General features: G+C 39.3%; 9 protein-coding genes, 1 long non-coding RNA gene and 1 pseudogene across 20 annotated transcripts in view; 6 read left to right on the forward strand and 5 right to left on the reverse strand.

The window, feature by feature from the left end:
- IFT172 (intraflagellar transport 172) overlaps positions 1-21,605 on the reverse strand; it is a 42,263-nt gene extending 20,658 nt beyond the window's left edge. Inside the window, exons 1-24 of the mRNA XM_001371181.4 lie at positions 21,438-21,605; positions 17,104-17,247; positions 16,769-16,881; positions 16,263-16,302; positions 15,922-15,987; positions 15,540-15,619; positions 14,894-14,981; positions 14,072-14,286; positions 13,432-13,555; positions 12,984-13,079; positions 8,768-8,929; positions 8,310-8,363; positions 7,942-8,045; positions 7,459-7,544; positions 5,293-5,405; positions 4,178-4,345; positions 3,311-3,447; positions 2,990-3,097; positions 2,642-2,726; positions 2,285-2,377; positions 1,894-1,971; positions 1,277-1,525; positions 512-590; positions 1-70 (exon numbers count right to left, since the gene is read on the reverse strand). The exon at positions 1-70 is cut by the window's left edge and continues 51 nt beyond it. Coding sequence (XP_001371218.1) covers positions 1-70; positions 512-590; positions 1,277-1,525; positions 1,894-1,971; positions 2,285-2,377; positions 2,642-2,726; positions 2,990-3,097; positions 3,311-3,447; positions 4,178-4,345; positions 5,293-5,405; positions 7,459-7,544; positions 7,942-8,045; positions 8,310-8,363; positions 8,768-8,929; positions 12,984-13,079; positions 13,432-13,555; positions 14,072-14,286; positions 14,894-14,981; positions 15,540-15,619; positions 15,922-15,987; positions 16,263-16,302; positions 16,769-16,881; positions 17,104-17,247; positions 21,438-21,476 — 2,591 coding nt within the window. The 5' untranslated portion in view covers positions 21,477-21,605. The remainder of the gene's footprint in view (positions 71-511; positions 591-1,276; positions 1,526-1,893; positions 1,972-2,284; positions 2,378-2,641; positions 2,727-2,989; positions 3,098-3,310; positions 3,448-4,177; positions 4,346-5,292; positions 5,406-7,458; positions 7,545-7,941; positions 8,046-8,309; positions 8,364-8,767; positions 8,930-12,983; positions 13,080-13,431; positions 13,556-14,071; positions 14,287-14,893; positions 14,982-15,539; positions 15,620-15,921; positions 15,988-16,262; positions 16,303-16,768; positions 16,882-17,103; positions 17,248-21,437) is intronic.
- Positions 21,606-25,297: 3,692 nt separating this feature from the next.
- On the reverse strand, positions 25,298-29,274 carry FNDC4 (fibronectin type III domain containing 4). Of its 2 annotated transcripts, none has more exons than XM_056813200.1 (7): positions 28,392-29,274; positions 28,036-28,187; positions 27,838-27,953; positions 27,378-27,582; positions 26,811-26,900; positions 26,138-26,259; positions 25,298-25,908 (listed from the first exon to the last, which is right to left on the reverse strand). In XM_056813200.1, exons 2-7 carry the CDS (start codon positions 28,157-28,159, stop codon positions 25,873-25,875), a joined length of 693 nt encoding a protein of 230 aa, XP_056669178.1. In that variant the 5' UTR covers positions 28,160-28,187; positions 28,392-29,274; the 3' UTR covers positions 25,298-25,872. The 2 variants fall into 2 exon arrangements, with proteins under 2 accessions (XP_056669178.1, XP_056669179.1); XM_056813201.1 differs by having other exon boundaries at positions 26,161-26,259; positions 28,392-29,026.
- A 14,654-nt stretch (positions 29,275-43,928) lies between these two features.
- GCKR (glucokinase regulator) lies at positions 43,929-69,535 on the forward strand. Of its 3 annotated transcripts, XM_056813202.1 has the most exons (19): positions 43,929-44,301; positions 44,846-45,001; positions 45,636-45,704; positions 46,981-47,049; positions 47,418-47,491; positions 47,594-47,660; positions 47,875-47,928; positions 49,023-49,117; positions 51,870-51,975; positions 54,369-54,487; positions 55,359-55,457; positions 55,796-55,893; positions 56,261-56,337; positions 56,852-56,948; positions 57,146-57,243; positions 57,341-57,424; positions 63,205-63,354; positions 66,923-67,057; positions 68,205-69,535. In XM_056813202.1, the coding sequence occupies exons 1-19, from the start codon at positions 44,242-44,244 to the stop codon at positions 68,373-68,375; spliced, it is 1,878 nt and encodes a 625-aa protein (XP_056669180.1). In that variant the 5' UTR covers positions 43,929-44,241; the 3' UTR covers positions 68,376-69,535. The 3 variants fall into 3 exon arrangements, with proteins under 3 accessions (XP_056669180.1, XP_056669182.1, XP_056669181.1); XM_056813203.1 differs by lacking the exons at positions 47,418-47,491; positions 47,594-47,660 and having other exon boundaries at positions 43,941-44,301; XM_056813204.1 differs by lacking the exons at positions 54,369-54,487; positions 55,359-55,457; positions 55,796-55,893; positions 56,261-56,337 and having other exon boundaries at positions 43,934-44,301.
- A 20,872-nt stretch (positions 69,536-90,407) lies between these two features.
- LOC130457272 (heterogeneous nuclear ribonucleoprotein A3-like) lies at positions 90,408-103,323 on the forward strand (annotated as a pseudogene).
- A 9,762-nt stretch (positions 103,324-113,085) lies between these two features.
- On the forward strand, positions 113,086-123,086 carry LOC103099373 (chromosome 1 C2orf16 homolog). 4 transcript variants are annotated; one of them, XM_056813205.1, is made up of 6 exons: positions 113,553-113,749; positions 113,995-114,040; positions 115,399-115,459; positions 115,865-115,960; positions 116,901-119,394; positions 119,605-123,086. In XM_056813205.1, exons 1-6 carry the CDS (start codon positions 113,609-113,611, stop codon positions 122,656-122,658), a joined length of 5,892 nt encoding a protein of 1,963 aa, XP_056669183.1. In that variant the 5' UTR covers positions 113,553-113,608; the 3' UTR covers positions 122,659-123,086. The 4 variants fall into 4 exon arrangements, with proteins under 4 accessions (XP_056669185.1, XP_007476077.2, XP_056669183.1 ...); XM_056813207.1 differs by lacking the exon at positions 113,553-113,749 and adding an exon at positions 113,086-113,199 and having other exon boundaries at positions 116,901-123,086; XM_007476015.3 differs by having other exon boundaries at positions 113,552-113,749; positions 116,901-123,086.
- Positions 123,087-123,384: 298 nt separating this feature from the next.
- On the forward strand, positions 123,385-153,044 carry ZNF512 (zinc finger protein 512). 3 transcript variants are annotated; one of them, XM_007476019.2, is made up of 14 exons: positions 123,385-123,531; positions 124,366-124,424; positions 137,244-137,425; positions 138,149-138,244; positions 138,521-138,604; positions 139,845-139,969; positions 140,378-140,464; positions 140,908-141,006; positions 141,643-141,810; positions 142,310-142,504; positions 143,960-144,061; positions 146,592-146,654; positions 147,834-147,932; positions 150,924-153,044. In XM_007476019.2, the coding sequence occupies exons 1-14, from the start codon at positions 123,502-123,504 to the stop codon at positions 151,239-151,241; spliced, it is 1,707 nt and encodes a 568-aa protein (XP_007476081.1). In that variant the 5' UTR covers positions 123,385-123,501; the 3' UTR covers positions 151,242-153,044. The 3 variants fall into 3 exon arrangements, with proteins under 3 accessions (XP_007476081.1, XP_056669186.1, XP_056669187.1); XM_056813208.1 differs by lacking the exon at positions 123,385-123,531 and adding an exon at positions 123,872-124,008; XM_056813209.1 differs by lacking the exons at positions 123,385-123,531; positions 124,366-124,424 and adding an exon at positions 125,453-125,709.
- A 2,971-nt stretch (positions 153,045-156,015) lies between these two features.
- Positions 156,016-160,501, reverse strand: LOC103100089 (uncharacterized). Its single transcript, XM_007476017.3, has 2 exons — positions 159,309-160,501; positions 156,016-158,356 (listed from the first exon to the last, which is right to left on the reverse strand). Exons 1-2 carry the CDS (start codon positions 160,499-160,501, stop codon positions 157,375-157,377), a joined length of 2,175 nt encoding a protein of 724 aa, XP_007476079.2. The 3' UTR covers positions 156,016-157,374.
- Positions 160,502-160,545: 44 nt separating this feature from the next.
- GPN1 (GPN-loop GTPase 1) lies at positions 160,546-189,255 on the forward strand. 2 transcript variants are annotated; one of them, XM_001380490.4, is made up of 14 exons: positions 160,546-160,680; positions 160,820-160,913; positions 165,279-165,318; positions 165,818-165,884; positions 168,091-168,128; positions 169,840-169,918; positions 170,847-170,941; positions 175,799-175,844; positions 178,390-178,536; positions 182,579-182,661; positions 183,375-183,414; positions 184,802-184,892; positions 187,140-187,250; positions 188,546-189,255. In XM_001380490.4, the coding sequence occupies exons 1-14, from the start codon at positions 160,546-160,548 to the stop codon at positions 188,629-188,631; spliced, it is 1,152 nt and encodes a 383-aa protein (XP_001380527.1). In that variant the 3' UTR covers positions 188,632-189,255. The 2 variants fall into 2 exon arrangements, with proteins under 2 accessions (XP_001380527.1, XP_007476078.1); XM_007476016.2 differs by lacking the exons at positions 160,546-160,680; positions 165,279-165,318; positions 165,818-165,884.
- LOC103099693 (uncharacterized) lies at positions 167,938-183,861 on the reverse strand. 2 transcript variants are annotated; one of them, XR_008915474.1, is made up of 4 exons: positions 182,944-183,861; positions 176,322-176,435; positions 170,835-171,166; positions 167,938-169,936 (listed from the first exon to the last, which is right to left on the reverse strand). It is a non-coding gene; the product is annotated as an uncharacterized LOC103099693 (long non-coding RNA). The 2 variants fall into 2 exon arrangements; XR_008915473.1 differs by lacking the exon at positions 182,944-183,861 and having other exon boundaries at positions 176,322-178,392.
- Positions 189,256-193,617: 4,362 nt separating the features above from the next.
- On the reverse strand, positions 193,618-208,399 carry SUPT7L (SPT7 like, STAGA complex subunit gamma). Its single transcript, XM_001371205.5, has 5 exons — positions 208,234-208,399; positions 204,100-204,739; positions 202,341-202,665; positions 201,329-201,566; positions 193,618-197,371 (listed from the first exon to the last, which is right to left on the reverse strand). Exons 2-5 carry the CDS (start codon positions 204,510-204,512, stop codon positions 197,109-197,111), a joined length of 1,239 nt encoding a protein of 412 aa, XP_001371242.2. The 5' UTR covers positions 204,513-204,739; positions 208,234-208,399; the 3' UTR covers positions 193,618-197,108.
- Positions 208,400-208,691: 292 nt separating this feature from the next.
- Positions 208,692-242,727, forward strand: SLC4A1AP (solute carrier family 4 member 1 adaptor protein). Its single transcript, XM_001380497.5, has 14 exons — positions 208,692-209,372; positions 209,573-209,768; positions 211,513-211,635; positions 212,570-212,630; positions 215,319-215,458; positions 215,977-216,137; positions 219,173-219,242; positions 222,393-222,579; positions 226,040-226,151; positions 231,638-231,860; positions 233,970-234,059; positions 234,924-234,985; positions 241,972-242,041; positions 242,322-242,727. The coding sequence occupies exons 1-14, from the start codon at positions 208,692-208,694 to the stop codon at positions 242,369-242,371; spliced, it is 2,226 nt and encodes a 741-aa protein (XP_001380534.3). The 3' UTR covers positions 242,372-242,727.
- The last annotated feature ends 1,066 nt before the right edge of the window (positions 242,728-243,793 follow it).

The raw sequence follows: 243,793 nt of genomic DNA on the forward strand, positions 1-243,793 counted from the left end.
AAATGGTCCCCCCATCCCTCTTCGAGTCGTACAACTTCAGCTGGGAATGCCATACGGGCCAATTCCACCGCTGCCAGAGACAAAGCAAAGAACCCAGCTCAGACTTTCAGGATGTGGAGCACAGAACAGGAAAAAGAAATTAGAAACAAAGGCAGCTAGGTGTCTAAATGGATTGAAATCCAGGTCTGGAGACAGGGAAGTCCTGGGTTCAAATTTGGTCTCATACTTCCTAGCTGTGTGATCCTGGACAAGTCACTTAAACTCCAACTACTTAGTCCTTACCACTCTTCTGCCTTGGAACTGATACTTAGCATCAATTCTAAGATAGAAGTAAGGTTTAAAAAAAGAAGAAAGAAAATGAAGGACAGGAGGATGGTGAGGTATGGAAGAATGGGGAAAACTAGGCAGAATCAAACCAAAGAAGAGAAAATGGGGGCCAGTGAAGGGAAGGAGTATACCTAAGTCTCTGCAGAAGGTACATAAGCAGTTACATGGTTGAAGTCACTGTTACCTTTCATGAAAGCGTTGCCCTTACAGTAGCACTCAAGGGCCCTCTGGGGATTCCGGATCTTCTCAAACAGATCTCCTGCCTAGTAACATATACCATGTTAATACAGGGATCCAGCCCATGTACTAGGAGAGACAGCATGGGGAATGAAGGATTCTGGGACTAGGATGTCACTGATCTCATTCTAACTATCGCATTACCTAGGTGTGTGACTAAGTCATTCAGTTTAATTTCCATCTCTTTGGCCTGTCTCTCACAGGGTAATGAAGAATAAATGAGAAAATATTGATCAAATTGAGGGAGCTGGTGGTGTGGTGGATAGTGTTGGGACTGGAGTCAGGAAGACCTGAGTTCAAAACTGCCTCAGACCCTTACTAGCTGTGTAATTTTGACCTTTTCTTAAAAGTAAAATGAGGATAATAATAGCACCTATCTCCTAGGGTTGTTGTGAGGATCAAATAAAGTAATATTTTTAAGCTGCTTAGTATAATATCTGGCACATAGTAGGCACTATCTAAGTGCTAATTATTATTGTTATTACAACTATAAGGAAAATCTTAAGATATAACGCCAAAGCTATTGTTGCTAAAGAATTACCTCTCCCATCACAAACATCAGAATAAAGAGTAAAAGAATCAGGCCAAGGAAGAATTAGGGTATCAAAGAGCTCCTCTTTGGTGAGTACAGGGGTACTGGGCCCCAGGAATGTAGTGTTGATTACAGGATAAGGTGTTGTTAGGGAAACAGACACTAGGAAGTTTGTCTTACTCTCTCAAACAACTCTCCCTTGATAAGGGCTGAGGTGATGTGTTCCACTAGTTCAGTGTTGGCCAGTAGTTCTTCTCGAGCCAAAATCAACCGAGCAGCCTTGGCAGGGAGTCCAGCTTTAAGGTAGAGGCTGATCGCAGCCAGTCCATCTCCCTGGTTTTCCTGTAATTCACCTGCCCTTTCTTCCTGCTGTGTATCCATTAGCCACTGGTAATAACCCCTGCGTAGCTTCTCCAGGGCAGGGTGACCCTAGGTAGAGAGGAGAAAGATGATGAGATTTCTAATATTCTACCAGTCTGAATAGGGTCCCCCCCAACTTTTTAAAGCCCTTACCTTGTCTTGGAATCGATAATAAGGATTGGATCAAAGGCAAAAGAGTGGCAAGGACTAGGTAAGTGGAATTAAGTGACTTGTCCAGGGACATACAACTAGGAAATATGTGAGGCAAGATTTGAACTCAGGACCTCCCAACACCATGACTGACGCTATATCTACTGAGCCACCTAGTTATCCCCCTGTCTCTACTTTCTGGTCTTGTCTACAAAAGGAAAAAAAGTTTCTGAAGCGAGATGAAAAGGGAAATTTACTTCTGAAGAGCTATAGAGAACAATCTATACCTTGGCCTCAGCCACAGCAATACATTCATCCCAACGGTGTAGCTCTTGGTACATGGCCATAGCCTCCTCAACAGCATTCTGAGAGATAAGAGAGGAAATAGGAAAATGAAGAAGGCATGAGGATTACTGACCAATCGCCTGGCTCTCTTCTGCTGGATGGCCCTGAGAGCTCATCACAATTATAGGGAATTCACTTTGGCCTTCTATCATACACTTTTCAAGCCAGCATCATCTATGCAATGTTCTCCCCAAATTCACTCTCCAACCTTTGAGTAAAAGCAGTTTATAGTTATTGTTTTTACTTCTCTACCACTTTTTCCTCACCCTATATGAATTTTTCTCCTGCCTCTCTAGATTACTTATCCATGTCCATGCAAACACATTCTATTACTTGTTCCAGGAAGATCATTTCTGCCAATTTGTAGTTCTTCTCCAGCATGGCCAGACGTGCTCGGACCTGGTAAAAGTCAGTTCCTTCCCCACCCTGCCAAAGAAGGAGACACTTTCAATGTGTGCAGTGAGGAAGCATGGAAAAGGATAGGCATATAACTGGACAGAAAGAAGGGCTACAACAGGGTTAAAGCTAAGGAATCAGGGTACTGAAAACTGAAAATTTTGGTCAAGAGAACTGAGGAACTAGGAGCTGGTAGAAATGTACAGTGGTGACCAGAAAGCTATAAATCACAAAGTTAAGAAACTGAGGAATTCCAGTTTGAAAGACTAAAAGCATTGAAAAGCTTGTACTTACATATTCTCTGGACACCTGGTCTGCAATTTCATTGGTCTCATGTAGAAACCGAGCTTTTGCTACATGGCCCAAAGCAGAGAAGCACCTGGAACAGCAAAGTGGTGAGGTCTATGTCTGGATGGGATTGATAAGGATTGTAGTTAGTGAACAACTAAAAAGTGCAAAAATGTAGTAGAAAGAATGTTCCTATAGTTTCAAGAAATGTATAATTTTAGTTTGAGAGGGTCCTAGGAAGGGTTGCACTAAGAAAAGACTCAGGAAGTCAAGATTGGAATATGGTTGTACCTACTTTTCCTGCCTCTCCAGGCCTCAAAACTTTCAGTACCTCAACCCAATCATCTGACTTACCTTTCTGCAATGTGTAGCTGTCTCGCTTCTAGTGCCAGTTTGCTTAACGTTTTCCACATCGCCTCTGTTTCTGGGGTCATTTCCAGAGTCTCCAGGAATGCAGCTGCTCTAGGAAGTGACATGAGGAATAACCACAGAATTAGAAAACACAAAACACTGGATTACTAGAGCAGGTGTATATATGAGGAAGGAAAATGGCTCTTAATGGCCCTCCTTCTCCCTGAGCCAGTCTTCCTCATCAGGTGAAGCATTACCCAAACCAGGTTCTTTTCTGTTCTAGTTTTAACCCTGCCTCCCTGTGCCCCTGCCCCATCCCCTTACCGGGTGTAGTTGCCATCATCAATGGCAGTCCCAAATTCGATAAGCCCTTCATCCAATGTATAGGCAACAGTCGTCACACCTTCAGTCACCATCACCTCTGTCTTTCCTCCACCCCGTTCCAAACTCACGACATCACCCTGTGGATTCCCCCACAGCCAGAGTCTGAATTAATATCTCTTCTTTGGATTAATATTCTGTTAAGAGACTAAGCCTACCCTCACCCACTCCCATTTATTTTCCATCTTGAGGGTCCTATCTGGAGGCACATAATTTCAATATTTATTATATATTATTAAACCTTTAGTCATCCAAAAGGCAAAAACTGCACTGATGTCAACAGAGATAGTACCAATTAGCCCTATTAAGTTTCAAGGCACCCCTAAACATGTTGGGGCCTCCAAAATTATTCTGAATATATAGGTCAGGATATTCTCTATTCTGCACACCTAAAACTAATCTGGAATTCTTGAAAATGTCTAATTAGGGAGGTGGACAGTGCTGAGGGAAAAGCTATCTGAAATACACTGGACCAAACTAGGATTCCCCCCAACAAATCAGAATATATAAGGAGGCAGATCTAGTTAGAATTCACCTAGTTGAGGTTCTTCTAAACTATAAGTAGACACACCAAATTGGTATTACCTCAGTATGAAGAACATTCAGTGGTGGTCTTGAAGGGTGGCACAGACAGCTATTTGCATCATATTGTAGGACCTTTTGTGTTTCCCTAAAGGCTCTGTATCTCAGCTGAAAATCTTGAAAATTCTAACTACTGTGCACCAAAATCTGAGATGACATCAATTCCTTAGAGCACCTCAAGGTCTGAATTAATACAATACTGTTGGCCCTTCTCAGGCCCCATCATACCCTAATAGAGGACATGGTAACCCTCTCAGGTGCCTCGATGTTGTACCACACACATAAGCTGTTCCGGTTTTGAGCTACCAGCACATCGCTTCCTGGTACCCATTGCACATAAGAACAGAAATTGAGGATCATCGTCTTGGAGCTGCTTTCAATGTCATACAAGTGCAACTGAGGAAAAGATAGGTAGAGGAAAGAAAATCAGTAGGAGATGCAGTGAGGGTGTCCTCCCAGCAGGAACAAATAGCTGGTAAATAACTGAAGACTTTTTGGTGAATGTGTGATTTTTTGAGGTAAGGTTGCATCTAGTCAGGTACACCATACCTCAAGGCCCTAAAGCTGTACCCCTGGTATACAGTCCATGCTGAAACATTCTGATTCTGGGAAACCAATGAGTCAGAAAGGCATGCAATGTACATGCCCTTTAGCAGAGCACAGGCCTCTAGTGACCACTGACCCACTATATGGGAGCCTAGACTGATACTTCCAGATCAGCTCCAGAATCATATTAGGTTCTGGGCCCTAGACCATGTCAAAAGGTTTGGTATTTACAATTTGTCTTTCACTTAAAGAAAAACATTTCTTTGCCCTCTTTATAGAACTTTGATATGATGTTGTATTGCACTGAAACTTATCAGAAATCACCTTTAAGGTGTGAGTTCATAAATTAATGAGAAAACAAAAGAGAAATCACCTTAATAGTTGGAGCATGGGTAGGTAAAATTAGTTGGGCAAAGAGATTAGGATTTACAAGGGGTGGAAGTTCCCAAATGATAGAAATCCTAAGTGAGTTGGTATGCACTGATGACTAACCCCCTTTCCCACATCTTCTTGCAGCTATAATACAGTGTGCTACAGTGATGGAAATAGAGGGATGGATACTGATCATTCAGGCAACCTGTGCTAGTCCTTCCTAAGCCATCCACAGATGTATATGTTAGTGTATAGAGGAAGCAAGATGTAGACATTACCAGATAGCAGCACCAGCAATACAATGCCCTAATCTGCACTGCTAGACATGTCATTCAAGTACTACTAGCACTACCTATACCATGCCCCCTATAAACTGTGCCTCTGGCTATTGCCAAAATGATCAGTCCTACAGCCCAGCATCTTACTCGAAGTTTTCGGTCCCTGAAGAGCAACTTATGTCCAGTTTCATTGAGCTCCAACCAGTCCACACGGCTATCATGGCTGATGGTACCAATGTTGTAGCCACCTACCAAGTCCACTGCAGAATGGAGAAGAAGGGTCATTCCATGGGTCCAACCACTGAGTATCAATGTAGTCTGGAAAAAGGCTTATTCTGAGCCCTGAGTATATTACATAGTGATGTGAAACTGTTTTGTTAGGATACTTAAAATGTTGGCTCTGTTCTGGAATTTCAAGGGTTGAATTCAGGTCTTTAGGAGGTCTAAAGAGTTCATGCTAGTCCAAAGACTATAATTCTATATGGGATTCTTGGGGCTGCATGGGAAGGGAAAATTCTTTGTATAATTTGGCCTCACTTGGTTCTCTTAGTCAGAACAGAGCTAAACCAGGAGGATCTCAAAAGAGATCAACCAGCATTGAACCTGCCCAGATAAGACTGGAAATTCTGGTGTGACCATAACATCAAAGATGCTGGAAGACCTCATTGGGACAAACCAAAAAGAAACCTCAGAAACATAATCTCAGTTTAATATTCACCCTAAGAATATACAGTTTATAAATGAAATGCACCTCATGTTTATGTTCATATAAATATTTGCTTGGTTGATAAGAGTAATTATATCCTTATTATATGAAGATTGAGGGAAGAGCACAGATAGATGTAGGGAAGGAGAAAGATGAACAACAGTAGGACTAGAAAAACCATGTGGGACCATTTATAAGTTGTGTAATCACTGGCAAGAGATCACTGGCCTTCTCTATGACCCTCAGTCTCTTCATCTAGATGAATATGGTAAGACTTCCACTGTCTGTCTCTCTCATTGGGTTGTGAAGAAAGCACTTTATAAACTTTAAAGTAAAACGAGATATTTTCACTTTAGGGTACCTAACACAAAGTCAGGCTTCATGTCCCATCCAGGCACAAACAGAGATGTGCTGTTTTATGAGAAGCAATAGAGGCAATAGCATAGCTTTGACTCTGAATATTTCCAGAAGAATGGGACTATCAGGAACCTGCCAGACCTAAAGTAGAGAAAATAGAACATCTCATCTCTAACCCTTTCCCTGAACTTCCATTTGTAAGGATTCTGTGGTCCTTTTTCCTCAGAATGAATCTAGAACTGGGTTCTTTAGTCCCCAGACCTTCAAACCCCCACCCTGGGACTCTATCTTCATTAAAACTTCCCAGAGTTTCAATATGTGAAATTAGAGGACTGGACTAAATAATGCCCATCAAGCTCTAGAGATCACTTAAAACTAAATTGGTCTCACAGTGAAACAGTCTGTCTTGAGAGGAGGTAGATTCCCCTTTCCATGGGGACCTCAAGAAAAAACTTGTCAGGTATGTTATAAATGGGAGTAGAGGTTAGAGTAGATGCCCCTTCCAATGCTAAAAATCAGTGATTCTATGAAACCATAGCTAAATTGGTAGCATGGAGCATGAGTGTGGTCAATCAGGGTTTAGGTCACAGCATCTAAGCCTGGCAAATTAGATGGCAAAGCCTTTTCAGGGTGATTATGATTCCCTCTCTAGAGTGCCAATCACACGCCTAGTCTCCTTATTTACCACTAATTCCAACACAAACAACTTGTCTGCCTTTTGTTATATAAATATTTAGGCTTATGATCAATGAATGACTGTAACAGAGACAAAAAGACTAAAAATGAATGCAGTAACTTTCTTTGTATATTTTACTTTGGGAAGGGTTGGGGTGTTCCAGACTTGTGATTTCTTTAGTATGGAGAAATTACTAGTGAGGAAGCTCTCTTTAGAAAGGTAGATGGCCACATTTCAGCAAGTTCTATTCCAAGCAAAATTGCTTGAGATCACTAAGAGATTAAGTCAATATAGGTAAGAGGTTGGTCTTGAAGCCAGGTCTTCCTGACTCTGAGGCTGACTCTTTGTCCATTATACCACAATGCCTTATGCTTTAGATAAAGATGTGGATAAGTAAATATATACTATGACAATAATAATTCACATTGGCATTGGGCTTTACGTTTTGGAGGACAAGCAATACAAAGTCTTAATATCCTCATTTTTTACAGATAAGGATATTGGGGCTCTGAGCTGTTAAGTACAAAGTGGCTGCACAGTAGGTCTGTTTGAACTATGGAAGGAAGGCTCTTACCAATGGCAATGGTCTTAATGTCTATGAGATAAGCCAGCTTCTTGTTCTCTTCCATTCCCCGCTGACGTCTCTCATTAATACGCACACTTCAAGAAAAGTAATGAGATATAAACAAGGTTTAGGGGTTTGGCATCTTGATACTGATTTTTCTTTTTGTCCAGATCTGTGATTTCAGTGGAGTAGGAAGCTTCAGATGAAGAACTCCCTTTATAATGAAGTTTTGGACTTTCTCAGCAATATATAGTCGAAAAGAGTTGCCTGGAGTACTGAGAGATTAAATAACTTGCCCAGAATCCCAATGTTAGAAGAAGAGCTTGAATTTTGCTCACTACCAGGTTAGCTCTTTAACCAAACCCCAAACATACACTCTGTTTTTGAAGCAGGTTATATCTGAGTGCTAATTTCACTTGAAGGGATCAGAGTGAAAATCATCCCTGATAGGGTCTCTGGGGCTCAGGAGTTCCAAGAACTTTAGAGTCTTACCTGATGAGGTGGGGATTCATGAACTCAGTGCGTACAGAGCCAAGGATGTCATTATTCCCATACTCCACCAGAGTCAGTTCCCCAGCATTAAAGATCATGCATACCTAGAGAAGAGTGACACTAATGTATTAAAGATTTCATTTCAGAGAGAAAAAAGTAGCAGAGTGTGGCAACCTAGAACATGATTCTCACACTGACAAGCTTGATATTTTTACTTTGCTTCACTTCTCTACTTAATCATCTCTCTTCCCCACCATTATCTTCTCTATTCGCTGCCTGGTCTCTAGATTGGGAAGTGAGATATAGGGAAGATTGGGATAGTCAAGGGATTGCTGAGCCAGGTGGTCCAGAAATTCAGCTCCACTCACATTCTCGTTTTCAAAGAAATACTTCTCATTGCCTCCAGATCCCTGCCATGCCACCTGCAGTAGAGGAAGAGAAGATTAATTAAGATATAAATCCAAGAGGCTAGGAGGTGAGGGAAGAATGATAGGAGAAAACCAGAAGGAGGCTAATAGCAGTTACTACCCAAAGAAGCTCTGGTGGCAGATCTTGTTCTTATTCTCTTGGTTTCCCTCTCTCCCATGCTGCCATGTTAAGAATTCAAATCCATTGTCATACTTTTGAGAGATTTCTCTGCCCCAGCCACCTAGCCTTCTAGGTACAAGCACCAGACCTTTAACACTGAAATGTTAAATTAAATTAATATCCAGTCATCTAGAATCAAAATGTCTAGGAGCCTAAAGGCATCTCCCACCTCCCATTCCTCAGGCAAAAAGACTCCTATCATCTATCCCATATAGCCCCCCAAATCCTTGGTCCCTACCTCACTGAGTCGATTGGTATTCAGGTCCCCTAGAAGCAGTGTGTCTGAGGTATGGGCTACCAGATATCTCTCCTTGCCCAAAATCTTCACCTCCTCTACTTCATACCCATAGTGAGACTTGAGGACCACACGAGTGCCTGATGAAAGATTCTTCACAATCACCTGGGGAGAAGGCAGTGCACAGAGAACCACTACATAGCATGGTGAGAGCTAAAGAGGCCTTAGAGATTACAGATTTTACAGATGAAGAAACTAAGGCCCACAGAGGGAAGTGACTATATTTAAGATCATACAGATAATAAGTAATAGAGCTGGGATTTCAACCTAATTTTTTTTTTTATCAATATTAAGTCAGTACTCTTCCCATTATAGCACATTGCCTCTCAAACATTTCATCTTAGAAAGAGGTCAGTATCTTTTCACTTATTCTGGGGTTTCCAAAAGCACAGGCCAGAGCTGGTATTGATTTAATGGGATATTGGGAATAAAGCAGATAGAGAATGTAAAAGGAGCAAAGTGCTGATACCTCAACATAATAACTTGTATAAATATCAACTGCCTTTCTGCTTAACTTTCTACAGTCTGGTTTCTAATCACCATTCAACCAAAACCATTCTTTCCAAACTTATTAACAGGCACTTAATTGCCAAATCTAATGGTCTTTTCCTGATCCTCATTCTTCTTAAACTCTATGCACCTTTTGACACTGTTGATCATTTTCTTCTTCTTGATATTCTCTTCCCTAGGTTTTTTGGGACATCACTCCCTCCTGGTTCTCTTTTTATCTATGTGACAATTCTTTCTCTCTCTCCTTTGCTGGATCATCACCCAGGTCATACCCACTAACTGTGAATGTCCCAAAGGGCCACTTTCTCTTCAATTTCTATATTATTTCACTTAGTGGTCTTATCAGCTTCCACGGATTTAATAATCATTTCTATGCTTATGATTCTCAAATCTACTTATTTAATCCTAATCTTTCTCTCATATCTCCAACTACTTATTAGAAATCTTGAACTGGATTTCCCATAGACAAACTCAACATGTCCAAAATGGAACTCATTATTTTTCTCTTCCAAATTTCTCTATTACTGTTGAGGGCACCACCATCCTCCCAGTTACCCAGGCTCCCAACCTAGGTGTCATCTTCAATTCCCCACTCTCTCTCATTCCTCATTTCCAATCTTGCCAAGACCTGTCAGTTTTACCTTTGTAACCTCTCTCACATATGTCCCCTTCTCTTCCCTGACAATGCTACCACTTTGATGCAGGCTCTCAACACTTCATGCCTAGATTGCTGCAATAGCTTGCCTTCCCCAAGTCTCCCCCCACTCCAATTCATTGACCATTCAGCTGTCAAAGTGATTTCTCTAAAGTTTAGGTCTGACCACGTCACTCTCACTACTCATTATATTCCAGTAGTTTCCAATAACCTCCAGGATCAAATAAAAAAAAATTGTTTGGCATTCAAAGGCCTTCATACACCTGCCCCCTCCTCCCCTTTCTAGCCTTCTTACACCCCCTTCACATGTTTTTCAATTCAATAACACTGACTTCCATGCTGTTCCTTTAATAAGACACTCCACTTTTTAACTCTGGGCTTTTTCATTGGCTGTCTCCCATCCCTAGACTACTCAAACTTCTGGCTTCCTTCAAGTTCCAGATAAAATCACACCTTCTACAGGAAGCCTTTCTGATCCTTCTTAATTTTAGTGTCTTCCCTCTTGATCATCTCCAATTTTTATAGTAAGAAAGAACTAGATAATAGAGGCAATGTAGCACAGTAGATAGAAAGCCAGTCACATAATCAGGGAGATTTCAGATACGTGCTTACTGTGAAATGTTGGACAAATAACCTGACTTCTGGGTACCCTGGGCAACTCTCTAAAGCTTGTCAGTGGTATCAGTTGTCCCAGGCACAGAAATGCATGGGTGAGAGGAGGTTTGTCACACAATGGAGAGGCCTACACCAATTAAATTACAGGATAGAAAAAAAAAGAAATGGAAACAAAATGCCTACTAACTGGGGAATGACTAAACAAAATGTGGTATAAGAGTGTAAATGAAGATTATGAAGAGTTTTGAGAAATATGGGAAGACTTCTATGACCTGATGCAGAATTAGATAAGTAGATCCAAGAAAACAGTATACATAATGTCTATAACAATGCAAACAAAATAAACAAAAAAGAAACCTGAACTCTGTATAATAATAATGACCAATCACCTCCAGGATCAAATGCAGCATGATCATGCAGAAGAGTTAAGTAAATTTACCCCTCTCCTTCTTTGCATAGGTGAGGGACTTTGCAAATGGAATGCTGTACACACTGTCAGACAAAATTGATGCATGGGCTGGTTTGCTGAACTTTTTTCTTTTAATCTTTTGTTATAAAGGATAGCTCACTGGATAGAGAAGGGAGAAGGTATATATTTGGAAATGAAGCTGATGGCCCAGAGACTGCTAAGGGTGGCATGCAGCATGGAATCTGTAGCTCTCCTTGGGCTCAGGGCTTGCCTGCTTGTTTGCCTATCTGTTGGTCCCTGGGTGGATGGGAGTAAGGGTTCTGCATAGTCTTGGATTCTAGCACTCTTCCAGCCTTTCTGACTGCTATTAGAGAGAGTGCCTGGCAGGTGGGCCCCTCCCAGGGAATCAGGGTCTGTCTGCCTGCTTTTGTGTCCCCTGGGAGTAAGAGCCTTAAATTTCTGCCTGGTCCTGGGCCCTGGCCCCATCTAGTCCTGGTCCTGCTGAGGAAACTGCTGAATCTAGCTCTAGTACTTGCCCTTGGGCTCTGGACATGTCCCAGGGGCTCAAGAAATAAGATAACATTCTCACTCTGGGCTGGACATTGACCTTACATTGAAATCAGCCTCTAGTGCTGGTCATCTGGCCTTCAGGAACTTGGGCATCTGAGGGAAGCAAAGCCTAGTATAGGAAGGTTTTCCTTAGGCTGGATTGAAAGTAGGGAAGGGAAAGAGTCTGGGGAAAAAGGGAGCAAGACCTGGAATTTCTGTCTGGTTATAGACCCTGGCCCTGTAATACCTTGAGGCTGCTACGGGATTCAAAGTCTGGACCCTGGGCTATCCTCTCATTGGGTTCAGGGCCATCTATGTCTATCTGCCAGTACAGACACTTGGCTCTTGGCTCTCTGTACTTCTGGTCTTTGACCTACTTTGTCCTACCTAGTCACTTTGGTCAAAGCCAAATGTCCTGGAGTCATAATATGGGAGAGAATGTGTCCCTTCCCAATCTCCCATCCCCTATTTCCCTCTGTAGCTTGGGTCTCTCCACTCAGATGGAAGGGGAATCAAAATCTCATGAATCTGGGTGCATGTTTTATCTCAAGATTGTCATGAAGTAAAAACAATATAGGTAATATTTACAAAGTATTTTACAAACCTGAAAGGACTACATAAATGCTAGCTATTTATATTAGTAAAAACAAGATATCAATTTAAAAAAGACTTAAAAGGCAGTATGGTATAATTGACAGAGAAATGGCCTTGGAGTCAGTAAATCCCAAGTTCAAATCCAACCTTCAATACATAGTGGATGTGTGACCCTTTTCAGTACCTGAATCTCTCAGTGCCTCAGGCAATTTTAAGTTGCAGAACAGGTGTTTAACTGCATTGGTAGAGGGAATCTCCTTACCAGAATTTCCCTATACTAATGAAATCACAGGTCAGTAAAAAAAAAAATTTAAATGAGTACCCTCTATTGCAGTATGGTATAGAGGAAGCAGGGCTAGATTTAGCACGAGGGAGTCTAAGTCTGATGTGCAGCTTTAGAACTAAGTGGGTATGTGGCTGTGAGAATTTTATCTTAAGGTCTGTGTCCTCATCTGAAACAAGGGAAAAATAATACTTGTACTATTTCTCTTACAGAGTTGTGAGAAAAATGCTTGTAAACCTTAAAGTAGCATGTAAACCTGAGCTTCTTCCCTGTGTTGGTTTATACTCAAGACAATTTCAGACTAAAAAGGGCTGAGAATCAGTCTCTAGGGTCTGGTTTCAAAGCTCTTGGGTCTTCCAGTCTCTTCTCTAAAATGAAGGACTTCTAAAGAGCTACCCTGATGTGACCTGCTCTTCATTGAAGCTTGGCTGTGATGAAAATAGTTATCCTTTGATATAATAGTGATATACACTGGGGGAAAGGAAATAGTACAAAGCTGGGAACTTATGGCAAGGCCTGAATGGCTAGAATGTGTCCTACTTACCTGGCTAGGTCCTACATACGTCAACTCAAACTTGTTCTTGTAAATACTTCTTCGGAGGCAGCAATCAAATTGTTCTACCCCACCACACAATGTACCCTGTAAGAAAAGATGGCAGCATTTGGGAGCCATTAGAAAGTAGTGAGGCAGTATTATGAACCAGGGAGAAACATCTGGGGCCACAGAGAATGTCTGGAGGAAAGATAATGTGAGCATTACAAAGGCAAAGGATGGCAGAAGAAGGGAATCACAAACTGTTGGGACATTTGTATTCTCCCAGTAAACTCCAAGATTGAATTCCTCCTCACTACTTCTAGTCCCTGGATTTGTAGAATAGGATCAAAATAAGGTAGAGTTACTAATAGGATCAGGTAAATATCCCTAGGGAAAGGGAGGATTTCCTAGGAAAAGGAAAAGTTCTTGTCAAGAAGGGGATTCTAGGCAAACATACTGCACAAAGTCGGGAACCATCCCGCTTCCAGGCTAGGGCAGTGACTGTGTATAGGTTGGCAATCTCTTTCGGTTTTGCCTCCTCCCAGATGCTTCGTCGAGGGCTCCAATTCAGCACTCGAAGTCTAGGGATTTAAGGACATAAAGCAAATGATATGTAGAAAGAACAGGGGTTTGAGTAGAGGAGTATGGAAGGAGATAAAAATGGGGTACCAATGGGAAAAATATTTCCCCTTCATTAGTGAGGAAAAAAGATCAATAAGAGAGCATGAGGAGAGAAGTCTAGTGGGAAAGGAGAACACAAACTTCAAAGTGACTTGGGAAGAAGACAGAAGGGTGATGATGGAAAGGTGAACTGTAGAAAGGAAGGTTAGGGTAAGAAGAAAGGTAGTGAGGTCAGCTCTTAAAGATAGAGAAATAGGTAAAAGCTGGAGAAAAGGAAGATGGAAGAAGTAATTTAGGAAAGAGGTACATAAGGGGTACATACAAAGGAATGAAAGAAGACTGAAATGTAAAAAAGACAAAAATAGGGAGTCTGAGACCAAGGAGATTAAAGAAGCAATAATAAGAAGAGATTAAAAGGAAGTACAGAGAAAGATAGGACAAGACGAAGGGATGACTGTTCAACCATGCTGTCCTACCTGTCATAACTTCCTAGTACAACAGCTTGACCTCCAGGACTGGCTGCAGCTGTGGTGAACTCGCGTTCCTGAGGATCACGGCTATAATCAAAAGTTTGTAATACATGGCCTTCTTTTCCATAAGCCACAATCCTTCGGTCACAGCCAGCAGCCACAATGCTATTAGATGCCCAAGCCAAGGCATAGGGTGGACATGGATGACTGACCAGTTTTCCCTAGAACAGGAATAGAGGAAGCAGTCACATTGACTTTTATTTCAATATCCTTAAAAATCCCTTCTTTTTATCATCTCTTTCATATTTATTCTGACCATGTTCTCCCTAGAGAAATTATTCCCTTAACATAAGAGAAATCCTACTTACACAAACCAAATATCCTTTACAAAGACAACACATACATACACATATACAAATTGATCAATATCCAGGAGACAACTGCCCACAATACACACAATAACTAATAAGATGGAGGACTACTCTTATGAATTGATATTTTAAAAATTAGTTTGTAAGTCTTGTGGGTCTACACACACTGATCAACATGTAATGACCAGACCCACAGTCATACAATCTACTTTCCCCAGAGTTTTCATTCCATTTTTAGTCTCATGTACTTTCAATCCCTTAATTTCTATTATCCTTATACCTACTGCTCTCAGGAATTCTTAGCCTCAGGTTCTCCATATCTCTCTCTTCTAAGAGTCTAGTCCCCTGGACTTCTCAAAACCAAACATCTAAGTCTCCTGATTTTCTTCTTTCTGTGAAGCTCCAAGCTACTCTTCACCTTCACCCTTGATTTCAAAGGATCCTTTACCACACATACCTGTGATTCTCCAGAGCCCTCATCATCAAAGAAGTATCGGACAATGGTGCCATCAGCATGACCAGAAAGAATTCCTTTCCCAGATCCACTGGAAAGACAAGAGAAAAAGTAGATTTTGGAAAAATAAAGTAATAATAAAGTGCTTTAAAAGTTTATAAAAGGCTCCATCTGTATCCAATAATCTCATTAGAATTTAACAACAATCTCACACAGTAAATGTTACATAATTTTTATTCCTATTTACAAAGGAGAAAAAAGTCTCTGTGTGTGTGTGAGAGAGAGAGAGAAAGAGAGAGAAGAGAGAGAGAGAGAGAGAGAGAGAGAGAGAGAGAGAGAGAGAGAGAGAGAGAGAGAGAGAGAGAGAGAGAGAGAGAGAGAGAACAGTTCATAAGTGTCAGGACTGGGATTCAAACCCAAGTCTTACTTGTCTCTAAGTCCAGTATTTTATCCCCATCACAGTAAGAAACTCAATCCCAGTAATCAAATGATCTTTTTGCCCTCAAGCCCTATTCCAACTTGTGGCTCCCTTCATTCCTCTAACTCAGTCCCTCTAAAATCATGCATTTACCCACTTCCAATATCTTTATGCTCCCTTCCCCCCACTCTCACCCTCTTGGCAACCTCTAGCAATATCTCCCTTTCTTACTTTGATGTTAGTGACACCACATAAGAATCTGTCCCATAGATGGTAGATGATTTATTGGTTTTAGTATTTGCCAAACGGACCTGAAAGAGTAAGAAGCCAGATGAACTTTTTCCTTACTTGACCCTGAAGAAAGTCAGCAAAGGGACTAGACTGCACGTGTTCAAGACTTAGAAAATTTAGTCTAAAATAGCCTATTCCTTAACTGTAAAATTAAGCTCAGGTTTAGAACTAGATATAAAAACTTTTTTGGATTCCACTGTCATTTGGTATGACTATGGTTAATCACCTTACCTTTATAAAATAAACACTAATACTATATATAGATATGATCCTAAAGGAGAAGAGGCCCTGTTGAATAGTCTCCTGTGTTTCCCTCTTTTACCTTCCCTTCAGCCAGTCCAAAAACAATGATGTATTCTGCTGGCCACTGTAAACAAGTAACTGCACTCTATAAGGAAAAAAAGAAAAAAAGGTTTTGTGGAATTAGCACTGCTTATAACTATCAGAACCAGTCAATACAGTAGCACTACTCTGGTCTTTTGTATGGAAGGACACAACTGAGCTCAAAAAGAAAAAGCCTATAAATACGAGTAGTGCGAAAACTACCTCCTTGGCAATGGAGTCAGCACCAGACGTCAGACTAAGGAACTCTTGGGTAGTTAGACCTCCTGATAAAAATGCATCTGTCCCAATAACTTATACCGAGGGGGCATAATACTTTACCGTCTGGATGAATTTGTTGCAGATCACTTTCTTGTCACCCCTACCCCGAAAAAAGGAAAAAAAAGGCATCAAAAGCAGAATCAACTTGCTAAAATTAAAATAAAAAATAAATTAAAATGATAAAAAGAAGCTTTGAGTAAAGAGCAGCAAGGGAAAATACCACCAAACTATCTCCTTAGATCCATTTGTATTTAGATCCTATCTATATAGGTTCCATGGAGTATTAAGGAAGCCTACGTGGGATTCTGAGTGGCCATGGTTTTGTAAATGATAAAGATTCAATGACACTATCCATATCTCAATTGCTAAGTAGGGATAGAGTGCTACTGCTTTATGTAAAATGGACTCTCCTCAGAATGGACTGGGAAAGCACAATGACAAAAGCACCAGAACCATAAGGAATGCCTTTGTCTTTTGGGCAGATTTTATTATCTCCTCTTTAGACCCATCATTTCCCTTCTACTCATATTTTCCCAGTCATCCACTTTCACTGTCACTAGACTTACCAATCTTCTCCAATCTTGTATACATAGATGATGTTGTCAGTCTGTCCTATGGCAATCTTAGTGGAATCAGGAGAGAAAGCCATGCCCTTCACCACATAGCTCTTCCTGCCATACTAAGAGTGAGACAAAGGAATTTAAGTGTATTAGGAGAAAGAATGAAAAAAAAAGGATTTTATGATTGTATTGAAGTTAAGGGGAATGTGGAGGGGAAAGGGAAAGTGGATGGAATAAGAGTGATAAGCCATTTCATGTAACAAGACTAGGGTCAGAGTTGGAAACTTTCCTTTGTCCTCAGGACACAGGGTAGAGGCTAAGGTAGAATAATCTCTCTTCACCTTCATGTCAGCTGGTTTGGTGGAGAATTTATCTCTTCGTTCCCCATGCTCATCATACAACAATACCACACGGTCTACCGTACAGACAGCAAATTTGGCATTGTTCTGAGACCAAGCCATGCAGGTCACTTTTGCAGCCCCATCCTGTTGAGGGAAAAGGCAAATTTTAAAAAGTAAATTTTAGCTTCCACTGAGAAATAATATTCAAGCTTATATAAACTAAAGCATAAGAAAATATGAAACAGGAACATATAAGATGAACTAAATAATTTTGTATTTATTTTCAGTATATCTTGTATTTATTTATTTATGAGCACATACCCTCTAAGGACTACATAAGTTATTTGAAGGTAGGGAGCATCCCACTTTTGAATTTGTAGTCTCAGCAATAAGTACAGTATCTAGCTTACAGTAGGTGTTTACTAAATGCTTGTGGACTCTTTGATATCTTTTTATAGGGTCTTCTCATTTTTATACTACAGTCTGTGTTCAGATTATTTTATGTCAACATATTGGTGCCTCCCCCTTTTTTAAACTAGACCTATTGATGTAAGTTAAATCTTTGACACTGTCCTTTACCTTCTCTTGGATACTCCAGTCTTTCCGGTTTTTTTTGTTGTTGTTTGTTTGTTTGTTTTGTTTTGTTTTTTTTGGTGACACTGCTCTCTTCTGACTCTTCTTCTACCTGCCTGGCTGCTCTGTCTTAGGCTTCTTTGTTGGCTCTTCCTCAATTTCTTCCTCAATATCCCACAAGTATTTCCTGTAAGGCTTTGTCTGGTCCCTCATTTCTACCTCTTCTATACTGACTCTATATTAACTCGTTAGGAAATCTTATTAGCTCCTATAGACTCAATTATTCAGGTGGATGACTTACCTTTTGGACACAGCAATATACCACACACACATTTCAAATTCATCATGTCGAAAACAGAACTCTAATCATTCTTCCAAAACCCTTTCTTCTCAGCTTTCCTATTACTGTCAAGGACATTCATCCTCCCACTCATCCAGGTTAATAAATTTGGTGTCATATTCAGCTCTGGCATATTCAATCTGCTGTCAAGTCTTTTGTTTCTAAAAAATATCTTTACAATATCTCCATACTTTGAAAATCTTGTTAGTCAAAATATCTCCATAGAATTCCTTCTTCCACTCACAGCTGCCACCTGTGTCCAGGCTTTCATAACCTCTTCCCTGGACCATTGCAATTGCCTTTCCACTGATTGCCCAGCCTCATGCCTCTTCCCTACTTCAATCTATCCTCCCCTTAGCTGGCAAATGGATTTTCAGTGATGATCTGACTATGCCACCCCTCCTAGTCTGCAGTGGCTCTCTATTGCCTCAGGATCAAATATAAAATTATCTTTTTGCTATTTTTTATTCCTCACACACAACACTGCCTCCCAACTCTCTTTGTCTTTTCACTGGTTGTCTCTCATACCTGGAACAAACAATCTCCCTTTTTCATCTCTTGTCTCCTGACTTCCCTGGCTTCACTCAAGGTTCATCCCATCCTAAATCCTATATTCTGCAAAGGGCCTTGCCTAGTACAAACCCCCTTTACCCTGCCAAATGCATTGATTACATTCTATTTATATTGATTATATCTTGTAGGTACAGAGTTATGTACACGCTACTTCCCCCATGAGAATGTCAGGTCCTTGAGGACAAGAATTATGTTTTTATATTTCTTTATATTCTTAGCATAGTACCTGATACATAAGTATTCAATAAATGCTTTTAAACTAACAGAACAATTGAAGAGTCTACAAACTATAGCCAGTGAGGTTGATTTTGACTCCTGGTAAAATTCTCCAATGAAACAGTAAGCATCTAGAAAGGGATGCAGTAAATATAAAGAACCAGAAATAAGGCTTCATCACAAAAAGGGCTCATGGAGTATAAAGAATTGGGCCTGGAGTTGGGAGGTCCTGGGTTCAAATTTTCCCTCAGACACTTCCTAGCAATATGACCCTAGGTAAGTCATAGCCCCAACTGCCTACCCCTTACCACTTTTCTGTCTTGGACCTGATGCTTAGTATCAATTCTAAGGCAGAAGGTGAAGGTTAAAAAAAAATAATGAGCTGCATAAAGAGAGAGCTAATCTCAAGGAATGAGAAGGTAATAGTCCCTAAATCCTCATTTGGAATGTTGTGTCCAATTCTAGGCCTCATAGTTTAAAAAGGGCATTGATAAGAGTGGAGGAGGACAACTGGGACTTAAAGGACCTTAAGTCTATGACATATGAGAATTGATTGAAGACACTAGACAAGTTTTGCTTTGAGAATGGGTACATGATAGCTATCTTCAAATATTTAAAAATCCATCCTGTAAAAGAGGTATTGAGGTATTAGACTATTATAATAGATCCTAGAGGGCAGATACAGGAGTAGTAGGTAGAAGTGGTAAAAAAACCAATTTAGGTTTGATATGAGCAAAACCTTCCTAACTACGTGAGCCATCTCGAAGTAAATTGAGTTGCCTCTAAGGGGCATCTTGGAGCTCTTCATATAGAGGCTAGATAACCACAGGTCAAGTACATTCCAGTGGAGATTCCTTTGGCATGAGTTGGACTACAGGTTGGTTGAGTTCCCTTCCAACTCTCAAATTTGTGATGCTAAGAATTGTTGTTGTTCAGTCATATCTGACTGTGACCCCATTTGGGGTTTTCTTGGCAGATACTAAAGTGGTTTGCCATTTCCTTCTCCAGCTCATTTTACAGATGAGGAAATTGAGGCAAACAGGGTCAAGTAACTTGCCCAGGGTCACATGGCTAATGTCTGAGGCTGGATTTGAACTTAGGTCTGCCTGATTCCAGGTCTAGCACTATATCCATTTAGCTATCTCCTTGCCTCTATCATAGTGGAAGGAATACCTCAAGACCAGGGATATATTAAAATATCTGCCTTACCCACCCACCACTAGCCCTATGCAGTTCTGCCACTAAGGATTCCCTTAACTGAGGTCAGAATCATCCTTTGTAATTCGAATTCCTTAAGCTGGGCTACACCATTGGTTACTTTCCTATATTCTTTACCCTATAGTCATACTTTCAAAAAAAATCTTACTGAGACTATCCAGAGCAACAAGCTATAACCAGTCTCACAGTCACAATATTAAGAATGCCACCATCAGCCCCCCAGTTCTTGCTTTTGTTGGGCTTAATAAAGGGGCTCTAAGGCACTGCCCTGGACTCAGCTATAATAGAATCACAGAAATAGTTCAAAGGGACCTAATAACCACCTACTCAAAGAGGGTACATACTTTTTTGTGTTTGTTTTAATAATCTTTAATTTCTGTCTTGGTTCATTTCTAAGATACAAGAGTAGCAGGGGCTAGGCAACTGGGGTTAAGTGACTTGCCCAGGGTCACACAACTATGAAGAGTTTGAGGCCAAATTTGAACCCAGGTCCTCCTGACTCAAGATCTGGCCCTCTATCTACTGTGCTACCTAGCCGCCCTACCAGGTAGTCTATAATTTTAGATGGTCCTAATTAGTTTGCAAGGCTAATATCAAGCCTTGATTTTCCACTTAGCAAGTTCCACCCACCATTCCAAGATCCATCTCTTTCATGTACTTGAAGGTAGCTACATGTCACCCCCAGATCTACCTATGCTGTTTCTCCTTGGATAAAAAATCCTTTGTATTCTCAACCAGTTTCTAAGATCTACTGGGCAGAATAATAGGGCTGGAATCAGGAAAACCTAGGTTCAAATCCATATAAATGCTAGTTGTCATTATAATTGTTATCATTGTTATGTCACCTTTCTCAGTCTCAGTTTCTTCATTTGTAAATTGAGGATAACAATTACACCTATTTCACAGGATGGTTGTTTTGAGTATCAAACAAGTTAACATTATGATGTAAAGCACTTTGCAACCTTAAAACTTTAACTATTATTTCTATCATCACAGGATCACAAATTTGGAACTGAAATTAAATTAAACAATCAGATCGATGGTGTAGTGAAAAGAACCCCGGGTCTGGAGTCGGTGGACCAGAATCCAAATTCTGTTTCCATCAGTCACTAATCCGTGTGACCTTGGGCAGGTCACTTCTGTCAAACCTCGCAGTTGGACTAGATGATCTACTCTTTATCTCCAGCTCTCGTTGCCAGGATTGTTATGGTGTGTTCCTGGCAGGAACCAGAGTCGGTGCTGCTCTGGCGCCTTCGCCCACCCGCGACCGGCGGGGAGGGAAGGAGGGAGAGAGGCCCCGTAGGGATCCCCAGACACTCGTCCTTCAAGGTTTCCGCGCCGTCCCCACTGGCAACCGAGCCTAGAGTAACATCAGAGGGGGCGGCGGGAGGCGGAGGGACCCCTGGCGGCTCACCTGAGGGCTCAGCAGGGTCCTCAAGTGCTTCAACTGCATGGCGACCGACCACTACACACTCCCGCACCTTCAGCGACAACTCCGGCTGTTACCCGGGCAACCAGTCCTCACAGCAAGCTCAGCATCTAACACGGCTGCGCGATGCTTACGTCAGTCCAGCGCGCGGAAATAGCGAAGGCGCAAGCGCACTAGGGGCTTAGAGGGGCGGGGGGAGAGAGGGGAGGGGAATAATAAAAAGGGCTTGGGGAAAAAGGAGGAGGGGAGGAAGCGAGATAGAAGAGGGGAAGGAGGAGAAAGGGATGAGGGAAGGGGAGGAGAAGAATAAGAAGGGCTTGGAGAGGGAGGAGGGGAACAAGGAGGAGAGAAGAGGGGTTAGAAGGAGGAGGAGGGGAGAGAAGGAATAAGGGGGAGGAGAGAAACTGGCTCTGGGAAGCTTTTGGGTAAAGAGTATGTTCTCATCCACTGGAACAAACCCAGATTCCCAGTTTAGAGCAATTCCTGAGCCTGAGCCCAGACCAAAGATATCTGCATTCACACCCCCAATTGCACGTCTGAGCCATTGCTCAGAGGCCTCTTTAATAGGGTCAGGGCCAGTTGGAGGTCACAGGTTGTGGTGAAAGGGGGAAGAAGGCAATGACCCTCAGAGTACAGAGTAAAAATTTTCAGGGACCAGGTTACAGTAAAAAGAGCACTGGGTTTTAATTTAGAAGACTTGCGTTCAAATCCCAACTCTGCCACTAGTTACTTGTGTGACCTTGTTCAGGTCCCTAAATATGGAAGGGACCTCAGAGGTCATCTCTTCCAACTGCCTTCACTTTACAGTTGAGGTAACTTGCTCAAGTCACAGTAGTGGTAAGTGCCAGAGTCAGGATTCAGACTTGGGTCTTGTGCTGACTATAAGTTTATCATTGTTCTTTCCATTCCATCTTTCTCTGCCCAGCTCTGCTACTTGCTATCTTAGGCAAGTGGGAGACTCAGATTTAAAGTTAGAAGAACAGGGTCAGAGGTGATCTAGAAAAAGTCCTCATTTAAAACTGGGGAAACTAAGCTCTGAGAGTTTATATCTGGCTCAAAAGTCATATAGGTACTTAAGTGGCAGAGCTGGGATTTGAACCTGGGCCCTCCAGTCAAAATCCAGCTGGTTACCTCTCTAGACTTCAGTTTTCCTAGTTTGTAATTGTAGAGGCTTGACCTAGGTGATTCCTAAGACCATAGAACTTAAAGAAGGAGCCTTGTCTCAGACTGAGTAGGGGAGATAGACACTTGCCTCATGATCATGGAATAAAGGCTGGAAAGGCCCTTAGATATTGATTCATCTTTTAGAAATAAGGTAGCTGAGACTCTGGAAGATAAAATGACTTGCTATACAGGGAGCAAAATCAAACTTTTTTAAAGCAGTGTTTCTCACCCCTCTTCCTTTTTTATATTTCATCTAGTTGCTAATTTAATACTTAGCTTATCTCATTTTACCTCTTTATATTCAGAAGATTGTAATACCTGTTCTCTATTTCTTTTTCTAGTTCTTTTAAAAATCTGCTTAGTTTTAGCATGTTAGGGCCCCATAGAAGGGAGATGTGCAAAAAGCACTGGATCCAATCACAGGACCTTGATTTATCATTTATCTCTGAAGCTTGCTACCTGTGTGACCATCATGGGTAAGTCACTTAACCTTGGGTCTCAATTCCCTTATTGTAAAATGAAGGGATTGGACTACATGGCTGCTGCTGCTGCTGCTTCTCCTTCTCCTCCTCCTTCTTCTCCTTTACCTTCCATCTTGGAACCAAAGATATTGGTTCCAAGGCAGAAGAGTGGTAAGGGCTAGGCAATGGGGGCTGAGTGACTTGCTCAGGGTCACACAGCTAGGAAGTGTCTGAGGCCAGATCTGAACCTAGGACCTCCCCTCTCTAGGCCCTGCTCTCAATCTACTGAGCCACCCAGCTGCCCCCCCCCCCCACTACATGCTTTCTGAGGTCACTTCCAACCCTGAATCTATTAGCTATGCCCTTTCCACAATATACACCTTACTGTCTGTGTTCTGGAATTCTTATTTCTTATCCAGAGTCACCGACTGAAATTGGGGGAGGTGTTCACAAAAGTCACATCTGTGAATCAGAAGGCTCTGAGTATTCTAAAGGAAGAAAATGAGGCCAGGAGAGTCAGAAATTCTCTGAGTAGAGGCTTTCAGCTTCTGAGTTAGTTTGCTAGTAGAACAGCCATCCAGAATTTCTCTCATCTTCACAGAAAGAAACAAGGAGGGTATAGGACACAGTCATAATTTCACAGGAAACTGGGTAGGGTCATATTGTTTTACTGAGGAAAAATAATGTCTCACTTCAGTTCTTCTTCCAGGACCTTATTTAGGACGCAGTCTGAACACAGCTCTGTTTGAGCTTTTTGTTATTAATGAGTCTTGAACATTTGACCACTAACTCTTGTACAGACCTCATGCAGAAATTGTCGTTGCCTGAGTCCTGGTAGAGACAAGCAGGCAAGTGTTTAGATGGGGATAAACAGATTCTGGGATAGGCCCAGTTTCACTAGAGAGATGAGCAGAGTCTTGACAATAGGAAAGACTAAACAACATTGCCTTACTCAGATCTGTTCTTGTATGACAAAAGTGGTTAGTACTGATTTAAAATATGGGCATGGAAGATATAAAAGATATTGATAGTTTGAATCCGTATTTTCTGTCCTGCTTATATTCCTCCGGTAGACTAAAGGCAACTTTGAGGGCAGGGGCAGTTCCAATTTTGTCACATAGTAGGGATGAAATTTTTAAAAATAATGTTAAATTGATGTGTTATAACTACTCTGTTTTGATCATAATCAACAAAACTTGGGCTTTTCCCAAATTCCATTTGTGCATCACCTATTGAATCTTTCCAACTGAATGTCCCACTGGCATCTCAGCTCAACATATTGTAAACAGATCTCATTCTTCTACCTCTCTTCCTAATAACATTTCTGTGGAAGGCAAATCTTTCTAATCACCCAGATTCTCAACCCCAACCATCCTCTACTTTTCATATATCCAATTAATAGGCAAGTTTTGTTGATTTGACTTTTATAATATCTTTTGCATCAATGCCATTCTCTCCCACAGTCCTAGCATTCATTCAGGCTCTCATCCATCTCCCTTTGGAACTATTGCAACAGCAATCCTAAGGGGTCCCCTTCAAACTGAAATTCCCAAAACAGGTCTGACTATACCCCTCCCACACTCAAGCAGGAAAAATCTGATCGCTTCTTATTGCCTCTAGGATAAAATAAAAACTCCTATGTTCACAATTTGGCTTCTGTCTACCTTTTGAGGTCCTCTCATGCACTCTTTGTTTCCAGCAAAAATGACCTGCTTGCTATTCCCTATACAGGGCATTCTATTACTGAGTCCCTGTGCCTGGAACATACTCTTTCCTAATCTTTGCTTATTAGAATCACTAGCTTCCTTCTAGGCTCAGTTTAAAGTCCTTTCATTACCTTTACATGAAACCTATCCTGACCCTCCCCACCTCCCCAACTTTGCTAGTGCCCTACCTCAACCCCCACAAATCATATTTTTATCCTGTATATACTTCTGTGGGCACATTGTTTCTTCTCATATTTTTGGCATTGACTCTGTATCTCTAGCATCTAACCGACTACCAAGCCCAAAGAGCTCAATAAATGCTTGAATTGAAAACAACTGGAGCTAGGGACTCCCTACACCCATTCCTCCTATATTCTCCCCACCCTTTTCCAACTGTGGATAAAGAAATAGAACATTTGATTTAGGAAACCTGGGGCAGGCTTGTGTTAGGATATCGTATAGAAGAAGCAGAGAAAGAAGGTGGGGAAATTCCAAAGTCACATAGGAAAATTACTTTGTTCCAAAGAACCTTTTATTGTAAAAATGCCCAAGGGTGTGTGATCACCAGCAGCTCTTGGAGGCTGCCTGATGAGGCAATGAAGCTCCTCAGGCTTCATGGAAGACATTAGATTAGTGCAGCGTGGTGTCTGGTCCCTGGGCTCCAACAGTCCCTCCCCCCTGCCCAAAGCTCACAGAAAGACCCTCATTTGAGTCCTGGGGACAGAGGCTGGGGTTGGAGGCAGCTAAAGATGTTGACTGTCCTGATGCAGGTGAAGTAGGTCATTTGCTTTCTTGGGCTTCATGGGATAAGGTTAGACAAATTGCTCCTCTCAAGACCTGAAACATTAGGGACTTCTCTCACTTTTCACTCATTCTCCAAGTCTAAGGAAACTTTCCCTACCAGGAACTCATGACCCTGCTTACAGTGAGAAAGGGGGATAGGAGGCAGGTTTGAGTGTGCAGGAATGCTAATTATCCCCTCTGGTTCAGCTGTAAGGAAGGGGGTAGGATCCTTCTCTCTTAGGTAGAAGACCATCTGAGTCTTTATCACCATTCTTGGTCCATCTCTCTCTTTTGGTTCCATTTCTTTCAGACATCAATGGTGTTAATGGATGGTGACTTTTTCTGTAATGGAAAATTATGCTTTGAGGCTTTGAGCTCATTTAAGAATCTTAAAGGGTATAGTTCCTTTTCTCTATTTTCCTACTCCATGTACCTACTTCCCTCCCACTCTTCCAAGCCATTCTATTCTCTCTCTGTTGTTTCTGGCTTCCCCTTTCCCCATCCAGGTCTTGCTGGCTACTTGAGGAGGACTCTGTTTCCACCCTTCTTCAGTTCCAAACTCCCACATCACCTGTCTGGCCCCCATTGGCCGACCTTGAGGGCTCTGCTCTGGCCCCTTTCCCTTCTCCTTGGGATTGTTGGAGTCGTTATCCTTGATGATGTCATACTGACGGCAGAATAGTCCGATCACAGCTAAAATGACATCAAGATATTTTGCTTTTATCCATAATACCAAGTTTTGATCCTTTCATCCATCCTCAAAGAGCAAACACATACATACACACATATATACTCACTCAAGCTATTTCTATAAAATCTCAGGTCTGATCTTTTCATTTTTGCCTCCCTCTTACAAAGTCGTATTCCTTTGATATTTTTCAATAGACTTTCAGCAACTTCCCCTCTCTGGCTTCAGGTTATTTCCGGATTTCTTTCCACCCTCCCCAAATGCACCAACCCCCACTCCTTTTTCCTTGCTTGTGACCTTGGATAAGTGACTTCAACTCTCTTCATCTGTAAAATGGTGTCAATATTATTCTTGCTACCTACCCCATGGGTTTGTTTTGAGGGAAATGCTTTGAAAATCTCAAAGTGCTCTAGAAGTTGGAGTAATTACTATATCCCCGTCTCTCAGTGCTACTCACCTCCTTCCATCTTACTGCCCCTTATCTCCTTATTCCCCAGCCCACTCTAAGTAATCCCCACTCGATCTTGACCCTTTTCTTTCCAAACCTCATGCTCACCTGCCCACATGATCAACACCACCACGATGATGACCACTTCCCCTGTCTGCAGAGTTCGTTCGCCATCCAGACCCTTAACAGTGATGTCACCTGAGGAGGACACACAAGGCCTAAAGAATCACCAAGGAAGCAGCTAGGAAGCTTTATTTAAAAAGGCACTTAAGGAAGGAACTACTGGAAATTAGAGAGAGAGATTCATAGTCATTGAGCTCAAATTGTAGGTCATTCTCTCCCCAAGGATGGCTGATTTGTGAAATTGGGAATCAAAGCATCAGAGTTGAAGTGGGACTAAAAGATAGGCTGATGCTCAGAGTGAAAGCCTTGTAGACTAGAGGTCAGCCTTGTAAAAAGCACTCTTCCAAATTACCAGCCCTTCCTTTTTTTCCTCCCTACCAGCCTGCCTTCTCTCAGACATATTGATAGCATAACTAATTCAATAACCCTTCTTTCTATTTGTCTAGGATAGTTACTTGCCTTAGGTCAGTGAGTGGCTGTTTCCAAGGCTAGGTAGGTAAGGGTCAGAGGAACTTAAGTACAGAGGGTTATAGAGTCAGGTCACGCTCTTACCTGGACTTGAACTGTTTGAGGGCAGTCTGTCGGAGCCCTTGAGAGTTCGAAAGTGGACCCGAGGCCCAGGGGGGCTTTCCCCCCGAAGACCAATGCTCCTAACCTGTATGGTGTAATCACTGTCTTCAGCCAAGCCCCAAAGGGCACAGGCTCGAGTAGTGGTGTTCACCTCTCGGATCACCCGCTGTCCAGGTCCATTCTGTCTCTGGTGGCAGAAAAGAGTGGTAGAACATAGGATCCTGAACACAGGACATCCTGGCCCCAGTTAAAATATTCCCCTCTGGGGGCAGTCATATACCGCCTCCTCTGGGGGAATGAGAAGTAAATAAGGGGAAGTGTAGGAGTGCTCCTTAAAGGAGGTCTGGTATGAGAGATATCCACTCCAGCATTTCCCCAACTTGAGGAGAGCCTGAGGGGGATGCAGGGAATCTGAAGGAGGGGCCAGAGGGCTGATTCATACTTGCTGGGAGATGGCGTAGCCAATGACAATGTTGCCCTCTGGAACATCCCAGGACACGGTGGCAGAATTGGCTTTGAGCTGAGTGATAGTCACATTCACAGGGGAAGGAGGTCGGTCTGTACAAGGAAAAGACAAGTGAATATGACTAAACCTACAAAGTAGGTGCTAGTTGACCTCTCCCATCCTCACTCAACTTACCTGCTCGGACAAACCCCAGGTCACAGCTGACCAGCAGTAGGACTGTAGGGCTCAGATATGGGGTCAGTGGAATCAGTGAAGCCATTGCCCCCACAGAGTCCATTCTGGAACACTGGGTCATCATCTGTTCAATCTAGCCAGTTTAGGGGCTCCTGCAGGTGTCAGGAGACGGGGGCATTAAAGACTGCCGGCATCTGCAGCCAATGCTCCCGACAGGACCCGATCACCTTCCTACCGGCTCCCCGAGGCAATCCCCACCCCAACCTCGGAGTGTCCCCAGGTGAGTTCCGCCCACGCCCACACAGCAGCTCCACCAGCGAAACCTCTGGACACGCCTCTGCCCTGCCCACACCCACCTGCTGGGCCCCAGTGTCTCCGACGGTCAGGCCGCTTTGAGCCTAAGGGGCCGCTCTGTGCCGAGGGAGCGGCCCATCTCTCAGCTCCACGACGCCTTCCCTACCCCATGCCAGCCCAGGCCCGGCAAGGAAGGCGGTGCAGGGCCCGGTCTGTGGAGCTAAGGGAGTGATGCAGAACCCTTGTCTCAGTAAGCTGGGCTTTGGTCCGGCTGGCTCTCAGAGGACTCTGCTCTCTCCCTTGTTCGTTAGCGTCTTCCCTTCCCTGCGCGTCCTGATGCTGGCTCTGCTCCCCGGTGCGGAGCGGAATGCCGAGATGCCACGCTCCAGCGCTCTCTGCAGCAGGATGTGACCCTCCAGACTGAGTCCGCGGACTGGGTTCTGCAGCGCACAGGCTCTGCCGCTGCAGCTGGGACGTGTAGACCAGCCCCGCCTCCGCTCCCGCCCAGGGCTCTCGCCTTCCTTCACTCTCTCTTACGCCCCGCCCTCCACTCTCCCTCTCCGGTTGGCTTTCCTTCTCCTTCCCCTTTCTTTCCTACATATATAGAACAAGAACTAATTACCCAGGAGTCCAGTAAGGGATGGGTAGTGTCTGGAGAGGAAAAGTACTAAGGTCTTCCTCACCCTAGCATCATCACCCCCTACAGTGGAGTTATCGAACCTCAAGGACAAGTTACCCCATCCTTGGAAGTAGATTAGGGGTAGCAAAGTGGGAGCTCTGGGCCCTAGAGAGACCCAGATCTTATGCAGAAGCAGGCAGGATTGAAGGCCCACTTCCATCAACCTTAGCCCATGACCCAAACTGTAAAGGAGACCCCGATGATAGCTTTGAGTCTCTAACCCAACCAACCCTCCCAAAACCCATTCTGCTAACTCCAAGTCTTGATTCCCATGATTCACGTGGGAGAAGAAAAATGGGATGGTTTACTTATTGGTCTGAGACTTAAGGAAGACACAACAGAATTCTACAAGAATTAAATTCAACAAATATTTTAAGCTACTATATTCAGGGTAATGTGCTAGGTACTGTAGATTTCAAGACACAAAAGCACCAACATCAGAACTTGCCCTCAAAGCGCCTACATTTTAATGGAGGAATACAACATGCAAGAACATATATGTGGTGTGCCCTTATATATGTACATAATTATTTCCAACTGCATACAAAGTAATACAAAATAATTTCAAGAGGAAGGAGTGCTTTAAAAAGGCAGAGCCAAGATGATGGAATAAAGTAAAGGCAGGAATTCACCTGAGGTCATGTTAGAATAATGCATAGAAATTAGTTCTGGAGTGCAGAACCAACAAAAGAACAGGGTGAAATAATTTTCCACCCCAAGACAAGTAAGAAGATTGGCAGGAAAGGTTTGTCTCACAGGTGTGAGAGTGGAGGGCAGTCTAGTACAGGCTGTGCCCCAGTAAGTTAGCAGCAGGCTTTGGGGGAGGGGGAGTAACTGAAATGGCTGCAGCAGCTTTTAAAGCTCCAGATACACAGATGGTAAAGGAGTCACACCACAGATCAGGAGATTATTGGGGACCCTTTGCTAGTCTTGGGAGCAGGTCTCTGTTGTATCACTCATACTCAATTCCCGAGGAAGTCCCAGAGTGAGGAGGAGCATTAGCAAGAGCTGGGACACTGGTCACGTTTCCAGGATGGGAAGCACAAGCCAGAAGAGCAATGACCATACCTCTCCTTAGATCATACTACCTTAGAAGAACTGAAAAATTACAGACCCCCAGAAGTGCCTTTGAAAACAGCAGCATGAAAAACCTGAAGCTCTACTGGGGGAGCAGAACCCAATTTTTAATAAAATTAAAAGTCCCATCAAATTCCCAAAACATTATTTTATAGAATTAGGAAAAATAATAAAATTCATTTGGAAGAACAAAAGGGCAAGAATATTAAGGAAATTTATGAAAGAAAAATGTGAAGGAAGGTACCCTAGTTGTGAAAGATCTCAAACTATATTTTAAAGCAGTAATCATCAAAACAATCTAGTACTAAGAAAAGAGTGGTGTATTATTGGAATAGATTGGGTACACAATACCCCATAGTAAATGAATATAGTAATCTAAGGTTTGACCTAGCTATTGGTAAGAACTTAATATCTGATAAATACTGCTGAGAAAACTAGAAAATTATGTGGCAGAAACTAGACATAGACCAAAATTCACATCACATACCAAGATAAAAGTCATTATGCTTCAGCTGAAGTGAAAAAACAAAACAAAACAGGGATAGCAATCATGATCTCAGACAAAGAAAAAGCAAAAACAGATCTAATTAAAAAAAAGATAAGCAAGGAAATGACATTTAATTAAAAGTTACCATAGACAATGAAATACTATCAGTACTAGATATATATGCCCTAAATGTTATAGCATCCACATTCTTAAAGGAAAAGTTCAAGGAATTACAGGAGAAAATTGATGGTAAAATTAAGTGGGAGACCTCAACTTTCCCACCTCAGAACTAGATAAATCTAACCAAATAGTAAATAAGAAAGAAGTTAAGGAGATGAATAGAATTTTAGAAAAGTTATATATGATAGACCATTGGAGAAAATTGCATGAGAATGAAAAGAATATATCTTTTTCTCAGTGATACATGGCACACACAAAAACAACATGTATTAGGGAATAAAAACCTCACAACCAAATGCAGAAATACAGAAATATTAAATTCATCTTTTTTTCAGATGAGAAGGCAATAATAGTTACATTCAATAAAGGGCCATGGAAAGATATATTAAAAATTAATTGGAAACTAAATAATCTAACTAAAGAATAAGTGGATCAAAGGACAAATCATAGAAACAATAATTTCATTTAAGAGAATGACAACAATGAGACAGCATGCCAAACTTTATGGGATGCAGCCAAAGCAGTACTTAGGGGAAATTTTGTATCTCTAAATGCTTACATTAATAAAATAAAGAAAGAGCAGATTAACAAATTGGGTATGCAGCTAAAAAAAAAAACTTGAAAAAGAACAAATTAAAAATACCTTTTTAAATGTCAAATTAGATATCTTGAAGATCAAAGGGGTAATTAATAAAATTGAAAGCAAGAACTAGAAAATAAATCTAAGAACTAGTTTTACAAAAAGAAAAAAACAGTAAAATAATGGTTAATATGGATTTTTAAAAAAACAAATTATTAGTATCAAAATAAAAAGGGTTAATTTACCAAAACTGAAGAGGAAACTAAAGAAATGATTAGGAGCTATTTTGGCACATTATATGCCAACAAGTCTAACACTCTAAGTGAAATGGATGAATATTTACAAAAATATGAATTGCCAAGATTAACAAAAGAGGAATTAGAATACTTAAATAATCTTATCTGAGAAAAATAAACTGAATAAGCCATTGATGAGCTCCCTAAAAAACCCATCAGAACCAGATGGATTCACAAGTGAATTCTACTAAACATTTAAAGAACAATTAATTCCAATATTATATAAACTACATGAAAAAGTAGGTTAACAAGGAATTTAACCACATTCCATTTATGACACAAATATGATACCTATATCAGGATGGGAAAAAACAAAGAAAAATATAGACCAATTTCTCTAATGAATATTGATGCAAAAATTTTAAATAAAATATTAGCAAAGAGGTTATAATAATATATTACAAAGATCATATACTATGACCAGTTGGAATTTATTTCAGGAATATAGGAATGGTTCAATATTAGAAAAACTATCAGCATAATTGACCATATCAATAACAAAAACACCAAAAATCACATAATAATCTCAATACATGTAGAAAAAGTCTTGGACAAAAGCAACACTCATTCCTATTAAAAAAAAAACAACTCTAGAAAGCATAAGAATAAATGGAGCTTTCCTTTAAATGATAAGTAGTATCTACCTAAAACCGTTTACAAGCATTATCTGTAATGGGGATGAGCTAGAAGTTTTTCCAATAAAATCAGAGATAAAGCAAGGATGCTTTATCTCACCATTATTATATATTGTACTAGAAATATTAGCTATGGCAATAAGAGAAGAAAAAGAAATGGAAGGAATTAGAATAGGCAATGAAGAAACAAAACTATCACTCTCTGAGATGATCTGATTGAATACTTGAAAAATTCTGGAACATCAACTAAAAAACTAGTTGAAATAATTAACAACTTTAGCAATGTTTCAGCCTATAAAATAAATGCCCAGAAACCATCAATATTTCTAAATATTACAAACAAAATCTAGCAGCAAGAGTGAAAAAAGTGAAATTCTATGTAAAATAATCATAGATAATATAAAATATTTGGGAGTCTACCTGCCACTAAAACCCCAGAAACTGTATGAACACAATTGCAGAATACTTTTCATGCAAATAAAGTCTGATCTAAATAGTTGGAAAAGTATTAATTGCTTATGGACAGACAAGCCAATATAACAAAAACAATAATTCTACCCAATTTAAATATCCACTGCCATACCAATCAAAGTACTAAAAATTATTTTATAGAGCTGGAAAAAATAAAGTTCATTTTGGAAGAACAAAAAGTCAAGGGAATCAAGAAAAAAAAAGGTAAAGAAAGGTGATTTAGCCATAGCAGAGTTTAAACTGTATTACAAAGAAGTAATCATCAAAACAATCTGGTCCTAGGCACAACTAGGTGGCTCAGTAGATTGAGAGTTGGTCCTAAGGACAGGAGGTCTTGATCTCAAATCTGGCCTCAGACACTTCCTAGCTGTGTGACCCTGGACAAGTCACTTAACCCCTATTGCCTAGCCCTTACTACTCTTCTGGCTTGGATCAATAAAATAGATTAGATACACAGTAGTAAATGAACATAGTAATCTATTATTTTATTTTTAAAAATCCCACCTTTTGGGACAAGAACTTACTATTTAACAAAAACTGCTGGGAAAACTGGAAAGAAGTTTGGCAGAAACTATTTGTCAATTAACATCTCATTTTAATTGAGAAATGACTGAAGAAGCTGTGGTATATGATTGTAATGGAATACTATTGTGCGATAAGAAATGATGAGCAGGATGCTTTTCAAAAAACCTGGAAAAACTTATATGAATTGCTGCAAAGTGAAATGAGCAGAACCAGGAGAACATTATACATAGTAATAACAATCTTGTTAGATGATCAACTGTGAATGGCCTAGTTATTCTAAGCAATACAACCATCCAAGACAATACCCAAAGACTCATGGTGGAAAATGTCATCTGCCTCCACAGAAAGAATTGAAGTCAGAATGCAAATCAAAGCATACTTTTTTTTTTTTTAAACCCTTACCTTCCGTCTTGGAGTCAATACTGTGTATTGGCTCCAAGGCAGAAGAGTGGTAAGGGCTAGGCAATGGGAGTTAAGTGACTTGCCCAGGGTCACACAGCTGGGAAGTGTCTGAGGTCAGATTTTAATCCGTAACCTTTCATCTCTAGGCCTGGCTCTCAATCTACTGAGCCACCTAGTTGCCCCTTTCTTTTTGTATTTCTTAAGCATTATTTATTCTGGTGCAAATTTCAGGGTTTTACTATAATAGGTTTGTGGGAGATGGGCAGTTTGCCTTCCTTCAGATACCTATTTTGACTAGAAGTCTAAATATTAAATATTATTTAGTAAAGAAACTGGAGAAATCTCTTTTTCTAGTAATAGACACAATTTATTAACAAATTAAATCATTAATAAAACAAAGGCATATGTAACTCTTGAAAATATTTTGACTGGGCAAAAGATCATAGCTAGCATTGCTTCTAACCCTCCATATAACAGATGACTTCACTTCCAGAAAGGCAATTTCACCACTCTAAATACAATAGTAAATAGAGTTTAAAAAAATAAACAAACCCTTACCTTCCATCTTAGAATCAATACTGTGTTTTGGCTCCAAGGCAGAAGAGTGGTAAGAGTTAGGCAATGGGGGTTAAGTGACTTGCCCAGGGTCACACAGCTGGGAAGTGTCTGAGGTCAGAATTGAATTCCAAACCTCCTATCTCTAGGCCTGGCTATTTATCCAGTGAGCCACCTAGTTGCTCCTCATGGTAGTCTTTTAATACTTTTATTTATAATTTTTCCCCTCAAGATGAGTTAAATTTATTCTCTTAGGGGATAAGCCAAGCAAATCCTTTTTCTTTGTCCTCTCTTTAGTCATCACAGGAAATAGTCTCTCCAGAATATACTGTATTTGCCAGCTCCTCACTGACTCTTTATAAAATTCTCCTAGACCAAAAATAAAACCTCCAACTCCCCCTCACTCCATAGGAAGAAGTACATCACATCAAGACATTTTTCAACTGTCAGGCAAACTATTGTCCCCATAACATTTCATTTGGCTCTTAATAATATAGTAACCGTATGCATAGTTCCTGTGGGAAAGTCAAATGAAACAAGCATTACCTTCACATCATTTACCTTTCATAATGTACCTGACCTTATTCCCTAATCTAGAGAACCATTATTTATAACAATGAATAAAAAATAAGGGGAAAAATCCAGTTTAGCAAAGCCAACCAACATATTGAAAATTTCTGACATTATATGTGGTGTTCCATACCCACAGACTGCTACCTCCACAAAGCATAAACAGTAGAGTAGAACTGCATTTTTACTTCCCTTATTTGGGGTCAAACTTAAAAATAAATGATAATTTCTCAATATTCAGTTTTGATTATTTTATTGTTAAACCTTTTGTTTACATTGTTGTAGTCATTATGTAGCTTGTTTTCCTGGTTTTGCTTACTTTACTTTGAATTAGTTCATAAAAATCTTCCAATGCTGCCCAATATTCCTATTTTTAATTGTTCTTCATGGCAAGATAAGTTTTCATTACCTGCATGTGACAATTTATTTCCAGTTCTTTGCTATTAGAATGAGGTTTAGAAAATTTTTTTTACTCTTTACCTTCTGTGTTAGAATTGCTAAGTGTCAGTTCCAAGGCAGAAGAGAAGTAATGGCTAGGCAATTAGGGTTAAGTGACTTGCCCAGGGTCACACAACTAGAAAATATTTTAGGCCAAATTTGAACCCAGGACCTCCTATCTCCAGGCCTGGCTCTCTATCCACTGAGCCAGCTAGCTGCTCCCCAGATGTTTTACTGTTTGATTCCCTTCCTTGTTATTTATGGTTTTAATAGAATCTGATTTTCTAATGCTTTGCAGATATCTTTCTGAGGTAGGGTTGCCTTCTAGTATGATGAATGTCTAGGCAGAAGAGAGAAGTCTCAACCTTTACTAGTTACAGAAAAAGGAGCTTGATTGGGAAAGATCACGACACTCTCCCTAAGAATTCACCAAAGTCTTGCTGAGACTCTTCCAGATCATATGCCAGCCCTCTAGTTGGTATGTTTAATAACCAAACAACAATCTCAAACACTTCAAAGAGATTTCATCGGATCCCAGCTTACGCTTATCTGTTTCTGTGTTGTGATGTGATCAAATATGATGAAAAAGTAGAAAGTTAAAAAGATATTCTTTCCACATGGTGCTGAAAGTCCCAGAATTTTACTTAGCATTATACAGGGAGATGGCACCACTTTGCTCATCGTTGAGGAAAAAGATGATTCTATAGATGGCTCTTTGTAGGACATGACCAGACTAAAGTGAGTGGCTGCTCTCCATCATCATATATGAAATGACAAGAAGATAATGAAGCAGAAGCATTAAATAGGTTTGAAGGGGATGAGCAGTGATGGAGATAGTTTTTCAGTGCAAAATGTTTCCATCCATGATACACACTACCCTGTGCTTTCCCTATGTCTTCTACCCAGCTGATAAAAGCTTGCCAGACTTTCCAAGCCTGTGGAGGAGAATCCCTGAGACATCTCACAGGTTGACAGGTGATGTTAAGCCAGACACAGGAGAGAATATGCCACATGCCCTCTGGGGGTCTTTGCAATTAAGGAAACTTCCTCAAAACTGTGCTTGCTGCTTTTTCTCTTTTTTGAGTTCCAAGTTCACCTTATGCTGTGTAGACCCTCAAAACACCCCCCCCCCTGAAAAATACCTGTCTCCTCAACACCCATTTTCTGGGGGTTTGGGCCTGGAATACTCTGAAACACCCAGGGGAGAAAGATTCTGAGAAAAGATGGAGAGTTCCCAAGAACGGGAGGAGGAAATCCCCCTAGACCCTCAATAAATCTAGGAACCTCGATCGCTGCAATTGCTATTCCCATGTTCTGGCCACACTCTCTGTAACATCCTCAAATAAACACTTCCATGCCTTCAGTTGAACAGAGTCTGAGCTTTCAGTTTTTTGGGTAAGAATCTGCCTTAGCTTTCCTACTACAAATTTGCTCTTCCACATGTCTACCCCAAGCCAGGAATCCTTTAGGAATATCATCACAGGGGGTGGCTAGTTAGCACAATGGATAGAGTACCAGGCTCTGAGTCTGGAGGACCTGGGTTCAAATTTGACCTTGGATACTTCCTTGCTGTGTGACCCTGGACAAGGCATTTAATCCCTCACCGTTCTTCTATCTTAGAATTTATGCTGACAGAAGGTAAGCACTAAGGAGAAAAATAAAAAAGAAGAAGCATTAGCATAGCATGTTTATCAGGAAAAAAAGTAAACATCCTGTCCCCAGATTATCTGGAATGTTTATTTAGAGGAGCTGCTACATAGAAGAATAGATTTTTTTTCAAAAAGTTTGATAGTTAGGGGGCAGCTAGGTAGGATAGTGGATAGACTATCAGGCTCAGAATCAGGAGGACCTGTGTTCAAATTTAGCCTTGGATACTTTCTAACTGTGTGACCCTAAGGAAGTCACTTAACCCCCATTGCTTAGCCCTTATTGCTCTTCTGCTTTGGAACCAATACACAATATTGATTCCAAGATGGAATGTAAAGTATCAGAAAAAATTTTTTGGACATTTAAACTATTAATCTGAAACCATATCTTCTAAGTTAGATACAAATGAAAGAGCAAAGCTTTGTTTTCTTATGGGAGAAAATTCTTTCTATACTTTGAAACTGAGCAACAATGACAAATGATTGGTTGTCGAGGGCACTGTGCCAGAGTTCCATCATTGAGGAAGGATATATATATATATATATATATATATAGAGAGAGAGAGAGAGAGAGAGAGAGAGAGGTAGATGGATATTTAGATCTAGAGATCTACAGATAGATGAAGAGATAAAAAAGCCAGGGCCAGATGGGGAGGCATAAGGTCCATGAACTCTGTTTATTATGACAAAGAGAAAGCCTTTTATAGAGTAGAATGCTAAGCATCATACCATTCTGGGCAGGGGAGGGGAGTTACTTTCCCACAGGATAATGCTTATGAAAATTATTTCACACAAGAATGTTATCAGAGTTTCTGTTACAGCCGTAAGCAAGTTGAGAAAGAGAGACAACTAATCTATTCTATGTACTTAGGGAAAGACAGGTTTCAGTCATGATATTACAACGACTTCTTTGCTCTTCAGAGTGAGGGGAGACTCTGGGTTTAAGGATAACCTTTACGCGAGAGCAGCTGTGCTTTTGTGTAAGAGATTGAGACCTTGCCAGCAATCTCAGGCAAGCATGGATGCTTTCCTCAGTGGGCCTAATTTGTCCTTTATATATCCACACAATTGGTCAGTATCAACAATTGATTAAATAAAAGGAAAAAGTAGTACCCACCATTCTTCCCTTTAGTAAATCCTAGGTTCAATATCATGGTCATGTTGCTTAATATCTGCTGTCATTATACAGGAATGAAACATTATAAAAGTTTTCCAATTTTTAATGAATTTGTCTCTTAAATTAAGGAAATTATAATTGCCAATTTACAAGACTTGAGACAAAGCTTAAGGAAATTAACATAATATATTTTAATATCCACATAATCCATAATTAATAATTTAAACACTTTCTTCCTCTTCTATTCGGCAAATTAATAGACTGCTTCACTGTTTCTCTTTGGGGGATAGCAGTGTTCCATTTAAAAAAATGACATTTTATAGAAATGTATACGGAACAACGAATTGTTTTCATGTTCTAATTCACTATATCCAAATGCAAAAATTATTATTTTGTTTCAAAGTTAAGTAGGTATTGTTCCAAATAAATAATAGGACTATAATATTTAATGGATTTGTATCATGCATAGACCATAAATTACTTATATTGTTTTAGATTATTTAGGAACCACTTCAGATTGTAAAGTTAAATTTTTATTTATTTATTTTTTAATTAAAGACTGTAAACTTCAAATGCAGAACCACGAAAAGCACTCTATCTCCCATCCACTAAGAATCATATTTCAATCTTAGGAGAAATCATTCACATCACACATGATTTCTACTTAGAACTTTGCTTCCTAAGAAATGACTTATAAACTATTGAATTTTGATTTGTATTTTAAATTAACAAATAAAACTTCAAAATTTAAAAAGATGAAAAAAATCTTTGGAAAACTGATACTTCTAATGGTCCTAAACTTCTCCTTGAAACAAAGGGTCATTAAAAAACCACACACTCACACACCCAATAGTCTTCCAATGATATAATATGGCTGTGTCATAGAATGCCACAATCTTTGAATGTTTAAAGTTGAGGGTTACCCCCAAAACACTGAGAGAAGATGGTGACATTGAGCAGGCTCCAACATGAGAGAAATTGTATAAAAAATGTCATTAGGAAAAAAACAACAAAAATGTCAACGAGATGTATGACTAGAAACAAAGGTGGGCCAGTCATATGTAGAAAGCAAGAGATCATTAATGGAAGAAATGGTTTGCCCATCAGTATTCACATTAGGCCAAGAGACCCAGAGGAAGGTACTCAGTACATCACAGATGAACTCTTTTTTTTTTTAAACGCTTAACTTCTGTCTTAGAATCAATACTATGTATTGGTTCCAAGACAATAAAGTAGTAAGGGCTAGGGGTCATGTATCTAGGAAATGGCTTGAGCTCAGATTTCAACCCAGGACCTCTCTTGGCTTGACTCTCAATCCACTGAACCACTCAGCTGCCCCCATAGATGAACCACTCATGGAAGACTTATGGGAGGACATGAACAAGAAACATTTAGGGGTATGGATGGAGGGGGTATAGATGTATTGTGGTCTTATCACTGAAGGACTGCCATCAAAATTTACTATTTCACCGAAGAGAATGTAAGCTCCTTGAGGTTAAGAACCATTTTTGTTGTTGTTGTATGTCTTCTGTAGCTCTAGTGCCTAGCACCATGTTTTGCTTTTAGTTGGCCTTTAATTGGTGCTTGTTGAATTGAATCATATTAACCACTTCTCTAATTTTTCCAGGTCTTTATACAGCATAAAATCCTGACCCCCAGGTGCCAGGACAAAGATCATCCCTCTCTCTTGAAGAATCTTTTCCAACAAAGTATATCTACTTAATAATTTTTTTTTATCTTTATATGTTCCATTCTTCTCCCAGCTTTCAAAATGATGTGCCCACATCAACTAATATCATCTGCAATGGGGATAAACTAAATCCATTCCCATTAAGATCAGGAGTGAAACAAGGATGCCCATTATCACCTCTATTATTTGACATTGTATTAGAAACTCTAGCAGTAGCAATTAGAGAAGAAAAAGAAATTGAAGGCATTAAAATAGGCAAGGAGTAGACCAAATTATCGCTGTTTGCAGAGGACATGATGGTCTACTTAAAGAATCGTAGAGATTCAACCAAAAAGCTAATCGAAATAATCAACAATTTTAGCAAAGTTGCAGGATACAAAATAAACCCACATAAGCCATCAGCATTTCTATATAATTCCAACAAAGCTCAGCAGCAAGAAATAGAAAGAGAAATCCCATTCAAAATTACCTTAGACAAAATAAAATACTTAGGAATCTATCTCCCGAGACAAACACAGGATCTATATGAACACAACTACAAAACACTTTCCACACAACTAAAACTAGACTTGAACAATTGGAAGAACATTAACTGCTCATGGGTAGGACGAGCCAATATAATAAAAATGACCATCCTATCCAAACTCATCTATCTAATTAGTGCCATACCCATGGAACTTCCAAAAAAATTTTTTTACTGATTTAGAAAAAAACATAACAAAGTTCATTTGGAAGAACAAAAGATCAAGGATATCCAGGGAAATAATGAAAAAAAAAATACAAAGGAAGGGGGCCTTGCAGTCCCAGATCTCAGATTATATTATAAAGCAGCGGTTATCAAAACAATTTGGTACTGGCTAAGAGACAGAAAGGAGGATCAGTGGAATAGACTGGGGGCAAGCGACCTCAGCAAGACAGTATATGAAAAACCCAAAGATCCCAGCTTTGGGGACAAAAATCCACTATTTCATAAAAACTGCTGGGAAAATGGAGGACAGTGTGGGAAAGATTAGGTTTAGATCAACACCTCACACCCTACACCAAGATAAATTCAAAATGGGTGAATGACTTGAACATAAAGAAGGAAACTATAAGAAAATTAGGCGAACACAGAATAGCATACATGTCAGACCTTTGGGAAGGGAAAGACTTCAAAACCAAGCAAAAATTAGAAAGAGTTACAAAATGCAAAATAAATAATCTGGAATACATAAAATTAAAAAGTTTTTGTACAAACAAAACCAATGTAACCAAAATCAGAAGGGTAGCAACAAATTGGGAAACAATCTTCATAAAAACCTCTGACAAAGGTTTAATTACTCAAATTTACAAAGAACTAAATCAATTGTACAAAAAAATCAAGCCACTCTCCAATTGATAAATGGGCAAGGGACATGAACAGGCAGTTCTCAGCCAAAGAAATCAAAACTATTAATAAGTACATGAAAAAGTGCTCTACATCCTTATAATCAGAGAGATGCAAATCAAAACAACTCTGAGGTATCACCTCACACCTAGCAGATTGGCTCACATGACAGCTATGGAAAGTAATGAATGCTGGAGGGAATGTGGCAAAGTGGGGACACTAATTCATTGCTGGTGGAGTTGTGAATTGATCCAGCCATTCTGGAGGGCAATTTGGAACTATGCCCAAAGGGTGATCCAGCTATAGCACTGCTGGGATTGTACCCCAAAGAGATAATAAGGAAAAAGACTTGTACAAGAATATTCATAGCTGCACTCTTTGTGGTGGCCAAAAATTGGAAAACGAGGGGATGCCCATCAATTGGGGAATGGCTGAACAAACTGTGGTATATGTTGGTGATGGAATACTATTGTGCTAAAAGGAATAATAAAGTAGAGGAATTCCATGAAGACTGGAACAACCTCCAGGAAGTGATGCAGAACCAGGAAAACATTGTACACAGAGACTGATACATTGTGGTACAATCGAAGGTGATGGACTTCTCCATTAGTGGCAATGCAATGTCCCTGAACAATCTGCAGGGATCTAAAAAATACTATCCACAAGCAGAGGATAAACTGTGGGAGTAAAAACACGGATGAAAAGCAACTGCTTGACTACAGGGGTTGAGGGGATATGACTGAGGAGAGACTCTAAATGAACACTATAATGCAAATACCAACAACAGGGAAATGGGTTCGAGTCAAAAACACATGTAAAACCCAGTGAAATCGTGTGTCAGCTATGGGAGAGGGAAAGGTGGTGGGAGAGGGGGCGGGGAGGAAAAGAAAATGATCTTTGTTTCCAGTGAATAATGTTTGGAAATGACCAAATAAAATAATTTTTCAAATTTTAAAAAAATGATGTACCCACAGATACATAGAGTGCTAATATATATATCCTTTCTCTCTTTAACAATCCTACCACAATGGTTGTCTCCAAGAAATCTTTTCTAATTAGCATTATTTTCTCTGAGCTTATGTACTGCATTCCATTTGCACTTTAGAATTTTGCTCTGATCCATTATGGCCCCACCCTAGAGTTTCAGCAAAAATTTCTACAGTAAAGCTTGGATATGTGGGTTCCTGTCCTTTCTAGAAGAGATATTTTTAAGTACTTATCAGGTATAATAGAACTATTTATTTTATGCACCACAAAAGAAATGACTAAAACACAAAAGACTCAGAATCAGGTCACATCATACTTAACATATAAAACAAGAACCCTTAATGCTAATTATACTCTTCAGGGAAGTAAGGACAATTTTGTGGAGGTTTGACCAATATATGATATTCACTTCACATCTGATCCTAGTCCTTTCAGCTGCAAGATTCTCATGGTGGTGATTTCCTCTTCTCTAGGAAGTGTTATCTCTAGGAATCACCTTTTGGCTGTGTAGCCAGGTTATTTCTCTCTACTCTTGCTGGCAGTCCTAGGATAGACTCTATGAGTCTCAAACAAAAGAAGGAAATATGTAATTGCTTTGTTTTTTTTTAAACCTTTACCTTCCATCTTGGAGTCAATACTGTGTATTGGCTCCAAGGCAGTGGTAAGGGCTAGGCAATGGGAGTCAAGTGACTTGTCCAGGGTCACACAGCTGGGAAGTGTCTGAGGCCACATTTGACCCCAGGACCTCCCATCTCTAGACCTGACTCTCAATCCACTGAGCCACCCAGTTGCCCCCCAAAAATCTAGTTTTTCTACAGTCCTCATACCCTACTCAGAGGATAGCTGTTTTTGGATCAGTTGGCAATCATCTTTGTCATAACCCTCCCTGCCCCTAGCCATGGGGATCAAGGGGCCAACCAGGATCATAGGTTCTTTATATGATTGGGGATGTAGACCCAAAATGATCACCGTAGTGCAATTATCAATAATATGGAAATAGGTCTTGATCAATGACACATGTAAATCCCAGTGAAACTGCATTTTGGATATGGGGGAGGGGAGGGAAAGAACATGAATCTTGTTACCATGGAAAAATATTCTAAATTAATTAATTAAATAAAATATTTCCATTAAAAAAAAATCAAAGGGCCAGAGTGTGTCTCACTGGAAAGGGCCAGAAGCACTGCCTAGATCCAAGGGAAATGCCTCAGCGCCACCCTTGCTAGATACTTACTTAAACATTACTCTGTACATTTCCTTAAATTATTGGTATTATTTTTAATGCCCTTACTTTATGTCCTAGAATCACCACTAAGTATTGGTTCCAAGGCAAAAGAGATGTAAGGACTAGGCAATTGGGGTTAAGTGACTTGCCCAGGGTTACACAGCTAGGAAGTGTCTGGGACCAGATTTGACCCCAGGCCCTCCTATCTCCAGGCCACCTATTTGTCCATTTCCTTAAATGATTTAGGATGGATGTTTGTGATTACTAACCCGACTATATCTAGGGCAGAGACTTGAAATTCTATATTTTAGTACAGTATATTTAGTTTATATTTTCCTCTGGCTATTGTGGTACTTTGTCGCATTGGACTTCTCTCTTTAACTTTTACTTCTCTGGGGAAGAGCATGTTATGGTGGGGAGCTGGGTTGAAAAGGATCATGTAATCTGAACATGTGATAGAGCTATGACCCATGGGTTCATTCAACCCCTGATTTTGAACACCCCAGAGGACCCTGATCTCTGATCTCTGATCCCCAAGAGAATCCTATTTTCAGATGTCTCCCACTCCAGGACTGACTTTTCCCAGGGTTTCTCCCTCCCCTGGAGTCTATGACCCCACCCCCACTACTGGAAAGAACATGGTGCTCATTGAGCCATTACAGCTAGACAGTGACCCTGCTATGTGTCAAGTGGCAAGCAAACCGATTGAGGGCTAGGGAGAAGGGGAGGGATGGAGGGGGAATATTAGGAGAGGGTCCAAGGGGTCTCTTTTCTATGGTGTTTCTCAGGTTGAAAAGAATGCTAGGGTTTGGGTGAGAGAAAAGTTGCAGAGGACCGTACATAACAAAAGCCAGAGGAAGCTGGTTAATCATCAGTGCAACTCTGATAAGGCCCTGCCAGTTGGACATGGGGTCAACCTAGTCAGAGACGAAAGGTTTTGTGAAGCTGGAGGATCAGTCAAGGCTGTGTGGCTGGAGCTTGAGACCATGCCTGGGACAAAACGGTTTCAACATGTCATTGAGACTCCTGAGCCAGGCAAATGGGAGGTAAAAGCCCTTCTTTGTCTTTGCACCTTTCCCAGAAACCCTCCCTTGGGTTGGCTTCTCTTACTCTTCATCCTTTGGCCTATTCCCATGATTTTTACCCCCTTATCCTTTCTAGTTCTTCCTCACTCCTTTCTCTCCCTGTGGAACAAGGATACCAAAAAGGAATCTAGAACTTGAGTCTATGTATGTCCACCTTCTGCATATCTTTGTGCCTGTCGACACTCTCCAGCTAAATGGGCATTAGATGGGACCATGGGCATGTTCTCCAATTCCTGAAAACCGAGCTTAATGCCACCTTCTCTGAGGCCTTACCTGATTCTTTCAGGCATTGGTTGGTAATATGTTACAGCTTCTCCCCTGAAATCACTTCATTTGCATATATACTGCATTTATTTTTCATAAATATATGGTATCCTACCAAGTAGAATGTAAGTTGCTCAAAGCAAAGGATTGTCTCACTTTTGCATTTGTCCCCTGAGCTTCTAGGCCAAGGTATGGCCCATAGTGATAAATGTTTATTGTGGATTGATTGTGTCTCCTCAAGCTGTCTGAATATGAAGCATCCTTGCCGATCACAGAAAAGTCAAATCCTCTGACCAAGGATTTAGATAAGGCGAACGCTGAACAAATTGTCCAGCTTCTGGGGCAATGTGATGCTGAGATCTTCCAGGAGGAGGGATCAGCCATGCCTGCCTACCAGGTATCTCCCTAATATCTTCACCCTATCTACCCTGGATCTACCCACTCTAAACTCTAATCCCTTCTGGAGATCTCATTCCCCCCCATTCTTTTTTTTTTTAAGTTTTAATTAATTAATTAAGAATATTTTTCCATGGTTACAAGATTTATGTTCTTTCCCTCCCCTCCACCTAACTCCCTCCCATAGCCAATGAGCAATTCTATTGAATTTTATATGGTCATTGATCAAGACCTATTTCCATATTATTGATATTTACACTAGGGTGATCGTTTAGAGTCTACATCCCCAATCATATCCCTAATCAAACCATGTGATCAAGCAGTTCTTTTTCTTCTGTGTTTCTACTCCCACAGTTCTTTCTCTGGATATGGATAGAGTTCTTTCTCATGAGTCCCTCAGAATTGTCCTGGATCATTGCATTGCTTCTAGTAATGAAGTCCATTATATTACATTGTGCCACAGTGTATCAGTCTCTGTTTATAATGTTTTCCTGGTTCATTCCCCCCATTTTTGACGATGGCTTCTGCCTTTGGATCCCAGTCCCCGATCCTCAAAATCCCCAGGGATCTCAACATCAGGGAACTTTGGCCCTGACCCTCCTCTCTGGATCTGACCTCTCTTTGATTCCTCACAGCGGCTCTACAGTGAATCGATTTTAACAACTATGGTCCATGTGGCTGAAAAAGTTCAGGAAGTACTGAAGGTACTAATGCTTGACTCAATAATCCAATATTTCCAGGTCCCCTGCTCTTTTGTTGTTCTGTCCCTTTCTCTTCTTTCCTCTCTTATCCTTTCTAGTCCAGCTTAATATCATATTTTTCCTTCTTCCCCATATTTGTCATTATGTTCACCTAGCTCCACTTCATGAAGCCTGGTTTCTGCTCTCAGGACTTTCCAGTCCCAGTTGTTGGCCCTTCAGTTCACTCTCTTTTTGAAACTGTTTGGTGTGGGCTAATGCTGTCATGGCTATAAGGAGAATGTAACCAGAAGAATCTATGGTCTTCCCTTACTAGGCCCGTCTCCTCAACATAACTCTAGTATGTTTAAGGCTTAAATTGTACCAGTTCTAGTTAGAACTGGCTTCTGAAATTCCAACAAACTTACTCATGCTGCAGTTATCATTCCACCTTCCTCATCCTGAGCAAGATCTCTTGTTTGATTTTTAGACCCTCACTTTTCTTTTTGCTACTGGTTTGTGAGCCTTGACTCCATCACCTTAGTACTGACATGAGAGTTGACAGCAGATCTTTTACCTGAAAAGATTATGCTGGGGCAGCAAGGTGGCTCACTGGATAGAGAGCTAGACCTGGAGACAGAAAGTCCTGGATTCAAATTTGGCCCAAGACATTTTCTAGCTGTGTGACCCAAGGTATCCCCTGGGTTACTTGAGTACCATGGCACCAAATTCCACTTTCATGACAGAGAGTCAGGTTGTGCCCTAGAAAGAGTTCTGGTTGTGGAATCTGACTGGAAACTTGGCTAGTTCAAATCATGTCTGTCAATAATCACCTCTTTGCCCTTGGGCAACACCATTAACCCTTCTGGGCCTTCTACCTCTTCTACAAAATGAGGAGTTGGATTAATTGTTCCAAAGACCTCCTAGTGTGGAAACTTTTTCCATCAAGGCATATTAACAACTCATTTGTAACTGATAATATTAGAGACTTTTTTGAATAGAGGGGTGGATTTTATTATTAAGTAGCTTAATCATAATGTGACAGTATGTGTCAGAGGGATGACTTGAACTCAAGTCTTCCTGATGCCAAGGCTAGTCCTTTGTCCTCTATATCCCACTGTTTCTCTTTTGTATTTCTCATATATGTGTGTGTGTGTGTGTGTGTGTGTGTGTGTGTGTGTTTATGTATATATTTATATGAAAGAGAGAGAGATGGTTCTTGTATTTACCAATAAAAGAAAGGATATTTATTTTCTCTCTTAAAACAGATCTAGGTAACAGTTATGGGTATGTTACTTCTTAGGATCCTGAAGGGGGTCTCGTCGTTCTGAGTGGAGGGGGAACCTCAGGCCGGATGGCGTTTCTTATGTCAGTGAGTGCTCTGATTCCAATGATTCTTATGTCATTACCCAGAACCTAGAAGCCCACCTTATCTGAACTCCTAAGTAAAACCTTCATCCTATTTGTGGTTCCTTCTCAGCTTTTTCCTTCTATCTCTAATTCCAAAGTATTCAATTTCCTTTGACCATATCCTAGCTATCTCCTAGCACTCAAGCCACCTTGTTTCTCCAATTCAGCATCATGAAAAAAAAAGCATTTGTGTCCACCTCCTTGTGGACCTAGGTTAAGTCTTGTACAAAGAGGATTCCCCAGTCTCTGATCTAAAAAAGTTAAAATTTAAGACAATTTTATTTTCTTCACTATTATAACTTTTTTACATCCGTTCACCCTAACAAATAGGTTTCCTTTAATCAATTAATGAAAGGCTTGGGACAGAAACCTCTCTACACCTACCTCATTGCAGGGGGCGACAGGTAAGGAGACTTTTGGCCTCTGTAAGGTCCTCATCCTTCTCTCCTTACATAATAAGCCCTTCATGTCCTAGGAGGACCACTAACCATGATTTGTCCTCTCAGGTCTGTGGTGGCCTCTAGGGAGGGAACTGAGGACAGCGCCTTGCATGGGATTGAAGAACTGAAGAAGGTCAGAGCTATCCAGTGACAGCCAACCTCAGATCCCTTAGATGGACAAAAGCTCTTGACTGCATCCAGTTGAACCCTCTCCACCTCCCCCAGTTTGTGTTCCTTCTCCCATGGGGGGCTGTGCCCTAGGAACCTCCAAAATGTGGGTGTTCTCATCCAAGGTAAGAATCTCTTCCTAGCGCCCCTGGACCCATGACCCTCTCTGTCTCTCGTAGGTTGCTGCAGGAAAGAAACGAGTGATTGTCATTGGCATTTCTGTTGGACTCTCTGTGAGTATGAATAGAGGAATAGAATAGAAAGATATTATAAGGAGCATGAGGGTGGGGAGAGAATGAGGAAAAGGATAGATTTGAGGGCTGGAAGAAGAGAATAGATCTTTACACGTCAGAAGCAGTATGGTACAGTGACTAGAATACTTAAGTAGGAGACAAGAAAGCCCTGGATTCATAGTCAACTTTTGGATCTGAGCCTTAGGTAATTCTCTAAGATGATAAATTTACAGAGTATTTTACATCTGGTATTATTTTTTAAAAACCCAACTAGTATCAATTCTAAGACAGGAGAGATAGGAGCTAGGCAATTGGGGGTAAGTGACTTACCCAGCATCATGCCACTAGAAACTGTCTCAAGCCAGATTGAACCCAGGACCTTCTAACCCCAGGCCCGGTCTTCTATCCACTAAGCTACCTAGATGCCCTTAACTGCATTTTACAAGTGAGGAAACTGAGGTTGAAAGAAGTGAAGTAAGCTAGCTGAGGTAAGATTTGAACTCGGGTATTCCTAATTCTACAGCCTATCTACTATGTCACCTAGTCGTTTAATGGTGTGCAAGTGGTGGAGAAAGTTCCCACACCAGTAAAAGGTCCTGGACTGATGCATTTGGCCCTCAGGCCCACTCATTCTGCCCCACTTCTATGAATGTGAAACACAGCACACATATCATTGCAACAATTGCATAATTCTGTAGGGATGGGTTTGGTGCCTACTTTGGCGGGCCCTAGACACTCTAGGGGATTATAGACATATGAAGTATAAAATGAAATCTGCCAGGGGGCAGCTGGGTAGCTCAGTGGATTGAGAGCCAGACCTAGAGATGGGAGGTCCTAGGTTCAAATCTGACCTCAGACACTTCCCAGCTGTGTGACCCTGGGCAAGTCACTTGACCCCCATTGCCTAGCCCTTACCACTCTTCTGCCTTGGAGCCAATACACAGTATTGACTCCAAGACGGAAGGTAAGGGTTTAAAAAAAAATGAAGTCTGCCTTCAGGGAACTTATGGCCTACTTAAATATTTCCATTTAATTTTTTAAAACTTTCTTTCTCTTCTTTATTCATTCTCCCTCATTTCCTTGCTTCATTTCAGGCTCCTTTTGTGGCTGGTCAGATGGATTTCTGTATGAGTAACCCAGACATCTTCTTGCCTGTTTTGGTAGGATTCAACCCAATAAACATGGCTAGGTGAGTCTTCTGATAGAACTTTCAGGAATCTTCCACCCGGAAAGATGAAAACTGACTGCGGGGGCACTTGCTGGAATGAGCTGAAGGTGGATGGGCTTATTGGGTCCTTCTGATAAGTTACAAGGCCTTGGTGGAACTCCCCATGTTTTATAACATTCTGAGACTGGATGACTAGTCATCAGATATGCTTTAGAGGAAATCCCTGAATGAGGCAGCCTTAGCAGATTGGACAAGATTAGCTCCATTGTCCGTTCCAACTCTAGTCTAATCCTATTCACATCCAGATGTGGACGAGTGATTGATACTCTTAAGCTTCCCTGGAGGGGGGGGCACATTTTAAAAGAAGGCACTTATTAAAACAAATTAATCTTAAGTAAATCTTAAATTGAATTTAGACAATGTGAGTGAGGGAGATGAAACCAGGGGCCTTGCACCCTTGAAGTTTGAAGTTTGGTCCTTTAGGCATGTCAACAAACATTTTTTTTTTAATGTCAGGTATGTGCCTGGTCCTGGGGTTACAAAGAAAAGTAAAAGATAGAACCAGCTCTCAAGAAGCTCCCCGCCCAATGGGAAGACAAGATACATGGAGAAACCTGCTATTTACTTGAAACATTAGGAATACTCCACAGAGAGAAGGAATTAGCATTAAGGTGCATTAGGAAACGTTTCCTATAGAAGGTGGGATTTAGCTGGCATTTGAAGGAAACCAGGGAAGCCAAGAGGTGGAGATGAGGAGGGGGCACATTCTAGATATGGGGGGCAGCCAGTAAAATGCCCAAAGTTAGGAGACAGAGCTTCTTAGATGAGGAACAGTAAAGAGGCTGGTGTTATGGGATCTCAGGGTATATGGGGATGGAGTGGAAGGTGTAAGCAGACTGAAAAGGTGGAGATGTGGGAACAGTTTATAAAGGTCTTTGAATGCCAGAGGATTTTATATTTGATCCTAGAGGTGATAGGGAGCCGGTAGTGTTTTCTGAGTAGGGGAGTGACATAGCCAGACCTGTGCTTTAGGAAGTATTTAGGCAGCTGAGTAGAGGATGCATTCGAGAGGGGAGAGGTTTGGAGCATGGAAAGCAAACCAGAAGGCTTTTGCAATAATGTAGGCACGAGGTGATGAATGTGACTGCACCAAGGTGGTGTCATTGTCAGAGGAGGGAAAGGGACATATTTGAGATATGCTACAAAGGTAAAATCAACAGGCCTTGGCAACAAATTAGGGAGCTCTTCAGGAAGTACTACTTAACATAGCAGGTAGTAAATCTATGAATGCTGAAAATATGATTCCAAGAAAGGTTGAGAGAAATAAATGGATAATAGAACCAATAAGTTATTAAATAGAAGTTGAAGACTCTGGGGGACTCTGAGTCATTAAAATATATATATATTTTTAACCCCTACCTTCTGTCTTTGAATTGAATTGATGCTACATATTGGTTCCTAGGTAGAAGAGTGGTAAGGGTTAGGTGATTTGGGTTAAGTAACTTGCCCACACTGGGTCACAATGCTGGGAAGTGTCTGAGGTCAAATTTGAATCCAGGACTTCCTGTCTTCAAGCTGGCTCTCTATGCATTGAGTCACCTAGCTGCCCCACTGTGGTACCTCTAATATTCTTTTTTTTTTTAATCCTTACCTTCTGTCTTAGAATCAATACTGTGTATTGGTTCTAAGGCAGAAAAGCAGTAAGGGTTTGGCAATGGGGGTTAAGTGACACAGCTAAGAAGTATCTGAGGTTGCATTTGAACCCAGGACCTCTTGTCTTGAGACTGAGCTCTCTATCCACTGAGCCATCCAGCTGCCCTCTCTAATATTCTTGAGGTCCCGATCCTGCTCAGGCCATCCAAAGGATATGGCTGGTGCAGTTCACAATATTGGCAGTTAATACAGGGAGCAGGGTGATCTTTAAGACTGGAAGTTCAAAGATATTATTAAATTAGTAGTGATAATAGGAGCAGCAGTTAAAATAACTCACATTAGAAATCATTTCATGGACATGATCTCATCTGAACCTCAGTTTGGCTATGAGGTAAATGATGCAAGTATTAACATCTCCACTTTATAGATAAAAACACAAAGACTTGGATAAGTTAAACTACCTTAATCCATTCCAATTAAATAAATGTTTTTAGGTGCCTACTAAATCCAAGGTGCTCTATTAGGAGTTGGATGTACAAAATTCCCTTGAGATCATTCAGCAAGCTTATGGGGGCTGCCTTTCTACTCCATGATTGTCCTAACCCTCAGTAGTTGAACATTGAAAATGTTCCCTGCCTCAGTATAGTGCCCCTTTGGGAGCCCTCTTCCCATTTTATTCTTCAAAGTTGGGTTCCCTGGGGAAAAACTGCACTGTGGGCTCCTCAGCTTCCACTAGTTGGTTTACCTTCAATAGTCAACCAGTGGTTACAAATAGCTCAAAGCACAGGCATGATGCAGAATGAATAATAGTAACAAAATGTTCCCTCCAAAAGCCTGGAAGCTCACTCTCCCACAAATACACACAGTGTTAGTAGCAGGAGTGAACACATACATACATAGAATACATACGAGGCCAAGGCAACTCAATGCCTGCTGCTCTTCAGGAACTCCTGTGCCTTTCCCATTTTGACGATGGAGCCATGCAGTTCTCCAATGGACTAAGTGCTAGAGAGGGAATATAGTTTTGCCACCAATTCAGGCGTGTCAGAGTATAAACCTGATCTCCCATCCCAATAATTCACTTCTCTCCCTCAAACCTCTATGTCTTTCTGGGCCCCAGAAATGATCCCATTGAAGACTGGAATTCTACATTCCGTGAAATTGCTGAAAAGATGCAGAAGCTGCAAGAGAAACAAAAAGCATTTGTGCTCAACCCTGCAATTGGGGTAAACTTTTCCCATCTTCCTTCTCTGTCTGTGCCTCACTCCACTTCATCTCAGTTATCTTTATTTTTTAAACCCTTACTTCCTATTTTAGTAACAACTCCAAGACAGAAGGACAAGGGCTAGGCAAATGATAGTTAAGTGAGTTGTCCAGGGGCATACAGCTAGGAAGAGTCTAAGGCCAGATGAATCTTAGCTATCTTACCTTCTTGGGATTGCTATCTGACTTCCTAAACTTTCTGCTTATACATAAACCTGTTTACTCTTCAAGCTGTTCTGAAATGTCAGCAACTGGAGGATGCCTCCTTACATTATGTAAAAGATGAGCATCAACCAGATTCCAGAAAATGAAGGTCTATTTTACAGTCACTCCTATTTTAACCTTCTAGATGCTTTATCTTCACTTCTGATTACTTTTCAATTAGATTGTTATTGTTAAGTCATGTCCAACTCCTCATGACCCCATTTGGTGTTTTCTTGGCAAAGATACTGGACTGGTTTGCCATTTTCTCTTCCAAGTCATTTTTCAGATGAGGAAAATGAGGCAAAAGGGTTACATGACTTACCCAGGGTCAGTGTCACACACACACCAAGTGTCTTGGTCAGGCTGTGAACTCAGGTCTTCCTGATTCCAGATCCAGTATTCTATTCACCATACCTCACTGTCCTTTCAGTATCTAATACTTTAATTCCAGGTTTCACTTCTCCTACTCTTTAAATTCTTCTCTTAATGATTGGTAGTAGTATAACACTGACTTCCCTCACCTCCACTGCCTTATGATCAGATATGCTACCTTTCACTCCTTCAACTATCAATTTCCACCAATGAAAAAAGTATTATGAAAATGTCAAGCCAGGGAAGTCATTAGGGAGTCATCTAGTGAAAGGTATTTTTAAAAAGCCTTTATCTTCTATCTTAGAATCAATACTGAATATTATTTCCAAGGCAGAAGAGAGGTAAAGGGTAGGCAATGGGGGTTAAATAACACACAGTTAGGAGGTATCTGAGGACAGCTTTGAAACAAGTTCCTCTCATCTCCAGACCTGGCTCTCTGTACACAGAGCTATCTAGCTGTCCCAAAAGCTAATTTTTAATAAATCTTTGTGATCCAGGGGCAGTTAGGTGGCTCAGTGGATAGAGAGCCATGCCTGGAGATGGGAGGACTTGGGTTCAAATGTGATCTCAGACACGGTCTAGCTGTGTCACTCTGGGCAAGTAACTTAACCCTGATTGCCTAGCCCTTGCTACTCTTCTGTCTTAGAATTGATATTAAGACAGTAGGTAAGGGTTTTAAATAATAAAAAAACAAATAAGTAAAGGCTTATTTTAAAATAATTTTATATATTTAATTTAATTTCATATATTTATATTATATATTATATATTGTTTTTATATATTTATATATTTAATTTAATAATTTTAATAAAATAAATAAATAAAAACTAAACAATTGGTTAATATAATATAATCACTAAGCCAGACTTAGTGGATAGGGAGATGGGAGAGTCAGGAAGACCTGGATTCAGGTTACTGATCCATAGTAGCAGTGAGACCTGGGCAATTCTGCTCCACCTTTCAGTGCCCAGGCAACAATCCAAAGCTTCAGCTACCAAGCAAGACTAGACCTGTACTGACAGAGGGAACTGCCTCATCTGAAGCTCTCTATGCCAATGAAATCACAAGTTCAGCCCCCCAAAATAAATCTGTTTTATGTTTGTATCTCCACAAAACTATTTTGGTGTCATAGTTTTTAAGAAAAAATGCACACTTTCTGCTCTTTCTACTCCCCTCCTCCAAATTGGAAAAAGTCCTTTGCAAGCCTCCTGGACTCTGCCACCAATTTTTCTTCTCTGAAACCTCTTGGATCTTCTCTAATTTGTTCCTTGGCCACCATCCATCTCTTTACTTTTGTCTCAATCTAGATTTTTCCCTACATATAATTTTGTCCTATTTGCTATGTTTTCTAAATCTATGGAACAATTATTGCTGTGATACTACCTACCTTAAAACATGTAAAAGAATAGTTTTCAGATGGGAAAAAAAGAAGAGAAAACCAAATGTGGGGGAGAAGAGGGATCTTTGAAGAGTACATTAATGTGAAAACCATACACCTCCATCATACCCTCTACCTCCAGGGTCCAGGAAAACCATTTCCAATGAAAAGAACTGGAAATGCTCTGTTCCCTTCCTCTACTCCCTTTCTACCCCTACCCCCATGCTTTCTGGTTCTTTCCTCTGACCTCTATGTGGCAGAGATGGTTTCCAGAGTTCTTCACCTCATACCTTCTCCATCTATCTCCTCCCCTAAAAAAGCACCTTGAATATCACCTGGCCACTGTTATTTCTGATTATCTTTTGCCCTTTCTTAATCTTTTTCTTATCCTGTTCACCTTAGCCTGAAGGACTCAGTGGTTCCTCCAGAATGAAGGGTGGAAGTGCCACCAAGGTCCTTCTAGAGACTCTGCTGCTGGCAGCACACAAGACTGTGGACAGGGGCATTGCAGCCTCTCAGAGGTAGGCAGCCAGGGGTAAGGGAAGAGGGGATCAAAAAGAGGGGACCAGGAATATAACTCTGCATTCCAGAGGAGCGATGGACAGTGGAGAAAAGAGGAAGAGAGAGGAGTTCCATCATCCCAGGATTAGGGTGGTTAGAGTTAGGAGAGTTGAGCAAGAAAGATGGGCGGGCAGGTGAACATTCAGTTTAATTTATTTAGTGTCTACTATTTGCCAAGTACTATATCAGGCATTAAAGATACAAAGACAAAACAGACCCTGCCCTGATGAAGCTTACATTCTATTAAACTGAATAATGCTTTATCTGCATAACTACAGAATTTGATTTGGTTCCAAAGGCCCCAGGATTCCTAGAGATCTTAAACCAAACCACTGGACCTATATAAAGACAGATATGAACCCATGGACTATCTAGAACCAATTTGATTTCTGGGGAAAACTTTTGATGTAGGATGATTCAAGACCAAGGTCAGACCGTTCAGAGGAGTTTTGTATTATATCTCCCTAGTTCTAAGGGTATCTTAGAGGTGCTAAGGGGAAGATCAGGACCATTTCAATATCAAATAATATCTTCCTGGAAGGTTTCTGCCATCTTCCCCATAACCCTCCCTTTATGTCCCTGTCATGCCCTTTTTATTCCCATCTGATCTATCAAGCCCTCTTTTGCCCTTCATAATGTCAACCTGATCATTCTATTCCATTAAGGTCTAGCTACCTATATCTACTTGAGCATAACACTTCCCTTGGAAGAAAGATCTAATTTTCAAAGAGGGATATATTCAAGAGAGCTGTGTGACAGGATTAAAGCACTGCTTGGGGACTTTCTGGGTGTTCTGGAGCTGGAAAGGAGGTGTTTTTCACTTATTCCTAGCTGTCTACTGGAGATCTTGAGAACATTTGAACGAGCACACAAAGTCACCTACAGCCAAGGCACCAAGATTGCAGCACTGATGAAGCAGGCAAGCACCAGGTGATGAGGGGACAGGTTTGTAGTGGTATGAACTAGGTCTAGAGAAGTGACAATAAAGATTTAAAAAGAGCACTTGTGGATCTATAGTAGGGTACTAACAGAAGGTAGATTCTATAAAAATCCTTCCTTGTTCTCTTCTTGAATGACCTTAATCTGTCCATGTTGGGAAACTTTGGTCATTTCTCTCTTCTGTCTTGGCTAGGCTTCTCTCTGTGTGTGTCTGAATCTATCTCTGTCTCTGTCTTTCTCTGTCTCCATCTCTCTCTCTCACTGATTTTTTTCTCTAGTACTCAAATCCCCTAAACTTTGAATTGACTACTGATCTCTGACTATTCCAGTCTGGAGAAGAAAGGCCGAGTATATCTAGTTGGTTGGCAGACTCTTGGTATTATTGCCATTATGGATGGAGTGGAGTGCATACACAGCTTTGGTGCAGGTGAGGACCCAGTCTAGCCTGCCTCTCTGACATACCTTGCTAACTCCATCTGCCTCCTCATTCCAATACTGCCCTATCCCCAACACAGTGGGGCTTTAGACCCAATATCTCTCTTATCCCAATCTAACCTGAAGCCCCTATCTTAATCTGATGCAATTCCCTCACTGTATCAATCCACTTGAATCCAAGTTTCAAAATACCTGTAGGTATCTTTCCCTGTCATCTCACATTCTTCCCAGCGTGGACCCCTCCTTAGCTCAAAGACCTCAGATCTTGGTAAAGTCTGTTCCCTTCCCCATGCCCATATGCTTTGATGATCTTATAACTAGCTAACTTTTAAAACCTGTTCATCATCTAAACTTACTAGATTTCCAAGATGTTCGTGGATTCCTAATTGGGGATCATAGTGACATGTTTAATCGGAAGGAAGAACTTATAGACCAGGTTGGAAGCTGATGGGAAGGATGAAACATGGGGAGATAGCAATGGGCTAGATGAGAGACATGGCCACTAGGAGAATTCGGGGGTGGGGGGTGGGAGGAGGGGTCATAGGGATACAAATGCAACCAAAAGAGAGATAGTCCATGCCCTCAAGGAGTTTACATTCTAATGGCAGCCAACAACACACACAAAATGAAGAGCTAAGGTGTTGGGATAATGAAGACAGCCATGTGAGATCAGAGTTCTGAAATCTGGAAAGTCAGAAGGAGAGCTGGGAGAGGAATGAAGGTCAGATGGCCTGGGCCTTTTCAAAAAATGGAGACCTGAGGAGGATCTCCCTATGGAAGAAGAGGGAGGTATATTCTAGGATGAGAAGGCCACAGAGACAATTGGAATTAGTTAGAAACAGGGGGGGTGTTGACTCAGTGGATGAAGAAGGGAAATAGAAGCAAGGAATCTTAAAGATTTTGGGGAGAGGATGATTGAATTTCTTCTTTTTTTTCCCTTCATGTCCCAGGGTCCACAGTTCTCCTTTTCCCAAGAAGATTTCCTCTCTTCTATCTTGCCATCCCTCACTGAAATTGATACTGTGCTCTTCATCTTTACCCTGGATGGTGAGAGGGGATATGGATAAGGTGGTTGGTTATAGGGAGGAAACAGTGGGAAGAATGATGTTAGTACCCTCCATGCAGTATAGCTTTTTGATGATTAGAGCTTTGGTCTTTGGAGGTAGTCCCCAAGTTCATCCACCAAGCAATCTTTCTATTCTCCTCAAAAAGAATTTCTGTTTTGATCCCTCTTCCTCCCTCAGACAACCTCACAGAAGTAGAAACATTGGTGGAACAAGTGAAGAAGAAGACTCCTAATATCCAAGCCCTGGCACATAGCACAGTGGGGCAGTATTTACCAGTGAGAAGCAACAATGGTGGGGAAGGGGATGGATGATGGGAGGTGCATGGCTGAGCTCCATACATCATATTTCTCTCACTTCCATTTCTATCCTCAGTCCCCACTGAAGAAACTCTTTCCATCCATTATCAGCATCACCTGGCCCCTGCTTTTCTTTGAATATGAAGGGAACTTCATCCAGGTAAAAGCTCATCTTCATATGTTGCTCAGAGAGCATTTTCCTCACAACAACCCTGTGAAGCAGATATAATATGTAATTATTCCCACTTTGTTGTTAAGGAAACTAAGACTTAGAGACTCTAAATGACTTGTTGATGGTCTCACTTTTAGTGAAAGGTATGGTAGAAAGAGCATTGGCCTTCAAGTCAGTAGACTTGGGTTCACATCCCACTTGTATGACCTTGGGCAAGACACAGGCTGTCTAAGCCTCACTTTCCTCAGTTATAAAATAAAGGGGTTGGAGTAAGTGGCCTCTGGGCTCCCTTCCAGTTTACCTTGATGATCCTAAGTGTCATAGCTTGGGTTCAAGTGCAGGTCTCTGGACATTCTTTCTATTACACCATTCTATGGTGTCCACAGTGAAAGAAATGTAAAGAAAGAAGCTACCCAAGGAGGAATGCTTAAAGCTAAAAATTTTAAAAAAACCCATGTTATATTTCTTAAGTACTACAGTCATTCCCGCTTTACCTTTATCTCCCCATATTTACTCTTCTGATATAACAACAAAAAAATTAAGTAAAACCGTTAGCTCAGTTTTAGGTAGTTTTTTAAGGTTTGCAAAGTGCTTTAAATATACATATCATATCATTTGCTCTTCAAAATAACCCTATGAGAAAGGACTTATTTTTTGTTGTTCAGTCATTTTTCAGTCACGTCCAATTCTTCACAACCCCATTTAAGGTTTTCTTGTCAGAAATACTAGAATACTTTGCTACTTCCTTTTCCAGTTCATTTTCTAGATGAGGAGCCTGAGAAAATAGGCTTAAGTGATTTGTCCACAGTCACAGCTAATAAATGCCTGAAACTCAATTTGAACTAAGAAAGTTGAATCTTCCTGACCTCAAACTCAGCTCTGTGTCCAGTGTGCCATCTAGCTGCGAGGTGTTATTATTATTTCCATCTTATGGATGAAGGAACTGAAGTTTGGAGAGCTTCAGCGACTTATTCAGGGTCATGTAGCTAGCTAATCAGTACATATGACAGAATTAAACACAAGACTTCATGGCTCCCAGTCTTGGTGCTTCATCCACATTAGTTCATGTCATATTTGACCTTCAATAGCTACCTTGTGTGACAGTAAATTCCATATCTGTATAAAGTTGGTAATTTAACATTACCCTGTCCTACTTCCATAAACCTGACAATAGAGCAGGCTGGATAAATTCTTTTTCACCAGATCCCTAGGCAGAGTAAGTTTCAAAGGCAATAGACCATTGTGACACAGGTGAGGGCTACGCAATGAAAATGCCTGCTATAGCATTAACATCAAATTTATGTATTTATTGAACAACAACTCACTATAGAATCCTTTACTAAAGTCACTCTTCAAAGCCTCATCATGGTATGGAGATCACACTGGGTTCTTGAAGATCCCACCAGTGGAACACAGACTTTGGTATGTCCTACCATTGGATCATAGAGCTAGAACTAGAAGGAATATTAGAAGTCACCTACTCACATTCCCTCATTTTTACACCTGGAAAATGTAGTCACAGAGAAGGTAGATGACTTGTAGATGGATACAAAGATGGTAAGTTGAAGATCTGGCATTTGAACTCAGATTTTGAAATTCTAAGTTTGGAACTCTTTTTATGATTGTATACTGTTTCCCATACCTATCTACTCACTTACCTACTAACTCACTAGGCTGGATGGGTTTGGAGTACGGCCCAAGTGATAATGGATTGTTTATCTTTTTCTCCCACATTTTTTGTTTAAGTGTATTTTTTAAATTTTTTTTTTAAATTTTAAGCATTATTTTATTTGGTCATTTCCAAACATTATTCACTGGAAACAAAGATCATTTTCTTTTCCTCCCCGCTGCCCCTCCCACCACCTTTTCCTCTCCCATAGCCGATGCACGATTCCACTGGTTATCAAGTGTATTTCTTATAAACAATATGTTGTTGGATTCTGTTTCTAATCTGTTCTACTACACTCTTCCATTTTATGTGTGAGTCCATCTCATTAACATTCACAGTTATGATTGTGAATTGTGCATTTTCCTCCATTCTATTTTCTTATACTTTTTCTTCTCTTTAATCTGTCTCCCTCTTATTCTACTGTTCCTTTTCCTTAACCCATTTTCCTCCTGTTTTCCTGTTGAGTGAAATGTATTTCTATATCCTTCTCTGTGTACATAGGTATCATTTATTTCTCTGACGAGTTCAGATGAGAGTAAGGTTCAAGTGTCACCCTTTCCTGTCGGTGGTATAGATTCTACTTGTGCTCCCCATTTATGAGATAATTTTCTCCATTCTTCTCTCTTTGCCCCATCCCCAGTGTCCCATGAATCCCCCTCTCCTCCCTTTCCATCCTTTTTTTTTTAAAAGATCATTGAAATGTAATCATCATTCCTAGGCCCTCTGTCTAATTAGGCTCCCTGAATGACTCTTGATGATAAGAGTTCTGAGAGGATACCACATAGCAACTCACCAAACAAGAATGTAAAATTTTAACCCTGTTGAGTCATTCCCCCTTATCTTTTTGTTTCCCTTGACTTTTTTTGTGTGTATCAGTTTTAGTCTTTTCATCATTGTAAGTTCTCTATTTTAAAAAAAAATCTATTTTCCCCTCATAGGACAGTACTAATTTTTGCTGAGTAAGTTGAATTTGGTTCTTAGTCATTATAGTAGCAGCTGCTAAATCTTGTGTGAACCTGACTGACTCATTAGTCCTTAAATTCTTTCTTTCTGGCTATTTGTAATATTTTTTCGTTGGATCTTTCAATTTCTGCTTTTCTGTGTGGTTCTAAGAGATCCAGGCAGTTTTCTTCTTTTTCAAACCCTTACCTTCTATTATAGAATTGATACTCAGTATGAGTTCCAAGGCAGAAGAACAGTAAGTGCTAGGCAGTTGAGGTTGAGTGGCTTGCCCAGGGTCACACAGCTAGGAAGTGTCTGAGGTCTAGGTCCAATGCCTCCCAGCTCCAGTTGGTTTTCTAGCCACTGAACCACCTTAGCTGCTCCACATGTATTTTTTTTAATAAAAATGTTTTCCAATGAAAATCTACCTTCTCCTCCTCTCACCTCTCTACTGTCTCATTTAAAAAGCAAGAAAAAGAAAATCTGTTACCACCATGTATAGAGGAAAATATGCATTATCCACACCTATATAAATATGTATATATAGAAGTTTCTATAGGTGCGTGTGTGTGCGCACGCATGCCTGCACTCTAAATCTATTTCTTCTTTAGCAGGAGGTAGATAGCCTATGTGAAAATGAATCATCTGGAATTGTGATTAATTATTGTGTTAATCAGAGTTCCTGAGACTTTTGAAGTTGATTGGCTTTTCAGATTGCTATTATATGTCCTTTTCCTCTTTTTAAAAACCTTTTTGAAGTATAGATCTTGTATTGGTATCATTGGGTCCAAAGATATACACAGTTTAATAGTTTTTTGGATAGAGTTCCAAATTATTTTCTGGAATGGATGGATCAATTCACAGAGTGCATTCCTCTACTTGTTTCCCCACAGCACCTACCACATTTGTCAGTTCTTTTTTGTCACCCTTGCAAATCTGATCATTCTATGTAATTTGGAGATTATGAGTATTTCACATGGTGATATTTATTAAAAACATTCTTGAATTTTTATGGATCAATGACAAATTTAGACAGTTTTGGTCAGTGAATATGTTCATAATAATGATGCAATTGTGTAAAGTTGTTAGAGGCATCTAAGTGGCACAGTGGATAGAATGCCATGTCTGGAGTCAGGAGGACTGGAGTTCAAATGTTTCCTCGGATACATCTTAGCTGTGTGACCTTGGACAAGCCACTTAATCTCGTTTGCCTTCCCATGTCCTGTCTTACCCAGAAAACAAGGTTTCAAAAAATAGACATTTGTTGATTTCTCAAGGCTATTTTGGAATGATAGTCATTGTATCTTCTGTAGCAACTCCTAGGCTCAAATCATTGCTTCCTCCTCTTCTTGTCCTCATTATCAATGAATGCAAAGGACAGACTTTCTTCCTTGTACCAATGTAATGTTTCTAACTCATGTGACTAGTGAAGATTAGCATTTTGGACACAATATTTGTAATATTTGTTTTCTTTAAAAAATGTTAAAAGAGAAAGAACACCGGACTACAAGTCAATAGACCCAAATTCTAGTTCACTGTGTTCCTTTGATAAATTATGTAACATCCCTCTCTTATCCCATTTATATAAAGGAGATAATAATAGTTGTCCTTCTTACTTCATGGAAGGCTGCTAATAGCTTCTCCACCCCCCAAATCACCTTGTATCCACTGTATTTTATGTGGCCTAGTGGATCAGAATTCTGGACTCAGATCCAGGAACACCTGGCCTCAGAGTCATTCTGATACAGTGGCTGTGTGACTAGACAAGCCACTTCACTTCAGTGTTGTCTATACAACATATGCATATGTTATCTTTCATGTCTAAAGAAGGGCTGTTTTAATTTTTGTTTTTGTATCCCTAATGTTAGCCCGAATGTTTGGCAAATTGTTTTAAAATGCTTCAAACATACTTTAAAAAAAACAATCCCTTACTTTGTGTCCTAGTAACATCTTTAAGACAGAAGGGCAAAGACTAGGCAAAGGGGTTGTGTGAATTGGCCAGGGTCACACAGTTAGGAAGTATCTGAGGTTAGATTTGAACCCAAGTCCTCTCAACTATGGGTCTGGCTCCTTAGCCACTGAGCCACCTAAGTGCCCCGCTCAGTAGGTGCTTTTGTAAGTGCTTATGTTTATCATTGATCAAATATATTCAAGTGCTTTGAAAATTTTGTGCTACAGAATAATACTCCAAGATATAATGATGCCCTGGAGTATTGCTATACCAACATCCTCTGTCATGAGGAATTTGAACAAAGACAAGAATTTATTATCAGAAGGACCATACAGTCTTGTGTGTGATATGAAAACTGATGTCAATATACCAAAGCTTCAGTGGATTTATCCTATGTCCATATAAAATCCTGTTACAACAAAATCTAAATGACTATCTGAGTTATTTGGTTATTCTGCATTTTTGTGGCTCGGTGGCTCATACTTGGATCTTTAGTTGTATAGAGTACTTGGGGGTTAAAGGGGGAATATAATACCGTAGAAAGCATGTTGGGTTTGGAGCCAGTAACTCTGGGCTCAAATCTGGGCTCTGCCAGTCACATTTGTGACCTTAGTTCTCTATTGGTAAAATTGGGGGGTGGGTGATAAAATGACTTCTAAGTTCCCTTTAAATGCATCAGCCATGGTCTGGATCCCAGTTTTAATGGGATTTGATCTGCGATATTATTTCTTTCCATTTGTTTGGTATCACCAATCTCTTTGTATTTGCAAGTGTTCAGTGGCACGATTATATTATAATCTTTAGCATTGGTATTGTGTTATTTTCATCTTTGTAACTTCTTTGCTTCATCAGTGTGGTGAATTGAAATGAACTAAATTATTATTATTATTATTATATATTAATAAATATATATAAATAAATATAATAAATAAATTATATATATTATATATAAATAAATATAAATATATATATAGATATATATAAATTATTGGTTTTCCCTACATCCCTACAGATGCTGAGCAAGAGGTCAAGCTAGAAAGGTTAAGAAGAGGGAGCAGAAATTTAGTTTTAATATGGGTTTCTTGATCAGCTCAATTCTTCTGCTAAAGGCCTTGAGGAAGGCTTCTGTTTACTTTCTTTTGATTGGAGGGTTTGGTTCAACGGCTCCTGCTAATATGTTCTCTCCTTTATGGCTCTTCTGTTCAGAAATTCCAGCGTGAGTTGAGCACCAAGTGGGTGCTGAACACAGTGAGCACTGGGGCCCATGTTCTTCGTGGGAAGATCCTGTATAACCATATGTTGGACCTACGATTACGCAACTCCAAGCTCTTCTGGCGGGGCTTGGCCATGCTGCAGGTGAGGGCAAGGCTGGATGTACTATGAGAGTGGATATTAGAAGGCACTTTTTTTAAACCCTTACCTTCCATTTTGGAGTCAATACTATGTATTGACTCCAAAGCAGAAGAGCGGTAAGAGCTAGGCAATGGGGTTAAATGACTTGCCCAGGGTCATACAGCTGGGAAGTGTCTGTAGCCAGATTTGAACCTAGGACCTCCCATCTCTAGGCCTGGCTCTCAATCCACTGAGCCACCCAGCTGCCCCAGAAGGTATTCTTTATGAGCGTATAAGGTGCTGAGGCATAAGGCTGCCTTCCTACAGCTTAGCTTGTTTCTGCCCTTTACCTGCCCCTCTTTACCTTATTGGGAAGATATTAACATGCATGTGTGTATACATGTATTAGAAAGTTAAAGGTATTAATCATTCAAAAAATGTTGGATGATGGAATTTTTTTTGTTGTTGTTCAAAAGGGGAAAACAAGAAGACATGGGGTAGAATTTCCAAAGAGTTGAATTTGGATTTGATGTCAAGAAAAACTTCTTAAGGGGGCAGCTGGGTAGCTCAGTGGATTGAGAGCCATGCCTATAAACGGGAGGTCCTAGGTTCAAATCTGGCTTCAGATACTTCTCAGTTGTATGACCCTGGGCAAGTCACTTAACCCCATTGCCTAGTCTTTACTGCACTTCTGCCTTGGAACCAAAACAGTATTGATTCCAAGACAGAAGGTAAGGGTTTAAAAACAAACAAACAAACAAAAAACTTCTTAGCAATTAGAAAGAACTACCCCATGTGGAATTAATTGTCTTGGAAGGTGGTGGATGATTCTCTAAATGAAGAATTGATGAATAAGTTAAGTCAACAATCTTTCATTTTTAATCATTTTTTAAAAATTAAATTTCCAGTTCTAAATTCCCTCCTCTCTATCCCTTTCCCAACCATTGAAAAGGTGAGAAACACAATATCCATTATACATGTAAAATCATACAAAACATATTTCCACATTAGTTGTGTTGGGGCAGAGTATGTGAGGAAGGCAAGAAAAATGAAGCAAGTGAAAAAAAAATGCTTCAGTCTACACTCAGACTTCACCAGCTCTCTCTGGAGGCAAATAGCAGCAACAATCATTTATTTAAAATCTAATGTCTTGGGGGCAGCTGGGTAGCTCAGTGGATTGAGAGTCAGACCTAGAGATGGGAGGTCCTGGGTTCAAATCTGGCCTCAGACACATCCCAGCTGTGTGACCCTGGGCAAGTCACTTAACCCCCATTGCCTAGCCCTTACCACTCTTCTGCCTTAAAAATCTAATGTGCCTACTATTATGCTAAGTCCTAAACAATAATAAGTGTCACTTATGTAGCTCTTTAAAATTTGCAAAGCATTTTACAAATGTTATCTCATTTTATTCTCACCACAACCCTGGGAGGTAGGCTATTATTATCCCTATTTTGCAGATGAGAAAACTAAGGCAGATAGAGGTTAAGTACTTGCCCAGGGTCACATGGTGTCCAAAGTTGTATTTTAATTCAGGACCTTCTGACTTCAACTCCAAAACTCTACCTACTCGTCCACCTAGCTGCCCTTTGGGGTATGTTTTGAAGAGAAGAATCTTTTTCAGTTGTAGGTTGGCCTATATGGCCAATGAAGTGCCTTCCGGCTCTTTGACTACTCGCCTAATTCCTGACTTAGTTCTGTACCCTATAGGGTGTACAATGGAAGTAGAGGATATATTTCTGTGTCTTCAGAGACTGGACTGTCTAAATGGAGAGACAGATTTAAAATACATGAATCAATGAGCAAATAATTGTTTATTGGTATAGTATTATCTAAGTTAATAGTGGTTCAGAGAGAAAGGGATCAGCTTGGGCTGGACTAGAGGCTCTGTAAGAGGTAAGACAAATTGGTGTTAGAAGAGTAAGTATGATTTTAATTTGGAAGAGAAGACGACCTTCCTGAATCAGGGTCACTGAGCAAAGGCCGGGAAGAGGGAATGACAACCAGAATGGGGGTGTATATTAGAGGGCAGTGAGGAACATGATTATTTGGCACACTCATAGGAAATTAAAAGTATACATCAACAAAGAGGCAAAATTAGCCCTTATGTGCACATTGGCAGAATGATATACTTAGAAAACCCCAGAGGGTAGGAGGGAATAAAGTTTGTTAAGTTTTAACTGGTGGGGACATATGATAGAACGTTTTGGAAATGAGTGAAGTTTGGACTTGATTTGGCCAGAAATAGGGAGCCACAGTATTTCTTGAGTAAGAGAATAATGATGATAACAATAGACATAGGTAAGAAAGAAGAAAAGGAGGAAAAAGGACAGGAAAAATAAAAGGTAAGGAGAAGAGACCGAGAGAAAGGCAAAAAAAAAAGTGGTGCATATAATTGTGAATAGTAGAAATCCATTAGAATTTGCCTCAGGTCCCACTCACTGGCACTTGGGCCATAACATCACTTAACCCTGTCCTAGACCGTGACCAAAACTTTTTTACTTTATCTTTGAGAGATTTTAGAATTTGTGTTAAGTAGGAAACATTTCTGAATGGGGTAAGTGCTCCCCCTTGTTTAACAAGCACCCAAATGGTGATGTTCAATGTAGATATACAGCATTATTATTATTAAAACCCTTATCTTCTGCCTTGGAATCATTACTATTTATTGGCTCTAAGGCAGAAGTGCAGTAAAGACTAGGCAATGGGGTTAAGTGACTTGCCCAGGGTCACACAATTAGGAAGTTTCTGAGGCTAGATCTGATCCTAGGACTTCCTGTCTCTAGGTCTGCCTTTTAATCCACTGAGCCATCCAGCTGCCCTCATATCCAGTATTGATTATATTCTATAAGTTTATATTATATTATATAAGTTCTTAGATGATGCAAGATTCAGAAACTTAATGATGGGAAAGTACCAACAAGAGGCATGTAGACTGGTTACCGCTAAATTTTTTTTTAAACCCTTACCTTCCATCTTGGAGTCAATACTGTGTATCAATACTGTGTATTGACTCCAAGGCAGAAGAGTGGTAAGGGCTAGGCAATGGGGGTCAAGTGACTTGCCCAGGGTCACACAGCTGGGAAGTGTCTGAGGCCAGATTTGAACCTAGGACCTCCCATCTCTAGGACTGGCTCTCAATCCACTGAGCTACCCAGCTGCCCCCCAGTAATTTTTTTAATAAGCAAATAAGTCTGTTGGAGAATGAGAAGTAACTGAGCAGACAGACATCCTTTACAAACACCTTATAAATAAATTGTTAATATTTATGTGGAATCATAGGACGACCAAGTACTTTTTACATATTACTTCATTCGATCTCAGGGGTAAAGCATGGCACTTGGTTATTTTTGTAATATGAAAACCCATATGTGAATGTTTTTTACTGGTTTGAATCCACTATTTTAAGCCACTCTTTAATTCTACCTTTGCCTGCATGGGATGAACAGAATAAATTCTCTAAGAGAGGGACTTTATTAAGAGAGAATTCTGGAACCTCAGCCTAATTCTCCAGTCACTTTTATCTTCCCAACTTCCCTTCTTGGCTCCTCTGATCTCCCTTCCCAACTCTAATATTTCTTCGTTTCTTCTCCAGAGGTTTTCAGGTCAGCCCAAGGCTCAATGCATTAAGAGCCTTCTCAAGGCCATCCATTTCCCTCAAGAAGTGTCAGAGGAGATCCAGGCAGCTCCTATTTCCTACCACATTCAGGTTGCACATGAGAAGGAACAGGTATCATATTTTTCTACTTTTCCCTAGTACCCTTCTGCCCCTAATTTGTTTTCCCCCTATTATAATAGGGAACAACTAGTCAATTTGGTGAGGCCCCCAGTGAACTTGTTATGGTCCTGCCTTTTGTTAGATAGATGCCTCCCTTAGAAGTACACATGGTCCTTGCCTCTTACTGAGAGAACATAGGAAACTCTTCTGATCAGTTCTCCAAAAATGGGGCTGCCTTCAAGGTGTCTGGTGATCATAATGTGTGTGAATAGATTTGGCTTTTTCTGAAATCTGTAAGACAGAGTTGTGAAGTGGCTCCCCCCTTTTTCTTTTCTTTCTGTGTGCTTTTCCGTAGACTTCCAGACCAAAGAACAGCAAGGGAGAAGGGGAAGAAAGGAATTTTTATTTTCCTTTTCTCCTGCTCCCCCCCTCCCCCCCCCCCCGAATGGAAAATGTCATAGGAGAAACACACAGCAAATGGCCCTGTTTGCCCAGGCAAGCTTGTTAAGAGTGCCTAGCTGCCTTCTGCCTTTCTGTTTATTTTTTTGGAGGACAGATCAGAAACTATAGTTCCTGAGAATGGACTTTTCATTCAAGGGACCAGTTTTGTTTGCTGGAGAGAAAAAAGACAGAGCACTTCTCACCCTGCCCCACTCCACCTCCCTTTACTATGCTCTGGCTTGGCTGTCCAAGGGAGTGAGACTGCAAAAGGAAGAGAAGGGGGAGAATTATTTTATTTGCTTTATTATAAGCTTGCTCTTACAAGGAAAGGCAAGAGGTCACCCATCCCATCCCCACCCTGAGTTGTTTAGTCTTCTTGGAGGCAGCTCCATTGACTAGGGAACTAATCAGAAGAGTTCTCAGCAAGGAGTTACTCACATATTTGCACCTTCATTGAAGAGTACTCTTTTCATAAAGGCTCATACCCTGTAACCTTATCAGGTTGTTTGGGGTTCACACCAAATAGATCAATTGATCTTCTAATCAAACTCCTGTTAAATCACTTTTTATTATTTCTCATGTCTGGTTGCTCCTAACAGCATTGTTTTGCTTTCCAAGCCACTGTTACCAATCCTATCATGATACTCTGGTTTCTGATCCTTCTGTGAACCCTTAAACCTAATCTTCTCAGGCCTCAGACTGTTTCTCTTTTCCATAGGTGATCCCCACTGCACTACTGACTCTCCTATTTCGATGTTCCATCCCTGAAGCGAAGACCCACCTTACTGCTTCCCCCTCTGTTTGTGAGACCATTAAGAACATACTTCTTCGCCTGGGTCGGAAGCGCAGTGCGGACTCCATCGATACTCTCAAGATGACCATTGAATAGCTCAGCAGATGGAAAGGAACTCAGTTTATGGAGTGGGGGAACATCAAACAAATAGGAGAGAAAAAGAACAAAATACTTTAAAATTTGGGACCCCCCTGGGGAGGTGGGGAAGATACTCCCAAGAGGTATGTCCCATTCCAGATTTTGGAGAAATGTCTATTCTGTTGCTTCCATTGATTCCTCTTCTGAAAAAAAATGTGGCAATTGGACTAAACAATCTCTAATATTTACCTTCCAGCTCTCCAATTCTGTGATGCTATGAAAGGGAAATTCCTGAACACATAATATGTATCTCTGATCTTTTCAGTCTATTCTTGTTTCAAAAATGAAACTTTGGCTTTTTGTTTCATAAACTTTTTTTCTGAGTATCCAGATAGGGAGAATTGGATGCAGGGAGGAGGGGTAGAAAGGATTGGTCTTAGAAATTATGGCACTTAGGGCCTTATCAAGGTAGATTGACCTTCTTTAAGTAAGTAAGGAAATTCCTGTTTATGCTACCTACAGGCTTAACTTTTTGTTTCCTAGATATTGTGAAATTTAGATTTACTCCACCCTGCTTAGTCTTTAGAATTTTAGCAACCAGGAATGTATACACCCTCACTTAAGGATTAAGTGTGGGGGAGGAAGGTCTATAACCTGAGTGTGCTAGCAAGTGACAAATCAGAAACAACTAACTGACCCCCTGGGCTGTCCAAAGCAAAGTTTAAGCCACCATTGGGGTTTCATTTAACCACTTACCCAGTTTCATTTAACTACTTAATGCCAATTAGCCTTTATAAACTCCATCTACTTTAAAAGATATAGCAACAACCAAATCAAAATATTTTCCCCTACACCTTGGGGAACTAACTGCTCTCCTCTGGCATCACCTTGGTCCCTGCCAGGAATAGGGGAGTAGGCTTACTCTTAACCTAGTTTCTACTGGTACCACCAAATGATCCACAGCACTTGTCCTGAAGAAGTCTCCTTGCTCCTTGGGGCTTCATGCTGCAGTGGCTACAAATAAGACTCAGAAATGCTGGGATGCTCACATGCCTTCTGATTCATAGTTTCAGAACACAAAAAGCCTGAGGCTCCACTTACATGTAAATTTTTTGTATGAAAATGACCCTATGCAAATATTTGTCAGGTTCATAATAATAAAAATTAAAACAAAAGCCCTTCTGAGCGTGATAGTGAAACATGTGATGATTTTCCTCTATGATGGTCCTAAACCTTTTAAACAAAATCTTCCACTTCTCCTCTCTTGCCTGTGGCACTTCTTTTCACTAAGGCCAACCTCACTTCTTGTAACCTTGGTCTCCTATATTTCTTCATTTCCCATCTCTCTCAGTTGTACTGGAGGCTTTATTTTAATGCAAAAACGCAACACAATGGCTGGAGACCAAAAGAAAAAACTTTTTCTGACACAAATATGGTATTGATACCTAAACCAGAAAGATGTAAAACTGAGAAAGAAAACTATAAACCAATCAATGAATATTGATAGAAAATTTTTAAGTAAAATGCTAGCAAGAAGATTACATTATATCACAAGAATTATTCACTAGAATATTCTATTCAATAGAAATAATTAACTTTAACAAAGTCAGAGGATACAAAACAAACACATTAATATTTCAATTTACTATCAACAAAATCCAACAGCATGAGATAGAAAAGTAAATTACATTAAAAATAATTGAAGACAATATAAAATGCCTGGGTGGGGCGACTAGAGGGAATGGGGAGATGGGACTGCGGGACTGGGTGGGACTGGGGGGGTGGGTCGGAAGGACGGTCGGAAATAAAAAACCTAATTAAAATTATTTCATGTATGTTTTTAAACCATAGCATCCTTCTGAATCAAAGAAAATATTTTTTCCTAAAACGTGGTATTTTTTAAATGCTTTATATACTTAATAGAAGGTAGGACTAGGGGGTGGGTGCTCGGACTGAGGGTGGAAGGGTCGGATTGGGGGCGGGGCGGAAGGACGGTCGGAAATTTAAAAACTTTATTAAAATTATTTCATGTATATTTTTTAAACCACAGCATCCTTCTGGCTATTCTTATCAAGTAAAAAAAATTTTCCCCTAAAACATGGTATTTTAAAAATGCTTTATATACTTAATAAACGGTCCAACTGGAGGGTGGGACGGAAGGGTGTAGAAGGGTCGGGCTAGGGTTGGGAAGGTAGGGCGAAGGCACGGTAGGACTGTGGGACCGTGGGACGGAGGGTCAGAGGGAAGGTAGGATGGAGGGACGGCAGAAGGGAGGCAGGGCAGGACAGGGCAGGACAGGACTAGACAGAGATAGGATTGAAGGAGGGTGGGTGGGAGGGAGGGACTTGGCGGGGGGGGGGGGGGGGACCACGGAACTTGGGGGTACTGAAGGCACATCCAGGGCGGTAATGCTTAGGCTGAAAAACACATGGCTTGGCACCGGCCATCCCTCTTCGCCTGTCTTCATTCCAGTTCCTTTCTTCCAACATCTTGGGCACTGCCCTGTTAACTTCTGCCACTACCAACCCGATTTTCTTTCCTGGACCTCAGGTGTGTACACACACACACACACACACACACACACACACACACACACACACACACACACACCTCTTTCTCTCTCTCTCTCTCTCTCACTCTCTCTCTCGCTCTCTATTTATATATATATATGGATCCAGGCCATAATAGGTTTTTCAAATTCAAGCGTGCTTGCCTAAACCCTAAACCCTAAATTAAAAGCAAAGCTTTTAAAAATTCCAATTGTAGTAAACTATCTCTCCCTTGCTGCCCTGGCTACTTGAAACCTGACTTCTTAGACTTTCATTTTTTTAGCTCACTTCACAAACAGATACACACAAACAAAAAACAAACAAACAAGTTGTACAAAATTGTGAGCTAATTTGTTAAAAGGGGCTCTCCTACTTCTCAAGACTTTTCTTGAAAACTAAATTTCAGAGAGATTTCCAAATGGCCCTACTCACTCCACTTAGGGGATTCAGGATATCCTGGCCACTTCTAGCTTCTGGATGGCTTCCCCACTTCTCAAGAACTTATTTATTCTTTTTTTTTTTAACCCTTACTTTCTGTCTTGGAGTCAATTGACTCCAAGGCAGAAGAGTGGTAAGGGCTAGGCAATGGGGGTCAAGTGACTTGCCCAGGGTCACACAGCTGGGAAGTGTCTGAGGCCAGATATGAACCTAGGACTTCCGGACTCCAGGCCTGACTCTCAATCCACTGAACCACCCAGCTGCCCCCAAGAACCTATTTATTCTTAAAAAACAAAACAAAACAAAAACAAAAACTAAGTCTAACATAGAAACTTCAACTTAGAACTCCAATTTAATGCTCATCAACACACACAGCTATTTACTCAAGTAAATTCCATCCAACTCTCTCATTCTAGTTTAATCAACTCCAGTATTATCAATGAATCAACTCTAGAGTTCTCAATGCTTATAAAATGATGCATTTAACACACATACAGGTAACTTTAAGACATAAAGACCTTACAAAACAATTTAATATGCACACACAGAAGTCACACATTTAACATATGTATGTTAACACACAAGACATAATTCTTATCCACAGAATATATCATCAGGAATAGGGATGAACTTCCTCTACCTTTTACTCATCAGAAAAGAAATCATAGTGTAAGAAAAGTGAGTCCAGTTTTGGAGTGAAACTATTATAAGCAAAAGGAGGATTCAGTAATAGCATTGTGGTCAGCCATAAGTGTTATGATGAAAATGATCTTGAAAGACTGATTTTTTGGTAAGAATAGAAATTTATTGGTTATATAAGGTTTATATATCATAATCAATAAAGTAATATTGGCCTCCTTGTTGTTTCTAATGACCAACAACTTGAGCTGGGTCAGGCAAACTGATAAATAGATTTTTAGGAACTCTTTATTCAGCCCCTCCCTTGACCATGCCAAAATATCTTTAATTGGTGATACCTAATTAAGAAGTGGTTCATCAGATTCTTCCACAGGAAGAATTTTTCCTTTCTCCTTCATTTATTAACCAACTTTTGTTAAAAAGGAAGACATACTTTGGAATTCCCAAGAACAAAGAAAATGCAAAAATCTGCTATGTCCTATCTCTGACCTAGAGCCTAGAAGCAGGAATACACAGTAGTTCTCTCTGATATATAGGAATTAATATGATATTTGAAAAACAAATTCTCCCAGCATGATTTGATCTGCAACCAGATGCCAACAGTTCCTTCTTTGGCTGTAGATAGCAGTTTTCATCATGAGTCTCTTGTGGTTATCTTGGAAATTTGCTTTGCTGATAGTGGTTTAGTCCTTCACAGTTGATGATTGTATATTTCTGTTACTGTATGCATTGTTCTGATTCTACTCACTTCTCTTTCCGTCAGTGAACATAAACCTTTCCAGGTTTTTCTGAACTCATCCTGTTTGTCATTTCTTATGGTGCAATATTATTCTATTACAACCATATACCACAACTTCCCGTCCATCCCCCAAGTGACAGACAATCCTCGACTTTCTAATTCTTTGACTTCCACAAAAAGATCTGATAAAAATATTTGAGTACAGAGAGGTCTTCCTCCCTTATATCTGATCTCTTTGGGACATAGATCCCATAGTGATATGGCTGAGTCAAAAGACATGCATAATTTTGTGACCCTTTGAACCTGTTTCCATATTGCTCTCCAGAATGGCTGTATCCGTTCACAGTTCCACTAACTGTATAGTAGTGTCTCAATTTTCCCACATCTCCTCCAACATTGATCATTTTCCTTTTTGGTCTTGCTAGTCAGTCTCTTTACCTAGAATAGAGAAGAACAAATGGGGAGGCCAATAATTAAGACCTGTTTCTTGGGGCCACATAATTTCAATAGGGAGAAAACCCCGAGACCTCTCCTCTTAAAGCACTGTCTCTTACTGGACACTTTCCGAAAAGGAATCAAAACAGAGTTAAGAATAGATAAAGGGACTATATAAGTCTGCCCAAACTTTTTAAATACCTCCACAGCTCACCCTAGAACTTCTTTACCACATGGTTAATGGACCAGAACCAGGTACAGCATGTCAGCACAGGTTCCCATGTCTCTACATGTCATCTCAACTCTAATAGAAGCAATCTCCTTATCTTCTCCACACGGAGAGGTGCTATCTATCTGAGATGCTCTTGGCATGCTCCATCCCCCATTACACTAGTAGAACATGCCCAAAGGGGCTGCAGCTAGTTGAATAAATTGCACATTAGACCTGTTCACTCATGTCTGGGAAGGTTTGTCCATATCCTGAGAGCTAAAGTTTGATATATAGCCTGCACTCAAATTGTGCCATGAAAAGGGTACAGATATCATTATCAGAATTTATGAATTTATGAATTATGAAGAACATGGAAACAAATCCAGCCTTTGGAAATGCTGAAATCTCTGGCATATTTTGAGGAAAGTATTCTTATAATCATTATCATATTCCTAATTAGTCTGTAACTCACATGACCAAATAAGAGAACTCAAGTTATTCCTGCAAGGCCTAGGAAAACAAAGGAGAAAAGAATAAGCATTTATATAGCATCTCTTCTATACCAAGGAATTTTTACAAGTACTCTGCTATGATCTTCACAACAACTCTGGGAAGTAGGTGCTATTATTATCCCCACAGTAGAAGAAACTGAGGTAGTTAAGAGACTTGTCTAGGGTCACACAGTTAGCAAGTGTTTGAGACTAGGTTTGAATTTGTCTTTCTGACTGAGTCTAATGCTCTATCCACTGTTGCCACCTAGGCTCCAACTAGTCTAAATGTGGTTGGTTTTGCTTATATCAGGAATTGGGAACCAAATGAAGACCTTCCTTTCTCAGAGGACATACCAAGGCTGTTGTAACACATCTTCTTTTGCTCTAGAGCAGCAAATCCTATTCACTAGCAGTTAAATGGCTACTAGGCCCAAAGTCTGGAAGACCTAAATTTCATCCTCAGACACCTTTCTAGCTATGTGACTCTGAGCAAGTCATTTAACCTCAGTTTTCTCAACTGTAAAATCAGTATACTAATAGTACCAATCTCCCAGGGTTGTTGTAAGACTTAAATGAGATATTTGTTCATCACATAGTAATATTTGTAGTAGCAACTACAAATGGTAGCACATTACAAGTGCTTAATAAATACTTGTTTCCTTCCTTCCTCCCTCCCTCCCTTCTTCCCTCCCTCTTTCCCTCCCTTCCCTCCTTCCTTCCCTCCTTCCTTCCCTCCTTCCTTCCTTCCTTCCTTCCTTCCTTCCTTCCTTCCTTCCTTCCTTCCTTCCTTCCTTCCTTCCTTCCTTCCTTCCTTCCTTCCTTCCTTCCCTCCCTCCCTCCCTCCCTCCCTCCCTCCCTCCTTCCTTCCTTCCTTCCTTCCTTCCTTCCTTCCTTCCTTCCTTCCTTCCTTCCTTCCTTCCTTCCTTCCTTCCTTCCTTCCTTCCTTCCTTCCTTCCTTCCTTCCTTCCTTCCTTCCTTCCTTCCCTTGTTCCCTCCCTCCTTTTTTCCATTAGGATGCTTGGCTTATCATTGAACTGAAACTTCCCTTCCCTGGTGCCAGTGCCGGGCATACTATTTATAGGCCAGTGTCTTTCAGATGAGACAGATAGTTTGGGACATATTCAATTTAAGATATCTGTAGAACATTCAGTTCAAGATGACCAATAGGCAGCTGGAGATGTAAGAATGGAGGTCAAAAGAGAGATTAAGACTGGATAGTGGGTCTGAGAATCATAAACACAGATATGATAATTGTATCTATGGGAACTGAGATCACTGAGGGAGAGGGGAACAGGGTTCAAGACAGAGCTCTGGGAGAAACCAATAATCATTCAGGATTCTAGAGGACTGATAATGAAGAATGTTACCCACTTCTTGCAGAGAGGTGATGGACTAAATATGTGGAATGAGACACATTTTTGGACATGGACAGTATTAATTTGTGTCACCAGTTTTTTTTTTCATTTTTCTAAGATGGAGGAGAAAAATGAATGCTTGACAATTAGACAAAATAAAATTTAGCAAATAAAAAAGAATCACAGATAAGACTAATAAAATAAAAAATTAAAAGGTGAAGTAGAAACACACTCAGAAAAAATTGTTAAAAGGAATTATCAGAACCTGTTAAATACAGATATATGCCAACAAAGCTGAGCACTCAGAAGACATTATTTTTAAAAATACTTAAATTAACAGAACACCAAAGAGAGACATTAAACAAACCATCTTCAGAAAAGGCATTTGAAAAAATTATAATTAAATTACAAAAGGAAAAATTATTTCCTGATCCATATGATTTTATAAGAGAATTGTATCAAACTTAAAAAAACATTAATATATATGCTACTCAAATTACTCTGAAAAGATCAAATTGTTTGCCATTTTTTAGAGGGGGAGGGAAGGGAGAAAGGGATGGAGGCAATTTGGATTTTATAATTTCATAAAATATATGCTGAAAATTGTTATATAATTGGGAAAATAAAATATTTTAAAATAAAATATAAAAAAACTATATGCAACATTAAAAAATATCCTGAAAAGTTGTGAAATTAAACATTACATCACCTTCATTTTATGAGACAAATATTGACTTGCTACCTAAACTAGAGAAGAAAAAGAACTATAGGACAATATTGCTGATGAATATCAATTCTATATATATAAATAAAATGTTGGCAAAAAGATTACAGTAATGTATCCAAAAAGTTAATCACTGTAATCAAATTGGAATTATACCAAGATGCAAGGCTGGTTCAGCATTAGGAAAAACAATTAAAATAATTAATCATATGAAAAACCCAAACACCCAAAACCACATAGTTGTCTCAGATGTAGAAAAAGCAATTGACAAAGTATAATACTTATTTATACTTTTTAAAAAACCTGTAAAAAGTATAGCTTTAGAGGGATTTAAAAAATATAAAATTTCTATTTAAAATCAAAAGCTAGCATACACACAGTAAATAAACACTAGTAGTTTTATCATTAATAAAGAAGTTAAAAAGGAGGCTCCTTTTTCTCCCTGTTATTTGCCATGATTCTAGTAATGCTAGCAATAGTAATAAAACAAAAGAAAAAATTAAATTATATTCTGCAATAAATTCCAAATGGATTTGACTATTAAGATCATACCATAAAAAGAAAATTATTATTCAGATCATAAACTTTTCACAGCTATGTGTAGGACACACATATATATACATACACACACATATGTTTTTAACCTTTACCTTCTGTTTTAGAATCAACACTAAATATTGGCTCCAAAGCAGAAGAGCAGTAAGGGCTAGGCAATGGGGGTTAAGTGACTCACCCAGCCTCACATAGCTAGGAAGTGTCTGAAGCAAAATTTGAACCCAAGACCTCAGTCTCAAGGTCTGACTCTCTATCCACCTAGCCACTTTACCCCTAGGGCATATATTATTTTTCTAAAGTATTTATTTTTAAGTATTTTCTCAAGGATACATGATTTATGTTGTCTCCTTCCCTTCTTCACTTCACTCTTGGAGCTGACAAGCAGTTCCACTAGGTTATTCATGTATTATCACTCAAAATCTGTTTCCATAGTATTCATTTTTGAAATAGAACGATCTTTTAAAAGCAAAACTCCAAGTTCTATATCCATATAAAGTGATAAATTATATGTTTTTCTTCTGCATTTCTACTCCTACAGTTCTTTTTCTAACTGTGGACAGCATTTTCCCTCATAAGCCCCTCAGTTTTGTCCTGGATCGTTACATTGCTACTAGTAGCAAAATCTATCATATTTGATTATCCCATAATGTTTCAGTTACTGTATATAATGTTCTCCTGGTTCTGCTCATTTCACTCTGAATCAGTTCATAGAGGTCTTCCCATTTATTTTTTATTTTTTCAATTTTATTTAATTAGATGATTTAGAATAATTTTCTATGGTTACAAGACTTATGTTCCTTCCCTCCCTTTCCCCCCACCTAGGTCTTCCCATTTTTATAGAAATCAAGTAGTTTATTATTCCTTATAGCACAATGTTATTCCATCACCATTATATACCACAATTTGTTCAGTCATTCCCCAGTTTAAGGACAAGATCTCATTTTCCAATTCTTTGCCATCACAAAGAGCATGGCTATAAATATTTTTGTACAAACTTTTTTTTTTATCTCTTTGAGGTACAAGCCTAGTAGTGATATTGCTGTATCAAAGGACATGCATTCTTTTAAATCCCTTTTGGGCATAATTCTAAATTGCCTTCCAGAATGATTGGATCAATTCACAACTCCACCAGCAATGTATTAGTATCTCAATTTTACCAAATTCCCTTCAACATTTATTATTTTCTTTTACTGTCTAATTGGCCAATCTGCTAGGTGTGAGGTGGTACCTCAGAATTGTTTTGATTTGCATTTCTTTAATATCAGAAGGGATTTAGAACACTTTTTCATATGATTATTGATAATTATGATTTCTTCATCTGAAAACTGTAGGGCATATATTCTTAACCAAAGGATAAAGACACTTACAAAAGATAAAAATAGATGGTTTGGGGTATAATAAATTGAAAAGCTTTTGCATAAACAAAATTAATGCATTTAGAATAAAAAGGAAAGCAGTTGAATGGGGAAGAATTTGTCAAATTTCTCAGATAAGGCTTTGGGATACAACTTAGGGAGACAATTATTTGGCTTTTAAAGTCCTTCACAGTTTGGTTTCTTCCTATATTTCCAGTTTTCTTATACTTTATTCCCCTGTCCGTGAACCTGTCAGTCAAGGGAAATTGATTTTCTTATCCCTTGTGGCAATCTTCCTACTCAGTGCCTTGTTGAGGACTTTCCCCCATATCTGCAATGTTTTCCTCCTCACCTCTGAGGACATGCTTCCTTCCTCTGCTTCCTGACTTCATTGGCTTCCTCTAGGGCCTAACTCAAATCTCATTTCCTACAAAAAGCCTTTCCTCCTCCTTTCTCTGCTAGTGCCTTCCGCTGCGATTATGTCCTATTTACTCTGTATGTATGTTTTATCTGAGTAGTTGTTGCATTTTCTCCCCATCACAATGTTTACACTTTGAGGGCAAGTAATGTGTTTTTGCCCTCTGTATCTTCACAATGACTAGTCCTCATTTAATTAATGCTTGTTGACTGGCTAAGAAGTAAAGTGGGCAGTTGTGAATTTTCTTTTTTCTCTTTTTTTTGGCAACAGTATCTTTATTGAAAACCTTTCTTATGCTATCACTAAGGAAACCTCCTTATGTTAACCATTGAATAAATTACTAAATGTCTGGTTTTATTCTAGTATTGAACTGAGCTCAGTCAGTTCATATTGTATTTTTTTCTGTTTAAACAATCAAAGTTGTGTGTTCGGAGGCCCCTTATTTGGTAGCACTATTTTAAATACATTAATTTATCTAGATCAAAAGATCTTTCCCTAGGAAAATGTTTCCTTGGGTCATCTGCAGTATACCCCCCCCCCCAAAAAAAGCAAGGTTTGTAATCATAGTGTATACACCTACGTAGGTGTCTGTTTTCCCTGGGGGTTAGAAAACTTTTGATCTCTTAGCTCTATCTTAAAAATTTTAAACTCTCACCTCTTGTCTTAGAATCAATACCAAGTATTGGTTTCAAGGCAGAAGAGCAGTAAGGGCTAGGCAATTGGGGTTAAGTGATACTGCTAGGAAGTGTCTGAGACCAGATTTGAACTTAGTCCCTCCCATCTCCAGGGCTGGCTCTATCCATTTTGCCACCTAGCTGCCTCAGCTCTATCTCAATTTACATATAGGATACAGAGAGGAAAGAAAGTCAAGGTAGCTGCAATAATTCACACAGCCACAATAGTTTGGGTAATACACATTGATAAAAAGAATTCAATTCACGCTACAGTGAAAAACACTCTGAAACTATTCCTTTGAAAATTTAATTCACATAGTGTTGGGAAAAAAAAAAGAAATTATCACTAATTTCCAGCTTCTCCAGTAAGATTGAATCTCAACTTGCTGGGGAATATACATTTGTTGACACTGTTAGTTTGGCAGATTGGGCAACAAAAAGGTTATCTTTGTATAAATTGGAGTAAGAATCTGGTGGGTAAAGAACGTTTCTTCACTGAGATCCCTATACAGATTTCAGAAGGTCTCACATCCTGAGTGGAATGCTGGGATCCAGAGGAGAGCAAACTCTTATTGCCAAACTCAGCAGGGAATTAATCATTCAGGAATATAGCATCCAAATTATTGAAGAAACAAACTTACATTATGTTTGGAATCAAATCTATTGAAGCTACTTTTATTTATGTATTTATAGGTTTCAAACTCAGAGTATTTTGGATAAGTATCTCCTAACTGGTGGGCAGGAAGATGATTCAATTCTGCATGCCCACATAAGGGGCAGAAATGGTGAGAGTTTTTTAAGGAGAGACATAATTGACTCCTTCAAGCAGGATACACTTGTAGTTTCAGATTCAATTTGGGGGAGAAATCTTTGGGGAAAGAGAAAAGTCTTTGGGAAGTGGCAGTAATGAATTAGCATATATCCCTGATTTTCAGCTAGCCTTCCCAGAGACTATGGTAAATTTCGTTTTTTTTTTTAAAATATATTTTATTTGATCATTTCCAAGCATTATTCGTTAAAGACATAGATCATTTTCTTTTCCTCCCCCCCACCCCCCCTAGCCAACACATAAGTCCACTGGGCATTAGTTAATTTCGTTTTGAATGAGATCAAGATCTATCTTTATTGAATAAGACCTCAATCCACTCTTTTGTATAGAGCTCCTCCTTCCTTCCTTCCTTCCTTCCTTCCTTCCTTCCTTCCTTCCTTCCTTCCTTCCTTCCTTCCTTCCTTCCTTCCTTCCTTCCTTCCTTCCTTCCTTTCTTCCTGTTTTCTCTTAGAAACAATTCTAAGTATTGGTTCTAAGGAAGAAGGGAGTTACCAGGCTAGGAGTTGGGATTAAGTGATTTGTCCAGCCACACAGCTAATAAGTATTTGTCTGAGGCTTGAATTGAATCCTGGACCTCCCATCTTTAGGCCTGGTTCTCTGTCTACCCAGCCACCCAGATGCCATTATAGAACTCTTTCACTCATGTATTTTTCTGGTATATTTGACTCTATAGGGTATTTCCAGTTTCTGTGTACTATCTGCTTAGATAACTAAGTTTACTCAGTATTCTCTATTTGTAATTTTTTTTAGTTCTTGGTGGGTTTAAGTTTGGGAATATCCTACCATTTAAGGGATAGTGGCCAAGAAGGTAGGTAGGTGGCTCAGTGGATTGAAAGCCAGGCCTACAGATGGGAAGTTCTAGGTCCAAATTTGGCCTCAGAAACTTCCTAACTGTGTGACCCTGGGCAAGTCACTTAATTCCCATTACTTACTGTTCTTTGGCCTTGAAACAGATATACAGTATTGATTTTAAGATAGAAACAAGGGTTTAAAAAAAAGACTGGCTAGAGAAATAGTTTACATCTCTAAAAATCATGCCCCTAGACCAGCATTATTTAGGGATTCAAAAAGTCATAATTCTAGTCTTGTATTCCTTCTTGAAAGAGAACAGAGCAACCAATATCTTTGCTCCTATTTTCTTTTAAGAAGGAATCAAAGTCTTCTTTGGAGAAAAATGGGCCAGATTCCAGAGATATTTCTTCATGTCTCTCAGCAAACCATATATATTCATCCCATATGGACAGAAACAAAACACTCACCTTACATATAAGCAGTCTTCAAAGAGATTCTCAAGCTTGGCATTCTTAAGAACTCTAAGATGCTGTAAAGATAAAACAGTTTTTATAAATCAAATTAATCCATGGGGTTACTTTTTGTCAAACACTTGCATGAGGAAATGTTACAGACAGAATATAATTAGTTACATTAATTATATTTGAGGGACCTTCTGGATAGTTAGAGAATAAGATATGGCACATCATCTCAAGTTGGATCCCTGGTTGCACAATTTTAATTGCTGTAACTTTAGAACAAACAGTGTTTGATTCTTGGATGAATAAGCTGCTCTCCTCCCACCTTCATCACATGTACAAACTTTAGCTGGTAATGTTTAAAGCCTGCTCAAATTCACGTCTATGGATTTTTCAAACCACAGAATATCCACGGTAGAGATTGATAGAGAAATGTTCTTTGTTTTAGTATAGCTCTTTCTATTTCAGTCTTTCTGGCCTTGTAAACATCTGTTACTTCTTTAATAAAGACAAGTTAGATAGCGGTTCAAAAGATTATTAGAGAGCATTTAGTTATCCTTTTCAAAGACAATCCTAATTTGTTGTACAAAAAGAATGGGAGAGAAACACCTATAGGGACCTAATGTAGACTGTGTTCTGTCAACAGAGCACAATCTGCTAAGTTTAGAACTGGGAACTGCTGCCTGAATTTGCACTGTTTTGCTGGGTCTAGTTTCTCTGAACACTGGGCAGAGTTTTGTTTCAGAACTGTCATTCATGAAATATGCATAAGGGTCCAGGTATTTTCCTCTTTATGTGGGCACTAGTGGAAAAGTAAGTGGGTGGGCAGGAATAACTATATCTCTATATAAAACACCAGGTGGTGTTCTGAGCTTGAGCTCAGTTTCCATGTGCCCTTTGGTTCTTCTAACACGTGTCTAGATATGGACTACCTGCGTGGACTCCTGAGTCTCTTGGCCTTCCAGATCAATTATTGTCTCTCAGTCTCTGTAGTAGCAGGAACAGCTTGGCCTGGATTTTCCTGTAGATCCCAGCCTCCCACAGTCTTGGCCCAGGTTCTAGCTTATGTCATTTATGAAAATACAAAGATCATCATAACATTTCATAATTTTATTTAAAAAATGGCTCAGTCCCCATCCTATTAAAATGCTTACATCCTACTTAATTTCACGTGACCTAAAGGGTTACATATTTCCATTTTAATTTAAAGTACATTTACTGAATGGAATTGAAATGACATTAAACTCCATAGCCACTCCAGAAAAGGTCTAGAATCTCTATTCCTCAGCAGTGGCAATTACTCTCGGTAAGGTATGAGTTGTCAACCTCATTTTGACCAAGGTTAGAGACGCAGAGACCATTTGTAGAAGAAGGCTATGTGGCACACTCCCAAGATCAAAGTCAGAAAGAGCAAAAAGGGAACAATCTTCTTTTGTCAGGGATGGCTATTCCTTCCTTCTTCACTACCACCTCAATTCATAGCAACAGCTACTTCCTGACTGATCAGCAGTTGAAATCTGGAGTATGAAGATTCCACTGCTAGTCACAGAAGTTTCCACTGAAGTGTCTGATATCAGCCCTCATGCTGCTGCCAAGCTCAGGATCCTGATGAAATCTGCTGCAAGCTCATTTTCCTTGACGCATGCTTTAGTGTTCTTGGTATGACTCCCAGACTGAGGCAGCTGCAGCCTTATGGAAGTTTGAACACTGCCAGCTCTGACCTGAGGATTCCAGAAGTAAAATAGAGAGGTCACTAATTTAATCGGTAGGACAACACCCCCCACTTTGTACCACATAGCAAACATAAGCTCATGCTGCAACAAACTGGCATCAAATAAGTAGTTCTTTGCTCTTAAGAGGCATTTAAATGGTGCAATAGAGTGGAGTTGTGAATTGATCCAACCATTCTGGAAGGCAATTTGGAATTATGCCCAAAGGGCTTTAAAAGAATTCATGTCCTTTCAATTGATAAATGGGCAAGGGACATGAGTAGGCAATTTTCAGATAAAGAAATCAAAACTATTAATAAGTACATGAAAAAGTGTTCTAAATCTCTTATAATCAGAGAGATGTAAATCAAAACAACTCTGAGGTACCACCTCACACCTAGCAGATTGGCTAACATGACAGCAAAGGAAAGAAATACATGTTGGAGGGGATGTAGCAAAATTGGGACATTAATGCATTGCTGGTGGAGTTGTGAATTGATTCAACCATTCTGGATGGAACTATGCCCAGAGGGTGCTAAAAGACTGTCTGCCCTTTGATCCAGCCATAGCACTGCTGTGTTTCTACCCCCAAAGAGATAATAAGGAAAAAGACTTGTACAAGAATATTCATAGCTGCGCTCATTGTGGTGCAAAAAATTAGAAAATGAGGGAATGCCCTTCTATTGGGGAATGGCTGAACACATTGTGGTATCTGTTGGTGATGGAATACTATTGTGCTCAAAGGAATAATAAAGTGGAGGAATTCCATGGAGACTGGAACAACCTCCAGGAAGTGATACAGAGTGAAAGGAGCAGAACCAAGAGAACATTGTACACAGAGACTGAGACACTGTGGTACAACATAACGTAATGGACTTCTCAACCAGCAGCAATGCAATAATCCAGGACAATTCTGAAGGACTTATGAAAAAGAACATTATCCATATTCAGAGGAAGAACTGTGGGAGTAGAAACACAGAAGAAAAACAACTGCTTGATCACATGGGTCGATGGGGATATGATTGGGGATGTAGACTCTGAATGATCACCCTGGTATAAATATCAATAATAGGGAAATAGGTCTTGATCAATGACACATGTAAAACCCAATGGAATTGTGCATCAGCTTTAATAGGGGGTTGGGGGAGAAGAGGGAAAGAACATGAATCTTGTAACCATTGAAAAATATTCTAAATTAACTAATTAAATAAAAATTTTAAAAAAGAATACATGCCCTTTGATCCAGCCATACCACTGTTGGGTTTGTACCCCAAAGAGATAAAAAAATGTTTGTTCAAAAATATTTATAGCTGTCCTTTTTGTGGTGGGCAAAAAATTGAAAAATGAAGGGGTGTCCATCGATTGGGGAATGGCTGAACAAATTGTGGTATATGATGGTGATGGAATACTGTTGTGCTATAAGGAATGATGAACTGCTTAATTTCTTTATGACCTGGAAAGACTTTCATGAACTGATTCAGAGTGAAATGAGCAGATCCAGGAGAACAGAAATTTAAACACTGTGGAATAATAAAATGTGATAGACTTTGTTACTAGTAGTAATGCAATGATCCAGGACAATCCTAAGGGACTTATGAGAAATAATGCTATCCACATTCAGAGAAAGAACTGTAGGAATAGAAATGCTGAAGAAAACACATGATTTATCACTTGATTATATGGGTATATGATTTGGGATTGTGGTTTTAAAAAGATTGCTCTATTACAAATATGAAAAATATGGAAATAGGTTTTGAGTAATAAGACAGGTATAAACCAGTGGAATTGCTTGTCAATTCTGGGTGGGGGGGTGAGGGAGAGAACATGAATCATGTAACCATGGAAAAATATTCTAAATAAATAATAATAATGTGGAAAAAATAGATGGTACAAATAGATAGAATGCTGGACTTCAGTAAAATTAGACTTTAAATCCTGCCTTGGAGGTTCACTAGGGGGTAAACCTGTCATTTAACTTACCCTTCAAGTCATTTATCCTTGGCTTCAGTTTCCTCATCTGTAAGATGGGGATAAAAGTAACACCAGTTTCACAGAGTTATAAGGATCAAATGAGATAACATAATGAAAGTGTTTTACAAACCTTGAAGTGCTATAGAAATTCTATTTATTTTGATTAAATATACTTCTATACTCTATTATACAGCCTCCTTGGCAATTCCATCTTAAAGAAAGTACCCATAATATAGAAGCATGACGATTTTGAATAGCTTACAAATCTTTAACCTCTCTCATTCTTTCCTCCTAACTCATGCTTTCTGATTTAGTTCTTTCCATAGTCATTTATTCTATCCTTTGCAATGAAGCCATTGAGAATGAAGGTATATACTAATTTAAGTTAGAGAGTCTTATCCAATTCATTATAAAATTTCTCTATTTCTTCATCCTCTGATGTCCATGTTGGAGCTTAAAGTGCATTTGGTGGTCTTTTTGCAAATATTTATCATAAACTTTGCAATAAGAGATAACCAAATTTCTCACAAAACTGTTTCTTATTACTTTGGGGGCATATGCTAAAACCCACTTCACCAAGTCCCTCTGTAAAATACAGAAGTTGGATTAGATGGCCTTTGAAATCCCTTATAGTTCTAAATTCATAATCTTATGTGTGGCATCCCATCTTGAAAGTATCATCCTGAAAGTATTATTGATATTGATATTGTAACCCAAATGTTCATATACCAGACTCATGGTCATGTTACTTCTTGATTATTGTATTTCCAGATTTGCAGTCCAAAGGTCAAAAGAATTCCTGGGCAGGATGTTAGCAGCCACAGGGTACTAGCTACCTCCTTGTTAGACCACATTCTATACCAAGTCACATGCTTGGTTAACCTCCTCCTCTATGATTACATGGTTATCAATTGAGCCAATGTTAAATTCTATGCCATGTCACATGTTCATTAACTACCTCCCACTCCACATTCCTGGATTCTTCAATAAAAGTTTGGGAACATGTGCAGCACCCTCTCTCTCAATACCATCAGAGGAGCAAGCATGATGGAGCCCTTGTTTTTTAACTTCTTGTCTCCGAGTCTTTATTTCTTTGTCTCTCTCTCTCTCTCTCTCTCTCTCTCTCTCTCTCTCTCTCTCTCTCTCTCTCTCTGTGTTTCTCTCTCTGTCTCTCTCTATGTCTCTCTCTCTCTGTCTCTCTCTCTATGTCTCTCTCTCTCTGTCTCTGTCTCTGTCTCTGTCTCCCCCCCCCCTTCACCCATTTTCCCTCAGTTTCCATTCTCCTTCTCAGATGTCCACCCATGAAAATATTAATTTGTAGCTGCAGGTAGCTACACTATATAATGGGGGATTTCCCTATACTCTAAGCCAGGGGTCCCAAAACTACAGCCCACAGGTCACATGCGGCCCCCTGAGGCCATTTATCTGGCCACCACAGCACTTCTGAAAGGGGCACCTCTTTCATTGGTGGTCAGTGAGAGGAGCTCCACACTCTGTGCTCCTGGAGTATTGTCTATGGTGGCATTGCTCACATACAGTACTGCTTCCAGTGACATAATCCTTTGCATGGCACCTTGTTCTGAGAGTAAGAAGGAGGCTCCAGGCAAAGGATTATGTGGCTGCACAATGGAAGATGTCAGCATGGTGAGTGGCAATCTGGGGGAGGGGATTCTGCACTGTGTATACTGCTGCCCAGTATAGTGGTGGTGGTGGTGATGGACCTGTGCAAGGTGTGACAGGCCCATCACAGGCAGCACTGCAGCCTCTGCTATCCCAGACAGCGCTATACAGATTTGTTCATAGTTTTTTGTTTTTTTTTAATAGTCTGGCCCTCCATTGGTCTAAGGGACAGTGAACTGGCCCCTTGTGTAAAAAGTTTGGGGACCCCTGCTCTAAGCAGACATCCATCCTATCATCCTTTCTTTGTCTCTCCAAGGAGTATCTATGAGCCACTCTTTCATTTTGCTGGAACTTTTCTTTCTCTTGGTTTAGTTTATATATTGAGCATGTCAGTGTTTATATGATCCAATTTTTACATGAGCCAAATGTAATGTGAATTAATAAAGCATGTATTAAATGTTTATTACTTTCAAAGCACCATACCATAAACCCTGGAAATATAGATGGAACAACAAGGCACTCTCTGATCTCAAGGAACTCACATCCTAATTTTGTTGTATAGTCATTTCAATCTTGTCTGACTCTTAGTGAACCGACTTAGGGTTTTATGGGCAAAGATACTGGAGTGGTTTACCATTTTCTTCTCTAAATCATTTTATAGAAGAGGAAATGGGCAAATAGTGTTAAGTGACTTATCCAAGGTCACTTAGCTAGTATGTGTCTGAGGCCAGATTTGAACTCAGGAATATGAGTCTTTCTGACTCCAAGCTTGGCACTCTATCCACTGTACCACCTAACTGTCCCATTCATGTTCTTATAGGGGGAAGCAATATATATATATATATACATATATATATATATATATATGTTTCAATTGCAAGTCAGATGGTAAGGTAAGACCCAGGGGTCTTTAGGGTGCAATGCAAAGTAGATGGTAGTGCATATTCTTTAATGTCATTTCCATTTATAAAGCCATATCTGTTTTTGATGTTGAGTCATCTGACAGCATCAAGGTCTTTGGTAGATCTTTTCTGGATTTTTAGGAACTGTGGCTAATGAATAGGCAGGGAGTGAAGTACCTATAGAAATGGTTGCCAGATCTTACCTCCATAATTATGACTCCCCTATACAAGAACTTAAAGGACTGGGCTGAAGCATGGCTGATGGTCTGGGAAGAGCTGCTATTCCTGTGGTTCTTGGGCTTACCTAGACAGTAATAGCAGTTAGTAAGTAGTTGGTATTGATAGTGATATAGATGGAGACCCCTTTTCTAGCAGGTTTGTTCCCCTCCATGGTGGTTATGAGGGACAGACAGAAACAGAGCTTATGGGTTGTGTGATATACAGTACTATTCCTAGGGTTCTTGGGAAAAGAGTCCTGAGCTATCTCAACATTATGCCCATTTGATGACCAGTGGACAGAAATTTCACAAGTAGAGTACCAAGGGCCAAGTTAAAATTATAGATAGACAGAAAACTGTGATTCATAGCATATGAATCAGCCTTTTCTTTCACAAATACTGTCAAAGACACTGCAGAAGCAGTAGAAGACCACGGAGAACTAAGGACCATTTTGCATTGATCTGTTTCATGGGTTGTGGTAGCCAAAGAATCCACTACCAAGTGGTCTGCTTGATACTGATGAATTGTAAACCTCAAAATTTCTTAGACATATAAATGTTGGAAATTTCACCATTGGGAAATTTCATACTTGAAAAATTTCCTATTGATAGTGGGTCTTGGCTATTGGAATGTGAACCCCATTGGCATGGGAGTTTCCCCCTCCTCCCTTCTTAAGATTACTTTAGGACAGAAACCTTTTGCTGAACAATGGAAAGGACTTTGACCTATGCTTAAGCATAGAACAGGAATTTCTTTGAGTCATGATTGATTTTGGAATTGATACAATGGAGATACTTGGAATCAATCTCCACCCTACTCAGTCCTAACAGGATTGAGGAAGGGCTGCAGCATAGATCAAAATTTAATTATTCCAATCTCTACCCTACTCAGGTTAACAGGATTTAGGAAGGGCTGTAGCAAAGGATCAAAGATTTAATTATTTGAAAATATGACCTTCAACATGTGGGGTTTTCCTTAATGGACTTCCCTGACCAGCAGGGTCCCACAAGGGAAGGGGCTCACCTTTGTGATGGGACCCGAGGAGAGGTAGGAACCGAGAACCAGGGTGGAAATGAAAGACACCGACAAATCAGTGGTTGGATAGGGCAGGCAACCCCTATGATTTTCCTTAAGGCGGAAAATGAGGATAATGGAATACAAGGTGGTTGAGGAGATTAAGATAGAGAATGCAGGCCGAGATGGTCACAGCCTCGGGGAAGGAAAGGACTTGGAGTTCTCCTCCAAGTCTCTCCAAGAGAGAGAGAAACGGTAATCCTATCTAGGTAAAGAATCTTCCTAAAAAGAGAAAATTCCAGGGGTTGCCTTGCTTTTATTGATGAGAAGGCAGAGGGATGCCTCTAATCATGTAACAATTACATCACATATCTTAGACAATCATGATTGGGTGGTACAGTGGAGGGAACACCTTTTGGGCGTGTAGGACATAACCGCACTTTCCCGGGCAAGTCTCCGAACATGTTAATGGACTTGTGTTGGGCAATAGGTCTCGTGATCAGGTCAAGGTTACCTTCACAAACCTTATTGGTAAAGCCTCATGCTTGGAGACACAGTAATAATACAGTCATCTATATTTCATAGATGTGAATATGCTTGGGATGCTACACAACAGACATGTACAAAGCCAGAGACCTCTGGGCAGTCCTGGGTTAAGCTAGAGCCTCCATTGGCACAGGGAAATTGATGGACAGGTGATTGGTAGATGTGAGAACTGAGGGGAGGGAACTTGGATGGTTTCCTTAAGGATAGGGGGGTCTGAAGACAAGGTGGGGGTTTTTTTTAGGAGTTTGTCGGAGTGGTTGCAGGGTGCTCTGAGAAGCTTGCTCTGAAGGAAGCTGAAGGTGGGGGCCTCTGAGACTGTTTCTCCATTTTGGTCACGTGAGTAATAGGGACTGATCTCCTTTCTTTGCCCCAGCTATCTAAGGGCTTGGGCCTTTTGGCCCAGGCTAAACTGAAGGGGTATTTAAGCCCTATTCCCTTCTCTCCCCTTTCTCTCTACCTCTATCTCTCTATCTCTAATTCCTTTCTTCCTCCTGTTTGTAATTAAAACTCCATAAAAGGTTGACGGCTGACTTGAGTTTTCATTTAGGAATTACATAGCTGAATTCCTTGGCCACCTTAAATTAATATATATCAGTCTTTTAAAAGTGATTTCCTTGTCACAGAACCTCTCTATGTCTAACTGGTCCTTGGAAAACAAAATTGGTCTTTTTCAGGGACTATAATAGGAGCATTCTGGAGTCAATTTTTAGGAGCCAGCTCCTGAGAGCTGATTGTTAAATTTTCAATGTATTTCACATCAGAAATAAGCAAATACAGCAAATCAGTGCTTGATTTATTATTCAGTTAATTGTCTAGACTTAACAAAGTGATGGAGAAAATAATGCAAATTAAACTTGTCATGAATAGTTTCCCAAGAAACTTGGTTGTTAAATATTTACCAATGTAGTTTTGGAGTATACTCCAAGCTTTTCTAGCCTGGTAGAACTTGCCTATACTTTCATTCTTCAGGAACCCAGAGTCTTCTCCATGTCACCATGAGTGAGGTATTAGAGTAGAACTTTTTGTGAATTATTATTATTTGAAGGATAATCTCGGCCCTGATATGACTTGGACTCTGTGGTAGGACAAAAGAGACTTTGTTTTAAAAGATATACAAGATAAGCTAGGTGACTTTAATCTGGGTTTATCACTATTTTATAATGGCTCAGTATAGCTGAATATTCTGTGAACATAATTCTATTAGATACCCACTATTATAATGATGAATTATAACCATAGATTTAATAGTAAGTAAAAATCCCAGTTGTTGATTGTATAATTATGTATGAGAATCAGTAATAAATAAATAAATAATTATACTGTGAGTAAAATAACAAAGAAAATCCACTGAAATTCCCTAGTAAGATATCTTTGCCAAGGGAAGTTGCATGCCTTCAGCAACCTGGAATGTGTCCAGGTGCTCAAAGACTGGAAATTTATGACATCTCAGTTGGCTTTGAAGCTATAGAGTACCCCTGGCTTTTTACCATATATGCAACTGATGATGAGATGACGTAATTGGCCCCAAGACAAGAAAAACTGTACTTTCTTGAAGAAGGAAAGCTTTTAGAAGATGAAAACTATGGTTTCCACCCACCTTCAAGTCCTTGGAAGAATCATTCAGCTGACTCCACCTTTTCTGGGGAAGTTTGAGTAAGACTATAAAAGCTTGGGTGATTCAAATCAGCACCTTTGGCTGAGGGGTGGTGGTGGAGTTAGACTCTAATATTTTGTAATTTACAGTTTTTACGATAAAATGTCAGTTCAAGCTCAGAAATTGCTGCCCCAGTATTTAGTTCCAACAATTGATGACCTACATGGACCTGAAGTTCAAACTCCTAGCACTTGTGCCCCTCCAAATGAATCTCCTAGGGTTCAAATCTGGCCTCAGACACTTCCCAGCTGTGTGACCCTGAGTAAGTCACTTAACCCCCATTGCCTAGCCCTTACCACTGTTCTGCCTTGGAACCAATACACAGTATTGATTCCAAGACAGAAGATAAGGGGTTTAAAAACAAAACAAAACAAACAAAAAATGAATCTCCTAGGGATAATCGGGGGCCTGGAGCAACTTTGTTCTGGAACTCCAACCCAGTCAAGTTCTCCTCGTTGCTGTTTCTGAGCTAACATTAAAAACTCTAAAGTATCATCTTTTAGTTAGGATTTCAAGGGTCATTTGTGAACATTTCAAGGATTGTTTGTGTCCATTTCAAAAAGTCAATTTGTGACTATTTCAAGAGTCAATCTGTAACCATTTCAAGGTCAGTCTATGACCAGTCTATGTGAATAGGGATATTTCTTTTTATTCCATAAGCTTGTGACAAAAGTTCCTAGATTTATTTATTGAATGTGTGTCTGTGTGTGTGTTATAGAGGGCTAATAATTTGTGCAGGCATAGGCAAATTTATAAATCCCTTCTTGACTAGTCTGTAGGTGTATGTTTAGGGTTAGAATTGTTCAAATTGCTCTGCCTTCATGTCTGTGAATGTCTGTCTCTTCAGTGATTTGATTTAAAGACTTTTCTGAAAATATTGTTTTTAAGTAAGCTAGCTAATTAGTTAAAAATTGGATGTAGTCAAACAATAGAATCTCTAGAGACTACACTTAAGAATTATAATAGAGATATACCAGGCTTTATCGATAGCAGTATTCCAGCATTTTCACTTGCGTGTCCTTCACTTTCTTTACCCTATCATCATGTTGGCCATATTGAAATGGGACTGAGATAAAAGACAGATATTAAAATAATTGTAAAATAAGCATATGATAATTTGTCCATTGGCCATTTCTAAATTATTCCTATTTCAAAATAATCAGTATATATGTTAAAGGTTGATAATTATAAACTGGTTGGTATATTTGGATTACTTTTGGAAGTAACAAATCTTAATTCTGAATTGTGCTCTTAATGTCTAGAATTTGAAGCTTAGAAAATTTTCAAGTTCTGGATATGGAAATCATAATTCAGAATTGGGAAGTTGCCTAAAGATATGTTTTTTTTTTTATCAGACTTCACAGGGGTAAAGATATTACTATGATCTTGAAGACTCTGTTAAAAGTACTCTTATTTAAAAACCCTTTATCCCATGTAAAATTAAGATGCTGGAATATGCTAACGGGCAAAAATCTGGCTTTATTGTGATAGAGAAATCATAGAAGGTCTGCAGATTACTCAGCTGAATCTGAGTTTCTGAATTGCAAAACACACACAATTTTATAGTTTCAGATCTGTCCCCAACCATCTCACCCTGCCCCCTGCAAAAGGTCTTCAAGAGACCATTTTGGGCCCTCCTGGTATTCATGACTTTTATTTTTTTTAATTAATTTATTTAGTCAATTTAGAACATTATTCCTTGGTTACAAGAATCACATTATTTCCCTTCCCCCCCCCCCACCCTTCCTGCAGCCATCACACAATTTCATTGGGTATTACATGTGTCTTTGATCAGAACCCATTTCCATGTTGTTGGTGTTTGCATTAGGATGTTCATTTAGAGTGTACATCCCCAATCATATCCCCTCGACCCATGTAATCAAGCAGTTGTTTTTCTTCTGTGTTTCTGCTCTCACAGTTTTTCCTCTAAATGTGGATGTTTTTTCTCATGGATTCCTCCAAGTTGTTCATGATCACTGCATTGCCACTAATGGAGAAGTCCATTACATTCGATTATACCACAGTGTATCAGTCTTTGTGTACAATGTTCTTCTGGTTCTGCTCCTTTCGTTCTGCATCAATTCCTGGAGGTCATTCCAGTTCACATGGAATTCCTCCACTTTATTGTTCCTTTGAGCACAATAGTATTCCACCACCAACATAAACCACAATTTGTTCAGCCATTCCCCAATTCAGCAATTCCCCAATCCTCATTTTCCAATTTTTTGCCACCGCAAAGAGTGCAGCTACTTCATGACCTTTAGATGACCTTCTGGTTTCTACAACTTCTTATATAAATTGGTTTGGTATAAAATACATTATAAAATGGATTCACACACAGGAACAGGATGAATATAGTAACTTATGATTACTATAACACACACACACTTAAAATTACTATAATACACGCACTATAAATTACAACTCAGATGTTATCCTTGGTCTATATTCTTAATCTAGTTACATACAAAGACTCTTGTCTACAACTTTATTCTTACACAGTTATAAATATCAAACTAAAGACACTCAAATTAATATAAATGAGGAGCTGCTTAATTAAAATTCCTTCTTATACTCGATAAATGAACAAAATTATAAGGGAAAGTATATTTTGATCCTACCACAGGAAAGGGTTGAATTGAAATGTTATAATGGTGACATAATTTTTCATGTGGTTTGAATGGGAGAATCTGATGGATAAAAACTCAAGTCTCTATGTCTGAAAGTTTAAACAAGTTTAGATAAGATGGTAAATAGGAAAAATTAATTGAAATATAAAATTTATAACTACAACATTTAAAGGGTTTTAAACTGTTAAACATCATGAACGGTTTCCATAATGATAAATTTGTTGACATTAGAGATAGGCTACACAAATGCAAAGAGATTTGATATTAATTAATGAAGATGATCAGATTACCTTTGCTTTCTATTTCACTATATCTGTATACCAAGTTCTGTTTACAAGTTGAGAGGATAAACAGGGGACTTACAACCATGAAAGGGACACTTTAGGCTAAAATCCACCGCAAATGAACTTTTATTATGTTTTTAGCTCTCTTCTACTTGCAGTTGAGATGAAGGGGGAATTATATGTCTCACCTTATGAAATATTGTTTGGTCATCCTTCTTTCTGTGCTAAGCCATTTTCTTAGTGTATACCTCACTACTGAGAGGAAACCTCCCTTTTTCTTTTTTCTTTTTTAAACCCTTACTGTGCATTGGTTCCAAGGCAGAAAATTGGTGAGGTCCAGGCAATGGAGATAAAGTAACTCACACAGGGTTACAAAGCTAAGAAGTGTCTGAATCCAGATTTGAACCCAGGACCTTCCATCTCTGGACCTCGCTCTCAATTTACTTAGCCACCTAGCTGTCCCATCCTATTTCTTCTTATATCAGATCCATGTAGAGACAACTAAAAGAGCTAAACAAAACAGGCATTAATGCACAGTTTGGATCTCTTGATTTTTTTTTTTCTGACTGGATTTTCAAACTCTATGAAGTCTACACAAAACAGTTTCATTGAACTGGAGGTACACAGCCATATTGGAAAAGATTAGTTCCAATACTGTGAACAATTCCTACCTTATTTAAGTCTGAAGGAAAAAACTCTTGGATCCATTGTTCTTATGTCAAAACTGTAATACCATTTTCTTGCCTTCTTTACTGCTGCACAAAGCAGGGCTTGTGCCCTCATTAATCAGTCCTGCTTTTCCTAAGAAACTTGGAATGATTCATTATCCCCTATCATGATAATTTACAAATCTGTAGACAATAAGTTCCATGAGTATGAATATCCAAATGATGTCCCCATTTTATTAGACCCAAGTTATGACCTAACCTCTAATTATCCTCCCAGCTATTCAGGATTTTTCAGGCTATTCCTATCTAGGCTATTCCTATTTTAAGTCTTATTTTTTTAGTATTTGATAACAGTATATCAGAATTACCAAGAACCTTCAAAGCCATTCTCATTTACAGACTGTGGCCTCATTGATCTTACTAGCAAATCTTTGCTAAAATCCTGGGGCCCTGACGAATGTCCTTCAACAACCTCTAGCAGAGGACTTAGGCGAACAGCCACCATTATTGACATTACCTTTATCCTCAGAAACTCTTGTTCCATCTTCATCTGCTACAGTTTTTAAAGTGGCCATCACCTCTACATTTGTCATGTTGTACCATGTTGCTTTGATACAGTTAACATTTGTGTAAACTGTTTCTCAATTTCCTTTGAAGTCTTTATGTCTCAATAGGGGAATGCCTGCCCCCTCTGGAATTGCTCCTCCTAGAAAACCACTCTTTATGCATTTAGATTGTATCGGTTCATTCTTTGACCTGGGTCTCTGGAGGTGGGTCAAATTAAGCAACTCTAACCAGTTAATATTCACAGTTTTATGCCTCTGTATAACTGTATATTCTCTGTATGTAATCAGATTAGATGCCCAGTATTATAATGATAAATTGTTACCATAGATTTAGAAGTAAGTAAAAGTCCTATTGTTGATGTAACAATTTGAGTATGAGAATCAGTAATCATATAACAAAGAAAATCCTCTGAAAATGCCTTGGCAATGCCAAGGGAAGTTGTGTGTTGTCTTCAGCATCCTGTGTCCAGATAGTCCTAAGATTAGAAATTTGTGATATCTTAGTTTGAAGCTATAGAATGACCTTGGCTTTTTACCATATATGGAATAAAGATGATATAATTGGTCCCAAGATAAAAACAAAACAAAACAAAAAAACCAACTTTTCTTTCTTTTTTAAACTCTTACCTCCCAATCAATACTGTGTATTGGTTCCAAGGCAGAAGAGTGGTAAGGGCTAGGCAATTGGGGCTCAGGTCTTTCTGACTTTATCTCCAACATCACCTAGCTGTCTAGAGTAGGTAGCTAAGGAATTTGTCACACATGTGTGGTTGGATGGTTAGGAAACTTTTCTTGCTATAGTAAACACCTGCCCCCCTTGCTTTTATCCAGATTCCTTTCAAAATATTGAAGAATGGCCAAACAAATTGTGTTATATAAATGTAATGGGATTCTGTTAGGTTGTTAGAAACAATGAATATTAAGAATTCAATAATATATGGGAAGATTTTTGGAGTGATACAGTATGAAGTAAAGAGAACCAAGAAAACAATGTACACAACTGAAATGGAAAGAACAATAAAAAATGAAGCCAAACACTGTGTAATTAAAATGATTATTAAGCTTAGCCTGGAAAAGAATCTAACAAATACACCTTATCCCCTGATTGCAGAAGTGAGAATTTATTATGGGCAGAATATTGCATATGTTGTCAAACTCATTTGATACAGTAGTTGTTTTTTGATTAATTGGGTTTTTTCCCTTTCTTTGAAAAATTCTTTGTTATAAGGGGGTGACTTGATATGCAGGCAGCAGTGAAGGGATCTGTTCAGAAATGTATGATATGGGACTGCTAAGTGGTTCCGTGAAAAGAGAGCCAGGTCTGGAGACTGGGTTTCCTGGGTTAAAATCTAGCCTCAGACACCTTCTAGCTATGTGACCCTGGACAAGGTTCTTAAACTCAATTGCTAAAGAAATGCTAGAGAAAATTTTACCTATTTGGTTTTACTCATTTCTTTTGTTGTTATTGTGGTTCAGTTGTTTTCAGTTGTACTGGACTCTTCATTATCCCATTTGGGGTTTTCTTGGCAAAGATACTGGAGTAGTTTGCCATTTCATTCCCTAACTCATTTTACAGATGAAGAAACTGAGGCAAATTGGGTTAAATGACTTGCCTAGAGTCACACAGCTAGTAAATATCTGAGGCCACATTTGAACTCAGGAAGAGAAGAGTCTTTCTGACTCTAGTTCTGGTACTCTATCCACTGTGCCTTTTAGATAGCCCCAATTACAAAAGTATCTGAGATTGACCTGTGGAGGAAGTTCCCCCTTTTACTTTTCAAAAAAGATTTGAATACTGGTCACAAAGATGAGACCCAATGAGGCTTCCTGAGGGGAATAGTTAAGGAGAGAATTAAATAGTAATTATTGCTCTGCAATGTTAAGCCCAAATTGTATTTTGATGGCTTTCCTTGCTAAAGATTTTTCTATTATCTTAAATTGTCTTGGGGTTAGGAGAACATGCCTGGAAAATTGAGGGAAACTATGTCAATTTGGACATATTTCTAAACCAGAAATGCTTTGAAAATCCAATAGTATTAATCTTATGCCTAAAGTGCAGAATGGAGCATCAATATTTTTTCTTCAATATGGTTCAATGGGATGAACATTGATTAAATTCTGGCTCAATCACTAGTGTGGTTTGAGTAAGACACTTAGTTTCCCTGGCCCCAATTTTCTCTTGTTTAAAATGAAGGTTCTAGACTAGATTAAATAGAATAAGTTTTGTTATGCAGCACTTTATATATGATGCTTTATATTGATAATAACATGAATTTAACACATTACCACATAGTGATGCTTAATGTTTGCTGATTTGCTGATTGATGGATCTCTATATTTTCCAAGTATACCATTGTATACTTTGCAAAGAAGAATACTTCTTTTTCTTCTTAATATGTACACCCTCAGTTTATTTCTATTGCCTATTGCTAAAGTGCCGGGAGTTATCAAAGATCACGCTGTTTGACATGGTCCACATGGAAACCGGGGACTGCAAAGCAGCCTCCAGGAAGGATGGAAACACCTATTGAAATCCCTCAAAGTGACTTTCTTTATTAACACTCCCTTATTATTGGAATTGCTATGATTATTATTCTTACATAGCCCCCCAAAAATACATGAGAGCAACATGCTTGCAGGGCTAATACAGATGTCCCACTCTGTCCCCCCAGGATATTGCCAGGAGAGCCCACTTACAAAATTAAACCTAAGGATTCTTATAAACCCACTTAGATAGGACCCTCTTTTTTAGGCATAAAAACTTCTAGCAAATCTGTGCTCTGAATTCCCTAACCTATATCTGGGTCATGTTGATTCTACCCACTGATCCTGCCCTTAGCAACAGTGTTTTGTTGACTATCTCCCTAGGCTTCCTGTCTGTTATTAGGTTCCATGGAAACATGTATGTTGGGAATGAAACTGTGTGCCAAGTTGATGTGTGATCATGAGGGTATAAAATAAAGCCAGGCCTCAGCCAAGGCAGAGCAGTTTATCCTGTGAAACCTGTGCTGTGGGTTGAATGCGAAAGCTGCGTCCCATCCATCATTTCGCCGACACCATCCCACCTCCAAGACCCCATCCCCTGTGGGAGGCTGGCCCACCCCACAGCACTAAAGCAAGTGTTTCTAGTACTATGTAAAATAATAGTGTGAAGAGGCAGTATCTATATCACATCCTTATATTTATTGGAAAAGTTTCCATTGTTTCTTTATTACAAATAACATTACCTAAGTTTTAGGTCTTTTTTTTAGGTCTTTTTGATTAAAGATGGACCTGTTCTCACCTAACTTTTCTAGGGTTTTTAACATAAATGTGGACTGTATTTTGCTAAAGATTTCCCCTGAATTTATTGATGTAATCCTGATGTTTTCTATTGTTTTTATTATTTATATGATTATAAATAATGCTTCCTCCAATGCTGAACTGTTTTTACATTACAGTTATAAATTAAACTTGGTCATAAGTAATGTTTTTTTGGACATGTTGTAGTAATTTTTGTTAAAATTACATTGAAAAGCTTTTTATTACCAGTTTGGTTTCCTGTTTGAGGTAACAGCCTTCTTTATTATGAAGAACAATTTTTTTTAGCATCAATATTTCATAGAATTCAATTGTAGACTATGCCCAAAGGGTGATAAAAGACTGTCTGCCCTTTGATCCAGCCATAGCACATAGTTTGTACCCCCAAAGAGATAATAAGGAAAAAGACTTGTACAAGAATATTCATAGCTGCGCTCTTTGTGGTGGCCAAAAATTGGAAAATGAGGGGATGCCTTTCAATTGGAGAATGGCTGAACAAATTGTGGTATATGTTGGTGATGGAATACTATTGTGCTAAAAGGAATAATAAAGTGGAGGAATTCCATGGAGACTGGAACAACCTCCAGGAAGTGATGCAGAGTGAGAGGAGCAGAACCAGGAAAACATTGTACACAGAGACTGATACACTGTGGTACAATCGAATGTAACCGACTTCTCCATTAGTGGCAATGCAATGTCCCTGAACAATCTGCAGGGATCTAGGAGAAAAGCACTATCCACAAGCAGAGGACAAACTGTGGGAGTAAAAACACCGAGGAAAAGCAACTGCTTGACTACAGGGGTTGAGGGGACATGTTTGAGGAGAGACTCTAAATGAACACTCTAACGCAAAGACCAACAACATGGAAATGGGTTTGAATCAAGAACACATGTGATACCCAGTGGAATCACGCATCGGCTATGGGAGAGGTGGGGGGGGGGGGAGGAAAAGAAAACGATATTTGTCTCTAATGAATAATGTTTGGAAATGATCAAATAAAATATTGTTTAAAAAAAAAAACAATTCAATTGTAGGTCCAACTGACCCTCATCTACATTAGCTTGCTGGATTCCTCTTTATGAGATTAGATTAAGATATATAATTTTCCTTTTTTCTTTTTTTAGTTTATAGTATATTAGATAATTATTCATTTCTTTTAAATTCTATTTTAATTGGCACATAATTGTGTATAATAGTTTGTAATAATTACCTTTATTCTTTCACTACTTGCTGTGAATTTATCTTTTTTATATTTTTTTTCTTTGGCAATTTTATTTTTTTAAATCAAGTTAGCTTTATTGATTACCATTCTTTTTATTGAGTTATGGCTTGTAAAATATTTGCTACCATTTCTGGCTTTTATCATTTATATGTGATTTGTTTATAGCCTAGAATATGATTTTGAGAAGGTTTTTAGGATCCTTATCTATAGAAATAATTTGATTAAAATGTATTAAAAACTTATGGATTCATAAGTCCTTCAAAACTTATTTTCCAATATGAGAGCAATTGTTGAATTTATCCAGCTCAGAAAAAGAAATATTCAAGTCTCCTATGATTACAGTGTTATTATCAATGACTTATTTTCAAATTCTTTAAAAAATTTAGATAGCTAGGCAGTTCAGTGGATGAGAGGCAGGCTTAAAGATGGGAGATCTTGGGTTTGAATCTTGACTCAGACACTTCCCACCTGTGTGACCCTGGGCAAGTCACTTAACCCCCATTACCTAGCCCTTACCACTCTTCTGCCTTGGAGCCAATACATAGTATTGATTCTAAGATGGAAGGTAAGAGTTATTAAAAAAAATTAAAAGTTCAATGTTCTACCATTTAATGCATATATTTAATAATGACATTGTTTCCTTGTTTATGGCACCTTTAAATATAATGTAGTTTTCCTGTTCATCATTTTTTAAATTGAAATTTTATATTTAATTAATTGCTTTAGAATATTTTTCCATGGTTACATGGATCATGTTCTTTCCCTACCCTCCTCCCACACCCTTTCCCCCACCCCCCCATCACACCCTGCACCACCCCCAGCCAATGAGCAATTCCACTGGGTTTTATGTATGTCATTGATCCAGACCTATTTCTGTATTATTAACATTTGCAGTAGGGTGATCGTTTAGAGTCTAGATCCCCAATCATATCCCCATTGAACCATGTGATCAAGCAGTTGTTTTTCTTCTGTGTTTCTACTCCTACAATTCTTTCTCTGGATGTGAATAGCGTTCTTTCTCATAAATCCCTCAGCATTGTCCTGGATCATTGCATTGCTGCTAATAGAGAAGTCCATAACATTCGATTGTTCCACAGTGTATCAGTCTCTGTATATAAGGTTCTCCTGGTTCTGCTCCTTTCACTCTGCATCAATTCCTGGAGGTCGTTCCAGTTCACATAGAATTCCTCTAGTTCATTATTCCTTTGGTCACAATAGTATTCCATCACCAACAGATACCATTCCCCAGTTGAAGGGCATCCCCTCATTTTCCAATTTTTTGCTACCACAAAGAGCCCAGCTATGAATATTTTTGTAAAAGTTTTTTTCCTTATGATCTCTTTGGGGTATAAACCCAGCAGTGGTATGGCTGGATCAAAGGGCAGACAATCTTTTAAATCCCTTTGGGCATAGTTCCGAATTGCCTTCCAGAATGGTTAGATCAATTCACAACCCCACCAGCAATGCATTAATGTCCCAATTTTGCCACATCCCCTTCAACATTTATTACTTTCCTTTGCTGTCATGTTAGCCAATGTGCTAGGTGTGAGGTGGAACCTCAGAGTTGTTTTGATTTGCATTTCTCTAATTATAAGAGATTGAGAACAGTTTTTCATGTGCTTATTGATAATTTTGATTTCTTTATCTAAAAATTGCCTATTAATGTCCCTTGCCCATTTATCAATTGGGGAATGGCTTTCTTTTTTGTATAATTGATTTGGCTCCTTATAAATTTGAGTAATTAGACCTTTGTCAGAGGTTTTTCTTATGATTTCCCCCCCAATTTGTTAATTCCCTTCTAATTTTGTTTGTATAAAACCTTTTTAATTTAATGTAATCAAAATTATTTATTTTACATTTTGTGATATTTTCTAACTCTTGCTTAATCTTAAAAATCTTTCCTTTCCCATAGATCAGACAGGTAAACTATTCTATGTTCACCTAATTTACTTATAGTTTCCTTCTTTATGTTCAAGTAATTCACCCATTCTAAATTTATCTTAGTGTAGGGTGTGAGATGTTGATCTAAACCTAATCTCTCCTATATACTGTTTTCCAATTTTCCCAGCAGTTTTTGTCAAATAGTGGATTTTTGTCCCCAAAGCTGGGCTCTTTGGATTTATCATACACTGTCTTGCTCAGGTTATTAATCTCAAGTCTATTCCACTGATCTTCCCTTCTCCCTCTTAACCAGTACCAAATTGTTTTGATGCCCACTGCTTTATAGTACAGTTTAAGATATGGTACTGCGAGGCCCACCTCTTTCACATTTTTTCATTATTTCCCTTGATATTCTTGATCTTTTGTTCTTCCAAATGAACTTAGTTATTGTTTTTTCTAATTCAGTAAATCAATTTCTTGGTAGTTCAATGGGTATGGCACTGAATAAGTAAATTAATTTGGACAGGATTGTCGTTTTTATTATGTTATCTCATCCTACCCATGAGCAATTAATGTTTTTCCAATTGTTTATATCTAGTTTTAATTGTGTGGAAAGTGTTTTGTAGTTGTGTTCATACAATTCCTGTGTTTGTCTTGTCAGATAGATTCCTAAGTATTTTATATTGTCTGTGGTGATTTTAAATGGAATTTCTTTTTCTAACTCTTGCTGCTGAGATGTGTTGGAAATATATAGAAATGATGATGATTTATGTGGGTTTATTTTGTATCCTGCAACTTTGCAGTTGTTGATTGGTCCCCAGTCTGACTCCAGCCTCTGTTGCCGCTGCAGGGTGGGGTGTCATGATCCAAAGGTACCAGAGCAGTTGTGAAAACTGTTTATTGGTGGCTTGAGCTTTGGAACTTTGGATGATAGTTTAAGAGAACACTTGGAAAAATAGGGCACTCTCACAGATGAGTTATCCCCAAACAAAATATTCCAGAGGCTTTGGCTTTGTGACTTATTCTTGTGTAGAAGAGGTACATGCAGCTATGTGTAGTCGGCCACATAAGGTTGATGGATGTCTATTAGAACCAAAGAAAGACGTTTCTAGAGAGGATTCTGTAAAACCTGGTGCACATCTAACCATGAAGAAAATTTTTGTTAGTGGTATTAAAGAAGATACAAAATATAATTTAGGAGACTGCTTTGAAAAGAATGGCAAGATCAAAGCTACAGAAATTATGGAAGATCGACAGAGGATTTGCATTTGTAACTTTTGTTGATCATGATGCAGTTGACAAAATTGTTCAGAAATATCATACTATTAATGGACATAACTGTGAGGTGGTGGTGGTGGTGGTGGTGGCAGCAGCAGAGGTAGTTATGGAGGTGGAGATGGTGGATATAATGAATTTGGTGGCGATGGTGGCAACTATGGTCCATAGAAGGAGTTATGGTAGTGGTGGTGAACCTAGATATGGAAACCAAGGTGGTAGATATGGTGGTGGTGGTGGAGGATATGATTGTTACAATGAAGGAGGAAATTTTGGTGGTGGTAACTATGATGGCAATGGGAAGTATAATGATTTTGGAAATTATAATGAGCAGCAGCAATTAAATTATGGAACCATGAAAGGAGGCAGTTTTGGTGGAAGGATCTCAGGCAGTCCTTATGGTGGTGGTTATGGATCTGGTGTTGGAAGTGGTGGCTATGGTAGCAGAAGGTTCTAAAAACTCATCAGAAAAGGGCTACAGTTCTTAGCAGGAGAGAGAGCAAGGAGTTTTCAGGAAAACTTAAGGTTACTTTGAGACAGTCATCCCAAATGTATCAGAGGAACTGTAAAAATCTTCCACAGAAGGAACGATGATCCATAGTCAGAAAAGTTACTGCAGCTTAAATAGGAAACCCTTCTTGTTCAGGAATTTCATAGCCACAGTTTGCAAAAAGTGCAGCTATTGATGAATGCAATGTAGTGTCAATTAGATGTACATTCCTGAGGTCTTTTATCTGTTGTAGCTTTGTCTTTTTTTCTTTTCATTACATCAGGTATATTGCCCTGTAAATTGTGGTAGTGGTACCAGGAATAAAAAAATTGAGGAATTTTTACCTTTTCAATATTTGTGTATTTAAGTTTTTCTACATTTTAGTACAGAAACTTTAATAAAATGTGATTTTGAAGGTGTTTCCTTGTTAGTAGACTAGTAGAGAAGATCATTGTTAATTACTATTTAGTATGAATTTTGCTAAAGTTAACTGTAAAGAAACACCTGCTAACTTTCAGTCTAAGGAGAATCTATTCTCTCCAAACCAAAACATAATACCCATTGACATGAATGGGAGTTGGCAAGTGGAAAGAATAGATCATTTGTATGTTTGCAATGTGTGTTTTAAATAACTCCTGGGATTGGGTATTTAAATTAGTATATTTGTGAATTGATAGCATTAAACATTAGCTTTCAAATGAAAATTTCCTTTTGGGAAATTTTGGGTTGTGCATATATAGTTTTATTGTAATTCTCTATGATTTAATGTGTTAGCTCTGCCAAGTTCTAGCTGTGTTTATTAAAAAGAAAAAAATCCAAAATAAAATAAAATAAAGTTGTTGATTATTTCCACTAGCTTTTCAGTTGATTCTCTAGGATTATTTAAGTAGACCATCATACTAATCTGCAAAGAATGATAGCTTGGTCTCCTCATTGCCTATTTTAAAACCTTCAATTTCTTTTTCTTCTCTAATTGCTACTGCTAGTGTTTCTAGTACAATGTTAAATAATAGAGGTGATAATGGGCATCCTTTCATGGGCATCAGGAGTTTCACTCCTGATCTTATTGGGAATGCTTCTAATTTATCCCCATTGTAGATGATGCTTGCTGATGATTTTATTTATATATATATATATATATATATATATATATATATATATATATACTTTATTATTTTTAGGAAAGGCCTTTCTATTCCTATACTTTCTAGTGTTTTCAATAGGAATGAGTGTTGTATTTTGTCAAATGCTTTTTCTGCATCTATTGAGATAATCATGTGATTTTTGTTGGTTTGCTTGTTGATATGGTCAATTATGTGAATGGTTTTCCTAAAGTTGAACCATCCTTTCATTCCTTGTATAAATCCCACCTGATCATAATGAAAAACTCTCATGATCACTTGCTGGAGTCTTTTTCCTAAAATTCTATTTAAGAATTTTACATTTGTGTTCATTAGGGAGATTGGTATATAGTTTTCTTTCTCTGTTTTCGATCTGCCTGGCTTTGGAATCAGTACCATATTTGTGTCATAAAAGGAATTTGGTAGAACTCCTTTTTTCTTATTATGTCAAATAGTTTATACAATATTGGAATTGGTTGTTCTTTGAATGTTTGATAGAATTCATTTGTGAATCCATCTGGTCCTGGGCTTTTCTCTTAGGGAGTTCTCTGATGGCTTCTTCAATTTCTTTTTCTGATATGGGATTATTTAAGTACTCTATTTCTTCTTCTGTGAATCTAGGCAATTTATATTTTTGTAAATATTCATCCATATCACCTAGATTGCCATATTTATTGCCATATTATTGGGCAAAAGAGTTTTTAATGATTGCCTTAATTTCCTCTTCATTAGAAGTGAGGTCTCTCTTTTCATCTTTGATACTATTGATTTGATTTTCTTCTTTTCTTTTTTTAATTAGATTGAAGAGTACTTTGTCTATTTTATTTGTTTTTTTCAATGTACCAGCTTCTAATCTTATTTATTAATTCAATAGTTTTTTTTTTTACTTTTGATTTTATTAATTTCTCCTTTAATTTTTAGGATCTCTAATTTAGTTTTCATCTGAGGATTTTTAATTTGTTCACTTTCTAGTTTTTTAATTTGCATGCCCAATTCATTGACCTCTGCCCTTCCTAATTTGTTAACATATACACTCAAGGTTATAAATTTACCCCTGAGTACTGCTTTGGCTGAATCCCATATATTTTGATAGGATGTCTCATCATTGTCATTTTCTTCAATGAAGTTATTGTTTATATGATTTGTTCTTTAATTAACCAATTTTGGAGAATTGTATTATTTAATTTCCAATTAATTTTTGGTTTGGCTTTCCATGTGCCCTTACTAATTATTATTTTTATTGCATTATGATCTGAACAGTTTGCATTTATTATTTCTGCTCTTTTGTACTTGTTTGTCATATTTTTATGCCCCAATACATGGTTGATCTTTGTGAATGTACCGTGTGCTGCTGAAAAGAAGGTATATTCCTTTTTGTCCCTATGTATTTTTCTCCACATGTCTATTAACTCCAATTTTTCCAAGATTTCATTCACATCTCTTACCTCTTTCTTATTTATTTTTTGGTTTGATTTATCTAGATCAGATAGAGGAAGGATCAGGTCTCCCACTATTATAGTTTTACTATCTATTTCCTCCTTGGGTTCCACTAGTTTCTCCTTTAAAAATTTGGATACTATACCATTTGGTGTATACATGTTGAGTACTGATATTTCCTCATTGTCTATACTGCCTTTTATCAGGATATAATTACCTTCCCTATCTCTTTTAAGTAGATCTATTTTTACTTTGGCTTTGTCAGATATCATGATTGTAACTCCTGCCTTCTTTTTCTCAGTTGATGCCCAATAGATTTTGCTCCAGCCTTTTATCTTTACCCTGTGTGTGTCTACCTGCCTCATGTGTGTTTCTTATAGACAACATATTGTAGGATTTTGGTTTCTAATCCACTCTGCTATTTGCTTCTGTTTTATGAGTGAATTCATCCTATTCACATTCAGAGTCATGATTATCACCTGTGTATTCCCGAATATTTTTATTTCCTCTCCTAGTTCTGCCCTTTCTTCTTTCACTATTTCCTTCTACACCAGCATTTTATTTTTAATTAGTCCCCTAATCCCCACCCTTCTTTTACTTCCCTTTCTCCTCCCTCCCTTCTTATTCCCTTCTTATTTTTCTTTAGTGCCTTTTTAAACCTCTCTCTCTCTCTCTCTCTCTCTCTCTCTCTCTCTCTCTCTCACCCTCCCTTGTATTGGTTACCTCCCCACCAGTCCATTTGTTACCCTTCTACTTCTCTATAGGGCATGAACCAATTCTCTGCCCCAATGGATTTGATTATTCTTCCCTCTTTGAGTCAATTTTAATGCACATAAGAATTAAGTATTTCCTATCACCAACCTCTTTACCCTTTCAGTGTATTGATCTTCTTTCCTACTCCCACCATTTTGCTTACCCATTTTGTCTCTTATATATATGTAATATATATTTAACATACATACATACATATATTTATATATATATATATATATATATATATATATATATATATATATATATGTCTTGACATTTGATCCTATACAGTTTGTCACTGTTCCAAGTATTCTTCTTCTAGCTACCCTGATGATAATAACACTTTTTAAGAGTTACCAATATCATCTTTTCTTATAGGAATACAAATCATTTGAACTTATTGGGTCCCTTAAAAAAAGTTTGGGCTTTTTCCCCTTTCTTAATTACCTTTTTGTAATTCTCTTCAGTTCTGTGTTTAGGCATCAAATTTTCTGTTTAACTCCAGTCTTTTCATTATGAATGCTTGGAAGTCTTCTATTTTATTAAATGATCATACTTTCCCCTAAAAGAATATAGTCAGTTTTGCTGGGTAGTTGATTCTTGGTTGTAGACCCATTTCCCTTGCTTTCCAGAGTATCATATTCCATGCCTTCTGGTCCTTCACTATAGATGCAGCCATATCCTGTGTTATCCTATCTGTGGTTCCATGATATCTGAATGACTTCTTCTTAGCTGCTTGTAATATTTTTTTCCTTGGTCTGGTAGTTCTTGAATTTGGCTATAACATTCCTGGACCTTGACAGTTGGTAATTAAATGCAGGAAGTGGTCTGTGGATTCTTTAAATCTTCACTTTTCCCTCTTTTTCATGAATGTTGGGGCAGTTTTCTTGGATAGTTCCCTGTAGGATGATGTCCATGCTTTTTCTTTTGCATGATCTTCTGATAGTGCAATAATTCTTAAATTGTCTCTCCTGGAACTGTTTTCAAGGTCTGTGGTTTTGTCAATGACGTGTTTCATATTTTCCTCAATGTTTTCATTCTTTTGATTTTGTTTTATAGACTCTTGCTGACTTGTGAAGTAATTTGCTTCTAGTTGTAGGATTCTAATTATTTTTGGTCATTATAATAAGAGATTATTTGAATGATAAATGATAACTAAAGATAAGCTCTGCCAATCTCCTCACTTCCTCCCTTTTTCCTCCCTTTACCCTCCCTGGTTTTCTTCCCTCATTGTCCCTCCTCCTTTCTTCCCTGCCCTTTCAGTTGATTCTTCTGTTGATCTCACTCAAACAACTCAGGGTGAGTTTTATCAAATAAATCGCTCTTTTTTTCTTCTATAAGATAAGTAAGGGATTTGTTGGGGAGAAAGGTAAAGATAAGAAAATGGAGGGAAAGAGCATTTGGGCTTTCCCTAATACTAGCATAGTTCCTAGGTAGGATGATGGTGAAATATAGTTCAGATTGGGAAAATGGGTTAACAGGTCTGGAAATTCAGTCACTGTAACAACACAGCAGAAAACTAAGAGAGAGCTGGATTTTGTCCTTCTTTCTTTCTGTCCCCAAGCCAAGAGACCCCTTCTCCTTTCTGTCTCAAAGGCAAAGAGACTCCTTCTTTTCTGTGTAAAAGGCAAAGAGACCAAGATTTCCAGTTTGACTCCTTCTTCCTAACTGTCTTTTCCAGTCCTCATTCCAAATAGAATGTTCTCCTTGATTGACAGTTCTGGAGTCTTTGCTTTTCCAGCCTTTTTGCAGGCTTTCCAAATTCTCTCCTCCACAATCCCCCATTTGTCTTTGGAAAGGATGCAACCTGCATCCAGTATTGACATTACTTACCTTTTAAATATATTTTGTTACATTTCTAACTATCTAATTCTTAACCCTATATTATGTTAACATTCCTTTACCCTCCCAAAATAATAAATCCTAATCTATTTTAGTTATTCTGTCTACCTAATTCTATGCTAAATTTGGGTATAGGAAAATGGATTAGGTAGGGATTTTACATGAATATAGTTTTTAAACATAATAAGAAACCATGAAACAATTTTTAAACAATTTTAACAGTATTTTGAATATGCAACTGTCTTAACTCCTTATGTCTATAAATTCAACTAAGTAAAATTTTTCTATCACTGACAATTGTTAACACAAATCACAATATAATCTAACTTCTATACTTAAGTTTATGTCTGTCCCTACATTCCCTAAGACTTTTAACAAATATTCTAAGCTGTTCCTATTGTTAGTCATTAGAACATTAATAAATTATTCTAATGTAGTTTGTTAGTACATTAGTATTTACATATTACATAGGTTATATCTATACAGATTTACATACATACAAATATAATACATTGTTTGATTTCTGTGCAAACTCATGCAAACAAGAAATTTCTTTGTCTGTTTGAATTTTCCACAAAATTTATATATCAATATGAATTTTTTGTGCAATTATGCATATGTTAGATACTTACCCAGTCCATGAGATTACCTTCCACATTGTATTTATGTGTAGTATATGTACGTATTTATGTGATGTTGACATGTATGTCACAATTTTACATAACCTCATGATCACAAGTCCAAAATTTCAAGTCCTTCCATGTCTTTTGATGTTGATTGTAGTAAACTATGTGTCTTGGTTTTTTCATCTGTGCTGCATGCCATGTTTTGTCTGTCATCAACTCTTGATTGAAGTCCTTAACATTCAGGACCATACCAGAACAATCAGGAACATGCATGCGTGTAAGGTTTTACATGTGCATGTATGTAAGATTGAAATTTTTCATTGTGCATGGAAGTAAGGTATAAATTCTTCATGAGTGCTTGGCAGTATTCATGAGTTGTTCTTCATGTGTGGAAGTAAGCTTTTCATATGATCATCTTCATGAGTGGGTGTATGCAGTATGTTGTAGTATAAATTATTGGATATATGTTATGATTATCATCCTTTTCCTTCTGGTCTGATTTTCTTTGTAGACCATCTTTCACCTTCTTTGCCTAATTTTCAAGCTGGTCTATTCTGGTTTTCAAGACACTATTTTCCTGTTTTAGTTTCCAGCTGACTTATTTTGCTTTTTAAGTTCTTTTCCCAATTGTCTTCAGCCTCTCTTAATTGTTTTTTTGAATTGTGTTTTGAGTTCTTCTGAAGTCTGTGTCCATTTCACTGGAATTTCTGTGTTTTTGCTTGGTGTTCCCTGGTATTCCTCTGTTCCAATTGCTCTTTGTTCATTACCTGGATAGAAGCTATCTATTGTAATTTCTTTTTTCTTTTTCTGTTTACTCATATTTTTCCCTCCCCCACCCCTGTAATTGCCTATAATCTTGCTTCTGTAGTTATGTTCTGGATCTCTGGGTTTAGGCTATTCTGTCCTGAAAGGGCTTCTTCTCTGCTCTGCTGATTGGTCAGGTTGAGCCCTGATATCAGATCTTCCCCAACTGGCAGCAGATGCTGAAGTGTTCAGTGGAGTGTTATGTTCAGTTCTGGGCACCATGGTTTAATAAGGGCATTGTTAAAAAACAGTGACAAGAAGGTAGTCACCCGAATGGTGGAGGACACTGAGTTCCCAACATATGAAGGAACAAGGGATGCTTATCCTAGAGAAAAAGGTTTGTTAGGTGAAGGAGGGAAGAAAGAATAATAGGTGGAAATTGTGAAGTGACCAATTTAGGTTTGAATTGAAACAAACCAAAAACAAACTTCTTAACATGTGACGATATCCACCAGTAGAATGTCTAAGATCCAGAAAGAATAAGTACAAAAGAAGAAACCCAAATTTAGATTCAAGCTTGCTCAGGCAAGACATGTACTTTTGGATATAGACCTGAATTCAAATTCTTCCTAAGATACTTACTAACTATGTAATCCTGAACAAGTCACTTAATCTCCAATACCTCAGTTTCCTCATCTATAAAATAGGGATCATTATAGGAACAAATGATGTATTTGTTTGTAAAACTCTTTGTAAAAAGTGTTCTGTAAATGCTATTATCATCATCATACTATCACATGTTTATGGCTGCATGGAGGTCAGGGTATGGCATAATAGCAAATTGCCCTTCCCCTCTTCCTTCTTAGGAAGTAGCTAGAAACAGTTCCGATTGTTCATAGACAGAAAGAAAGAGAGATTGAAAGGAATAGTCCCCTTTCTTTTGTATATCCACTGACATCAAATCTGGTTATAATGAATAAGGAGCCTCTTCCTATTGATTCACTGAAATCAGAAATGGTAACCTGAGCATGTCCAACAGGAAGGTCCCTATAGGCCAGTGATGATGAACCTTTCAGAGACAGTGCACTGGACCCCAGCGTGCCACACCCCCTTCCCATTACCCCACACAGGGAAAGGAGGAAGCACTCCCATTGGGCTGCTGGGTGGGTGAAGTGAGGAATGTAGGGAGGGAGAGGGGAGTGGCCTGAGAACTCTGCTCCTCTCCAGCTCTGCTACCTGTGAGCTGCTCATTTTACCCCCTGTGTGCTCTGATTGGGCTGCTGGGCAGAAGGGCAAGGACGTGAAAGAAATGTCTTTAGGTGCAGTGGAGAAGGGGAGGGGAACAGTTCCATACAAGTTCTTCTGCCTTTCTAGTAACTAACTCTGCAGGGGTGGGGGAGGGTGGTTCAGTGCTCATAGAGAGTGCTCTATGTGCCATCTTTGGTACCTGTGCCATAGGTTTGCCATCACTGCTATAGGCCATTTGAACCTGGTTACAAAGGATTTCCTATTGTAATTACCTATGTTGCAGTCATCATAGCAGATCTATGCTGGACCAGCATTTGTTCCAGAACCTAGAGTGGTGACTGTTTATTGAAAAAGGGAAGGAGAGTGGAGAGTTTCTGTTGGTTACATATTTTCTTTTCTTTCTTATCAGAAGGCTTGCAACTTTATCTCTCCCCTTTGCAGGGGATTCAGTAAGCACCTGAGGAAGCAGAAAACCAGAAAGAGAATATCAAGGGTAGCAAGATTTTTGCATAGAGGTGTGCAGTGATTGGTCCTGCACCCTTCACATTGCTTCTCTGTGTCAGTTTTGCCCTCCAGAGACTCCTGGAAGTCCCACTCTAGTCTATGCAGTAGAGAGAGAAGAGAGAAACAAATAGTACATAGCTTGGAAGGTTCATTTCATATTGCCAGTTTTGATTACAAACAATACTGTGTACTATGTTCAGGCAGTGATTGAGGCTTGTAGTGATCAGGACTTGTGACAAGATAAGCATTGCAGAAGCTGCCTAAAAGCAGGAGATGGGGGCCAGATGGATAATCTGAGAGACTGTGACCTATAATGAAGCATAGAGAAGTATGAACCAGCATCAGAGAAATTGACCTATTTAAACATACAAATCCATAGATGGAGCCAAAGACACACACTCATATATGTTCTCAATTCTCTCTCACTCACTTTCATCCTTTTCCCCTTCTCTTTTTCTCTCTAACACAGATAAATGGTTATAAATGGGATACTTTTTTAAAAGAAGAAACTTTGGGACTGTCTCCTAGGGAAAAAAACAAAAAAAAAGTAGACAAAGAAGTAGGAGGAGGTTAAACAAAGTACCTACTGAAAATGGAGTCCTTGACAGTTTCTCTTGTCTAAGTTCAACAAACCAGATAATCACAGAAATGTATATTGCTTATCTCATCTCAATATAGAGGAGTAGATTGAGTTAGGAAATTTTCCAGAATGAAGGAGTATGGTCAGTGAATTTACTATAATTCTCCAGTAATTTGGAGCCATTGCAATCATATTTCTATTACCCTGGTATCAATGTTGGATCTGGGACAGTGAGAGTTTTAAGCTCCTGACAAGATGGCTTGAAGTAGCAGTTTGGTGGGATGACTAAAAGGTGACTAAAAAAGAGAGAGAGTAATGAAACTCAGAATAGGAGAATGAAAAGAGGAACTGAGGACATTTATATTGGATGGCTTCAACTTTAGTGAAATAGTTTTAAATATAGGAGATACTCCTGACATTTATATGGAGTATTTTTAAATGGAATGTAAGTTCCTTGAGGACATGGTCTGGTTTTATTTTGTTTTGTTCTTGTACTCCTAGAACCCTGCTAATGTCTTTCACAAAGAAGGTGCTTAATGAATGTTTGATGAGTCAGAAATTTGGTACTCCCTATACCCATTGTTTCCATTGTACAGCTAAGGAAACTGTACCTCAGAGAGGTAAATGATTGGCTCTTGATCAAGTCATTGGCTGATAAAAGCTCCTACTTTCACTCTCCAAACAGCAATAGATCCCAATGGTGGTGATTCCATGAGGAAGCATTTAAAATAAGCCTTCTCCTGAGTCCAAATCCAGACAGTTTCAACCATAATGCATTCAGTAGCAAGAGGAGTAAGAGATTCAGAACAATTATTACGAGACAAACGAGATAAACGAGAGTTTTGAAGTTATGTACCATTTAGGGGGACAAAATCAGCAATGTCCACATCTCATAGATAATATCTCAGGAAATATTGTTTGTCTGGGTCTTCTGGTAGGGAACATTCCCAAAATTGACTTAAAGGCTACAGAGACATTCTACAATTCTTCTTTATTAAAAAAATTAAATGTGTGCTTTAAAAAAAAGTTTTGATAAGATCTCTTGTTTTTGCCTCACAGTCATTTCCAAATATACCCCTCCCATTTCCCCCAGTGAACCTTCTCATGTAGCAAAGAAAAATTGAGATCAAAATTGACACAATGACTTGGGCCAGTGATGGCAAACCTTTTAGGAGGTGGGTGATATGAGAAATGTCCTCAGGCATGCATGGAGAGGGGAAGGGGAGAAATTCAGCTCCATGTCCCTCTGGCTAATAATGAACTCTGGCAAATTCTGTGCTGAAGTGATGGTACACGTGTCCACAAAGAGGGTTCTGAGTGCCCCTGCTGGCACATGTGCCACAGGTTTGCCACCACGGACTTAGGTTGATGCTGTATGTATCATTCCATACCCATATTTCACCACCTATTTAATGAAAGGAGTCTGATTCCCCTATTTCTTCTTCAGAATGAGATTATTCATTAGAATTATACATTGTTCAGAAGCTTTGCTCTTTTGAAATGTTGTCTCTTGTCCTGTTATTTCTCAAACCTACTCAGAAGAAGACTGTTCTTTAGACTAAAGAAGTTTGTATTTTCTCTTGAATTTTGATAAGCAATTGAAAGCCTCCTGGTTACCATAGGGAGAGGAAACAGATGAGACCTTGGGAGTGACCAAATAAAGGAAAGGCAAGAACCAAGTTTTTGTCTTACCTCAACTTGGAATACTCATTGTGATGTCATGTGAGATTACTACATTGCAAGCTGTGGCTCTTTGACTGAAAGGAGGCATGGGGTGGGGTGATGGAGCCAATCCTGGGGCCTGGTCCCCCACTGCCACCATCTTTCAGTCTCCTTCTATTACTTGGTCTCCTTGTCATTGGGGTCTGGTCACTGCTACCTGGGGCTCGAAGGCAAGAGCTATTGTCAGCCAAGTTCAGCGAGGTACATGGAGTTACAATCCTTGCCCCTATCCTGGGAAAGGGCAGAAATATGGGGAGGGTATCTTTGGTAGAAGACTTGTTCTACCTCTCTGAGTCTCTGGGATTCTTTCTTTGTTTGCCTCCCTCCCAAACTTTCTCACCTTAAGGTAAGATATGGTAGGGCTAAGATCTCCCCTTCTCTTTAGAGTACCTTACTAAATGACTGGTTTTTGTTTTTTTTATGTGTGTGTATGTGTATTCTTTCAGACTTTAAAACAGCTAAGATTACCAGGGACCCAACATGTCACAAAAGGTACCAAAATCCTTATTGTTTCATCAAGAAGAGCTGTATAGTAAATAAAAGCTAAATTTTTTTAGGGACCTGAGTGGCAGGGAATGGGTGAGAAGCTGGCAGGGGGGCTAGTAGAGATTCAGTAACTGTGGAAGCAGGTAAAGAGGGGAAGGAAGTGATGATTTCACATTTTTTGTTATTTTTCTTCCTAAAATGAACAAATATATCCCTTCATCTGAGGGAGTGCACATAGCTTTTGTGTTCCTCCCATTTCTTCTCATCTCCTTTCCTCTTAAAGTCCAAAGTGATTGAGTGGGAGAAAAAGAAAGCCATTACGTGGTGGATTCTCATTCTGAAGGCTCCTCTCCTCATTGTATTATTAAGAGAAATTACACTGGAAACCAGGTTCAAATCAATAAGCATTTATGACTGCTTACTTCTTCTTTGTCATGTCCTCTTCTAGGTACATTGGTGGCATACAGTATGTATACAGTTATGATGTAAAATCAAACAAAGTAATTTAGGGATTAGGCATGGCACTAACAATTGGATGAGTTGGAAAAGGCCTCTTAGAGGAGGTAGCACTTAAACTGAACCATGGAGGGAGCCAGGTAAAAGAGAGCATTCCTCCCATGGAGATAAGCCTATATCCTAGCTCAGCACAGGGGCAGGAAGACATAACGCTGGGTACTTGCAGTAGGCCAGTTTGACTGTGATGTGGAGCAGAAGTATCAAACACAGGTCCCATTGGCTGCATACAGGCAATTTCTGAAGGCAGCCCAACCCAGATTAAAATGTAATTAGTAAATATTTAACAAAACAAAAAAGATATTATGTTTAAAAAAACTGAGTTGATAATACAGCCTGAAGGGATTCTTATCTGTAGTTTAGTAAGCCCATTTTTGAGTTCCACACTACCAAAGTAGAATACTTGAGACAATGAGAAATCAATTTGGAAAGTTCGGCTGGAGCCAAATTGTCAATGACTTTAAATGCTTTTATTCTAGAAGGAATAAGAAGCACTGAAACTACATGAATGGGAGAGTAACTGTCAGCCTGGATTCTATTCTTAGCTCTTCTACTAAGTAGCAATGTAAATCACTTACCTTTGAGTGTTAGTGTCATTAATAGTAAAGTTAGGATAATATATGAAATAGTTTTATCTCACAAGGTTGTTGTGAGGGTCAAAAGAAATTTGTTACTAAAGCTTAACACTTTGCTTTGCAAACCTTAAAGCTCTATGTAAATGTCAGACATTATTATAATGTCCAGAATGAAGGTGTTAGATTACATCAGCTTTAAACAAGCCCAAAGTTTAAAAAATACAAAATCCTAAAGGCATCATCCTCTTAATTAACATTGTCCCCCATTATTCCTAGTTCCACTTCCACATTGGGAGGACAATGTCCATACAGGATGTACAGGAGCTGATCTGGCCTGGTGAGTAAGGCTTCCTAGCCTCCCCATGTCCACAGTCCTTTTCCAAGCCTACCCTACGATGTTCTTTATTATTTTTTATTTTTAAAACCCTTATCTTAGAATCCTAGAATTAGTCTTAGAAAGAACTAGTCTTAGAATCGGTACAGGTAAAGGTTCTAAGGTAGAAGAATGGTAAGGTCTAGGCAATTGGGGTTAAGTGACTTGCCCAGGGTCACACAGCTAGGAAGTGTCTGAACCCATATTTGAACCTAGGACCTTCTGTCTCCAGATCTGTTTCTTTATCCACTGAGCCACCTAGTTGTCCCCCTACTATGTGCATTAAGAGCTCTTCACAAGTTATATTTGATACTAGCTATCACCATTTTTATCCCTTCAGTTTTACTGACTGGCACTCATTTCATTCAGTTTTTCAGGGCTTCCTGTGGGCTGGGCCCAGAATTATACTCTCTGGTCAATGGATAAAAGCTTCCAGCATATTTTCCAGCACCTGGACATTGCAAGGTCAGGGGTTACCACCCTAGGGAAAAGTACCTCTAGGGTTGGGGGCAGGGATGGGCTCCTGGAATCAGATCTTTGGTGGGTACTTTCATCAAAGGGAGCATGGGAACTATCATGGTGTTAACTTGGAAACAACACAGAACTACTGAAGTAGTCAGAAAAACCACTCTTTAATCAGGAAAAGGAATAGGCTCACTATTTGGGCCACCACACAGTATCTAGCGCTAAATACCACACAAGGCCTGCACCCTGGGGACTCTGGGAACCATATCCCTTTGGGAGAAGGCACCCCACTAAATGCCAGCATCAATACCAATTCCACCTTGAGAGAACACCGTGCTAAGTGGGGAGAGCCAACTGCTCTAGACTGACAACTCCCCAAAGAGGAACAGAACTTGGGGGTCCTTATCCCCTCTGGAGAACTAGGTACTGAAAGCCTGCACAGACAAACCCCAAACAGGTTGCAAACCTCTTTGCAGCCAGCAGCTAAAGAAGTAGGGAATGGTCAGCTGTAACAAATCCAAGGCAAAGGTCAAACTCTGGAGTAGGACTCCAGAGAAGGGACTTCATCATACTTAACATTTACTAGGTCCACAAATTCCCAAACATGCTAGGGTTCCTAAACGGTCTTAAAGTCCATAGTTCAAACCAAAACAGGTGTGCCTGGCACTGGGGATTCTCAAAGGGCAGGGGTAAACTGAGGCATCCAAATTTCATGTCGACAGTGGTCATCATCTCCCTGATTAGATGATAAAAGCTATCTCTCATTTCTTGAGAGAGGATCTAGCCCCATAGATGACTGAAATGTAGGAAGGGAATTCTTCCTTTCCCTCTCTATAATTAGAGAGAAGGGGCTCTGTGCAATGTCCATCTTTACCCCACTTCCTTTTCCATTCCACAACAGATAACTATATTTCTCTCTCTCTTCCTCTCTTTCTCTCAGATCCAGCCTCATGAATTTATCCTTCTCTTCACAAATGTCCTCAATTCCGTCCTCCAGCTCCTCTACTAACGGGTCTCAGGACTCACCAGCCCTGACATGCTGTGAGGGCTACAGCCCTGAGTTTGACAGAATTCAGAAAACTTCTTCACTTCATGCCAATCTCGGTGCAACTCAATCCCTCGCCTATATTTTTAGCAATAGTCTACAACACCGGAGCCAAAGTGTGCCTCTCCCCTCTAAAAAATACTTTGGACAAGCACAGGTCTTCTCTCTGCCTCCTTTTCTGTTTCCTCAAGCTAAAAATGATACCACAGGGAAGAATATCTTTCTGGACAAATGTACCTATAGAAACCACATTCATAAATGGAAGTTCAGTGACACCAAAGTGGAGAGGGAAGAGGACAGCTGGGTCCCCATAGAGACCAAGAATTCATTGGAGCTCCACATAAAGAGAAAGCTTACCCAGCGTCTGGTAGTTTCTCCATCTTTCAGAACCATAAAGCTCTCTCTTAGACCTGATTCTTTGGTCACGCAAGAGAAAAAGACAACAAACAAGGGGGATGGAAACAATGCTCATAAAATTTCAAATCTTCCATTGTGTTCATATCTTAATGAGAGACCCCAACTCTCAGGCTGGGCTCCAATTCAACTAACACCTTCAGCCCGGTTAGCGCTTGAGGGGCACATGGCCTGGAAGGTATGTACACTGAGGGATCAGACAGTACTACCCACAGCCGTGAAGCAGTCATGGGCAATACTAAACTCTATCACTGAGGAGCAGATTGAAAGCCATAAACCAGAAAGTCCTAGACCCCAGGGACTTGTGTCTTTCCATCAGAACACTGTAAAGAGTGCCAACAAAAAGGCTCCAAATGTCTCATGCTCTCTACTTTCCATGGACTTGGAAACTGATTTGGGAACAAACCAGACAAGACCAAGAGCTCCAATATCACCTAACGCAGACAGAGAGCACCAGCCAGGACTCCTGCATGTTACACAGGATGCCTCATGCTCAGGAGTGGATGTCATCCCAGGGAACGCCATCTTCCTACAGGAGAACACAAAAATGAAATTAGAACTCTGTATAGGGAAGAGGGCCACTCATCTTCTAAATAATGATAAAAAGCAACAAATAGAAGCCCTAAATGAGGATGAAGAATTGAGCACTGGACAACTTCAAACTGCCATAGACAACGATAGTACAAACTTGCTAGAAACTGTGGAATCTGTGTCATTGGATCCAGGATTCCAGGTTCAAGTCAAAGATTCTAAAAGATTGAATTCAGAGTCACACAGTCAAGTCAAAGATTCTTTGGGGCTGAACTCAGGGCCACAAGTTCAAGATAGAGATTCCATGGAGCTGATTTCAAGACCACAGAATCAAGTGCCACAGGTTCAAGGTATAGATGAGGGAGAGCTAATTCCAGTGCCACAGAAGAAAGATGTAGATTCTTTGGAGCGCAAAGGTTCAAGTTCAAAAGTTCAAGGTACCGATACTATAGCAACAATTCCAGTGCCAGAGAAACATGACACAGATAATGTGGAGCTGACCCCAGGATCACCAGTTCAAGATGTGGACTTCATGGGGCCAATCTCAGGGCCAAAGATTAAAAATGTGGATTCTGGAGGGCTGACCCTAGGGTTACAGGTTAAACTCACAGATTCCAAGGGTCTGAGCCCAGGGTCACAGATTAACCTCACAGATTCCAAGGGTCTGGGCCCAGGGTCACAGATTAACCTCACAGATTCCAAGGGTCTGGGCCCAGGGTCACAGATTAACCTCACAGATTCCAAGGGTCTGGGCCCAGGGTCACAGATTAACCTCACAGATTCCAAGGGTCTGGGCCCAGGGTCACAGATTAACCTCACAGATTCCAAGGGTCTGGGCCCAGGGTCACAGATTAACCTCACAGATTCCAAGGGTCTGGGCCCAGGGTCACAGATTAACCTCACAGATTCCAAGGGTCTGGGCCCAGGGTCACAGATTAACCTCACAGATTCCAAGGGTCTGGGCCCAGGGTCACAGATTAACCTCACAGATTCCAAGGGTCTGGGCCCAGGGTCACAGATTAACCTCACAGACTCCAACGGTCTAAACCCATGGTCAGAGATTATACTCACAGATTCCAAGGGTCTGAGTCCAGGGTCACAGATTAACCTCACAGATTCCAAGGGTCTAAACCCATGGTCAGAGATTATACTCACAGATTCCAAGGGTCTGAGTCCAGGGTCACAGATTAACCCTACAGATTCCAAGGGTCTAAACCCATGGTCAGAGATTAAACTCACAGATTCCAAGGGGCTGAGCCCAGGGTCACAGATTAACCTCACAGATTCCAAGGGTCTGGGCCCAGGGTCACAGATTAACCTCACAGATTCCAAGGGTCTGGGCCCAGGGTCACAGATTAACCTCACAGATTCCAAGGGTCTGGGCCCAGGGTCACAGATTAACCTCACAGATTCCAAGGGTCTGGGCCCAGGGTCACAGATTAACCTCACAGATTCCAAAGATCTAAACCCATGGTCAGAGATTAACCTCACAGATTCCAAGGGGCTGAGCCCAGGGTCACAGGTTAACTTCACAGATTCCAAGGGTCTGGGCCCAGGGTCACAGATTAACTTCATAGATTCCAAGGGTCTAAACCCATGGTCAGAGATTATACTCACAGATTCCAAGGGGCTGAGCCCATGGTCACAGATTAACCTCACAGATTCCAAGGGTCTGGGCCCAGGGTCACAGATTAACTTCATAGATTCCAAGGGTCTAAACCCATGGTCAGAGATTAAACTCACAGATTCCAAGGGGCTGAGTTCATGGTCACAGATTAACCTCAAAGATTCTAAGGGGCTGAGTCCATGGTCACAGATTAACCTCTCAGATTCCAAGGGTCTAAACCCAGGGTCACAGGTTAAACTCACAGATTCCAGGGGGCTGACCCCGGGGTCACAGATTAAATTTACAAACTCCAAGGGTCTGAGCCCAGGGCCACAGATTAAACTCACAGATTCCAAGGGTCTGACCCTAGGGTCACAGATTAACCTCTCAGATTCCAAGGGTCTGAGCCCAGGATCACAGGTTAACCTCACAGATTCCAAGGGTCTCAGCCTAGGGTCCCAGATTAAACTCACAGACTTCAAGGGTCTGAGCCCATGGTCAGAGATTAGCCTCACAGATTCCAGAGGGCTGACCCTGGGGTCACAGATTAAACACTCAGATTCCAAGGGTCTGACCCTGGGGTCCCAGATTAACTGCACAGATTCCAAGGGTCTGAGCCCAGGGTTACAGATTAACCTCTCAGATTCCAAGGGTCTGAGCCCAGGATCACAGGTTAAACTCACAGATTCCAAAGGTCTGAGACTAGGGTCCCAGATTAAACTCACAGACTTCAAGGGTCTGAGCCCATGGTCAGAGATTAGCCTCACAGATTCCAAGGGGGTGAGCCCAGGGTCACAGATTAAACTCACAGATTCCAAGGGGCTGACCCTGGGGTCACAGGATAACCTCACAGATTCCAAGGGGTTGACCCTAAAGCCACATGTTCAAGTCAAAGATTTTGTGGAGCTGACCCCATGGCCACGTATTCAAGATGTGAACTCTGTGGAGTTGACTCCAACGTCAGGAATTCAAGTCATAGATTCCAAGCAATTGGCTCTAGAGTTGCAGTCACCAATTGAGGACTCTTCCCATTTTAGCAAAGATTCTACACCTCAGCACATCTCAAATTCTAGATCATCAAGTAAACTAAAACATTTAGACTTGACTGAGAACATAGTGCTTCAAAAGCCCTTGTTTTTTGGACCATCTAGCAAATTCTACAATACAGAACAACCTTCAACTTTTCTCAGACCTCTATTTGTGCAGCGCCCACATTCCTTATCCCACTTGAGGCTGACTTCTCAACATCTATTCCAGTCTCCTCTACTACCTTGTAGATCAAAGAATAATTTCTGCCCAGGGTTAAGGACCAGGAAAGATCTAAAGTGCCCTGTTTCAGGGACTCAAGTGAAAGCCTTGGAACGGCAAATTTCAAAGGGAAGAGTGGAAAGGAGATCATCCTCTACTTCCATATTAAAGAAGAACCTGTTGGCTAAGATACAGAAAGCATATCACATCAAGAAGGCTCATGTCCAAAAACCGCCTCAAGTTCCCTGTCTATATGCCCCTAACTGGCATTTTGTTTCGCCAAGGCAAATGGTTTTCCAAAGCCAGCAAGAGAAGCTTATGGGTACCCCTCCTAAGACTTCACATTCTATTAACATTCAGAGATGCCAGCTCAGTAGGAATAACTTTGCTTCCAATGAACAGCTCAAGTATTGCAGGTCTAATACAACTCCCCACTATCCCAACTTTATTACAAAAGAAGCCCAAGGTAGCAGTAAACCTATGAAGGAAAGGGAACAGGTCCCCTCAGAGTTAAGTGAGCTACCTCAGAATAATACTGAAAAGGATCCTGCTTCAGTGGAACAGAATGAAAAACCATGTATCAGCTCACAGATAACTTCTGAATCTCAGCATAGGCCTCTACCAGTAACCTCTTCCCATGAACAGACCCAGCTACTACAGGACCTGCAGCTGAAAATAACAGAACAGCTTCTAAAGAGTCAATTGTCTCCCCATTTCATTCCATCCCAAACTAAAGGAATGGTCCTAAAGTACCCCGTGTGTTTGCAATGTGGCAGATGTTCAGGTCCCAGTTGCCCCCACAAATTCCATGGCTCCCTTAGTTCCTGGCTTCTTGTCTATCCACAGCTCCGCCTTGTTCGTAACTCTGAGGGACATGGGGAGTTTCGAGTTCACCTTGGCTTTAAGTTGAGAACCCGAAACCAAACTCCAAAGCATCAAAGAGAAGTAGGACCTTTGGTGTCAACAAGACATGAATCATCACAGTCTGACCCATCAGAGAAGAGGAAGGTTAAGGTCTCTACTTGTAATGTCACTGAGAAAAACTTTACTCTAAGCCCCTGTCATAGAAAAGACTTAGGACCTGAGACTTTCCACACTCCTGAGCCTTCCCAAGCCTCTGAACCCATTCAAGTTCATATCAAACGAAATTTGCCTGGCAGGAGAGTAGAAGTTGCAAAAGCAGGAAGAGAGCCCGGGCAGTATGATTTTACAAAAGTCCACTCTTTACTGGATACTGATAATGAAGGTAGCCGGGCTAGAGTTAAAGCTGAACTTGACTTAGAAAAAGTGAAGATTCCAAAGGAGATAAGAATCACAACTCAGAAAATTGAAGAAGGACTGAGACAAAGTACACCCAATGACATAAAGCCACATCCAAAGAGGAAGACTATGGAGTCCCAGAAAGTAGCTCCATCAAGTAATCATTCTGAGAAATCCACAGGACTTGTAAAATGGCTTTGTCTCAATGTAAAGAAAGCACTAGGTGTGGCTTACCCACCAGGGCCTTCTTTCCAACAGATACATGCTTCTAGAACAAAGCCACCCAAACAGCAAGGCTGCCCAAGCAAGCAACCATCTCATGTACATCCTGGTTCTGAAAATGAGGGGATGCACATAGTCAAGTCTCTGGGTACAACTGGTCTAGCCACAAAAATGGAGAGGAAGAGGCCAGAGAGCAATGGCAAGAAGACAGAAACATTAAGACTTGGACCACCCCTAAATAACCCAGTTTCAAAGGATGTCAAGACTTCCCATTCTAGATCATTTCTCCGATCCATGCCCCAAGTTCCAAAGAGTAACAGAATTTCTGAGTCTAGACCATCTCATAGGCTCACATCCCCAGTTGCACAATAACAAGATTTTCCCTTTTCTATCATCCTGCCACTACACATCTCCAAGGTCAAAGGGAATGCTATGGTGGATCTATAAAGAAGTCCAACAAAACTAAACTAGCAAGGGACATAAAGTCATTCTAGTAGGATCAGTGTCAAGACAGAAGATTCAACAGCAAGATTGTTAGGGTGATAGAACAGGTAAGCTGCCTTGGAAAAACACCTAGTTTTAGAGGGAAGTTCAGTTCTGTGCATTGGGCAAAGAAGATCCAGGAGAGCTGCCAAGAAAATCCTCTTCAAGTACTCAATCATTTTGCTCTTCTCCATGCCAATCTTTTAGCTTTCCCTTCACCACCACTCACCCCATTTGCATGATCCCTAAGCCTGTGTCCAAGAAAAGAAAATTATCTGGGGGTCTAACTTCTTTCGAATAAATGAAGTAAATATAAAGTGTGTTAATCTGAGTATCTAGCAAGCACCAGAAGGGTAACTACAAGAGCAGCCACCAGTCTCAGTCTTGAGCTCCGGGGTGGACTTGGGTTCAAATTCTAACTAAAATGTTTTCTAGAACCTCTTTAATCCTCAGTTTCTCTATCTATATAAAAAAAAAAAGGGTGGGGGTTAGGGAAGGTGGTTTGCCTACATGGTCTTTAAAGTCTATTCCTTCTACACTTTTAACATCTATAATCAATGGAACATATTTAGGGACGCTATACAAAAAGGAGAAAAGTGGACGTCATCACATGACATTGGTTTCCGGTGCGCGGGCGGGGAAGGGAGCGGATGTGACGTTATTCTCTTTTCCTCCCCAGCCTCTTGGGGTCGCTCTGTGATGACGTAGCTGAAGTAAAGGCTGGAGGGGGCGATGCCTTCCGGACGTTCTGCGGTAGCTGCTGTGAGTAGACGGGTTTGGGGGGGGGTGCCCTTTTCTGGAGTCTTGAACCCCCAATCCTTCACTGCGAACCTGGGGCCGTCTCCACTGACATTCCTGGCGCCGTTCGGCTGTTTCTCAGGCCGCCTGGGCCGGGGAGTGGGGGTGGTAGAGAGGAGATTGGGCGCCTGGGCCGCCCCAGGGTCTCGGGCCCCAGGCCGGAGGCTCTCCGTGGGCAGCGCCGTAGCCGCCTCCGCGCTCCCCACCCTTTGCTTCCTCTTCCTTATTTCCTTCCCCTCCGTCCTACATCAGCCCTCAGCCCCGCTTTCGAGCCCCGAGGGCGGGCTTCCTTCCCGCCCCCGCATTCTGGTTCCGAGGTGGGGGTGGGAACGGTGCATCTGGCGCAGTTAGTTAGGCCTCAAGCCGACGCCGGGTCGAGGCCGACGAAGACATCCTGCCCTCATTCCGGAGCCTGGAGGGACGCGTTCCCAGCCCTGGGTGGTAAGGTGAAGATTTTCCTAGGAGAACGCAACCTCCATTGTGAGCAGAGGGTTTCTTCCTCGTGGGGGCAGATTCGATCCCGAGGTCTCTGGTGGCGGTTACATAGGACTTTATTGGTGTAGGGACCTCCTGGTGACAAAATCTCCCTCAAGTAATGCCACTGGATCACTGTTCCGAAACTTAGAGTTGCGTGGGGACACTGAGAAGTTAAGTGATTTCCTTTTCCAGGATCACCGAGCCTGTCTATGTCAAAGGAGGGACATAAACTTAGGGTTTATGATTGTGAGGTTTGTCCTATCCACTTCACAGTGCTGCCTTCTCCATATAATAGTAACTTCCATGTTTGTGATTTGCTAGGCCTCTGGACCCACACACTTCAGGCAGCCGAAGAACAAGAGGAGTGTGGAAGCCAAGAAGTAAGTGAGGTTTCCTGGAATTGGTGTAATTGTTTGATAAAGCAGGTTATCAAGCTTGGGGCTTGAAAACAAATTAGCCTGCAGAAAAGAATGAATTACAATAAAAGTTGGAACTATGACCCACTTCATATTTGTACTGTATTTCTTAAGGTTTTTGATGTTCATTGCCACCAGACATGTTGTCCTAAGGCACTGGTAAGAATGTTATGAACTCATAATTTTTTCTGTTTTGGAAATATTTCTCTTTAAAACTGGTTATTAAATTTATGCTTTTGAGGGTTCCCAGCTTTAAAGACTTCCTTCAAAAGAGAGCCTTTGGCTTTTCGATATTTCTGTTTTTAATGACATGGACAGTCATATCCAGTAATTTGTTTCATGAGATCTTGATATTTGAATTGAGAGAGATTGTAGATGAGTCGTTAAAACATTTATCATAGGAAAGACCAGAAAGAAGTTGAAGAGATAGATGTTTTCTGTTTGAGATCAGAGGCTTAGTGAAAAGTAGTCAAGATTATGATGATAAACTCATTAATTAGCTGTTTCATTGAAGGTAGTTATTTTGCTTTTGTTCTAGTAGGGTTTTTATATAATTTGGGGAAAGAAGTTTGGGATTAATTATTTGAATTTTGCATGGTTGCTTTAAGTGTATAGGCAGAGAAGAAATTTGCCTTGAGAATTGCTGGAGGTAAACTTATTATCAAATGCAAAAGACAGAAAAGTTTTTCCTTTCTTCTTTGGTCTTTTCTTTTGGTATGTTCTATCCAAAAGATGTTTTTACCAAAGATTTCTTGGTGCTATTTGGCTTTGGATCTTCCTGATAACTTAGAAGGGCCATGTTTATGTTAAAACTTTTTTTTTTACATTATTTTACATTTTTTACATATTTTACATTATTATTACATTAATTACAACACCAACCCTCAAGATTGAATTAACCTTTGGACTTTTTGTTTCACTGTTGAGAGGAAGGTATGAGAAAACTCAGACGACACTAATTAGAAAGAGGTATGGACTAATCTGCCCAAGAAAAAGGCATGAAGGAGTTTGAAATTTGAAAGGTGAAAAGAAAATCCTTACCAGTTATTTTCTTTCTAGCAGTTTTCTTAAAGTCATTTTGAACTTTGTCTATCATTTCAGGCATAACATCAACCTCTCTTTAGAAATGTATAGTTTCTAATTGTACAGAAGTTGGAAAGGATTTCCGAAATCATGGAGTCTAACCTATACCAAACAAAATTCCAGTCTATGACCTACTAAATTTGCCCAGCCCTTGCTTGAAAGACAGGTATTTATTAAATACTTGATATGTGCAGGGTACTGAGAAGACTTGAGTAGCCATTTTCCCCCAATGAGATTATTTTCTCCTGGGGGAAACTACATTTAAATATAAGCTGGAAACTGGCCAAATGAGAGCAACCAAGATGGGAATGAGCTTCAAGATCTTGCTATATGTTAATTAGTTGAAGGAATGAGGGTTGTTTAGCTTAGAACAGCCTGGGCAAGATTGAGAGTACATAATAGCTGACTTCAAGTATGTCAGTGGCTGTTTTTTGGAAGGAGAATTACTTGTTCTACCTGGCCCCAGAAAGCAGAAGGAAGTCTCATCTAGAGGTGACATCTGAGTTGGACTTTAAAGGATACCAGAGATTACAAGAGGTGGACAGTAAAGGGAGCATTCCAAGTATGAAGAGGAGCTTGTGCAAAGATGGGATGTCAGATGGAAACGGCAAGTAAGCCAGTTTGATTGGAGCGTAGAATGGGTGAGAGGGAGTAACTCAAAACTAGTCTAGAAAGATAGACTTGAGCTAGATACTAAAGGCCAAAGAATTCATATTTTATTCTAGAGAGAGAGAACAGAGATCCACTGAAGCTTCTTTAGTAGGGAAATGTCATGGTCAGACCTAGCTTCAGGAGTATCAATTTGGCAGTTATGTGAAGGATAGATTAGAGTGGAATAGGATGCAGGAAGACCAATTAGGCTTTTTTAATAGTTCAGGTGAGGCAATAACAAAAACCTGAACTAGAAGGTAACCTATTATAAAGAAAGGAACAGTGTGAGAAATGTGGAGTTAGAATTGACAAGAGTTGATAACTGATTAGATATGAGATTAAGGTTGAAAGGAAGAGTAGAAAATAACCAACAAGGTTCAGAACTGGATTGATGGTAATGTTTGCCATAGAAATAAGGAATTAAGAAGAGGGATTTGAATGGAAAGAGGAGTTCTGTTTAGGACATGTTGAATTTGAAATATCAGTGGGATATGTTGACAGATACGTCCTGTAGGCAGTTAGAGATTCAGGCCTGGAAATCAGGAGGGAGATGATGGCTAGATAGTTAGATTTGGGAATCATCTGCATAAAGACAGAAGCCTCAAAGGAAAGTTTATGAGGTTACCCAGAGACACTAATAATCAGAGAAAAATTAGTTTTCAGGTACTTATTCCATAAGAATTATTTGTCATTGGCACCTTCATTTTTCTCATTTTACTAGATTTTAAAAATTTGGTTTGATTTTTTTACTCTTTTCTAACCCTTATCTCTCCTATCCAATTATGAAGTCCATTTTGAGTCTATATCACTTACTTGTTCTTTTAACAAATATATGTATAGCCCTTTTTGTGGGCAAAGGAGCTCTTCTGAGCTCTGTAGGAAATACAGAATTATAATAACAGATCGGCAAAAAATAATTAAAAGCAGCAAAACACATTCCTAGTGGTGTGGTGGAAAACAGGTCTGTGTGATCATTGCTAATGAAAATACAAAATTGTAGAATCTTTTTTGGAAAGCAATGTGACAACATATAGTAAAAGTTAGATAAATAACAGATTCCATTGTTTAATGTTTTCAAAAATAAACAAAAAAGGTTCCATTCAAGTATTTTCACAGTAGTTTTGCATATAATTACAAAAAACTGGAAGCAATTGAAATGCCCAATAATACATGACTGGTTAATTATGGTAAATTAATAGAATAGAATTTTTTTTTAAAGATTTTATTTTTCCCCAGTTATATGTAAAAACACTTTTTTTATATTTTGAGTTTCAAATTCTTTTCCCTTCCCCCTCCTTGAGATAGTAAGCAGTCTGATATAAATTTTACATGTGCAGTCATGTAAAATATTTTTCTGTATTAATCATTTTGTAGAAGAGAACTCCAACCCCTCCCAAATGAAATAAAGTGAAATAGTCTGTTTAGACTCCCATCAATTCTTTCTCTGGAGTTAGATAGCATCTTTCCTTAAAAGTCCTTAAGGATTATTTTGGATCACTGAATTGCTGAGAATAAGTCATTCACAATTGTTCATACAATATTGCTGTTACTGTGTACAATGTTTTTCTAGTTCTGCTCACTTCACTTTGCATCAGTTCATGTAAGTCTAGGTTTTTCTAAAAGCATTCTGCTTATCATTTGTTATAGCACAATAGCATTTCATTACAGTTACATACCACAACTTATTCAGCCATTCCCCAATTGATGGACATACCCTAAAATTGAATCTTTAATGCAATTAAGATATTATGAAGAATAAGAAGAAATCTGGGATTCTACAAAATAATGCTAAGTGGAGAAAGCAGAACTAGAAAAATGGAATACATGTCAGGAAAAGCAAAAAAAAAAATTAAATGGCCAAGACCGAATAGACAAAAAATAGTAATGAATGAAACACCTCCTTTTAAATATTATTACTTTATCAGGAAGAAATTCAATATCCTATCCATAGAAATAATATATTGGCTGGGGTAAGTATAGTATCTTAACCCTTCCATCTTTCAGGTTAGCTAGCCTTAAAAGGTACCAAGACATTCCTCAAGACATGGTAGATTCAGAGGGGTGGCTGGGTAGCTCAGTGGATTGAGAGCCAGGCCTAGAGGCCGAGGTCCTGGGTTCAAATTTGACCTAAGACACTTCCCAGCTGTGTGACCCTGGGCAAGTCACTTGACCCCCATTGCCTAGCCCTTACCACTCTTATGCCTTGGAGCCAATACACAGTATTGATTCTAAGACAGACAGTAAGGCTTTAAAAAAAAAAAGACATGGTAGATTCAGGAGACTTAATATCACTTCTTTATTGCCTGGGTACAAAGCAGCTACAAGGAGCCCAGGGATTTTCAGATTTTTGACTTGTGAATTACAGTAGGAATTTTGTTCAGCTGAATCAATTCAAGGGGTTTTCAATGTCTATCTTAGCTGAACACCTTGTTATAACTAAATAAAACTTTTTTTCCTCAACTATTTAAAATAAATATATAGTGAAACTGGGTTATTAGAAAAATGGTGGTGCCATTCTTTCTGTATGTCTGAAAGTGTCCAGTTCCCTTTGTGTAGGTACACATTAGAATTGTCTTAGGCCTATTTTTTTTTTTTTACACATTCTCTTTTCAAAATTTTCCCCTCTTTAAACTGTGTTACCATAGAGTGATGATTAACAGTAATAGGGAAATTAAGGGGTTTAGTAGGTTTAGAAGAAAAGGAGTTCTGTTTTGGACTTGTTGAATTTGAGATGCCCATGGAACATCCAAGTGGAAATGGCTAACAGGCAATTGGAGATTGGGGCCTATAGTTTAGGAGAGAGATACAGTTTAGATTTGTAAATTTTGGCGCCAACTGCCCAGGATTGATAGTTGAACTCCAAGGAGCTGATGAGATTCCTGAGATAGGGTATAAAATGGAGATTCCTAGCCTGGGATCCACAGACATACAAAGTATCTGTGGATTGATTTCAAAAGGAGGGGCAGGGTTGTCTGTGAACTTGGAAGGGAGGAAAAATTACATCTTTTTGTCAATATAATTGACTTCTTTTGTGATTCTATGTATTTTTCTTTGTATATTTTAAAACATTCTGAGAAGGGATAAATAGACTTCACCATACTGCTAAAGGGGTTCTATAAAAGTTAAGAATTTCTGATGTAGAAAGAGAAAGGGAGAAGATACAGGACAGAGTCTAGGTATACTCATTCATAGGTATAGTCTTCTCCTTTCATTTCTTCCTTTTTCTGTCTCTTAATCTTTTTTTTTTTAACCCTTACCTTCTGTCTTTGAATCAATACTATGTATTGGTTCCAAGGCAGAAGAGTGGTAAGGGCTAGGCAATGGGGATTAAGTGACTTGCCCAGGGTCACACAGCTAGGAAATGTCTGAGGCCAGATTTGAACCTAGGACCCCCTGTCTCTAGGCCTGGCTCTCAATCCACTGAGCTACCTAACTACCCCTTCCCCCCCCCTTTTTTTTCTGTCTCTTAATCTTATATAGATTGAAAATAGTTTCTTACTCTTTGCTTTTCATATTTTTTTTAAAGCAGTTCTGCTTTCAAACCTGTTTCTTACTTGGAAGACAATAGATGAGATTGATCTCCCCAGTTTTTAGAGATTCAGATTCTTCATTATTGAGCCTAGGAATCTATTGACATAAACAGAGGGGAGGCCACTGCTCATAAAGTTTATATTATATAAGTGGAAGAGAACTGGGAATAGGTGATTGGGCTCAACTTTTTTTTCTTCCAGAAAATATAGACTTTTTTTGCTGTAGAGGTTTAAAAACATGCAGAATAAAGCTTTGTGGAGAGCAGAGCTTCATGAAGAGAGTGGAGTTTTGAGGAAAAAATATCGGGCATCATTGCCTGGGAGAAGAAAGCAATTTCAGTAACAACTGATATTTAGTGTTTTGAGGTTTTTTATTTTTTTATTGAATTTATACTGTTTTTATTATTTACTTTATTGTTTTTTATTACTTAAAAATGATCACTATCTTTTAGTCACCTTCATTTTCAAATATATCCCCTTCTGAGGGCCATTCCTTACAAGCAGTTCATCAAACTAACCGACCTGGCAGCCAAATCCAACAGTATACGCAGTGTTTCATTTCCAGCGTTTCCTATTTCTGTAAAGAAAGGCCAGTGAATTCTCATATTTCTTCTTTGGGTCATATTTTTCTTGAAAACTTCCCTACCTCCCCTCTCACAAATTAAGGGGCATTGTTTCAGCAAGCCACCCTCAAAGATAGGGATGGTCATTATAATTAGTGTTTAACAGATTTTGTTGTGTATATATTCCTGGTTCAGCTTATTTTGTTTTGCATCTATTCATATAAGTTCTCATGCTTCTTTTTTGTGTTTTTGGTATTCATGGTTTCTTATGATACAGTAATATTCCATTTCATTCCTTTGCCACAATTTGTTTAGCTATTCCCCAATGTATGTGGATTTTATTTGCAGCTTTGCCACCACAAAAATTGCTGCAGTAAATATCTTGGTGCATATATAAGATTTATCTTCCTTTGCCCCCTGGTCTTTTACCTCCTTGAAGTATATATGCCCAGCAGCGGGATCTATGGGTCAGGGTCTATGGGCATTTAAAAAACTTTCTTAGCATAATAGCAAATTAGTTATTGCAAAGAGTTTTACATTATTTCATCTTATTTATAGCACAACATCTCAATGAGGTGAGGTCTATAGCTACTTTCCTCATTTTAAAGATAAAGAAATTGAGATTGAGAGAGCTTAATTATTTTTACAGGCTCAAATAGCTAATGAGTGCCTGAGGTGGGATTGAATGAAGCCTGGGCATTCTTACTCCTAGACCAACATTATTCATTAACCTATCTAGTGGCCTTGGATGTCATAACAGAAGAAGGCGAAAGTGAATAATGAGTTGGAAGAAAGTTCGTGGTATTATTTAGAAAGAACAGGGAATTTAGAGAAAGATACTTTGAATAGGAGTTATGAATTTGTCTTAAGATATGGAAGGAAAGATTGATAGAGGGCATCTGAATAAGTAAGTGAAAGTCACTGTGGTTGATGGAGTAGAAAACCTGTTGAAAATGACCTTAGGCAATCATGGTTTCCATCCTGTTCCCATGAAATAATCAAGTTTCTGGTAATTTCTTGGCCCACAATTTCCTCATGTAAGATGGGACCATAACAATTATACTACCTCACAGGCTAGGTAGAAGTATAAATATTGTTTGTTGTTTAGTTGTTTTTTAGTAATGTCTAACTCTTGGTGACTGTTTAGGTTTTTTTGGCAAATATACTAGAATTTTTTTTAACACTTTTTCTCTTTCTTTAAAACAGTTCTTTAATAATTCTGAACTTAACAAACATATCAATATACAAAGAACAGAAAAAAGTTTATATTTGAAAAAACTTAAATTATGTGGTTGTTTTTAACCATGTAGTCAATTAATATAATAGTATTAAAACAGCTCTACTTGTCTAAGCCCCTGTCTGAACATTGCTCTACTCTTTTGTGGTTATTCTAACATTTCATTGTCATAACTTCATCTACTTCCCCTCTCAAAGATACTGGAATGTTTGCCATTTCCTTCTCTAGCTCATTTTACAGATGGAGGAAACTGAGGCAAACAGTTATGTGGCTTGCCAAGGGTCATACAGATAGTAAGTGTGTGAAGTCAGATTTGAACTCAGGAAGATGATAGGCTTAGTTCTCTATCCACTTTGACACCTAGCAGCCCTAAATGTTATTGTTATTATTAAGTGCAAAATCATAGGACTTTAAAGTTGAAAGGGGCCTGATTGAACTTTTAGTCTAGCACCTTCTTTACACCCTCTTTACTTCTATTAGATGTGTTGTACCTACTAGGTGTGGGGACAAGGAGATATCAACATAAATTAGATTTGTTGCCCATGCCATAAGAATTTATAATAATTTAAAATTTTATTATATATAAGAATTTATTTCTTTTCTTTTTTTATTTAGAATATTTTTCCATGGTTACAAGATTTGTGATCCGTTTTCCCCCTAACCCCTTTCCTCCTGGCTCCTGAAGCCAGCAAGCAGTTCCACTGGGTTATACATCTATCGTTTTTCAAAACCTATTTCCATGTTATTCATATCTACAGTAGATCAAAACCCCAATCATATCCCCATCATACTGTATGATCGATCACATATTTTTCTAATGCATTTCCATTTCCACAGTTTATATAAGAATTTATACTATAATTGGAGGGGTAATTGTGTGTGAATACACATATGTATTAAATATATGTATATATTTTAAACCTTTCTCTTCCCTTTTAAAATCAACAACAGTGTATTGGTTCCAAGGCAGCCCCATAAAGAAAGTTGTGTGAGGGAAGTTAAAGTGATTTGCCCTGTGTAGGAAGTCTGAGGCCAAATTTGAACCCAGGGTTTCCCGTCTCCAGGCCTGGCTCTTTAACTACTGAGCCACCTCGCTGCCTCCAATTGTGTATATTTCTTGAGAGAAATATGAAGTATCATAACTTCACTTCTAGTTAGAGAGATTCATGGAAGACTTCACAAGGTCAGTGGCATTTGAGTTGGTCTTTGGATACATAGGAGGTTGGGTAGTTGTAATAAGGGAAAAAGAAATCAGTTGTGTGATCCAGAACAATTCTGAGGGACTTATGACAGAGAATGCTCTCTACCTCCAGACAAAGAACTGTTGGGAGTAGAAATGCAGATGAAAGTATGATTTTTCACTCTTTTATTTGGGTATATATTTTGGAGTTTTGGTTTTATAAGATTTTTTACTTGCAAAAATGAAATTAATATGGAAATTTTAAGAAGTGACCATAGCAACAAAAAAGAGAGTCGAGAAATGCTCAAAATGTCAAAACACCAAATGTCATAGGAATAAAATTGCTTCTTTTTTAACAGACAGGAAACTGATAGTTGTTGATGTGGAAGACATTTCAGATTTCACTCTCTTTGAATGAAATAGACCATAAACTTGTTAGAACAAATATCAGAATGAATAGCAGTTTAGAAGAAAGAGTCAGAGAGAAAATATGGCTTGCAATTGAGGCACCTTGTACCTGACAAGCTATTTGGTGCCAAAAATGGGAAATGAATAAAAGTAAAGAAATTGACACATACCTTTACTCTTTCCTAAGGAAGCTTAACTGTTACAAATCACTCATCACAAGGAGACCAAAAGAACTTACCATTCACTATCTCAGCCATGAAGTATTCTGTCCCCTTGCCAAGTGGAGAAATATGAAAGCCAAGGACAATGCCAATTAAAACATGAGCTCTTTTGAAAATCTTATGGAGGAGAATGATTGATAGAAGATTGTGAGTAGCATCATCTCATAAAATAGTAAGAAGCATTGAAGATAAAAAGAAGTTTACAGAAAACTTGGAGAGAGAGCCAGCATTCTAAGGCCATTTAAAGATGGCCCCAGGAGGAAGTTGAAAGATGAAAAAGGAAAAAGATCAAAATTTCTGTAACAAACTCCTTTTGCCATCAGTGATGGAGCTACTTCATTTAAATTCCAATATCACAGTTCCTGATATCATTCAGGAGGAAATAAAAATGAGACTAAAGCAAAGAGGATGGGGAAGAGCAACTGGCTTAAACCATATTTGTGCAGATCTGTGTTGGAGGCAACAAAATTCTGAAGGCATTGCTGAATGGATTCTCAAGATCTATGAAAGAGGGGAGGAGTATCATAAATGTTTGGAAAAAATCAAGGACTTTTAATGTTGCCTTAAAAAAAGGTGACAAAATATAAGTAACTATTGGCATTATTTATACTTTCATCTCTATATCTTTGTGAGAATAATCTTAAATTCATCAAGGGTACCTTTTTTTTTTTTAAACCCTTACCTTCCGTCTTGGAGTCAATACTGTGTATTGGCTCCAAGGCAGAAGAGTGGTAAGGGCTAGGCAATGGGGGTCAAGTGACTTGCCCAGGGTCGCACAGCAGGAAGTGGCTGAGGCCGGATTTGAACCTAGGACCTCCCGTCTCTAGGCCTGGCTCTCAACCTACTGAGCTACCCAGCTGCCCCCCAAGGGTACCTTTGATGAAGTCACAAGAAGGAAACAGGATGACTTTTACAGATTAAAGCAAACCACATATTCAGTCTGAAGATTTGACTGAAAGATGCAAGAATCCAACTGTTTGTTATTTGGTGACTATTAAAAAGCATTTGATTTTTTTAAAATAGCAAATTGCCTTTTAATAACCTCTTCTCTGAAAAGGGATCTCACGTAGATATGTTAAGATTCCTTAAAAATAATAACAATTGAGATAATTTTCTTTGACCCTTTCATGATTAATGTCAAATATGGCATAAAATGAGACATTTGCCATTGTGTAGGTGCCCAGGTTGCAGTCCACATTGAAGAGGAGGGTTTCCCTAGATATGTCCTTTAAGTGTTTCTGTAGGTAGCATTGAGGACATTACTGATTTGTATCAAACTTGGGAACATTGAAGAACCCTCTAAATTAGAATTAGGTTCATAAGTACTCAGAAGAGTTCTGCCTAACTGTTCACACAGGAAAACCCAAGTGGATGAAGTATGCTTGTTATTCAAACTATGATATTGGATGGACCACCCAGAAAAGTTATATCTTGGCTAGACAGTGGACTTGAATCATGAGTTGGGTCCAGAGTTTAACCAGAAGGAGAGTAGTTTGGGCTGACTGTGGAAAACAGCAATGTAGTGATTCTAATGACACTAAACTCCTGGAAACAAAAGATCATATATTTTAACTTTACTATTCTTTTGGTGGTGCCATATATCTGTGAGTAATGAAACACAATGCTCCCCGAGGAACTAAATTTGTAGATCACTCAAAGAATGATGGAGAAATACATGATATATGTTAGTCAACTAGCATTCATTAAGCATCTACTCTGCTAAGTATTGAAGAGAGGGTAAGATGGTAATAATCTCAGAAGGAAGGCACTAATACTAAGGATTGAGAAGGGCTCCTTGAAGAAGGTGAGACTTTAGCTGATACTTGAAGGAAGCTATGTGGTAGAGATGTTGTAGGAGAGAGTACCTGGAATAGCCAGAAAATGGCCAAAGTTGGAACAACGGGGAGGCCAGTGTCACTGCATCCCTGAATATTGGGAAGTGTGGCAGAGGTCTATGAGGTGCTGAAAATAGGAAGAGGCCAGATCATGGACAGTTTTAAAAGCCAAACAAGGAATATTATATTTGATCCTAGAGGCAATAAGGAACCATTGGAGTGGATCAAATGGGTCTTGGGAGAAGTGAAATGGTTAAATTTATGCTTTAGGAAGATAGGATTGACAGCTGAATGGAAGATATATTGGACTGAGGGCAGAATGTCTAGTAGCCTATTGCAGTAGTATAGGTATTGGGTGATAAGAGCCTACACCAGAGTGGTGGCAATGTCAGAGGAGAGAAGGGGAGATGTTATAAAGGTAAAGTGACAGAATCTGGCAACTGATTGACTATGATGACAGTGAGGTACCTATGTTGTGAATTTGGGTGACTAGCAAGTTGTTGGTACCCATTGCAGTATCAGGGAAGTTAGGAAGGGGATTTTGAAGGAGACATGAGTTCCTTTAGGACTGAGTTTAAGATGTCTCTTAGATATTCATATTGAGCTGTCCAATATGCCATTGGAGATGTGAGACTGAAAGTCAAGGGAGAGGATGGGTCTGGGCAAATAGATCTTAGAATCATCTTCATAGAGATCAATTCATGGGAGCTGATGAGATCTCCAAGTGAAATAGTATAGAGATCTGCTCTGGGGAATAGCTGTTAGGAGATGAATTTCCAGCAAAAGAAACTAAGAATGGTCAGATAGGGGAACCAGGAGAGTGTCAGAGAAGTATCATGAAGACCTAGAGCGAAGAGATTGACAGTGTGAAAAGCTGTATAGAGGTCAAGAAGGATGAGGACTGAGAAAAGGGCTGTAGATTTAGTGATTTAAGAAATCATTGACAACTTTGTAGAGAATGATTTTATTTAAATGATGAGGTCAGATGCCAGACTGCAGAGTTAAGCAGGGACTTAAGAGAAGAGAAAAAAAGTAGAGATGTTAATTATAGATGGTTTATAGATTACACACTCAAGGGAGTGTAACCACAAAAAGAAATAAAAAATAATAGCAGGAATAGATGGGTCTGTTCTTGGAGAGTGGAGAAGACAGCATGTGTATAAACAATAGGAAAACAGTAGATTGGGAGAAATTGAAGATTTGTGAGAGAGTAAGTGATAGAGAAGATATCCGTTAGAAAAGATGGAATGGAATGGGATCATTCATGCATATAAAGGGTTGGGGATGTGAGTAGGTTGTATGATGCTTATCAATGAAAAATTATTCAGGAGAAACAATATAAAAAATGTAATCAGAGATCTATGACCAGAAAAGGAGGTGGGTTGGTAATATAGGGAGAGGAAGGAATTGAGGGACACCCTGTGTTTTTGGATTTGAAGTGTCCGGAGATGAAAAGCTCAACACTGTTTAAACTCCTTGAGGAAGATTTATGGGAGGACATGGACGAGTCTGTGCAAGATAGAAGAAATTAGATGAATGATATTCAGCACAGTAGGAGGGAGGTACCAATAATGAGATCACACGTGCTTCTGAGTCTGATAATGGAATTTGGCAATAAGATGGAGCAACTTAAAACTCAGGATCTAGGGAGAATTGGGATAACCTGGGAGCCATAAATTGTCTTCTTTCTGCTCTGTCACTTTTGTCTACTCCTTAGTTTTCTCCTGACTTCTTTTGGATTCTGGATCCAGAGCTCCTTATATGGCATTTAAAGTAGCTTCCTGTTCTACCAAATTTCAGTGCCCTTCTAATTCTAGTGCTTAGTTTGAACTTTGTAAGTGTAATAATAATTATAATCATTGATGCCAATTGCTTGCCATTTCCCTTGATTATCTTGCATCCTTACTGTGATTGTATATCATTAAATCTGTCTTACATTTTGTTTTAAGGTTTATTTGATTGACATTGAAACATATTCTTTGATGCTCTGATTTTATAGCCGCTTGCTTTAGGAATATGCAAATAGAAACATTACTCTTTGGTGTGTACCTTTCTCTGTATTGTGTTACTACCAGAATCCATTGTGCCACAGAGGATAGCAACTTCCAGGACACTTCAACTGGCCATGACTCCCAAAGCGAAGCATTCTCTTCCTCTTCCCGAAAGTTGGTGAGTGGTGGTCGTACGTCTATCCGAAAACCGACATATTGGTTGGAAATGAGAGGGATCAAAGCAGCTTCTCAACCCCAAGGTGAAGGTATGAACCCTGTATTCCTTACAGGAATGTTTCTTCCTCCTGGGATAGGGAGTTGACTTTCTAGTTAATAAATACAAATTCCTTTTTAAAAAAATGCTAACCTATATTTCTTAGGCATAACCACATTTTAGGGCTTTGTGCCCTCCTGCATTACTAACATTTTGTTCTTCCTGTCTATAAAACTTTTATTTTAGCTATCTCAGTACTAAACATAAAGTTTCTGGTAACAGCTTATAAACTTAGGGGATCATGGTAATGATAACTCTACTCAGCAATTTCTGATTGTTGGAGCCAAAGATAGCAGCTTAGTAGCAGCAAAAGCTGAAACCACTCTTGACAATCCTTCTAAACCAGCAATTTCTGATCCTCCCTGCTGATTCAGTGATTAGATTTAATTGCTGACCTCTCTGTTCCCTGACTTATGGTTTAACAAGTTATTCTTTAGGTTGGTTTATAGGTATGTCTATGTATGTCCATGTAGAGTTCTTCAACCTTTGTTCCTCTGTTATATGTGAATGAAGAGTAAGGTGAGAACTCAGTGGTCTTTGTGCAGAAGTTATGCTCATACGTTTACCTAGAAATGTACATAAATATCTTTGTGAGGTTTCTGACTTTTAATGACCTTTCCCCTGGATTTTGTGTTAAGTACATTAAAACATAATGGATGTCCTGACAGTAGGCTTAGATAGCCTCAAGCTGAGTTGCTTTCTGTTCTGTGCTTAGTTACAGGTGGAGTGACTGGCAAAGGGAAGAGGAAGACTAGTGGGGAAGAAGATGAAGACTATGAAGAGTTTCCTCAGAAGAAGCAAAAGCTTTCTGGTAAAGGAAATGACATGTGCCTTCCTTCATGGGGTGGCTGGGTTTGAGTCCTTCAGAGGTAAAAAGTAGGCCTTAGTACTGGTTTTCAAATCCTTGTCTGGCCTACTAGCTCTGAGAATCTGTTCCTTTCTAAGAAACTGGAAAAGACCTTTGGACTGCCTTTCTATATTTCTGGATTTTTCTATGGTTTGAAAGGAAGTCAGAATTTTTTTGGGGATAAAAGTTTTTGGGGCCAGAAAAACTGATATTTTTGGTTTCAAATGTCTCTTGCAATAGGAAAGAAACAGCGGCCTAGAGCTCCACATAGCCCTAGAACCCAGAGCCGTTATATCCGGAAAGATCCACCAAGTTATCCAGCAGGTATGTTTATTGTTGGAAGATTTCATTAGTTGAATGAATTATTGAATGAATGAATATTTATTAAGCACTTAATATGAGTGAAGCATTGTACTGAGTCCTGGCCATATAGATAGAATGAGCACATGATCCTTAGATGATAACCATACTGAGGATGGTAATGCAGTGTATTCTTTTAATTCATCTTCATAGAAAAAAAACATTATTTGCTTTTTACTTTTAACTAATTAATGGTGCCAAGGAATTTGTTTGTTAGAATTTCCTTTTCCAAGTCTTTGCTGTAGCTGCAAAGAAGGCAAGGGTTTTAGTACCTGCAGAAGCAATTGCCAAGGTCAGTCTTCAAAGAGATTGCATCTCCGGATGGTGGCTATGGGGGCTAGGCTGGAAGCAGGACTGATGGTCCAGGGAGCACTGCTATATGTTACATATGTCTTCATCTCATCCTTCCAGGTATATTTGTAGTGAAACTAAGAGTATTGGAAGTTACTTCTGTTAGTTGAATTGACATTCCACTGAAGTCCTCCTATTCTTGATCTTGGTGTGGAGGTTACCCAGCATTCTCAGAGGCTGTGGCAGGGAAGCACAAGCTTTGTTAGAGTCTACCAAATGGAACAGCTTTGAGTATGAGTCTAATTATGGACACTTCTCTAAGAACTAGCCTAGCTGAATTTGGAAAATGTTACTACCAAAAGACTGAGCACCAGATAATGTTTTTTGCTCTAGCATCTTCTGAAGGTACAGATGAATCAAGAGAGGCAGTACTCACAATTGAAAAAAAGCCAAATTTTTGAAGTGTTGAAGTTACTCTGACTATACCTAGAGTCCTTGATAGGTTTGATGTTTCTTTTGGAGGCAAATCTTTTCACCGTAGCATTTTTTTTTCAAACCCTTCCCTACCATCTTAGAATTAATGCTGTATATTGGTTCCAAGGCAGAAGAGATGTAAGGGCTAGGCAATGGGGATAAGGTGTACTTGTCCAGGTTCACATAGCTAGGAAGTGTCTGAGGCCAGAATTGAACCCAGAACATCTTGTCTCTAGGAGCCACCTAGTTGCTCCCTTCCTTATTATAACTCATCATGCCCTAATGCTGGGTCCCCTCCCTAAGAATGAGATACAAAAACATTTTATTGTTCTCACAGAATAAGGCAATTGTTGGAGAATGTCTTTCTCTAGTTATGTGACTGTGCTCTTTTGGGGAAGCATCCATTCATCCATCTGTGAAGTGCTTCTTTCCTTTACAGGCAGTTTGGAGGAACAGTGGTATCTGGAGATCTTGGATAAAGGAAGAGTCTCTTGTCCAACTTGTCGGGCAGTGGTGAGAAAGACAGTAGAGGGTCTGAAGAAGCACATGGGAAACTGCAGACAGGTGAGAATGGGACTGTGAAACATTTGCACTCATGTCCCCAAATCTCTGGCTCTAAATACTGTTAGGCAATTCAGATTAATTCAGCAAGCATTTATTAAGCAACTACTGCGGATTGAGCCAAGTGGGAAACATTGGAGATACAAAAACAAAATAGTCTCTGCCCTCAAGGAGCTTCTGTTTCACAGTAAATACATGCTAATGAGCTGCTTTTCCTTATCCTCCTGGATGCATATGTGAGTAGTTTGGGTTATGTGTACCTGGTATGTCTTGGGTTGGGGGGGTGACATATATGCAGATTTGAGCAGATTTGAGCAGATTTTGTGGCTTATGTGTCCTTTTTGTTCTCTGTTGATTATTCTTGCTAGCTTTTGTTTACTTATGGCACTGAGGGATTCTTTAACCCTTCAGGAGATGTACACCTGTCACCACTGTGGGAAGCAACTTCGGTCTTTGGCAGGGATGAAGTATCATGTCATGGCAGACCATAATAATTTGGTAAGCAAGCTTCTTGTTTCACTGGGCCAGGGAAAGTGCCTAGGGCCTAGACACTTATCATCGTGATTGGTAAAAAGCTCCCAGAGAAAGTGTTTGAGACTGAGGGTTGGATAGCAGCATGAGCTGATAGTGAGAGAACTAAAATCTGAGGCAGATTAATAGATATGCCCATGATGACTGGTCCAAGGTAAAGGCAGGGCTCAGAGACTATATTCTGATTGCAATTTCTGTTGGTTTGGGGGTTCAGACAACTTATCGCTTGCTTTTCTTTGGGCATATTCTCTTCTCTCCTTTTTTGCTGTCTGACTAAAAAAGGAGATATTTATAAAGCACTTTGCAATCCTTAAAGTTGTATATAAATGTTAGCTATTGTCGTTATTTAGTTATTACTAATTAATATTTGCCTTTTTTCCAACTTCCTGTCTTTTATTGTTCCTTCTTAGCCCATCCTAAAAGATGGAGGAGAGTTAGATGAGCCAAATGAGAGAGAGAGACTCCGAAAGGTCCTGAAGAGGATGGGCAAGCTCAAGTGCACACGGGAGGTAGGAGCCTTTTCTGAACTGGAGTCTCTTGACCTTTCAGCTTTGCTTCCATTGGTCTGTATGAGTCCAGGAACAGCTTCTCTTACCCTAAGAATACATTCTGTTCTGTCTTCCAGAATCATTCCCCATCCCAACAACTTCAAGGATAGTTCCCTTTCCTTCTAGTTTTCTCAAACCTAATGAAGTTCTTCTTTCCCCTCTAGCCATTGCCTCATTATTGTAACCCCTTGCAAGACTGCTTTTTTCTTTCAGTTCCTTTTCTCTCTAGAGATTCTTTCCCACTCCCCAACTTCATGGATGGTTTATTCTTCTTTTTGAAATGGATGGAGAGAATCCAACCATTCAGCTTCTTAGGAAGTCTGGATTGAAGTTTTTGTGTTGGTCTATATTTTGAAATTTGGTTTAGGCTGGATCACTACATAGCTACAGTCTTTAGTCAAGACATGTTCTCCTTTTAGTTGTAGTCATGCTGGGGCTTGGAGTAGAGATTGAGTTGGGAGTAAGAAAGGATTGTGTCAGGGAATGTTGGAAAGGCATGTTCATGTTGTAATGTCAACAGGAGGTGTGGAGGCTGTGGAATTTGGGACTGTGTCAAAGGGAATAAGGTTAGATTTTAGACCTCCTTCTCATGTTTAGAGTTGCTCTGGCAGCTTCACAAGCATCATGGGCTACTTGTATCACATCCGAAAATGTGGCAAAGAGGCTGCAGAGCTGGAGAAGATGACACTGAAATGTCACCATTGTGGGAAGGCATATGGATCAAAGGCTGGACTTATGTATCACCTGCGGTCTGAACATGGACCCGTGAGTACTAACTGCCTAATAATTCTCCTTTCTTCTTTCTTTTTGACTCTTGGCACATACCTTTTTTTATACTCATTTCCTCCTCCATCTCTGGAATATTAATAAATCAGAAAAATCAGAGCCAAGAACATTTTTAGTAAGTCGATATGGTCTTCCTGGAGACTGAAAGTTTCTTATAATTATCTTACACAGTCCTACTTCTGCCCAGTGTCTTATTGGGGAGGACCAGTATTTGTGGACATTTTTCCAGAGCAAATAAGAAAATATATCCTTCTATTATAATAAATGGTACAGCATCTTTACTGACTTAAGAACTAGCTCCTTTTTGTTTTGAATTGTAGATTTTACATTTGTAAAGTTGGGCTAGGTTTGCTAAATGATCCAATAGTGGTTGAGTTGTATTGAATATTTATTTGGTGGTGGTGATATTGTAATTGTATTTTCTGGTTCTGACTAAGATCGATCATCTAACCCAAGTATCTCCAATTCTTATCTCCAGATGCCCTTCTTTCCAGAGTCAGGTCGACCAGAGGGCTTAAGAGAGCTAAGTTTGGAGACGGGTACTGGGGGTCGGGTGCAGAGGCGATCAGCCAAGGTGGCTGTATACTACCTGCAAGAGCTAGCCAATGCTGAACTGGCCAAAGAGTGGCCTAAGAAGAAGGTGCTTCAGGACCTAGTTCCTGATGACCGGAAGGTAAGGTTGAAACCAAACTCATCCTATTGAATACTATGCTCACTTTTATAAAGTGACTTCACTTTGGCAAGTCCTTGTTATAGGGTGCCAAGACTAACATGTATCCCCATTCTGAAAATTAGTCCAGTTCCAAATATCTGACCCTGGAGTAGGTGCTACATAATCTTTCATTCTTTTCCTTCAGGACTTGTCTTAATTAGACTAGTTCTAATAAAGCCTTGAATCCCACTATATAGAATGAGTCTGTGCTTAGCATTTACTTCATTGGGGTACTTGTCTAATGACCATATTTAGGAGAATTAGGGTATGGAAGCTACACCGTGTTTAGATCACCTAGGAAAGGAGCAGAATCTAGGTAGGAGGCAAGGTGATATATAATGGAAGAGGAGGCTGTTTCATGAATCACCAATTTGCATAGAAGATGGGCCAGAACTTTGATTTGTCTGTGGTTCTAATTAATGAAGGGCGACAGCTTGGATCTAGTCTAGGACTTTGAGTATCATACAAAAAAAAACAACTTAACAAAAGGGTCATAGCACAGACACTTATACTTACTTTTCCATTGATCTAAAAACCATTACAGTTTCTTGACTTAATAGTGAATAGTCATTATCTCAAGTTCTTGAATTGAAAATAAGTACTATTTTGAAAAAAAAAAATTCAGTTACTTTTTCATACTTGTTTCTCTTCCAACCAGGATAAAGTACCTATCTTTGTAGCTTCCTAAGAATTCTTCTCAAAGGTCCCCTCTGTCTTTAAATAAATGATCATAGCATGATAAATGCTGATATCACAAGCCATAATATACACACAGAAGTCTATGAATAGAGGACTTCCTGAAAACTTACTGTTTGTATTCTGTGTTTAATTTTAATAGTGCATTAATCAAGAGAGCATAGGATCATAAATTTAGCATTGGAGAAGACCTCAAAAGTTATTTAGTCTGACTTTATGTTACAGAGGAGGAAATTGAGGACTAGAGAGATTAAGGAATAAGCCTTGTTCCTGAATTCAAGTTCAATCCGATTCAACAAAAGTCTAATGATTACTTAATTAAGAAACATAAGCATTTTTTCATATCAAGGCTCCTAGGTTTCATAGCAAGGTGCTGAGCCTGGAGTCAGGAAGACAAATTCAAATCTGGCCTTAGTTATTAGTTGTGTGACCCTAGGGCATTCTCTTAATCTTTCTCAGTCATAGTTTCCTCATTTATAAAATGGGGATAATAAAATAGTACTTATCTCCCAGGGTCATTAAGAAGATCAAATGTCCTGGCATATGTAAATTGCCTTGAATACTTTAAAACATGATATAAAACATTATTATTATCATTATTATTATTTCATGCAGGACTCTGGAATTCCATACTTAACAACATGAGGGACTTGGGGTAATACTTAGGAGTATATTAGGCAGGGTCTGGGTTTTCTGACAAGCTATATTCTTGACCTGTAGCTGAAATACACTCGTCCTGGACTACCTACCTTCAGCCAGGAAGTACTATACAAATGGAAGTCAGAGATCAAGATGTATCATCGTGTCCATTGTCCCAACCAGGTGATTTCTTCTTTTATTTATTTATTTATTTGTTTATTTAGTAAGAATTTATTGAGTCTACTATGTATATATAGTACTGTTGGGCATGTAGGAGTAACATGGTAGTTTGCTTCTTAGCTCTTCATTTCAAAATAACCTGTTTTGGGGGCAGCTGGGTGGCTCAGTGGATTGAGAGCCAGGCTCAGAGATGAGAGGTCCCGAGTTCAAATCTTACCTCAGTCACTTCTTAGCTGTGTGACCCTGGGCAAATCACTTGACCCCCATAGCCTAGCCCTCACCACTATTCTGCCTTACAACCAATACACTGTACTGATTCTAAGACGGAAGGTAAGGGTTTAAAAAAAACCAACCTGTTTTCCTATACAAGTTGAGAGCTGATTTAAGCATTTATGATCTCTTAGCTGCATTCAATACACTTGTGTGATACTACCTTTATTACTTGGATTTTTAAGAGAAAATCACTATGAACTCTGAATCTACTTTTAAAAAATATATAGTTATATTAATTTAGAGAACTAAATACATTTAATACTCATTTCATCTGCACTCTCTGTTTGGTCACTGATGTCAGAGGAGAAAAAAATCAATTGATAGATACTTTTGTAGTGGAATTGTTACCATGTTCATCTCATACTCAATAATATGACACGGTAACTCAGAAAATGAACATGACCTTAGATATCATTAAGAAAGACATAACATCCTGGACAGTGGATATAATAGTTCTGCTTGTCATAATCCTACTTTTCATCTTCACTGTGATTTCTAGTCCCTGATCCCTCAATTCTCTCCCAGGCCATCTCCCCTACAACTAGCCGCCTTAACCTCTTTTCTCCATCTTGACCCTTTGGTGAACCATTCAACTCAACGCTATCCCCTCTTCTTGAATCCCACTGATTTATATCTTAAGAAGCCTCAGCTTGGATCACTCTGATTAGTCAGGTCTTCACTCCTACATAAGTGCTGTCAAAACAAGGATGGAGAAAATCATTAAACTGTTTTGACTAGTCTACTGCAATTTTATGTTAACAAAAATTCATCTGGGATTTTCACTGCTGCTAGGTGATCCTTTTATACTTACCTTATCAATTTTCTATCCCACTTTCCATGGTGGCTCTTCTAAACATTTTCATTCTTCCTCAAACTTCTCATGGATACTGCTTCCCCTACCCACTCAGCAGAGAACCTTGCCTCATATTTAACAAAAAAGTGAGGCTTTTTACCTTGAATTTCCTCTTTTTCCCTCTTCTTCATCTCTTATCCAGTGCCTTGGAACTGTCGGTTCCTGGCATTTTCTCTGGCTATGTCCCATGCCTAGAATGCTACTGACCTCCCTGGCTTTTTTTAAACTCCCAAGTAAAATCCCACCTTCTATATTAGAAACTTTTCCCAACCCTTGTAATTCTAGTTCCTTCTCTCTGGTAATTATTTCTTATTTATCCTGCTTGTATATATATATATATATCCTGTTTGTATATATTTATTTTTGAATTGTCTTCACCATTATATTATATGCTCCTTGAGGTCAGGGACCTTTCTCTCCAACCCCCCAACCCCCTTTTGTATCCTAGCACTTAGCACAGTACTTTCACATAGAAAGCATTTAATAGATGTTTATTGATTGATGGATATGGACTGATTATTATACTTGGTCCTGATCAGATTACTCTGTGAGTATTTTTTTTTTCAGTTCCAAATATCACATTTTAGGAAGAAGATGAACTGAAAGTATGTCCAGAAGAGGGTGACTTGCGTGGTGAGGAGACTAGAGACCATATTATAGAACAGCAGTAATAACAGTAAAAATAACTGACATATATATAATCTTTTCAAATTTGCAAGACTGCTTTATATGTATTATCTCATTTGAGCCTCACAACAACCCTGTGAGGTAGGTACTATAAGTATCTTTATTGTAAAGATGAAGAAGTTGAAACTCAAGAGAAATTAAGTGATTTTTGCATTGGTGCATAATTTATAATTATTAGAGATAGGATTTGAACTGATGCATTCTGCTCTACTACTATTCATTACAACACATTGTTCTTATGAAATCTGAAGGGATCAAAGAATAGCGGTCTTCAAATATTCAGAGAGCTATAATATGGAAGATTTAAGTTTGATACATTTGATCTCAGAGAGACAAGGAAAAACTTTCCAATGATGAGAATTGGTTAGGTTAGAAAAGGCTCCTTTGAGAAGCAGTAAGTTCCCTGTCCCTGGGTATCATTAGTTACATTCTGGATGTCAATTTACCATTGTTGTAGAAGAAATTCTCCACTAGATTTGGGTTGGACTAAGTGACCTGTGAGATTCCGTGATTCTCTACTTTTTCTCCCTTCTTACTTTTCCTTGTTGCTTTTCAGTATGTAGATAATCTAAGTCATTTCTTTCTCTCTTATATTTGATGTGCTGTTTATTCGTCTCCTTACTCCTTCCTTCCAACAATGTTGGTCTCCAAAGAACTTGATCAGACTATTGGGAAAGAATTTCGAGTGGCATTAACCCTATTTCCTCTTTTATCTCTTAGGGCTGTGAATCTGTCTACAGTAGTGTGTCTGGTCTCAAGGCTCACCTGGGCACTTGCACATTGGTTTGTAACTTTATTTACTGCCTTAATTTGTACCCTCCTATTGCCCAAATATCTGTATCTGAAATCATCTGACATGGAAGAAAATGCAGTTAGGTAAACATTAGTTCATCAGGCATCCTGGCATCTTCAGAAGCTAGTTTGGGTTCTTGTTTGGTCTCAGAGCTCTAGGTGTGATTTGGGTTTGGACAGTTAACTAGTCAATAGAATTCCTTGAAAGGTCTAGCCTAGCCACAAGTCATTTCTATTTTTGGAAGAAGTTGTTGAAGATTATATTAGTTATGAGTCTGGTCCAGGGATCCAACTTTGCTAGACTAGGCTAAAGCCTAGAATGAACCTGAAATGCCATGTTGTCCTGAAACTTATCTTTTTCAGGACCAACTCCGATGCTATTCCAGAGTGAAGAAGATTCTCTAAATCAATCAAAATTGTACTGGCCTCTGGGGTTAGGAGATAGGACAGGATGCAAATTTAACAGTTGTTTACTTCATTGAACTCTCTTCCATGTTGATCCATGTGTCTTACAGCTCAAAGCTATGGGTTGTATCATGGAAAGAGGCACCACTTTCCAGCTCCATTCGGAAATCTCAGGCCAGAGTGGTAAGGGAGTTCTAGGCCTCCAAACCAAGATCTGTTCAAGAATGGTTAGAAGTTTGTCACAGTCTGAGTTTCTATACTTTATTTATAGAGAATCTATACACTAGCTGTTGTGGATGGTACCCTTTTCAAGCATTCTTGGTAGCTGCAGATATTATAGTGAAGAATTACAGGGTGGGTTTCTCCAAACTGCTTTGTTTCTTTTTTAATGTAGAGAACAGCAAATTATTACCTCTAGAGTTGAGATTAGGGACTTTGCAGTAAGTGACCCTTTTTGGAAGCAAGGGAACTTGGGTATGAAAGTGGGAAGAGAGGAACACTGATGTTCAAGTGGCAAAGACAGAAATCAGGTCCTCTAGAAGGTGGAATTAGAGTTTGGTGTACAACAGCTTTAAGGTATCATGTCCTTGGTGGTGTGAAAGCAGAGCTAGTCAGCTGACAAATCCTTTCCATGGTGTTTTGCCCTTCTGTTCTTTGCTAAAGTCACCTCCCTCCTCCTTCATTTTTATCCCTCAGGATTCCTAGACCTAGTGGTAAGTTCTTGAATTCACCAAGAAGCTTTTCTCCTCTCTCTCTTGGAGACAGGGAGACTTTGTGGCTGGAAAATATAAGTGCCTCCTGTGTGAGAAGGAGTTCGTGTCAGAGAGTGGTGTCAAATATCACATCAACTCTGTCCATGCTGAGGTGAGGTTTCTGTTTTACATTGTTCTTTAATTTTTGATCCTTGATGTCAGAAGCAAAAAAATCCTGTTCTCCATTTGTATGTTCAGAAGTGACACTATTAATGTTTTTCAATAAATTCTTATTGATAGCTTTTATTCTTACATTATATAAATTTCTTCCTATATCCCTACCTTTCCTTTGCTCCAGAGAGCCATCCCATATACAAAAGAATTTTAGAAAAAGAAGACAGGGCAGTTAGTTGGCTCAGTGTATTGAGAGCCAGGACTAGAGAAGGGAGGATCCTGGATTCAAATTTGGCCTTCTTAGGTAGGAATGTCTATCTGTGACCCTGGGCAAGTCACTTAACCCCTATTAACTAGACCACAGTGTTGGTGATGGTTTTCTAGTTCTACTGCCCAGAGGACAAATTCAAACTGTCTGTGAGACTCCTCCCCTTCCCAAATTACCCAAGAGAGCAGAGGGAGGAAGTGCTTGCTTTGGGCCCTTGGACAGAGGAGTGTGGCATGCAAAAAATGTCATTGGGTGTTGGGAAAGAGTAGGGAATGGAGCTGCTTCCCAAGACTCGGCTTGGCACATGTGCCAATACTTCATCAATGCTGGCCTAGCCCATATTGCTCTTCTGCCTTGGAACCAATGCACATAATTGATTCTAAGGCAGAAGGTAAGGATTTTAAAAAAAGGAAAAACACTCAGTACATTGGAAAAAGACTGAAAATGTTTGCAGTCAGTTGCTTACCCATGGACTGCTCACCTATGCAAAGGAGTAGGTATAAAGGTTTCTTCTCATCTCTTTTTTAGGACTATATTTGATCTTTGTAATTTTGCAGCATTCATTTTCAGTTTTATGGTAATTCTTTTCATTTACATTGTTGTAATTATTATGTATATTGTTAACTTGGCTCTGTTCACTCCACCTGGCCTTTTGTAGTCATTATATTCATTGTTTCTTACTGGATAGCAGTATTCCACTACATTCATGTACCACAGTTTTCTGTAGTTGTTCCTTAATTGATGGACAACTACTTTATTTCCAGTTCTTTGCAACTGCAAAAAGTATTGCTGTAAATATTTTGATGTATACAGATATTTTCTTTCTATTAGTGATCTTCTTGAGATATATGCTAATCAGTAGAATCTCTAGGTCAAAAGGTAGGGGAATTTTAGTAATTTTATTTGCAGTTTGGACAGTTCCAAAGATGTTTTCCAAAAAAATTTACAACTCCTCCAAATACAGCATTAATGTGCCTATATCATCATCTTTTTTTTTTTAACCCTTACCTACCATCTTAGAATCAATACTGAGTATTGGTTCTAAGACAGAAGAGCAGTAAGAGTTATTAGGCAATGGGGGTTAAGTGACTTGCCCAGGGTCACATAGCTAGGAAGTGTCTGAGGCCAGATTTGAACCTAGGACCTCCTGTATTTAGGCCTGGCTCTCAACCCACTGAGCTACCCACAATGGCCCCCCCACCCCCCATCTTTTTACAACTACTACTGTACTACTGCATTAATTCTAATCCTTTTTCCATCATGTAATCACAGTGACCTATTTTTTCTTTCATAATTGCCTCTATCCCTTGTTTGGTTAAAAATAAAATTATATCTATAAACAGTTTCATGATTTCTTCTATTTTTTTGGTAGTATGGTCTTTAAAATTTTGATCACACATATAAAATTAGTATTCTATTTAATGAGATTAGAGTTGGGAAAAATCCTAAAATTGAGTTTAGAAATTTTTTGTCTAAAAGCACGAGAGTTATTTTAGCCATCGTCCCAAATCTAGTTAACTTGTATTCTCCAAAGTCTTTTTTTAAAAAATTCATTCATTTATTTATTTATTCTATTTAGAATATTATTCCTTGGTTACAAGAATCATTATTTCCCTCCTCTTCCCCCACCCTTCCCGTAGCTGATGCACAATTCCACTGAGTATTACATGTGTCCTTGATCAAAATCCATTTCCATGTTGTTGGTTTTTGCATTAGGATGTTCATTTAGAGTCTACATCCCCAGCCATATCCCCCTCAGCCTATGTAATCAAGCAGTTATTTTTCTTCTGTTTCTACTCCCACAGTTTTTTCCTCGGAATGTGGATAGTGTTCTTTCTCATAGATCCCTCCGGGTTGTTCAGGATCATTGCATTGCCACTAATGGAGAAGTCCATTACATTCAATTGTATCACAGTGTATTGGTCTCTGTGTACAGTGTTCTCCTGGTTCTGCTCCTCTCACTTTGTATCAATTCCTGGAGGTTGTTCCAGTTCCCATGGAATTCCTCCAGTTCATTATTCCTTTAAGCACAATAGTATTCCATCACCAACAGATACCACAATTTGTTCAGCCATTCCCCAATCGAAGGGCATCCCCTCATTTTCCAATTTTTTTTGCCACCGCAAAGAGCGCAGCTATGAATATTTTTGTAAATGTCTTTTTCCTTATTATCTCTGGGGTTCAAACCCAGCAGTGCTATGGCTGGATCAAAGGGCAGTCTTTTAGCGGCCTTTGGGCAAAGTTCCAAATTGCCCCCCAGAATGGTTGGATCAATTCAGAACTCCACCAGCAAAGCATTAATGTCCCGACTTTGCCACATCCCCTCCAGCATTCATTTTCCATTTCTAAAGTATTTTTTAAAGTGATTCTTTGTTTTCAGACCAACAGAAATATTTACCATGTTTAAATCAGGATCAGCTTTGTTTCTATATAGAAAATTTAAAGACCTCTCTCCAGGTGCTTCTGTCTAGATTTATAGAAATATATATATATATATATTTTTTTTTTTTTTAATTTAGTTAGCACAATTTCTCTCCTACCCAATTCTTATCTCTGATCTCACTACCTTTTCTAATCTGTGACTTCTACAAAGAGTTGTATCTTTTCTTCCTTCACTGTCTTGCCTCTCCCCTGTACTTGTTTTCACTTATTCTTCACACCTTTCCTTCTGAATCCTCCCCACTGTCTTGAACTGATGACCTTTCTCTTCTGAATCCCTAGGATTGGTTCATGGTAAATACCAACACAACCAAAAGCTTTGAGAAGCTAATGAAGATGCAGCATCGACAGGAGGAGCAGAGACGATGGCAACAGCACAAGAAGAGGAGGTCGCCAAGGGCCAGTAGAAAACAGCAGCGGCCGCCAGAGGCTGCACCTGACAAAAAGGAACCAGATCGTCGGGGAGGGAAAGGCCTGGCAGGCTCAGTCTCTTGTGAGAACGGTGAGGGAGAGGAGCTAGAGCCAGAGCAAGTACCCATGCCAGTGTGTTTCCAAACAGTGAAGCTCTCAAAGACCAGCCATAAACGTGGAAGGAAATAACAGGCTAGTGTCAGAGCATCTCTGCATGAAGGGATGGGGCACTGTTGGCCCAGAGGCTCTTGGACTGGGGAGTCCTCTCAATCCCTTCCTATTTAGTAAATTTCTCAGTCATTCCTACTTATCCCCTTCCTCTTTGGACTTCTGGGCTCCCACTCCTCAGAAAGTCTTGTCTCCCCAACTTTTGTGCAGCCTTAAAGTTCTGCTGTTATCTTTACCATGCTGATGTCATAACTTCTTTCTCTCAAGAAGACTGGGAAACTCCAGGCTATTGGCTGTTTCCTTCTAGAGGTGAAGTGATTATAATTAGACTGTATTAAAAGCTGAGGTTTAGGGATTGGGATCAGGAAAATTTTCTCCTGCTTTTCCTTACCCAACTCCTGCACCCACTACTGAAACCCACTGTCTAATCTGTAAAACAGACCAACCTCTCTTCACTACATACAGTTTATGATATTACGCTTCATATATAACTAGTCTAGATGCCTCTGTTTGGTGCCAGTGTCTTGTCAGGCATTTTTTTCTGTTAGCCCAGTTGTTCCTTCTGGTGGCAAGACCTTGACCTGGGGCTAGATTAGACCCAAATAGCCCAGTTCAACATGGACTCAGAGTGAGTCCTAAGACTGGTCTTATACCTTGGATATGCTGGGAAATGCTTCTTGTACTGAATTCATAGTCTTGAAAAATAGGCTCAACAGAAGTTCATGAATAACTGTAAAATGAATAGGAAGGATTGTGCAAAGCAAGCATTACTGTCCAGCATGAGCTTTCCTGGTGTTTGGGGGGGGTCACATCTGTTACTGAGGTCAGCTTGTTCTGCACAGCATTAGTTTTAATTGTTTAAGAGGCATCTCACTAGGTATGCTTGGTGTCTTGCTGTTCCTAGTGATGCCGTGTATGTCAGTAGCTTAAATGCACATGCCCTTTCCCTTGGGCTTCCATTTATTCACACTGAACTTTAGCTGTTCTCCACAATTTAAAACCTTACCTCTCCCTCCAGACATTGTGCTGCCTCTATTCTGAATTCTCTTTGGGTTTTTGTCCTTTTGCAGGGTGGTAATTATGGGGCCCTCTCTTGGGAGACCCCTTAGTCTAGCATCCTGAGATTTCAGGACTGGATATAAGTAAGCACTTAGCTGGAGCTGGAATAAAGAGACTTTCCCTCTTTACCCTCCTGCATATCCAGCCGTCCCTATTAGGATGTTTATTTCTGAGACTGGCTTTCTTTGGAGTGTCATTTGTATCGGCTCCTTGTTATTCATGGTCTCTCAATCTTCTTCCCCCAAAATTCAGGTCACATTGCCTTGTTCCTATTTGCCTCATGTGCTGTAGAACATGAAGAATCTGATCCTTGTCTCTGACACATGTTACAAATAAAGGCAAGTGGCATGTATCACTTTTTCAGATTCTGGAAGACTAATTCTTCCAGTTTGCTGTTGTGTGTACCCCCCTCCCCCCCCCCCCAAAAAAAAGAACCCAACAAAAACAAAGACAAAACAGGAGTTTGGAGAAATGTTAAGTTGGCTGTCTCAGTCAATCTCACCTCAGAAGAGCATCTCACAAAAAGTTCTGTTTCTAATAAGTGGGCAGTAAAACCTGGCCTCAGGTTCCAGGAGCAACAAGACAGGAAGAACCTTCTGCATTTACTCTATTCTTTCTTGCACGACTGTGCCCTGAAATCCAGGCTATACAGCAAATAGGGACTGCCTGGGAGGGGTGATGGAAGAGTGATGTATACATCCGGTATAAGTTAAAACTTGAGGTGTAAGTGGTAACATTGAAGGAAATAAATGTCCCTTTACTAGACTAACGTCTCTAGCTGTTCTTTGACTCCCATTTGCTGTTGGGCTACTCAGCATATATAACCAAGGGGATCAGCATGCTGATAGAAATGGTCAATGATACTGAATCTGAAGTAAATTAAAGGTGAAAACAATTGTACAATTTTACCGTGGGCTTTTGGAGGCAGTCTGTCTTTGCCTTTCCTTGGGCCATAGTCAAAAATAATTTAGTCTTTTTTTTTTTAAACCCTTAACTTCCATCTTGGAGTCAATACTGTGTATTGGTTCCAAGGCAGAAGAGTGGTAAGGGCTAGGCAATGGGGGCTAAGCGACTTGTCCAGGGTCACACAGCTGGGAAATGTCTGAGGTCAGATTTGAACCTAGGACCTCCAGTCTCTAGGCCTGGCTCTCAATCCCCTGAGCCATCCAGCTGCCCCCTAAACTAGTCTCTTTAAGGCAGATGCTTATCTTGAATATTCACATTCCTGCTGTCTCCTATCATAAGGTAAGAATTCTGTGGGTACTAGGGAACAGGGAGAGGTAAACCTATTGTTGACAAAATAATTATTTTAGAACTTAGTTTATTTTCAGAGATTCCTTAATCTCCCTTAGAGGCAATTCACACCTTGGCTTGACATAGAGTTTATGACTATTAATTGGCAAACAAATATCTATTATTTTTTAATCAGATGTATATTCTGTCCTTGATGGCTACAAATTAACCCAGGCCTTTGAAAATAAATTAGAGGATGAGACATCTGAGTTGCCCATCCATTTGAGTTATTTTGACTCCTATCAATTCAGTATTCAGACTCCTTCATGTTCTCTTTCATAGAACCAATATATGTTTCTTGATGAGAAAATGGAGATTTTGCAACTCAGCATTAACAGCAAGGTGATAACTATGGTTTCAGTGTCATTTTGCTTACGCCATATTCAAAACACATTATCCATGTTCTGCCCAAGATGCTCATAACATTTGAGAAATGACTGTGGAAGAGAAAAGTCAGTGTGCCTGCTGCTATAGTTTAGTACCAAAATGGTGACTGAGTCCCTATATGAATTTTAGGACTGATGCTTAGAGGTGCCTAAATTTCTCTAGAAACTGGCATGTTAGTGACTAGGCCTTCTTGAAACAGCAAGGATATTTGTACTTTCTAGATTCCAGATAATTCCTCTGCCCTTTAGACACCTTGTGAATACAAGCCTTCTGTCCCCCTTCCATCTTCACTCTTCACAAGATGAACGCAGGTACTTTTGCCAAATGCTGAGAGGACGTCTTTGTATTGCTATTTGATAGCTCAAATAGAAGAAACAAATTTGCCTTTGTGAACCAAGGTGAATACCTCCCCTGTAGATCACCTATGCATTCACTAGGATACCTTGAGCTACTCTCAAACTTCATATTTGACCAGGAGCTTTTTTTTTAACCCTTCCTTCTTAGAATCTTTGCTATGTATTGGTTCCAAAGCAGAAGAGCGCTAAGGACTCGGCAATGGGAGTTATGTGATTTGCGCAGGGCCACACAGCTAGGAAGTGTCTGAGGGCCATATTTGAACATGTGGGAAAAGTTTAGTGCAATGATTCCTAACCTGGGGTATTTGAACTGTTTTCTCATAATATTTTTAGAACTATATTTAAATATAATTGGTTTCCTTTGTAATCTGTATTTTATGTTACACATTTAAAAACATTCTGAGGAGTCACCAGAATTTGAGAAGAATCTGTAACTCACAATAGATTTAAAATTCTTGGTTTAGAGGAAAAGAATTCTTTCTAAGGCCTCCCATCTACTTCAAGACTGGGCTTTCTGTGTGGTCTTGAATCCTCAGTGCCTATGTGACAGTAGTAATGATGCTTGATCTTAGAGATTCAAAATACCATTGTATCCAAATCTTAGTGGTGTTTTTCTTAGGCAAGTAAAAAAGAAAATTAGCAAGCTTTTTCCTCCATGGTGAAATATGAAACTTTTTGTCTCTGATAATCAGAAGTATCATCAAAAAAAGACACGACCTGTCCAGCAGACTGGAAATAGTCTACCCATGTTTTAAAAGAATGGAATTGCAGAATTATTTTCAGAATAGCAAAAAGGAAATAATTCCTGCTCCCTGACTCCTAGTCATATTTAACTATTTTCTTTAGACTTAAGTGCTTCATCTCTCATCCCTAGTTTCTTAGGCTATTTCCCATACTCCTTGACGTATATGACAACTGCACAAGCAATAAGAAAAGCCGTTTATGTACATAAACCATCTCTAGACTGACTCTTGCAGCCTGGTCCTACAGCTTTGGACCTTTTCCAGTTATGACCCCTGCTTTGATGGATCATACATGTATTTGTGTATATTTATGGGTCTAAGTAACTGTACACACATGAGGAACACTATTGACTAGGAAAAAAGGTATGGGGAAAAGTACTACCTATCAATAATGACTAGAGTTGACATCGGCATTGGAGTTAGAAATGTTAGAAATAACATTGGAGTTAGAAATCTTAAAGGGAGGGGAGGAGGATCTGGAAGTATGAGGTGCAAGCTGTATAAAGAATGAAGTTTTGTAACTTAAAAGCATGAACCAACCAATAATTATTAATAATGAAGAGGCATTGTAGTGTGTTGGAAAAGAGTGGTCCAGTAAGAAGTCATACCAGGTCAGTGAGTAAATTATAATTTCACTAATTTTTATGCAAAAGGAGAAAAAATGTCTTTTAGGAATAGGGAACTCCCAGGTAAGACTTCCCCATACCAGTACAGGATGATACCTTCTCTGCAATTTATAGTTGAATAAGAATTCCAAGAGATTGACTTGTTCAAGGCCACACACAGGTAGAACTTGAATGCTATTCTTTATCAACAATATTTTGGGAATCATTCATTTCAACATATAATAGAAATAAGTTGCTGGTTCCAAGTATTAATGGTAACAGTGAAGAGATCTTTAATTTGGGGATCCTTATTTTGCCCTCATTCATAAAGACCCCCAAAATTCCAAAGACAAATGTTTGAACAATTTATTCAATAAGAATTGCATCTGAATATTAGTTTTCTTCTTTGCATAATGTTACAATTGAAGGTTCTGGTCCTGAGCAAGCCATTACATGTAACATTCTTATGACTAAAAATGTTTTGAGCAAAGATAACTACTATAAAACCACAGTAATCTGAAATAAAGCTATGCTTATCGTCCTAAAAAAGGGAAGTATTCTAAAACATTTTTAGATGTTTTACTATACACTACAAATGTACATATATAAAAATATAATTTTGAACTAAAATATATAATAAAATAATCTGGTAATTCAGAAGTTTGGAATCAAGGATGATTTGGATGCTGCTGCTTTTCCCTTTCGAAAGTTATCCAAGGAAACCTGAACTGAAGCAGCTTTTTCTCTCAAATGCCCCATTAGTATAGGTATCCTAATCATTTAATTGGCTAGAATGCTACAATGATATTTCTGCCATTGCAAAGCTTTGTTTAAAAAAAAGGTCAATCTTTACATCTTTTCACCTACCATCTCATTTAAATTAAAAATTAAACATAAGCTACTCAGTATCAAATCAAAACAATGCTACCAGAAAATAGGGAATTCTATTAGGTCACTTTCTTGTCCTTCAATTGACATGTTTCAAGAGTAGTTCATGCTTCATTGGAACACTAAGACAAACCAAGGGCCAAAAGGTAATTGCTAGGTCTTTGGCACACAAGTATAACAATCCATTCCCACACCATCAAGTTTTGGGTTTGCCAACAGCATTTTGAGTAAGTCTTGTACTTCTAATGGGTGAAAAGACCAAGTCAACAAAAATGAGAAATAAGTGGGGACCTACATGGATTTGCTAACCTGAGATTTTGGAATGTCTACACTAGCATTCTAGAGTCAACATAAATGGTTGCCATCAAAGAAAGAAATTTATCATTTAAAGAAAGATAATGAGGCCAAAAGAAAACATGAACAACCCATAGCTTGACTTGTGCTCCTTCTGAGCCACTGTAGAGAATGTTTGGTAAATAGCCAGGAAAGCCTGTACTGCAAGATTTCAGGAAGATGCTGTTTGTCATCAGGATGAAGTGAGTGAGGGAATTACAGGTAACTCCAGGAATTATTAAATAGTACTGTAGAGGAAGGCCTAAGTATCTTTAACTTCTTCCCCTAATAATTTCAATAAGCTATTAAGTCACTCAGCAAAAGTTTTACAACAAAAAGTTTTTTTCAGTATGGTCTTTTGCCACTGTTGTGTTTCATCATTGTTATTTGATAGCCTGTTATTTTATATTTCTTTTTTTCTTCCAAAAGTTGCTTTCTACACTATCTCAAAACATTTGTATAGGTGGGATATAATAAATATTTTCTCCATTTAGGATGGATTCAACCTTGGTTTGGTACTTCGGAGAGGGGCCAGTATGGTCTTTGGACTGATTTGTCCTTTCTGATAGGGATTAGCTCGAGTTAGTTTAAGCTTCCTCCCTCGTTTAAGGCTCTCCAGGCAACACTCCTCAAGTTGTAGCTGCTGCTTCTGCCTTCTAAGCCTAATCCGCTGGGCCTCTACCTCCTGGGCTTCTCGAATGAGTTGATTTATTTCCTTATGCAAATGTTCACTCTCACCTTGCAGGTGGCGGGCAAAATTCACAATAGATTTATCTGCTGCCTGCTCCAGGATATGGTTATACTTCCCAGTCTTACTTTTCTCCAACAATAGCTGTATATCACACAGTTGATGCTTCAGTGCTTTCCACTCTGCAATGAGAGAGCCTTGTGCCCTACGAAGCTGTTCTTCTGCCTCCTTCTGGACTAGGGGTTCTAACATTTGCAGCGATTTGATCTGCTCCTCTTGGGTCAGCTGAACTATTTTCCTAGCATTTAATCCTTGAATCTTCTTTTTCAGCTGGGCTTGGAGCACCTCCTGTTGCAGTAGCTCCTCCTGTAGATTTAACATATTGGACTCATACCTGGAGATCAGCTGCTGCTGTTCGAGTTTGATCTGATCCTGCTGCTGTGTGTGTTGATCCCATACCTTAATTGGTGCTACTTGTGTTTTCTTGGTTGGGTCAGGAAGATATCCCATCAGCATACTGTTGTCACTTAAAAATGGTTTGATTTCGTTTTGTATATGGTAATGATCTTCTATGAGCTGCTTCCTTTGGGCTCGTGTTCGGTTCAGTTCCCCATTCAGTTTAATCATTTCTTGCTCTACCTGTGCCTTTGTGGTCAGTTCTCTCTGCATCTTTTTCTCCAACTCTTCCTGTGCCTTTAACAACTGCTGTAGCCTTTTGCTGCTTGTTAAGAAGGCTACAGTATGAGGCAGATTCTGTAATGTAATTTTGGGACTCTGAGTAAACCTGAGGGAAAAGCAGTCAGAATGATTGTTTAGTTAATGAAGGGTTTTCTTATCTTATTAAGATGACAATTTTGCCCAATCATTTTACTTTTCCTAGCTTGGTAGGATCCATCACAGCTTTTGTCCTTGAGAACTAGCCCATACCCAGTAGGTAGGAGAGATTATAAAAGTGTACAAAAGTATGCCACAGTATTGCAAGAATGGAGTCAGTAATTGTAAAACTCAATGTTCAGAGGCTGACAAGGAAGTTTAAATTGGACTCATAACTGGAGATGAGTTCTTAAAAGTTTTTTAAACCTTATTTTGGAAAAGATAAAAAAAGGGAAAGAATCACTGATTGGAATGGATGGGACAATAACAACAGACAGAAGACAGAGCCAGCTATTCCATAAGAGAATTAGTTTAAGGAAAACCAGGGATTTTTAGGCTGGAGAAGAATTGGTAGTGTGGAATACTTTGATAGCTTTCCAATTTGATGAGCCTGTCATGGATTAGATTTGCTCAATTTAGAACCAAGAGCAATGGGAAGCCAAAAGGAAGGGTAACTTGTGGAGTGGCAGATTTAACTTATGTAAGTAACAATTAGAGCAATTTCCAAATAATAGACTTTATATATACTCATCTCACCCAACATATTTTGGGCTTTTTGAAAAATTGCTGTATTATTTGCATTTTTATCTCCAGTGACAAGCACAGTGTATGGGATATGTGCTTAATAAATGCTTTTTGATTGATTGGATGATTCCCTCTCTGGAAGTCCTCTAGCTAAGACTATTATTTGGGCATGTTGTAGAGGGGGTTTTTGTTAACTGTGTGGGATGCACTAGAAACTGAGGTCCCTTACCACTACTTAACCAGAGGCAGATACCATGCCTGGAGCAGAAAGGAGCTACCTGCCCTTCCCCCCTGTCGGCTTAGAAAAGGGTTTTTCCCTTTTGTCCTTTCCAACCCACCTGCCCAGGGTACTCAAGTGTCGATCCCAAAAGTGCTGGATATTGTATACAGGACTAGTAGGGGTGGAGGCCAAAGAAGTAAATCCACGAGGAAACTGGCTCCTCATCAGTTCCTCCTTCCTGAAGCTTCTGGGCAACCAGCAAGTGTCCATGTATATCCCTACAGGCGGCACCCTATCCTGTACCTGCCCAGGGCTGGCATGCTCAGAACTCTTGACCTTGCCTGGGAGCTTGGGCCCAGTACAGAGGACGCAATACTCTCCTTTACCCAAGCATTTCTTGCTTGTGGCAGTGACAGCAGCGACCTTGGAGCTTAGGATGCCATCGCTGTCATCCTCCCCACTCTCATCTTCCGAGGACTTTGGACTCTCGATCCAGGACTTAGCCCATGGGCCCAAGTGCGACCTGGCCGATAGGCTCAAGCGCGACTTGGCCGATAGGCTCAAGCGCGACTTGGCCGATAGGCTCAAGCGCGACTTGGCCGATAGGCTCAAGCGCAACTTTTCTTCCAATCTTGCCTGGTTCACCACTGTCGACAGATCCGGAATTTCATTATCTTTGCTCCCTAAAGTCTTCGATTTAGGGAGAGACAGATCCAGAGACTCTATAAGCTTGGGCTGCGGAACAGGTTTGGTTTGCCGGGGATATGGCTTCTTCTTGAACTCTGCTCCAGTCTCAGGTTGCGGTGCAGACACGTCTTTTTCTGGCCTCCCTTTTGATTCCTCGCTTCTTTTGAATTCCAACTTTGGCCCCGCCCTTGACCTCGCCGCCTCCAAGGTCTGAAGCCTCCTTTTCAGAATGGAGCCACTCCGCCCCGGCGACTTCCTAACTCGACTGCGGCTCTCTAAACTCTTCTCTAGAGACTTCTGGTCGCTTGCCTTTCGTGGATGGGCAACTGAAGCCTTCGAGGCCTGCGATTCAGGGGCCCTAGCCTTCAGAACCGACGCACGCTTAGATCTGGCTTCACTCTCCCTGCTTGCAGGTTGGCTCTTCCGTCCCTCTAAAACTATTTCTGACTGCTTCTTGCACAGGCTCAGAGGGCAGGAAAACGGGGAGAAATACGAAGTCTTATGTTTGGGTTGTGACTCCCGAGGCAAAGGAGGACGCATAGCCCCCATCTCCTCCCAGGTCTTTGGCCCTGCCCCCAGCTCCGCCCCACTAGTCGGAACCCGACTCGGTCCTCCTAAAGTCATTTCCGGCTCCGCCCTGCGCAGACTCAACTTTACGTTGGGGTAAGATGGATCCCTCTTCGGGACCAGAGACTGCGGAGACTCCAGAGGACCCTCATTCCCAGCCCCGACCTCGGCCTCGGCCTCCTGTGTGTCTCCTAGTACTGGGGATGGCTGGGTCTGGGAAAACGACCTTTGTACAGGTGTGGCACAGAATCGAGAGGCGTGAAAAAGCCCTCATTTTAGGGGGCCGGGCTGGGGGTGGGAGTGACACGGGAAGGGGGCGCAGGACAGCGGGACCTCCTTCACCTTCGCCTTGTCTCCCGCCGCTTTCTTCCGCAGAGGCTCACGGGATACCTTCACGGCCTGGGCTCGCCGCCCTACGTGATCAACCTGGACCCCGCCGTGCACGAGGTCCCCTTTCCTGCCAACATCGGTGAGTGCGTGTGCACGGGTCAGAGGTTCCCCGTGGCGTTGGGAGCCTTGAGAAATGGTGGCTTTAGTACTGTAGGCCCGCGTGCTCTTGCATCTCCACCACTTTTGTGCAGTCTTCAGAGGCCCACCTTGCCGCATCCCTTCCTTTTTCCTGTCCAGCAGCACTGTTTGCCTAGGTGAACTTGATTAACATTATTTGCCAAGATTCGAGAAATTAAGGCGACACAGGTCAACTTTTAATAAGTTTCAATAAGTCAGTCAATAATCAATAAGTACCTGCTATGTGCCAGGCACTATGCTAAGCGAGGGAGAAACAGGATAAAAAGGTAAAAGCTCAAAAGTAACTCACCATCTAAGTTAATGACAGCATGGAAAAAACTTATGTGCAAATACAAATATATGTAGGATTGATTTGAAACTGGTGAAGCCATTTAACTCAAAAATAAACTTTGAGATAAGCTGAGACTCAAAACTGTCTCAAGACCTGGAAGAAACCTGGGCTGTCTAGCACTATGAGGGACATAATGGTTTTATTTTTATGCACTGAAGAGCTTTAATGCTTGTTAATTGATCTGTCACATGATCATTCACCTGTCTGTCTCTCATGAAGGCTTTCAGTGATTAGGAATCTTGCCCTGGCCAGGTCACCTCATTACATTTTTGTTCAGCTTAATTGTTCTTATTTAAAGAACATCTTTTGCTAGACTACATGACTTATACTTCTGACTAAATCTGTGGTCCTGTTGTTGATTCCAAGGATTGCTTAGGTTTGTATTTTAGGGCTTTGTGATCCTCAAGCCATGGTTTTATTCTACTTCTAACCCTTTCTAGTAACCTTAAATCATATTGTCTTTGATTTATAAGATGCTTGTAAACAGAAGGGGAGTCTTTAAGCCAAGATATTGATTTTGGCTTGTGACAGTGAAAGATTTTTGCTGAAAGATTAATTCTCTGATTCCAAGATTAATTCATTTGTTGAATGATTTGCTAGGGGAGAAGCAAAGTGGAGTCTGAATTCAGTGCTTGAAGCAACTCTGATGTGGTTGAGTTGCAGAAGTTCTAACCTTCATTTGTAAAAGGAATTTTATCTCAGAATTCTATCAATGAGATCACAGTTCCAGTCTTTTTATTCTAATCCCTGTGGTGAGCACCTGGGAAACAAAAATGGAATGTTTTTTTGTCTTTAAGGAACTTATGTTCTATTGTATTCTAAGCTGTTCCCCCCTCCCCTCCATTCTTTATATAATCACTGTGGGTTAACTCTTTGACACCCAAATTTAATGGTGAGTGTTCACATGCCATAGGTCATAGCAACTAACCTGTTTCTGGAGGCAGGTCAGCAAAATGAATCTGCAGTTTCTTAAAAATATATTCCTTATGAAATAAGGATCAAATAGAAATTGTTTCATTTTCTAATTGGATCATGCCTAAAAGCTTTTTTTTTCCCCCCAAGAGCCCCTCTCATAAGTGCTTATTGATAAGGCTCATTCAGAATTTGTTTCAAGTCTTGTTAGAGTGGCTTAAGACTGCATCTGGGATATTGTAGGTAATTTTTTGTGCTGTCTTTGTGATAGATTGGGGTTTAGTCAGACAAGGACAAACTGAATGAGGAGGGGGACTTTGGAGACCTTGCCATATGTGTGTCATTTAAAGGAGAGCTTTGCTTGGAGGAGAGTGTGGAGAAAAGCTGTATATCATGTAGAGGAGGTATTTGATCTTGGAAACTAAAAGCATAGCAATTCAGAATTATTTGGTATTTTAAGGTTTACAATTAGTTTTCCTTTTGACAGCCCAGAGGCAGTGTGATATGATGGATAAAGCATTGGACTTGGAATCAGGAAGTCCCGGGTACAAATCCTGCCTCAGATACTTTATAATTGTATGATCCTGAGCAGGTCACCTATCAACCTCTGTGACCCAATTCCTTCATCTGTAAAATGAGAGAGTTGAGCTTATGGTCCCTAGTACTTCTTCCAGCTCTAACTCTTATGATCCTTTGAGCTCCCTGTATTATGTACATAATAAAAGTATTAACCCTATTGTACAGATGAAGCTTGGAGAAGTTCTTTCTCAGAGTTACAGCTGGGAAATAGCAGAACTTAGTTCAAACCTAGGTCTCTGACTTCCAAGTCCAATCTTTCTGTTAGTTCATGCTACCTCTCCAACATGGAGCAATGAGTGGAAGTTTCAGAAAAGTAAATTTTTGATGTACCATAATTCATTTCAAGTGAACAGGCATTTATTTTATATTTTAAAAACCCATAAAGGCAGAATAGCAGTAAGGGCCAGGTAGTAGAGGTTAAGTGACTTGCCCAGGGTGACACAGCTAGGAAGTATGAGGTCACATTTGAACTCAGGACCTCCTATATTCAGTCCACTGAGCCATTTAGTTGTCCCTGAGCAAGGATTTATTAAGTTCTAACTGTATGCCTGGCACTGTGCTAAGTTCTGGGAATACACATATAGGTAGAAAGAGGGACAGTCCAGCCCTCAAGGAGGTTCCATTCTAATGTGGAAAGACCAACTAAAAGGAATCTAAGGGGTTTGTGAGAAGGAAAGGAAAACTGAATGCACTGTGTAGAAAATGTTTTAGAGAGTTGGGATTGAATCCAAGTGAGGAATTAATATGATTGCTTAGACATTTATTTAAAAAGGAAATTCTAGTGTGTTAAGGTTTATAAATAGCTTTCTATATAGTGCCCCTGGAGCAAGAAGGTATTGTTAGGTAGTCCTGGGTTCCAATCCTGCCTTAGGTACTTTCTAGCCATATGACCATGGGCAAGTCCCAATTCTCATTGGACTTGATAGTCTCTAAGATCCCTTAAGGAAAGATGGTTTAACAGTCAGCACTTGTGGAGACGTAGGATTGATTGTTACAAGAGTTCATGGATTTCTCATCCCTGTAGATTTTCAGGTGGAAACTGTCCTCAGGAATTCAGAGGAGGAGGTTCCTCTTCAACAGTTCATGGTTAGATGAGTTTTGAAGTTCCTTCTAGCTTTGAAAGGGATGTAGCTCTCATGATCTGGGAGGAGGTGAATTCTGTGGAAAGTCTAGGTAGAGCTCACCCAAGGAATTGATTTTTTTTCTTGATCATTCCCCCATTTGATTGTGAACTCCTAAAGGGCAGGGATTGTCTTTTGCCTCTTTGGATTCTTAGTGCTTAGCATAGTGCCTGGCACATAGGCCCTAATGAATGTTTCCATACTCACTGATCACTATGACCCAGTTAATGTGCTACCTTTTTCAAGAAGTCTTACCCTGTTCCCGGATATTGTACCCACCCTCAACATGAAAGATTTCTCTCTCTTCCAAGTATTTCTTTTAGTACTTTGTCCAGACCTTTCCATTGTACTAGCACATTTTACTTATTAGACTTTTGTTTGTGTGTATATGTGTTAACCCCCTTAGATTACAACTCCCTAAGAAGAAGTTGTTTGGGGTAGTAGGATGGTTCGGTGAATATTGTGCTAGGCCTGGAGTCAGAAAGGCTTGGGTAGACCTCAGACATTTACTTAGCTCTGTGACTCAGGGCAAGTCATTCACTCTTTTTGCCTCTGTTTCCACATCTATAAAATGAGCTGGAGAAGGAAATGACAGACCACTTTAGGACTTTTACCAAGAAGACCCTAAATGGGGTTATGAAAAGTTGAACACAAACAACAACAAAGAACAGGGTCACCTTTGTATTCCCAATAACTAGTACACTGGGTCTTCCTTTATTAAGTAGGCACCTAATAAATTATTGCTGAATTGAATTGATACCATCATACTTTGAGGTAGTCGGGAAGGTGGGAAACAGAATGAAACTTCTAACTTGTTTCCCATGTTACATTCATATTTGGGTGATATGAACATAATGATATGTCTTTGAATTGTGGCCCTCAAAGCAAAATTTTGTACATTTTCTGACAACTTCAGTCCATCATTCTATGGGAATATCACTGCCATGTAAAGTTTCTCTCTTCTGAGAACTTCCAGATTACTGTAAGAACTACTTTGATAGTTACACTTTTGTGTAGAAAGAGAATTAGTATGAGAGGTTGGTCCAAGAGAAATTGTCTAGAATATCTTAGAATAGATATAGACTCAGAGTTGCCAACAACAATTGATAGGCTGAATTTACCCTTTTTGTTCTTTCTTCATGTAGTACTATTTTTCTACTCATTCTATTTCCACATTCTTACTTTCTGATGTGGGAACACATAAGAAACAGCCATAAGGACAAATTCTGATGGTGAGGAAGAAATTCTTCACTTAAAAGAAAATAGAGATGAATCAATCATGCAACACTTTTGCTCTAAAGTGGTATATTCTAAAAGCCTAAGGTATCTTCCAGATGTTGATCTAAATTTTTTTTTTTTAAAGATATTCGGGACACAGTGAAGTATAAGGAAGTCATGAAACAGTATCCTTTTCTATATCTACTTTAGTATTTTCTAACTCCTGTTTGATTGCTTTCTGGCTTCATTTATAACCTTAGAATACTTTGAAGTATATGACAAATACTAGCCCAAACATGTGACTGCAATGAAGTAACTATTTTTTTAAAATGAAAAAAAATGTTCAGGTAAGTCTGGGAAAAGTACTATTGCTAATCTATCTAGAAACCTTTCTTAACATAGTCAAATTTGTAATAACCTTTTAAAATTTGGAAGATTTTAAGAAGAGGCCTTTCCTTCCTTATAAAATGAAGATTGAAAGACATTATACCATTGTCACATTGAGCTCTTTTAAGTGTATTGTTGATATGTTAATTTGGAGATTGGAAGTTGGAGTTGCAGTTTTTCAAAGCCTACCTCCTCTCTTACATTAATGTCAAGAGTGATGTTTATGTGTGGGGTGCACTAGATAAGAACTCTGTGAGATCCCTTGTAAGCATTTGAATTCCTAAACTTTATGTCTAGATATGGACTTGGACCCAATGGTGGCATAGTGACCTCCCTTAATCTCTTTGCTACCAGATTTGATCAGGTATGTATATCCTATAGGACAGTAAGATGTGGATCGTATTGGCATGAAATTTGACCAGGAAAGGTACTGAATAAATCAGTATTTAATGTAGAAAATGTTAACATGTTATTTAGGATGCCCTAATAAGTAAAGCTGGAAGGGAAGATTCCTGTGATAGAAAAGAACTTTGGACTCAAGAATCAGAGGAGTTGTTTCTAGTCCCACCTCTGCTTTTTTATAGCCAAATAGTCTTAGGTAGGCCACTTAACTTTTCTGTGTCTGTTTGCTTATCTTTCTCTTTAAAATATCATCTATCCTTCATACTTCACAAGGGCTATTGAGTGTTGATAAAATGAGATTATGTATGTGAAAACACTTAGGAAGAAAGTTAGGATGTACCAATTACTGCTATTTCTTCACATTTAATAATATTTTTATAGCTATAAAGCCAAAAATTCAGGGTTCTATTTCTGTTCTGTTATTGATTTGCATTTTGATATTTCCTTGGTGGGTGGAACATTGTGCGTGGAAGAAGAATGTTTATTAATACAAAAATCTTTTTTAATCATTTAGCTGTTTGAAACAACTTTCTGTGGAAAGTTATAATCATTAATCTATTAGTAGTTCTGTCTTGTAAGGCAGGTTTTTATTTTCTCTATTTTTACATACTGGTAAGAGAAGGCTCACATAACTTGACCAAAGTCAGTCATGGATGAGATTCCCAAATCATTGTATTGTACCCCTACCATGTTACCTCATAATAGATAGAACATAAGACTTGCCATAAAGAAGACTTGAATTCAAGCCCTGCCTTAGCACTTTAGTGGCTGTGTGATTCTGTTGGTTAACCTTTGTCAGCCTCAGTTTTTTCATCTGTAAAATATGGGGGTAATAATATCCCTTACCTTGTTGTGACTGTAAATCACTTTACAGATCTTCAAGTGCTATATAAATGTTGGCTGTTATTTTTAGTTAAATATTGATATTGGATTCATAGCCACGTTCTTTGTGGTGGCAAAAATTGGAAAATGAGGGGTGTCCCTTAATGGGGAATGGCTGAACAAATTAAATTTCCTTATATGATAGTGATGGAATACTATTGTGCTATAAGGAATGATGATCTGGAGGCTTTCTATATGAACTGGGAGAGCCTCAGTGAATTGATGCAGAGCGAAATGAGCAGAACCAGAAGAACATTGTACACGGAAACCAAAACATTGTGGAACAATCCAATGTAATGGACTTTGCTACTAGTAGCAATGCAATAAGCAAGGATTCTCCTGAAGGACCTATGGAAAAGAATGCTATCCACATTAAGAGAAAGAACTATAGCAGTAGAAATGCAAAAGCAAAACATATGACATCACTTATCACATGTATATATGGGCATGTGATTTGGGGTTTAGGTGTTAACAAATCACTCTATAGCAAAAATGGATAATATGGAAATGAGTATCAAGTGATAACATTTGTACAACCCAGTGGAATTTGCTTGTTGGCTCTGAGAGAGGGGAGGAAAAGAAAATGAATTATATAAACATGGAAAAGTATTTAAAAATAAATATTGATTTTGGGAAACATGGTACAGAGAAAAGAGCTCTGAACTGAGTGTTGGACTCAAGTTCAGATTTTGCCTTCAACATCAGTTGTGTTACTGTGGGTAAGTCATGCTGCCTTTTGAGCCTCAGAAGTAAAGTGAGATAATGCCTATAGGTTTGTCATGAGGATAAAATGAGATAAAATAGACAGACTGCTTTTATAAACCTGTAAGTATTTATAGTATTTTTTCAAAATCAATTTGGTTCTTTGTATGATTTATTATGAAAACAGGACATGAAATGGGAGAAGTGTCTCGGATACATAGCATCCTGAAATTAAAACAAAACACAACAAAACCCCTCCCCTTCCATCTTAGAATTAATACTCATTTATTGATTCTAAGTAGAAAAGTGGCAAGGAATAGGCAATTGGGATTCATTCACTTGCCCAGGGTCATAATCTGGGAAGTGAATGAGGCCATATTTGAATCCAGGTCTTCCTGATTCCAGCCTGGTGCTTTACCCATTGTGCTCACTGTGTGTGTGTACCCTAGCTGCCTCAGCACCCTGAAATTAATGAATGTACTTCCCAGTTTGAAGTTTTTTTGTTTGCTGCTGCTTGTTTTGGGAGAGTTTCTGACCTGTGGATGTCCCAAAGACCTATAAGAACCAATTCTCTTTCTTTTTAGGTCATGAAGTTTATTGAGAAGTCTCAGAACATGTCACAGTGAGTAACTAAATTAACAAGTATTTTTTGAACACTTATATGTGCCTAGTATGGGTGCTCAATATACTGAATGCTATAGAACATATACAAGAAATCTATGGCTTTAGTTTGAAGTAGATTAGATATTCATATGAAATAAGCAAAAAACCATTAAACTGGATATCCTCAAATAACTCCTAAATTCTTTAAGAGAGTCTCTGGGTCACTGATGGGAAGAAAGTCTTAGACTGGGAATTTTGCCTGGCTTCAGTAATTTGTCTCCTAGTCTTCTCTCTTGGGAAACCTGCCCTCCCTGCTTTGGAGTACCATTGCTTCTGTCCCTTTTTCTCAGCAGTCTATTTGGAGGCATCCTTTCCTCCTAAATTTTTATAAGTAAAACTCACATAATTCAAAAAGAGAGAATGCTAATTTTCTTAAGTACTTTTTGGGTAATAATTTTGCCCAGGAAGGGAACAATGAAGGTTTTGTACAATCTTTTTATCTAAAAATTAGCTACTGTGGCAGCTAGGTGACATGGGGGATAGAGTGATGGACTTGAAGTCAGGAAACTTCATCTTCCTGAGTTCGAATCTAGCCTCAGAGGCTTATTAACTATGTGACCCTGGGCACTTAACTCTGTTTGCCTCAGTTTCCTCATCTATAAAATGAACTGGAGAATGAAATGACAAACCATTCCAGTATCTTTGCCAAGAAAACCCTAAATGGGGTCACGAAGTTGGACACAACTGAAATGACTCAATAACAAATTATCTATTGCCTCAGATAGTAGCTCATCTCCAGTGCTTATCTGACCCAGGGGAACCAGTGGTCTGAACCACTGACATCAAACTCAAATAGAAATAGAGTATTGACTTGGAAAACCACAAATTAATATTGTCTGTTTTATTGTATTTCTCTTTATTTTGTTAAACATTTCTCCTGGGAGTTTTGTGGCAGGCTATTCAGTTCCCCATAGTTCTGCTCTGTAGGACTATTCAAATTTACTATGAGCAGTGGTTCTTGGTTTTGAATACTGGAACTCCAGTCAGGAAAGTGGAGAGAAACATTTGCTGTCAGCTTTTTCTTTCTATCATGATTTCAGATTTAGAGGCATTTACTAAAGAACATTAAAGACACTTCTACAGGAACTGTAAAGTCATCACCTGGCTAAAGTTACTATATTTCTAAATATTAGTTCTGCTTTTCTAACTATATGGAGCTTAACCAGTTCTAGGATGTTAACTCTGGCTAGATCTGCCATAGAGCATTTCAGAATCCCTGGCAACTTTCAATGTTTATTCTTTGAAGAGTCAACTTTTCTTCTTGAAACATCTCCTTTAATGATCCTCAGGTTAATCTACTGTCTCAAACATCCATTTCCAAAGACAATGGGTTTTTTATATTATTGCCCTAGGCTTGTGAAATAATTTATTATTATATTTAGATGCTTGCACATTATTATCTTTGTCCAATTATAGATACAAAGGTCACTTTGAGAGTGTTTTTGTGTCCTTATTGAAAGATAATTGGGGTTATTCATCCATAACCCAATAAGAAGACAAAAATATACCCAAAATTTGGGTGCCGTGTTAAATTTAAATGTTTTCAGATTTTAGGAATGGACAGTATTGTGTGATGGAATATCTTAGTATTTTTTAGTTTTCTGTATAGTGGTTGATGAAATCCTTCATGCAGAATATTTAATACATAGTAATATTTATTCATAAAACAGGTATGTCTTGATAGATACACCTGGACAGATCGAGGTCTTCACTTGGTCAGCTTCTGGTACAATTATTACTGAAGCCCTGGTAAGTCTTATTTGTACCCTGTGATTGAGAGATCAGTATTGGGGAGTGATTTAGAATGATAAACCCCCATTTTAATTTCATTTTAACAAAAACTATGCTCCACCTGTAAGTCAGACCCTGTGCTAGACTAGGTAGACACAAAAAACCTAGAGTCCCTGCCCTCAAATGAAAGCTTTGCATCTATTGAGGGGAAGGGTGGGGATAAAGCATTTGCCTAGATAAGTTAATCAAGAGACTTTGAGAAGGGAACCAGCCCTGAACCTGTAGAGCAGGGTTAATGTGGCCCCCTAAGGCCATTTATCCAGCCCCCACTGCACTTCCAGAAGGGGGACCTTCTGGTGGTCAGTGAGAGGAGCACTGTATGTGGCAGCACTGCAAAGTGCAGCGTCACTCACTTACATACAATACTACTTCCAGTGACATAATCCTTTGCACCTTGTTCTGAATGAGGCACCAGGCAAAGGATTATGTGGGTGCACAATGGTGAGCAGTGATCTGGGAGAGGGGATTCTGCACTGTGTATACTGCTGCCCAATATAGTGGTGGTGGTGGTGGTGATGGGCCTGTGCAAAGTGTGACAGGCCCATCACAGTCAGCGCTGCAGCCTCCGCTATCTCAAACAGTGGTATATAGATTTGTTCATAGTTTTTTTATACTCTGGACCTCCAACGGTCTGAGAGACAGTGAACTGGCCCCCTGTGTAAAAAGTTTGGGGACCCCTTCCCCAGGGAGAATTAAAGAGATCAAGAAGGGCTTACTGGAAAACCCTGTGACTGAGCTGAGTTTCAGATCTGTAGCCTGTCACTTTTAAGAATTGAAACAATGGCAGTTCCAAAGATGGGGCATCTTTTGCTTAGAAAGGTAGCAGAGTGATTTAGGGTCAAGCAGTTGTCCCTCTGACTAGGGTTTGGCTCACCTTTTTCTTCAGGCATCCTCATTTCCAACAATTGTCATTTATGTGATGGACACATCTAGAAGCACGAACCCTGTTACTTTCATGTCCAATATGCTGTATGCATGCAGGTAAGGCAGCTGGAAGGGCCAAGGCTACCCCTGCATATGTTCTCTTGTTGATTTAAGAAGATTCTTTGTTGAAGCTTCTTGTCCCTAGGAATTCCCTTGGTTGAACTCTTCAACTTGGTACTTGTGAAAGATGTTCCATCATTTACATCATAGGAGTATTGTGAAGAAAGGCCTTTGTTCAGTTTCATTCCACTTTGTTCACGTTGTGTCTTAGAGACTGTTTTGCTATCGCAGTAATAAATGAGTTTGCAAAGTTAATAATGACCAGTAGCAACAGGGTCTAGTTACTGCTCTGACTACATTCAAGTATGGATAGTAGAGAAGGAAAGACAACCCTATGGGCTTTGACAAGTACATTAATATCTTTGAGGCAACAGACCCAGAATGGACATTAATTATCAAGAGAATTTGTGTTTGGGATCATCTAGATTTCTTTTTTTTTTTAATAAAATATTTATTTTATTTAAAAAATTTTTTTCCTCATGGTTAAATGATTCTTGTTCTCTCCCTCTTCTCTTCCCCCCTCCCGGAGTTGACAAGCAATTCCACTGGGCTATACATGTGTTATCACTCAAAACCTATTTCCATAGTATTCATTTTTGTAATAGAGCAATCTTTTAAAACAAAAAACTCAAATCCTATACCCATATAAAATAAATCCTATGTTTTCTTCTGAATTTCTACTCCCACAATTTCTTTATTTTAAAATTTTATTTCTGTATTTTTTAATAACAAATTTCTACCTATCTTTTCCAAAGTTATATGATCCAGATTGTCTCCCTCCTTCCACACCCCCCCCCCCCCATCCTCCACCCCCGAGCTGGCAAGCAATTCATTCTGGGTTATACATATGTTATCATGCAAAAACATATTTCCATATTAATCATTTTTATAAGTGAATAATTTTATAAAACCAAAAACCCCAAACATATACCCAAATAAATAAGTGAAGAATTATATGTTTTGATCTGCATTTCTACTCCCAACAGGTTTTTTTCTGGAGGTGGATAGCATTCTTTGTCGTAAATCCCTCAGGATTATCTTTAATCATTGTATTGCTATTAGTAGCTAAGCCTTAGCAAATTTGATCATTCCACAGTATTGCTGTTACTGTGTACAATGTTTTATTGGTTCTGCTTATTTCACTCTATATCAGTTCATCTATGTTTTTCCAGATCTTTCTGACATCTGAAATCATCTGAACTTGATGAAATGAACAGGAGTTCATTATTCCTTACAGCACAATGGTATTCCATCACCATCATACACCACAATTTGTTCAGCCATTCCCCAATTGATGGACATCCCTTTGGTTACCAATTCTTTACCACCATAAAAAAAGCAACTATAAATATTTTTGAACAAATAGTTCCTTTTCCATTTTTTTATTTCCTCTTTGGGATATAGACTTTATAGTGGTATTACTGGATCAAAGGATATGCTTTATTTTATTGTCCTTTGGGCATGATTCCAAATTGTCCTCCAGATTGGTTGGATCAGTTCATAACTCCACCAGCAATGCATGAATGTTGTTTGGGGACATGGCTCTTGAGAACCTCACTTTTTGCCTTTAGTATGAATGTAGTAAGTCAAACTTGGTTGACATAGAAACTTGGTTACTAGGAGGAGTGGAATTTTAAAAAAAATAGGTATATTCTTTTTTTATTCCACTGCCCCTTCCTCCCCCTGCCACCCTGATTCTTCTCTTTTAATCCTCACCTGCCTGTTATAAGAAAAACAGTGCATTAAAAAAAAAACCCAAACAACAACAAACTAGCAGACCTAGCAGCTGCATTGGGATCTAGAAGGCTCTTGTTAAATGTTTGTGACTGTGTAAATGTAACATTATGAGCCTATCATGTACTACTTTGGCCAAGGGGAGGGAAGTATATAAAAGCATCCCTCTTCCACAGCTAACATTGGTCTTTCTAGCAGTGATATTTTCACTTCTAAAACTAGGTGTGTGAAATAACCTCTAGGCGTAAGCAGTAATTAATAACTGTGTTCAGGTACTAATTCCAAAGCCAGGCAGGCCAAAAACAGAGAAAGAAAATTATAGACCAATCTCCCTAATGAATATAGATGCAAAAATCTTAAATAGGATACTAGCAAAAAGACTCCAGCAAGTGATCAGAAGGGTCATCCACCATGATCAAGTAGGATTTATACCAGGGATGCAGGGCTGGTTCAACATTAGGAAAACTATCCACATAATTGACCACATCAACAAGCAAACCAACAAGAACCACATGATTATCTCAATAGATGCAGAAAAAGCCTTTGATAAAATACAACACCCATTCCTACTAAAAACACTAGAAAGCATAGCAATAGAAGGGTCATTCCTAAAAATAATAAACAGTATATATCTAAAACCATCAGCTAATATCATCTGCAATGGGGATAAACTAAATCCATTCCCATTAAGATCAGGAGTGAAACAAGGATGCCCATTATCACCTCTATTATTTGACATTGTATTAGAAACACTAGCAGTAGCAATTAGAGAAGAAAAAGAAATTGAAGGCATTAAAATAGGCAAGGAGGAGACCAAGTTATCACCCTTTGCAGATGACATGATGGTCTACTTAAAGAATCCTAGAGATTCAACCAAAAAGCTAATCGAAATAATCAACAACTTTAGCAAAGTTGCAGGATACAAAATAAACCCACATAAGTCATCAGCATTTCTATATAATTCCAACACAGCTCAGCAGCAAGAAATAGAAAGAGAAATCCCATTCAAAATTACCTTAGACAAAATAAAATACTTAGGAATCTATCTCCCAAGACAAACACAGGATCTATATGAACACAACTACAAAACACTTTCCACACAACTAAAACTAGACTTGAACAATTGGAAGAACATTAACTGCTCATGGGTAGGACGAGCCAATATAATAAAAATGACCATCCTAACCAAACTCATCTATGTATTTAGTGCCATACCCATGGAACTTCCAAAATTTTTTTTTTTACTGATTTAGAAAAAACCATAACAAAGTTCATTTGGAAGAACAAAAGATCAAGGATATCCAGGGAAATAATGAAAAAAATACAAAGGAAATAATGAAAAAAAATACAAAGGAAGGGGGTCTTGCAGTCCCAGATTTCAGACTATATTATAAAGCAGCGGTCATCAAAACAATTTGGTACTGGCTAAGAGACAGAAAGGATCAGTGGAATAGACTGGGGGCAAGCAACCTCAGCAAGACAGTATATGACAAACCCAAAGATCCCAGCTTTTGGGACAAAAATCCACTATTTCATAAAAACTGCTGGGAAAATTGGAGGACAGTGTGGGAAAGATTAGGTTTAGATCAACACCTCACACCCTACACCAAGATAAATTCAAAATGGGTGAATGACTTGAACATAAAGAAGGAAACTATAAGAAAATTAGGCGAACACAGAATAGTATACATGTCAGACCTTTGGGAAGGGAAAGACTTCAAAACCAAGCAAGAATTAGAGTTACGAAATGCAAAATAAATAATCTGGATTACATCAAATTAAAAAGTTTTTGTACAAACAAAACCAATGTAACCAAAATCAGAAGGGTAGCAACAAATTGGGAAACAATCTTCATAAAAACCTCTGACAAAGGTTTTTAATTACTCAAATTTATAAAGAACTAAATCAATTGTACAAAAAATCAAGCCATTCTCCAATTGACAGATGGGCAAGGGACATGAACAGGCAGTTCGCAGCCAAAGAAATCAAAACTATTAATAAGCACATGAAAAAGTGCTCTACATCTCTTATAATCAGAGAGATGCAAATCAAAACAACTCTGAGGTATCACCTCATACCTAGCAGATTGGCTAACATGACAGCTATGGAAAGTAATGAATGCTGGAGGGGATGTGGCAAAGTGGGGACATTAATTCATTGCTGGTGGAGTTGTGAATTGATCCAACCATTCTGGAGGGAAATTTGGAACTATGCCCAAAGGGATTTAAAAGATTGTCTGCCCTTTGATCCAGTTATAGCACTGCTGGGTTTGTACCCCAAAGAGATAATAAGGAAAAAGACTTGTACAAGAATATTCATAGCTGCATTCTTTGTGGTGGCCAAAAATTGGAAAATGAGGGGATGCCCTTCAATTGGGGAATGGCTGAACAAATTGTGGTATATGTTGGTGATGGAATACTATTGTGCAAAAAGGAATAATAAAGTGGAGGAATTCCATGGAGACTGGAACAACCTCCAGGAAGTGATGCAGAGCGAAAGGAGCAGAACCAAAAAAACATTGTACACAGAGACTGATACATTGTGGTACAATCGAAGGTGATGGACTTCTCCATTAGTGGCAATGCAATGTCCCTGAACAATCTGCAGGGATCTAAAAAACACTATCCACAAGCAGAGGATAAACTGTGGGAGTAAAAACACCGATGAAAAGCAACTGCTTGACTACAGGGTTGGAGGGGATAAGACTGAGGAGAGACTCTAAATGAACACTATAATGCAAATTCCAACAACAGGGAAATGGGTTCGAGTCAAGAACACATGTGATAACCAGTGGAATCATGCGTCGGCTATGGGAGAGGGAAAGGTGGGGGGGAGGAAAAGAAAATGATCTTTGTTTCCAGTGAATAATGTATGGAAACGACCAAATAAAATAATGTTTAAAAATTAAAAAAAAATAACTGTGTTCAGTTGCAAATTAACAATATCAAAATCTGTCATCACCACCATATTAAAGAAGATATAGCCTTTAGTTGTGCTTTTTTTTTTTGGTGGGGAAGGGTGTTTCATTTTTCTCCTGGAGGGAAGAAATGTTTATCATGCTGAACATATACTTTACCTGGATGCTACTTGTTACTTACTGGTGTTTGATTCTTTTTTCAGTATCCTGTATAAAACTAAGTTGCCTTTCATTGTGGTCATGAATAAGGTAGGTATTCCTCACCATTTTGGGGCCTGGGTACTGAACTGAGAGGTAGTAGATATGGAGTCTAGGCCTAGCCTTTCTGTTGTCTGTGTGATCTTGAGTAAATTATTTTGCCTTTTTGGGATTGTCTCTTTATCTGGCAGAGGACTACTAGGTAGTTTCATAAGTACTGTCAGGCTGTAAAAATAAGTGATAATGTTCAGTGTCTAAACTGCCTTGAAGTTGGCCTCCTTTTTAATACTTTCTTGTTGAGGGAGATGAGATTTGGTGGGTAAGAAGGGTTGCTTTAGGTTATAGAGAGCAGGTAGATTCAGTAATCTGCATTGCTAAAAAAGGAGGCTAGGCTATGAGATCTCTTTAGAAAAAGGATCAGTCTCTCTAAAGAAGTCTACCTCAGGATGACTGAAGAAGCAAGCTCCTCTGGGCAGAGCAGAACATATACAAGTTAGGGAGGAGGTACTAATGTTTGTGGTAAAATACCTGTGTTAGGAGATGGGATCGATAAGGAGACATGAGAGATCACTTGGCTGGAGAGGGCAGAATCAGCTTTGTAACCTGGGAGGTGTTTTTCGCTGTGGACCCAGAAGCTATTTGCTGTAGCAGAGGGAAAGGAGGAAATAGGGATTCAGCAACTATAGGTTGTGGTAAAGTAATGCTTGGTTTTGATCATGTTGATTTGATAAGGTGGATTAGAGAGGAGGAAAAAAGAATATGCATGGTTTATTGGGTTCAAACACAATTTCTAAAAACAAATGAAACTTAAAAAAACCTAAGTTGACTTGCTAGCCAAGGTGAATGCTAATGTTCACTAGTTTTGAACATATGTGCTAGTAATGGAATGTTGGCATTTACATTGGTAAATTGTCTGTTTTTTGCATCCATTTATGACTTTCCCTGCTATTGTATCTTATAACTGGGACAAAAAAATGGTTAAAATTTAAAGGCAGAGTATGATATTTGCATATAATAATAAGTATTCAGAAGAAGTACTTAGAGATCATTTTAGCTTAGATTATTTAGGGGTGTCTTCAGTTCAGCAAACATTTTTCAAGATCCTATTACTTATTGGATACTATCTTCTCAGAAGAGGTGAGATCAGAGTTGAGTGTTAAGAGGTGGATGTGATATAAGGAGAGAGTATATTCTTTCATCCCAGAGGTAAAATGGCATGGTAAAGAGCCAGAAAAGTAATGGACTTTTTGTGTTGAGAGAAAGTAGACTATTATGGTTCACTTGTAAGTTTCACAGAGTTATGGAAAGAAGCACATTGAGGCCATTTAGAAGGTCCTTGCACTTGATCCTATGGGAAGCAGGGACCTGTTAAAGGTTGTTATGCATGAAATGAAAAGCTTTGTAGGTTTTTGAGCAGGGAGGTGATATGAGTGTATTTAAAAGAATTTATTAAGCATTTACTACATGCCAAGCACTATGCTGAATTTGGGGGCTTATCAAAACAAAGGAGCAAGCCAGTTCCTGCCCTCAGGAAGTTTTCATTTAAATAAGAGAAGACCAAAGATATGAGGGAGTGGCCAGAGGAGTCACTGAGATGCTAGTAGCCTCAGTGGGAATTGGAGTATTGACATGATTACTTTTTCCAGAGGTAGTGAGAGAAGGGGATTTTAGGAGTGTGTGTTCAGCTAAAATATCGAAGGCTCACTCAGCCCCAGTGAAGTGGATGAAGTGCTTGGTCCTAGGTAAAGATACATGTTACAGATCTCTTTTCATGCCAGAGATTCAGGACCTGGTGTTTTTATTTAATTTTCTTTTTTCATTAGGGAAAACTTAGTCTGTGGTGTGAGGGACAAATTTCCAGAAATGATTATGATGAAAAGGCAAATGACATGAGTAAAATCTATATTAAAAGAATGAATTAATTTAGGTTTATCCAACTAAGATAGATTAAGGTAGTAGAGAAACTAACCAGAGGTGAGCAATTAATTATAAGATATTCTAGTTGTTAAGGGTATGTGGTAATAAAGTCTTGGACTTAGGGTTGATGGCCATGAAAAAGGAGAATGGATAGATTTGAAACATTTCAAGAAAAATCCAATTTAGCTTGTGGCTGAACATCTGTGAAAAGGCAGTGGAGGAGGCAGAGGTGATTCGATGTTCTGCTGCCTGATTTCCTAGAGGAAATATGAAAGTCAGACAAAAATCTTTCAGCAAATGACTGTTGAACTTGGATTTATGTATGCTGAAGTTGAACTGAACAGTTTTAATGCCTCAGTAAACTTTTCAGCTCAATGCTTATCTGATATTTAGGTATAGGATTTCCATTTCTTTAAATATATAACTTTCCTTTTGTGATCATATGAGCCATTGTTTTTGTTATCATTGTCATCATCTTCATCATTTTTTAACTCCTTACTTTCTGTTTTAGAATCAATTCTCTGTTCCAATGCAGAAGAGCAGTTAAAGGCGAGGTGATTTGGGTTAAGTGACTTGTTCAAGGTCACACAGATAGGAAGTGTCTTGTCATTTTCCATTTACGTGTCTTATGAACTGTCCTCAATTCTGAAACTCAGTCTATTTCTTCTGCCTGATACAGACTGACATCATTGATCATAGCTTTGCAGTGGAATGGATGCAGGATTTTGAGACCTTCCAAGATGCCTTAAATCAAGAAACTACATACGTCAGTAATCTGACTCGTTCTATGAGTCTGGTATTGGATGAGTTTTACAGTTCACTCAGAGTAAGTTTTCACCTTCACTTTCTTTCCACTTTTAAGTAACCTGGATAATCTATAAAAGGGACATATTTGATTTAACCCGTAGAAAAGAACAAAAGTTTGAGAGGTTTCAGCTGTTTTGTTTGGCTGAATAGGTCAAATAAATAGATAACTTTGAAAAAAGGTTGGGTTGTAATCTAAATTTTTGCTCTAATTCTTTGTTAAGTAAAACTGTTAAAATGATAGCATAATTTATTTAACATTTTACAATAGGAAACACAAGAATATAACATGCAAATTAGGAAACATTTAAAGGAATATAAACATGCCGTTATCTATACATTCAACTGTTTTTGCCAACTGCTTAACTAAAACTTGGTTTTCCTTTCTACATTAAGGTAGACTTGTAAACTTTCTACCAAGAATATTAGCCTGGATCTTATCACATAGTATAACTCTTTGATAGTAGTAGAGTAAAAGTGGGAAATACTTGCTTGGCCTTTCAAATAGCTTATTCCTGATCAAACAATAAACAGGCACAGATTAAGTATAACAAAGATAGACCCAAGTAAACTAGGACTTGCCCTTAAAAAGCTTAAGTTCTCCAGGAAAACATTATACACACTAATAGTAATCTTTTTTGATGAATGTTATGAATGAGTTAGTTATTCTTAGCGATACAGTGATCAAAGACAATCTTCTCCAAGGATTCATTGATGAAAAATGCTGTCTCTCTGGAGAAAGAACTGATGGAGTCTGAATACAAACTAAAACGTGTTACATTTCACTTCCTTCTTTTTTGGCTGTTCTTGTTCAAATTCTCTTCTACAACATGAATACATATGGAAAAATGTTTTATGTGATTGCACATTTAAAATCTATATCAGCTTGCTTACTCTCAGGGGAAGAAGGGAGAGAATTTGGGATTCAAAATTTCAAAAACGATATTTATTTTTAAACTCGGGTTCCCTCAGAGAGGTAACATAAACCTGTCTAAGATATTACAAAATAAATTCAAGGTGTTTGTTTTGTTTTGTTTTGTTTTTTTTTAAGGGAAAAGAACCATAGCTGATGTAGTCAGAAAATTTTTTGTGCAGAAGGTAGTGCTTGAGTTGAATCTTAGAGAACTCTGGGAACTATTAGAGATTCTGAAGGTCAGAGATGAGGAGGAAGTGCATTCCAGGTGTGAGGCAACAGCCATTGCAGAGACACAGAGAAGAGACATTGTGCCTGTGTTGAGGATAAATTTAGGGTTGAGACTGAATATAAATTTAGTTGGTCAACAGGGATTTAATTTCTAAATCCCAATGAAACACTCAAGTCAGAATGGAATTTTATGGTGGTTTATTTACAATAGGAGGAAGAAATTAAGAGAGAGAGAGGAGATCCAGAGTGAACCTTGGGGGTGTGGTTAATTGAACTGAAGGTTGATTGAACATTTATTTTGAATGTATACTCTTATGCCAAAAGGGGACTGCCCCCTAATTGGTTTTTGTCAATGCGCCCATTTCTATTTCCCTCTTTTCTCTAATTATTGTAGTTTTTCTCTTAGAAGGTAGAAATTTTGTATGCACCTACAGTTAGAAAATTTAGAGGTGCAGGATGATTATGTTTAGTGGTCAGTTGGGGAGACTAGTCCCCCAGTCATCATCAGGGGGGATTGTGAATTTTAGATTTTCTCCATTTTGCTTAGTCTAGCACCCAGGAATGTATACACCCACACTTAAGGATTAAGTGTCACGGAAGAAGGCCTATGACTGGCACATGCTAGCAAGAGACAAATCAGAAACAACTGACTGACCCCTGGGCTGTCCTAAGCCAAGCTTAAACCACCATTGGCACATGTGAGACACAGGAAGTGATGTAAAGAACTGCCTTGATATTTCATGTCACTTTCTGTGGGGAGGGAGCTTTGGCGGAGTTGACCCTGGAACTCGAGCCTGGTGGAGCTCTTCAGGTGCCTTCCTTGAGACGGTCATGTGGTGAGTGATAAGACTGACTCCCCTTTCCCTTGGCTTTGTGGGGAGGCCCCCCCCTTGGCCAAGGCCTCTGAATTCCTGCCTGGCTCAACCTGAGCTGGAGCAGTTTAAATTCCTCCTCCCCCCCCCCCCCCTTTTCTCTCTCTCTCTCTCTCTCTCTCTCTCTCTCTCTCTCTCTCTCTCTCTCTCTCTCTCTCTCTCTCTCTCTCCCCCCCCCCTCTCTTTCCCTCTCTCTCTCTCTCTCCCTATTGTAAATAAACCACCATAAAATTCCATTCTGACTTGAGTGTTTCATTGGGATTTAGAAATTAAATCCCCGACCAACTAAATTTATTTTTAGTCTCAACCCTAAATTTAGCCTTAACACCTGTCCCAGGAATATTAGGTACACCAACTTGGATATAGAATTCATGAAAGGGACTAATGTGTTAGAAGATTGGAAGAGGAAGTTGGAGCCAAGTTATTGAAAGGCTTATTTGATCTTAGAGATTCTAGAGAGTTGCATAATTAGGCAATTGATTAAGGAATTAGGTCACTCAGTGGATAGAAAATAGGGCCTGAAGTCAAGAAGATCTGAGTTCAAATTTGGCCTCAAAGTTCTAAATTTTACTTCCCAATTCTGTTTCTTTCTTGCTTTCTCTTCCCTCATGTGCAAAGAAGAGAAAATAAAAGCATGCAGCTTGTTTAATTTCATTCATTAAAAATATTTATAGATCAGCTAGATGCACTGTTTTTATTTTTCTCTGTCCTGGGAGTCATTTCCCTATTTATATCTTGAGTCACAGTAAGAATTATATTGCTTTTCATTTTTGTTTTACCAGGTTCAAATCTGACCTCAAACAGTTCCTAGCAGTATCACTTAAACCCCTTCATCCAGCCCTTGCAGCAACTCTTCTTAGAATTAATCCTAAGATAGAAGGAAAGGGTTAAAAGAAAAAAGTATATTTTATACTTTTATATATACACCATATTTTTATATATGTATATGGGTGTATACACACACACACACACACACACACACACACACACACACAGACACAGAGTATTTCTTTCCACAAATATAATTTGGTACCTACAAGTTGCAGGCATTTTTTCAGTCATACCCAAATATTTGTGACTCCATTTGGGGTTTTCTTGGCAAAGGTATTGGTGTGCTTTGCCATTTCCTTTTCAGTTCATTTTGCCAATATGAAACTGAAGCAAATACAGGTTAAGTGACTTGCCTAAGGTCACATTGCTAGTGTCTGGGACTGGATTTGAACTTAGTTCTTCCTGACAGTTCTCTATCTACTACACCACCTACTTACAGCTGCAAGGCAATGAAGTAGGACTGAGAGAAATACAATAAGTACAATATAGGTCCCACTGACAAGGAGCACAAAAACCTAGGCTGGTAAAGTGCTACGAGAGAGGAGAAGAGTACTAATAGCATTTAGAAGAGGGATTTATTGTTTCCTGCTAAGGTGGGATGAGGAATCAAGAAAACCTAATTGATGCAGTTGTGTGTTACCTGGCTTTAGAAGAATGAATTTGCTTGATAGGCAGGAGCAGCACGCATATGGTAGAGAATGAAGAGTGTAGTTTGGTGGATTTCAGTAGTAGATTTATGAAAAGAAGTGATATCAAATCAGTCACTCCTACTTGCTTGCTTTCTTATTATTCTCTCATTTCTGTATTCCTGGAAACATCTTTTTGCCAAACTGCTGTGTGTGTGTGTGTGTGTGTGTGTGTGTGTGTGTGTGTGTGTGTGTGTGTGTGTGAGATTTTTTTTTTAAATTGTTATGCTTGAGGCCTTTTAAAGGGACTAAATCCTCTTTCCCTTGAATATTAAAAAAAAGTCTTTTAACAAAGCAACATAAAGAGAATATTTTAAAGTTTACAATTTAAAATTTTTTTCAAGCATTTTTTTCTCCCTCCTATTTCTCCTCTTCTCCCATTGGAAAAAGAAAAACAATATCCTTGCAACAAATATTGTATATTAAACAAAACAAATTCTCATTTGGCTTTGTTCAAAAATTAGGAGATAGAATTTTTAAAGCCTGTTTTTTTCAGTGATTGCTCATAGTATTCTGGGATGCTTTTGGCAGGTGGTAGGGGTATCTGCTGTCCTGGGCACAGGCTTAGAAGAACTCTTTGTGCAAGTCACCAGTGCCACAGAAGAATATGAAAGGTAAGAAGTGAAGATGTCCTTGATAGCATTGGGACCCATGCTTCTGGGATGAGGGGGCAGTGAGGTTTAGGCTAAACACATTTAGGTTTTCTTCCATTTTTGCACTTGATTCATGTTACATACATGTAATGGGTCTCCTCTCATTGACTGGGTGACATCTGACTTTTTAACAGAAGTAGGACATCTACAACCTGTAAATATGTTTATTCCATAGAAAAACTCTTCTATACACTCTTTTCCCTCCCTGTCCCCTTTGCCCAACACTTATATATGCCCACTTACCTGTACTGGCAGTGATCTCCTATTTGGTTCGATTTGTACATTTCTGACACATTTTTGATTCTTCAGACAAGGACTTTTTATTGCATTCAACCTGCTTAGTATTCAAGTGCATCACAGTTCCATGTCAAGATTTCTGAACCCAGTAGTCATCTATCATTCACCTTGAGCTTCCACCCAATGTTCAACTCTTCAACCAAGCAGATTTTTTCAACAAGAATTATTTGCACTTCCTAGTTTCATTGGCAGTTTAGGTGCTTTGTAGTTTTGCTTATTAGTAGGTATCTTACTGACCTGTTGGAGGTTTAGGCATATCCCTTTATTTAACTACATTTGGTCATAATGGTCCCTTTGGTGATGGGAGTTGTAGGTACTTGGCCTGTGACAGATGACTGTTGAGGAAAGGCATTTAAAAAGAATTTTCTCTTTCATAGGGAGTATCGCCCTGAATATGAGCGTCTGAAGAAAACACTGGTAAGAAAGAGAACTGGCTGTTCCCACAGGCTTTTTTTCATGGTTGTATTCCAAGGTACTTTTTGAAAGCCTGTTCTTTTCATTTAAATGTATGTATTCACCACCTTGTAGTTCTTCTTCATGCAGAAAGAATAGTGAAGTGTCATCTTACAGTTTTCAAAGCATTTTCCTCCCAGCTGGCCGGAGGAGGTGGTGAAATGTCTACTTGCTCATCTTCCTGAGAGGTCCATGGGCTTTGCTGGGGTCACAAAGCCACGTGAATCTGGTCTTTGGGTTCACCACCAAATCTTTTCTTCCCTACATCTTGACATCTCAAGTTCTGATTTCTTAAATTCACATTTGAAAATTGGGCTTCTTTGTGGCATTTTAAACAACAAATTCAATTCACTAAATATTTGAGCACCTACTCAGTGCAAGGCACAATTGGGATTATAAAGATGAAAAATAACTCCTGTCCTCAGGGATCTCACATCCTTTTGGGGGGGTAGTAAATATACATGTACAAATGTTATGTGGGGCAGAGAGAAAAGAGGACAGGAAGAAGAGACAAAAGACACATCAAAGTGGTCTAGTAATATTTGAGGAGAAAGAGATTGGAGATTAAAGGGAGAGCCTATGTGGAGGAGATGGCCCGTATGTTGAGCCTTGAAGGACAATAATCTGATTAAGGTGTATCTCAAGACAGAGTAGAACAGTGGATGGAGTGCTTGAATTTGGCTTCATAAACCTTCTGTGATCCTGAATCACTTAGCCTTTTTCAGTCTTAGTTTCCTTATCTGTAAAATGATGGTAGCACTTTGTGTAGAGTTCTGCTTTTCCTTTTTGAGAATATATCTTCTCCCTGACACTGAAGTTTGCTCTCCTGACTGTGAGATTGTGGCTTCAACTATAGAATCTCCTTTCTTAAAAATCTCTTAGAGCAGGAAAAGCACCAACTCAAATACCAAGAAAGTCACTTGATGACCTTAAAGAGACTCTCATCAGAACTAAGTTTACTCAGTACATGTAGCCCAGGACATAGTCTGTGCAGGCAGGGATGCCAGTCATTAGCTTCCACCCACATGCCTGCTCATAAAGTAAGATTCTGGACTGGATCTAAAACTAGTATCTCCAAGTTGGTCCTTTGTCATTGAACTTTTGACCACTTATATTTGAAAGGAATTTCATTTCCCTGCCTATGCCATGTACCTATTTTACTTAGCGTCAGTCATAGCCCCTACTTTATGAACCCCTGATTTTTTTGGTGTCCTTTCCTTTCTCTTTTCATCTAAATCCTTTCTTTCTGAATCTTTCCATTGCTATTAACTTCTCTTCAGGAGACTAGTAGCTTCTTCCTACCTCGGGGATTTTCTTTTCCATGGTATTTTTTTCCCCTTCATTTCTATAGGCCCATGCACAGAGCCAACATCAAAAAGAGCAACTAGACCGTCTTCGAAAGGACATGGGGCCTGTGGCCTTGGATCCTGGGGCTGCCACAGGTACCTGAGAGTCTGTTGAAGCTGGGGAACACAGTGCTTTCTTCCATTAAGAAGGAATACACTAATGATCTGTGGGGCAGAAGAGAGTCTCTGATAGGTTGATATATGTGACAGTTTTATGAAGCCTCATCTTTATTTAGTTTCTGTTTCATGTTGCTAATTTGGGGATCTTCATTCAAATAAGGAATTTATTGGTACAGTGACTTTGGTTTGGGATCAGCTTGAAATTATTGCCCTTCACTTTAGTGTTCCTGATTCATGCATTTTAGTAGCTCAGTAGACTGCTGAAGCTAAATTGGATTTAAGTTAGAAATTATTTTTTTTTTAACCCTTATCCTCTGTCTTAGAATCCATACTAAGTATTCAAAGGGAGAAATGCAGTAATGGTTAGGCAATTAGGGTTAAGTGACTTGCCAAGGGTCATATCAGAGCTTGGAAGTATCTGAGGCTGGGTTTGAACCCAGGTCCTCTTGAGTCCAGGCCTTGTGCTCTATCTACTGTACTACAGTAACTGCCTTTTCATGAACATTTTTAATTGTTTAAATAAGATTTGGGTTTTATTAGGATCTTTTTTTTATGCCATAGTCATTTCTCCCATATAATTCTCTTGCATAACTAAGAAAAACAATTAGACAGAATAGAACAACTATGCTTGGCAGTACATGCAACCTTCTTCCCCCCTTTCTATTTAGAAGAGGGTAATGTGCTTCATCGTTTGTCTTAGAGGCCGAGAATTGGTCACCTTCATTTTATCTGAGTTCAGGAGTCTTAGTCCTTGTTTTTATTTAGTATTGAAGTCACTTACTCTCTTGGTAATGGTTTCTTTGTGCATGTAAGTTTTTGAATCCTTTCATATATTCATATCTTGTCGTGAAATAATATTTAATTTCATTGACATACTAAATTTCATTGATTCCCCTGCCAGTGGTCACTTTGTTTATAGTTTTTTGGATTACACATCACATTTTTGGTGTTTTGGGCACCTTTCTATCTTTGATCTCTTTGGGGTATAGGCCCATTGGTAATATCTCTGGGTCAAAAGTTATTAATAGCTTAAGTGATTTTCTCAGATAATTCCAGATTGTTCTCTAGAAGGTTTAGACCTTCACGTAGTGCACTAGCATGTTCATCTTTCACTGCCACACTAACAGTGACCATTTCAGGTCTTTATAAGTTTGGTGCGGAAGAGCTGAAATCTGTCTCTTGTTGGCTTTTCACAGATCCTTTATAATTGATATAAAAGTCTAAAGGGCTCCCCTTATTTAGGTTTCCATCCCAAATGACTACTGGAACTTCTGGATAAAGTAGTGACTGCTCAGGTTGAGGCCTCAGGTTGGAGGGGGGGAAGGTTATATACCAGATGAGATATAACTAATAGCCATTAAGGGCCCAAGGTTTCATTCTGTTTTAATAAGATTCTGCCTTTTTTCTGTCAGTTTTAAAAAGATTCTACTCCTTTTAACCTTGCCTATTTCTGAAGCATCTGGCACTTTAGTCCTTTCCCTCCCTTTATGCTCAAGGGCTTCATTTAGTCTCTATTTAATTGGGCATTAATTAATTTCTCTAATTATTTTTCTTTTAAAAGCTACTGAGCAGTTATACTGTATACATGGTATATAGTATATACGAAATACATAAGAGGAATTCTAGCAGTATTATTTATGAATAATTTGTACAGAATAGTCCTCATAGTTCCATAGTAGTTGTCTGCAATGAAAAGATAATTGATAGCTTTCAAAAGACATTTCCTCATCTTTTTTTTTTTAATTATAATCTCCTTTTCATTTAGAGAATCCCAAAGTTCAATATGAAAGCCTCGAAGCCCTCCCTCACAGTTCCCTGGGCCCTCTGGATGTCAAGATTTTACTATTCTAACTTTTTTTTAAACCCTTACTTTCCATCTTAGAATCAATACCATGTATTGGTTCCAAGGCAGAAGAATGAGATGGGCTAGGCAATGGAGTTTAAGTGACTTGCCTAGGGTCACACACCTAGGAAGTGTCTTGAGTTCAGATTTGAACCCAGGACCTCCCAGCTCTAGACCTGGCCACCCATCTATAACCCCCTCTCCCCTGATCTAATTCTTGAAGCCAGTTCCAATGCCACCTCTGTGTATGATGGGGAGATCTTGTCACCCTACTGCTAGTCTCCTCCTTTCTCAAGGGTTTATAAAGGGGGAGTCAGTGCTTCATAATCAAACTGAAGTTGTTTTTTGGCAAATTAATGATGTTTGTGTTTCCTTTGTAGACAGTTCAGCTTCTGCAGTGATGCCTTCTGATCTGATTCTAACTCGGGGTACAGCAGATGAGGAAGAAGAAGATGAAGAAGATAGTGATACAGACGACATTGACCATAAAGGTGAGAGAAAACAGTTGCAATGAAGGCAACAAACTGAAATGTTTTTATAGAGATAGAGAGCTGCTTCCACTGGGAGCTGTCTACCAAGGAAATTCATATTTTGGAATTACAGGTATCCCCTCCATGTCGTAACTTTCCCCCTTGTAGTTTTGATATATTGCAGATTAGCATAAGAAATTGAATGGGAATTCTGGGGGAAGATATTCAGAAGCCTCAAACACACAAAAGCCAGCAGATGGGAGGTCCTTGGCTTCAAATCTGGCCTCAGACACTTCTTAGCTGGGTGAACCTGGGCAAGTCACTTAACCCTCATTGCCTAGCCCTTACCAGTCTTCTCCCTTGGAACCAAAATGCAGTATTGATTCTGAGACGGAAGGTGAGGATTTAAAAAAATAAATAACGTTAAGTAAAAAGTTTAAAAGTTTACTAAAGAATGTGAAACCCAGCATATGACACAGAAAAGCTAGAAATGTAGAGATATTTTAACATTGACCTACATATAGTCTGTGGTCAAATATTTAACCTAAATTTTACAATAAAGTACTGTAAAACCTTATAAAAGGAAATGAAAAAATTTAGACGTCTTCTCTGGTACAAAGGGAAGACCAAAAAATTTTATTTGGATTTTCCAGATCATCAGGGCACTCACTGAGTCCCTAACTCCTTGGATGTGGAAGGGATACTTGTATTTTGGAGTAAAATTCCTACTTTCTAATGCATGTAATCAGTAGCCAAGGAGGTAAGAGATGGTAAAGGCTTATAGTAATGGAAAATTGCTTCTTAAAGGCTTTTTACTGCCCTTGGGCAGTTCAGTAATTCTGTTTAAACTTCAAGACGTTTTTTAGAGTCTCTTATTATTTTAGGGCCCCTACAATTGCTTTGAAGGGGAAGATCTGAGGAGACTCATTTTGGTTTATGCACAGCTGGATTATTCACCATAGTAGAAACCTAAGAGTTTTCAGGATATGAAAGATGATTTATCTTTAAAAAACTTGAGTTTAATTTAACTTGGTTAGGAGAAGTTCTATGAGTTGTGAACCAAATCTACCTTTCTGCCTTAACTCCTTTAATGTTTGCATGCTGACCTGATGTCCTGAAATCTCAGCAGTATCAATTGGCAAAGCCTCCCTTGCATGTTTTGGACCAAGTCTCAGAGAGCTTCCTGGTTGGATAAAGTGATCAGCCAGATTTTATTGGAACAAAGTATCTTTCCTAATGAGTACAATGAAAACAGTTCCTACCCATGGGGCTAATTAGTAGTTAGAAAATAATTTTCACTACTTTTTCCTTTCCAGTTACAGAAGAAAGCCATGAAGAACCAGCTTTCAAGAATTTTATGCAGGAGTCGGTGACATGGTACAGGAACAGAAGCAATGAATGAATAAGTAAACAGAAGGAGAAAGATATTAGGAGACTGTACTTGGGTTATTTAAAATCCCGAGTCCCGGAGTTTTGCATAAAGGAGCTGCTGCTGTCTTCAACTGGTTTTGACCTTAAAGATGAGACCTTTGGGTCTTAATGTTAGGGAGATTTGGTGACCAGGTAAATGGGTTCTTACTCCTGGAACCTAGAAGAGAAAAGTTGGATTTCTTTTCACCTTTCCCAAGCTCTCTGGATAGAAGCTTATAATGTTGCAGCCCTGAGGTTTTGTTATCTTTTTTGTCATGTTAAACTCAAGTATCTGCTGCTGTCAAGTAGAAATTGAGAGCTGGAACTCAGTGATCCTCTGCATCTCCTTTGGGAGGCTGGTTCTACAGCCAATACTTCCTCCCTTTCTTGCCTATGCCCTTGAACTGCATGCACCCCTTACTCTGTGTGACAAACAATGCTGAGGGTGATTCCTCACAAACCAGGAATGGCAGCATCTTCCAGCTCATCTGGTCAATGTCAGTGCTAGAACCTGTCTAGTATTATGTTGTTTATAGGATCTCAAGCCTGTTGGAGGAAAATATGAATGCTCTGTTTTGTGTTAGAATGTCAATAAATAATTTATTTAACTTTGTAAGCCTATGTGTCATGATTTGAAATGAGTAATAAATTACTTAGGTTTCAGGGCTCTCTAAAAGAAGACTTCTCCCTCATTCATAAATGAAGAATTGAGGCTACATGTGTATAGTCTAGTCTTAGATAATTGGTTTTTTGAAATTTACCATGAAAAGTGTAGGGATTAAGTTTATGGTTAGACTAAATATAAGAGAATGTGGTTACTGATTTTAAAAATTAATACAGCTCAAGTCAAAATAACTTTTTATCAGCTTTATTTACAAAAAGAAGGAAAGAGTAAAAGAAATGTGAAAGAGGGTAGAATGAGAAGTCTAGCTTTAATCCCCCTAAACTTTGTTCCAGTCTCTGGCTCAACCCACTGGAGGCTCATTAATTCCTCAGCTGGAGGGCTTGATGTTGAATTAAGCAGGGGTTCAACCCATGTGGCCTCCTCCAAGAAGGGGAGGCCTCTCAGGAACTAAACTCTCCAGAAGCCAGGAAAGTAGAGTCAGCTTTTTTCATCCACCCAATTCAAAGTCGAAAGGGAGAAGATCCAAGAGCAGTCTTAACCAGAAGCAGTTCAAGTGCCAGAGTACTAGGTCCAAGTGAAGCCGAAGACTGAAGTCCTGAAGGAGATCCTCCAACCCAAAAATTCAGGATGAAGACCTCTTAGAAGTTCATCATCTTTTATAATGTCTTTTTTTATGTCCCTTCCTGTCTTTCCTCCACTTATTGTGGATACTTTAAATTTGCTTATTAGCACTGCCCTTTGGGCAGTCACTTCTGGAGATGTATCTCACTTTAGTAAGTGATTTGTGAACCTCCCCAGCTTAGCATTAAGTAGGGGTGTCATCGCTTTTGGCTGATTACATTTAAAAGGCATGGGGAGAGTCAATCCCATCTTCAAAAGATAATAGGTTGTTTTCTGCTCAAGACTTTTGAATCAGCGTCCACATTTTTTTTTGGAGACCAGCATAAACCCCTTCTTCCCATCCCCTCCCACTCTAAGCTAGCTTCTCTGTTTGTTTGTTTAATTATTTATTTATTTATTTAAGGAGCCTTTATCTCCTGTCATAGAATCAATACTAAGTATAAATCAGAAGTTAAGTGCCTGCCCAAGGTCACACAGTTAAGAAGTTTCTGAGGCCATATTTGAACCCAGGTCCTCTTGATCATTTATATGTACACATGCAGGGATATATTTACCATCTTAGAGCCCAAGGGTTCAAAGGATATTGTGTGTATATGCCTTTTTTTACTTCACTCAAACCACTAGGCTTTATTGGTATAGGGTCAGGCCAAATGAAAATTTTAAATTTAGCATATGCTTAAGGGTTAGTGAGCACATCTATTAGAAATAAATTTATTTATGTTTTAAGCAATTGTAGAGAGCACTTTTGGCTTGCCTGAAATCCCTATGCTTCCTAAAGTGAAGTGATAGAAAATTGAACTTTTATGCATTACTAAAGGAATTCTACAGGGTTTCTAGATAGTTATCTATACCACTAGGTATATTACAGAGTTGCAAATAAGAACAGAATGTTTGTCTAATGGAAAAAGAATACAGAGATCCCAAATGTAAAGTCGTGACAAATCGGTAACAGTCTAGGATTCCAGAGGGAGAAAATGAGAGAGAAGAAACCCGAAACAGGGGGTTTCTGTCTTCATAACATCCTCACAATTTTCCAGTCATTTTACATCAATTTCATATGAGTCATGATTCTACAACTTCTGGCCTAAATTAGTGGGTATGTCAAGTGTCTCCAATAAATTATCTTATGTTTACTTACTTTTCCACTTAAATCTCCATGCACAAGTGTCTTTGTGCACATTCATCTATACACCATAGATGAAAATGCACAAAGACAATCGTCATCCTCGGTTACTGAGACTACTACTACTACTATAAAATTTAAGTATACTTAATATAAAGTATTGCGTTCAATTTTGAGCACCACTCGAGGAAGGAGATTCATACAAGATCTCTCTGGATACTGGTTAAGTGACTGCCAGTCTGTCAGGGAGAAGTTTGGCCCAGCTATTTCTGACCCTGAGGCCAGCCCTCTATCGACTGTTATCATTAATAAGGTATGAGCTTAAGAAGGATGGGGCCTGAGAAGAGGCTATTGGATTCGACAAGTAAGCAGTCTTTGGTAATCTTGGAGAGATTGATTTCAATTGTTGAGGTCAGAAGGTAGATTGTAAGCAGTTATGAAATGAGTGGAGAGAAAAGACTAAAATCTAATATTGCTTCCCTTTGGGGTCATGAAAGGAGGAAGCAAATTTAAGTGAAGAGTTGGGACAGTAGGAGTAGTTTATGGAAGAAAATGAAACTACCAGTTTTAACGTTCCCTTCACCTTGCTGATAGTGTAGCGTTTTGTTAAGAATGGTGATTGGATCCAGTGGAATCGCTTGCTGACTCCATGAGGGGGGAGGGAAAGAATGTGAATCATGTAACCATGAAAAAATATTCTAAATAATCAATTAAAATTAATTTTGAAAAAAGAATGATGGTTGGGGGGGGGCAACTAGGTGGTTCAATGAATAGAGGGCTAGGCCTAGAACAGGAGGTCATGGGTTCAAATTTGGTCTTGGAGACTTAACTGTGTGACCTTAGGCAAGTCACAACCCCATTTTCTAGTCCCTGTCACTCTTTTGCTTTAGAACCAATATCCACAGTGTTGATTTTAAGAGAGAAGGCAAGGGTTTTGAATTTTACAATTTAAAAAAAAAATGGTTTGAGAGTCTGCCAGGTTTGCTACGCCAGGAGCTAGGCAAGATCTCAGAGGTCATTTACTCCAATTCCCTTGATTTATATTAAACACTTTGAGCCTATGTGTACAGTGTTTCTATCTAAATAATGCTTGGCTTGGAGCAGCTACTGCTTAGATCTGTTTGTCTCCAGGTGACACTCTGTAAGGGTTAAATTTTAGGGGTTGGGACTGAATATAATAATTGGTCGCCAAGGATTTTATCTATAAAATCCTAAATGAAACACTCAAGTTAGAATGGAGTTTTATGGTGATTTAATTACAGCAGGAGGAAGAAATTGAGAGAGAGAAAGAGAAAGGAGTTAACTCAAAACTGCTCTGGCTCAGGCTGAGCCAAGAGAAAGAAGGGAGTCAGTCCTTATCACTCACGTGACGGATCGGGGCTCCTCCAAGCTCAAGCTCCAGGATCAAACTGGCATCTAACCCTTTCCACAGGAAGTGACGAGAACTCCAGAGGCTGTTCTCTACATCACTTCCTGCATCTCACATGTGCCAATGGTGGCTCAAGCTTGGCTAAGGACAGCCCAGGGGGGCAGTCATTTGTTCCTGTTTGCCATTAGCTAGCACATGCCTGTGTAGTGTGGGTGTGCACATTCCTGGGTGCTAGACCAAGCAAGATGGAGAAAATCTAAAAATCACAACTCGAAGCTTGAGTCATGTCAGTTTAACTAAGCATGCACAAGAATTATGTGGTGACTTCCCCCTAGTGTCACCCCCTAATATTCCTAGAGGGAGAAATTCCATAAGACATAAAACTTGTGCCATGGCAGGTTTGTCTCCTTACCCATTTGGAGGTCCCAGTCATTATTCCCTTTTTAGTGCTGACTTAAAAAGAAATCACTCAATCCACTCATGGACTAAATAAAAGGAAAGCTTAACAGTGTTCATTCCAAAAGAACTGAATCCAGTCACTCCTGGGAAATAGGAATTCCTAAAGTAGCCCCACTCTTGGCCATCTTCTGCATCCTGTCCCTCATTTTGATTTCAGCAACAGATACACTCAAAGGCCATTTGTAGAGGAATGCTATGAAGTATGCTCCAATTCAGTGTCAAAAAGGAGAAGGAAAACTGCTTCACAATGATCCCTAACTAGAGAAATCTGCCACCTGGTAAGGGGAAAAAAAACTTTCCAAAATTAAAGTTAAAGCTTCCCCAAAGTAAATGAAATGGGCTGCCTTAAGAAGTAATAGGTTTCTTTGATCCAATAATACCACAATTAGGTCTGTGTACTAAAGGAATTTTAAAAAAGGTGGGGGGAAGGGATCTACCTCTACAGAAATATTTATAGCAACCTTTTTTGTGATGGCAAAGAATTGGAAATTGGGGAATGGCTGACCAAGTTATCATATATGATGGTGATAGGATACTATTATACTGTGAGGAATGATTTCAGAAAGAGCTGGAAAGACCAGTATGAACTGATGCAGAGTGAAATAAACAGAACCAGAACGTTGTACACATTAATGGCAAAAATGTGGAATGATCAACTGTGAAAGACTTGGCTACCCTCAGCAATACAATGATCCAAGGCAATTCTGAGGGACTTCTGACAAAGCATGCTATCCACCCCCAGAGAAAGAACTGTTAGGGTCAGAATACAGATCAAAGTGTATGATTTTTCACTTTAGTTTATTGGGTTTTGACTATATGAATGTTTTCTTACATGAACAATATGGAAATGTATTTTACATAAAATATGTATAATCCAGATCAAATTGCTTACTATCTCTGGGAAAGGGGAGGGAAGAAGACAGCTTGGATCATGTAACTTTAGAAAATTTATGTGGAAAATTATATGTAATTGGTAAAATAAAATATCTTTACAAAGAAAAACATTGATTGGTTTCCTGGCCTCAGACACTTCCCAGCTCTGTGACCCTGGGCAAGTCACTTAACCCCCATTTCCTAGCCCTTACTGCTCTTCTGCCTTGGAACCAAAACACAGTATCAACTAAGACAGAAGATAAGGTTTAAAAAAAAAAAGTAATGGGCTTCACAGGATTCAGGTTGAAAAATGCTGATGTATACATTGAAGCCCCCCCCCCCCTTTATTTTTCTTTGTATATCTCCACACAAAAGTTGGATGGGCATTTGTCATTATACATAATCCAGCAAATATTAAGTACTTACTACATGCAAGGCACTGGGGATTTAAGAAGACAGAAGACATGGCCCTTAATCTATAAGAAGCTTACATTCAACTGGCATGTAGATGGCCTCTGAGGTTTTGATTCTCACACATCACCATCTTGCTTTCCAAAAAGATTGTTCTTATTTGGCTTCTCCCAGCCTGCAAATAGTGTATCCTTTCTCCATGGCCCTACCAACACTGAATTTTATCATTTATAACTACTTTTGCCAATTTAATGAGTATAAGATTGTGCAGAGGTGGCATGCCATAGACAGATGGCCTTGAAGTTAGGAAGACATGCTCAAGGCCTGTTTCTGATACATGCTGGCTGTGTGACCCTGGAGGGTTACAGGACCTCCCAGTGGCCCAGATAACTCTCCAAGACTTATTAGTTACAAAGAAAGTGCTGACCGGCATTGGGAATTTCCTATAATAATCAAATTAAAAGTCTGGTCCAAAAAAATGTTAATGCATATTTCTCTGACTACTAGGGAATTGCAAGAATTTTTCTAGTGGTGATTGATAATTTAGATTCTATCCACATTCCCCTCAAACATTTGGGTACTTATTCTTTATACTCACCACATTCTTTTTAGATTTTGTATGTTTGCTTTTTGTCAAAAGGATTTGCAAAATATTTTTTTCCATTTTTTAACAATTGAGTGACTTATTGTACAAAAATCTGTTGAATTTTGTGATCAACCCGTTCTGCTTTTGTTTATATTTTTTTATATTTTAACCATAGTTTTCTTCCTTTTCACAACTGTGGTATAGCTATCATACCATTTTATTCCAACTTTCTAACATTTTTAAATTTAGATCATTGATTTGGAATTTTTTCTAGATGACACAAAATGTAGATCTAATTTTTCTCCATTGTTATCCGATTTTCCCACCAATTGTTATTGGTTAACTTCTCCATTACCAAGTAGGAAAAATCTAGACTAGCTATGTGATCACTGCCCTCCAAAAGTCAGGTGCTTTTTTGGGAAAAATTATCCACATAATTCCTGTGTAATATCTACATGGAGGACAAAGCTAATGAATATGCTGAGTCTACAGTAAGGGTCTAATGGAAAGTGAAATGCTTGCTCATCACCCTTGAAATGTTACCTCTGGGGAGAATCTAAACTACAATGACACACTTGGGGACAGCATATGACTTTATTGGAGATTTCCCTATAAAGACAGGATATAGCTCTAATGGCAATTCCAAGTTTGATTTCCTAAATCTGGGGATCACGGAGAAAGCTCAAGGATTGTGTGCTTATGTTTTTTGCATTTGTTCATAAATCCTTTATGTCTCTTGCATTTCCTGTGTGGGAAATAAAAGCTGTCCCTTACTCAATACCCATGTTGCATATAGAGAATGAACATTTTTATTTTTAAAAATCCTTACTTTCTGTCTTAGTAACAACAGATAGGCTAGGCAAATGGGTTAAGTGACTTGCCTAGGGCCACACAGCTAGGAAGTATCTAAGGTTAGATTTGAACCCAAGTTCTCTCACCTCCAGGTCTGAATGTTCTATTCACTGTGCTACCTAGCCTCAGAATAAACATTTTTATTAAGCACCTATTATGTGCCAGACATGGTACCAATCACTTTACAAATACTCTCTTTTAATGTTAACAACTTTCAAGGTGGGTGCTGTTATTATCCCCATTTTACAGTTGATGAAACTGAGACCAACAGGAGTTAAATGTTGCTTGTCCAGGGTTACAGAGTTAAGTATCTAAGACTGGATTTGAACTCAGATTTTCATGACCCTGGATCTAACACTTTATTCTGTGCACCAAAGGAGTTGAGGATTCTATTAGCTTCATTTAGAAAAACCTAGCCATGATTTTAGCATGAGTATCATTAGAAGACTTTTCTGAAGTAACTCTAAGTAGGGATAACATGCTAAGGAGGACAAAAAATGACTCAGTGCAACCAGCCAGGCCCAGACCTGGTTCATGTTGGCTTAGGCTCTTAAAATTCTTTTATTACTTTATATATAAAATCTGTGCATGTTATATAATTCCCCACCACAGTGTAAACTCCTTAATCAGGTGGAGTTTTGTTCTGCCTTTGTATTTCCAAAGCTCTAGATATGTATTAAGTGCTTAATAAATGTTTGTTCAGACGATACGGGGAATAGCAGTAACAGCACAACTTTGTCCCTAGATAAACCATCAGAAGAACACTAATCTGCAGGCCACTCCACAGGCCAAAGAACTTCCCTTTATTTTTCCCAGTTTTACTTAAGCACACTCCACCGCGATACCGTCACACACATAAGTATGAAAGAAAAGGAGAAAAGGCTAAGGCAACATACTTTACAAAAAATGAAGTTGGGGGGAAGGCCTGCTCAAGAGGTTGGAGGACAAAGAAGAAGCAAGAAGAAAAGACAGGACTGAGAGGGGTTGGGGTGACATGTGTCCACACCACAGGCTTTAAAAAAATGTCGCAGGTGGCATTGCTGATATTTATTGGTGGAAGAAGCCATTTATTTGTGTTGGCTATTTGCTTTTAATGACTTCCACCTGTTAATGAAGGAAACGAAATAAAATACATATATACAAAATCCCTGTATAGGTAGAGGGCCCAAGTCTAAACACAGCTATTAAGTAATAGCTTTAACACATATCTGGTCAATCACCATAACTATCTCCAGAACTCTCTCAGGGAAACAAGTTGCAGCCAACATGTGTGTGTTTTTCATGGTAGAAAAGAAGAACATATTCAGAGTTCAGTAACTTGTTCCCATCCCAAAGTCAGCACTGAAGCCAAAACAGAATTCCGGTCTCGTGATTACCACCTGTTTCTGTTCATGCAAAACTGTACTGATAGTCTCCATGGAGGGGAAAAACCATTTTTGGCCAAACCCATTTCTGGAGATTCTGGGAACAGCCTCTGGACCCCTCTGTCTCCATTCATTGTCCATGATTGGCACCTTATTGGTTTGGAATAAAAGCTCTTCCTTTTCCTCCTATATTTTTCTTATCCTTTTCTTGCAACGCTGGTTGAATACAGGGGAGGATCCCATGAGGCTGTCAGGGGAGTGGGACCCATAGCTGCTCTCTGAGCCATCAGGACTCTGGGGTATCCCAGCCTCACTGATGCCTGACATGGGCTCTTCAAAGACGTCACTGCCTAGTACGCCATGCCCAGAGACAGTGCCTTCTTCACTTTCCTGGGACTCTATTTTAACTGGGGCCAAATTCCAAAGAGGGGAAGCATTTACTTCAGCACCTAGAAAATATTTCAACAGTCAAATATCAACACCAAAATAAACACAGAAAGGTTAGTGAAAGCATATAAAAAGAAGATTGTGTGCCAATGAGTTTAAAGGCTATGAAGAGGAGAAGCAATATAATATCATGTCAGACCAATGGCCTATGCAGTCTAGTACTGTCTATGGACAAGGAAGCTATCTCTAGAAAAGAGCATGCCTTCCATTATGTCACTCTAAAAGGGAAACAAATTCAGAAAATCCCCACTTTTCCTAGGCTCTTCAAGGGGAGATAAAAAGGATGGGAGTTTCCCTGCTTAGTTCAGGAGCTCATGAAGATGCTGCCTTTGAGTTCCTCCTTTACATGGAGCCTGTTTTCTAGCCTTTTCTTCTGGTTCTCTGGCACTGTATCAGGCAGTCAAACTTATCACTATCCTTGTTTGGTCAGATCTCTTGACCCAGGAAGGGGAGTTTTATGTCTATGAATAGCAGACTATTTTGTGAGTCTGTAGCAATTCGTCCCAGACTCTCTTTGCTATTTAACATTTCCTATTTGTTGGGCTCTTTGCTTGATACTTCAAAAACATTTTAAGAGTCAGGCCTGACTTCTCCCAGGTCCACAATCACTATCACTAAAACCCCAAAGAGCTGACTCCAATCCAGTTATAACTAAGTAAATCATCTTTGACAGTTGATACAACCAAAAATTTCATTATCCTACAAGACCTCCAGTGATGGTCCTCCTTAAACATGGCTACGCTAGTGGCTAAATAACAACATAAGAGTCCAATGCTGGATGAATCTGTACTTGAAGCTTTTCCAGCTGGGTGGGACCTGCAGAATTTGTGTCCTACGGGTATAGCCATGAAGAACCCAGGATCCCCTTCATGCCACCATAAGTGATCAGAGTAAGTTTTCAGGGAAGGGTATTAGGTCCTAGTATTAGTTAATTTGCATAGTTGGACTAAAGAAAATGATGAAGATCTTTGTTATTTTTGAGTTTTTAGTCACATCCAACTCTTCATAACCTCCTTTGGTTTTTTTTTGGCAGGGATACTACAGTGGTTTGCCACTTCCTTTTCCAGCTTATTTTATAGATGAGGAAACTGAGGTAGATGGGGTTAAATGACTTGCACAAGGTCACAAGATCATAAAACACAAGGTCAATCAATCTCAATATTCATTATGATACCAAATTTAGTCATTACCCTTGCCCTAACCATTTGAACCCCACTACCCATACCCCATACACTAATTGATCTCAACCTTGGACTTTTATTTTGTTTTAGCCCTATCTGAACTGGACTCAATTTTATGATCAGAATAAGCATCAAATTCCAAATACACCCTAACTGGAGCCCTACAAGCAGTTGCTCAAACAATTTCATACGAAATAACACTAGCTATTATTTTACTTTCCAACCTACTTATAAACGGCTCTTTCACTCTAAAAAACCCCAACAATTACCCAAGAAAACATGATTAATTACCTCAACATGGCCCCTAGCCATAATATGATATATTTCCATATTAGCTGAAACAATCTGAGTTCCATTTGATCTAACAGAAGGAGAATCAGAACTCGTTTCATGCTTCAATGTAGAATATGCTGCAGGACCATTCACCTTATTTATTTTCTAGCAGAATACACTAATATCATTGTAATAAATGCCATAACAACTATTCGCTTCCTAGGTTCACCCCTCAATTATAATTTTCCTTACCTTAACCAACAACCTTCATAATTAAAGCAATACTCCTAATAGTAGCTTTCTTATGAATTTGAACATATCCATGATTCCTATATGATCAACTAATGTACTTATTATGAAAAAATTTCCTACTGTAAGAGAAGAATTTGCAAAAGAGAGTAAGATGCAAAAGAAGGAAATATGACCCAATGAAGCAAGAAACAGCCCACATGGGGGAGGGGCAGAAAGGAAGAGACCCAGGATTCCAGGGAAAGAACAGAGGCTGAGGGGAACTCAGAAACTACCACTTCAAATGGACTCCTCCAGCTGAGAGCTGGAGAATAGGATCTCTGAGGCTGAAGGTTCCTCTGGACATCCACTGTTTCTTAGTGAATCCCTGAATCCTCTCATGCAACTCAAACATTATAGAGTGGACTTTGAAAGAAGCCATCTACGGAAGAAATCCTCTCCAAGGATATTCTCTACTTCTCTATCCCCAATTTGTCCTGAACTCCATCATTTACCCAGATTAGCTCAGGAGTACGGACAAACCAGCAGCTGACCAGAAGAGGGGTCAAGGCTGAGGGCCTGGACCCCCGAGATTTTGGGGGGGTCAGTCTGCCAGTTGTTAGGGACTCTTGCTACCCAGTTTCCTTACCCAATATTAATTTTCCCCTTCACTGTGTGATTCTCTATTAAAATATTACTATTTGGATCAAGTCTGTCTACTTTCTGATTCCAAAGAAGGGGACTGAAGATTTGGGGAGAACCATACCTCTCCCAAAAGAGGAGGACTAGCTCAAGACCAGAACTGAGGAGTGAACCCAGATCTTAAAGGGAAAAGTGGTAGTTGAGGTACTGGGAGGATCCAGAGGCAGGAAAATCTATCAGGAAAAAGATCAAGAAGGGAGGCAGTGGGTCAATTCTCTAAAGTCCTCTCCTCCAGTCCTTAACCTTCACCTCCTAACCCCATTCTCTGAGAAGATATATTCTGTCCCTCAGGGAGACAAACTCAGGGTATTTTCACTGAGGGGAAGAGAGGGGAAGTTCAACCTCTTCTCCCCTCTCATTCTCTCAACCCTTTTTCTCTCCTCCCCAATTCACCAGTGTGGGTGGGTGTAACCTCCCTCACTGGCCCTATATTACTCTACCAATTACACTATTGCTCTGCTTATGATTTATTTCCATTCCAATTGCACTATCAAGCACCCCCCCACCCCCAAGAAACGTCTAACAAAAAAAATTGTCTTGATAGGATAAATTATAGGGGTTTAAATCCTCTTATTTATAGAATAATATCTAAGAACTCAAAATTCTCTGTTTCTTTTATACCACATTCTAGTAAGGTCAGCTAAATAAGCTATCAGGTCCATACCTCGAAAATGTTGGCTTACATCCTTACTATACTAATGTCTCCATATGTACTAATAATTATCTCACTTAGCTTACTAATAGGAACATCAATTACACTAATTAGTAACCACTGATTAACCTCCTGAAGAGGTTTGGAAATTAACATACTAGCTATCATTCCAATAATAACCTATCCAGACCACACACACAATACAGAATCTGCAATCAAATACTTCTTAACTCAAGTCATAGCATCTATAATCATATTTTATATTATTTATAATGCATCTATAACCAATCAATTAACCCTATCCCAAATCTCTAATCAATGAGCATTATTCCTAATAACATAGCCTTAGCTATAAAACTAGGACTTGCTCCCTTCCACTTTTGAGTTCCAGAAGTCACCCAAGGTATCCCACTTTTATCAGGCATGATACTACTCACATGACAAAAAATTGCCCCAATCTCTATTCTATACCACATTTGGACTCAGGTCTTCCTGACTCCTGGCCCAGCATTTTATCCACTTGCACCATCTAGCTAAAAAATTAATTTAAATGAGTGAGCTAGGATGTACAACTGTACATTTACCAATTTTTGGGAAGAGAGAATTCAACTCACTCAGCAGCTTTCTTATAATCATACTATAATTGAAAACTATTTTAGAGAATGTCTACTCTAGCCTGATTTATCTTTCCAATAAGAACAAAAAGGAGAGAGGAGGTATCTTCAGAATCCAAGTATCTAACTGAAATGTCTTATGACCTGGCATTTTTAAATTCTAGGCTTTTCATTCTCACTTTCCTTTCCTCTCCTTCTTTCATTCTTTTATCCCCAGCTCACCTCTCATTTCCTCAAGGGTTTCATTTCATATGGAAAGAAGCAAAAGAAATGGAGTAAGGGCAGTGTCAGTAAGTTGATTTTTACTACCTGAAGCTTGTGGGGAAGCCTCCACTTCCAGGTTGGAAGAGAACCTTTCATTTTGAGCTCCAAGAACTCCTACTGGCAGAGATTGGTCACCAGATGCAAGGTCTCCTTCCAGCTCCTCACTGACAGGGAAGGTGATATCACTGACAAGTTCCTCTTTGATCTTCACTGGTTTGGCATCTTCTGTGGCCTTCTCAGGATTTACAATCTTCTCATACTCCTCAGAGAGCTGCTTGCTAACCTGTCAGCAGGCAAGAGACAAAGTTTTCCAAAAGAATGGTGAAGGCAAGTTGATCTTCATCTTTCTTCCCCTGGGGAAAAAAAGGGGTAGTGAGAGGGTTGGAAAGGGAAGAGTATGAATGACAGAGAAGTTCAAAATAAGTTCAAAGATGAAGGAGATTTATTTAGCACAAGAATGAGAGAAAGGCATGAGAAGGGTGAGAAAGCTTATTTATGATAGAGGATATGTGTATATGAAAAAATGTGAAGAAAGATAGTGATAGAAAGAGGAGAGACTGTGAGAAGGTTCTATTTTTAACTGTAGGAACCAACACTTAGCAATATATGTACCCCAAATAGGTATAATTGTAGATGACATGTAGACCTGGGTTAATTAAAGACTTTATTACTATTAGAAATACTTTCTTCCATTTAGTCTTGGGGAAACTGAAGAAATGGCCACAAATGAAGATCAGATTAAAGATGAATTTCTGGTCTCAAGTTCAGAGCCCTGAATATATTTACCACCTCAGTCTTTACCTCTTTTTAGCAGATATGTTAAATGCTGGTCCTTGGATTTCTGTCCATTGAGCATCTTACTAATAGAGGGGTCACCCACTTAAAACACGGAATGAGGGTTGAGCAACAAAGTGAGGGGGTTCAGGAAAATAAAGGACAAGATCACCAAAGATGAAGATTCTTCCCCTTCCCTATACCTTCCACTCTACTCTAATTCAAGGGATTAAAGGAACCCGAATCAGTTTCCTTTGTTTACTTCTTCACATGGTCCTCTCACCTGTAACATATAACTGTGATAGTCCTTGATGCGGTGCTGCCAGAACTTCTGCAAAGACAGTACACTGCCAATGCCCACCTCATGGAACACCTGCTCCATAACATCAGGAAAGGGAGTCTGCCCCAACTGGGCCTCCCGGTCCACTGCAAAGCGAAGCAGCTTGGTGAATTTAAGGCAATATTCATGTGCCACATCTGTTAGAGTCTCTAGGACACTTTCATTTGCACATTCAAAGCCTGCGTGAGCCAGGATTGTGGCTACTGACTGGTAAAGCAGCTGACGACAGGAGTTCCAACTCAGTTCAGTCACAGGTTCCCCCTTTCCTCTGAAAAGTAGAGACAGAGCAGTGTTATGAGGGCTCACACTGTACAGGAAATCTATCTTGACTTTCCTAGGGTTTTTCCAGGTTCAAGAAATCCAACTGCCATTGTAGGAAATTTTGGTCAAGTTAATTTCCCTGCTTAGCTCTCCTGGTTTCATTCTCATACTGCCTAAACATATCCCAGGCACCCCATGATCACATCTTGGAACTCCCCAAGTTTAGTTCTCTTTTAGCCAATTTCAACTCCTGTTTTTCAATGAATAGTCTATGGAAACAGAAGGTATCTTCAGTAATTACTATGTAGTAAATATTTAGTTACCTCTTGTGAACATTTTAAATACAATGACAGCACAATTGCACCTAGTTCTGCAAATAGCTTATGTGATAACTAAACAAAAGGAATTTTGAATGGAGCAACTCCCTAACCTTGCAGACATTACAAAACAATCATATGTGAAGGAATATTCTTAACTGAGGGAATATTTTCTTCTTTGCCATGTGCTTCTTTGATATGGTCAGGTTAGTGTATCATAGAAGTACTTAGGTTAAACAAAGATAAGGCAAATTCTCTGATAGTCAAAAGATATAAACTGGCAGTTTTGAAAGGAAGAAATATAAGCTATCAATAGTCATATGAAATAAGGTTCTAAATCACTAAGAATTAAAGAAAAAAAATTTATTTTGACTAAACATATTTGTGGTATGTTTCTCCAAATCCATGGACGCAAGAAAGAGAGAAAAAATAGGGCTTTTAGATATGTCAGAGTTGGAAAAATTGGGCATTTATCAAAGATATGCTTAACAGGGGCAGCTAGCTGGCTCAGTGGATAAAGAGCTAGGCTTGGGGATGGGAAGTCCTGGGTTTAAATCTGGCTTTAGTCACTCTCTGACTGCTTGGCCCTGGACAGGTCACTTAATCTCAACTGCCTAATCCTAACTGCTCTTCTGTCTTGGGAACTAATACTTAGTACCAATTCTAAAGCAGAAGGTGAGATATCCTTAATAAAAAAAAAGATATCCTTAATATCCAATACTATGTATGACTTCATGATGAAAAATTAAAGAAAATGTTAAAACCAAAAAACCAACCTTGAAGGCTATAAACTCCTGTTTTTCTAATCTTTTCTGAAGAACTCATCATACCTGGGAGGTAAAGGCTTCCTCTAGACAGAGGTATTTGATCTTCTAAACTTAATTTTTACAAATGGCTTGCTAAATTACCTCTAAAAAGTAGACAAGAAGTAAAATGTTCTTTCTACTACTCATCTGACATATGTCACTCAATAATCAAACTAGCAAAATAACTGCTTGCCTGCTCAAGAGCAATGACTGCATTTCATAGTTATCAAAAAACCACTAAAGCATTTAAAATAGATTGAACCAACTCATTTTGCACATTCTCTTAACCAAATAGTCCATGTTAGATCCCCTCCTTACCGGTAAAAGTCACTCTCTGGGTCACTGTGCCTGAGCTGGAATGGCATTTTACCAGTCTTGCTATCCAAGGAAAGCAGGTCATCAGGAAGAGGGGGTGAAGCTGGACAGGATGGAAGTGGTTCACTCTCTTCAGTTTTGATGCCCTCTGCCTGTTGCTGCATCTGGGCCTGGGCTGTAGCAATGAGGCATCGTAGGCGCCGGTTGTGTTGGATAAGTTGGATTGTGTGGGTGGTGAGGCTGCAAGGCTCAGATGGGATGTCCAGCATGGTGGTTGGTCGTGGCTTATTGGCAGAGGGTTGGTGAAGGAGTGGATCCTGGACTTCCACCAGACGGAACTCCCGTGGGAGCAAATCAAAGGAGCTTCTGTTAGCTTGGTTGGATGATATTGGGATCTCTCCCCAGTATCTCAACATTTTTTGAGAGTGAGTTGCTAAATTTAAGTGTGAAAAAAGCAATGTTTTCCAATCCACAAGACAAGACTTCCAAAATGGAAAGCAGAGGGGATAAGTTACCTCCTTAAATCATCCTTGTCAGAGGAAGAAAGGTCAGGCTGTCCAAGACTACCAAGAAAAATGTCTGTGCCAGTAATACTGTAGAAGGATTAACATAGTTGTCATTGAAGAAATGCGTGATTTCTGATCTGAAAAAAAAAAAATTACATGTTTATCATCACAATCGAGCAAACTGACAACAAAGCTAATGCAATTTTAATCTTCATTAAGAAGTCAAGAAAGACCCAGTTTCAGGAAGGATGAGGGTAGGGAAGGGAGGGAAAAAATATGATTCTTGTAACCAAAAAAATAATATTCTAAATTGACTAAATAAATTAATTTAAATTTTTAAAAAAGTCAAGAAAGGGGGAGGGAAGAGGGGAGAGAAAATGAATCATGTAACCATGAAAAAATATTTTAAAAAAACAAGGAAGTCAAGACCTGGGTTCACATCCTGTCTCTGATATTGATTGACCAAAGGTACATTGCTTCCCCTCTCTGAATTTCCTTCCCCTTCTCTGAAGTAAGTATAATTGTCCCTACAGTACCTACCTCATAGGATTGTTGTGAGGTTCAAATGGGATTCTGTATGTAAAAAACTTTACAAAGTTTAAAGTGATCAGTTATGATAACAATGCTATGATAATATCCAGACATAGGCAAATGCAAAACTAACAACACTGGGTAGGACATTTCTAAACAGATGTAGGCTTGATGCAGAGAAAAACTTCTTTAAAAATTAGTTATCCTTTAATACATGTACAATCCAGATCAAAATGCTTACCATCTCCTAGAGTTGGGAGGGAAGAGAAGGAAGAAGACAATTTAGATTTTATAATTTTGGAAAACATATGCTGAAAATTGCTATTACATGTAACTGGGAAAAGAAAGTATCTTTAAATTTAAAAAATGTTTGTTGACTTAAAAAAAATTAGTTATCCTAAAATGGAATGAGATACCTCAGGAAGTTATCGGATACCTTCCTACTCTCTTCCCAGAACAAGTTGATTACTAAAAATATTCCTATTGTGTTGCTGAACTCAGGGTTGGCTCAAAACCTTCCTACCTCCCCTAGCAACCTCTTCCTTCTGACTAGAGGGCTGAAGAATAGAGCCTTAAACTCCACCCAAAGGTTTCCTTTATAGGGGGCAGAACCTGGACCTGGCAGCTCAATTCACCTGTCTAGCTGAAGCTCTGTTTGAACAAGAATAGGGAGAACGGAGTTCACCTAAAGAAGGTCTGGAGGTTTAGTAGACTACAAGTTCTACAAAAACAGTGAGGGGCAGCTGGGTAGTTCAGTGGATTGAGAGTCAGGCCTAGAGATGGGAGGTCCTAGGTTCAAATATGGCCTCAGACACTTCCCAGCTGTGTGACCCTGGTCAAGTCATTAACCTCTATTGCCTTACCCTTACCAGTCTGCCTTAGAACCAATACATAGTATTGATTCTAAGGTGGAAGGTAAGGGTTTAAAAAAAAAGTCAACAGTATATATAGTATCCAATAAATTGAATGTGATATTGGGCGAAATTAAGGCATGTATAGTCTCCATGACTAGAAAGGTAATAATCTGGCTATACTCAGCCCTGATTAGAGAACAACTGGATATATATTGATGTGGATGTAGATTGTAATCCATCCATACTCCCCCATTCTATCAGACTCTTTTGTCCATCTTCTCCTAAATTTGCAACAAGGTATCCATCTAATATGTGGGTTGCTTTCCCTTTTTCCTGGGGACACTGAAAGGATGCCATTGGAGTAAATGGGTCTTCCATCTCTTGCTCTGCCACATGATCAGCTCATGTTCCTTCTTGATTATACATTTCTCTGGCCAGGGCAATCGAGAAAATAAAAGAACTGACATTTATATAATATTTTAAATTTGCAAAATATTTTACCACTGCTATCTCATTAAAGCTTTACAAGAATCCTGAGGTAGATACTACAGTTAATACTATCTCTATTTTACAAGTAAGGTAACTGATATCCAGAGAAATTCAGGCAGTTGCCCATGCTCACAAGATAAAAATTGATGGAGGTGGGCAGTGATAGAAGGGGGATCCCCATGCTCTGAAGTCTTGTATTTTTCACTATTTAGCACTAGATTGGCAAAAGTTGCAAAATCTGTATTACTAAACATTTCTAACTGCTATATATTATTAACCAGTTAATAATAGTCTTGCACTGTTCTGTTCTGTATTTGCATTAGTTATACTGGTTTTATATTGCACTGTATCCTCCCTACCACACAGAGATGAGGGCATTCCAGAAATAGTGAGGCTTCTCCTCCACTAGGTTTTTTTTTTTTAAACCCTTACCTTCCATCTTGGAGTCAATACTGTGTATTGTCTCCAAGGCAGAAGAGTGGTAAGGGCTAGGCAATTGGGGGTCAAGTGACTTGCCCAGGGTCACACAGCTGGGAAGTGTCTGAGGCCATATTTGAACCTAGGACCTCCCATCTCTAGGCCTGACTCTCAATCCACTGAGCTACCCAGCTGCCCCCTCCACTAGGTTTTCTGCCTGGAATGCCTCCCCAAAGCACCCACCATATTTATATTCAACAAATATGCACACCCTGATCCACCCCTGGGGCTATTCCATCAGCCCCAGGGTTGGGGGTGGGAGGTGGAATAGCCCAGTTTTCAGCCTCTCTTTCTTGGGATGAGTTTCTGCTACAAACTTTGGAGTGTTTTTCCCACAACAAAATCAATACTAAATCATGGAATTTTAACCCAGGTTTTCCTAACTCCAGGTCCAGAACTCTATCCATTCTGCCTTGCTTTAAGTGGTCAAGAATCTACTATATGAGGATCTGCTGAAGGAACAGAACATATTTAACCCGGAGAAGAGGAAACCTGAGAAGGGATTTGATTGGTATATTTGAAGGGCTATCAAATAAACATAGCAACTGATTTTTTCCTCTTTTCCAAAGGAGAAATTTTAGGATTGAAATAAGGAAAATCTTGAGGTATCCCAAAGCTGAATGGGCTTTCTCTTTAGGAAGCTTTGTCAGTTCCCTTCAGGAAGGCTGTTTGAGTAAAGACTAGATGATAATTTATAGGGAATGCCATTGAGGGGATTCCTTTTCACGTGGAGGTTGAATTAGATGGCCTCTGAGGTCCCTTACAATTCTGTGTTTGTGAGAGCAAAGGACAGACTGCCTCAGAAATTAATCTGAAACACTTTCTAGCTGTGTGACCATGGGCAAGTCACTTAATCCCTACTAGCCTAGCCCTTACTGCTCTTTTGTCTTAGAACCAATACATTGTATTGACTTTAAGATAGAAGGTAAGGGTTTAAAAAAAAAAGAAAAGAAAATCGACTTGAGAGGGCCTTGACAATAGGCAACAGGGGCAGAGTTCAGTAAAAATAACTACATTTGAAGGTTTAAGACAGGAGTTCAGTAACAGCTGAGCCATTGATTATCTATCTGATCTTGAGCAAAGAAACTTGCCTTCAGAGGCTCTCAATTTCCTCATCTGTAAAATTAGGGGGCTGGTCTGATGATGTGAGGCAGGGTGGTGCGTGCTAGAGTCAGAGGGTCTGGGCTTGAATCGTGACTATAATCAGCTATGACTCCTTAAACTCTCGGGAGAGAAAGAGAAGGAGGGAAGGAGAGAAAGAAAGTTAGGTGAGTACTTACCGGCTTGCAGGGGAGCTGCTGGAATGGGGTGACGTCTGAGACGGACCTCGGAGCCTCCAGAAACGCCAGTCGGGCGAGGAAGGGGAGGGGGGGGGGGGGTTGGTACGGCGGCAGGAGAATGGCGCGTGAAGTAAAAAGAGAGGAAAGCCCCTAGAACTCGACGGCTGACTGGAGCTCCCTCCTCAGGTCGGAAGTGGCCGCCGGAAGTCGTCACTAAGTGGTGCAACCCATAAACAAGTCCGTCCGTCCTTTACAAGAAACTAAGCTTCCTTTATTCGGTAATTCTGGAACAGTAACTCGGTCTCGTTGGTGAGATTGCAGATGTGAGGTGAGATCACTGAAGTCGACAAGCTCCTGAGAGGCCTTTCCCCAGGGAGAGCTTGAAGCTAAAGTGGGGAACTTGCAATTCTCGGAGTCCGGTGTCCGGCGGACCTATTAAGACCCTGGACCTCGCGAAGATGGCGGCGCTCTCTTCAGAGGTGGGGCAGGATTCCGGCCCCGAGCCTACCGAGGGTGATTTCAAGAAGCCGGTCCTGCCTCTGCCCTCTGCTCCGCGGGACCTTGCCCTGGGATCCGCTCCTCAGGAGCGAGAGGAAGAGAAAGAGGGGGAGGAGAAGGAGCCACCGCTGCCTGGAGGTTCTGGGGAGCAGAGAGCCCGGCTGGCCCGGTGGCGAGACGTCTCGGAGCCCGGACCCGGGTCCTCAGCGGAGGAAAAGCTACGGCCATCAAGGGCGGCGGCCTCTCCTGCCGGAAGCCCGATTCCAGCTCCCCCGTATCAGGAGCCGCCGTGGGGGGGCCCCCCTGACGTACCCTACAGTCTGGAGACGCTGAAGGGCGGCACCATCCTGGGCAGCCGCAGCCTGGAGGGCCGGAGCCGTTGCGTGTTCGGGCGCCTGCCTAGCTGCGACGTGATTCTGGAGCACCCTTCGGTGTCCCGCTTCCATGCCGTGCTGCAGCACCGGGTGAGGGGCCAGGAGGTGGAGGACGACCCCCGCGGACCCGGCTTCTACCTATACGACCTAGGGAGCACCCACGGCACCTTTCTGAACAAGGCCCGCGTCCCTCCCCGCACCTACTGCCGCGTCCACGTGGGCCACGTCCTCCGCTTCGGAGGCAGCACCCGGCTCTTTATCCTGCAGGTAAAGAAAAGTCCTGAGAATCAAGACCTTCCCGGAGCCTCCCCCCAGCTCCCTAAATTGGGTTGTCATTTTGTTTCTGGGCAGCTTCCTTGTCAGCTTTTCCCAAAGTTGAGGGTTATTATGTCTTCTGGTTCTTAGATAGACTTCCTTACGGCTTCTGCCCCCACTTCTTAAAGGGATTGTTTTACTTGACTCAACAGGGACCAGAAGATGATAAGGAGGCAGAATCCGAACTAACGGTAACTCAGTTGAAGGCTTTGCGAAAGCAGCAGCAGATGAAATTAGAGAAGAAGATGTTGGGTGAAGACTCAGATGAGGAAGAAGAGAAAGATGCCACAGAAGAGAAGAGAAATACTAGTAGTCAGGATGTTGAGATGGGGTGTACTTGGGGAATGGGTAAGAAATGGAAATTTCCAAGAGAGGAAATTAGACTTTTTTTTAGCATATCATTTATTGTATTTTATTCTTGCGTCATGTCTCAAAGGGTTTTAACATCTACTTGGTCCTCATAACAGTCCTTTGAAGTATAGAGGAGCTCCAGTTGCTTGCCGGAGGTCACAGAACTATCAACAGATCCAGGACTATTATAAGAGTTATTACTCTTTATTATAATTCTGCTATGAATAAAACTTTCCTTAGGAATTCAGTTATGTTATTTATACTGTCAACAGGATTTTGACTGAACACACTCCTCCAGCAAGTCACCTAATCTCTTTGGACCTCAGTTTCTTCATTTTTAAAATGAGAGGGTTGGTCTAAGTGATCTTAAAATTCCTCCCCTGGGCAAAGCACTTAATGCAAGTTATTTAAACTCTGTCCCAGGTCTAATCACCATCTCTTCTTAAGAGAATGCCCTTATTTACATATAATACAATAAAGTATGGGAAGTTGTCAAATGAAATATTTTATGACTGTAAAGTAAATGGCACATTATGGAAAAAATTCCATATGTCTTCCTTGGTCCTCGTTCTTGGCAGTTTAAAAACATGGAGAAGCAGTATGTTATATTGAAAAAGCTTTGAATTTGGGAGTTAGAAGACTTAAGCTCCAACCTTGGCTCTGCCACTTTTCTGATCCTAAGCCTTCTCATCTATAACATGAGAGGATTCTCTTTCAGCTTGGATTCTATGAATTTAGGGATACCCTACCAACATTTTTTCTGTAGTGGAGCTTTTTGTTTGTCACCATTGAATATGTACATAAAAGGATCAATTAAAATACTAAAACTTTCCTTTCTATTTGCATGTTTATATATAGAGGTATTCAGATTTTGGAGAGGAAAACAGTGTATCTCATGGAATCATAGAGTTAGAAAGATCTTAGAGCTTAGAGATAATTTAGACTGAACCCTTCATCTTACAGATGAGGAACCTGGGATCTAGAGAAATTATTTAATGCTTTTCATCTCTGAATAGCATCAACAAAGAACTATCTGATGCTATCGTGACACTCTACTAGTCACTGTGTATATAAAGCATGTATATGCTTAAAATGATAAATAGCAACATAAGATTTCATTCCAAATAAATAATATAGACGATATGCTTCAGGAGTTCAGGGAATGGAAGTCAGTCACCAAGGACTTGAACAGTTGGAGAATGCTCCAAAGGAGAACAGGACTTTAAAGTCAAGTTAGGACTTAAAACAAGAGAGGATGTGAGGGTCTTCCAAGCTGAAGAACTTTTAGATGACCCTGACAGTTCTGGAGTTTAAACTAGAATTTGCTCCAGTGAACTCTTTATTTTAGGAAAGTTGTAGAGATAGACCTGAGCTTGCCAAACTGAAGAATTTAGACTCCCCCATACCCCCAAGATAAATTGGTGAGTGGTTCCCACCTTCCACTTCCAATTGGGTGTGGTTTTCTTCACAGCACTTAGCTATTATACCTAAGACTAGATTTCTCTGGCTGGTCCTTTGTCCCATTTTCCTCCTGGTTTTGTTAAGATATTGAATGGCACACACTTGGGATTTGTAGTGATAAGTATCATTTATTATCTCTATTTTGTAGAGTCTAACACTTTATTGAAATAAGGTAATGAATATTATTTGGTGAGATTTTCCTCTTTTTTTTTCTTCTCCCTTTCTAAATCATATGTATAACATTCTCTTTGATTTTTTTCCCTTCACCTTACAACTACAGGAGAAGATGCCATTGAAGATGAAGTTGAAGAGAACCCTATTGTCATAGAGTTTCAGCAGGAACGTGAGGCATTTTATATAAAGGATCCCAAAAAGGCTCTGCAGGGATTTTTTGACAGAGAAGGTCTGTAAATAGAATTTGATAGTAGAAATTGAATATGTTCTATGCCATAGATTCTTCATCTATGGCTATACTTTAAAACATCACAAAATCTACTTTCTCTCTGTATGCTGTATAAATTTTCAGATTCAACTTTATAGTTCAACTTTTACCTGCTTCTTCTGTAAAAGTGTGCTCTTTCTGGGTTTGCCAGTAATTCATGTCAGCAAACATTTATGTGCCTACTATGCACCTAGCATTTTGCTAAGTACTGGAAATATACAAAGTTTAGATGAGAACCCAGCCCTCAGAGGTCTTGCAGTTAAAAAGGAGAATATGGTACCTATGTTTTTTTCAGTATTCCAAAAAATTTACATCAATGCCCATCCACTCAACTTCTCCATGCCTTAGTAGACCATTTTCAATAAATGCTATATAACCAAAACCAAATTCATTTTGTGATATTGCTAGTGTCCATTCTCTTAGTAATGAACCTTTCAGAGTTAGCTAGACTCTTAGATGACATTTATGTAAGTATTGCCAAGCCCATAATCTAAGCCACCTCTCACATTCCTCTGCCATAGTTTTTGAAAACTTAGTCTCCTCTGTGACCTTATGCGGCATCACAAAAGGAATTTACTGGAGAAGTAAAGAGCTTTGACATTCTTCTTGCCTTCAAACAAAGGACATATTTCACTTGATTTGGCTTAGATCCTCAACAGAAAATTTTGATGTTGGGGAATTTGAATCAAGGTCTTAAAACTTTATGTTCCTTATTCATGTAATATTCTATAATTCCTATTGTGTGATAATTTCATAAAGTTAAAAATACATTTTACATAGGATTGTTTAATTCTGGTTTTCTTCTCTGAGTATATAGAATTCAACCATTAGCTATTTAATTGAGGGAGTGACTTCCAATTGTTATTATGAATCTTTTTTCTTTTCTCCTCTGTAGGAGAAGAATTAGAATATGAATATGATGAACAGGGACATAGCACTTGGCTTTGCAGAGTTAGGTATGTGTTCTTTTCATTCTCCCTTTACAGGTTTATTAATTTTAAGCTTCATTTATAGGCCTAAATTAGGGTGTTAATATTACTTGCTTTATAAATGAAGTTCTAAATTTAGATTTTGGAATTTAATAAACATTTATTGGATTTTATTCCAGTGTATTTGGGGAAATAGTGTTACTTTTCTTTCTTGGAAATTTGAAGCATTATAATGAGAAGTAGGACAAAGCAATTTGTCCCTTCTTTGATTGATCTTCCACATAGCTTCCAAATTGATATTCCTAAACTATAGATCTGATCAGGTAGCTCCCCTACTTAAATATCTTTAGTGATTCCTATTACCTCTAAGATAAAATTCAACATTATCAACTCATTTCCTACTTAGCTTTCCATACTTATTTTATGCCATTTCCTTTCACAAATCTTTGTAGTCAAACTATTAGGCTAGTTGTTTCCTGTATTTGACCTTTGATCTTTCACCTCCATATCATCACACTGATAGTCCCCATGTTTGAAATGTATACTCTCCTCACTTTCTATTCATCAGATTCCTAATTTCCTTTGAAAAATTCAGTAGCTACTTGATTTAAGAAACCTTTCTTGATTTTCTCATTATTAACATCCTTTCCTTCTTGAAATAATTTTGTGTAACTTGGTATACGTTTTGATTTTGTTCAGTTAATTTTCTCTTGCCTCAACAATTCTGTTGTCTTTTTCAGAAATTTTGTTATATATTATCCAGTTATGTAATTAATATCTCAAATCCTTAAAGTCTTTTTTTGGATTTGCTAGTTTCATCATTAAGAGTTCTCATTTCTGCCATTCTGGTTTTTCTTTAACCCTTTCATCTTAGAATCAATATGGTATTTTGATTCGAAGGCAGAAAAGTGATAAGGGCTAGGCAGTAAGGGTTAAGTGACTTGCTCAGGGTCACATAGCTAGGAAGTGTCTAGAGGCCAAATTTGAACCCAGGACCTCTAGACCTGACTCAATTGATTGAGCCACCTAGCTTCTCCCTCTGTCATTATTTCTTCAATATTTTCACCTAATTCATTGATTGCTTTTCTGAATCATTCTAAAAGTTCTTAGGGTTTCCTTATTGTTGTTTCTGAGGGCCTTATAGAACTATTTGTATGATCTTTACCATCACAGGATTTTGACTGTTTTCTTTGTTGTAAAGTATTTATCTATGAAAGTGACTCTTTTATGCAAAATGCTCTGTTTTCATAATGTAGCCCTCTTTTTCCTTTCTAGTCTTCTTATACTTTATTAACCAGACCATATATTCTTTGATTCAGTAACACTGGCTTCCTGGCTGTGCCATGAACAAGACACTACATACCTTGAATCTGGGTATTTTCCCTGGCTATCCTGCATGCTTGGAATGCTCTCCCTCTTAGGTTCTGCCTACTGACTTTCCTGGCTTCCTTTAAGATCCAACTAAAATCCCATCTTTTCCTGGAAGTCTTCCCTAACCCCTCTTAATTTAGTGCATTCTATTAATTATTTCCTAGTTCTTGTATAGCTTTCTTTGATAAAAATTTGTTTGCTTGTTTCCTCCAACAGATTTTCTGGTTCTGGAGGTCAGGTCTTTTGCTTCTTTTTTTTTGTATTCCCAGCAGATCATAAGTGCTTAATAAATGCTGATTGAGCCTTCAAATATTTGCTTATTTTTTTTATAAACTTTTAAAAATTAAATTTTTTTTTTTACCAATTACATGTAATAACAGATTTCCCCACAGACTTTGGTAAACTTGTGTCTTTTTTTATCAATCACTTCTGGTTTTCTTCAGTGGTATCTCTGTAGTAAAAGGTGCTTCTTATTCTTTTGTTCCTTTCCCCCTTTTTCTTGTTTCTCTCAGAGCATCAAGGTCAAAGCAATCTGTGGCCTTCGCTCTCTTCTCTAGAACTCTCTGCTGGTTACCTCTTCCTTCCTGGATAGTACTAAATAGTTTTAACAAATGCTATACTTTTGACCCCCTATAATGTTGTGTGGTTCTCCCTGTTCCAGTAGTCCTTTGAAGCCCTTGGGAGTGATCTGATTTTTAAGCTCCAAACTCAGGGATCAATTTTCTTCTGGAGTGATATCAGAGTTAACTCCAAAGACAGTCTCCAGGCTAGCCCAGGGGTAGACAGAGGGGAGAAGTGAGATTGAGTGACTGGTGAACTGGTCTTTAGTTGTTTTTGTTTTTAATAACTTATTTTTTCCCAAATTTTTTTCCATTTTCCTTTTCTTATTATTGCTGGTTTTACTAAACTAATGACTTTAGCTTTTTTTGTAATGGGGAAAGAACTGTAATCTAGAATACCTTTCATTCCACCATCTTCCCAGGATTCTCAATATTTTTTGTCTTTATTTGTGTGTACATGATATATCCATCCCCTTCCTAGAATGAATCAATCAGTAGACATTTATTATCACCCACTATGTGCCAGGCTCTCTCCTAAGCACTGGAGTCACAAAAAGGCAAAAATCAGGCCCTGCCCTCAAGGAACTTAAAATCTAATGAATGATAACTGTTTGAGAGAAGGAACTGTTTTATTTTTGCCTTGTTTTGCACAGTGCCTGGTACATAATTAGCACTTAATAAATGTGTTGAATTGTTTAATTCAATCAAGCCATGTAAATGCTTCACATATTAGATCCTTTTCATTGTTGCTATTTGTGCTATTATTTCCTCCAAACTATTGCAGGTTGCCTGTGGATGATTCATCAGGAAAACAACTGGTGGCTGAGGCCATTCACTCAGGAAAGAAAAAGGAAGCAATGGTTCAGTGCTCCCTGGAAGCCTGTCGAATGCTAGATGCCTTGGGTTTACTGCGCCAGGAGGCAGGTCAGTAGACAAGCAAAGCATCTGGCAGCACCTTAGGATCTCTGATTTATGAAGACATTTAAAGATGAAACTTTAATAATCTTTATTATCCTAGATATCTTATACTTAATATCCTTCATCCTTCTGAAAAAGCTACAATGTAGGAATGTAATGGAATATTCTGGTATAGTAAGAAATGAGGAATGAAGAATTAAGAGAAAGATGGGAAAATTTTTATGAATTGATACAGAATGAAATAAACAACCTACAGAACAATATACAATTCAAATAAGAATTTTGCAAAAAGGAAGCTGAACTATGAATAGTTGAAACCAGTGATGGTACTGAAGAATAGATAATGAAATAGTTCTTCCTCTTCTCAGCAGGGAAGAGAAATTAGACTAATAGGGCAGAATTGTTATTGACACTGTCAGATATGTGTTTGTTCAGCTATTTTCTTTGTTACAGGTGAGGGTTTGAGCTAGTGAGGAGGGAGAGTATTCTAACTTTTTGCTTTTTATCTATTATGCATACTTTAGTATCTCGTAAAAGGAAAGCTAAGAACTGGGAGGAAGAAGATTATTATGACAGTGATGATGATACATTTCTTGATCGAACTGGCTTGGTTGAGAAGAAACGTCTTAACAGGATGAAAAAAGCTGGAAAGATTGATGACAAGCCTGAGACCTATGATTCACTGGTGAATATGGAAAATTTATTGCATGATATTTTAATGTTTTGAAATAGAAAACTAAGTAGAGCTTCAATTTTAAAACAAGAAAAAAAATTTTTCGAAATCAGGATGAAGGGCAAATAAAAGAGCCCTTAGCATGGACTAATAAGTAAAAGTGAAAAGGATTTTGAGGTTGTATTAACATTAGATTCCAAAATGTAACATTTTTTAATTTTTCTAGCATTACATTGCATATATTGATAGCTAGCAGTCTCCCAGGCAGCATACTTATTATAGACAATATCTAATTATTCTTCCATGGACCTATAGTGGAAAAAAATGTCACTAACCAAAGCTTTTTAGATCAAACTAAATAAAATTTGAAGTCTGCCTTGGGCTTTCAATCCTATTCAGTTTTAATATCCTTGACATCTCTTTCTTCTCCTTTTTCCCAGTCTCTAACAAAGGGATAACCCTTCTTTTTTCCAAGGATATGTGCATTTAATTCCATCCCCTTTGGTCTTCTCCAGAAGACTTAATCCTCAAGCATCCTTATTATCTCTTAAACCCTCAGCCTCTCTCTGTTAACTGGTTCCCTACCTACTGTCTTCAGAACTCTCTAAATTAAAAAAAAAAAAGCCATACTAGACCCCACTATACTCTCAAGTTTTTGTCCTATATTTGTTCTCCCTTTCTCAGCCAAATTCCTTGAAATTTCTTTTAAAAAGTAGAATATAGGGGCAGCCAGGTGGCTCAGTAGGTAGAGAGCTAGGTCTAGAATTGGGAGATCCTGGGTTCAAGTATAGCCTCAGACACTTCCTAGCTGTGTGACTCTGGGCAAGTTACTTAACCCCAGTTGCTTAGCCCTTACTGCTTAGTATTGATTTTAAGACAGACAAGAAAGTAAGGGTTTAAAAAAAAAAAGCTATGTACTCTCCATGCCTTTGCTTTCTTTTTTCTTACTCACTCCTTAACCCTTTGCCATTTTTGCTTTTGACCTAATCACTCAGCTGAAATGTTTTTCTCCAAAGTTACTAGTTATTTCTTTAATTCTCAGATTTGATGATCTTTTCTCATATCTAATGCTTCTTGACCTGTCTATTGCATTTTGACACTGTTGATTACTCTCTAGAAGATACTCTTCTTCTTTCTGGGTTTTTGGGACATTTGATTTGCCTCCTGTCTATTTATTCATTCTTTCTTAGTTTTTGCCAATCACTTCCCTTAATTATGAGTATTTACCACAGTTCTCTCCTGGACTCCATTCTGTTTTCCCTTCATACTTTCCCTCTTGGTATCTTTATCAGTTCCCTTGAGTTTTTAACTGTTCTCTGCTGATAACTCAGATCTACATATCTAGCCTTAATATCTTCCCCCTACCCCTTTAACCCCAAATCATCTATTGCCTATTGAATATTTCAAACTGGATGCCCAGAGATATCTTAAAACTCAATATTCCTAAACCTGAACTCATTATCTTTTGCCATGAAATCTAATCCTCTTCCGTACTTATCTATTTCTATCCAAAACATCATCCTTCCAGTATCTCAGGTACCCAATCTTAGCTTTATCCTAGACTCCTCATTCTTATCTCACTTCATGTAACTAATCAGTTGCCAAATCTTGTAATTTTTGCTTAACACATTTCGCATTGACTACTTTCTCTCCACTAACACAGCTGTTACCTTAGTTCAGGCCCTTATCACCTGTCCCCCAGATTATTTTAACAGCATGTTAATTATTCGTTCTAACTCAAGCCTTTCACCACTCTAGCCATCTCATATATTTTTGCCAAAGTAATTTTTAAAAAGTGAAAACCTAAGTTATTTTCCTACACATTCAACTCCAGTGGCTTCCTATTGGCTCTAGAATAAAATGAAAATTCCTGGGGGCAGCTGGGTAGCTCAGTGGATTGAGAGCCAGGCCTAGAGATGGGAGGTCCTAGGTTCAAATCTGGCCTCAGACACTTCCCAGCTGTGTGACCCTGGGCAAGTCACTTGACCCCCATTGCCTAGCCCTTACCACTCTTCTGCCTTGGAGCCAATGTGCAGTATTGACTCCAAGACGGATGGTGAGGGTTTAAAAAAAAAATTCCTGTTAACTTTTAAAGTTATATATAACTTGGCCCCAACCTACCTTTCTAGCCTTGTTGGATATTACTCCTTCTCCAGTTCTCTGAGACCCAGCCAAATTGCCCTTCTTTCTTTTTCTCAAATGACATTATTTTCTGCCTTCTGTGTCTTTGCTTTGGCAGACCCCTATTTGAGGAATTCACTTTCTCTTTACCTCTGCCTCAAGAGTCTCTTGCTTTAAGATGCTCCTTTGACTCCATCTCCTATAAGTAGCTTTTCCTCCCCCTACTCCCCAAGTATTCATACCCTGCTTTCCATACTATCTTCTATTTAATTATTTTCTATATGTGTATGTATGTACGTATGCATATATATGTATTTTTTTCCATTAAGTATTTTCTTTCCCTCCTACTACCTTCACCTACAGATGAACAATTAAAAAGAAAAGAAAAACTCTTGTGACAACTATAAGTAGTCAGGCAAAACAAATGCCTTATGTTAAAAAATGTATGTCTCATACATTTTAAGCCTGTCATTTATCTGGTGGGTAGCATGCTTCATCTTTTGTCCTCCAGAACGGTCATTGTATCAATCAGCATTCTAAAGTCTTTCAAAGTTGTCTTTCTTTAAAACGTTGTATAAATTGTTCTCCTAGTTCTGCTCACTTCTCTCTGCATGACTCACAAAAGTCTGCTCCAGTTTCCTCTAAAACTATACTTTTTTACATTTCATACAACTCAAGAGTAGTCATTACATTTACCTAATACAATTTGTTTGTCTATTTTCCAATTGATGGGTACTTCCTCAGTCTCCAATTCTTTGCCATCAAAAGAGCTCCTATACATATTTTCATACATGTAGGTACTTTTCCAATTTCTTTGTTCTTTTTGGGAGGCTAAACCTAGGGCATGCACAGTTTAGTAACTTTGGTGCTCAAGAAAATGTTGATTGGTTTGCTAAAGTTTTTTATTTTTATTTTTATTTTTTTAGATTGGGAAGTTAAATAATGTAGAGAAAGAGCTTGCTGAGATTACAGAGAAATTGAAAGTCTCAGGCAAAGGTAAGACTCATTATTTCTAGCAATTTGTGAATCCTAGTCTAGATATTCCCTTCCACCAATTTTTCAATGGTTTTCTTCTTGCTTAGGTTAATTTGGAAGCATAGGTATAGACATAGAAATGAAAGAATCAGTGACTCATCCTGTGGTCACTGTAACAGTTAAAAGAGTGGCTTGCCTTAAACTGTGACTGCGAAAATATGGTTTCAAGACTTTGAATTGCCAAAACTGTAAAGATAATTTTTAGTGTCTTGATTTTATATTAAAAATAAAGTGGTCGCCATGGGAAAATTTCCCAAATATGAAATACCCAAGTCAACTGTGTTTTTATGGAGATTTTAATTAATACAAATGAGGAATTAAGGAAAAAGGAGAGAGAATAAGAGAAATATAGTATGAAGGGCCTAGGCCAAAATGGCCTAGGCCTGAGCCTTAAGAGAGACTAGTCAGTCTTTTATCAACTCACCCCAAGATCCTTCCAAGCAAAACTCTAGTGTTCAGAGAGACCCTCCAGTTCAGCGCCTAAGCTCCACTTCAGCTTCCAAGGCTGAATTCATTTCAGCCACTGAGAGAGAGACCAGCCTCCAATTCAGCTCCAAAGCTGAATCTTTTTAGAGGCCTTCTGACCTCCTTTTAAACAGAATTTTCTCTTAATGTCACCTCCCCTAAATTTTCACATTTACCAGTCGCAGTAGATGCTTTCCAAAGGACTGACCATTCTTAATTCACATCTTGTTATCACCTTCTCTGGGTAGACTAAAACCTCACACCTCTTGCTAAGCTTGCTTGACCTTTTAGTGATTAATTTGACCTTCATAGGTACTTAGCACCTTTTTGTATTAGATCAAAAATAGACCCAGCTTAAGGGTTTTAGCCTCACTATAAGTATGAGTTAAGTACTTTTTCATTGTTCAGTAAGGGGTTTACAACTTTATCTTCCCCTAAGGTATGCCTAAGTATGGATGGAGTAATGTTAGAGTTCCCACCTACATTCCTGACTAGAGTCCCTTCATTGTTTTAAAATGGGGAATGGTCCTAACCAATGTTTTAAGGTAGAGTTTGAGAATTTTTTAAGATTCACAAGTCTGAGAAATTTTAAGATTCACATCATTCAGCAATAATTTATTGAGTACCTCGTGTTTTTTAATAAACTGAAAGGAGTTCCTATATACTTGAGTAGTAGGCAGTATGATATAATAGAAGGTCATACTATATCTAGATTAAGATGACTTTTGGTGGACTGCTGGGGGATGCCACAGAAAACATGTAGGTGTGTCATTTCTGGAGTCAACAAATAGCCAACCCCAGATTGCCTTCCTTACTCTGCCAGTTCAGCCAGGAGCGGATGGCCTCTCAATCACTCAGCATGATTTCTGCTTTCTTTTGTTGGATCCTGCTTTTTCCTTCGCTTCTGGCCTGCTGCTGCATTTCCAGCCTTCTAGTGATGAAATCCCAATTTAAATTTAAAAATAAAGACAAAAACATATGTGTGACCTTAGAAAAGTCTCTTTCACTAGGTCTCAGTTTCTTCATCCATAAAATCTTTACTTAGTTAGCATTTTATGATTCTTGCTTTGCATCATTTCCTATAGATTTTTCAGTAATTCCTTGTTATTCATCATATTAAATAATTTTCATTAGTATCATTATATGTCATAATTTATCCATTACCCAAAAGACACAAAGGTCATTTCCATTTTTTGTTGATACAAATAAACTATCTGAATATTTTTCTAAAGCTAGAGTCTTTATTATTTTTGTTATTATTTTTAAAATATATTTTGATTAGTGAAATTGCCAGGTGAAATGGTATGATGCATTTTATAATTCTTAATGCATATGATTAAGTTGTTTTTGAAAGTTTGTACCAGTCTATGTTCCTACCAACAATGTAATTGTTTATTTCCAACTCTTCCCTTGCCAGGGACTTTTTACTTTTATTGCCAGGTAGTTTAGTGGATAGAGTGCTGGGGTGTAGAGTTAAGAAAACCTGAGTTCAATTCCAGCCTCAGGTACTTAACTAACTGTGTGACCCTGGGCAAATCACTTAACCTCTGTTTGCCTCAGTTTTCTCAATTCCAAAATGAGGATAATAATAGGATTATGAAGATCAGGTGAGATAATGATTGTAAAGTGCTTAGCACAGTGCCTGGCACAGAGTAAGAGCTTAATAAATGCTTACTCCTTTCTTTTCCCTTCCCTCCCTTTTTCCTTCCCAACCTTTATTGCTAAGCCAACATATCTAAGACTGTTATAGGATTGATGACAGATGACAGCCACTCTAGGAATACCTCACACATTTTGCCATTTCTTGACATTAGGTGGTGATTTCAAATGCTTTTTTTTTTTTTTAAATCATATTTAGGAAGCATCTTTCTGTTTCAGTTTCCTCCTGTGTAAAATGAAGGAAGTGGACTGAGGTCCCTTCCAGTGTTTTTAACAATTGAATCCTGTATATCCTTTTATCTTCTATTTCTCATGATTTTACTTCATTTTTCTTTTGTATCAATGTACATCAAATAAAAGGGCAATATATGGTGTAGTGAGTAGAATGCAGACCCCAGAGTCAGAAAGACCTGGCTTTAAGCCCCACCCCGAATACATTCTGGCCATTGTCAGAAAGGTCACTGAAACTAGATTAGTGATATTGGCCTATATAATAAATAGTTCTGTATTATTTCATTTCCCATCTAATGAATTTCTGGTTCATTAGATATTTCAGTTACTTCGAAACAGTATTTAAAAAATATATTAATACTCTTGCTTTTTTTCATTGGGAGGGGCTACCTTCAAATTATATTTTGAATTTTGGGCCATTTTTCTTTAATAATATATCTGGTAACATTTTTTGAAGGGAATGTGAGGATCTTGGCTAGTCTGACCTTGGTTAACAATTCTCATTTTGTTGTCTTTCAATATGTTCTTTTTAAAGTATATTCCGTTGCTCTTTGGCAGTGATGTACCTTTGGTGCCAGTCTTAGTGGAATTTACATTAGTTTTGATCATAGTGATTACTTGAGAACCAGTTCTATGATCTGATGTCTTACTATTAAGCCCTGCATCAAAATTGTCTCTGTTGACCTTTTGGGTAAATTTAAAATTGTTTGGGGTTCACATTTTCTGACATATTACACATCTCTTTTTTTTGGCTAGCCCTGACAGAGTCTACACCCCAGGATTCTTTGGATGCATTCATGACAGAAATCAAATCAGGGAGCACATTAGATGGTGTGTCTCGGAAAAAGCTTCATTTAAGAACCTTTGAGCTAAGGAAAGAACAGCAAAGACTTAAAGGGCTGATTAAACTTGTGAAACCAACAGAGATGCCAGAGCTTAAAAAGTGAGTGTTACTGATAGTATTCAGAGCTTGAAATGGAATTTGAAAAAAAAGCAAAAGTTGGTATGTGATATGTTTGGAATTTTTAGATAAGAACAATATGTGATATAGTGAAAAGAATGGTAGGCTTGAGGAAATTGTTTCAAATGCTAGCTCTGATGTTTTACCTTTGCAAGCATGGCAACTTGTTTCTTTTCTTACAACTTGTTTACTGTCCATAAAATGGCACAGGATTATTATAGAGAAAGCACTTTTTTTAAAAAAATATATTTTATTTGATCATTTCCAAGCATTATTCGTTAAAGACATAGATCATTTTCTTTTCCTCCCCCCCCCCAACCCCCCATAGCCGACGCGTAAGTCCACTGGGCATTAGATGTTTTCTTGATTTGAACCCATTGCTTTGTTGATAGTATTTGCATTAGAGTGTTCATTTAGAGTCTATCCTCTGTCATGTCTCCTCAACCTCTGTATTCAGGCAGTTGCTTTTTCTCGGTGTTTCCACTCCCATAGTTTATCCTTTGCTTATGAATGGTGTTTTTTTTCTCCTGGATCCCTGCAAGTTGTTCAGGGACATTACACCGCCACTAATGGAGAAGTCCATTACGTTCGATGATACCACAGTGTATTAGTCTCTGTGTACAATGTTCTCCTGGTTCTGCTCCTCTCGCTCTGCATCACTTCCTGGAGGTTGTTTCAGTCTCCATGGAACTTCTCCGCTTTATTATTCCTTTTAGCACAATAGTATTCCATCACCAACATATACCACAGTTTGTTCAGCCATTCCCCAATTGATGGGCATCCCCTCGTTTTCCAGTTTTGGGCCACCACAAAGAGCGCAGCTATGAATATTTTTGTACAAGTCTTTGTGTCCATTATCTCTTTGGGGTACAGACCCAGCAGTGCTATGGCTGGACCAAAGGGTAGATATTCTTTTGTCGCCCTTTGGGCATAGTTCCAAATTGCCCTCCAGAATGGTTGGATCAGTTCACAACTCCACCAGCAATGAATTAATGTCCCTACTTTGAGAAAGCACTTTTTAAACCTTTTGTCTATCGATCTTAAAATGAAATTTTATTTTTTAATCAACAAAAATCTACCTTCTCTTTCGGACACTGTAAACTTTAAAGCAGTATGTTATAGATCAGGGATATAAAGATAAAATCTAAACAGTTCCTGCCTTTAAGGAGATTACTTTCCAGTGAAGGAGGCAACATGTACATATATCTAGGAGGCACAAACACATAGAAAATACTGGGGGAAGGTAGATGAGAGTGAATCACTAACAGCTAGTGGGACTGGGAAAGGACATGTGGAGAAACTGGCACTGAATCAAGTTTCACCAGAAGCCAAGAGGGTTCAAAGAGATAGAGGGGGAAGAAATTCATTCCAGCTTTAGAGTTAGCCAGCCCACAAAGGCATGAAGAAGAGAAATAGAATGTGAAGAATAGCAGGAAGCCCAGTTGGCTGAACTATACGGTGGAGTCTGTGGAGTAATGTATCAGGCTGGGAAGGTAGGATGGGGCCATGATGATTGAGACCCTTAAATTCCAGAGAAGTTCATATTTAATTCTGGCAGTAATAGGGAGCAACTGTCAGGGAGGGACCTAGTCAGATTGGTACCTTGGGAAAAGTGCTAGGGCTGTGTGAAGGATGAATTGGAATGGAGACAGACTTAAGTCCGGGAGACCAATGAAGAGGCCTGTGCAGCAATTTAGACCAGGCCAGGTTCTGGTGTTTAAACTAGAGTGGTTACTGTGAGTGGAGGTAAAATAATGAAATTTGGCAACTGATTAAATCTGTGGGATGGATGAGAGTGAAGCAGCTAAAGTAGACTAGAGAAGGAAGTCATATAATCTCAAGTTGATAAGAATGAAGTGAGTATGTCTTAGATCTCTGAAGGGTCTTCATGACATTGTTATGACAAGTTGGAAAACAGCAATTAATAAGAACTAAAGTATTTTTTTCTAATTCAGCTAGTCAATAGCAGCAAGTCCTTGGGTATGTTTTCATTCTTCTCCTGAGTGCTGGCCTTTTGAAGGTGTGGCATTACATTGATGATTTAGAAGGGAATTTAATATTTATAACAATGTAATAGCACATTTCCTCACCTTAGTATTATCTTAGACAAGACTTTTTAAGCAATCACTGACCTATGCAGGCATTGTCCTTTGCTCCCAAATACAAAACCACTCAAACAGGTATTTTAATACTAGTTCTTCTCTCTTTACTGGATTGTCATTAGGAAACTTCATAAAGTGCACCATTAATGTAAGTTGTTAGCTTTTTATCTTTTTATTACTCTCATTTTCCTCCATACTGCAGAGCTATTCTAGTGTTCTTCCCTTTTCGGGCTAGCTGTCTTTTCAGCTGGTACTATGGACAACTTTCAGGGTAACATTGGGCCTTGGTTTCTTCATTGAGAAAATGAGGGGATTTGTTCTTGATGACCTTTAAGATTGCTTCCAGTTCTATGTATATGAGCCTACAATGTGCCCATGACCCATGTTACTCTGCCTGCTGCTTCTGTTGTTAGTTTCTTTCTTTAATTATTTTTTCTACTTTTTTTCTTCTTTCTTGTCTTATAGTTACTTGATTTTTCTTTTGTATATATTTTTGTCCTTTTTCTTCAAGGGCTTAGGTTTTGCCAGCAAAGGGGAATGTTCCTTTCTTCCTGGTCAGAAAATCCCTTTGAGTTTGGGGCTTGTTCTATTTAAGTTCTCTCCTTAGGCTTCTCTCCTTTCTCTCTAATCATAACTCTATTCTGAGTGATTGAGCTTGTTTGGCTTCTGTGTGAATGTGACTTTATAGCCTCTGAAGAATAAGAAGTAATGCTCAAGCTCATTGCTGTCACATTGTGGCCCCTTCAGAAATTAATGGGAAGGAAAAGATTGTTAGCATGAGGCTACATCTCCTGCTTCTGTGTAGATAATTCCTATATGTTCTCCTCTCCGACTTTAATGTCACAGGGTTATAGTTTGGGGCAAGCAAGTTTAAAAGAGGCCAGGAAGTGTGGAAAGGGGCCAGATCTGACTCTGATGCTTGCTCTCTGTGTGACTTTACTTCTCAGGGCCTCTGTTTCTTAAATATGTTATACAGGCCACTCACCTACCACGGTCATTGTGAAGAAAAAATTTTTCAAACCTTAAAGTTCTAGTACTCACTATTGGGTATAAGAGTGGGAATATTACTACTGCTTCTATTCTCTTGAGTCTTGGGAATCACTAGGACAAAGAATAAGTGTCTTCCTGCTCTTAATTGCTTTTACTACTTCTATGAAAACCAGTGATGTAGAGTGATATTAATTGCAATTCTTTTAAGTGGAATACATTTATACTATAGTCAAGTTTCTAGCAGTATCATTTTTTGCTTTTAAAAAGTTATTGTGTTATGTCATAGCAGTACTTAGACATTTGTTGCAATGACCTAGTGTTTAAAAGTAATGATGGCTCTTTCTTAATAGGACTGAAAACCAGGCTGAAAATTTGGAAAACAAGCCTAAAAAGCTAGTATTGCCTCTTTTTGGTGCCATGAAAGGAGGAAGCAAATTTAAATTAAAAACTGGAACAGTAGGGGTAAGTTATGGAAGAAAGTGTAATTTTTGGTCCTTGAGTCATTTCTATGCTGTTTTCCGTTCACCTTCTTATTGAGAGATAAAATTCTCTTATAGTGTTTAGAGCGATTGTTTATGGGGGAACTACAGTGTTTATGGGGCACTGCAATGCCTTTGGTATTCATAGTATTTAGATCTGAAAGAAAATCCTCTTGTCTATCTCTTTTATTTTTCAAGTAAAAAAACAAGATTTAGACACTTTCCCACATAGTCACCATAGAGCTAGGATTTGAATACAGATCCTCTGGGATCCAGTGTTATTATTCCCAATGTATTCTGCTGCCTTTCCACCTAATTCTCAATCCAGCCAGCCAGAGACTCTTTATTCAGTTCATCTTGGTGTAAATGGTGAAATTATGGCTGAGACTGAATGTATAATTAATTTAGGTAGGTCCCCAAGAATTTTATTTATAAAAATCCTAATGAAAAAAACAAATAATAAAATACCCAAGTCAGCTGTCAAATTTTATAGTGATTTAATTGATATAGTAGAGAAGATTTAAGAAGGGAGAAGGAGGAAGGAATCAACCTGAACTCCAAAAGGGACTCAGCTGAGATGCCTAAACCTGAATCAGGTCAAGGACAAAACTCACTGCCAAAACCCAGACAAGTAACTGCCACCACTCCCAAGATGTCGGAACGCCTAGCACGCTGCCAGCCAGAGTCACCTCTCCAGGGAAAGAGGAAGGGCCAGGAAGTGCCATGCCTTATATGGACATTTTTACATCATTTTTCTGTGTCTCATCTGTACTAATGAGGACTTAGCTTGACTTAGGATAGCCCAGAGGTCTGTCCATTTTTCTGCATATGTCTGTTGAAGGCCATTCCTTAGATAATTAAATCTTGAGTTTGATGCAGACCTTAAAAATCTTGTTAAACTAAGAAGGGAGGAGAAATGTAGTTTCCAAGACCTGATTCTGTTATTCCAAGTATCTCCATTGTTACTGATTAGGAAATAGCTAAATCACCTCTTCTAAAGAATGGTCTGATTAGGGTGGAATAGTTTTAAAATTCACATTGGGGAGATTAGTCCATGATGAATTATTTAAAAACTCTTACTTTCTGTCCTAGTAACAACTGTAAGACAAAAAGTCAAGGGCTAGGCAAATAGAGTTTAAGTTATTTACCCAGTATCACACAACTAGGAAGTATCTAAGGCCATATTTGAACCCAGGTCCTTTTATCTCCTTGCCTGGATCTCTTATCTACTGTGCTACCTAGCTGCCCCAGTCCATGGTGAATTGATTCATGCTAATCAGACTTGTGATGGGAGATAGACTTTACCCTCTAAATGGGGAGAGATTATATGCAGTAGGTAATTCCTTCTTGGTGGGTAGATGATAGATAACACAGTGGATCAGTAAATAGATAGTTGTTAGCATTTTATAAATTTTCTTTGGTATATGCAACCAGTAGAAGATTTTTGGTGTTTGAAACAAACTAGATTTTAGGTAAACTATCACTAGGTAGCCATGATGCCTGGGTCATGGCCATATAGACTGAACAGCTTCTAACACAGGTGGAGGGGAGAAATAGTTTTTCTCTTTTAGTGAAAATGAATACTTATTTATCAAAAGTACTGAAATTAATCATAACATTTTAGTACTTGAAATATCTTAGATATTAGATATTTTCTAGCCCAACCTGCTCATTTCATAAATGAGGGAAGCTGGCTGTCTCTGTTCCCCAGAACTAGCTGTTGGGCTGGAGCTGAGGCTGGGTTCAGGCCCTAACAGACAGGTAAGCATATAATCTTGCCTGCCTTCCTTATGCAGCACATCCTGGAATGTGGTGGTACTGAACACTCTTATTTATTTTACCAATTACACTAATAACAAATTTCCACATAAGTTTTCTGAAAGTTGTCTCCCTTCTTCCCTTTCCTCCTCCGTCCTGGACCTGGCAAGCAATTCAATCTGGGTTGTACATGTATTATCATGTAAAACACATTTCCATATTTGAATACTATTTAAAATGTATTGCTTTCTTTCAAAGCAGATTTTTGAAGAAAATAGTTAGGAGCAACTTGCTACCTTTGTCACTAATCCTCAGCTGGATCCATTACTTCTGTTCTCAATCTTACTGAAAGACCTCAGATTTCTCCATGACTTAAACTACCTTGTGACTTTGAGTTAAAAGTCCTTATGTAGAGTTCATGTATAACTTCCTGGGTAGTGTATTCTCTGAGGCTCCAGTATCCTAGGTCAACTAAGCATCACGAATCCTTGCAAGTAGCTTTCCTCATATATCATTTGCTTCTCTTACCTAGTACTCTAGCAGATTAATCAGCTCTCTGCTTTTTTTTTTTTTTTGCTTTTTTAATACTATAGGATTCTTTCAGGTGGTCTCCTGGAACCAGCTTCCCTATCCTTGTAGGCTGCTCTTTGCATTTTGTCAAGAATTTTCTTTTACCTTTGGAGATTAATTCTAGTCATGAAAGGTTAAAGTTTCACATGTGTAGGGCTTAAGTTTATGGTTGGACTAAATATAAGAGAAATGTAGTCACTGATTTATAACTCTAAGTCAAAATGACTTTTTTAGCAATTTATTTACAAAAAGGTGTAAAAGTAAAAGTAGAGAAATGAGAAAGAGGGTAGAGAAGATATCTATCCTATCACATTAGATATTTACTCTGGCTTGGCTCAAACCAGGCAGGGCTCATTAACCCTCTACCAGAGGACTCTCAGCCAGAGGATCCAGTGGTGAATAAAGCAAAGGTTTTACCCATGAGGCCTCCTCCAAGGTGGGGAGACTTCTCTTGAAACTAATCTCTCCAGAAGCCAGGAAGAGAGTCAGCTTTTTCACTCACCCAAGAAGTGGCTCCAAAGGGAGAATCCAAGAGCAGTCTTATCAGAAGCAGTCCAAGAGTCAGAATCTTAGTCCAGGCCAAGGTCCCAAGCCAGAGCTCCTCCAAGGTCAAGTCCAAAGGAGAAAGTGAGTTTGGAGAGGAAGTTCAGGGCTTTTATAGTGCTTTTTCCACGTCACTTTCCGTCCCTTTCTCTAGCTTACAGGGACCAATTGCAGTCTTTAAATTTACTTAGCACTGGGAAGTTAGTTGTTTCTAGAGGTGTAAAACACTTTAGTAAATGGTTTGTGGACTTCCCCATTTAAACGTTAAGTAGGGATATCTTCCCTTTGCCTACTAAAAATAGGCAGGGGAAAGTTAATTCTAGCTTCACAATTCTCCCTTCTCCTTTGGGAGACTTGTCTCCCCAATGATCATTTAACATAATCATATACCTCTAAAGATCTTCTAACTACAGGTGCATACAATATTGTACTTTCTTAGAGGAAACTACAATAGTTAGAGATAAGAGGGGAATAAAAGAGAGAGAGCAGACCAATATTTGATAGGTACATTATCAAAAAGCCAATTAGGGGGTAGTCCCCTTTGGCATAAAAGTTTACATTCAGAATAAATGTGTTTAACTCCCTTCAGTTCAATCAATTACATCCCAAAGTTTATTCTGGGTCTTCTGGTGAAGTGGAGGTTTCTTTATGGCACTTTCTCCAAACAGTTCATTTTCTTGATTCAAGGAGTTTAGCAAGCTTCTGCTCCTGAAATTTTTCTCAACCAAAAATTTTAAATCTTGGATTTTATTAAAAATATAACACCCCCCCCCCCCGTGGAGGGTGTTGACTAACACCCCCAATCAACTGAGGATACATGGTTGAGTTATGGGGTATATAAATCATGTCAAAAGAAAATCAAAATTATTTTAAAAAAATAAATAGAAGAAAAAATTAAACTTTGGGAGAAAAGAAAAAATTCAAAATTAAAACCAAAGTATGAAGATATATGTATGTATGTATATATAAAAATTTCTGAGTAAACAAGAATAAATCCATAACAGGTTCTTAAATCAGGGTCCAATTAAAATGATTTCTGTCCCACACATCTGTAGGGCAAATGTAGTAATATCGTACTTACCACTGGCAGCCAGGGCTATAGGAAGTTGCCATGCTATAAGAAAGAAAAAAGGACTAGATTTTGAAGGAAAAGGGAAGTATGTTTCCCTGGTCTGATTTTACCTTCACTCTCAGGGATAGGGGAACCGGGATGGTAGCCAAACTTTGGTACTTGTTGGAATATGGCTCAGGCAAGACCTGCGTCTGATGCATGTCAAACAGCCTCAACCTCAAACCTCCAAGAAGTCCTTTGTCTTGGCACAGGAGCTCATCAATACTGCTAAGATTGATTGGTCTCCTTGACCTTGTGCTTGTAGGCACTGTGCAGATTAATTTTGTGCTTTCTTGGCACTGGGAAGTGGCTCTTCCGTAGTCCCTTTTCCTGGAATCAGACACAATCATTAATCACAGTTCTGTTAAGGGCGGGGGAAATCAATTCTATTAAAAAAATAAGAAAAAAGGAAAGCAATAATAAAATAAAAATTCAGGAATTCAGTGTGTTCCCAAAATAGTATGGACTTTTATTTCCAATGCCTGTGACAGAATACAGTCAATGTGTCAATAGAAGGTATTCTCTTTACATGTGAGCAATGAATCCAAGAATCCTTTTCTCCAATTTTTATAGCTGTTGGAGTGGTTAACAGTACTTGAAATGGACCTCCCCAGGCAGGCTGAGTTGCTCCAGTGTGCTGGAAGTTCTTTATGTACACCTTGTCTCCTGGGTTCAGGTCATGAAGTGAAGTCTATAGGTCCTGCTTATACTGCAGCTCTGGATTCATGGAGTTCATACAATTTTCTCTGCAATTCTATATAGGAAGCAAAAGAAGTATTTTATCCCACCCCCACCCCCCCATGATGTATATGCAGGAGAAAAAGGTTTAGCCTGTTTAAGGGGATGTCCAAAACGCATCTCAAATGGTGAGATGTATAGATCTCCCCTGGGCCTGCTTTGTAAATAAAGCTAGAGGGAGAGCTTCAGACCATTTTAAATGTATCTCAGTGCATAATTTACCAGTCATAGTTTTAAGCTCTCTGTTCATTCCTTCAACTTGGCCTGAGCTCTGGGGATGATATGGTACATGGAATTTAGGAGTTATCCCCAAACAGGAATAAATTTGGGACAGGACCAAATCATTAATGAGTTCCCCTGTCTGAATCAGTTTGTGTGGCAAGCCAAAGCAAGGCATAATCTTTTTTAAAAGTACCTTGGCAATAAAAGCCACTGTGGCTTAGGCCGTAGGAAACACTTCCGGCCATCTAGTTAGCTAATCCACTATGATTAGACAAAATTTATAATGTCCAACCTTTGGCATTATAATGAAATCTGTTCAAAAGGTGTATAAGCCAGAGGGTGACCACCAATTGCTTTGCTATGAAAGGAATGCTGGTTATATGCTTGGCAGGTGGGGCATATGGAAGTGATCCTTCCAACAATGTGATTTTCTGTTTCCTTTGTCTTTGACCAACCCCTTTTAGAGAAATTTGACTTTTCTTTTAATTATGTAAATTTACCTACTCATCATTTTTCTTTCATCCTAGAAGTTACCCCCTAAACGTCCAACACTCCCTCCAAGTTTGATAAAAATGAAAGATGAGCCTGAAGAAGAGGAAGAAGAGGAGGACGAAGAAGAGCACAAAGAAGAAATAAGATCAGTGGATCATGGACCTCTTCAGATGGAGATGCAGTCAGAAGCAGCAATACAAGAAACTTGTCCAACTCCAGATATTTCAAATCAGAACAAACTGATAGCTATCAAACATGGTAACTTTCATTTCTCCTATCCTAGTGAGAGAATTTTTCAAATGTTACAAGCTGATTGGTTTACAGAAAAGAAATATGATTATTTCTGTGTTGACTTTTTACACATTTATACTTTTTACACATGTTAAAAGCAGTAGTTCTCAAACTTTTGGGTCTCAGCATCCTTTTATACTCTTAAAAATTATTGAGGACTCCTTGCCCTGCCCCCAGAGAGCTTTTACTTTTGTGGGTCATATCTGCTGATATTTAACATTTGTTGTTATTCAATCATTTTTTAATAATATCTGACTATTCATGATCCCATTTAAAGTTTTCTTGACAGAGATACTGGAGTGGTTTGCCATTCCTTCTCTAGCTCATTTTACAGATGAGGAAACTGAGGCAAACTCAGAAAGATGAGTATACTTTTTGATTTAGTTTAATTTTTAAATTTAATTTTTATTATCATGCAGAACATACCTCCATATTGGTCCTTGTTGTAAGACCACTTACCCAAAACCAAAACCCCAAAATAAAACCATAAATATACTAACGTGAAAGATAGTATGGTTTGATCTGCATCGATCTAACTCCAATAATTTTTTCTCTGGAGATGGATAGATTCCTTGTCATAAGTCTTTTAGGATTGTCCCAGATCATTGCATAGCTGAGAGTAGCCAAGTTTTCACAGTTGATCATTGTACAATATTGCTGTTATTGTGTACAATGTTCTCCCAGTTCTACTTATTTCTCTCTGCATCATTTCATGCAGATCTTTCCAGCTTTTTCTGAAATCAGAATATGAGTCTTCTTGGCTCCAGGCCTGGCATTCTATCCACTGTGCCACCTATTGCATGATATTTATCATATTATAAAGTCAGGTGTCTTTGTATTATTATAAGAAATAATTTTGGCCTTATAGACACTCCATCTGCTCTTTGTTGACTCCTGGGGTTACTTGAATCACACTTGGAGAATCAAGGATAAATCCTAACCCTCTAGTTGGGTAACTGCTTCCTAGTTGGAAAACCCCTCAAATTGCTTTTTCTTTCTTTTAATTCTGTTTATAATTTGCCCTCAGAGTAAAATAGTTTCTTCTAGTGTCTTGTTCACTCATAAATACTTAGGAACTTGTAGAGCTGGTCTTTTTGTTTGTTTCAGTTGGGCTGGGAAGGATCTGTTTGCTGATCTACCCTAATATCAGGAGGAGCACTCTATCTCCTTGCCCTCTAAGTTTTGGGTGTACAAAATTGACTCTGTGACCAGTCATAGGCAAGAGGGGAGAGCAATACCAGGAATGCCATGTGCAGTCCCCTGAGGCAATCATCCCATTCCTTCTACTTGGTTTCTGTTAGGACCAGTGAATAGGATGAGGCCTTTGTTAAGATGTAGCCTGGGTGGTAGCAGTTATTTCTTTTCTAGGGGCAAATCAAGAGAATTTACCCATTGAGAGAGACATATTTCCCTCCAGGCCACAGAATGCTCAGTCTTTTAATAATTTGTAGTCTTGGTCCTGCTAGTTATTTCTCTCCTTCCCCTAGTTACAGACACAAGTCTCATCCCTAAAAGAAGAAAAGATCAGATTTAGGGCAGACACAATGACTGTCCTTGGCTATATAGAGGTTGTGATATAGAACAGAGATTAAATTCATTCCCCTCATTGTCCCAGAGATCAGGACTAAGAGCACTGGATAGAAATTCCAAAAGGGCAAATTTAGGCTTGATGTCAGCAGAAAGACCAGATGTGGATTGCGTGGTCTCAAGAGGTGGTGGGTTTCCTTTAACTCTAGGACTCAAGCAAAGGCTGCTTGACTGCTTATTGGGCTTGTTGTTGAGGAGATTGTTGTTCAGATGCAGACTGGACTAGGGGGCTTCTGAGGTTTTCTGATATCCCCTTCCTGGAATATAGAGGTTCTGTACAGATTTTATCTTAAATTACATTAATATGTAATAGTCCCCTTGGTTAGCAAAAATGTATTGCTTTTCTATCCCTAGAATAAAAATAAAAGATGACTGAAAAGAAAAACCAAATTGGCCTGTTTATTAAATAGAGGCATTAGGCAAATTCCATATAATTGTTGGTTAAAGCTGCTGGTGCTGACCTGTGTTCTTTGATGTTCCTTTTTGCAGAAATAGGACCTCTGACTCAGCCCAGCCAGAAAGAGTTGAATAAAGGGTGTCCAGAGGATGGAGTGGCCCCAGTACAAGGGGGGTCCTCAGGTGAGCAGAATAATAGCCTCAATCTTGACACTGAGCAGTAGCCACAAGGCAGCAGACAAAGTGACAGGGTGGTGGTGGTGGTGTCCATCAGAGGCTAGAGCTGACTTAAAGGGGCTGCTGAAGGGTTTTGGTTATTCTCTTTTCCTGCCTTTCTGTCCTCCTCCCAACTAGCATCTTTTCTCTGGCTCTTGAAGTGTCTGAAGTCTTCATGTGAATCAGAGTGGCACAAGTGGGTTCAGAATTCACAAGAAAGACTAGCTAGAAAGGCAGGCCCCAGAATTGGGTCAGGAGAAAAAGAATGTTCCTCTGGATCTGCTCCTCTCCAGTTCTAATTGTACCACTTATGATCTGGAGTTTCCTCCTCATTATGAAGAAAAGTATAGTAATCCTTCAACTATATGACAACCCAGAGTGCTATAGGGAGAAAAGCATTTTGTAAAACTCAAGATGTTACAGTAGTGTGATTTGTTACTGTGATGAAACAAAAAGGATTGATAATTTCCAATTAATTTTGCCTCTTAAGTGTTACATTATGGAATTGCAAATCCAGACTCCAGAATTCTATTATTTCATAGAATCACTGAGTGCCCTTGATTTAGAAGGAGATTACTTTCTATATTTTATTTTTCCTGGATGAATGAACTTGTAAAAATGACACAGAAAACCTTCCCTAGATGAGTTAAGTTTCACTCAACTCAAGATTTTTACTTCCCTTCTGTCTTTAACTGACTAGAGTTAACTACACAGTTTTGAAAGTATATATATCTTAAAGTAAATTGGACCAAAAGACTGTGACTGATGGAGTAAGAATTAGTGTGTTTAATTCTTACTTAGTGGAGTGATGGAGCTTTGCTTTTTCACCAGAGTCAAAGGACAGCTGTAAGCAGAGAAAGGAAGTACCGAAGAAAGCTGCTGGTCCAAGCAGAGTAAGTCCTTTATTGCTGCCGTGGCTGGTTGTGTGTTGGTGTCTTGTCTGGGCTTTCTATTCCCTTAGTTGTGGCTGCTTTAGTCTTTTAACAGCTCTCATGCTCATCTCTCATTAGGATTCTAGCAGTACCTTTCTGCTGCTCTTACTCTTTCTGTACTTCTCTTTCTCTCCCTCTCTTCCTTCCTCCCTCTCTCTTTCTTTCTGTCTGTTTCTATCTCTCTCTATATATATCCTCCCTGTACCCTCCCTCTTGGTGATGACCTGTCTAACTTGTTTATCACACAGCCACTAGAATCATCATCTATATACAGTTTGCGATCATGTCAGGAGAACACTTTAAAATCTTTCAGTGGCTCCCCATTTCCTTAAAGGAGATACGACTATATCCTTTAACCAGAAATTCCAAAGACTTACTGCAAACTACCTTGGTGGCAGGGAATTTGATATTCAAAAATTTTTTTAGTCATATTTAAAAAAGTTTTTGATACTACTGTTACAGACAAAAGAGTGGTTGCCATAAACTGTTACAGTTAAAAGAGTGGTTGCCATAAACTGTGACTGTGAAAATATGGGTTTCAAGACTTTGAATTTCCCAAACTGTAAAGATAATTTTTAGCATCTTGATTTTATATCAAAAATAAGTGGTCACCATGGGAAAAATTCCCAAATATGAAATATCCAAGTCAGCTGGGTTTTATGGAGATTTTAATTAATATAAATGAAGGAATTAAGGAAAGGGAGAGAGACAGAGTAAGAGGAAATAATAGGAAGGCTAAGGCCTAGGCCATTGGTCTAGGCCTTTCTCTTTAAGAGAGAAAACTAAGTCAATCTTTAATCACTCACCACAAACTCTAGTGTTCAGAGAGACCCTCCAGTTCAGCTCCTGAGCTCAACTAAGTTCAGCTGAGAGACTCCAATTCAGCTTCCTAAGCTGAACTAAGTCCAGAGGCCTTCCTTTTAAAGAGAATTTTCTCCTATGTCACCTCCCCTAAATTTTCACATCTACCAATCACAGTAGACGTTTTCCAAAGGACTGACCATTCTTATTTGTTCGCCATTCTGAACACAGTGTTCGTGATGGTGAGTTCGAACTCTGAGCATTTGCTAAGTAGCAGTAGGCCATTGTTGTTCATTTTGCCCACACCGTGTTTGCCGAGCACTCCTTTCCGTCTTTCATGGTCCTGGCCAACGCGGGTGTTAAAGTCTCCCAGTAGTATCAGTTTGTCATTGGTGGGCACTGAGTGCAGGACGGCACTCAGGTCAGAATAGAACTGCTCAATGGTCTCCTCTGTGCTGGTCAGTGTTGGGGCATATGCGCTGATGATTGTGGCATACCGGTCTTTGCTGAGAGGCAAACGGATCTTCATGAGCTTCTTGCTGATGCCCACCGGCAAGTCTGGCAGCTGTTTAAGCAAGTTGGTTTTGATGGCCAGGCCAACACCGTGGATTCTGTCTTCACTTGTGGCTCTACCTTTCCAGAAGAAGGTATATCCAGTGGTGGGTTCGCTGAGTGATCCCTCTTCTGGTAAGCATGTTTCGCTTAAGGCTGCGATGTCGATGTTATATCGCGCCAGTTCTTTACCGATTAAAGCTGTTCTTCTCTCAGGTCTTGGGGTATTCTCTCTGTCAAGTAATATCCTGATGTTCCATGCTCCTAGTAGGAGTTTCTTTGTGTTTTTGTTTTCTTTGGTTTCGACTGCTTAAAGGGATGACCCGCCAGCCGAGGTGTGCTGACTGGGTGTTTGTAGGGCAGGCAATGTTTGGGACACCTTTTCTAGTCCACTCCCTTGATTAGGGTGAGCGGTGCTGTCCTAGAGAGGGCTGCTCAGTCGCCCAGGATGCTGCCGAACGTCTCTGCTGCCCGGGTACAGGGCCGAATGACCACTGGTCTGTGGGCCGCCTATGCGCAGGATCGTGACTACAAGTGCCAGTGGTCACCTCCACCTGTTGCATTGCCACTCCCCCATCACTGCAGGTCTTGAAAAGGGTAGGCAGGGTTGGAATAGATGAGTGTGCCCAAAGATACTTGTGCGTGAAAGAGATTTAAGTGGAAAAGTCGATGCACAGAGACAGTCCCACTCTCTCGGCTTTGGAAGCCTGGGTCCATTGGCATGAAAAATTGCATTGGGTGGCCATGTTGTCCTTTGTGCTCCAACACGCCCCAAGCACTCCACAGTGCTTTGCTGCATAGCCATCTCAGTCATTGAACCTTCTTGTTGGTTTCTTCTGCCTGTTCTGTTGAGGCAGTCTTAACATGCTGGGTGAGCAAAGCCTTTGTTCACCAGGGGTCTATGACCCAAAGGCTACCCTCACAAGGTTTGGCTGGCCTGTTGAAGCCGTTGCCCGGGGTGTGGCCGCTGCCACATGCTAGCAGCTACTGGGAGCCACAAGTGAGAGGTGGGTGTCAGGTGGGGGTCAGAGGCTGGAGAGCTGCCCTAGGCGGGCACGACAAACCCTCCGTACCAAGGGTGCTACCCCTCCCTGAACACCCCATACACCCCGTCAGAATGGCGAACAAATACAAAACAACTTAGATGCATCCATGATCAAAACAGTGGCATCTCATTGACTACCTCATTGTATGCCGGTGAGACATCCAGGATGTACAGATCACCAGAGCCATGAGAGGAGCTGAATGCTGGACAGACCATCGATTGGTTAGAGCGACTCTTCAAATGTGCATTACGCCTTGCCATCCAAAACGCGCCCAGACAGTTCGCGCATCTTGCAACGTGAATCGTCTCAGAGATCCATTTTATCTGCAAACATTCCAGTCCTGTCTGGATGACAAACTGTCTGCCAAGGGACCACTCACTGGAAACCCAACCGAGAAATGGAACCAGTTCAGAGACGCTGTGATGGAAACATCAAAGGCAGTCCTAGGCCCCAAGCAATGGAACCACCAAGACTGGTTCGATGACCTATTGAACAAAAAGAACAAAGCCTTTATGGAGTGGCAAAATAACCCAAACTCTGCTCTTAAAAAAGACAGATTCAAGTCTCTCCAAGCCATGGCGCAGTGTGAGATCAGGAAAATGCAAGACCGATGGTGGGAAAAAAAGGCAGAAGAAATCCAGAGCTTTGCTGACATGAAAAACTATAAACAATTTTTCAGTGCCCTCAAGACTGTCTGTGGGCCATTAAAATCCGCCACCGCCCCCTTGCTATCCTTTGATGGTGACATTCTCATAAAAGACAAAAAAGGCATCAGCACCAGGTGGAAAGAACACTTCAGCCAGTTCTTCAACCAACCCTCCTCAGTCGACCAAAGGGCCCTTGACCAGGTCCCCCAAAACCGCATCATCAAGCAACTTGACATCCCTCCTTCATTAGAAGAAGTCCAAAAAGCCATTAAACAAACAAGTGCAGGCAAGGCACCCAGTAAAGATGGGATCCCAACTGAGGTGTACAAGGCCTTAAATGGAAAGGCACTTCAGGCATTCCATATAGTGCTGACCAGTATATGGGAAGAGGAAGACATGCCCTCAGAACTCAGAGATGCCTCTATTGTAGTCCTATACAAGAACAAAGGCACACGAGCAGCCTGTGACAACTACAGAGGCATCTCACTACTCTCCACTGCTGGAAAGATCCTTGCCTGTGTTATACTCAACAGACTCCTGTCATCTGTCTCAGAGCAGAACCTGCCTGAATCACAATGCAGCTTCCGACCAGATCGCAGCACCATCGACATGGTCTTCACGGTGAGGCAAATGCAGGAAAAATGCCTTGAGCAGAACCTGAGTTTCTACATTGTCTTCATAGACCTGATGAAGGCGTTCGACTCAGTGAACAGGGACACATTGTGGGTGATCCTCAGCAAGCTCGGTTGCCCAGCAAAATTCGTCAAACTGATCCAGCTCTTTCATGTCGACATGACAGGGGAAGTCCTATCTGGTGGAGAGACTTCCGACTGCTTCAGCATCTCCAATTGCATGAAACAAGGCTGCATCCTTGCTCTGGTAGTATTCAATCTATTCTTCACCCAAGTATTAAGACATGCTGTGATGGATCTAGACCTGGGCGTCTACATCAAGTACCATCTGGATGGCTCACTATTCGACCTTCGCCGCCTGACTGCAAAAACAAAGACAACAGAGAGACTCATCTTGGAAGCTTTCTTCGCAGATTACTGTGCTCTCATGGACCATCAAGAAAATCACCTTCAAATCATTGTGGACAGGTTCTCTACTGCAACAAAACTCTTTGGCCTGACTATCAGCCTCAGCAAAACAGAGGTGCTATTTCAACCTGCATCAGGGAGGCCAACTAACCAGCCGTGCATAACTATCGATGGCACGCAGCTTTCTAATGTCAACACTTTCAAGTACCTGGGCAGCACCATCGTCAACAATGGGTCCCTGGACCATGAGATCAATGCCAGGATCCAAAAGGCCAGCCAGGCACTCGGGCGGCTGTGCTCTAAAGTCCTCCAACACAGCGGTGTAAGCACTGCAACGAAGCTCAAAGTGTATAACGCAGTGGTCCTCAGCTTGCTCCTGTACGGTTGTGAGACATGGACACTGTACCGGAAGCACATGAAACAGCTGGAGCAATTCCATCAACGTTCTCTCCAATTAATCATGAGGATCCGATGGCAGGACTGAATCACCAACCAGGAAGTCCTTGACAGAGTCAACTCTACCAGTATCAAAGCAATGGTCCTCAAAACCCAGCAACGATGGTCTGGACACGTCATCCGCATGGACCCACAGCGAATACCGACAGGTATTCTATGGTGAACTGTCAGCTGGACTCAGGAAACAAGGATGACCAAAGAAAAGATACAAGGATCAGCTAAAGTCCAACTTGAAGTGGGCTGGCATTACACCAAAGCAACTAGAACTTGCTGCCTCTGTCAGAAGCAGCTGGCGCACCCACATTAACCATGCCACCACCACCTTTGAAGGTGAACGATGTCGACGTTTTGCCGCTGCGCATGAACGCCGACACCAGGCCACAGCCGCACCTCCCGTAACAACTGGAGTTCCATGCCCCATGTGCCACAAACTCTGTGCCTTAATCTTTGGACTTCAAAGCCACATGAGGGTACATTAATAGATGATAATGCACAAAGACAATCGTCATTCTTGGCTTCTGAGAGACTACTGCTACTGACCATTCTTAATTCACATCCTGTTATCACCTTCTTAATTCACATCTTGTTATCACCTCTGGGTAGACTAAAACTTCTGAGTATTTCACACCTCTTTGCTAAGGTTGTCCCTTGCAAGTTGCCTGACCTTTTAGTGATTAATTTGACCTTCATAGGTACTTTGCACCCTTTTGTATTAGATCTAAAAATAGACCTAGCTTAAGGGCTTTTGGCCTCACTATAAGTATGATTTAAGTACTTTTTCATTGTTCAGTAAGGAGTTTTACAACTTTATCTTCCCCTTAATGTATGCCTAAATATGGGCGGAGTAAGGTTAAGTTCTCAATATGTTCCTGACCAAGTACCTGCATTGTTTAAATGGGGAATAACCTAACCAAATCTTCTAAGGTTAGAGTCTGAGAAATTTTAAGATTCACACTACTAGGGGGCAGCTGGGTAGCTCAGTGGATTGAGAACCAGACCTAGAGACGGGAGGTCCTAGGTTCAAATGTGGCCTCAGACACTTCCTTAGCTGTGTGACCCTGGGCAAGTCACTTGACCCCCATTGCCTAGTCCTTACCACTCTTCTGCCTTGGAGCCAATACATAGTATTGAATCTAAGACAGAAGGTAAGGGTTTTTAAAAAAAAAATTAAAAAAAAAAGATTCACACTACTACTACTACTACTACTACTACTACTACTACTACTACTACTACTACTACTACTACTACTACTACTACTACTACTACTACTACTACTACCACCACCACCACTACTACTACTACTACTAACAGCTAGACAGTGACTCTGAGGCTTAATGGATAGAGCCAAATCTTGAAATCAGGAAGACTTGGTTTCAAATCTAGCCTCTGTCTGTGATCCTGGACAAATAACTTTCAGTTCCCCAGGCAACTCTCCCTTTTAAAAATTTATTACAATTTTTAAACATACAAATCAATATAAAATAATTGGATATATATAGGTGTTTATAACTTATAATCATAATGACACTATTAATATACATAATAATAATTAAACAAATAATGTAATTATAGTAAGTAGAGTATGAAAGCATAATAAATAATCATTAGTAACAAATATTCATGTGTTAGGTGAGCTTGTTTTTTGGTGCAATTTCTCAAAATGTGGTGTCTTTGACATTACTGTTTAAAATTATTTTTCAACTACTTGTCCTTTATTTTTTTTTAATTCTGCCACTTCCACTACCTCCCCCCTGAGCAAATTCTTTTTTTTAAAGGAAAAATAAATTTCTCAGTACCTACATGTGTAATCTGGCAAAACAAATTCCACACTGGACATGACCAAAAATATATGCCTCTTTCTTTAATTTTCACTTTTTAAAGGAAGTCATTTTCTAATCACTCTATTGCAAATATTAATAATATAGAAATAGGGCTTGATCAGTGATACATGTAAAACTCAGTTGAACTGCTTATTGGCTATAGGAGGGGGGAGAGAGAAGGGGAGGGAAAGAATATGAATCATGTAACCATGGAAAAACATTCCAAATTAAATAAACAAATGAATGAATTTCTGTGAATTAAAAATAAAAAAATAAAGGAAGTAATTTTCATTCTTTTGGATTCTTTATTCTTTTGGCTTATCATTCCATTGATCAGAGTTTTAAATTTTTCAAAGTTATTTTTCTCCATAATGCAATTATATTTTCATTTTGAGGAGCCAGTGATCTTTATCACAATTAGACTAGAACAACTACTCACTAAAGGTGGGGAAAGTAGGGACCATTTATAGAAAATAAAAAGAAGCAAAGAAAGAGCTCCTAGAAATTGTTCATCTTTATTAATCAAGCACTCAGCCCAATGATATTTGGATTTTGGGATTAATTAGCCCATTTTTTTTCTTGCAGTTGCCACAGATACTTTCCTCAAAGTATCCAGAAGATGATCCGGACTATTGTGTTTGGGTACCACCTGAAGGTGGGTTGATTCTTTTATAGACCAGGTTATTGATGTGTGAATAATTAGAAGTTCAGCTCCCTGACACTGAAGATTTTCTGTTAGTGAAGACCAGGGTAAGGACAAAAAATGTCCAGGACTTGTATGTGTATTTGAAAAGTATCCTTTCTATTAAGTAATAGTTTCCCTCCCTGTCTTTACTTTCTTTCCACTGTCTTCTCCTTTTTTGGCAGACCGCTGAATAGCTTCTCTTGCTCCCTAATTTTGCAAAAGTAAATGATGTTCCTTTCTTTTGAACCAGGCCAGAGTGGTGACGGCAGGACCCATCTTAATGAAAAATATGGCTACTGATTTCTGCAAGCTGCCAAGTCCTTTCTTTTATTCAGTACTACTCAAGAATTGTGGCAAGCACCATTACCCCGTGCAGCTTGTCACCATTTCAAGTTGGATCACCAAGGATGAGACGTTTGGGAGACTCTTTGTAAAAAATTGGATGTCTTGATCTCTTCACCCAGATTTTTGACTTTCTGAACTGATGATCTTTTATTTTTGTCTCCCTTCTGAAATGATTCATGTTCTTGGTGTTCATGTATCAAAGTGAAAGCTTATGTATGTATATAAGATAAGAACTGTGTACTTCCAGGCTTAGTAAAGCAGGAGAAACATGTTTTCACGAATTTTCTACATCATTAAAAAAAATTTGTTGATTCATGTCTCTTCATGACCCCCTTTGGGAATTTTTTTTTTGGCAAGGAGTGATTTGCCATTTCCTTCTGCAGCTCATTTTACAGATGAGGAAACAGGCCAAAAGGGTTAAATGACTTGCCCAAGATCACATTGCTGGTAAGTGTCTCAGAACAGATTTGAACTCATGAAGATGAGCCTTCTGTTGCCAAACCCAGTGCTCTATCCACTGGGCCACCTAGCTGTATGGAGTGTTCAGGGAAGACTAGCACCTCTGGTGTGAGGGCTTACCGAGCCCTTTTCAGGGCTGCTCATCCACTTGTCACCCAACTCTCACCTGTGACTTCAAGAAACTAGTGTATATGCAGTGACCACTCTCTGGTAAAACCTTTTCAGCAGATGAGTTGAACTAGGTTGAGGATAACTGACAGGTCTCAAACCTGACTGATCTATGGAAACATCTACCCCAAGCATGTGCATACTTTCCCCAGCTTAATGAGTGGATGAAAATAATTTGTTCCAATGGCCATGAAGGCAGCTGAAGCAGGCACTTTGAAATGCCTGGAGTTTGGTCAGACATCAGGAACACTGAGGTTATCCGTTGCATCCTGGGCCATCACCAGTCTTCCTGAGTTTTGCCATGCTACCGGATATGGATGATTCTGGAAAAGGCTGACAACTTTGTGCAACTTATACCCAATTCACAGGCAAGTCAAAATATCACCTTTGATGTCACTGGGCCTCTTTGAAAATAAAAAACAACATCACTTAATATGAGATTAAAAAACACTTCTCTAGTTATTGAATAGTGATTATAGAGTTCCGGGCTTGAAGTCAAAACAACCTGGAGTCAAAGCCACTTTTTGACCCTTTATAGGTGCATGACCAAGGGCAGATCATTCCTTTCTCTATAAAGTGAAGATAACAATACCTGCCCACTGGATTATTGTGAGAAATGAATGAGATGCTGCTTTAAAGGGTTTTCAAGATTAAGTTCTGTTGTCATCCTCCTTTAATTAGAAGGTAACTTCATATTTGGGGCTCAAATCACAGAGGGAGATCAAGGGGTATTGACTTCAGTGCTGCCTT

This window comes from Monodelphis domestica, chromosome 1 (assembly GCF_027887165.1).
Source record: "Monodelphis domestica isolate mMonDom1 chromosome 1, mMonDom1.pri, whole genome shotgun sequence".
Classification (NCBI taxonomy): domain Eukaryota; kingdom Metazoa; phylum Chordata; class Mammalia; order Didelphimorphia; family Didelphidae; genus Monodelphis; species Monodelphis domestica.

Bases quoted from the DNA above. Each gene is read 5' to 3' on its own strand.
- FNDC4 (XM_056813200.1), bottom strand. From the start codon at position 28,159: ATGATGACCCAGTGTTCCAGAATGGACTCTGTGGGGGCAATGGCTTCA. The intron at 27,954-28,035 runs GTAAGTTGAGTG...TTCCTTGTACAG, and splicing joins CCTGGGGTTTGTCCGAGCAG to ACCGACCTCCTTCCCCTGTG. The intron at 26,260-26,810 runs GTGAGCATGAGG...ATGTCATTTTAG, and splicing joins GGTGTTGATCATGTGGGCAG to CTGTGATCGGACTATTCTGC.
- GCKR (XM_056813202.1), top strand. From the start codon at position 44,242: ATGCCTGGGACAAAACGGTTTCAACATGTCATTGAGACTCCTGAGCCA. The intron at 49,118-51,869 runs GTGAGTCTTCTG...TCTGGGCCCCAG, and splicing joins AACCCAATAAACATGGCTAG to AAATGATCCCATTGAAGACT. The intron at 55,894-56,260 runs GTGAGGACCCAG...TAAACTTACTAG, and splicing joins CATACACAGCTTTGGTGCAG to ATTTCCAAGATGTTCGTGGA.
- LOC103099373 (XM_007476015.3), top strand. From the start codon at position 113,609: ATGGAGCCAATCCTGGGGCCTGGTCCCCCACTGCCACCATCTTTCAGT. The intron at 113,750-113,994 runs GTACATGGAGTT...GTATTCTTTCAG, and splicing joins TGTCAGCCAAGTTCAGCGAG to ACTTTAAAACAGCTAAGATT. The intron at 115,961-116,900 runs GTCAGGGGTTAC...TCTTTCTCTCAG, and splicing joins CAGCACCTGGACATTGCAAG to ATCCAGCCTCATGAATTTAT.
- ZNF512 (XM_007476019.2), top strand. From the start codon at position 123,502: ATGCCTTCCGGACGTTCTGCGGTAGCTGCT. The intron at 140,465-140,907 runs GTAAGCAAGCTT...GTTCCTTCTTAG, and splicing joins TGGCAGACCATAATAATTTG to CCCATCCTAAAAGATGGAGG. The intron at 141,007-141,642 runs GTAGGAGCCTTT...TCTCATGTTTAG, and splicing joins AGCTCAAGTGCACACGGGAG to AGTTGCTCTGGCAGCTTCAC.
- LOC103100089 (XM_007476017.3), bottom strand. From the start codon at position 160,501: ATGACTTTAGGAGGACCGAGTCGGGTTCCGACTAGTGGGGCGGAGCTG. The intron at 158,357-159,308 runs GTGGGTTGGAAA...CTTTTCCCTCAG, and splicing joins CACTTGAGTACCCTGGGCAG to GTTTACTCAGAGTCCCAAAA.
- GPN1 (XM_001380490.4), top strand. From the start codon at position 160,546: ATGGATCCCTCTTCGGGACCAGAGACTGCGGAGACTCCAGAGGACCCT. The intron at 160,914-165,278 runs GTGAGTGCGTGT...TTTTTTTTAAAG, and splicing joins CCCCTTTCCTGCCAACATCG to ATATTCGGGACACAGTGAAG. The intron at 178,537-182,578 runs GTAAGTTTTCAC...TGCTTTTGGCAG, and splicing joins AGTTTTACAGTTCACTCAGA to GTGGTAGGGGTATCTGCTGT.
- SUPT7L (XM_001371205.5), bottom strand. From the start codon at position 204,512: ATGTTGAGATACTGGGGAGAGATCCCAATATCATCCAACCAAGCTAAC. The intron at 202,666-204,099 runs GTAAGGAGGGGA...TCTACTTTTCAG, and splicing joins CCAGAGAGTGACTTTTACCG to AGGAAAGGGGGAACCTGTGA. The intron at 197,372-201,328 runs GTAGTAAAAATC...AATATTTTCTAG, and splicing joins GGCTTCCCCACAAGCTTCAG to GTGCTGAAGTAAATGCTTCC.
- SLC4A1AP (XM_001380497.5), top strand. From the start codon at position 208,692: ATGGCGGCGCTCTCTTCAGAGGTGGGGCAGGATTCCGGCCCCGAGCCT. The intron at 211,636-212,569 runs GTCTGTAAATAG...TCTCCTCTGTAG, and splicing joins GGGATTTTTTGACAGAGAAG to GAGAAGAATTAGAATATGAA. The intron at 234,986-241,971 runs GTAAGTCCTTTA...TTTTTCTTGCAG, and splicing joins AAGCTGCTGGTCCAAGCAGA to TTGCCACAGATACTTTCCTC.